Source organism: Haemaphysalis longicornis, unplaced genomic scaffold (assembly GCF_048455015.1).
Source record: "Haemaphysalis longicornis isolate Haplotype H1 unplaced genomic scaffold, Haemaphysalis longicornis Haplotype H1 scaffold_3, whole genome shotgun sequence".
NCBI classification, from domain to species: Eukaryota; Metazoa; Arthropoda; class Arachnida; order Ixodida; family Ixodidae; genus Haemaphysalis; species Haemaphysalis longicornis.
In genome coordinates, this window is record NW_027526335.1 from 170,672,214 (window position 1) to 170,960,571 (window position 288,358).

At 48.7% G+C, this 288,358-nt stretch overlaps 2 protein-coding genes and 1 long non-coding RNA gene across 4 annotated transcripts; 1 reads left to right on the forward strand and 2 right to left on the reverse strand.

The window, feature by feature from the left end:
* The first annotated feature begins 28,804 nt into the window (after window positions 1-28,804).
* LOC144175761 (transient receptor potential cation channel subfamily M member-like 2) lies at window positions 28,805-216,696 on the forward strand. Of its 2 annotated transcripts, none has more exons than XM_077704778.1 (29): window positions 28,805-29,250; window positions 99,332-99,490; window positions 110,114-110,509; window positions 111,445-111,619; window positions 116,138-116,342; window positions 150,081-150,325; window positions 153,571-153,698; window positions 156,789-156,980; window positions 159,498-159,829; window positions 160,843-161,095; window positions 162,497-162,581; window positions 163,486-163,567; window positions 165,220-165,394; window positions 169,087-169,230; window positions 170,417-170,650; window positions 175,373-175,547; window positions 177,763-177,831; window positions 178,463-178,571; window positions 180,505-180,694; window positions 186,570-186,712; window positions 187,881-188,020; window positions 192,025-192,137; window positions 192,871-192,965; window positions 196,858-197,016; window positions 200,348-200,434; window positions 206,800-206,893; window positions 208,502-208,597; window positions 209,742-209,909; window positions 214,086-216,696. In XM_077704778.1, exons 1-29 carry the CDS (start codon window positions 29,161-29,163, stop codon window positions 214,194-214,196), a joined length of 4,644 nt encoding a protein of 1,547 aa, XP_077560904.1. In that variant the 5' UTR covers window positions 28,805-29,160; the 3' UTR covers window positions 214,197-216,696. The 2 variants fall into 2 exon arrangements, with proteins under 2 accessions (XP_077560904.1, XP_077560903.1); XM_077704777.1 differs by lacking the exon at window positions 28,805-29,250 and adding an exon at window positions 79,816-80,298.
* A 4,331-nt stretch (window positions 216,697-221,027) lies between these two features.
* LOC144173529 (uncharacterized) lies at window positions 221,028-227,117 on the reverse strand. The gene is made up of 2 exons (XM_077701914.1): window positions 226,879-227,117; window positions 221,028-223,287 (listed from the first exon to the last, which is right to left on the reverse strand). The coding sequence occupies exons 1-2, from the start codon at window positions 227,104-227,106 to the stop codon at window positions 222,208-222,210; spliced, it is 1,308 nt and encodes a 435-aa protein (XP_077558040.1). The 5' UTR covers window positions 227,107-227,117; the 3' UTR covers window positions 221,028-222,207.
* Window positions 227,118-227,309: 192 nt separating this feature from the next.
* Window positions 227,310-228,558, reverse strand: LOC144173530 (uncharacterized). Its single transcript, XR_013323310.1, has 3 exons — window positions 227,805-228,558; window positions 227,625-227,703; window positions 227,310-227,537 (listed from the first exon to the last, which is right to left on the reverse strand). It is a non-coding gene; the product is annotated as an uncharacterized LOC144173530 (long non-coding RNA).
* Window positions 228,559-288,358: the final 59,800 nt, after the last annotated feature.

Consider the following 288,358-nt stretch of genomic DNA (forward strand, 5'->3'; position numbering starts at 1 on the left):
CAAAACCCCTTCGCGCTGTACCTGGAGAATCCTATCGGCCATCTGGAAGGCCATCACTGATGTGTGTGTTGCTGGGGCATTCCCGGCTCGTTTCTCTCTCACGAAGGTGAATTATTTCTGAGAGAGAAACGATAAACATGGCGGAATTATTTGTGCACTTGACAGCAGCTGAGGATTCACAAGGATTGCCAGCTGCTGATAATTGGCTGAGCTGTTGGGTTGGCCTTTTTTCTGTGCAGCTTAGCAAAGGGGTCAGCCTCGCGTAGGATGTTTACTAGCACTGATGAGAGGCTGAAAGTTGGGACGTAAAGAGTAGTCAGGCGGTGGATGTTCACACGTATTTAAAGAATTGGCCATCACATGGCTTATGGGAAGACTATAACATGCTTTTCATCACTATCAGAAGTGGGGTAGGTCCAGCCCCTTTAAGGGACAGTGGCACACCATCTTGCATTCGGGACAGACACAAACACCCACACATCAAAACGTTCAACAAGTACTCCTGTAATGATGCCAGCATTTAAAGGAGGTGAAGGATAAAAAAATCTAAAATGACGTTTGCCTTGGAGGTGTCCCTTTGGCACTGCACATTTTGATACGTTTTAACATGAAAATGCATAATCAACATCAAAAAAAGTTGTACAACTGAAACTGAAAAGCAACACAGGCTGCACAAAGTTTAACTTCTTAAGAGAAGCAAAAATAGGCCAGAAACATGCATACGATATGTCAAGTTTTTTCTGCAGCCTTGTGTGCCTAGTGGTGGCTGGACGGCTTTTTGTTGACTTCGCCGGACTGGGGGAGTGGCTGTTGAGAGCCAGTGGTTGATCTCATGCTTCAGACCTGCAAGAGTGAGTAGTAACATAAACATGCTGCAATGCACAGTCTTACAACAGTCAGTCCACCAGTGACCACAGAAAGTTGAAAAAGGCTTGTGCTTGCTTTGTAGAAGGTTTGTATGAACACTTTGATTGACTATGAGGTTTAACACACTGACACTACACAGGCGATGAGGCACACCGTAGTGAGGAACTAAGGTTAATTTTGACCACTTCGGGATCTTTTAACGTGTGCCAAAATCTCGAACATGGGCATTTCTGCTTTTCGTCTCCATTAGAAAAGCGGGCACTGCAGCCAGGAATCGAACCCACGTTTCAAATGATTTCAAATATGAAGTCTGGACTAGAAGGTATGCAAGGCAACGTTTAACAAATACACATGTGCAGACGCAAGGATGGTGAAAACAGAGCCTGCAAGAATATGAATGGTGTGCTTGCCGGTTGGGAAGGTTGGTTGCTTAAAAAAGAATAGTGCATAAAGCGAGATGCTAGATACCACCTGTGCCCAAGGCATTGCTTAAAAAACAACTCGCCATTCCATGTAATAAATGCAGCTATGTAGTAAAAGCACAGAGGGGGAAGGAGGAATAACCGGATGTTTTAAGGTGCACAGTAAAAATAGCGCAGTTAAAAGGAACGAGGCAAAGATGGAACTAGCGTTACTCTGCTTTGTTCACTAATTAAAACGCCCAATTATTTTTTTTTCATTCCTCAAATTAAGGCACTTCTGAAATCTAGGTCTTAGTAATTTTTCTGCTTCAAGACTCGCGCATTGAATCTACGCAGCACCAGCGGAATGGGTTGGTCACTGCACTACAGCAGATTTTCTCTGGAATTGGAGTCTGAAGAAAATATCAGAAAAGTAGGCAGACAACATAACTGAGCGGTGTCAGTGATTGCCGCGATTGAAATAAATAAAAAAACAAGAGCGCGCCTGTTTTTTATCCCTAGTACGAACAACCGACAAGGCATCCAGCGTGTGACCGCGACTGGTGACTGCGAAGCTGATGGTGGCGCATTGGTGCCTGCCTAAGTTTTCATTCCAATTTATTTGAACAAAACACGTTGGCACACGGGGGCGTGCACGAATAGTTAGAGCGGTAAAAACGTTAGAGCCCACGTATGCGTGCGACTGCGTCGCGATAGACCAAGTTACGCGTATGCTCGCGGAAAAGCGATCGCCCGAAGGCATATGCAGAAAATGTTTCCGTACGGAAGCCAAACGCGAGGGATTTGTTCAAAGGGCGCTTGCGATGCGTCAGCGCTCGGGAGACGTCTCCCTAGCGCTGACGTCTCCCGAGCGCTGACGCATTCGCTACCATCGCTAAATCGGCGTACGCGTGAAACATCTCTCCAAAGAAATTATTCGGTTTTTGTGCTCAACCACGTATTAGAGAGAGAGAGAGAGAAAGACTTTATTGCACGATCCTGCGTGGGGATGGGGAATCAGGAGACCCTGTGAAGTAGGCGGTGTCCTCTTCCCATTCCTGCCTTGGTTAAGGCCTCGAGGGCTATTGGGCCAGTGGCCCGGCTCGAGCTACTAAGCTTCCTCCAGCCACGCAGCCTCTCCCCCGTACCCTTGGATGAGCACGGTAGTGAGTCGCGCCGGCGTCAGAGTGCTCCGTTCGCTCTTGCCGAGCCAGGGCTTCCTCGAGCCGCTGGATGGCTTGCCTCTGCTGCGCGCAGTTCGGCGATGTGATCATTGTCACTACATCCGGTGGGATGTCGGTCGGGGTAGTGTTCGCACTCGTAGTGTTCTCACACGTATCACTCGCGCATTCCGCGTTTGCGCACGCGTCAGCGGTGTCCGCGTTTGGGGTGTCACAGTACTGGGGATCGCGCACTGCGCCGGTATTCACTCGTCCGCCACCCTGTTCGTCTCGGTGGTGGTGGTGGGCTTGCAGGATGTGGGACAGGGTAGCGGGTTCACTCGCGCACTCACTACACATGTAGTCTTTGAAGCGTCCTGGGCACACGTAGCGCGCCAGAGCCGGTGTAATCACAGTTCTTGTTTGTAGTTGTCGGAGTAACACCTGCTCGTGCCGGTTGAGTCCGGGATGAGGTGGGGGTTGTGTCCTTCTTTGCTCTTTGTAGTACCGGAGTATTTCCCCGTACTCCAGTAGTGGTTCGTAGTCTTCTTCCTCTTCGTTCTCCTCGTTGTCGTTTCCTTGCTCCTCATCGCCTTCACCGTCATACCCTGCGGCCCGCGCCGTGTTCGAGAGGCGGGGGGGGGGGGGGGCGCCGCGCGGTGTGTAAGCTCGCGCGCGACGGCGTCCGCCCTCTCGTTCCGGTTGGCCACTCCGCCGGGTATGAGGCCGACGTGGGCAGGAAACCACCTGAGGTGTGTAGTGTTGGTCTTCGGGTCGGGTACTGGTCGAAGGAGGCGGTGGGCCGGAGGACCCACGCTGCCTTTGCTGTAGTTGACTATAGCTGACTTGGAGTCGCTTAATATGGTGGTGATTGTTGGAGCACTCCTCAGGGCTAGCGCGATCGCCGCCTCTTCCGCTTGTGTAGCGTTGTCCGCTGCGAAGCTCGCCGCACTCATGGTGGTACCGTCCGTGGCTCGAATGACGGTCGCAAAGTAGGTTCGGGGTCGGCGCGGGTAGCGGGCCGCGTTGACGTACACCGCAGTGTTGTCGGTGCTGTATGTTTCTGCCAGCGTCCTAGCTCTCGCCGTTCGCCTTTCCCTGTTCCTCTCTGGATGCGTGTTACGAGGTAAGGGTGTGACGACTATCTGTTCGCACAGCGATCGTGGTAGTCGTTCGCGTGGTCTGGCGGCGTCAGCCCCGCCTTCCACATCCTGCCTTTCCCGCGGAGCTGTTGTGGCGGCGCGGTTCGTGCTGTGGTAGTGTCCGGTCCTGTGTAGTATCTCTCTTCCGGTCGGCGTTTCCCGGAGGCGTGCGATTTGTGCAGTTCTCTGCGCTTCGCATATTTCGTCCAGGGTATTGTGGACTCCCAGGGCTTCGAGCGCCCTGTTGCTGGTGCACTGTAGTAGTCCGAGGGCGACCTTGTAGGCTTTGCGTATAGCAGCATTGATCTTGTCTCGCTCCTGCGCCAACCACGTGTGGAAGGGGCCGGTATAGGAGATCTGACCAACGAAGAACGATTGTAGTAAGCGGAGAAGGTTGGCTTCGCGCATGCCTTCGTTCCTTGTGGATATTCGGCGCACCAGTCGAGCGGCGTTGTCTATGCTAGTCAATAGCCTGCTCAGGGCCGTACGGTTGGTGCTTCGTCCTTCGTCAATGTGGTCCCCGAGAACTCTTATGCTCTGGACGTGTGGTATTCGTGTGCCGTCGTGCGCGTGGAGGGCGATGTGGGAAGCGTCCTCGGCGGCTTTCTTTCTTCCTGGGCCGGGCGGTGTGAGTATTAGAAGCTCAGACTTTTGCGGCGAGCACCGGAGCCCGGTGTCTGCGAGTCCGGCCTCGACCTCGTCTATCGCCCGTTGTAGTGACTCTTCTATGTGTCCGTTGGTGCCCCCAGCCATCCAGATGGTGATGTCGTCCGCATAAATTGTATGTCGGACTTCTGGGATTCGTTGTAGGCGTTCTGCCACTGGTATGAGGACCAGATTGAAGAGGAGCGGGGAGATGACGGAACCCTGTGGGGTACCCGTGCTCCCTCTCTTGCGCTCCTCGAGTTGCGTGTTTCCAATTTGTATGCTTGCGGTCCTGTCCGTTAGGAAAGCCCGAATATAGTTGTAGGTTCGCTCTCCCAGTCCCAGCTTGCTGACCTGCTGGAGGATGGCTGAGTGGCGGACGTTGTCGAAGGCGCTTTTGAGGTCGAGGCCCAAGACGGCTCTGCAATCCACCTTGCTCGGTGCTACAATGATGTCGTGCCAGATCTGTAGTATTGCGTCTTGGGTGCTGAGCTTGGGCCTGAATCCCAGCATGGTCGTGGGGTACACTTCGTGGTCCTCCATGTAATGTTGCCATCTGGTGTTGAGGATGTGCTCAAGGACCTTGCCCACGCACGATGTGAGTGATAGGGGTCTGAGGTTGTCAATTCCCGGCGGCTTGTTCGGCTTTGGAATCAAGACCGTCGTTGCGGCTTTCCATTGCTTGGGTAGTGTTCCAGTGCGCCAGCACGCGTTGTAGTATTCGGTTAGCGCCTTGATGGCCGTGTCGTTTAGGTTTCTCAGCACCTTGTTGTGTATGCGATCCGGTCCCGCTGCCGATTTGCAGTTCAGGGCTTGCACTGCGCTTCGGACTTCCCACTGTTGTATTTCTGCGTCCAACTCAGGGTTCTGCGGTCCGCGGTAGTCCGGGTGGGTGACGGTCGGTGTGTCCGGTAGGTACTGTTCGTTGAGTCTTTTCGCCAGTTCTCGTTCGCCGAGCGTTTTGGTCGCCTTGTGCAGGATTTGGTTGAGTCTGTGTTGTTGGTACCACGTATTAGAGGGCACTTACCAGACAAAGTCGTGGACACGGTGCAGGTGTACTTGCGTCGGCATCCACGGCGGCAGCCAACTGCAGTGTCGGACTTTTGCTCGCCGTGCCGGCCGTTCGCTGCCGCGGTTTCATCCTCCGGTGATGCGAAGTTATCGATGGCAGGTAGGGCGCCACCACATAATGTGAATGCGACTAATAATATATCTGTTGACGCAACTACCGATAATTGGGTTGAAACGCGGCAGACGATACGCGGGACTTCACGCAAACGGCGTACCGGTGTTTTTTTTTTCTCGAGATGCGGGCGCACAGCGCATGCGCCAGCACAGTGGCCACGGACATGGCGGCTTTCAGTGTGGCCAAGCGAAAGAAATCGCCCGCTAAACATTTGAATGAATAGCGTCTAAATCATACGGCGGACGCATTTTTGGAAGTATGAAGGGTAGGCTGTTCAACAAGCGATAAAAGGTGTCGTTCGAAGAGTGTGGTATATGTGATAAGGTTCTCTGATTTCAGTTCCTGCTTTATTTTGCAGGCTCCCTGTGCCATATGACGATATTTCGACGAAGGATTAGTCGCGAACGCGGATTATATTCTAAGCCCGTTTCCGCGCTGCTCGCAGAGGATATATGTAGCAGACGAATGTTTGCGGGCGCTCACCTCACGACAAGACGACTCTGTCGTGGGCTGATCCCCGAGTATAATTATGCATTGTCCATCGTACTTTTGTTGAATATTCCCGAAATTAACACAGAAACTGGCTTTTAAATGGTGGTGATCAATATCTGAGGTACAATATTGGCAAACGTAACTGGCGTGCTGTCAGGTATGAGTGCTCCGCTGATTGCGCACAAAACCGATTTACGTCGTAGTGTATAGCCGTAGCATGAACATCTGAGGCCCGGTGGTTACGGAGACACCGCTAGTAAATTGAGGTCAGTGTAACTACAATCGGCTCCATCATATGTCGGATCCGCGACGCTGGCCTGTGACACACTCCTCACGCTTATACAGACCGAATATACCACACTAAGATCGCGTCAGAAACATTTATACTCTCGTAAACACACCCCATTTGCGAACAGAGTGAGCGCTCCACATAAACATGGATTTCAAACGCCCGGAAACGGTATATCTCAGTCGTGAACGTGCCGCAAAAGCAGCGGCGGCACTGGGGAGCGGGACGCGGACTCCCGCGCATGCTTTCGAAACGGGCCGCTAGGGGGATTTCAGTGGCGCCCCTACAGGCCGCGCTCGAGGCGTATAGGTATAGAGCCTAGTATATTCTAGGCACTATACCGGGTGAGGGCTTCAACTTATTCATCGTCCACAATTCAGAGCATTTCATTCGTGATGCCATCTGGACCTGGCGACGAGCGAGTTTGTAGGGTTAACACCGCCCCTCGGACTTCGCTTAGCGTGATGGGTAGATCAAGGAGATCATTTTCCTGTATTGTGTTGCTAGGGGCGCGAAAAATATTCCGTCCTTGAAGTTGTTGCCGCTTTACCCCTTATATTAAAGATAGTCTTTCTTGGGATACCTGAACGGGAAAAGTTTAGTCTGTCTGTCTGTCTGTCTGTCTGTCTGTCTGTCTGTCTATCTGTCTGTCTGTCTGTCTGTCTGTCTGTCTGTCTGTCTGTCTGTCTGTCTGTCTGTCTGTCTGTCTGTCTGTCTGTCTGTCTGTCTGTCCGTCACTCGATTCAACCAGCCGGCCGAGCTGACACATGCTGGGCAATAGTCTTATATACTCACAGCCAGATCTGAACGTGTAAGTCCGGATTTAATGTTCATACTTGTCCACATTGTTGAACAAGAACGAGTGATTACGCAAGTATACGGAAATACATGAGTAATATTTGCAGTGTTCCTTTATTAATAAAATTACGGGTTCTTGCTTTTTGCGGCAGCAAATAAAATACTACATCAACTGCAGAAAACTGTCGCCTGGTGTTGCCCGCGCTACCTGGCGGGATTCAAAAAAAAATCAAACGGAAACAGCAACGAAAGGTTCCGCTAGACGTTCCGCTGGACATTCCGCTTGGAACGCTCGTCGAGTACGGCATCGTGGTTCTATAAACGTTCTAGTATGGTGCCTCGATTCACGCGCGTCTGTGCCGTACGGCGGCGCTGGCATTGAGACACCTTACTTGGAGCAGTGGAACGCGGTAAATTTAAATTCACTTGAGCGTGTTATCTTGGAATGTAGCGTGTTATCTTGGGATGTACGAGACGGGGAGCAACAGCAGGAGAAGTGAACGGGAAAGAGAAGGGATGCATTTACTTGCCAGGGGCGCCAGTCGACTATCATCTTGCGTCGACATTTCCAACGAAATGAGCAGATACGCAAAGAAAAGTTGACTAGCAGCAAGTACACATTGAATGGTTGCAGTGTACGAAATATTTTCGCAATACATGCGATAGAAGCGGCGCAATGCGCAACCAAAAGTGGCCCGATGCCCCGCCCCCATCTCGCCGCGCGGTGCCGGAAGACCGAAGAGCGCGGGCGAAAACCGGCTGAAAAACGTCATACCTGGACTTCCGGCCGGATCGGCCGCCTCTGCCATGCTCTTTTCGCCGTGTTTCTTTGTGAATGATACTTGTTGTTGTGGTTGATAGCACTTATTTGCCCAATTTTCGTGTTCAAAAAGTATGCACGAACGCCAAACGAGGCATACGTTACCATGCCGTATTCCTAAGCAGGATAATGCCACGCCGGGATGTTTGTTACCATACGCAAGCGACAACCGGGATGGCTGTGCTTGATGAAAGAGAATATACTACACTACGTTAGATACTTTGTACAACGCTCCAGTGCGTTTTTCTTATTTTTTTCGTCTCTCTCTCTCTCTTTTTTTTTTTATGTGACGGACGTGGATGTTCAAATTAGATGCTAGATTTAGGAAGGATGGTGAATATATTCACTGCTGTACTTTGTCCCGGGATGTTTCTGTTTCGTTCAGTTCCAGAAGCAAAGTCACATTTGTTCAGGAAATACCTGTTTCGTTAAACGCGTTGGTTTTCTTTCCCTATGGGCTTAGAACTGTGTTCAAAAACCCAAGCCGATAATGCTGCGGAGGCACCAGTATGCTACAATGTTTTCAGAATAAATGCAAGTCAAGCAGTAAGACGCCACTCATCGAAGTGCAGCTAGCGATCGCGGAGGCGCCTTAGCACCGCTGCCCAAATGTCGCGCGCGCGCGCGCGTGTTTGGGTCTGTATATGGGGATGAGTAACGGGGCTGGGGTGGGGACAACCAACAAAGGAAATTCGGAAGCAGAGTCCGCTTGTTGGTTTATGCGTGTACCGGCAACATATACCTCACATATGCGTTTACAGCGCTTGAACGCTATTTTTTCGCGCAGTGCACGTACGTGCTTTTCGCTGGTAGATTTTTTTTTATAAAACACCGCTTAATCTTCGGCATAAATGGCTTCGTATATACTAACAAACATCTCAGGCAGTACCTAATACTAACATAAGAAATAGAAACCCCCTGTGCTGGTTGCCTAATTCATAAATATTTTTACGGAACTCTCTAGCCAACTCCACATTCACTGCTTTGGGATTCTCGGTCGTGTTAAGCAAATTTAAGCTCCAAGATAATTGAACCAATAGCACGGGAAGTTATAAAATAAACTTGCAGTCATGTGCGAACATTAAACTGCAAGCTCAATTGCCGAAAAGGCAAGCGCCGCTGCCGTGCGATCGTTCCCAATGCTTCAGACAACCCGCGCGGCCGAATTAAGGGTGTCCTCCTTTGACGTCACGACGGGCGCGTCAAAAGACGATAAGCGCGCGTCTTTCAAACGGGACCGCGCGTTTTGCAAGATGAACTCTGGTCGGACTCATGTGCGATCAAATTCAATGTGATATTTGTATTCAGCGCGCAAGAAACTATATAAACGTGCCTCTAGCTCAATTTTTTTGAAAGCGCTTCAGCTTCCCTTTAAGCGCTCTTCATTCAAGCTATGCAGCGCCAACTAGCCCCTGCAGATGCCCTGATATTTAACGGCGATAATTTAGTTTTTCTGCGGCAGGTCAGAAATATAAGCGTCGCTGCCAACACAAAAAGATGGGAAAAGTTTCGTCACTATGTGTTGCTTCGCAGGAAGCAACATAAAACCACTCGTTTCTGCTATGTTGGGAAGGTATTTGCATTAGCAATACTAATCATGGCGTGTTTAGCGGGTGTTCTGGCGTGAGGCGCAGTTTCCTTGTTTTGTGAGAAAGTACCTCTGAAGCTATTTTCTTTGCGCTATTGATTTCGGTGGGTTTGTGCGGCTTTACTTTTAGAAAAAAAAAATTGGCCGCGTATCTGCTCCTTTCGTTGCAAATGCCGTCAAAAGACGATAGTCTTTATCGGCTTTTGCGAAGTAAATGCCCCCCTTCGCTTTCCCGCTCACCTCTCATGTTGCTCCTCTTGCGTCGCGCTCCTCCCAAGGTAAAGACGCCAAAGGTTTGCTTAAATCATTTTAAATTTCCCGCGTTCCACTGCTCCAAACCGGGTGACTCGATGCGAACGCCGCCGTACGGCGAAGACGCGCGTTAATCGAGGCGCCCTACTTCAGCGTTTATAGAACCGCGTTTCCCTACGCCACGTGTGTTGCAAGCAGAACGTGGAAACTATCTAGTGGACCCTTGCGTAACTGTTGCCGGTTGATTTCTTAAAATGGCCCCAGAAGCTATAGTGGCGCGGGCGACAGCAGGCGGCGGCGGAGTGAATTCTTTTTCTGCAGTTGATGAAGTATTTAATTTCGCAAATTCAAGCATGTTTGATTTTTTTATAAAGGAACACTGCAAATACCACTTCTGTATTGATTCGTTGCCTCATATTTGCGTAATGCCTTGTTCTTCTTCAACAATGTTGACAAGTATGAACATTCCACCGGACATAGACGGGCAAATTTAGCTGTGACTATATAAGACTATTGCGCAGGCATTGTTTTGCTTTGGCCGGGTGGCTGAATCGAGTCTCTGAAACCGGTAATTAAAAAAAAAAGTGGCTGAATGGAGTCACAGACAGACAGACGGACAGACATACAGACAGACCAAAATTTCTGGGTTTAAGTAGCATCGTCTTTCAAAATGTTTGTATGACGTGTTGGGATCACGCGTTGCATAACATTGGGTACTACATTTTAAGTTTGGTTCCAACGTGCACGTAAGCACGAGGTTCTCGATACTCATTTAAAGTATGGCGGTAAGCGCTTGTGCAAGATTCGCGCTGCAGCATGAATTTTTAGGTGAATTGGCACCCTTGCTGTCAAGTTTACCAAACCGAATCTTGATTGATCAACTATCTTTTGAAGGCTTTCGCGATCATCTTTTCTTGATAAGACCGCGTTATACAAACGCCGAGTGTTTTCTTTGGTTCAAACGCCTGCAGAGCCGATAAACGTACTCTACGTGCACGTTTAATCAGCTGCCACAGATACCGTTTGCTCGAGCAGTCAAAGCAAGCACTGGACACTTCATACGCAGCGGGGCCGTATCGGTCGTGCATTTCTCGGCAAATACCGGCAGGAGAGAGCGAGCAGCCGTGCACCACAGACGCGGGTGCGCCAACCATGGAGAAAGACAAAAGTTAAAGGGGGGCGAAACTGGAAAAGCGTGAAGATTAGCTTTAAGGAGTAATAACTAAGTGGGCCTCGGGCATCACAAGTGTTACGCAACGCCGCCGCGTGAGAGCGCGCCGGATCTCATCGAACCAACACTGGCATGAAACTATACGCCTCGAGCTTCGCGATCGCTGCGCCGCCTGCCACCGCTTCTCCGCGGCGCTTACGGGATTACCGCAACGCAGCTGATAGCCGCTCATTCACTGTTTTGGTTCCCTTTCGCTTCTTTTTGCCTTTCCGCGCCCTAAGAATGTTGTTATTGTGATGTCTGTGAGCAAATAGTACGTTTAGGGCACTTAAAAAAACAGCTGCGTCCTGATAGAGTGCTCGAACGGGAACAAGCGCTAACTGGGGACGCTGTACTGCGCGCTTCTTCGCCGCTCTTACGGGCGTCGGCGACGGCAGCGGCATATCACCACTGTAACCTCCGATAATCTCAGGTGCAAGTGAATTCTATTCACGCCTCCTTTCCTCTGATATTCGCACAGTGAGAGGTAGGTTTCGTTTTGCAGCGCGGACAACAAATTCGCCCTTGTTTTGAATGTATGCGTCGTCCAAAAATATCATTCGGGGAGGTGATTACCTAATATACATGGCAATAACTTGTGCCTTTTGTAGAAACAGAGGCCACGCTAACATGTTAAGTATATTCCAAGTCTATGGGTCGTTAAATATGTGCCCATTCCCGCCTGATAGAACGGACGAAGGAGAGTTAATGAAACCACGGAAAATTAAATGGTCTGCCAAGTCCGAAAGCAATGTAATAGCTCGTGCGAGAACGAAAAAATAACAGTGCAGCTTCGCAAATCCTAGAGACGTTCGTCTTACCTTAAGAAATGTAGAACTCACTAGACCAACTAAATGCGAAATTCAATGATGTTTTCCAAGACAGGGAGGGGGAGGAGGGGACGCTTAACTATTGTTGTGTACAAATTCGGAGCGAAATCAAGGAAAGACCGTTTTAGAAAATCACACACAAGCTGCGCGTTCACCTTTATTTTGTTTTTCGACTTTAACGGACAGGGGCTCACACGGTGGACACATTTTTTTGAAGTACAGTAAGGAAGTTCGCAAGCGATAAAAGGTGTCGTTGGATTGAGTGTGGTATCTGATAAGGCCCCCTGATTTCACTTTTGTGCTAAATTCTGCAGGCTCCCTGTGTCATATGATGATGTTTCGAAAAAGCGTTTAGTCACGGCCGTGGATGTAAGTGGAGGATATATGTAACCAATGACTGTTTGGGGAAGCTCACCTCGCGACAAGACGACCCAGCCGTAAATTCTTTTGTGCTGACTACCGCATGTAATTTTGCATTATCAATATTACTTATTGCGTAGAATGTCCGTGATATTTATGCCACATTGGCTTGTTTAGGGTAGTGATCAATATCCGAGACATGAAGCGTAACTGGCCGGCTGTCAGGTATGAGTGCTTCGGTAGATTATGAAACCACACGAAACCGATTTACATCCGTAGAATGAGCATCTGAACGAACGCTGCTTACGGAGTTACTGTTAGTAAATTTCAGGAGAGTGGAATTACAATCAGATCCATGCATATATGCCGGTTTCGTGACGGCGGCTTTTGACACACACCTGGCGCTTATGCGGACCGAATGTACCACAGTAAGATCGCGTCGGAAGCATTTCCACTCTCGTAAATGCACCACGTTTGCGAACAGAGTGACTGCTCCACATGAATATGTATTTCGAACGCATACAAACGGAAAATATCAGTCGCGAACGTGCCTCAAAACCAACGGCGACAGCGGTGAGCGGGCCGGCAACTCCCGCGACTGCCTTCGAAACGGGCCGCTAGGGGGATTTCAGTGGCGCCCCTACAGGCAGCGCTCGAGGCGTATACTCGGTGACAACTTAAGAACGGCACCGGAAGTTGCCGCTGTGACTTATCACCGTAACCGGATGTTTCTCCGCGCGGCGCAAGTAGGGCGTTACTGGGAATATTTTGAACGTGGCATGAGCCGTTCCCGTGATTTTTTGGACTTAATATGCTTATAAACGACTCCAGTGACGACAAACAAACTGCGTGAGACAAGGCAGACGATATCACGCATTCATAGCAAACCCCTTTCAAAACGCGCGCGCACTGACATCACGGGTCCGGCGCTTCGGCGGAGTGATACACTACACGAGGTGGTGCCGTTCTTGAGTTGTAACCGAGTATACCAGAAAATTAAAATCAAGTCATGGGCTAGGGGTGACTCCAGCGGCTCTGTAAAGGGAAACAGCGAGGAGGCGGGGCTTGCTAAGACTGGCTGAATGACGTCATGCCGTCTCCTATCTTTTTTTTTTTCGTCCATGGCGCCAACGGAACATTAATGCATCGATGTTTGTGGAGGCGGAACGGGCGGAGCGCATTCTGCGTGGGCACCTCGGCGCCGGCTTGCGGGAAATACCGTGTGCTTCGGAGTTAGCCGGGCTGTTTTGTATATTTCTACCTAACTCCGGTTTGAAAACTACTGTGTCGTATGCAACGTTTGGCGATTTTAAGTGCAATGCACTTCTTAAGCGACCCTGAACCTGCGTCCACCGGCGATGTCCGCGCACGTGGAGATGGGCGCGCGCAGCCTGGCCGCTGACATGGCACATACCCACGTGGGGGATTGGCCAGGAATCTCCTCGTCTTCCTTGGCAACGGGGGGAGATGGGCGCACGCTGCCTGGCCGCTGACATGGCACATACCCACGTGGGGGATTGGCCAAGAATCGGGCGTGAGAAGGGCTAATGTACCTGCTTAAAGGAGTACTGACACGAAATTTCAAAGCTGAGATCTGCTCTAGCAATCACGTACAAGGACAACACAAATAGGTGTCTGTGAATAAATGCATCTTTCTTTCTTTGTAGTTGTGTGTGTGTGTGTGTGTGTGTGATCTCTCTTTCGCGAACATTACCGAACCGCGCAAATTCAACTCGTGCATTCGCACTTTCACATTCTTCCCCTCGGGGAAATGCGGGGAATTTTATTTTTGGAGCGCGGCGACGCGGTTCTATAAGCGTTGTAGTCGGCCGCCTCCATTCACGTGCGTCTCCGCCGTACTGCAGCGCTGGCATCGAGGAACCCGGCCTGTATCAGTGGAACGCGATAAATTCAAATCGCCTTGAGCAAACCCTTGGTGTGTTTACTGGGATGAGCGCGACGGCACAGGAACAGCATGAGAGGTGAGCGGGAAAGCAATGGGGGGCATTTCCTAGGCAAATGTCTACAAAGGCTATCGTCTTTTGACGACATTTGCAACGAAAGGAGCACACACGCGGCCAATTTTTTTTTATTTATTTTAACACGAAAGTGTTTTACTCCCGGCTACACAAAGACTTTGGTGACGTGATATCCGTCACGGAAGTGACGTCCCCAGAAAAAAATTGGGCCCATCTCCCCGCGAGGGGGACTCGAGTAAATGCGTCGCATAGGGGGTGGGTGTATTGCATTAACGTTTAGTGTTTGGGGAGTTGGTGGTAGTGAATGCGTTGTATCAGCAGCTTCTTGACGTAGTTTGAATGAGTCAAGGATATAAGGCGCGTTCGTAGCCTCCCATTCTGTATCGGCTTTGTGGCGCAGTGGGTAAAGCACTATGCACATTGCGTTCCGTCCGCAGGGTCGAGGGATCGAAACCAGGCGCCGGATAGTATTTTTTTTTATATAGTGTAGGGGGACGGGTGCGGACAACGACGGTGCGGAGTAAGACGGACGTTAACGCGGGTGACATCGTGAGTTACTGAAATGCTCTGCATTTAAAACTGCAATTGACGCGGCGGCGCCCGGTTTCGATCCCACGACTCTCTGGCCGCGACGGGAGATACCAAACCATAGAGTTAATACTTACCAAACGCGCTACTGACTGCGCTACGACCGGACGCATGAATGGGACGACAAACGCCTTAGAGCCTTGCAAATGGTGCTGCGTCGGCGGCGGACCCGGTCCGCTGCTCCTTTGCTCCTTTCGCTGCAGCGGACCGTGTGTTCACCAAACGGTTCGCTCACAACCCGTTTCTTTTATTTCGCGAGGACGGTTTGCGAGCGCCTGTGGTTTCAGTCGGATTTCCGCAATGCTCCGGCGCGTGCCATCCAGTGTCTAACGTTGATGCGTCTGACGGTGCAATACCGACGTGAAAGTTCATATCGATGCACAATAAACTTTCAGCTGGTCCTGTGAATGCACATTTCACTTTCGTGTTTTACCGGTTCCTATGGAAGAGGAAACAACCACATTTCTTGTGTATTGTTCTACCTGGAACAGCATTGGCGGCAGTTCCATTCTGTTAGTGCTTGTTTTCATCTAACACGTGCTGGAGCCTCTCTGTGCCATTCTGACCGCGTCTTGTTGTCCTCGGCAGCCTGTTTTTTCTCGTTCACTATCGCAAAAACAAGCCCAATGAGCATTGCTAATTAAATGGACGTGGGTACTGCCGGTTAATTACATATATTTTGCCTCAGATGTACCTGCAGTTTTCTTTTTTTTTTTTGCGCTAAACATGGGGATACCTCTGACAACTTCCAGCTGTTCCAGAAGTTTCGAGCGGTTCTGCTGATATAAACCCCTCGTTCAAGTATCCCCCTAACTTTTGGCCGGAAGGCTGAATCGAGGGACAAGCGGGAGTATTAGGAAACTGATTGTTTTTTTCTGTTTTGTTTTTTAGATGCGACTGCATCTCATTCACTCGCCTTGTCCCTCCATACAGCGTTGTTGTTGTCCGTCCGCACCGCTCCCCCATTCTCCTCGCCGCGCGAGCTGCGCTCTCCGCCGCTCACCCCCTCTCCTCTCCGATAGCGAACACTCTCTCGCGAGGGGCATTGGATTGGATTCGATTGGCTTGGCTTGGCTTGGCTTGGCTTGGATTGGCTTGGATTTGGATTGGATTAAAGTGGATTGTGTTGGATTGTGTTGCGTCATAGCCGCGGCAGGGGGTTCACGGCACGTTTCACGCGATGGGAGAATCAACCTAACTTAAACAACAACGGAACCCCCTGTGCGTCGCATCTACACAGGGGTTCCCGCGAGGGGAGGTGGGAGTAATTTTTAGTGCAGCGCTGTTTTACCCCTAGTCTTCGCGCCCGGATATGTAGTTTGTAATAAATTCTCTTTCACTCATATCTTTTTGAAGACTGTTTGGGTATGTGACGACGCGTAAGTATACGATGGCCAGCTATAGCGTGACATCGGAAGAGCTACGATGACAAGCTGGGCCCCTAAAGTACTCTGCACTTAAAACGCATTTCCAAACGCTTTCTCCCAGCACGCCCCACATAAACTACACTAGCAAAGGACTCGAAGCAAGACCACAACGAAAACAAAACTGGCTGTTCGATCCAGTACATATTACTTTTAGCAATCCACCTAGAGCAAAAAGGGGCATCACGTGCTATGGCGGCGGACGATCGCAGCACACTGGCAGCGCCACATTCCTCTCTAGGAATTATTGTATAAATTTCTATGGGCCGAACCATTCTTATGCTGGCGGATTATCCCTAAAAGCTTGTTCGTTTTCACTGGGTTGCGCACATTGAGCAAACTAAAAATACGAGAACACCCAAGCACTGCTTATCGGTTGTGAACGCGAGCGCATGAGTGCAGAAGGACGTCTGAGGCGCCTCGCTTCCGCCTGGCGTTGTAATCTTGCCGCTCGACGCGCTTTCCTTCGTGATCCGCCTTAACGCTTTCATATGGCTTTGATCTGTTTTCTGCGCATTGCGCTGCTGCTCTTTCCTGCCACCGTGTAAGCAAAGAGTTGGCGGCGATGGCAAATTCCACTGCTTGTCTGTTCGCTCGTTTGGGTGCGTTCATCGGCTCACTTCAACGGCGGAGCACTAGCGTGTATACGTCCGCCTCTTGATACAGCCGAGTTTGAGCTCGCGGTGGGGATTGCCTCGTGTAATGAAATCTCGGCGCTACCGCGATTTCTGTTCGCCGATATTTCCCGCACCCCCTACCCCGCGATCCTGACGCACGTGGAGCATGCATGAACGGTCTAGAGGTAAGCAGCGTCGGCGAAATACGTCATGAGGGCGCCGGAATTGCCTTTGGCCCGAGCCACGTTGTAAGATATACTATTAGGTGAGGACACAGCTTGCAGAACAAACGTGTACTAGTCGTTTTAATAAAGTCGCCAAACTGACGTCGCTGAGACCGTTGATTGCACCGCCCTCCAGTGGCACAGAAAAGAAGCTGTCCGAGCGCCGGCTACTCGGAGGTGCTCGGATCTTTTCGGCTCCTTGTCGGGCCTCCGTCTGCTCGATGTCTGCTCGCCGTGGCTTGGTCGGTTCCGCCGGCCGGCGTTGCAGACGATAATTTGAAGAACACCGTGCGAAGGCCTTTGCACTCGCACCAGTGTTTCAACGTGTCCTGGGCTTGTGTTTGGAGTCGGTAACAATCAAAAGAAGGTATAGAACACTAAACCGAAGGAAATGTGCGCCGCGGTAGCCGTTGAGTACTCACACAAGTGAGTTATTTCATGCTTGCGCAACGAAAAAATGGGGTGAAAATGCCTTATTGAGTACGTACTGCAACCGCCGGCAAGAAAACATGATATTACTTAACGTTCCCTGCGATCCTAAACGAATGAATGCGTGCTCTGCAGCCATCCCCGGCAGAAAATGATGACACTTGCAGTCAGCTTTTCTCTGAGTGCGGGTGTGCGAAAGGGTACGTTTTGGAGCTTGGAAGCGAAGTACTACTGAATGCTCGCTCGTAAACGAGGCAGTACCGTCGATTATACCGTCGGATATGGCCCCCCAGCTACTCAGTACAAGCAGCGGAAAAAAAGAGTCCGCTGCCGGAACAACGACCCGACATACAAGGAAAGTAGTCCAGCTTGGATTAAACTAGCGGCGAGTACGCTGATGTTTCTCCGTCGTAAATTACGTTGCACAACTGGGGTAAGTACACGCACGAAGCAACAGAGGCGAAGCGATGTTGTCAAAGTCACTGCCGGTGTCCAATGTTCAAAAAGCTGCGCGCGCGTCTAAATGAACTTAAAACGCCAGAACTCTCGCAGCTGTTTTAACAATGCAATAAATTACTCGTTAATACCGCGTTGTGTCAGAGCACCCGATGAGCTCACATAAACAACGTTGTTTTACACGCATGCCGCTGGTGCCGGCGAACCACCTTCCTTCGGACAGTCGTTGGTCAAGGCACTTGAAGCCTAGGAAGCTGCGAAGCTTAGTTAGGAGTTCTTCCACCAGATGTCATTTCAATCAAAGGTCTACGCGGGACGCCACCAACTTTATTTGATAGATTTTGGGGCCGCTGTGTCCGCACCTAAAATGTATCGTACACCGTGGCCCGAGCATTCACCGCGCCGAAGACTACACATTGAACATTTCTACACCCTTATCGCCTGAGAAAGGTGTAGTATGAGTGGAATAAGGGTGTTGAGAAGTCATTACGCCTTTTTTTTTAGGTTCCAACACCCTAATTTGTAGCTTTACATCCTTTTTGTTGGTAAGAAGGGTGTTGACTGACTGCAACACCCTCGGTTTTCTGTCGGGCGTTGAAAGGGCGTGGAATTTTCGTTCAGTTGCTAAAGAAACAGCGGAGCTGGGGTCGACCTACAGCTTTTTCCGGTTTTCCCAAGCTTTGCTAGGCTTTGCTAAGTTTCGTAAGTTGGCCTATGTTCTTGACAGTCTATAGGCTAAAAGCTGAAAAGTAAGGCAAGTTTAGCCGGATTTTACAAAGCCGTTCCGGTCGCTCACCCAACACTGACAGCTGATCCCAGGGCAAACAAGTCAGGTCGGCCCGCAGCTAAGCTCTTTCTCCCGCCTTGCACCATTTGTGCAAGCTGCGCCAATTTTTGTAGCGTAAGCTACACTGGCCTAGGTTGAGCAGTTTCGCGTGGACCTTGAAGGGGTGTGCTGCGCAAGCGCGAAGAGCATTGGATTGGATTGGAATGAATTGAGTTGGATTGGAAATCCAATCCAATTGGAGTACGGGTGTGTAGAGAATTGGGCTGCACATTCGCCGGTCTGCGCATTCCAGAGGAGTGAAGTCATAGCCGCGGCAGACCCACTGGCGCCGGCGCGTGCCCAGCTGTGCGCCTCCGCTGCGCAGTAGCCAAGTCTGACGCTGCGCCGGAGCCGCTTGATAGCTCTTTCACGTGGCTGCTGGAGAGCTGTGCTCCGCATGTGCGAGGAGCAGTGACTAGACTGGACTGGACTGGACTTTTTTGGATTGCTGAACCTTAGCTCGCGCTACGGATATCCTGGCATAGCCGAGCTAAGCCACTGCTAATTTTTTTTTTTGCGTTTTAGTATCCCAAAATAGGCTATCATCTTAAAATTGGTATAGAGAGGTGGACATACGCATATTTCCCGTTGTGCTCACACTCGAGCATACGTGAAAGGCGGCTTCGCTGTTATCATACGGCAGCGGGAGCGGCCGCAAGGCGTAATCACACGCGCGCGCGTGCAGACGGAATAAGTCAGTTCCATGTGGCAAAAAGGGTGCGGAAGTAATGAACACCCTTCTTGGAAGGTGTTCAAAGCGTTCGGAATAGGTGTTTGGTATCTAATAGAATTTCATGACTTATTGGACATAATAACTACAGCACTTTTCCCACGCCGCCTCACGATTAAAACGATTTTGTAAATGAGCGTGCTGACTTGATTGATTGTAGGGTTTAACGCGCCGACGCAACGCAGGTGATGAGGTGCGCCGTAGTGGAGGGCTCCAGATTAATTTTGACCAGCGAAATCTCGTACACACGAGCGTCTTTGCGTTTCGCCTCCATCAGAAAAGGGGCCGCCGCGGCAGGGAATCGAACCCGCGACCTCGTGCTCAGCAGTGCAACGCCTTAGCCACTGAGCCACCGCGGCGGGTAGCATGTGACTTGTATAAGCTGACATTGAAATGTGTAATGCCAAAATTAGCGCTAACATATTTGATTTTGTGACAAGCCGACCGAATCTATCTGAGGATTTTCCTCTGCTGGCTGTAAAAGCAAGAAGAGGAGATGTAGTTGTTAGGTAAGTCGCTATTATACTCACTCTCCCCGTGCATCACGTTGGTTTTCCAGCTACATTCATCTGTGGTCCAAGTGTGACTTGTGCGTGTTGAATGTGTTTGTATGTCGTGCTGCGGGCTCAGCCGATCCATGTTGTAACCGCTGCCCACACCCTTATTTTAGGGTGTTCAGAAGTACACCCTTTGTTCATCATTACAGCCTTTTACCCGCAAAGCTGTTGTTGCTGAAAAACTCCCCGCGTTGCAAAAAACTCCCCCAGCGCATACCGACTTCGTGAGATTGACCAAGATTGGCAAAAAAAAAAAAAAAAACTCCAACGTTCGCCGTAATCGCGGTAAGACTTTTTCGGAACAAGAAAGGCACATCACAGCGCACGCCCATCCTTCGTTCGTCCTCGTGTCGGCGTTCACATGTGCTCGGTACAAGGGCCATGTACAAGGTATACAAGGTACAAGGTACACTGTACAAGGGCCATCGGTACCGTTGAAGAGAAGAAGGGCGCGGCAGCGTCTGTAGAGGTAAAAGTCACCACGGCCGCCGCATTCTCTAGATAATTGGAGATAGTGTGCCACTCCTTCCCGAGACGACTTACAGATCACGCGAACGCTGTCTCGAGTCTATGACACAGGGTTGGTGAAAGTCAACAATGCTGAGGATGACATCCACCACTCACCGCGAAGAAGACGACGACCTCTTCGATACATATGACGACGACTACTAGCAGCACAACTATGCAAATAAACAATGATACTTAAAGTTAACTGTACGTGTCCGGCAATGCTAACCTACAACAGCTGCGCTATTCAAGTTCTGCGCGTGAGTGCGAGCTTATTTCCCTGAATTTTTTTTAGTCGGAACATCTTTTAAAGGTGTGTGCCATTGATACGTTTTTAATGCGCAGCATTAATACGCACCACCACCTCCAGCCGGGACCGTGTAACGCCCTGCATGTCCACGAAAACACCGATTTAGCAAAAGTAACACCTTTAATTGTTGTAATTGCATAAAAAAAGGTTATTGGCCGGACAGCATTTTGAAAAGTCCACAAAACAAAACAGAAAATTAGCGAGAATCGCGAACCGTGTAATGCCCCCAATTTCCACAAAAATCAGATTTGGGGAATAAACACCTTTATTCGTAATAATAGCGTAAATGTATATAATTAGTCAGGCAGCATTTTGAATAAAAAAATCAAGAAAAAGAGAAAAAAAATAGCGGAAAATGGCGAACCGGGCAATGCCATGTATTTCCACAAAAATGCAGATTTCGCGGAAGAAACACCTTTAATCGTAATAATAGCGTAAATGGAGATAATTAGTCGGAAAGCATTTAAAAAACCAACAAATAAGAAACAGAAAAAAAGTAGCGAAAATTGCGTGTAACACCTTGCATTTCCATAAAAATGGAGATTTGTAGGACGCAAAAACTTTGACCGTTAGAATAGCGTAAATGGAGGTAATTCGTTGGACAGAATGTTGGAAAATAAAAAAAATAAGAAAGAAGCGTGTAGCCCAAGCGTTTAGACCAAATATGAATTACGTTCTTGGACATTAAATGGGCATATGACAACGTAAACACAGAATTGCTGTGGAGAATGCTGAAACTCCAGGGATTAGATAACGAGTTAATACAGTTCCTTACAGCAATCTATAAAGATAATAGAGTGCGCCTGACATGGGAAGGACAGAAATGCGCACGGCAGGTCAACACCCATCGAGGGCTGGAACAGGGATGCCCTTTGAGCCCAATGCTGTTTATGTTTTACATGGCAGGGTTAGAAAAGAAACTAGAAGAGAGTCAATTAGGGTTCAATCTAAGGCATATGTTGCAAGGCGAAGTGGTACAACAGCGTATTCCGGGAATGTTATACGCAGACGACATTGTTCTGTTAGCTGATAACCAGACCGATAAGCAATGGTTCATAAATATTAGCGCTCAGGAAGCCACCGACCTCGGGTTAAATTTTAGCGTGGAGAAATAGGGAGTAATGGTTTTCAATTACACTTGTACTGACGCGGTGTCAATCCAGAATGGCGAATTACCTAGAGGCTAAAAATATAAATATTTGGGAGTGTGGATAAATAAAGGGGATAACTGTTTAAGAACCCACGACTCACGAGGAGCAACTGATAGAGGAAAGCGCAACGCAGATGTGTTGGGGTATGACAAATATGAAGTAGTGAGAGGAATGTGGAAAGGAGTAATGGGTCCGGGCCTCACATTTGCGAATGCAGTATTCTGCTTAAAGTCAGGTGTTCTTTCATGCTTTGAAGTAAACCAGAGAACGGTAGGACATTTGGCCTTAGGAGCGCATCGAAAAACAAGTAACGAAGCAGTGCACGGAGATATGGGATGGGCGTCGTTTGAAGTTCGAAAAGCGCAGAGTAAAATACGTTTTGAGAGGAGGTTGAGAGCTATGGATCAACGTAGGCGGGCAGCTACGGTTTTTAGGTACATATACTTGAAAAGCGTGGACACGCAGGGCTTAAGGAAGACTAGAAGGCTAACGATGAAATACGGAAGGAACAGTGGAGAATCCAAAACAGCCAAGGTAACCAAAAAAGAGGCAAGGCAGATAAAAACGAATAAATGCAGAGAAAAAAATGGAAGCTAAAACGTCGTTAGAGATGTACAGGGCAGAGAAACTGGACATCCGAAAGGAAAATTTCTACGATAATTCAAAGGGCCGTGCTTTGCTTTTTGAGGCTAGAGCAGGTTGCCTGAGAACTAAGACCTTTCTGCGGATGTATATGGGAAATGATGGGGTATGCGTGGCTTGCGGAAAAGAAACAGAAACTATGCGGCACATAGTGTTAGAATGTGAGTGTATCCATCCAAATTTTCGAAAGGGAAATTTCGGCTTCCAGAAGCCCTAGGATTTAAGGGTATCATGGAGGGAGTTAACTTCAAGGCTGTCGAGACAGCTAAGAAGATTAGACTGCTGGTGGACGAAAAGCAGAGAGGGGAATATTGCCTGGGACAGCTACCACCTGCAACAGAAAAAAAAGGTATTTTGTGCCTCACCTAAGAGCAGCGCGAGTATTAAACGAAGAGTATAAAAAATAGATAAATTAGTTTTTTTTTTCGGTACGATGGCACGTCATTACCCCGTTTGGAAAGGGATACAATTAGAAATCAATCGATTAATAAATAGTTGCCGCTCTTAAGTTGTCCCAGAGTATAGGGGAATCAATTTTTAGATGCGAAGTATCTCATGCTCGGGGCTGTGTCCCTCCCTCCCTCATTGTCGTTGTCCGCCGTCCGCACTCTACTGCGCATGCGCGTCTCTTCAGCCCCGTCAGCGTTTGGGCTGACGTCAGCGCAGTCCACCATAAAAAGAGCTAGTTAGGCGGCGCCCGATTTCGATCCCACGACTCTCTGGCCGCAACGGGAGGTACGTGGCGCTCTTCCAACTGCGCTACAAACCGAGACGGGAGCATGTGCTACGAACGCGCCTTATGTTCTTCACTCATTCAAACTACGTCAAGAAGCTACTGTTACAACGAAGGCACGCGAAGCTGAACGTCAACGGAAACGACGAACTGAAAACTAATGGGAACTTCAATCGACCCCATGGCTGCTTCGCATACTACTCAGGGTTCCCCTACGGGAATATGGTGTAATATTTTCCCTCATCTAGACCTGTTGTCTTTATATTTTGCTTTTGTGCACAGCCATTTTCATTATGGAATTCTTTCGTGGGGTAACACGTTCTCCTGTCACGTTTCATCTGTTCAACATATTCAAAACCAGGGAATTCGCGTGATAACAATTAGTCCATGCCGTTCCTTAACCTCACGATTTCTACAGCAGAATAATATACTATCCATTAATAGGCTATTTCACTATAACTTAAGTATTCTTTCTTACAAATTGGTGCACTGTAACCTCTCCTATGATCTCTCTTATGTTACGCAGTAAAAGCGTAACCAGGGCTGCCAGGAGTAGCAATTCCTTACTACCACGTGTTCACAGTAATTACGGTAAGAAAACCACTTTTTTACAGCTGTTAAATTTTGGAATTATTCATTTATCACTATGTCTTGCCTGCTTTAAGGAAAAAACTCAGAGAATTCATTTTGCTGTAATTAGGATCTTGTTCTCTGTTCTTTCCTCTTGTGTGTTATACCCAATGTTTTCATATGCAGCTTCCTTTGTCTTATTAACGGATTGATTGTAGTACTTTTTGTATTAGATATCAACTACTAGAGCTACCTTTGTGAGTGTGTGTGCATAAAATGCTAATTTCTTGTGTGTTTATATTGCGTATTCATTTGTTGGCCTCTTCCGCCCGTTTGCTGCTTCTACGCAAATCGTTTGATGTATTCATAGTCGAGGGTCCATTTAGAGTCTATTGACTTTGGCATGTTCATATTCCTTTCTTGAAATAAACTTTCTCTCTTTCAAAGAAGGCGGACGACGGTCCGCGGCACAGCATGGTGGCGTCATCTACGAGAACCGATGGTAAGCGAGGATCCACAATCTGCTGCTGAGCCTATTGGCGCACTTGAAGTTCGTTTGAATGCCCATTCTTGTGGCTCAATGGCAGACGTCACGAAAATACACGATTTGGCGGGAGAATCAAAACTTTAACATAAATTGAATAATTTCTCAGTTAATAAGCCATCGTTTGCTGCCGGACAAGCACTGGGGGCACTTTAAGACACAAAATACTTCCAATAAAACACACATATTTTGTCTGCAAGCTGCTGAATCAGCTAAAACTTCGGTGACGACGGAACAGGGGTCGGAATATGGACACTTTCATGCACCTAGTACTCGCCTCATCAACCACGTGGAAAGCGCAGATGTCTATCTGGACTGACGCACGCAAGGCAGCAATACGCACCTCTTCATGCGATTGATCCTAAGTGCACCTTCAGAATGCCACCAGGGCTTAGCAAGCGCGAGGAAGCCATTCTGCATAGGCTGCGCTTGAATGTTGCCTGCACGGGACATTTCCTGTTCAAAATCCAGCAGGCATCTTCACCTCCTTGTTCCAGATGTGACTCACGAGAAGACATTCGTCAGGGTATATGCGTGTGCCCAAAGTACATCGTGCACAGACAGTAACTAATATTATCTTTGTGCAGGCAGCTTGGTGCGGGACTTGAAGTGAGGGCTGTTTTGGGACCTTGGTCGTGTCTCAGTCAGGCTGCACGTGCAATCAAAGCTCTCTTGGGGTTTCTTCGGAGCGCAGAACTGGACAGAGTTTTTGTGATTGAAAATTCTGGGCGCATCAAATGACATTTTTTCATTTCTATATTTTTTTTATTGCGGAAGTTTGCTATTCAGCATAAGATATTTTTTGTTTTTGTTTTCTTTCTTTCTTTTGCTTTCTTTCTCTTTTTCTTGTATCATCAATTGTAGCAAGCCAGCGCACGGGCTCGGCTTACCTCGCTGGTCGTCACCCGCCTAATGATCGGGGGAAATCCCTGCGGTGAGCCACGCGTTCACGATGGCAAGAGACGGGATGTCTGGTATCGACGCGGGTGAGTGCCTCGTGTAACAAGACACGTGCCTGCCGTGCTTAGGAACGAGCCAGTAGACGATAGAGGTGAACATTTCACTCCTCATTTCACCCTACACAGCGTGGATGGCTGTTACGGCAAATCTCAAGGATCACCGTGAACTGGCGGTCAACATCATCAGGGCCCTCGGCGGTTGCCTGGACCGAAACCAACGTTACTAGAATAAACTCAGTTTGAAAGCTCCGCCGGAGAGGCGGGCCGCGTGGCGGGCGCGAGAACTAGTGGCGCTGTAGTCGAGTCTTGCGCTACTCTCGGCGCGTCGTCTGCTACTGCGGCGAGCCGCCGCAGCAGCCGTCCGCGGCGGACCGCCGCCCCGACGTACCGCGGCGGCTTTCTAGTACTGCTATTGCTAAACTTAAACATATATAATCTTCCCGGTCGACAAGCTTAAACATCTTCATCCTTCCAGTCGACGTTACCGCATCCCATTTGTGCACTGTTTGAGTAGATATACATACGATCGTCTGTATGCGCATTGACTTGCATGCGTTGCTCATTTGCTGGCTGAGAATCGACGGTGGGCCTATATTTGAGTTGTGTAGATTGCGTTTAACTTCCGTATACGGGAGTTTCTTAGCGACTGAGCATTTTCAGCGTAGTTTCGATAAGTACTGAGCTGTCTTATCTCGACGAAAAATGACCCGGCCAACACGTTTGTAAAAGCCGCGCCTTTATGCCTGTGCAGCAACACGGCAGTTTTTGTGAATCTCGTCAGTGCGAGGTGCCGTTAACCAGCTTCCGATGTAGAGTTCTTATTCTCAACTTGTATATGCGCCGGGCTCGCCTCACCTCCTCCGACCTCAGCGCTGTTTGTGGTGCATACGAGACATTAGATCACCGAAGATGAAAGTCCGCCTACAGTTCTGACGCTTAGTTCATTTCTCGCAGATGCACTCGACTTTTGCTAAATCACGTTAAAGCTTTAATCCACAATTTAAAGGTGCGGATTCTACGCCTAAGTTCATAAGGATCTTTGACCGCCTTTTTGATGTTTTGAACTCAAGAAATCCCTCCACCTGATCGTACAAGGCACCTCTGCGAAAGGCGAATGAGGATTCAATTAGGACTTTTTTAAAGGCTGAATTGTACATAACAGAACTCCAGGATGCACAAGGAAAATCAGCTATTGAGGGCCTCAAGAAAACCGTATTTTTAGGACTCCCCATACGTATGAACAGTGTCATGGCAACTTCTGACAGGCTTGTGGAAACAGGGAAGCTGCAGAATTTGCTCACGCACAAGATGTCTCATAACCACCTGAAAGCATTTTTTGGTTTCGTAAAAGGAAAGGGGTGTCAAAAAACAACAACCCTACTACCTTTGTTTGTTTAAGGCAGTTGTTTAAGCAATTCCTTATTAGCCGTACGCGATTGAATATGATCGAATACGCATTCAGCCGTTCGCGGGCGTAATGCGTATTTGCTTGAAACATTCCAAACGTCAGGTACTCGGTGGAAGCAACAAAGGGGTGTATGATTTTTATTTACCCGGAATTAACTGAAAGGCCGTAGAAGGTGAGACCAGCCCGGCGCACATAAAAATTCAGCACAGGAACTCTACACCGGAAGCTGGTTAACGGGACCAGCCACTGATGAGGTTCACAAAAACTGTCGTACTGCCATGCGGGCCGGAACGACCACCCTCACATGTTTTGCCTGAAGCCAGGCAAAACACGTGTTGTTTTGCCTGGCGAGCGTCGGCGTCAATAGCGGGCGCCTCCTTCACTCCAGAAGGTTTTCATTAAGATCGTCGGTGCAAGTGCAAGTGCGCGTGCTTTGCAGCGACCAACATTACTAGTAACGTTGGCAGCGAGTGTGTACGCTTTGCTCGTCGGTCATTTTTGGAACTGTTTTCGGCCATGCGAAGGAGCTTGCACGAAGACACGTACGTCATGTACAAAGCGTAGGAGGAGCAAGAGATTTATCCACGGTTCGGCATGCCGACTTGCTTTGCGCCGGGATGCAAGAGCAGCTACCGCAACGGCTACTCCACTTTACGCCGCTTCTTCGGGCCACCAAAGGACCCTACGGAATTCAAAAGGTGGGAGCAAGCTTTACATCGCAAAGATAAAAAGCTAACTGCGAAATGCAAAGTATGTGACATTCATTTTGAAGATGACGACATTGTAAAGCCCTATCGCCATGTTGTTGCCGGACAAGAAATTTTGTTAGCACGCGGAAAGTGGGAGCTCGCGCCCGGTGCCATTCCGCGTTTGTTCCCAGCACTTCCACCACATATATCGAAGCCGAAACTTTCGGGATCAAGGCGCAAATCACCCCAAAAACGCACGGTGTCCCGAAAAAGTCCAGTGCCTAGTTCTTCGGCGGAGGAGCCGCCGGAAGCAGAACAGCAAGACGAAAGGCAAGCGATTATTAGCAACGCTGCCATGACTCAGAGTTGCCCTGGCCTCACACTGACAATTGATAAATTGTCCACTGTCATGCTGCCTTCAAAGCAATGGATTTTTGAGAGTTTTTACGACGAGGCAACGAACAAAAGGTGTGGAATATTTTACTCGCCGGCTCGTGAATAAAATAAAATATAAAATATAATATAAAGTAAAATAAAAATATAAAGTCACTATCTTACAAACTTGTTGGGTCGTTTTTGGTCAAGATAAGACAGCTCAGTACTTATCGAAACTACGCTGAAAATGCTCACTCGCTAAGAAACTCTCGTATACGGAAGTTAAACGCAATCTACACAGCTCAAATATAGGCCCACCGTCGAATCAGCCAACCAATGAGAAACGCACGCAAGTCAATGCATACAGACGACTGTATGCATATCTACGTAAACAGTGCGCAAATGTGATGCGGGGTGTCAACTGGAAGGATGACTAATTTTGAAGTTTGCCGACTGCAAGGATGATAAATGTTTAAGTTTGGGCATAGCACAACTAGAAAGCCGCCGCGAGCAACTCCGCGGTGGCCCACCCCGGCACGCCGCCGCCGCCGCCGCAGTAGCAGACGACGCCCCGAGAGTAGCGCAAGACTTGACTGCAGCGCCGCTAGTTCTCGCGACCGCCGTTTGGCCCACCCTCCTCCGCTGGCGGAGATGCGGAGCTCCGAAACTGAGTTTATTCTAGTAACGTTGACCGAAACGGCTGATTCGTCCCCACCATCCCGTCAATAATAAATTTTCTGTGTATGGCCCTCAGTGGAAACCTTGCGGCTTTTTCCTCAGGGAAGGTACCTGGCAAATTTTCATTTAGTGCAAAAGTATCGGAGCTATTTATTTCCCCAGTTATTGTAAAACGAGCGGGAGGTTGGTTTACACAAAACTCACGCTTAAAGAAAGCCGTCGCGTGTTGAGTTGACATTCGCATCATCGATGCAGAAAAGCCAGCTTGCATCGCCTCGAGCGGAAACGTGGCGCCATCTGTCGACGTCACCGCACATAAACCCCCACGACGACCGGTTCTCATCACGCCAAGCGAAGCGCGCGGCGGCACGACTGCGCCACTTGCGATCAAAGGAAGCACCCAGGGGGAAATTGAAGCGCGGCAGACTCGGGGCGGCCTTCGGGCGGTCGCTGCCGGCGCAAAAGCAACACCAGCAGAAGCCGCCGTGCTTGCAGAATGGGCGTGCCGAAGTCACGTGGTCTGCGTACGGCAGCGCCGGCAGCACACACGGCTTTTCTTTCGCGGGCGACCGACGGCTGCGGCGGAAAGCGAGTGCCGTGTTCGCGGGCTGCTCCTCTAGCACGCTGTGTCGTGTGCTCCGTTCTTTCGCGTGGTCGGTGGTACTGTGGTGTGCTGTGATGTGTTGTGGTCGTGGTGATGTGCTGGTGAGATGACGAAGTGACGATGAAGAGGAACGAGAGCAGCGTGTCCCGTATCGGCTCTTTCTTCCGCAAGCGGACGCTGCGGAGGGTCCGAGACAGCACCGACAACGATGTGAGTCGCGCGCGCGCGCTGCGAGCCCTTTTTAGCGAGAATTTCTGCGAACGTAGCGGGATTTCGCCGCGCGCATGCCGGATATGAAGTCCTGTGATGTGGTTTTTTCAAATCGGGAAGCAGCTGGCGTTGTTTCAACGTACGTCCGTATCGCCGCGGCCGGCTTAATTTGGCACGCGCTGCGCCAAAGCTTACGTAACGCTGCCGAGCCGCTCGTACGCTCGACGGAGCTCTTGGCAGACTGCCCCTCGTTTCTGAAGGGGAGAGCGAACCGATCCGTTTGTTGTGACGGCTAGATCGGCCGTAGACCATTTGTCGTTCTCGGTTGTTCTTTGGTGTGTTTACAGTCTTGGTGCTATGCTGATGTTGCTGTTCGGCCTCACGTACTGGCCTCCGCGCTCCGCGGCGGTGAAAAATTGTTTAAAGCGTGACATTTTGAATTGGTGTGTTAGTTCACCGCACTCTACTGTGTGGGAGTAAGCTTGTAACGTCACCGTATTCCAGACATTTGCGTGAAGATCGTTTCGAAGGGGCCCGTTTTGGTGCCTCCTGTGGCCTGACTTCGAGCTGAGGTCTCTTCAAACACGACGAACCGTTCTCTATCGCGTTGTTCGTTTAACTATCCTCGTATCGTCAGATAGCTTGTGTAAAATACAGGAGGCGATGCTTGTGTTTACGGGAAAGGGTTGTTTTGAATGATTCGAATGATCGGCGTTTTAATTTCAACAGATCATCGCGGGGGGAGTGGTATTGTGTGTGCTTTCTTCTTTGTGAAATAAGTTCCGTGCCTTCAGGAACCGGGGTACGGCAAATGCGTTTTATTTTGTGGCGCTATTATTTTGGCACCTGTCCCACCCAGAAGAGCAGTACCCTAACGCTGTGACGATCCACATCGTCAATACGCGATCGTCCGTTCGTCCATACGCGATTCACATCGTACCGGAGGCACGGTTTGCCAAACAACTTTTGTGGGAAATGTAGCATCGGGCCTTTCACAATAACAATGCGTGGCATTACGAACTTTATATTTCTGTGCCACCTAATATCGCATGTTATGGGTCTTTAGCGGTAAAATGAAAGGCAATACTGTGGGGTTTTTTTTTTGGCAACGCCCGCGAGTATTTTAACAGTGGGGATCGTGTAACCCGGATATGAAGAACGTGGAAGATTGAATGGCAAATTTCCCGCAGAAGTCGTTCTATCATTATTACTGGGGGGAGAGAGCGTAGATCAGACAAGGTAGGAATAAAAAAAAATTGTTTCTTCGATACGATCGATTGTCCGTTGGAGGGAAGGTTATAACCCGTTCGTCCGCCCAGTGGGTCACTGATAATCAGGGTCAGAGCTGCTCACCGAGACTGCCCATTTGCTGGAGTACCAAGTCATTTAGTCAGAGGGGATGTCAGTGAGATCCTGTTATTCAGGCCTTTGTGCGAGTGTTTCGTGGCGGGGGAGGGGGTGCTCTTTCGCCCTACCAGACAGTTTCTTTCATAAATGCGCCGCAGTTTCATTTCGAAATACCGTTACCAGCTCTTTAATGGTTATCGTAAGCACGTCATGAAAATCGCGCACTGTAGTATGCCATCAGAAGCTGGCATACTTATTAAAAGTAAACACAGTCGCTTGGTGTTCAGAAGCAAATGGCGGTTCAAATGGTGGGCTGTGCCATCTCTTGTGCTTGCTACAGCACTGTTTGGGCCCGCCGGAACAGCGTTTATGTTTCGCATTTTTTCGTTATATTTTTTTTCCTTCTGAAACTTTTATAGTATACCGTGGTCCTTGTGTTTCTGTCGTCGACTTGGCCACAGAGCCATAGGACTGTTCGCCACTGGAGCGCTTCCGATAGCAACAACAGTGAACTCTTGACGCACAAAAAAAGAAAAAAAAAATGTGTTGGCAGGAGAGATCTTCCTGTAGACAAGATCCCATTCTGCTTCTGGCGTTCGGCCAGCAGTACGTTTACGCCTCGGTAAATTTAACTGTTTTAACCCAGCGGCGCTCTGCGATGAAGAAGCATTGAGTACACTTGTCGAAACGCGTATGACAAAACTTGAAAAAAATTTTTCGTGCAGTAACAAAAAGAAATCACTCTCCTGAACTGACAGAATCAATAGGCAACAACAGATCACGCGGCAAGCTAATAATCTCGCATTTTTTGCAGGGACCGCATTACTGCATAATTGACGACTTTTTTTTTTCGGCACTTCAACGTTTTTCTTTCCTACCTCAAAACAGCGTTTAGATAATGAAATGGTGTTCGGCGTTGACTAAAAGGTCCTTTAGCGAGAGGTCGAGAAATTGCTATTGTTCTGATTGCATTCGATGGAGGGAAAAAAATTCATGGGCCCAAAATTACACATCTTTAGGAAATAAAACAAATCCCACGTAATGTACTCAAACAAATACGTTATTCATGCTGTAACGAACTTGATTTTTTATTCATTGTTAGAAGGCGCCTTGTCTGTCGCTTTTATCAAAGCTAAGGGAAACCAAAAAAATGTTTTTGAGAAAAAAAATATTTCAGGAAGAGTGAACGCGTTGGAGTATATTTATATTTAAATTGTTTGGTCGAGTGCAAGGTATGCCATTGAATCACCTGTCAGAAGGGTGGCTATAATGACGACAACCGTCTGGCTGCGTTATCGCGTCACGGCTCGGTTTCACGCGGCTGTCATGCGAAGCTCGACCGCGTCTCGTCACCCGACACGGCGCACGCTGTAGTGACGGACAGCTGCTCTTACCCCATGAATGCGTCGATATAGAATAGCGCGAACGCATCATGTTCACAAAGCGTTTCAGCTTCGCACGTAGCGTTGTACCCGTAGCGAGTTGCATTTATTTGCCTTGGAATAAACAGGGCCCTCGAATGATCGGGCGAAGTGATTTGCGTTTCGGGATTACAGCAGCGTGGCGTGACCTTAGCTTAATCCGCCTTGGCTTAAACGCCTTGTGTAACCCACGACATTTCAGAGTACGCTAAAAATTCACGGCTGGTTTCGATTCATCCGCGGCCCTGCACAAAGTCGTGCCTCGAAGCTGAAATGCAGTATACGTGTAAAACACCAGCCTGGATACGATGCGTGACTTCATTCAAATGACATCAAATAAATCGCCTCCCTGAGCTGTAGCCGAATACAAGTAAAAAACAGCAGCGCATGTAGTCAATCGTTCCGCCGAAGCTACCAACGTGTGACGTCAACGCGGCCGCCCTCTGAAAGGAGATCACGCTTATTACATGAGGTCATCGGCTTTTACCACCGAGTTTCAATTACAAGATTTGTTCATGCGGTTGCTTTTGTTCTGTGCTTCAAAAAATACTCGCAGTAAAGGACTCTTCGTGCCGTGCCGGACTCACACCCGGTTGCGGTGATAAGACTTCCGTTCCTGTTCTTAACTTTTGACAAGCGGTAGCCTCGTTTCCCGTCGCTCTGTGCCTTCCAGGGCGCGTGGGCGCTTCGCTTGCGAGAAGGAGCTTCAACTGTTGACCGCTACTACTGCTGCTAACGATCGCAAGAAAAAAATTCTCCAGAAATTCAGATAATTTTCTACTAATGCATAGCATACTTATGCCGCTTGTCTTGAATGTGAGTTGTTCGCAGCCAAAGTTTTTTGGTTTTTCTAAATGCTGTCCGAGAAATTACCTCCATATACGCTATTATAACTATTACATTCGGAACTTTCGCGAAATCTGCATTGTTGTGGAAACTGAGGGCGTTACACCTCTCGCCCTTTCCCGTAATTTATATATATATATATATATTAGCGATTGCAGGTGGAACGTCCGCGACATCTGCACTTTTGTGGAAACGCAGGGCGTTACACGGTCCTGGAGGGGGGTAATCGGCAAAGAATGCTATGCATTGAAACACACGCGCGCACACACACGCACACACACACGAGGAAAAAAAACACCTTTAGTTGTGCACTCACTGCAACCCACCTATAGCTGTTTTCACGTAAGCTGTTCGCGTTGCGCTCTCAAGCTACCGACGTTATCTCGTTACCTGTCGTCGTGTAGATCCAGCTGTCTATACTCGACGCAAGCAACCGTTACTGCATGCTCCACTAAACTGTCCTGTTGATTGATGGATGGAGCCTTTTTTTACGTCTCACTGGAAACGGAGGTGGTGCGGAACGGCGCTAGTTCGTTATGGGTGAGAAAGCGAGAAGAAAACTGGCCTCGTATCTGCCCACTTCGCGGTGAATGTCGAATAAATACAGTCTTTTGCTGGCGCTGGCACTTAAAGGAGTACTGACACGAAATTTCTCGCTTTCAGTTTTTATGCTGTAAAGAATACCTATGGTCCCAGTAATTACGAAAATCGAACCGAAAGGCGTCAGCCACCAACATATAATTAATTATAGCACGTTTATTGCAACCACTTTCAAATTTGGTCGCCGCGCGGGAAAATGGCCGTTCGAAGGAGAGCCTGCAAGCGGACTGCCTGACGTCACGGTCTCCGTGACGTCGGACCGTGACGTCATGGTCTCCGTGACGTCAGGGACGTTCGCTGCATCGTCTGCTACGGATTGCACGCGGTTCACACTAAAGCGCTGGACACATGTACGATTTGTACACTCGATTCGCATGCGACTGATCGTTACGACTGTCACCACGACTAGTCGTACGCGTGAATTTGAGACACATGACCCGATGCGTGCATGCGATGCGTCGTCGGCGTCGCTCCGCCCACCGTTTTTGCTCCATGGTCAACTACGACTATCGCTGAGCTGAATTTGTAGATCCCGCGCGTTTAATCGCAAAAAATGGATAAAGCAGGCAATCGTGAAGCGTTTCCTGCCTTCGGAAACAGTTCGCGCACACGCCGGCCGCGCCTGCCAGCTCGGACACTCAGCGGCTCGATCCGGCGCAGACCACGGTAGCAAGACGGTAGCAACCGCTTGTCGCTGCTCTTCTGAATCAATCTGATCGTTAAAATGAAGTTCCACATGCGAGAAAGTAGGTGTTAGTGTGGTGAAAAATTGTGCTTGGGATTGTTATCAGGGCTTATTTTAAAAGCGGCGATCAGATATCTGCCGCGATGCAAGCGTATACGCTGACCGGCCCCCCGCGGCGCGCGGCGGGCGGTGCGCCGACCGGTCGAGAGATGGCAATACCTGCGCGGAAACGTGAAGTGCGCACTTCGCAAGCCTTGCTCACAGCGGTACCGCAGCCAAGCCAAACCTCCTATCGAAGCGAGACCGCCCACAACAACAGCGCAGGCTATCGCTTCCGGTTCCGGAAACAACTGTATGACGTCATGCTGAATCGGCCGCAAAATCGCGGATAGCCTGACGTCACACCCTAAGCGATTTCGCTAGTGCTGCCGATTTGTAATAGTTCGCGGCCAGGGCAACTAAAATCGATTTTTGATGCGTTTCCAGCCTCGGATCGCTCCAAAAATTTCTGTGGGTAATCTGTACAAACTACTGAAGCCAATTATATCGTTATTTAGGCCTCTAAATTTGGTGTCAGTACTCCTTTAAAGGAGCCATGAAGAGAAAATACAACTTCGTTTAATTTGAAAGAACTAGGATTCAGTATCTCACTCAGCTCCATTACAGCCACAAAAGAGGTTTTTTTAACGAAAAAAAGCAAGAAGTGTTTAAAAACTTTCAAATTTTGCGCCACAGTGACGTGTTATGAGCAAGAATGACGTCACACGGGCCAACAATAAAACATAATTTTCAGTGCGTTAACTGCACGTTAGCATTCAAGTGATGCAGTCAAGTGGAACTAGAGGCCCCATTACAGACGTCCAGTCATGTGTCGCCGCGCCAGGTCAGTTAGGCGGCCGCCAATCGCACAAACAAGGTTCTGTGACGTCACAGAAAAGTTGCGGGAAAGTGGCTAGGGGGTCGCGACTGCTGCTTCACACGTTTTCTTTAATATTTCCGTTATTTGTTCGAAGATTGCGATGATATTGGCATCATTGTTATCGGGACTAAGCAGTCTTTCTAATAAACCCAACTTGTATTTTGTCTTCATGGCTCCTTTGAATGCCTCCGTTTTTTAACCCGCGGCCACCTATCACGCTCTTCCCCTCACGTCTCGCTGCGCCCCACGATAAACACGGTGGGGGTGTGCCGAAAGTCGATTCAATTTTCCGCCGTTCCGCCGCTCGCGTGATCTGGTGGAACCTTTTGTTACTGTTGAACTCGGAGCTGCGAGGTCCAGGCTGGTGCGAGCTCTTTTTGTACGAGTCAAAATAGCTTTTTCAACGCGTCTTCTTTATTCCCTATCGCAAATATCAAGCACACGTTTGTTTTTTATTTAAAGAACACCGCGAATACCAGCTGCGTATTGATTTTTGCCTCAAATATGTCTAATTTTTCATTTTGCGCAACATTGTTGACAAGTATGAGATGTGTTTGCACATCTAGTGGTCCTGAAAAGTCTTGCTTGTATAAACCTCTCGTTCAAGTATTCCTTTAACTTTTGGCCGGAAGGCTGAATCGATGGACCGACAGACAGACAGACGGACAATGAGCGAAGTGACATAACTATTCAAACGCTCGTTGCTCGATGGTACAGTGTGAATAAAACATACGAACAACGGAGCGCACAGCCTCAGACTCGTGCTGCACAATCTGGCTGCAAAATTAGCAAACTGCGCGCATGCGCATTTCTTCGACAGCGTTTGAGAGTGTGGCCTACATTTATGGGAAATGCTTGATGAAGAAGCGCCGCCGGTCGTTTATTTTGAGGCGCCTTTTCACGCTGCGTCGCCACTGAGCAGGATGATCGTTTAAGGGCATCATATGCTATACTCGGTGACAACTTAAGAACGGCACCGGAAGTTGCCGCTGTGTCATCTCACCGTAGCCGGATGTTTCTCCGCGCGGCGCAAGTAGGGCGTTACTGGGAATATTTTGAACATGGCGTGAGCCGTTCCCGTGATTTTTTGGACTTTAAGGAGCCATGAAGAGAAAACACAAGTTTGGTTCATTCGAAAGATTGCCTCGTTAGAACCATAACGACACCACTTATAACGCAAACTTCGCTCAAATACGCTACATAATTAGGAAAAAAGGAAATGACCATGCGACCCACCAGCTCATTTTCCGCAACAAAACCTGTGATGTCACTTGAGAATGCTCTGCGATTGGCGGAGGCCGGCAAAAGCAAACGCATGTTAGGCAGGGCTTACAGTTTGCATAGCGAGCTAAATGCCCGTGAAACATACTGCACATTCTTTTATGACAAAGAACGGTGGAGTAAACGGTTGAAGTTCCGAACGAACACGCAAGCGTGTATGCCAATGCGTACGAAACTACCGCTGGCCGAGCTCGACATCTCGCCGTTGCCACCGTCGCGCAGACGAATTTTCGGGTTCAAGGCTCTTCGGGGCCAACGAACCGTCCCAGCACGCACAGCCAAGACCTTGCTTGGTATCGTAATCCCTTCACAGGAGGTTGGCCGTCATATCGCCAACCAGCAAAGGTAAAAATAGAAACAAGGGGAGTAAGGAACACAGCGCAGAATCGCGAGATAGTGCCACTCGTCGCACAGGTTTCGGTATGGAAGTCGTGTTGGCTTGCTGCTATCGTTACGAGCTCGTTTACAGTTTACAACCACTGAAAACTTCAGTTTGTTCGAGTACTTTACAATGAATTTTCGTTGCTGTGTTTTGAAATGCCCATGTAGTACGGGCCAATCGTCGAGGGAGTGCGACATCCCCGCCGGTGAGATCTCCTTTCATGTGCTGCCCAACGACGAACCTCGGCGAAGCAAGTGGCTACGTTTTGTGAACTTTGCAAACGGAGGAGAAAGAGAGCTAAAGGAAGTACGAGTGTGCTCGCTTCATTTCCGAGGAAGTGATTACGGGAGGGACCCGGACATGCTGGCGCTCGTCGCCGACTTCGTCAAAGCGCTCTGACCTTGGGGGAAAAAATTGCCGTACACACCGCGCATTGACGCTCGAATCTTTCTGGTCGGAGCAGAGAGCTCGAGCGAACGGTTTTCCATACACGACACCGGCCAACTGGCATAAGCGATACTGCTACTGAAATTGAAAATACGGCACATACGTACGAGTCTGTATTCGTCCGTCGCGACGGGGCTGACGAGGCAGCGGTGCCGACGGCAGGGCGTTCGTCTGTTCTGGCTATCGCGGAATGGTCGCTTTCCCGTCCACCGCGTATCCCACAACTCTTGCCGCTCGTGCACTTGGAAGCATTGAGCGTTCAAGTGGTGTGAGGTTGTTAAATGCAAGCCCGAGCTCCTCGGCGAGAGTTTTGTTCTCCGGATCAGGCGATTCCATGACTAGGGCTGCGGGTGCACTAGGTTTTACTAGTATTTTTAAAATGGCCGCCGTCTCGGTCGACTCCCGCGTGTGGGTGCTATATGGAGTCGACATACTAAGTATCTGTTTCATGGACCAGCTCATGTGACGCCATTGTTCACGTGACGAAATGTGCAATTTTAGCGGGAGATTTAAAATTTCGGCTTAAATTGCCTTATTTCTCAGGTAATAAAGCATCATTTGCTTCCGGGAAAGCGCTTGGGGTACTATGAAACACCTAATCTTTCGAATAAAACAAACTTTTGTTTTCTCTTCATGGCTCCTTTAATACGCTTATAAACGACTCCAGTGACGACAAACAAACTGCGTGAGACAAGGCAGACGATATGACGCGTTCATAGCAAACCCCTTTCAAAACGCGCGCGCACTGACATCACGGGTCGGCGCTTTGGCGGAGTGATACACTACATGAGGTGGTGCCGTTCTTGAGTTGTAACCGAGTATAGCTGCAATCAGCCAGCTGCGCGCTTGGCTCCCGAATGTAGTAGAGGACATGAAGCTCAGTGGCGACGGAGCGTAAAAAGACGCGCGTCAAAATGAATGACCGGCGTCGCTTCTTTATCAAGCATTTCCCCTAAAAGTAGGCCACACTTACTCCGTGGGCCATACTCGCAAACGCTGTGAAAGAACTACGCATGCGCGCAGTTTACTGACGGTGGAACCAGACGGTGCGGCATGCGTCGGAGGCTGTGTGCGCCCTTGTTCGTATTTCTTTTTATCCCCCCCTCTACATTTTTTGTGCCTCGCACAAAGTAAATGTCGGCAATAAAAATGCGGTCTGTCGCATTTACGTTGTCATACGTCAAACGCTGTTTACCGCTTTCGTCACACAATTGTACGCGGCCACTGCACTTCCCTCTTGACAACAGCTTTAGCTTTCAGCAAAAAAAAAAAAAAATTAATTGAATGTACCTATTTTGTTTTTCTAACCGTTTATGCTTGAAGGCGGTTTCAAGTTAAAAACAGGAACGATACAAAATTACTGTAGTCGATGGAAATATACGTTGGAATTACGAAAGAAAAAGCCAATATAAGCCTAATTGGGAATAGAGAGTCTACAAAGAAAGAACACTATATTCCCGCTTCCAGATGAAGGCTGGAACATTTGTGCGAAATTTTCTAAATGAAAAGCCGCTGAGGACGCCAAACCCCACGTACAGATGCTGTTTAATTAAGGAGAGAGAGAGAGAAAAGAACTTCTTTATTTGGCAGAGCCTTGTGGAAGTGGAGCCTTGTGACAGGTAGCCATGTGTCGTCCTTGATGCTACCGCTCTCTCAACCAGCAGGAGCTGATCGCAAAGGAGGGAGTTGGACAGCAGCGTCTCCCACTGCTCGGGGGAATGGGGAGGGGGTGGAGGTGGCAAATCAGGGTTCTGGGTGCATTCAAGGATAATGTGCTTGAGTGTTCCTGATTGCGTACAGAATTTGCATTGGGCTTCGGGTTGATTTGGGAACATAAGGTGCATCAGTGTTGGGTGGGGATACGTGCTTGCACACGTTCGAGTGTAGTTTCTTGTGTCTTTCTTAATTGTGTGTGAGGCAACGGAAGTGTTCTGCGACCGAGTCTGTAGTGCTCTGTAATTTCCTGGCAGGTCGTGAGGGGCGTAGGTTCAGGTGAATTCTCCTCGGCCTGGTCAACGAAACCTCGGGCCTTGAGGTGGGCTTGATCATTGCCCTCCATGGAGGAGTGGGCCGGCGCCCACACCACTTCGACTACCCTCTGGTGGCTTGCTTGACAGTATGCGGTATGTCATTGCAGCCACCCAGCCCGGCGTGAGACTCCTGCATACTTCTTGTGGGTCAGTAATTATGACACTTGCCTTCGTTTGCGAAAGAGCTAAGGCTACGGCTAGTTCTTCCGCTTCTTGCGTTGAAGCTTGTGGTAGGGTTGCCCCGACGACGAGGTAAGTCTTCGTTGTCACCACCGCTACTTTGGCTTGTCTTTGGGGATATGAGGCTGCATCTGTGTCGACCACTGAGGGCAGAGATCCATATTTTTTGTCTAGAGCTTTGGCTCTTGCTTCTCGCCTACGCTGATGGTGAACAGCGTGCATATTATTCGGCAGTGGGCGGATTATGATGTGCTTCCGCCATTTCTCCGGCATTTCCTTTGTTGAGACATCGTCCCCCACAGGTGTCAATTTTAATTGGGCAAGGACCTTCCGACCCGTTTGGATTTTTGCGAGGCGAGCTTTTTGGTTGGATAGGTTAAACGCTGAACTGGGGTGTCTTCTACATTTCCTCTGCACTGTCCGGGTTCTTTACTTCTTTAAAGGCAAACGCCTTATGTGTTACATGTGAAGGTTACCCTAAATCACCCCGGCGTTGACGCGCATGGTACGAAAGCAGAAGGAATGCCAGAAGCGAACCACAGCGTATAACAGACGATTGGTGATTGATTGATTGATTGTACGGTTTAACGCGCCGACTCAACGCAGGCGATGAGGCGCGCCGTGTAGTAGAGGGAGCTCCGGATTAATTTCGACCACCTGGGTATCTTTAACGTCCGCCGAAATCTCGTACACACAAACGTTTTCGCTTTTCGCCTCCATCAAAAAAATCGATATTAATGATCGATTACCAGCAGCTTAACGTGTGTTTATTGTGGATGAAGGTGCAGTTAGATAAACTAAGACGAATGAAGGTGGATTAAGTTGAATTGAGATGGATTAAGTATGGTTAAATAGCGTGGCTGTTCTGTGGATGGTTGACGTGCATTCATATAAGAAGACGGCCCTTCAAAAAAGATCGCCAGGCCTTCGCTGTCAAAGCAGGTAAACAGATTTTAGCGCCCCGAAAAATGTTTTTTTCACGCTCATTAAGCAAGGCGTGACACCACCAACTCTAATTATTATTAGTGATAATTTTTATTTGGCACTAAGCTTTCTGTAATCTGAAAGTTGGCGCCAGGTAGTGTCCAAACACGACACTTAGTTTCAGTGCATTCGAAAACCGCATGAAGGAGTAGGAAAGACTGCGTTTGATTATTGTTTCAGCTGGGGTCACGTGTTTAATACCTCTTTTTATCTCACGTACAGTTAAAACTACGTTGCCGCGCGGCTCCCTGCCATGGTTGCCAGCATTCCTTTTGTCAGGCTACGCATGGCTGGTATACATCTAAAGCTTCCGCTTGCGAACGTTCTAGGCGCCCTATCGGGCAAACCATTCCTGTTCCAGTGTTTTACGTGATGCCCGTTCACGTGTGATAGAGAGCAAATACTTCCACAAAAGTCGATTGGCTATCCTTTTAACTTGAAGTCTGTTCCCCTTACAAGCAGCCCTGTTTGAGTCCATGTACTGCGGCAGGCGCCGCCGATTACGAAACCGCGGGCCTTGCAGTCCCGCTGTCGCCGTTAGCACGGGTCTCGCTTTCGCAGCCTGCTGCGCCGCGTTCCGCCCGACTTGTCGCCAGAGCAACACTGCCGTCATTCTTTCTGGCCACCTACGTTGCGACATCAAGGGCACGATGACGACAGGGGAGGGCGTGTGACTAAACGCGCACGCACGTCCGTGGTGGTTACCGGCCGCCTGCGCTGCGAAGACGTGCTTGAGTTTTTTACGAGGACAACTAGAATATATAGACCCCAAAACGATGCAATTTGTTTTCAAATGTTGGGGGTTAAACTCTCCGGAGGGGGAGGAGAAAGGAAGGACGGAAAGGCCGGGAGGTTAACCAGGTGTAGAGCCCGGTCTGCTATCCTGCTCTGGGGAATGGGGTTCATGGAATAAAAGGGTGGCGGGAGAAGAGGAAGATATAGGAGTGGGAAAGCACGCACTCTAGTCCCGTTTCGGGCACTGCGGTCTTTCATGCAAATTCGTTTCTCAGGAAACGTAGTTACACGTTGAGGTGCGTCGTAGTGGAGGTATCCGGATTAATTTTGACCGCTTGGGAATCTTTAGCGTGCGAAGAATTCTCGACATACGGGTGTTTTCGCTTTTTCCTCCACCTAAAAAGCAGCCACCCCGGCCGGGGTCGAACCCGCAACCTTGGGCTCAGCAGCACAACGCCGCCTTAGCCACTGGGCCACCGCGGCGGGTCAGAACCGCACCCTAAACTAGTCGAAGCGAGCTTCAGCGTCCTAGTTTGTTTAACTACAGCTTTGGATCGTGACGATCTTGAAACACGGGCGTGCAAAACCGAACCGAACACGATAAGTGAAAGTTTACTTGCGAGGGAGCGCTGTGTTTCAAGATATTGAGGAACCACTGCCAACTAAGCTTGCCTAATTGTCGGTTATTCAAAATCGTAAAACGTGAGCCGGGGCTGAGTTATATTGTGGGCGTTGAAGGAACATGGTCGAGGAGAAAAAATGCATCCAAGGTTCAATATTGTGGGGTTGAGGGAGCATTTCTTGAAGGAGTCGTGCGGTGTTAGAGGTATACTCGACAATACTGTGGACATTCTTCTGATTTTGACTTGGCGCGGTGCACGCACGTATTTGTTTTCAGGGGCGGTATTTGTTTTTAAGGGTGACAGGAGACGCCGACAGCCCGAGCACCATAGGAGCTCGGGCTGTCGGCGTCTCCTGTCATCTCAAGTAATCACGGTACTAAAATACCAGGACTGTCGTTTTCCAACGCCCCGCGCTGGAACTCAAAGCGTACTAAAAGAACACACCGGGACTCGTTTTCCGACGCCTCGCGCTAGAACGTTACATCTCCGTGGGCAAAAAAGCCTGCTAAACGAACACACCGGAACACTCGTTTTCGAACGCCTCGCGCTAGAACGCATGCTGCAGTGTGTGACGCAAGGAGAAATTACGGCCAGTCTGTCATCTAATTGCTTAAATCCGGTTCAACGCAAAAGAGGGCGCCACCGCATCAGCAAGCGCGCGATTGTTCCTCCCACCGGCGCTTCTTCGGCGCCCAATCAGCGCGCGCCGTGTCGCAAGAGAGAGAGAGAGAAACTTACAAACTTTGAATGCGCTTATACACTGCATGCTTCGCCTGTCCACTGGTTTCTTGTTAGTGGAGATGGCCCGGTTTTTTTTTCCCATTTTTTGCCTCCAAAAAATGCGCGGCGAGGAGGTTTCAAAGTGCTCAAGCCGACCGAGGAGTGGGAATCCTTCAGGGGTTACGCGTGATTCAAGCTTAGGGAACATGTGTGCAGCAATGGTCGAGGGTAATTTTTTCTCACGAGTACGGAGTTTAATTAGGCCAAGGAAAGTTTCGCTAACGAATAAGCCAAAAAATACTGCGGTTGAACGCGGGGAAACCAAGTTCGTCGAGCGGCAGCAAGCTTTTCGCGACGAGAGCGCGGAGTGAACACGCGCGCAATAGCACCGCAAGATCACACAGTCGCAAGATAGAACAGCTCGGAGCAGTCGCCGGTCTAGGCGTGAATGTGCAGTAAACTTCAAGGATTTCAAGGATTTTATTAAACATTTTGGTGCATACATATCGCACGTAATTACTACAGATACAGCGTAGTAATTAGTACAGAACTTAGATAAAGCCAACACCTCCTTGTGTCATTTTCTGATGGAACACTCCTTTGCTCGTACCCCCGATCCCCCTCTCCGCACCCCTCCCCTTGGAACGAACGAGCGATTAGACGCTTTCACTGCGCGACCGCACGACGCTTGGCCGTGGCTGAGCTTGAAGGTCAAACTGACGCTACGAAGAATTGACGGCCCAAGGCGTTCTCCGGGTTTGCACTGGAGAACTTTCGCTGTAGTATCATGTGGGCTCGTTCTGTCGCTACAGCAGACTTGCGTTGCGAAGTAGGAATCGTATAGGTAATGGACAGAACTTGAGGGAGTTGGGTGTTACGAATCAGCCCGCTGCAGTGCCTTGTGCAGCACTCCTCGGCTGTGATGCGACGCCTCCACTACGTGCGCTTTCGAGCAGGCCTCCCTGTCGGTGACTCACGCTTGCAGCCGACGGATCCAAACACGACGCTACATGTCTGGAAAAGTCGGATCGCTGGCGCCTCGCTACCGGCGTGATTCAAACTTGGGTGGCGGCCGACGCAACACGCAGAGACTTGCCCGAAGGACGCGGAAGCCGTTGCGGAAACTTCCTCTCTCCCCTCTCTCAGACTCAGCGTGCGTAACACCGATTAGATTTTGTTGGCATTCGCCGCTACTACCGGCCGCTCACGAACTCTGGAAAGAGCGTTGTGTGTGTCTGTACCGTTCGTGTCGTGTGCACAATCTAGAGGGAACGCTTATTTGACCGTTGGCGCTTTGGGTATAAATAAGACCCCCCAAGCGCTGTACTTCATTCCTGTTTGAGCAGTGAATCAATGCTGTCACTCTGCTCGAGTCCTGTACTGTAACCTCGCCCGTCGGGGCATTGCTCTTCTCTGGCTTCGGCCGATCTCTCGCCATGAAGTAAACAATTTAACTTTTGCCTTCGGCTTCTGGTCTTCTTCGAGGCAGCGGCATTGGCTGGCCGCTCGCTTCACCACGCTATTACACGCATGTCGGAGGCGACGGAGCTCGGCTCGGGTACGCCTTCTCGTATGCAACAGTGCGTTCCGGCAACATCAAAGCAGATCCTGATGAGTTCCGATGACTGGAGAGGGGTCGGGTTGGTGGGGTGCTTACTGGTTAAAGTTTGGATTTGGAATAGTTACAAGCAGTAATTTGGCTGGGATTGTTGATAACCAGCGCTTGTAGTGTCCCTTCGTTCTTCAGTCCCCGGCCGTCCCTGCGTTGCTTCACCGACATGAGTTTACTTTTTTTTTCATTTTGGCTAAAGCTAACAGGACGGCAAATAACGAATCAGACCAAACACTTCGTACTCATACCGAGCAATGCTACTCAGTAGTCGTCAGGCGATCTCCTTCAAAGCTGGCCTGGCGTGCTGTCCTCGTAATTTCCGGTCCTGGAGTCTCTCAGGTCGGCTTCTTCCGGCTGTCGAAAGACTGCGAGGTAAAACTACTCGCGAGGTACTCCCTCGGGACTCCAGTGAGAAGGTTCTTGGAGGCAGTCAACGAAGACAGATTGAAACTGACCAAACCAATCACGGTCGAATGTTCAAACTGTAGGTGGTTAAGATTCGTAGCTGACCAGAATGCTAGACGACAAGGTAGCGAGTAGCTATGAGCTACCGTTACCTTCTTCTGTGCAACCGAGAAAGCATGCAACTAAGTTATAGCTCGTCCTTCCTAAGCTATAGCTTGTCCTAAGTTATAGCTCATGCCTTAAATAAACTAGCTCTCTATCTATCCGTCTACATTACCTTTTCCATGCAACCGAGGAAACAGAGCGGTTAACCACTTGCGGTGGACGGCCGCGCTAGAAGCCGCATGTTGTGACGGAAAGCAGCCACACAATCTGTGGGCGGAGATAGGACCTTTCGGTCTTCTGAAGTGTCCAAATCGCCTCTAAAACAACTTACGGTGCTATTACTGCACAAAAGACACAACATCTGTGAACACATATATACACGAATGGTTCAGTAATGTCAGCTTTCAGTGTGGACCACACGCGCCGAGTTCGTGAAGGCGGTCGCCGCGGGTTCTAGCAGTGCGTGCTAGCGCGGTCCACTTTGGGAGAGATGTGAAAGGTTGCGGACAGAACGATCCGGGCCTGCCAGCCATAGAGAACTTGCAGCGGGAAGTTCGTAAATCCACGTGAGGTGCAACAGCCGGCTGGCATCCAGGCACCCGGCCTGGAGGAGTGTAACGCGGTAAATTTAAATCGACTCGAGCAAACCTTTAGCGAGTTTACCTTGAGAGGAGCCCGACGGAAGAGGAACAGCATGAGCGGTGAGCGGGAAAGCGAAGGGAGGCATTTACTTGACAAATGTCGGCAAAGACTATCGTCTTTTGTCGACATTTGCAACGAAAGGAGCAGATACGCGGCCAATTTTTCTTCTAATTCTGACACGGTGGCGTCCATTTCGGCTCCATTTGGGTAGAACGCCGCCGACGATGACGGTCACTTGTCGCGTTTGATTGGTGTTTGATTGGCTTTCCCCCAACGCAGACGGGTCGTATAATGCGGTGGTTTAGTCGGTGTAGGTCACCGCACTGCAAATTGTGAGGGCACAGGCCTTTATTGCCCTGCGACAAAATGAAGCAATAATGAATTTAAGAATTTGTTTCGACATTGTCGTCGGTATTTGCTGGTTTTCTTTAAATAATTTTCTTTCCAATCTCGTGTACTCACGGGATCATGACTTGTGAGAGCGGAGTTAGGTCGGAATGTGCTTCCCTTGCCGGGTGTGTGTCGCGCCGTAATTTGTTATCTGTTGCTTGTAAGGCAACGTATCGGCGCAGCAACTGAAAAGAAAGTACCTTCAATGCGATTGACCAACAACAAAAAATAGACTCACGTTCTCACATTGTTTGTTTTGTTGGAGAGGGGCAGAGGGCAAGGGCCTAAAATAGTGCGCTCAAAATGGCATATACTTTTGCGCTTGTCTGTCCTAAGCGCGGAAGCAGAATTTGTTCACGCGAAATTATTATGAAGTTTCAGCTGCGGACGCTTTCATCAAGGGCAACTTAACCTTGATTACAGTTGTTATACTGGGAGAGCTACTTCTTGGGATCGCATGAAGACGTCTAGCTGGTTACATGCATTAGTGTCTGTCTCGCTCACGGGGCATGTCGGCGTCGTAGAGCGCTCACTTGAGCGTGCAGCCATTCGCATTCTTTTCGCTTGGCTTGCGTGACCTCGGCCGCCGAACGTGGAGCCTTCAGCTCTGTTTTTCCTGCCCTGAGTCGACCACTTTGCTAAATGCTACCAGTTTCGCTGCCCGGCGGCCACGTCCGAAGAATGGTCGGTCCTTCATGCGCGCTTTTGACGGGGGCACGGTGGGGTCACCGAGCGTGGGTTCCACTCTTCGGGGAGGAACATCATCTGTTGTTTGCGCAAGGCTGACACAATGGATTTTCGCGTGGGGGGGCAGTTGTCTGCCCGGCAGTTTTCGAGCTGCCTTTCGTGGCGCGGATGTAGACGTGGTTGTGATATATTTTATCGCCTAATGGGTTGAATGCCTGGTTCCGGTGGGAAAAAAAAATTGTACGTACTTTCGTGCCTACGTCACGACAATTTAATTTTCGCCCAAAAAATTGTCCTTCCCTTTAACTGCGAAAATGAAGACGCGACTTATAAATGAGGCACACCGGAGGACCAATTCCTTTGCTGCCGTAAGATGATCTTGAAGCGCTTAGTTAAAGTCTGGTGCTACTTTCCCTCTGAGTGCCGAAATGACGTGACCCGCGTAGAGCGGTCGTAGCGAACGCGTTGACACTTTCGACACGACATTAACAGGCGTGTCACCGAAAGACGTGGGACTTTATTCACTCTTAACTGCGACCGCATCATTTTCCTTTCAGTTGGCTCACAATGAATGCGCTTTGAAACGCCACGCGAAACGTGACCACTTCAAAATTCTAGGGCTGCACAGTAGTAGTGTAGTTAATGCCTTGTGCACTATACTTTCAAGTGCAGAGCGCTTTATGGGCTTGCCTTGTCGTCTTAGCTCTCTAAAGGTCGATGCGACTGCCGGAATCAGGCGGCGCAGTGAGATAACGGACCCAAGTTGAGCCTTCTGTATTGGTGTCGGGGAGTCACGATGAGGCTTCGAAAAACCACGCGGTTTAAATAGCCATAACGGTTCAAACCTCGTGAACCGTTGGCGCTTGTCGTACATCTCCCTGTTATTTAGCGCAAAGAAAACTGCAGGTACATTTCAGGCAAAACCTGTGCATATAACCGGCAGCCCCCGCGTTCATTTAATTAGGTTGGTTGTTGGGTGTGTTTTTGCGATAGTAAGCGAAAAAAGCGGCCGCGCAGTAAGGAATGGCGCGTTCGAAATGGCGCAGATAGGCTCCAGCCACGCAAGAAAAAAAAAAATTCACGTTCGAAATGATGCAAAACAGCTCCAGCATACGAAATTAAAGCAAGCGCAAAAAGAACAACTCCCGCTGGCGCAGTTGCAGGAAGGGGGCGCGCGAGCACTGCGAAGGCGGGAAGTTTGAAATGCAGCAGTGAGCGGATAATGGCGCTGCAGCCCATTATGGCGAATCACTGCTCTGCGCTTCCGAAAGCTTTCACATTAAATGGAACGGCTTTAATTTTTTTGTTCGAGGGTAGAGTTAAATTTCGCCTCTCCATCTTCTTGGCGAACTGATGGAGGCGAAATAGTGATGTTCTTTTGATGTGCGAGCCGAGAGGACGATCTCGACTCGCTCCGATGACCGACGACCGATGCTTGGAGCGGGTGAGGGATGAGGACTGCCTTCCTTGCTGGATATTAGGTTTATTTACATTATTTACATGACTCCACGTTTACATCACGTCAGAGTGACTGCTACATTGTCACTCTGACAGCAGCAGCCTGTTCGGCCGAGATCTATACTGAACTAGATCCCCTCTCGACCGACCCCCGACAAAACCCAACACTCCGGTTTTGATACGAAAAACCCCGCCTCCAAGAAGGGGGCGTACAAGAAAGAGAGAAAAAACCTTTCAAACAATTAATAGAAACCATTGATTGGCCACAGGAACCAGCCAATCACACACATGTCCCCACCTGCGGTCACGTGACCTAACACTCTCTCTTACACACTCATAGTGCGTTTCCTACGCACGCTGTTGCACTCGGCCAGGAAATACAGGCCATCTGCGGCCTAAAGTGAACCATCCATAACGTTTAGCGGGCGGCATCTGCACAAACAACAGCCAAGCCGAGGGCCCGGAGCGGTCCCCGCGCGGCTGACCTCCCTCCGCGCGACGCCTCCCACGACGTGGGGCGTCTGCACGCGCGGCGTGACAATGAGGATTGCTAATTCCCTCCCAGACTAAAGGGGCGCCGCCGGCCACCTGAACAGACCACGGGGAGAGACGCTGCCAGCCGAGGCGACCATCGTCGAGGCGAACGACCCGTCGACGAAGAGCGCCCGCCGCCGGAGTCGAAGATTTTCCAAACTTACACCGCGCGCGCTTTCAACACTAAGAGATACGATCATCTGGCCGCCCGTCAGCTTGTTATGCCGAATGACCCTGCCACCCTCGACGCGACAGAGGCACTCAGGCTAATCGCCCCCATCCTTTGACACACAAAAGGACGGGCACAACAGCTCTCCGCGGCTCCGAACTTGGCGTCCGCGCGGCTACATGAAAGGGGCACGGGAAAGTAGCCACCAGCGGAGGCGACGCCAATACATGGGCCACCGGCGGCCTTCATTAATTACATGCGGAGCCCGAAATTAACACCTCCGCACTAAGAATGTTGTCCGTACACTAGCTGTACGTACAACATCAACTCTCCTGCAGGTTTATGTCTTACGGCAGAGTCAGAACTAAAAAAAAACACACTCAAGCCATTACGCAAGTACAATACAACGCGGGTACAATACAGTACAACAAAAAAAATTAACCCGCTACACACCTACCCAAACAGCACAACGCGCCGGCCAACTGCACCAAAAACGGATACAACACGGCATACTCAGTGCCCCTGCCTAGCCATGGCTTGCGCAACATCAAACAATAAACGAAGACGCTCAACTACAGGGCCCGTGGCCCGTGAGAACAAACTCGTGGCACCCTCTACCATTAAAGGCAACCAACCCCACGAAGGGTATAAATGTTACAACTTGACAACTGGATGAATGACACCATCCATCCTTAACCGTTCAGCGCATGTAGGAACATTCTTTCACTCTAATGAAAGAAAAAAAACAACACCCGAACAAAACCCAAACGCTCAAAATGAGGCTACTCCTGTACCAATAACAAAACGTTTAAAGAAAGTTCAGCGTTTCTTCACGCACTCGCGGACGCCGGTTCTTTCGGAATGCGACACAGATTGTTCGTCCCGGTTGCGGTTCACTCGCTGTCCACATGCGATGTACTGAAAGTTCATTTCTCAGTACTTCAAACACCAGTTCGCACACAAGCGCCACAAAGGGGCCCTACCTGCACATTCCATGGCCCACCATGACCACATGCCAACGAGCGCAAATAAAGAAAGGCACTCGCCATTGTACCCAGAGGTAAACTCCCTACCGTGCTGTAACAGCGGCTCTACTCCTCAGGAAGACAGCGTTAAGATCGCCAGGCTGCGCTTCTCGCAAATCACACGACTTACGACAGCTGAACGCAACCAACACATGCACAATAAAAAAAACTAAAACCAAGGGGGAGAACTACAGTACAGGGACAACTAAGAATAACGCTCGTCGGAGCGAACCCTACCCATAAAAAAAACAGCAGAAAAAAACCGCAAAACGCTAACCACTAAGTGTGCGGCAAACAACACTGAACCGTCCCTGTCTCGCACTGCACACTATTCAGCGCTAACGCCCCTTTCCGCGGCGGCACACACCGACCGTCGCACGGAAGCTGATTCCGTGTTGTGCGCCACCAGCTGATCCTACACGAACCCTGGTTCGGCTCGCGGTGTCCTCTGCTCCCGGGAGAGAAGGAACACCCTACCCGGCGGTAACGCGTACGACGATGTCGCACCTGCGGCGCCACACCTGCCCCCGCGTTCCGCGTTCTTGGGCCCGTCTGAATTGCCCTACGCGCAAGACGCCGCGGACCCCCTGCGCATTCATGCTTCCCGCACGCAAGCTCCACAATTAGGCGCGCCTTGCATGGCCCCTGCACTTCCTCTGACTCCTCTGAGATTAGCATGCTTTCTGCAGCTTCTCCCGATCTGTGCACTGGCTCATCCACGCGGGGCTCCTCGCGGTCGGCCGCGGAATCTATGTCAGCGCATGGGGCGGTGCTACTCTCGACACCTCCCTGCGCGGCCACGGCAACATTGCCCGCCGCCACAGAAAGAATCGCTGCAGCTAAGACATTTGTCTCACGCGATTCCAAGATCTCATCTGCAACAGTGGGAACGCCAACGTGTTGCCCAACAACTGGGGTGGCTTCGGCCACCTCCACGACATTCCCACTCTCCTTCTCCCGTGGCGCTCGAAGCGCCCACGAGGGAACAAACACCGTGAAAAGATTGGCGTCCTCTTCGAGTTCGCCGATCCTGCGGAGCTTCGCTTTCTCGTAAGCGATCTCCGCCCTCCCTTGGGCTAGTTGAGCACTGAGCTCCTCAGCCGTCCATACGGACGGGCTATCCGCGCCCCGGCTACCCGCTAGCCTAGCTTTTTCCAAAGCGTGCTGGGCATTTTTGAGAGCTAATTCAGCTCTCAACTCCTCGATCTCGAGCACAATGGCACTAACCTTCCGGTCGGTGCCGCGACATCCCGTTAGCATAGTGGCCATGGTGAACCCGGAGAAAACAAATCAGGGCCCACCTGTGCCCGCTCCGGGTTCGGCCGGGTCGCAGTGTCGCTGGTGCAGCAGCTCGTGGACCCGATGCGCCGCTCTCGCCGCTGGGATGGGGCCGTGCTCCCTGGGCCGAAGCCCACGAGGCCTCCCGCTGAGGTGTCGCCCCGTTCAACCGCGGCTTACGCCGCCCTGGGCCAGAGCCCACGAGGCCTCCCGCTGAGGTGTCGCCCCGTTGAACCGCGGCTTTCGCCGCCCTGGGCCAGAGCCCACGAGGCCTCCCGCTGAGGTGTCGCCCCGTTCAACCGCGGCTTACGCCGCCCTGGGCCAGAGCCCACGAGGCCTCCCGCTGAGGTGTCGCCCCGTTCAACCGCGGCTTACGCCGCCCTGGGCCGGAGCCCACGAGGCCTCCCGCTGAGGTGTCGCCCCGTTCAACCGCGGCTTACGCCGCCCTGGGCCAGAGCCCACGAGGCCTCCCGCTGAGGTGTCGCCCCGTTCAACCGCGGCTTACGCCGCCCTGGGCCGGAGCCCACGAGGCCTCCCGCTGAGGTGTCGCCCCGTTCAACCGCGGCTTACGCCGCCCTGGGCCGGAGCCCGCGAGGCCTCCCACTGAGGTGTCGCCCCGTTGCCGTTGAATCGCGAGGCCTCCCGCTGAGGTGTCGCCCCGTCGATGCTTGGAGTTGGGCTCGTTGTTGGTCGGAGCCGAACCTTGCGTTGAAGCAGTCTCTTCGCAATGCCCCACCAGCTCCAGCCGATGGTCGTGGTCATCCTGTCGACTGCGCCAGTTAAATTTCGCCTCTCCATCTTCTTGGCGAACTGATGGAGGCGAAATAGTGATGTTCTTTTGATGTGCGAGCCGAGAGGACGATCTCGACTCGCTCCGATGACCGACGACCGATGCTTGGAGCGGGTGAGGGATGAGGACTGCCTTCCTTGCTGGATATTAGGTTTATTTACATTATTTACATGACTCCACGTTTACATCACGTCAGAGTGACTGCTACATTGTCACTCTGACAGCAGCAGCCTGTTCGGCCGAGATCTATACTGAACTAGATCCCCTCTCGACCGACCCCCGACAAAACCCAACACTCCGGTTTTGATACGAAAAACCCCGCCTCCAAGAAGGGGGCGTACAAGAAAGAGAGAAAAAACCTTTCAAACAATTAATAGAAACCATTGATTGGCCACAGGAACCAGCCAATCACACACATGTCCCCACCTGCGGTCACGTGACCTAACACTCTCTCTTACACACTCATAGTGCGTTTCCTACGCACGCTGTTGCACTCGGCCAGGAAATACAGGCCATCTGCGGCCTAAAGTGAACCATCCATAACGTTTAGCGGGCGGCATCTGCACAAACAACAGCCAAGCCGAGGGCCCGGAGCGGTCCCCGCGCGGCTGACCTCCCTCCGCGCGACGCCTCCCACGACGTGGGGCGTCTGCACGCGCGGCGTGACAATGAGGATTGCTAATTCCCTCCCAGACTAAAGGGGCGCCGCCGGCCACCTGAACAGACCACGGGGAGAGACGCTGCCAGCCGAGGCGACCATCGTCGAGGCGAACGACCCGTCGACGAAGAGCGCCCGCCGCCGGAGTCGAAGATTTTCCAAACTTACACCGCGCGCGCTTTCAACACTAAGAGATACGATCATCTGGCCGCCCGTCAGCTTGTTATGCCGAATGACCCTGCCACCCTCGACGCGACAGAGGCACTCAGGCTAATCGCCCCCATCCTTTGACACACAAAAGGACGGGCACAACAGCTCTCCGCGGCTCCGAACTTGGCGTCCGCGCGGCTACATGAAAGGGGCACGGGAAAGTAGCCACCAGCGGAGGCGACGCCAATACATGGGCCACCGGCGGCCTTCATTAATTACATGCGGAGCCCGAAATTAACAGGTAGCGTTGCCAGTGTGGCAACCTGGGATTCAGAGTTTCAGCTCAAGTGCGGCAAAGAAATGATATCCAAAAGGAGTTGCTAAGACCGGGTGCATTTTAATACTTGTGCTTTCAGTACTCCGTGTTCCTTCTAAGGCGTTGTAGTGTTCTAATTTATTTTCATGTATACCTTTCGATGTGGCAGCAGTGAAAGCGGCTATAAAGGCGAACCGAAGCACGCCATCGCACGACCAGGATGACGGCGCTTAAACCTCTGTAGTCTCGCATTGCGTCTAGGAGCAGAATAGTTTTACGAGATTTGCACTCTGCCATTCCTTGTTTGTACCTCAAACTCTGTTACGACTTCAAAGCTGTACAGATCAAAACCGTATCCATTCCTATGGCTCACGTGCTGTGAGCCGTCACATTACGGCGTAAAAACTTGCGCGAAGCATTTATGCGAGTTGTCGGAGTCGCTGTTCAAAGTACACACCTATAGGAAAACGGCTCAGATATATTGCGCAAAGGCAGGATGCGGCAGCGGCGCAGCCAATGGTGCTTGCATGCGAGGTGCTACACGGCGTGTGAATAATAGAACAATACCTGCGACAGGTGAACACGCCGGGTACTACATAAATGAGGCAACTAAGTAAATACGGCTGGTAAAGAAAAGCTGTATCTTGTATACAGTTTCCCGCTCCTCACCATGTAATAGTGCATCTAACAAAAAAGAAGAAACGTCAAACGAGTGATTGTAGCTAAATAAAGTGATAGAAATGAATAGAAGACAATTTATTTTGCTGCTTCGGGGCTTCGTTTGGAGGCGGTGTAGTGGGTTGTAACCGTACGCAGCCACTATCCAAGCTTCGCAAGCAGAACTCCACAGTTACTGCATGCATTCTTGTCTGTTCTTATTTGTTTCGTGTAGGGTGATGGGATTTCGTTTACAGCGTCCAAATTCCTGGCTGTATAATTTGGTGCTCGATCTATTCGCTTTCTTTATAGAGCGTCGAGTGACTGTGGGGTTGTTTTTGCGCGTGCATGATTACTTTGCGCTCACGTTCTCGTTGCTTCACACTTCGCATTAGTTTCGTGTGTGTAGTGGTTTGTGGGATTATAAAAGGAAAGGAAGTGCACCGGGGATATTTCTGAGCTCTGCAGGGAGCTCGCCTGCATATAACACAGTGCGGGGGAAAGGGAGTAGAGGGGGAGTAGGCCCCTTCGGGAATAGGAGGCCCTCCATGCCGGCGCTGCAGGGAAGGCCTTGGCGCATTGTCTTCTTCGTATGCGCTCCGAAGTCAACTCCCAGTCACGTTCTTTTGAGTGATTTTCTTTGTACTTGCCTCCGGGTCTCTTCTGGCAAGCGTTCCATTAATTTTCTGTCGTATGTCATCCACGAGCGGCAATCAAGATCTGGGTTTGTGTGACAGGACATCTGTTACTGCCTATCTACATCTGGCGCTATGTGCCAAGACATGGTCCCAAGCCAGGTTGTGAGGTGGCGTTGCCCAGAATAAATGAGGGACTTTGTATTTTTTTTTCTCGCTGAATGTGCATCAGTTTGATGCTGCTTTTGGGAGTTGAGAGGCTTTACAGAGCCAATTTAGAAAGCTTCCAGGCTGCTCTTTTTGCACGTTTATTTCGTGATTTCCGTGGCCGACCGACTGAAATTTTGTAAACGTTAGAAAATTTGCTTGAAGCTAAATTGTCAAAGTTGCCTAAATTACGGAGATGTAATTTTTTGGGAGGTGGGTGGGAAACGGCTAACGTAGCCACTCGAAGCTATAGACGGTATTTGCAGGAATGGTTCTCCAGAAGCGTAGCTATATTAGACAGCGAACTAAATTGGCAACACTAATTGCGACGTGCTCGCTCTTCCAACGTTATAGCGCAATTGTCAGGGCGTCGGCATTGACTCAGAAGCCTGCTCTGATTGGCTTTCTGCTTCGTCGTGAAGGCTGAAAGCCGATCAGGATGCACCTTCTGTGACGCCGCCTTTCTACGTCAGCGTCTATGATGTAGGCATAGTTGAGAATGGCTAGGAAAGTATAGCTAGGAAAGTATACCGTGTGAAAGGACAGCGTTTCGGGCGTTTACTCAAAGGCGTGCAGTGACGGGAAGACGGCGGTGCCTCCACGTCACTGTGTGCATCCTTGGTTTTTTGTTGTTGTTGTTGTTGTTCTGCTCCAGTAAACGTTGTAGGTGCTATCCTCTCAACAAAAATTGAGAATATGGGAGTTCCCACTCGTTATAGGAAAAAGCATGTCTCTCGAGTTGTCTTGTTATTGATAACATCTGAAAAGGGAGAGAGAATTGGGGAGGGATGTAGAAAGAGGTGACTAGAACTGGAGGGGGTCAGTCACTAGCGACAGCTAGGGCTTGCCTCAACGGGGCCCCTATTAGTTGCTTCGCGGCGTTTTGGGAGTCGGCTGCAACACTTGTGCGTCTTTGCGCGGGAACTTTTACTAAGTCGTGCCCTAAACGCAGTAATTTCCAACTAACTATGACGTATTTCTAGCGTCTCATTTGCACTTCTGTGTACTGTACCCACCTACCCAGTGAGGCGCGTTCGCCGAAATGTTGCTCAATTGTCGTGACTCGTGCCACGGTGTGTCGACGCAGCGCTGCCTTTTCCGCCACCGTCGCTCTGTCCTGGGTTAATTGAGCGAGCCAGCTGCGCAACTTCGTTGTCTCACGAGCGACGCTGAAGTGGCAAAAGAAGAAAAGAAAAACGAAATAGACGCGGAAGCTTAGCCGCTTTCGTCACGCCGAAGGCAGGTGCGTGCGGCGATAGCGAGCTGAGCGCTGAATCGACACATTACACCCTCACCCCGGCCTGTGTCCAAAGAAACAAATAAAGAAAGCCCAGAACTTTAACACCTCGATAATAAAATTTTATCTGAGCCTAAATGATGCCAGCTAACTGAGTTTTTTTTTCTGATATGCCGTTTTGTGTTCACAGAAATACCATACGCGCTGGATAGTTATTTGGTTTCTGCATTCTCTGACATCTGTGCTGGTGATCTGGATTGTGAATCTTGTTGTGTCCTGGCATTGAATGTTTGTATTTGTTTTGTATTTTTAAATACCGGCATTCGTATTGTATGGATACTTCAATGTTTGTTAGTTGTTTCTTTAATGATAGTATGTCCAATGTAGTGATTTGCCTGCTTTGGTGCACCTTTTCAGACTATCGCCATTATAAAGTTTATTGTTGCTAGGCGCCGAGAGTGCGTGTTATAAAATGCTTGTACTTGTGTTTTATAGCAGTCGGTATCTTGGAGTGTTAGTGGTTTTAAATTTTCTGCAGCAGAAATCCTGCATCACTGCATACTTTTTTGGGGGCCCAGGACTACCCGTTGGCTACGGGTCCAAACAGTCTGATGATACTTTGTATTATATGATTTGACAAATAAAAGAAACGATTAAATGAACGAACGAACGAAAAAGAAAGAAAGAAAGAAAGAAAGAAAGAAAGAAAGAAAGAAAGAAAGTAGCAGGCCTTCGCGAAGGCCAAGCTTTGAAGACTTCCCGACAGCCTGTGGTGACGAGAACGGTCACGACGCCGCTTATTCCTGCGTCCGGCATGCGACGCTTGGACCCGGCACGTCGCATCGGCTTGTGAGCGCGTTTCGTTTCGCTGTCTCGGGCGGATGGGATCGATTTCATTTCAGTGGATATATGGCGGCGTGCTGGCAGACACGGCCGAAGCTTATAGTACATAGAGCGAGCGAGGTCAAAGTTACTCAATTAAGCCCGTACTGCAATGGCGCGTTTTTCCTTTGCGAATTCGGTGGAGCGAAAACTGAAATTCTCAGCGCCTTCTACATCGCTTGCGTGCGCTGCGGTGTCCGCATTTCAGAAACACGTTCTTTGCAGAGGTAATTGCGTCTGTCACGGGCGAAGAATTCGGGCTCCTAAAAAATGAAGAAACGTGTTCACTTTTCGACAGCTTATTGAAACCTGAACGTTATGGTGAGGCAGTGACGTTCATGTAGCTGTGCAACCGGTCTTGTCGGTCTACGCCACAGCTATAGGAGCGTCATTCGCACGACAAGTTGGGCCGTCAAAAATATTTCGGAAGTTTGCCGCAGCTGCGGAAAGAGACCGCTCTGCCGCGGCGCCGCAGCACGGAAATCGCATGCAAATTCGCACCATGTATAGCTTTGATTGATTGATTTATTGATTGATTGATTGATTGATTGATTGATTGATTGATTGATTGATTGATTGATTGATTGATTGATTGATTCATTCATTCATTCATTCATTCATTCATTCATTCATTCATTCATTCATTCATTGTAGGGTTTAACGCGCGGACGCTTCACAGGCGATGAGGCGCGCCGTAGTGGAGGGCTCCGGATTAATATTCACGAGGGGATATTTAACGTGCGCCGAAATCTCGTACACACGGGCGTGTTTGCTTTTCCCCTCCACGAGAAAAGCGGTCGCCGCGGCCGGGAATCGAACCCGCGTCCTCGTTCGTCACCGCTGGCCCATGCTTCCACCCGGGGTTGGTATACGCGGAGGTCGCCGCATTCTATGGCTCATTGGATAAGGCTATTACGCGGCTTAGCCTGAGGTCGTTGTGTTCATCTCTTGCAGAGAAAATGTTTTGCGTCGTGGGCGTGAAACGCAAGAATGACCGCATGTGTGGGACGTTGCAGGTTGATCGAAGTGTGCCGCCGTTGTTTGAAGTTAATTAGCGCCCCCGCCCACCCTTCCCGAACCGCCTCAAAAGCTAAGTCCGCGTGTAGCTCTACACGAGTGAGATACATAATTAGTATTTGCAGGGAAAGTGTTAATTTGGAGTAAAAGAACAGCTCATGACTTCAGGATGGTGTTCGTGTGACTTGGCATCGTCTAAACGCGCCTTCGCCGCCGGTGGACCGTGGCGTCGTACTCGCTAAGCTGTAAATGGTGCCTAAAGGCGTAATATCGTCTTTCTTTTGTTGTGTTAACAATCACGACTGCTTCATTTGGCCCGGTTTACGTGCTCATGGTAACAAAAAGGCGCGGGGACCTGACGAGAGAAGAAAAGACGGACTCAGCGCTCAGCTAGCAAGGAATGTCTATTGACCACCAAGTGCTGTTTTACAGGCACGCAGCATTGTATACAACACGGAAATCATGTCTTGCGAGACTGTTTGGTATCTGCATCACTTTCGAACAGCGAAAACGATGGGGCGTGTACGCGCCCATCGCCGTCTTGTTGCGCATAAAAGGCTTAGGAAATTGCTCTAGCCTGTTTTTTTTGTGTCGGCCTAAGGTTAATTGGCCTAAACAACGATGCACGCAGCGAGTTTATGCAATTACCAGCAACATAGCTGCCCCGTGAGTCCTTTAGAGATTGTCCGTGTTCTGGGAGAGGTACGTTAAAAGGCACTTCCCGGTTCCGTTGATATAATCACGACGAGAAAAAAAAAAAAACACTGTGGTCAATCGATATGCAGGAAGAGTTGGTGAACATGTTTTTAACGCTGAAGCATTGCGTGTAATTCAGTGAAATGTGCTGTTGGGCTATATTTGGTGCATTATGCCTTACGAAAATTGCGCTAACTGGACACACAGAGGAAGGAAGACAAACAACTGATCCTCCCATCAGTGAACCGTCATTATCACGTTTTACCAATGAATTCTGTTTTTTATACAGCATGCGGTAGGCGGACTCTCAGTATTGTGGTGTTGTTATCGCTTTGACGACCTCCTCTTATCCTTTTATGTATATGTAGATGCCTATATGTAGATGTATATAAATAGTTGAGTTGCGCGTTGTTTGTCTTTCTTTCGTTTTTTTGTAAGGCATTGTGTACACATAACGCGGTAGATGTTTCCGCTCATGGGGGATATATAGATATATATATATGTATCTAATATATATATATATATATATATATATATATATATATATATATATATATATATATAATATATATATATATATATATATATATACATTTGAAGAAATACATTTGAAAAAATGGTTCACTCTCACGATTAAAAACAAGGACAGTGGTTTACTGACGTTTCGACTTGAGGACCAGTCTTCTTCGGAATCACTCAGAGGAAGACCAGTAAACGACTGTTTTTGTTTTTAACGGTGAGCCTAACATTTTCTCAAATATTTCTTCTGGCTCCTCAAGAAGTTTCTTCTACTGCTTATATATATATATATATATATATATATATATATATATATATATATATATATATATATATATATATATATATATATATATATATATATATATATATATATATATATATATATATATTTCGTAGACCAAATGCAAAAAAAAAAAAAAGGCGAACAGCCTTGCACGTGCTCTTCGGTTAAGACGAACAACTTTCAGGGTGACCCCCACTACTGGCGATTCTGGGTAGCGAACATGACAGTCTTGGCCGCGGGGCATTCACGTGGCCAGAGGGGAAAAAAACGTAACACAAAACCACAGCGCGAAGCGAATTTGCGCCACGGAAGAATGGAGGGAGCGAGAAAAGAAGACGCGTTGATAAAGCTACCACTTCTCCTACCCTTTAACCCGCGGAGCTAGCGGAACATCAAAGAAAAAAAAAAGCGAGGGCGAGCTTTGTGGCCGCCCTGCTTTGAAGGAAAAAGGCGCAAAAGTAGGAGGATAAAAACAAGTAAAAAAGAAAGCGACGACGGAGACTTCCTGTTCGCGAACGTAGCATCTCTCCTGACCAATGCCGTTTCTCAGCGGGAGCATGCGTTCGCGTCGTTTCGTGTCGCGTGTCCCACAGCGTCACCGCCGAGAAAGCGAGGAGTTCTGTCTCTGTCTCTGCTAGTACGTTGTCGCTTGAGGTATAGCGGCTGTGCGCTCTCCCTCGCCGCTTGGACTAGATAAAACCAGGCAAGAGCACTTGAAGACAGTCCTCTATCATGTTTCGCACTGCAATAATTTTTTTGTACTTCACAACCTCGACCCAATAGCCCTTGAAAACCTACTACAGTACATCAACAATCAATGGACATCTGGCTCCCTACCACCACAATGGAAACACGCAGAAAAAAACCCTCATACTTAAACCGGGAAAACCTCTGAATACAAAAAATTTACGACCCATCTCGTTAACCTCATGTGTTGGAAACTCCTAGAACACATGGTCCACAACCGACTTTCACCCCACATAGAGGACAACGGTGACAAACTACAAGATGACGAGAGAGAGAGAGAGAGAGAGAGAGAGAGAGAGAGAGAGAGAGAGAGAGAGAGAGAGAGAGAGAATAAACTTTATTGTTAGAAAAAGGGTTGCGATGGAGCTATTTCAGCTCAGTCGGAGTGGTTCGTTATTCACAGGTTCCCATACGCTTCCCGAGCCTCCTGGCCCCTGTTGATCAGCCGAAGTTGGTCTTCCAGGGCGGGGCTGGTCAGCAAGATCTCCCATCGCTCATCCTCTATGCTGACGGAGTCAACAAGAATTGGGGGGGGACTTGAGTTTTGTGCATTCTCCGACGGTGTGTTTCAGGGTGCCCTGGTTTTGAGCATAGGGGACATTCTTTTGCGTATCTAATTGGGAACATGCGGTTCAGGAGTAGAGGTTGTAGGAAAGAGGCTGCCTGTATCTGTCAATGTATTGATTGTTCTTCCCTGGATAGTCGAGGATGAGGGCGCGGAAGGCTTCTTCTGTTCTCCCTGTAATGTTTGAGGATTTCTGCATATTTCGTTATTGGGTGCATCCCTTCTTCCGTTTCCTTTGTGGTCCGGAGGTTTGGGTCCCTGCGCATTCCCCGATCGAGGGCAACGAATTCGCCCATTGACAAGATGACGACGTCCTGAAGCCTACGCCCCTGAGAAAATGCGCCGATATACTCGCCCACTACCGGCGCGGGCGCCAACAATACGCAGCACCCCACCCATACCTATCCAGAACCGAAGGTACAATACTCCGGCGACTACAAACTCTTACCCCCACAATACCCTACTCCATGCAATGCACCCCACCCTCTACCCCGCATCTTGCAAATACTGCCCCCATCCTGGCACCCTATACCATCTGGTATGGGGGTGTCAACAAACCCCGTCTCTTACTCCCAATCCCCAACCTACTTACGAGCAGTGGGTGGCACAACTGACCAGCTCCGACCTCTCCTCCCAGCTAGCCTGGTAGAGAGGGCCCGGGTGGCCAGCGCAGGTCAGGGTATCCCGGACTAGAGGAAACCCCCCACCAGGCGGGTGCCCAGACAGCAGCACCTAAGGCTCGCATAAAAAACGTTTATTCCTCCTCCTCCTCCTCCTCCTCTTTTACCGCCATTGTAAGCCGTCTTCATTCACCGTCTTGAAGCAAGACATTTGAATGTGCCTGGGCGTGTTGCCGATTCTTTTTTTGGGAGGGCTGCCGCAAAACCTGGCCCGCATTCCAGCCGAATGACATGGCCGTGCACGAGTTATTCGTGCGTCGTTGTTGGCAGAGAAATGGCACTCTTTGTTCTACATTTCGTAAGTAAGACAGTACGGAATATACGAACAGAAAAGAATGCGAGAGTCAAAGATGAAAGACACAATACTTCTATCATAATGGAATCGTGCTCAATATAATAATAAGCTTTGCAGGTGTACAATAAGTATTGAATTTGAGCACATTAGTTGCGTGCGGTTCACATGTCTAGAAAATTTAAAGATGTTAACCGGAAAAAAAGTAATCAGACCTGTAACTGTCCAAAATGTTTTCGCAGTTCTTTGCGAGTCATTCCGACTGTGTTTTTGTACTGATGCAGCAATGTTGGAATGTTATGTGATAATGACTGTAGCTTATAGTTAGCGCGAAATAGATGTACAGCCCATAAATTTGGATTTCGTGTATTAACAATAGTGCAATGACTTTTAAATCCAGCCAAGTGTTTGCAACAAGTTTGCGATAAAAGGTGAAGGGGAATGAATAGATTCTATTTAATAGCCGAAATTTGTACATGTTATCAAATCGAATAATATCGTACTTAATAAACGCATCTTTTGTTGCCTGCATTCGGTCAATGTTACCTGTGAGACGAATAAATTTATTTGGAAGCAGAGTAAGTCTCTATTCTCCATATATTGGATGTAGTTGTAGTCCCTCATATTAGGCGGCAGAGCGTCAAATGTAAATGGAATAACGCATAGCATATCTGTAGTTTTGCTTTTAGTGGGATTTGGGTACGACAACGAAATAAAACTCCGTTTACCAGAGCCAGTTTCCTACATATTTAGTCAATATGGGTGTCCCAGCTTAAATGTGATGAAAAGTGAACGCCTAGTATGTATTACGGTCATGGACTATATTCTACAAGTTGATTATCAAGGTGAACGCTGTAAAGTAGATCAGATTCCGTTCCGGTTAAGCTCATGCGACCACGCAGATACGCCACCGAGGTCGAATCAAGGAAGGCGAATAATATAGCGAGGAGAGCCAAACAAACGGAGAAGGCCTTAATTGCAAAGGGAAGCCACTGTAGAAGAAAGGAGCCCGAAGCCGCCGGAAAGAAAAAATAAGTCTATTTACATTAGACCGCTATGAATGTACATCGTTTCCGATCATCCTCGCCTTCCGTCTCTTCCTTTCTGTCGACCCCTACATCGTCTTCTTTATTCTAATTATTGCCCCAATGTCCCACGCAAAAAATGCAACAGCCCGTGGCAACAGCCATTATGCTTTTGCATATTGTAGTTGAGGCCCGTCCGGCTGAACTTTAACACATGCACAGTATAAGTATAGGCATCTTCTGTACATAGCCATTTATTCATTTCCCCGCCATCTTCATCTCTGTCGTCCTCTATCCACGCTCTTTCCTCCCCTTTCCCTTCCCACACACAGAATAGCCGGCCAGATATACTACCATCAGGCCGACCTTTCTGTGTTTTTTTTTTTTCATTTCAATAAAATCCCCCCCCCTCTCTCTCTCTATCTCGCATTGAAACCACGTAAGGAGACTTAAGTTCCCCGAAGAATTAAGTCGCACCTTGGTCTATCGCGGTCCTAATCGTATTTCACAATCCCGCTGACTTTAGGTTCGCAGGGAAGTCGTGGGCCTGTGTGTCTGCGATAGCCTGGTTGCAATGCCGTGAAACCAGGCTATTGCCGTCTGCACGTTAGAGGTCGCTGTGGTCGAGTTTGGCGGTTATGCGCTGGGCGAGTCGGTTGTGCGGCAGCACCGCATACAAATTGGTCAGAGCAATAATGATTAGAGCATATGACGTGAAACGTGCTCCGGGTATTTCATACTGGGGCAAACCGAAGATAGTGGTGGAAATAAATTGATGTTTACTATCCTGCTCCTAAGAACAGGCTTCCATTGGGGTTCGCTAAGGCCCACCGTAACATTTTATTTAGAAAATTCAGTGTCCTTGCACTCTGTGAAGAAGGATGACGAGTGAAGCTTTGGAGCGTAATCTTAGCGTCGTCTTAGCGGCTAATTACCATACATTTGTTTCAGGATAGTTCCAGTAAAACAACAGTTACAGTCGTTTTCTGTAACCATGCTGCCTGCGTAGATCGCCATATATCGACAGCAGACAGTAATTCTGTAACGATTACCAACGCCACGTGGGCTAACTAATTATGACAAGTTAATGAAACTCGGCGCAATGGTAGAGTCGTCCTTGCCGCTTAAAGGGACACTGAAGTGATATGTAAACATTGCGGGATTACTAGCGCAAATTGTAGCCCGGAGTCCCCAAGCCATGTTTCGACCACTCTGGGCGCGTTTACGCGATTTTATTTAGTAGAAAAATTAATTCGAAAATGCTGTCCTCCTCTCTTTACGCTCGCCCATTCCTCTCTTTACGCTCGCCCATTTTCTGTGGCGTTTTCGTGTGACGTCAGGAGGTGCCGAGCTCGCAATTGGCTGCGCTACTGCACGGCTCCCCGGCCTTCAGACAGAGTCAGTCGGCCCAGCGTTTCGTCCGGCGGCCGCCGACGGGTCGTCGCAATTCGTTCGCTCAGTTGAAACGAAGCCAGGACACGTTTGTGAATGGAAGAATGTGCCTTTCTTTACTTGGTTAGTTTGTACACTGTATCTAGCTCCAAGTCAAGGTCGCTTCACACAAGCGCTGCACAAGCGCACATGCGACGCTTCGCTGACTGGTACGCCAGTAGGAAAATATAAGGCCTCTTGAAGGCGGGAGAAGAGTCAGCGAAGTCAATATAGGTACTAAGGAAATAAAATCAACTGATATTTTTACCGTACAGCGTAAAACTAGGGTGCGGGAAGCACTTTTTTGCGCTGGGCGAACAACCACAGCGGTCAGCAGCACGACTACCCAACTGCGAACGCTTTTCCGTCTACGAAATGCAATTGCTACTATCGTGGAAACTCGGGGTACGCTTACTGCCCGAGCGCAATACAACAAATAGTCACGTAAGCTGCTTGAAATGCCAAAACTAAATAAAAGTGTAAATGTGTTGTACAATATATACCTTATATTACCCAGGTCGGCCGAGCCGGTCTCGTGGCCTAGTGGTCTGGTGCGCTGGGTGTGTTGTCGCAAGTGTTTTGCAAGTCACGAGTTCGAGTCCCCGCGGGTACGTGCTTTTTTTTTTTGTAGGTTAACTTTTTCGTTTTCTGCCGATGTTTTCTACATTGAGTTCACCTTTTTTTGGGCCGCAACGTTCATGGCTCCACGAACTAGTTCACATTACGCGCGCAGGCTGGCACTGGCGCGCTAGCGAGTTCTCGTTGGCGTGCTGTTGCCTAGTGGTCTGGTGCGCTGGGTGTGTTGTCGCAAGTGTTTTGCAAGTCACGAGTTCGAGTCCCCGCGGGTACGTGCTTTTTTTTTTGTAGGTTAACTTTTTCGTTTTCTGCCGATGTTTTCTACATTGAGTTCACCTTTTTTTGGGCCGCAACGTTCATGGCTCCACGAACTAGTTCACATTACGCGCGCAGGCTGGCACTGGCGCGCTAGCGAGTTCTCGTTGGCGTGCTGTTGCCATAAGCACCGACTGCTTGCGGGCAATGGGCACAGGCCAGAATGAACAGACCCTTGGCCTGGTGCGAACACGCTTTTTACGGTACAGGCATGAGTGAGGCAAGCTCCAAATATGGGGGAAAAGCGCATGACATTTGGGCGTCTGCGGGTACGCGGAGGGCGTCCATGCACTGCGTAGGCCTCGGCTAGTGAGTGCTACGATTCCAAGCAGCCGTCCTGGGAGGCTTATCTTTATGCATTTTCACAGCTGACAACATGGCAGAAGCGCGGTACGATGATTACTGAGTTATTGAGCATGCCCATCCAACAACGCCACCAGTTGTGTTTTACAGAACCGAAACTGAAACCGAAACTTGTTTGGTTGCTCACCTTGGGCATCGTCCAATCACGGTGCCCGCTCCTCCTAACGTCACAGCTTTAGTTGGTGCGGCCGCCGCAAACCGCGCATGGTAGTTTTTCTTCTTTCGCGCTTTGTAAAATAATTACCGATTTTTCAACCGGTTAAACGATGAAAAGTGTGCTAATTTGAGCCAGTACGCAGTCCAAGCAAAAACGGGAGCTTGAAAAATTCACTTCAGTGTCCCTTTAATGCTATGCAACTTGTTTCGGGATATAGTATCGACCACACAGGAGTTAAAGCCGTTTTCTGTAATCATGCTCCCTTCGTAGATGGCCGTGCGTGTTCACTCTGCAACACGCAATGTGGAGAAGCCAGCTTACAAAGACCAAGTTTACACCGATCCCCTCAAAGTCGACCTCACCTCTAAACACACATGCATCCCTGGAAAGGCATTTTTGAAGGGCAGTATTGGGTATCTAATTTCAAAATATGTAGGCCCTAGGACCTTCTCCGATTTTTCATGCATTTTTTTTTTCGTGCACTGGAAGTTTGGCGCACAGTTTTACGATCCCGAGGGTTCGAGTGGCCGCCGCAAGGTGGCGCCAAGCTCGCGTGCGATTCTTGTCTACATCGCTCTGTTGCCGGATGTCCTAGTCATGGACAGCGTCGCTGTAAAAAGCGCCTACGAATGGGCATGGAACAAAACGGACTATGGCAACGACCTTTCTGATTCGGTACCTGCTATTGAGATCTGTTTTTCCGCAGTAACGTTTCGAATACGACAGGTGGCAGTGATGGTATACGATAACGTTGCATTCAACGGATGCCCGGTGTCTTGAAATGCCTTTAACATAAATAGGCTTAAAGGAGCCATGAAGAGAAAACAAACGTTTGTTTTATTCGAAAGATTAGGTGTTTCATAGTACCCCAAGCGCTTTCCCGGAAGCAAATGATGCTTTATTCACTGAGGAATAAGGCAATTTAAGCCAAAATTTTAAATCTCCCGCTAAAATTGCACATTCCGTGACGTGAACAATGGCGTCATACGAGCCGGTCCATGAAACAGATACTTAGTATGTCACGCGGGAGTCGACCGAGACGGCGGCCATTTTAAAAATACTAGTAAAACCTAGTGCACCCGCAGCCCTAGTCATGGAATCGCCTGATCCGGAGAACAAAACTCTCGCCGAGGAGCTCGGGCTTGCATTTAACAACCTCACACCACTTGAACGCTCAATGCTTCTAAGTGCACGAGCGGCAAGAGTTGTGGGATACGAGGTGGACGGGAAAGCGACCATTCCGCGATAGCCACAACAGAAGAACGCCCTGCCGTCGGCACCGCTGCCTCGTCAGCCCCGTCGCGACGGACCAATACAGACTGGTATGTATGTGCCGTATTTTTATTACGGTTAATAATAATTTAATTTCAGTAGCAGTATCACTTATGCCAGTTGGCCGGTGTCGTGTATGGAAAGCCGTTCGCGCGAGCTCTCTGCTTCGACCAGAAAGATACGAGCGTCAATGCGCGGTGTTTCCGGCATTTTTTCCCCCAAGGTCAGATCGCTTGACGGCAATTTGACGAAGTCGGCGACGAGCACCAGCATGTCCCAGGAGTGAGCTAACGTAAGTGTTCCTGGCGTAATCACTCGTCGAAAATGAATTAAGCGAGCACACTCGTACTTCCTTTAGCTATCTTTCTCCTCCGTTTGCAAAGTTCACAAAACGTAGCCACTTGCTTCGCCGAGGTTCGTCGTTGGGCAGCACATGAAAGGAGATCTCTTCACCGGCGGGGATGTCGCACTCCCTTGACGATTTGCCCGTACTACATGGACATTTCAAAACGCTGCAACGAAATTTCATTGCAAAGTACTCGAACAAACTGAAGTTTTCAGTGGTTGTAAACTGGAAACGAGCTCGTAACGACAGCAGCAAGCCAACACCATTCGAAACTTCTGCGACGACTGGCACTATCTCGTCGCTTCTTGCTGTTCCTTACGCCCCTCGTTTCTATTTTTACCTTTGCTGGTTGGCGATATGACGGCCAACCTCCTGTCAAGAGATTAAGATACCAAGCAAGGTCGCGGCTGTACGTGCTGGTACGCTTCGTTGGCCCCTAAGAGCCTCGAACCCGAAAATTCGTCTGCGCGACGGCGAGATGTCGAGTTCGGCCGGCGGTAGTTTCGTACGCATTGGCGAACACGCTTGCGTGTTCGTTCGGAACTTCAACCGTTTACTCGACCGTTCTTTGTCATAAAAAGAATGTGCAGTATGTTTCACGGGCATTTAGCTCGCTATGCAAACTGTAAGCCCTGCCTAACATGCGTTTGCTTTTGCCGGCCTCCGCCAATCGCAGAGCATTCTCGAGTGACATCATAGGTTCTGTTGCGGAAAATGAGCTGGTGGGTCGCATGGTCATTTCTTTTTTTCCTAATTATGTGGCTTATTTGAGCGAAGTTTGCGTTATAAGTGGTGTCGCTATGGTTCTAACGAGGCAATCTTTCGAATGAACCAAACTTGTGTTTTCTCTTCATGGCTCCTTTAAGGTATTCGAATGAAGTGGAGAAGGAATTGGCCACGTGATCTTTCTCTAGTGCCAGTCCTTTGTCCAGCTTGCATCACTTGAAAAGGCAAACTAAATGTTGCATAGCGGAGCGGTCTACACACTTCGTTTTTTTTTCTTTTGTAAATCAGCTTCGATGAAATCTGTTGCGGTGCGAAACCTGCCCTGGCCTTATTCTGCAAACTGGGCTTCGGCCTTCCCTATCAATAAAGGGACCACTATTTCCCCCGACTGGATGCAGTGGCGTGATATACTCAAAATCGCTTCCTGTAACGGATCGAAGTCTGTCAGCGCGTGACTTGGTGCTGTTGCTTGCACTTAAAAAAAAACGCTGCGGGAAAAGCGGTTTTGTCACCACGAAAGGGCCACTACATGCCCTTCCATTTTCACGTTCGATTTAGCTAAGCCGTGTGTAGCGCGTTGTGCACTGATTGGCCGTCGGCAAATGCGCCACGTGGCACATAATTCAGTGGTCCATTTGTTGACGCCCCGCTGCACCGATACACACGAAGCACTGGTTTCCAGAACTGGGGCTCAACGCGCCGACTCTACTCTGAGTATTTCTATTTCGGGTGGAGGCTTGGTGGGCGCTGAGAACTTGGGTCCGTCCGTCCGTCCGTCCGTCCGTCCGTCTGTCTGTCTGTCTGCCTGTCTGTCTGTCCGTGCGTCCAACACCGTGTGCACGTATCCTCCCTCTCTCCATTCTGTTTGAGCGCTGTTTTTTTCGTCTCTGAAAATTCCCAGGTGGTCACAATAAAAAAAAAACGTTTTTAGCGTCGCTTCCTAACTCCATAGGGAATTTCCCGGTGACGGTGGGCCACGGGATCTCGGATCATGGGGAGGCGGGAGCTGCGAAGAGAAGGGCAGGTCGGTCGGGGGAAAGAGAACGGGGGGGGGGGGGGGGGGGGCGTGGCAGACTGTCGTCTTGCTACGCTCCTTGCAGAGGAGCGAGCAAAAAACATCGTCAATTTTTTTTTTTTTTGTTCCCCACCATTCGCATGCACGAAGTTTTTCCCTGTTATCTCCTTGCATCTGCTGTGATGTTCGCAAACACTTGCGTTTCGCTAAAATACGAAAGGAAAAAAAAAGTCACAGTTGAAATCCGCGAAATGTAGAACAAAGGCTGCAATTTCTCCGCTAACAACGGCGCACGAATAACTGCACGGTCACGTCATTCGGCTGGAATGCGCGCCAGGTTTTGCGAGACAGGCTAGCGAGAATATATGAGGCGACCTAACTATATCCGCTCGTAGCGACGCTCCGTGACAAAACGTAGTCGATCTCCTCTCGTGACAGCCGAGCGCTTTCCTTCTTTTCCCCGCGTGCGTAGTATACGTTGCGGCCTGTTCGTGCGTGCGCGGACGCATTGCCGTGTGTAGGCGCAGTTCTTCGATCAATCCACTCTGCATGACAGTCGTAACGGCGGCTGCGTCGCAAAACCTTCTCCAAAGGTCGTCATTTCACTGCGGAGAAGAAGATCCTAGGGTGTTAGCGTGCCAGTCTTGGCGCCTTTAGTCGCCTGAAAAGTACACCGAAAAAAAAAAAAAAAAGATATACCGGGTTATATCCACTGACGTGAAACCTGGGGAGGGGCGAAGCATGCAGTGTATTCTTGGCGCCTTGGCGTTTTTGCGAATCGAGATGAAACTTTTGGGAGGTAGAGGTATACGGCTTTGCCGTAAAGGTTTCTTGTCTGAAGCACGAAGCTCTCTAGCGCGACCCGTAAACAAGTGTTCCGCTATCTTTTTTAGTACGCGTTACGAAGCGCTCCAGCGCGAGATGTAAGTTACGAGTGTCCCGGTGTTTTAGTTCCGTGACTACATGAGACGACGATTACAACGATGACAGAAGACGCCAACAGCCCCAGCCCCTAAGGGGCTTCTCCCTTAAAAAAAAAAAAAAAAAACACCCAGCAAAACGAGGGATGGCTTAACCCCTTAGCAACCAATGCCAACATTATATTCTGGTAGCGATGGTTACAGTAATAACACGGATTTATCATTTAAGCCTGCTCTAAGGCGGCCGCAAAATATTTGTTCTGAAGCCCATGTACAGCAACACACTATTCTTGGAAAAATAGAAGAAAACGAGAAGGGCGGAGGTTCATAACCCTAAGTGAACACTTGTGAAATAGTGCATTTCCCTGGGATAACTTACGCGCCGAGATGTCACCGTTCACACTGGCGTCTTTGTTTTTTTTGTTTTTCATTTTTTTTTGCCATTGTGACAAGACGTTTTCTTCGGCGCGAATAAATTTTCAAAGCGTCCTCGGCAAGAACGTGACGCGTACATGGCAGGAGCTTCAAAGTGTAATGAAGCTAGGAATTATTCATTCATAATGATTCCCACTATCTAGCGTGATCGAATATACCTATGTGTCTAATGATTACGCCAGAGGACTTGTGTGAATTTTAAAACAGAAGCGGTCCGTATTAACATGGCAGTTCGTCAATAGCAGCAGCGTGTGACATCCATGCATGTTTTGTTTTGTTTTGTTTTGTTTTTGTTTTTTCGTTCGACGCGGCGTCAATGTATTCGTAGTTCCGGTTGGTTGACCCTTGTATACGCAGGCGTTCGGGGCTACTTCGTCAGTGTCCTGAGTGAGAGCGCGCTGCTCACGTGCCCCGTGGTGCATTCGGAGAAATATTCAGTTTGACATCGAAGACGAACGGAAATCGGCCCACGTATTGACCATTCTCAATCGCTGCAAGCTACATCCACTCGCGTTGTCTAGTATGTGTGGCACGTCTTGCCCGGTGTGGGACGCCGCTATGCTCGCCACATGCTGGAGAGATCGGCTCTGTTCGCGTGACTTCGCGGGATCGCCACGGTTCGCCATCTTCTGAATGCAAGATAAATGAATTTTCCCCGAAACGAGAAAGGTAAATTTACATTGGCAGCAACGTGCCATGTGGCTCCTTAGCGCGTGCCCCAGAAATAAGTCGCAATCTCGCCGTGGCCTCGCACAGAGGCGCAGCGGTCATCGATCAGCGATTCGGACGCCCTGCACGCCGCGTCACCGCACACTGTCTGCCAGTACCACGGCAGCTAGTCAATAATGCAGGACCTATAAATTAGTAAATTAGCTTATAGCTTTCGCGTTGCGCACATCATAGGAGGTGTGTAGGTGCACATGTCCCTTCTGTTTCACTGCGAACCTGTTTAGGGCTAAGGTTAGGTGGATTACTTTACGTGCGTAAACAAAACTGCCGAAGCCCCACGTGCGTTCGAAGTGTAAAAAGGCACTCTAGGAGCCATGCAAGAAGGAAACAAGACAGAGGTGGTGCTCTTATGCCTGTGCGTTTTCACTTACGAAGAGAATTAGCAGTAGCTTAGCCCGGCTATGCCAGGGTATACGTAGCGTGAGTTAAAGTTCAGCTGGTTATCCTTAGCTTTCCTGGTTGTCTAGGATTAGCTTTATTATCATGCTTACTGCTGCTTCAGTTACACACACACGGTATACGAATTATGTGACACGTGTATATTTATCGAGCGGCTCCGGCCCAGCGCCACCAATCGCCCCAGAGCTAAGTTGGTTCCGCAGGCGTACGCCGGTGTTGCTGCGACGCACGAGCCATCGGTTCCACACCCGGCCACCCCTCGCATGATCATCAAGTGGACCGGGACGCCACGTGCAGAACGGAGGTCGACGAAGACGCTGGGCGCCTGGGGTGTATGAGAGACGCCGGGCAGCGAGCAACGTTCTGTGCGCCGTGTGACGTAACTGCTCCTCGCGCATGCGCAGCGCGGTTCTACAGGAGCCGGGCGAAACTGCTCAACCTCGGCCAGAGTGTAGCTCACGCTACAAAAGGAAACAAGACAGGGGCGGTGCTCTTATGCCTGTGCGTTTTGATTGACGAAGAAAAAGAAAAGCGCGGAACCCTTGCCATATACAGCATCGCTGTAAAAATACACCAACACGACAGCTCCACCAGTAGCTAGTGTTATTACTAAACGACTTTGACTTTGCTGCGACGCGCACACTTGACACCCCGCACTCCCTTACGTTCGCTTTTCCCGCGTGATTCCGAAGCTGTGCGAGGAAGCCAAGCGTGCTGTGTACATAACAAGGGCAAAAGCGAAAAAATCGGCTTGTGAAAGATATTGAGTCGTATTGAAAGTATAAAATATTGAATGATATTGTGTGATTTTTGCATTTTTGATACTTTTCGGTGCCTTGACCCGTTTCAAGGACCAAACTTTTGCTGAAAGAGCGCCATTTGGCGAATTTGATGGTTTTTTCCGTGCTCAAAATTCTTGTGAGGGCGCTAGCTGGGCTACACCGTCCCGGGCGGGGACTTCTCGCCGGCCGAGACGCCATTTGAAATAGTGAGCTTGTCTTGCAAAGGCAAAACTTTTTCGTTTTCTGGCAGCAGAGCTGATCACCGACGAACCGACACCACGGATAGCACTGAGGACGCGTGACTACACGCGACAGGAAGGCCAAGCGCCTAACCGACACCGCAGTCACACGTGTAAATGCACGAGAGAGTGCGGTGCGGGTGAAATTCACTAGAGTAGTGCATTTATCCAGCCGATTTTTCAGAAAAAGTGCAAAAAACATCCAGCGTAGCGAATTCGTTACGTCAAGGTTAACCGTGGCAACTCCTTCGTTACATACAGGTCTCAAGCACATGGGCTCTAATAGAGGTGAAAATGGGGAAATGAAAAACTTTGTTCAATCCAGGAATTCGTTACATAGACGTTCATTACATCCAGGTTTAACGGTAACGCTATACTAGCGGCGTTGGTGCATATATGGGTATGACTTTGGGGTGGATGGACTTAAGGTATATCTAGCAAGGAAAATCTCGATGTCAGTTTCCATTGTGAACGTTAATCCGAAAACCCATTTGGCACAAAATCCACCGTTGGGTCCCTCAAGCAGAGAAACAGCTCCTAAAAGGGCCAATCACGCAAATGGAATAAAAGTAAAGTAATCGAGTTCAAAAGAAAATAGAAAAAAATTGGCACTGAATGTGAATTGAGTCTGGAGCCTCCGCTCCGGAATGTAGATCGAGCACGTATACCTTCGGTTCTGCTACGACTCCGGGGCTATAACTGACGAAAGGTGGACTTTCTGAATGCGTTGTGGTCGGATTTGACTTACAGAACGCGGACCACCGCTACAGGTAGCTCGACGTACAATGAGCTCGACGCTCCTTGGCGCGTCGTTCGGGCGCAGCGGTAACTTAACCAGGCGCTAAGGCTTGGTGGATGGGTAACAACATACCCGTTCTAGGAGATTGGCCAATGACGACTGCAGCTGTCGTCGTTGTTGTTGTTGCAAACTTTATTAGAAAGGAAGGCCAAAGGCCAGGTGTTCGTGTGACTGCGGCGATATTGGGCCCCGAGATAGGCTGTCAAAATTTCCTAGGCCAATCCTGAGTTTTCTGAAAAACAAAGAATTCAAAGAATAAGCTTAAGCTTTGCCTTTGAATGTGACAAAATTATTTTATGACGGTAAGAAAGAAAGAAAGAAAGAAAGACTGAAAGAAAGACTGAAAGAAAGAAAGGAAGAAAGAAAGAAAGAAAGAAAGAAAGAAAGAAAGAAAGAAAGAAAGGTGTTTTATAGTTTTCCGGCATAAAACGTTTCAGCCTCGCTCGAGACGTAAGCTTGTACATCGAATTTTTTGTGGCTTACGCACGTTCGGATTGGCCTAGAAAAATTTGACAAAGACTGTACATGCTCGGCACTTCCCATGCAATGCAGAACGCGAAGTAAGAGTCGTGATATTGCACGCCCCTCTTTTAAACCGACCTAAAAGGTTAACTAGCCTCCCTTACTTACGAAAAAAAGGCGTAGAATTGAGCTATTAGAAAATTTTACGGTAACAGATTACTGCTTCAAAGAAAAAAAAAATTAGCACTGCTAAAGCCCGTACTCAGGCCGGTCGCCCAAAGACCCGCGATTCTACCGCTATGGACTCATGTGCAGCTTTCCGGCTCATCGAAATTCTTTCAGAAGTAATTACTCTGCAGTTATTTAGCGTAATTTAAAGAATTTTGGCACTGCTAATACTGAGGCCGACAGCGTGCATTGTGCTGAGTTTGAAGTTCTGCGCTTAACTCTACTACGTTCCAGATTCAAGGAAACTATCCCATTGAAAATGTGAAAAAAAAAAAAAAGTATGGGTGCTTTTCTTTGACAGCGGGTAAGGCAAAAACTATTTAGAGCTCTGGAAAGTTCTTCACAGTGTTCATGTCCAAGTCGACTCTCTGCTCCATGCAAAATATTACTTTTCCGCAGTGGTTCCACTGGGTTCCTGAAAATTCGGAATTTTGAGCGAGAAAGCTGGGGATGGCTGAGGCCGAAGTTCTTTCAGCCCTTGCTGAATATTGCGCTGCTGAGCACGAGGACGCGGTTCGATCCCCGGCCGCGGCGGCCGCTTTTCTGATGGAGGTGAAAAGCAAAAACGCCCGTGTGTACGAGATTTCGACGTACGTGTAAGATCCCCAGGTGGTCGAAATTAACCCGGAGCCCTCCACTACGGCGCGCCTCATCGCCCGCGTTGCGTCGGCGCGTTAAACCCCACAATCAGTCGATGTGTACAGGAAATGTCAAAATGTTTGATGTCGACACATAGATAACCGGAGCAAGCATTTCAGGGGCGGTATTCTCGAGTTTTGTCCCTTTTACGTCCCTTTCAAAAGTGTTCCTTTTGGCGAGCCCTGATTGGCTAAAAGCAAACAACCGGAAGTGATGTAACGCAAGTGCAACAAACCTACTGCCTATGGCCACTGCTTAACTGGAAGTACGTCACGATGAAAGGGACTCAAAAGGGACGTTTTCAAAAGGGACGTTTTCAAAAGGGACAGTTACGAGAATACCGCCCCACGTTTGTGTTGCTGGCATGCGGAAGGAAAAGGAATGCGGCTGCCGGTAGCGGCTCGTGTTTTTGAAAATTTATTTGCACAATTCAATAGGGCACAGAAAGTGGCTCGGAAAGTGGTCTTCACCGAACGCTTCCGAACACGCACTGCTCAATGCGATATGTGTATACGCGCTCCGCTGAGACCAGCAAAAAAGCTGCGCATCAAAGCAATCTGCTCAGCTTTTCTTTGACGAAGGTACGTGCACATCTTGCGACAAGGTACGCTATGACTGGATCAAAAAGTAAACGTAGACGAACACGACTGCGCATAAGCGTATAATTTTCTCGCGCTGTTATGTCTTCTTCAGCGGAGTATTCCCTAAACGTATTGCCGCAAATCATGCCTTTTGACTTGTTTAGTTATGTCTTGGTTACCTGCAGCGCCTGCAGCCGTGCCCGGCTGTATATATGTTCTGCTCTAAGCGAAGCGCGTGTTTAGTTGTTTTGTACGCCGCACCGCGGATTTTGTTTTGTTAGGGAAAGGGTGTTGCGTTGCGGTCCTGTTTTTTGTTCAGTCTAAAATCTTCTCAATTTAAATCAGTGTTCACAATAAGGAGAGCGCTGTAGATAAACGCGTGCAGAGGAAACGCACCGGAATTTGTTTGAATGACGTTCGTCTGTGCGTTTGTGTGTTTCTTGTTTTCTTGACGTTTATTGCGGAGCACAAGTTCGCTCCAAAAAACACGTTCATTTCTGCAAGAACTTCACTCCTTTCTTCACTGCGGGTAATTGATTAATTGTGTCGTTTAACGCGTGGTTATCGTGTCGTCGGATAGAACACATTTTCTGTGCTTTTATATGCGAGCGCGTCTTTTTTTTTTTTTTTGTGGCCACCCGTACCCCCACTTCCCGTGGTTTTGACGCAAATTACACGAAAAAGTGTTCTAGTGGCCGAGCAAGCAAACAACGACGCGCTTGTTCCCGGCGACACCGCTGTGTCTAGGTACTAGTTGCTACCACGGTTACCCACAGCTCGTACACAGCCAGCGAACTCCATAGAGGATGATGCAACTGATGCCGGGAAAAGCACGCTGTTAATTCATGAAATGCTCGCCACGTGACATGTACTAGACTATGTGTGCAACGAACACAATAGACCTTGAAACAGCGACGGAAAAGTGCCGCTCAGTTGCGATATCGCCGCGCGCATGCGGTGCGCTTTGCCTGGTAATACGCGAGAACGATGAGCGGATTGCTTCGCCGCACATGCTTAAAAGTGCTAGTGCGATCTGAAGTTTCGCTCAAAGCAGTGCCTATTTCTCCGCCAATGCTTTTAAAGCGAAGCTTCAGCATCCTCACTGATGCCGTTGTACGCCAATACGACCTGCAGGAAAGCCAACTTTTTCTGACGATGATGATGGATGATGTTGCGGAAGTGAAAGGAAAAATTAGCAGTGGCTTAACTCGGCTATGCCAGGATATACGTAGCGTGAGCTAAGGTTCAGCACCCGTACTCCAATTCGATTGGATTTCAATCCAACACAATCCAATTTAATCCAATCCAATCCACATCAAATGCAATCCAAGCCAATCCCATCCAAGCCAATCCGATCCGATCCCAACCAATCCAATGCTTCTCGCGCTTGCGCAGAACGGCCGTTCACGGCACACGCGAAACCGCTCAACCTCGGCCAGTGTAGCTTACGCTACAAAAAAAAAAAAAAAAAAAAAAACGCTTCCCGTGGCCGTAATAGAACCTGGCTCCCTCGCGTTATGAAACCGGCGTCTATCCGATGGCTCCATTTAGACATGGTCGAAGCGAACGCCGAGCAGCAGGTACCGATTCGCGCTGTATACACCACAAACCAAAATCTTAAACCCTACGGAGTGCACACCTGAGAGTCGCTTTGGGTGTTCTAGAAAATACTCGCAGAATTCTATTCTAGAGATACTCGCAGTGTGTGATCGGTCAATCAAAGAATCCATCACTAGACATCTTCGCGTTCAACCAACGTCGTCGTTAGACGGAGATGTGTATGATTTATTTATTGATGTTGTGATTTAATAAACGATCACTGCCGTGCTCTGTTCGACTGATAAGAACGAGTTTTTAGCGCGCCTTCGGGCGGGTTGAGACATGCCTGTGTTTACTTTTCATTAATACCCCGCTGATTGATTGATTGATTGTAGGGTTTAACGCGCCGACGCAACGCAGGCGATGAGGCGCGCCGTAGTGGAGGGCTCCAGATTAATTTTGACCACCTGGGGATCTTTAACGTGCGCCGAAATCTCGTACACACGGGCGTTTTTGCTTTTCGCCTCCATCAGAAAAGCGGCCGCCGCGGCCGGGAATCGAACCCGCGACCTCGTGCTCAGCAGCGCAACGCCTTAGCCACTGAGATTAATACCCCGCTGTGGGAAATTATATTTGCAACGTGGGATTTACTCTGGTCTGTTTACAGTGAGCCTGCCTTTCTCTCGCATCATCGAGTTCGGGAACTCACGACTGCTCACAGAAGGCGAGGCTGGGTACGAGGCCAAACGCGTCGTGGTGTAATGATTTGTGGTAATAGGGAGGGTTAGAATAGAACAACCAAGCATTAGGGGTCCTCAAGAAGTTAGGATAACCCAAATGCAACACGCTTGCGCGCCACGGGTTTTTGGAGAGGGTCTTCTCCAACAGGCTCGGAACCGGCTTTGGTTGCTGGAGTCGGATGTTGGAAATTTAGGCTTAGCGTCGCGGCAGATATTTCATCGCTGCTATCGTTGCGAATGATAGTCCCTAACACAACTTTTCACCACCCTGTCACCACCTTTTTCGCATGCGGAACTTTGTTTCCGCGGCGATTGCCATTTCAGCGATCGATGATCAAGACACCTGCCACGTACGGCCTCTGCCGATTGATGATTATCATGATGATGCTTAGCAGCTTCCTTTTTGTAACGGGGTGGCGTGGCGGAGCGACCTTAGTCGTAACGCCACTGTACGATCACCTTGCCAAAAAGACAAAAAGGAAAGAGGGAAAAAGAAATTCTTCTGCGCAGGTAGCGCCATCCTTCGGCCACTCGCCGCCCCGCACGTGAACGGGCAGGTTCTGGTGCCGGCAGTGCCGAGTTGCTCACCGAGCCTCCGCGACCGGTCGGCGTGGATCTCGGCAGATATTTGAGCGCCGCATTGAAAATCACCGCTGATGAAAATACCTAGCGCAACTGTTTACCACGCACTTCCGCGCATGTTGAACTTCTTTTCCGCGATCAGTGTGGGTTTTAAAAAGCGGCGACAAGGTGTCTCTGCCGCGACCAGCGTCGGTTCGAGCCGTTTCGTGGGCCCTGCGGTCTGGCACGGCGGGCGTGTGCGGGGTGTTTATGCGTGCAGTAAGCGCTTCATGATTTCCTGCTTTATCCATTCTTGCGAAGGACGAGCGAAATCTGGAAAGTCAGCCCGGCGAGCGTCGTAGGCTGCAATGTTAATGAGGAAAAGGAGCCGCAGCTTGCGCTTACACCGGGTTCGGTCGCATGCGACGTCAGCGTACACTACTACCATGCTACACCACGCACACGTCCGCGTACACCACCATCCGCATACAGCAGCAGTTGTTTGCGGGCAGCCTACCACAATTGATACGGTTATAAAGTCTCCAGCAGGTCAAACTGGGCTTCACGCTCTGAGAACTAGCTTCAAACGCGGGGAATGAACACGAAAATACACCTATAAAGCGCGTCGTAAATGAAGTGTCACGCGCTGCAAACCAGCTATGCAGCAAGATAGGAACGAGGATCGTATAAGTGACGCCAAAACGATCGCTGCCAATAGCTGCAACCGCCTGCGGCCTAGGCCGTGTGTCTTGGTTGGCAGCACTGTGGAGGCACTGCGCTTGAACTCGAACATATTTGGCTGAACCGGGTCAACCGTACACAGTTTTGCTGACGAGACTACCGCATACCGAGCGATGTAACCGCACTTTTACAACGACAACTCCGGCGAGGCGCCTCATCCTTGGCTGGAGCGTTTTTCTTATTTCGTTTGTTATTGCGTAGGGGGATGTCGGCGAAAAAACTTCACCATTGATCCGCGGGCACAGAAAGACGGAAAAGCAGGGAATGAGAAAGGGATGACGTCAAGTCGGGCCGGCGGTCACTATTTATAACGTTCCTGCCGTGACGTTGGCTGCAGTGGCGCGCCTCTGGCGGCATACTCGGCGTAACGTGAGGGTTCAGGTGGCGGCAGCGGCGCTTAACATATACTTGCGACTGGCGGCGCTGTTCGTCAGCGTTAATGTGCAGTGTGCAATAGAGTGTTGAACTACTGCAGGGCCGAGTAGGCGGCAGAATAAAGGAGATTATGATCGACAACGAACAAATTTCGCTACTGCGGAAAAACGGAAGGAGCGGCAGGCATCCAATGCCGCTGGTATATATCGTAAAGGTGACCACCGAGACAGCGCACTTGGCAAAGCGAACGGTTTTGTCTCCCATGCGGCGTGCAACAACCAACGCGGTGTTGCGGGCTTCTGAAGCGAGAGCAGGGCGTGCGCTTAAGTTAGTGCCGACCCTCAAGTTTGCGAGGCCACCGTGGATAGGCTGCGATACTGAAGCATTACTAAGGATCCACCTCTTGACCTTCGATTAATGTTTGTTCTAGAGGCTATAGAGTGGTGAAGGTAAATGCATCGCAATCTATTCGCGGTTGGCGTCGTGTAGATTGTTCTACCGTAGCGGTTTGCAAGATATCACGTGAAAAGAAAAAGTGGCATCTTTTAATTTCCTCCTCAATTCGGTTTGCCAGCCCGCACTTAAAATTGGCGGTTGCCTTCGTCGGGCCTTCATCGGTGCATGAATATCGCTGAGGTGGGCACCAGCGATATCAATGGTGGCGCTGATAAGTAACTGCGTTGCCGCCTTACCGTTGTTTTCATAATTATCCGTGTAATTAATCGAATTATCGAGCTGAAACTGGCACATTTGTTGGTCCTACGTAACAATCGTTCGAAGGACGCAAATGATGCATCGTGCCTTCGTCACCACTTTGAAGCTGTTGTAACAGACTCTGATAATAATGCGTGACTAACACCTGGCTTAGCGCTATAAAAGGTTATTCCCATCGCATATCCCTGGCCGCCGTTTTTAGGTCACACGCCGTACCAACGGGGTATCAATCGGTTTTTATCGGCTGTGCTCTCGCAGTGTGTAGATTCGGACAACAATGTCATTTTATATTGGTGCCATGGTCACCTCCTGGGATAAAGCTCGTGACAAAACAAGGGCCCCGGTAGCGCTCGCCGTATCGCCATTACATTTCTGTTGTCAACATGTGCACCGCGCGTGCATCAGGTTCTTTGGAAGACGATTATCTAAATTACCTCCCCGTTATCAACACCGCTTTGTTGCCTTCTTCCTGTGTTGCTTTGTTTTTCACGTTATCTGGCAATCTGCCGCCCTCATCGGCCAATCACGCCTGGCTGCCTCATTCAAATGCACTACATTCCGTCCAGTGTATACGCAGTCGGCGTCGTTATTTCGCGCGACCGACCCAGTGTATACTCACTTCATTCACTAGCCGCTCTCGATTAAAAAAGTTTGCCATTATCTCACCTCGAGTGGCTACTCCTCTTCGTCGCCCGCCCTGTCAGGGGCATACCTTGACCTTTATTGTATTACAAAAGTGCGAACCTGGCACATACTCGTCGCCCCCACTCCACTCGATGATGGAAGAATGCGACGGTGTTGGCAAGCCGATAGGCAAGTTCCACTCAGCCTAAGAAAGCCGTGAGAGGGCCTCTCCTCAACCATTGCGTCGATGTCGTCCTTATCGCTTACGGTTCTGCCCGTAGCGTGGCTGTCCGGCTCCTTGCCGTGCGTATCGCTGTCGTAAACAGTCCCGGGCGTCCGGTTGTGCGTCGTCGTCGTTGTCGGCGCACTGTACGGGCGTGGGGATGGACGAGCACGGTGACGTTGGATCCCCCGTGCTTCGGGCTCTCCGGCGGATCTCGAGCCTCGCGTACCACTACAGGATATGGAACAAGCCCGTGAGTGCTCCTGTGTCCTCTCGTTGCTTACGGCGTGCGCAGATTGGCGGAATACGCAAGGCGTCCCCACTGCCTACAATGTTAGCCCACGTGCGGACCATGACGGAATGCATACGCGAGGACACGGTCGTAATCAAAGGCGCGCGTTAGTGAAGACTATGGTCGTTATTGGGCTTTCGGTTCCGGCCAGTTAGTGAAAAATATGCGAAGACTATTAGACTATGTTAGTGAAGACTGTTAGTTAAGACTTTGTGAAGACTGTTAGTGAAGACTATGGAAGGCTGTGTGTATGTGAAGACTATGTGAAAACTATGCTAGTGAAGACTATGTGAAGACTGTGTTAGTGAAGACAATGTGTATAGGAAGACTATGTTAGTGAAGACTGTTAGGGAAGCGTTAGTGCAGACTATGTTAGTGAAGACAATGTGTATGTGAAGACTGTACGTGAAGACGTTTAGTGAAGCGTTAGTGCAGGCTATGTTCGTTATTGGGCTTTCTCTATACCGGCCAGTGCCAACTTGGCTGGTTCCTCTCCGTAATTATCAAGTGCTTTGTCAAACGACCGGCCCGCAAAAGTTTGTTGCTTAACTTGTGATATTGGGTTTACTTATAACTTGTCCATTTTGGGGTATGATAGGAGGTGGGCATAGAAACAGCATTTTGGAGCCAGTTTTGAAGCCAGTGTGAACCAGCGTCCTCAGTGTCCAGTCAAAAAACAGAGACCACGACAAGATTACCCTGTAAGAAAATCGGACATTCGGTCGTTTCTACGACAGAAATGCCTGTCGTGCGACTGACATTCTGTAGTTCCACAGCACACATTCCTGTCGCCCAACAGACCATCCTGCAGTCGCAACAGAGATTTCTTTTCTACGACAGATATTCCTGTTGTGCGACAAATTCCTGTTGTGTTTTTCGACTTCAAGCAGGAGTCGCCCAAGCAGCAGAAATTGCCAAGCCCAAGCATGTCAAATCATCAGTGGCCAATGTGTCCGAGATTGGCAATACCTCGGCCGCCATTATTGGCTGGTGCTTGGGAAAGGTGACAGGCCAGCAATTGGCCAAGCTCTTGAAGGCCGACATAGGACAACGCTTGGCAAAGTATGTTGCCATGATAAGGCCCATGAGTGGAGCCCACGCTATTTTCATGCACATTTTTGGCTTTGTGGCCAGTCCTTATGGCCAATGCCTATTTTGTGAGTTGTCTCGCGGCCAGAATTCTGCTTTATTTTATTTCATTTCATTTATTTACTCTCAATGCCGTGAGGCGTTACAGAGAGGAGGGGTACAATACAATATTAAACAACAAGAGAAAAGAAAACAGCACGGTGGTTACAGAAAGTGATTGCTGACTGCGGACTTGAAGTGCGCAGCGTCGCTGATGGAGACGATGGAGGCTGGAAGGTGATTCCACTGCAAGCTGGTCATTGGAACATACCAGTTCAGGTAGAAGTTTGTTCGCGAGTTTGGCACACCAACTTTTAACTGATGATCAATGCGTGATGACACGTATGGTGGAACTGAAAAAAAAGGGATTGTTTTAAGGCCTGATTGGTGTAAAATATTTTATGGAAAACACATAGGTGGGATATCAAACGGCTGGTTGCAAGATCAGGCAGTTGTACTATTTGTTTCATGTTAGTGACACTGGATGAACGGAAATAATCAGAAAGAATGAAACGAGCGGCCTGATTTTGGATAGCTTCAAGTGTGGACACGAGAGTGACAGAATGTGGATCCCATACAGAATAGGTGTATTCAATCTTCGGCCGTGACATTATACAGGAATTTTTTAAAGGATTGCGCATCAATTATTTATTTAATGCGCACTCGTTAAATAATTTCCTTTACAATGGCATGCATAAAAGAGAAATCGGACCGCAAGGCACAATAAACTGCATCGGCTTTGCGAAGCAATTACGTGGCTTTCCAAAAACAATGGAGCACATCAGGTCTCTTTGCTTACTTCTTTTATTATGCACATAAAATTTACAACGAGATACTTGGCTTAACAGTGGCAAGAATACGAAAGAAGCTTATTCAAAACACAAGCACGAAAGCAAAATCAAACACTATAGTCGAGAAAAAATTAAAAAAAAAAACGCTGCTCATGAAGCGCGAACCGATTATGCTTCGTTTAACTGTTTGAGGTGCCTACAAAACAAGCATTGAGGCAAATGAAAACAAGGACCTCTTCTCCGGTAATTCGCCGACCTGCCAGGATCGCAGTATGTAGTTCAACAGCACTATTGTAGAAGTCCAGCTTGGAAGGCTTGTTTTCTCTATCGCATCCGTCATTTGTCCACGGCAAACACCTTTACGTTGTAGCGCCTGTAATAAGTAAAAAAAAAAAAAAAAGACCGTTCACTACAATGGTAAGTGCACGCTGCTTACTAAATACAGCACCTAGCACCATCCTTAACACATGCACGTGCGAAAATATTCAGCCTAAACTTTTAGCTTGCTAACGCTCGCTATGAAACATGAAACGTACTGCACTATTTATTTTTCAATACTACGTTTTACGGTAGCAGTTACTTGGCTCTTTCTTGAGAAAACAGTCCGGAATTTCACCGAAAATGGGCTCCACACTTATTACAGTCGCGCAAGGTAATATGAAAAAAAGTCCAATAGACAAAGCAACACGCCAGGGGATCCGTGAAATTTTGTTGTGGCTACTGTAGTCACACAAACAATTAATCGCGACTGAAATGTCGTGCCGTCAACGTGTTATTAGCGTAAGTTTTTTTTTCTAACAATGCGGGATCAGAGACTACAAGGCAACGCACTACACAGTTGGTTCGGAATGCGCGAACGTTCACGTTTTGTTTTTTTTTTTTTTTTTTTGCAAGACATCTATGCCAACTTAGAGGTTGATGACCAACTTGGATGTAGATGGCCTTGTGACCTTTTAATGCGTTATATTTTAAAGAAGTAACCATATAAAGCGACAATTAAAGCGACGGTACAAACTTAATTGATTGGGTATTAAACTGGTTACGGTGTTGCTGTCGCCGTCGCTCACTTCTGCCTCGTCGGACGAGCCAGATGCGAGCGGAACCGACGGAGAAGTCAAGCGGCTGTGTAATTACTTTGTCGCTCGACAATATCTTTACGATACTCAAGAAAATAATGGAACGAAAGCTACATTTATAGCTGGAATGAAGCTAGCTTAATACATCCTTAACTGCGCACGAGTCTTGCTTCAACGCATGCTGAACGTCGTGAACCTGCAGTGGGTGCACGACCGCCTTTTCGGGAAACACAAATCCGGAAAGAGGATGGCTAGAACTGGCGTTCCACAAATGGAAGAACTTGTATGTGACCGATTAATTCTTCGCAAGAACCAACACGAAGCAGCACCCGCGCGCGCCATTTCTTATAAATATACGACAGCTGAAGTTTTTGGTCCCCCAAAAACTTCAGCTGTCGCTTATAACAATTGGATGTATAACAATTCGATTTTTAACAATTGGTCACTTATTTTTTAATTTGCGAAGGACATACTATCGCAATAAAAAAAAAAAAGGTGACCTTGTCGAACATGAATAGATGATTCGCGTTTATTTTGTTCACTCATCTGCGCTAATGCCATCGATTTTAGGAGGGGGGCGGGGGCGACCTTTGGGGTCTTTTAGAAAATTGCATGTTTCACCCCAAATTAGGAGTGGGGGATGTTTTGGGGGAAGGCGTTCTCTCAGAACTTTACGGTAATTTGATAAAAATTTTAGCGGTCCATTTAGGGCGTCATTAACTAGGTTAATTATCCGGATATCGAATCTGCAAATGCAGCTCTGTAGATTTGGGGTGCCTAACCAAGATTAAATAATGTGGGTTGGACCTAGTAAACGGCAAATAATTTACTTTGAAGACGGACCTGTGTCACCTTACGGTGCAGATGGCCAACAGGGGTTCTTAACTGGGTAAGCTATGGGGGGGATAAAGACAGGACCACGTTAAACGACAACGTTCAGGGATGCCTACATTGAATCAAAGGGGTTTATAGTGCGGTTTTCAACGTATTTTGGAAATACGTAGGAAGGTCTTTGCTGCTCTAGAGACCAGAAATGCGGACTATAAGCCCACGTACTCGCGTATATATTTCAGAACTGTGGGATTAACATGCAGTACAAGCTTGCAATGGGGGCTCATGAACGCTCACCCTTAGTGCGTTGAGATTGCAAAACGCCATGGCAAGCTGTTTGATAACGACAGGTCCGTAGGTGCTCTGTCTATTCATAGATTGCCGGTGAAGACAGAAAGAGGTGAAAACACCGTACGACTTTCGCAGCCATTGTTAACTGTTTCAACTACTTCATTCTGCCACGCCTTGATTGCAGCGAATTACACGCGTGAGCTGCCCAGAAAGAACGGTATTTCTGGGCAGTTGCTCGATCGAGTGGCGCTGTTCCTTGTATCATCCTGCAGCCCCAGCTATGGCAGCCTAGCCATAAAACGTAATGTCGCCGTGTTTTACTATTTGCCGCGTGTCGTCGGATAATAGATCTGAGACGAACGGCGTCTGCCACTGCTCTGGTTTGCATAGTGCCTGGTGACGGACAAAATTCGGAGCTCGTATATAGCTAGAGCGGCGGCCTACATGTGTGGCGCATGAAAATTGACGCATCATCATCACCATCACTATTCTAGACATCATATGAAAGTGGATCCATATTGTTTGCGGTATGGATTGAAGAGTGTTGCGCTATGAATTGAAGTAGTACAGTGCGCATGCTATAGGTTTCTCCCTCACTATGGCGAAAAACAGTGAATCTCAGAGGGCAATAAGCCGGTGACAAGGGTTTTGACGGCGGTAACGACTATTTTATTAAGGATGGATATTATTGGCAGACATTGTAAAATTTCTTGTTTTCATTTCTGATCACGTTTACTGTGTTGATGTATAAAGTGTTTTGGCTACACTGACACTCACCGGCCGAAAACGTTATGGCTGGTAAACGTGCGTTGCAGGCATAGTCGGTCGTGATTTCACCGTGTATGCGAAACTTGAAATGACTTTTTAGTTCGAACTTTCGTTGTTTGCCGCTTCGCAGATTGTGACACTATTTTTGTTCCGGATAAACAATCTTAACATAGCAGCTCCGCCTTTGATGCTCTTCCGCCAGTGGCGGGACGAGCGGGGGTCGATTGTAAACGAAGCGCTCGCGTGTCACTCTACTCGACACCGTTTCCGTGCGCACACGAGTGCCCTGAACGAATCTTGCGCATAGTTGTTGCGCGGGCGCGACGTCAGTTACAGCTGAAACCGGCGTTACTCCGACACATCACAACGCACTCTGGCACAGAACGTCATTCGTCATGTCATTGCTTTCTTGCTTTGGTGTCGAGGCGTGTTTTTGTATACGAAAAAAAAAAAAAATCCTAGGCCATCTCCCCCAACGTGAAACCTGGGGAGAGTCGAAGCATGAAGTGCATAAGTGTATTATTGGTGGCTTCAGGTTTTTGCCAATAGAGATGAAACGGGGGGTGGAGGTATACAGCTTTGCTGCAAAAGTATCGTGTCTTTGAAGCACGAAGCTCTCTAACGCGAGGCGTAAACGAGTGTCCCGATGCTTTTTTAGTACTCTTTGCGTTCTAGCGCGAGGCGTAAACGAGTTTCCTGTAGTACCGTGACTACATCAGATGACCGACGATTACGACGACGACGACTGGAGACGCCAACAGCCTCAGCGTCGCCCCTAAAATGCACAGATCGAACGTGGCTCTGGTTTGCATTCAGCTGCCAGTCTCCTTTGAGGGTATGTGGCGTCGTGGCGTCGGACGTTTTCGTGCTACGCGATGTACCCAGCCGCAAGACCAACTGCAAACTTATCGGGGCGGTCAGTGGCGTTGAGGGTGTACGTCGGGTGGATACTTTCTCTCTCTCTCTCTCTCTCTCTCTCTCTCTCTCTCTCTCTCTCTCTCTCTCTCTCTCTCTCTCTCTCTCTCTCTCTCTCTCTCTCTCTCTCTCTCTCTCTCTCTCCACTGAGCACGGGGTTGCGGAGCCTGTTCCGATGTTGGCAAACAATGCAAATGCCCGCGTGTCGAGATTTCGGCACACGTTGAAAATTCCCGGGTGAAGTTTGTGGGCCTGCTCTCTACGGCATGCCAAGGAATGAGGCACACTGCGGTTGCGTGAAAGAACTCTTTACTTACATCCTCCACCTCGCGGTCGCCCGTACGGGCATACACATGCCCACACCAGCCAAAACCCCCACCGTCGCGAGTCCGAGTCTCGCGCGCGTGCCTCCGCACGGCATCACCCCCCACCGCTCTCTGTCCACTAGCGCCATCCCTCGGGCGCCGACGTCTCCAAGTCTTGCGGCCCGGTGGCCGCTCGGCAGGCGAGCTCATGGCGAGGGGCTCCGAGCAACACCCTCTTGCCCAGAAGGTATCGTGCAAAGGCGCTTCCCACAAGCCTTTGTAACCATCGCGCATCAGCGTGATTGCGTCACGGTCCAAGAAACTGTGGAACAGATTGTGGATTATATATACTTAGACATAGACTCCACTTGAAACGGTGCATGCAACTAGCGTCAGAGCGCCTTCAGCTAGAATTGGAACACTTTAGCGAGGTTGACAGCTGCTTGTCCAGATAGGGCGAGCGGCTCTCGTTCAAAATGAAAACGCAATGCCATGAATACAATAGCACATCCGTTTTTTTTTTCTCTGTGAATAGCAGCCAATCTTGAGACGGCCAAGTTTGCCTGTGAACCGTGGTCATCGCCCTTACTTTCGTTATTCCACTGATTTCTTTGCCTACCTGCCCAGAGAGGAAAGACTGCGATAAGGTCGAATAAGGCATCCTCAGTGGGAGACGCAATGCACGAATTCGGAGAGATGTTCTACGATGCTGAAAAACCTTGTATGAAGTTTTTACACATTACGCTTACATGCAAGTACTGAAAAAAAAGGTGAAGTAAAGAAAACGTCCGGTGACCACAATGCGCAAGTGTTACGGTCGTTGCGATTTTTATCACCGGCTACCTGGAAATCGCCAACATTAACTGAAACGCCAGCTGGATTTAAATATGATTAAGTCCATGTTTATGTAAATATGTTTAAACTACGTTTAAGGCGCTAGACAACGCGCACCAAAAGAAACAAGTAGAAACAGACACCGCGCCACTGTTTAGCGCCTTAATATTCAGAATGTTCATCCAACTAGCCATTGTCAGGCTTCTGTTGCTACAGTAGCTGCGCACGCCTCCGAGTCGAACAATCCAGGAATACGCGCATCCGAAATCAGCCGAGGTTTCTCTGAAAGGGCGTAACACTGACAAATGTCGATCCTGCAACAGCGGTGCTAAAAGCATAGAGTTTCTTTACTAAAACTCTATGGCTAAAAGGAAAAACACTGTATGGAAACACTCTGGGCGGGGAAGCCGCTGGAACTGCCACCGGCAGGCCGATTGCTGCGAGCTGCGATAACCCAAGGCTGGGTCTTCCTGTCAGTCGGCAATGCCCAACTAAAACAGGAAAGTGCTCGTGTCGCGCGCACACTGCCTCGTCGTAAACGGCAACTCTTGCCGCGTGCTTCATGATTGCGCAATCGCAATGGTTCCCCGCGCAGCCCTTGCGGAACCGCGGCAGCTTACGGGGTGGCGCGCTTAACACAGGCCGTAAATGACCACAGCCTTCACCTTCCAACCGCAAAGATAAGCACTCACGGCCCATTTATAACACTCAACCGGAGGACCGCTGTGTCCCAAAGTCTTCCCCCCTCAGATTCCCTGTATCTCCCTTCATATATGGCGCTAATTGTTGCGGAAGAAGGGCCTTGTATTCGGACAAGAGATTGTAGAATCGTTATCGCTCTGTAAACGCTCGAGACCTGGCAACAGAGGCTGCTCCGAAAGTGGGCACCGGGCTTGAAAAGAACCTCGATTGATTGATTGATTGATTGATTGATTGATTGATTGATTGATTGATTGATTGATTGATTGATTTAACGCGCCGACGCTACTCAGGCGATGAAGCGCGCCATAGTGGTGGGCTCCGGATTAATTCTGACTACCTGGGTGTCTTTATAGTGCGTCGAAATCTCGTACACACGGGCGTTTTTGCTTCTCACCTGCATTAGAATAAAAAGAACCTCGAGTGTGGTGCTCTGCATCAGGCCACTCCGAGGGAACTACATGTCAAAACGCGTCGAGTAGCGAAATTCCAAGGCCCGGATGCACCTATCGTTGTCGAGTACCTATCGTCGAGTACCTATCGTTGCGCGACGTCTGAAGAGATTGCAGAAATTACAAGGCTTAAAAGTGGTCCAGATGCGCACAAAGGCAGCAAAACAAGAGAGAGAGAGAGAGAGAAAAAACTTTCATTTGTCCAGTTTGTGGAGGAGAGCTAGACCTCCACCCTAGGCGTCGGCCAGGAGCTTTTGGGTCCTAGCAGCGTCTTCGGCTAACTGGACGGCCCAGACTTGATAAGAAAAAAAAGAAAAATAATTGCGTCGGCGGTATGTTGAAAACAAGTCACTTCGTTCGTCAACGCGCGCAATAGTAGCAACCGAAGCGGAAGCTCCACATGCATCATCACGCAGGTATTTGCTCCAGTACGCCGCCACGACACCGAAGTTGATTTTATCCGCCAAGCCGCATAGATAACGTTGACTGAGAGGCATCGATATGGCTGCGTGCTCTTGTGAACGTACAGGCCAGAACACAGCATTCCAATCTGGCGAGCAGTTCATCCAATCTGTAAAAGGGTGCCGATGATGACCCCCGTTTTCCGAAAATAGCGTCGTAGCAATAGCGTCGTCAATTTAAATTATTTTAGTTTCAATTTGCGAAGGTTTACGGCTTGCAGCGATGTCACTCGGAAGCTGTCAATTACCGGAGTCGTAGTCGACCGATACCTTCGTGTTCAACAGCAGAGAAACCCACAGTCACAGTCCGTGTCCTTTTACAGGGGCTGCCCTTAATTGCATAGAATTCAGGAATTCTATCCTGATATGTTGTACATGGAAAGTCGAAAATGATCCATTGTTGTCACCACCGTTATGGCCGGCACAGGAAAATTTTATTAATATTATTTGTTTTGGAGGTTCAACGTGTAGGGCTGTACGGATCAACTTAGACCAGCCGGGAATCTTCAACGTGCGCCGAAATCTTGACACACGGGTGTTTTATCAGAGATTTCGGACGCTGTATGCTCCGTGTCTTCCTTTCGTACCGTGTTGACCGGGACCCGTCTGGGCACTTCTGCGGGCCGGCCTTCGTCATGCCCGCGCATTCGTCACGGTTGGGTGTGCGTCCTCGCCCTTCCGGCGTGCGCAGGCGCAGTCGGGTCCCGGTCAACGCGGTAACTACGGACCAGACGGATAATACTCTCCTTTTCTATGCAACGTGGAGGGGTCCGTTTCCGGTCTGGTGCCACAAAAAGCAGGCATGGCTGCCTGCTCAAAAACGCGCGCTCTGGCTGGTAGGGCGTTTCTGAAGCAATAAATGTTTGTTGTCGAGTGGCCTGATTGAAAGGGAAGTATTGAGTCCGTCACTCAAAACTCCGCGCGCACTCAAAACAGAGAAGAAACGCCAAAACTGTGCGTACAGGTTCAGGCATAGAAGAGGTTGGTACACAGCGCCGACGACGGCGGATCGTCACAGGAAATGTGAGAAATGAGCCACGAAGTTGACGAATGACAGCCAATAGGACAACCATGGCCGCAATGACGTCGTTTAGGCCACGCCAGGGGTGCATAATGAGGAAAACTGAACAGAGCGCGGTTGGTTTTTCCGCGTCTTTCACATCGATTTGCAGGCTCACCACTTCACGTGCACGTGCAACATTTGGCTCATGTATTCCTGGCAGTGTAATCTATACCGTCGCGCAGGTTTACTTGCACTGCTCAAAGAGTGTTGCAGGGCCCCTTTAAGGAAGAGGACACACAATCTGGAGTCCAGTGCTAGTCTCCAGCGGTAGTATTGCTATAGTCCCCCGACGGAATATCTTTAGTTACCGCGCTTCGTTGGCTCGATATGGACCCTATGCTGTCGGAAAAACGGTGTTCTTGTGTGTGTGTGTGTGTGTGTGTGTGTGTGTTTTCCAGGTTCGTTTCATAGAAAAAGTTCCGTCCGATTCGGATTCGGAATAATAAAGATTGTTACGTGAGCGTTTGTAGCGGTTCATTTTGAAGTAAAGAAGCAAGATTTTAAAAATCCGTGTAACGGCGACGATGATTGATCGCGAAGCTTTCTGGTGAGGGATTCCTTGGTTGTCGTCCGAGTTTAAACTTTGACTCGTTGAGCTTTGACTTTTACTCGCACTCACTTTGACTTTTGATCAAAGCGCCTTTGACTTATACCTGTGCTACACGAGCCTTTAAAAAGACATTTCAGTCGAATGACCTTCGAAATTTCAAATTCCATTCGAACTGGAAGGAGTTCCGCCGATCTACACGACAATTCTCAAAGGCAACTGAAAGTTTCCGCGTTCGCACGCCGTGTTTTGGTGTCACCACTGCTGTCCTCTTTCGACAAAAAGATACTTTAGAATTAAAATGAGCAAAAAAAAAATTAGCATCAAATTGATAACAATCTACAAGTGCGCACGAAACATGCGCTCACAGCCAGTTATTTTTTTCTTTTTTTCGCGGTGACGATGTTGAGAGAACCAACTTGCCTTGTGATCGTTGAACGAGTGATAGAAAACAAAATGAATTGAGAAATTATGAAGATTACATGTGCACTTTAAACCCCAATTTTTACTCTTAAATAATTGTTTTTGTAATTACGGCATGCGGAAGCTGCTCCCGAGAGTGCGACTGTTTGCGTTTCAGAGGCCTTTGAGAACCTCAAAGGCCGTTAGTGGTGCTGCTTTAACTCAAATGCCATTGGAAAACTCCATATGTAGCAGCTCAAAGATGTCATTTGAGTCAAATGACATTCGACTGAAAGGCCTTCGAAACGCTTGTGTAGCACGGGTATTTGAGTTGATTCGGTATTTGATTTCGCGCCAAGAAAGCTTCGCGTTCAACCATCCTGTCCGTGAGACGGAGCGGTGCGTGATCGTTCTGTCTAATTTTGCACGTCAATGCACCCCTCTCCAAATCTTAACTGCTTCGACCGTGCCCGAATGGTGCAATACGAAAGACGTCGGCTTCATAACGCGAGGTTTCGATTCGGACCACGGGAAGCGTAATTTTTTTTTTTTTCACTTCCCCTGCGATCATCATCATTGTCAGAGAAAGTTGGCTTTGCTGAAGTGCGTTTTCCGTGCTCACGGACGAATAAGCGTGGCACAGAAAGCTTCGCTTTAAAAGCAAACGTATTCGTAATAATTTTACGAAGAAGTCAGTCCCTGCGTAAGCTCCGTAACAAATGTTCGCTTATTCGCAGCGGGCGTAAGTGGAGGAATGCGGATGAAAGATACCGCCACGGAGAGCCAGACACTTGTCGCGATCTCAGAAGCGTCACGTCAGCAAGTGCACTTAGGGAAATGCGAGATCTCTGTTCCGGTGATAAACATCAACACCGATAAGGCCCGCTCCTGGCCGACCTGCGTTCCTGGTGCAGCAAGGGTTAGCTGCGCTCAAGTGTGCTGGGGCGGTATTCCCGTGTTTTGTCCCTTTTGTGTCCCTTTTGAGCGAGCCCTGATTGGCTAAAAGCGAACACCCGGATGTGACGCCATGCAAGCACGGCGGAGCTATGAGCCGTGGCTACTCGGAGCAGACGATTTGGAGCAGACGATTTTTCGTCGCCTTGTTGTTGGTTCGCTCGCGGAACAATGAACACATAAAAGATACTCTGATACGGTTTCAGTTCTTTAAAATGCGTTTGCAACAACAGTTACGGTATTTGAATAAAAGGCCCACTGCTTAACCAGAAGTACGTCACGATGAAAGGGACGCAAAAGGGACGTTTTCAAAAGGGACAGTTACGAGAATACCGCCCCTGTTCCGGTTGGCGTTCCTTTCATTCTTTGTAGAAACGCAGAACGTTTTTGGTTCTCGGAGAGGCGTCGTCGCCCCCGCTGTCGGGCCATCGCAGACAGGAGGTGCATCAGGCGTTCCACAATTGTTTCCAGGCGTTGGTAAACAAACATCCCCGTGCGTGTGGTGCTAGAGCGCGATCACCACTAATGAGGCTGCGTTTCGATTCGGGGACCGCTTAGTAGACAGCTTACGAAGGAGTCTAAATAGACGCCGAAAGGAAGAGAAATTGGAACGGCGCAACGCTCACCAACGCAGACGACAACTTCGTAACATGCATGTTAGGCATATTGAGAATAGGCATATTGAGAACGCAAGCCGCAGGTTTCGTTAATGATATTACCGTTATTATTTGAAACATTGCGTGATTTAAAACTTAAACAAAAGCGTCTTCACCACTTGTAAACTATACGAAATATTTCAATAAAGGAACAAGTTAATTTGTAACAATATTAATACGCAAAACGGTGGCGGTGGCGTCAGTTTTTTAGTTTAGACGGGAAGGTAGCCTGCGTTGTTGGTGACTTCGATGCTGTCGCCTCGAAGAAGTCTTTGTTGACTGCTTTGTTCGAATTGGAACGGGCTTATCATGGCGGACTGTCCGCGAAGACGGTAACGAAACCGTCTAAAGGGTAAATTGTAACGCACCACTAAGTCGCGCGCCATTGAAAATATTGATTTGGACCTCATCACTTGGATATGCATTTTGTGTAGATTAGTTATCAATGCAACCCATTATCAAGATCAATAGGGGATCAGGTGTATAATAAAAGTTGGTTAAAGATTTGCCGCTGTCCACCGGCCATGTCTACGTTTCAACAGCCATCTCTGTGCCGACGTTCCAAGTGCTTGCGTGTCCAGTTCCCGCCAGTTCCTCGGGGCAGAGATCCCGTTGTCGAGACAAGTTGCTGTTCAACATTTGGAATTTCACGCTTATTGTGTTGTAATGGGTACGCCGCGTGTAATCCGGGTGCGATCTTCACTTGTCGTCCGCCTTCAAAGTGGAATGGCAAATGAATTTTAATGCGTAGCCTTCTTTGACGGGCACCCCCACCCCCCCTCTAGCCCCACTCCAGCCCCAGCCGTGTAACGCCTTGAAGTTGCACAGGAATGATTGGGGTAGTTAACATATTTAATCGTTATAATAGCGTATATGGTGACAATTGATAGAACACAATTTCAGAAAGCCAACAAATACACAAAATAGAAACATTTTGAATATGATTAAAGGGAACTTGCGAAATAAAAAAAAACATGAATCTTTTATGCCTCATCTAAAAAAATGAAGGCTTGTGTACGTTTTGGAGTACAACGGTCTTCTTGAGAGCTGCCAGGCAGGCTTCAGGGCAGGGAGATCCACAAACGATCAACTTGTGGCACTAGAGTCATACATTAAGGATGCCTTCATTCACAAACAATTCTGTCTTACGGTGTTTTTTGACATAGAGAAGGCCTATGACACCGCATGGCGTTATGGCATACTTACTGACCTTAAGTCGTTCGGTGTCTCTGGTAACATGTTAAATACCGTTATTAGTTATTTGTCAGAGAGAACCTTTCGCGTCAAAGTTGGTTCTGCACTGTCAAAGGTACACGTGCAGCAAAATGGCGTGCCGCAAGGTGGAGTTCTAAGCTGCACTCTCTTCATAGTAAAGATGAACTCCCTTGGGAAGGCACTGCCGCCTACAATTTCTTACTCTATGTATGTAGATGACGTGCAGATATCGTTTAAATCTTGTAATATGTCAATATGCGAACGTCAAGTCCAGCTCGGCGTCAAGAAACTTGCCAGCTGGGCAGACAAGAATGGTTTTAAATTGAATCCTGCAAAAAGCTCCTGCGTTGTGTTCTCTAGGAAGCGCGGGATCCTTCCAGACCCAGACATTACACTTAATGGCGTGTCGCTTCCTGTTAACAAGGAGCACAAGTTTTTAGGTGTTGTGTTTGACCAGAAACTCACATTCATTCCACACATCAAGAAACTTAAACATAAATGTCTTAAAACAATGAATATCCTGAAGGTTCTCTCCCACAATTCGTATGGTTCCGACAAAGAACTCCTACTACGGCTCTATACTGCTTTGGTTGGGTCCAAGGAGGTTGTATAAAACTTCTGGAGTGGAGGCCGCCCATAGCGGGCAACGCGGGGAGGTGAAGCCGGGCGAACCGGTCGGCGACCACATTGCCGTGGGTACAAAAGGCGCTGTGCCGGCAGGGACGCTGAAGTGCGGTCGCGTTTTTTTGGCTTTACAAGGGAAAAAACGATGGTAAGCTAGTATATCGATTACGATATTTGAGGGCAGACTGAATTTTGCCTTACGCGTAGGTTTTGACGTAAGATATGGTTCAAGCAGTGAGTTAGCCTGTGTATATCTTACGGTGGTCAACAGAGCTGTCGATATGGGAAAACGCGCAGCGCTATGCTAAACGCACCACCCCTGATTTTATTTAAATAAACGTTTATTCGGTATAGCTAAGGTTATAGACCACCCCCTTAACATTAAAATTACCTCTTGTTGCGCGCCATGGCAAGAGATTCCGCGTTATAAGGTTACTATTAGCCGTGATTTCACGCTGGAAGTGCGGGACACGCGAAAGCGCGATTATTTGACGCTTGTTTCTTTTAGTGGCGTGGCTAGGATTAACGAATGCTTATTCATTAATGATTAATAAATAATAATGCAGCAGCGGTTCGAATGGTTTTTTAGCAGTACTGCAAGAATCATATCCATCAGGATATTGCAATCTTTATGTGTAGTGCAAATGACGTTTTCTGGTTTAAACAACATGCCCAGGTTCGCCCTTGCCGAAGATCGAATAAAGCACGAGCTTTTGATTGATTGATTGATTGGTTGATTGATTGATTCATTGTGGAGTTTAACGCGCTGACGCAACGCAGGCGATGAGGCGCGCCGTAGTGGAGGGCTCCGGATTAATTCTGACCACCTGGGGAATCTTTACCGTCCACCGAAATCTCGTTCACACTGTAGTTTTCGCTTTTCGCCTTCACCAGAAAAGCGGCTGCCGCGGCGGGGAATAGAACCCGCTTTCTAGGGATGAGCAGCACAGTGCATTAGCCACTGAGCCAACGCGGCGGGTCTATTTCCAGCTTTTCAATCGTATTTTGCGAAATGGATTTGGCACACACTTAAGCACATTAAAGCAGGTTTTTTTTTTTATTCCGCGTGCACTTTACAGAAGGCATGGGACTCCCTTTGACTTTATTTTTCAATTCCAGATGGTTACTTAATTGGATGCACGACTACATTAACCGCGCACGTTGGCACGATAGTAGCGTGCTATTGATAAGAAAACTACTCGCAGGAGGTTACTCAATCACATTCACAACCTCGTTGACCGCGCAAGTTCGGACGCGAGCAGCGTGCTATTGATAACAAAATCACGCGGACGAAGAACGCGGGAGAGCATTGCGGTGCATCAAAGACTTCTACGAAACAGCGCTAACGAGAAACGTCAGTGTATTCACGTATGGCCGGATGTAAAGGAAATGTATTAAACAAGAGTGCCTTGATTTTTGACGGTAACTGCCTTAGCAATACTCTGCATTTAAATTAGTGCGGAAAAACTATTTGCGCCCCACATAGTTACAAACATGTGATTTCGCGCAGCCAAGCGACTACAGGACCACCACAACTACGAGCGAAAACATTCGCATATCTGCGTAAACAAGCGCGTACGGTATGCTCAGTAAGCGGGCGGCAGGTGCTACGGCAAATTTTCCCTTTACATCACGCACAAACGGCGGGCAAATGTGCACTCATAACGTTATAATACTAGTAATGCCCTCGGAACCCAAAACAAACAGATCAACAAACCCTCAGTACTTACAGATGAAAGGTGATCCCCGACGCCTTCTTCGCGCGATTAGCGCAGCCGAACGCGACGCACGAGCAGACAATTTCTGCTTTCTACACCTTTGGAGCATCCATCCGCGAACGAGGATCGAACGAACACGAGTTCTGCTCTTTGGCAAGAGAGAACTCGGAAGAACGACACATGGGGCAGAAAAAAATGTCATTGTGTCTACTGTTTATTTTAGTTGTTAGCGCCCAAGAATGTAAATAATTACCAGATGTGTGCGCCCCCGGCGCACGCACGGGCGACTTGCGAAGCGCTTAACTAGAAACACGGAGAGGGGAGCATAACCGAAACCACATGCGGCGAAATGAACGCGCGCAAGAAAAGCTCGGTGCGCTTGAAGGTAGCCGCATGAGAGAATCAACTTGCAAAACAAAACAAAAGAAAACAAAAAAGAACGGAAGCAAAAATATAACGTAACCCGCCGCAAAAACAAATACATTATGCGACGAATGCAATGCGTCTGCTACCGCGGAACGAGTTTTCTACCCACGGCAAGATGGCGGCCGTCGGCGTCAGTTTTCGAGCACCATCTCCACTCCAGAAGTTCTATACAACCTCCTTGGTTGGGTCTCGTTTGGACTATGGCAGTGTGGTATATGGGTCGGCGAGTAAAACAGCATTGCGAACGCTTGACCCAGTACTACACTTGGGGCTACGGCTTGCGTCGGGTGCTTTTCGCACTAGCCCTGTCGAGAGTCTATATGTTGAATGTAATAAGTGGAGCCTTGAGAACCAGCGAACGTACATGGGCTTACTTTATGCTTTTAAAATTTCATCTCAGAATAACCACCCTTTTTATCCTGTCCTTAACGATACATCCACATCTGTGCTGTTTGTAAATCGCCCGTCCGTTACTCCGCCTTTTTCACTTCGAGCGAGAGAGCGAGCCTCGGATCTGAGTGCTTCGTTTTTAGACGTGTACAGGTCATCCTCTTTAAACATTTTACCGCCTTGGCAAGTTCGCCCTGTTTCCTGTGACCTTTCTTTTATAAAGCTTGACAAAAATCGGGTACCGCGAGCTGCAATACTGCAGCACTTTCTTTCTTTGCAGTTCAAATACCCACGTGCTGAATTCTACAGTGACGCTTCTAAAACCTCCACTATGGTGTCGTGCGCTGCTCATGGTCCGAATTTCAATGCAGCCAGAACCATGAGCGTACACACAACAATTTTTTCAGCAGAAGCGTACGGAATTTTACTGATTGTACGACATATCCTTGAAAATCAAATTCCCAATTCTATCATCTACACAGATTCTTTGAGTGTTGTTCGCGCATTGTCATCGCATACACCCCCCAAAAACCACATAGTTAATCTTGTATTCAACACTATCATGTCGGTGTATGCGGAGAAGCATCGGCTGCTCCTCTGCTGGGTCCCAGGACACGCTGGGATCGCTGGGAACGAGTTGGCGGACGAGAGGGCCGGTGCTGCTGCACTCAGGAACACTGTCGACATAACAAGCGTACCATATACAGACCTCAAGCCACACATAAGACAACACCTGCGCAGAACATGGCAAACACACTGGAACGAACAGACAGACAACAAACTACATGTAATAAAGCCACACTTGGGACGGTACACAGCTGACTCACGCAACAGAAACACAGAAGTCGCTTTGGCTAGGCTACGGATGGGGCACACGCATGCAACTCACTCGTATCTGCTGACGGGATCTCCTAGACCCCAGTGCGGCAGGTGCGGGGAGGCCCTATCCGTAGTGCACATACTAATAACATGCAAGGCACTTCACACCACACGACGCAAACACTTTCCAGAAATCTACAGACAACAAATCCCACTCCACCCATCGCACTTCTTAGGCGATGAACCAATGTTTACTATCAAACGTGTTTTTAATTATCTATCAGAAGTTAAATTTCTGAATCTCATATCGTATCATGCATAATCACAACCTGGCCCTCTACACCAGCCATCCTCATTGTCTTTATTTGTTTTTACTTCTGGTGCTATTCACTTCTAGTATTGACTTTAATATGTGGTAGCTAACCATCTTTTTTTTGGCGCTCTTTGCCCCAGTTGGCCTTGCGCCATTAAAATGCAACCATCGTCATCAAAAAAATGAAGACGAAATTAAAAAAAAAAGCCAGCCGAAGAACGATGGAAACACGCGCGAAGAAGTTGTGAAAACGTACCAACCCTGTGACGCCCTAACCTTGCAAAAAAAACATCATTGGTGAAGTTGACGCATTCAGTCGTTGTAATACCGGAAATGAGGATAATTGCTGGAACGTAATTTTCAAACAAAAAATATATACCGGGAATACAAAAACGTGCGAATTCAAAAATATGCGCTTGTACAGTGGGGGCCACTGTTAAAGGGAAACGGCGAGCGCGTGCCCGCTGCGCTCCGCAAAGCGCCAGCGCGGAGAAGTGGCGAGAATCGGAGACAGCCGGCACATGCGCACTGACCGCTCCATGCGTGTGAAGCCACGCTGTCGTCTGCTACGGCGCTTCGCCCGGCCGCTCAGATCCTGCGAGTACGAAATTCCATGGCTATCGTAAGCTAAGCGGAGCGGCGGAGCGCCGTAGCAGACGACACAGCGGCTTTTCACGCCTGGAGCGGTCAGTGCGCATGTGCGGCTGTCTCCGAATCTCGCCACTTCTCGGTGTCGGCGCTTCGCGGAGCATAGCGGACACGCGCTCGCCGTTTCCCTTTAAGAGTGGACCCCACTGTACCTCTTCCTGAAAAAGAAAAATCGTAGACTACATTAGAAAATCACGGAGAAACGACGGAGACGCAAAAAAAAAAAAAAAAAAAAAAAAAACTTCTGGAAACCGGTCCATCCGCGTAAACTCGCGTTTGCACAGGAAATACATTCTTGACTTAGCTAAGGCAAATACACACCGTTAGCGAAAAGAAACAACGGAAAACTATACCCACCGTATTTGGCTGTTCCTAGCCAAAATTCACTATGAAAACAAGCGGCGGTAGAATGCTGTGCTTTAGGTCACGATTCCCTGCATATCTGCACATTTTTCGCCGTTCAGTTTGATTTGCACGTAATTAAACGCGGGACCTTTGTAGTATCAGGTCCCTCACAAAAGTTTGCCTCGGAAAAGTTTCATTTAATATTATTTCTTGTCGAAGACGTGTTTGGATCTCGTTGGCGCCTTTGCGGGGTGCCTCAGGGCCCCGACTTGTGCCGCATGCTTTTCGTACTCTTTGCTCACTGCCGTTGTTTCCCCCCGCAGTCGGACTGCGAGATTCCGTTGGTGCCGTCGCCTCCCGTGGTGCGCCAGTCTTCGCTGCAGCGGCAGACCAGCGCTCCCGACGACGATGCCTCGACGCAGCGCTACCTGCTTGCCCGGGGCGGAATACGCTTCTGGAAGAACTTTGCCTACGAGTCCGAGGTACGGTGTGCTTGCGGTATACGTACGCCTCCTAACCAGCGTGCTCCTAACCTCCCCGCGGCTCATATCGTGTCGCTCGCCGGCAAGTAATTGCGCTCGTAGTAGTCGCTAGAAGATTCCGTGTTTCTCTTAGAAGGATGTGAAGACAAAATTCAACGTTGTTAAGTTTGAACTAGCGTTTGGTAACTCACTCAGCTTCATTACAACCACGAAATACTCATTTTAAACAAAAAAGGCAAGAAGTATTGAAAAAAATAATGCCGCCAATCTACCCTGTGAGGGTGGTTGGAAAGCGAAGCTATAAACGATACAAACAATAATTACCCATGCGACGTCACTTGAATTCATACACGTGGCTCTAAAAAGGACGCCGCGAGAAGTCGCGTGACGCTATCACGTGGCATTCAGCGAGAACACAAGGGGTAAACGCGCAGCTGTGCTCGGTGAGTACACCGTCTGTTTCCCCCGTCTCCGCGTGCGCTCGTAGCTGAATCGGTAAGACAATGGGCTCTCGCTCCGTTTCTCTATTCGCTCCAGGTTCGATTCCTGGCGGTACCAGTAGTTTCATTTATTTGTTCGCGGGAGTTTTCTGTGTACGCCGATAGTCGCGACAAGAACCCTTGGTTGGTAGAGGTAGAAAGCTTTGCTTTAAAAATACAAATTTAGCGCTACAGTGATGTAAGATAGCCAGGAGTGGCTTAAAGTGGGCCAGCACTGAAAACATAGTTAATCAGTGTTAACTGTACGTTAACATAGAAGTGACCCGATCAATCTCAATTAAACGAACTAGGGGCCCCAGTACAATCGCCTAACCAGGTTTATTGACGGTGGCTTAGTTCGGCGGCCGCACAATCAGGATTCTGTGACGTCATAGGAGAGTTGCCGGAAACTTGCTGTGGAGTCAGCATTGCATCATCTGTTTTCTTAATTATTTTGATGTTACGACAAAATAGGTGTTACTGTTGTCGTGACAAAGCAGTCATTTTAGGGAACAAGTCTTGTATTTTGTCCTCATGGCCCCTTCAACGATCAACCGTGTCCATGCAACCGAAACCAGCAATGCACTTTTATTTCGTTAACAGTTATTATACGGGCATGTTGGTAAAAATTTTGCCCCGTTGATCCGCGCAGAGAGAGAGAGAGAGAGAGAGAGAGAGAGAGAGAGAGAGAGAGAGAGAGAGAGATTTAATCACAGTTGAAGTTAGCATATTTGTGGTCGGGGTCTTCAGTCCAAGACTCCATTGGTGCGGCCGGCTGTCTTCGCCCTTTCCGCTACCAAGAGCTGCGTTTCAGGGCAGGAGCTGGCCGGCATACTCTCCCACTGCTCGCGTGATGGGTTGGGGATGGGAGAAAACCTGGGTTTAGTTGGCATTCACAGACAATATGGTAGAGTGTGCCTGGGGCTTGGCAATAAGTACATAGAGAATCATAGAGAGTAGGATGGATGGCATGTAGTCTTGTTGGGTGTGGGTACGTATTAGTTTGCAGTTGTCTCAGGATGACTTCCTGTTCTTTCGTGGACTGATTGGTGACTAGTCGGTAATGTTGGGTGATGTCGGCGTACGTGAGGAGTGGTTGCCAGGTTCGCTCCGGCACTTCTTGCGGTGCCCGGTGGACGAGTTCTCGGGCCAGGACGTGTGCCGTGTGGTTGCCGCGAAGAGCAGAGTGGGTCAAGGTCCAAATGATTGTGACCTGCTTCTGTGGTGGTCGTTGAAGGAGATCCCGAAACGCTTGTCTTGAAACCCTACCTGATGGTATGCTCGGAAGGTGGCTTGGCTGTCCGTAATAATTACTTTGACCTTTGTCTGGGATAAAGCAAGGGCGATAGCCGTTTCTTCAGCCTGCTGAGTGTCAGACGACCTAAGCGTCAGACTGGAAAGGAGGTCGGTTGTAGAGGTAACGGCCGGCGATCTTACCCCGTACCTCGCGTATTCCGCCGCGTCTGTATAGACGACGTGGTCTTGTCCTCCATACCGTTTTTCTAGCGCAGTAGCTCTTGCTATGCGTCTTCCCTCATGGTCCTTGGGGGACATGTTCCGGGGTATTGGACGGACAAGAATTCTGGTCCTTAGTTCAGGCGGGATGTCCACTGCGTTTTCCGCGGTGTGCGGCGCCGTGTAACCAAGCTTAGCTAGCGTTTCCCTACCCGTTGGGCTTGCTCCGAGTCTTACATTCTGCGCCGTTAGGTGGGCCTCTATGAGCTCTTCGATGGTGTTGGGCAGTCCCAAAGCCGAGAGTCGTACCGTAGAGGTGCTCATAGGAAGTGACAGGGCTTGTTTGTATGCCTTTCTAAGAAGGACGTCTAGCTTTTCGCGCTCCGATGCCCCAAAAAAGAGGACCATGCGTCCACCGATGAATATCGGGCGGACGGCCTGGGCGATGTCCTGGGGCTACCATGTGCCGGGTTCGGGCTGGTTGGAGTCCTGGACATTGGACGCGGCCTTTCTGTATTCTTTTATTTCTCGCATGGCTGTGAGATGGCGCTGGGGCTGGCCTAACAGCACTGCAGCGCCAAGTGATATGTAGCACCCTAGATAGGTAGGACGCATCCGGGGGTTAACCTCGATAAGCCTCGGCTTCCTCAACCGCGTTACATGTATTAACGGCCCGCACAATGCGTTAGCCGTTCCGCTGCCAGGTTTTGGCGGATATCCGCCTAGATAGCCCGCGGGATAAGAGCTCGCTGTCACCGCGACTTATCCAGCGCGACCGAAACACCATTCTCTATAGGTCACATTCGGAACAGAGCCTATGGGGGAGGCCATCATACTGCAGATAGATAGATATCCCGCGCTCCCAATCGGCGGGTGCATGCAGTTGAACGTGTCGGGCTTGTTTCCATTACAATTGTGTTCGCGAGAAGGAGGGGGGGTTAGAGAACAGTACAATTGTCTTGGACAGTTACCGACGGAAATATTTTGGATTAAGGGCTGCCTTGGAGTAAGGGGCATTCGGCAAGCAAGCCAAGTGTTAGCCGTTCGCTACTTTTGTCACCAAAAATAAATGTAAAGAACCAGCTTACACTTCCAGTGTCGAAGTAGGTTTACGAAAGAATCGGTCGCGGGTTCGATTCCCGGCCGCGGCGGCCGCTTTTCTGATGGAGGCGAAAAGCAAAAACGCCCGTGTGTACGAGATTTCGGCGCACGTTATATATCCCCAGGGGGTCAAAATTAATCCGGAGCCCTCCACTACGGCGCGCCTCATCGCCTGCGTTGTGTCGGCGCGTTAAACCCTACAATCAATCAATCAATTTACGAAAGAATCAGCTCATCGAGCCGTTGAAATGGAGATTTTTCTTTTTACGCCTCAAAGATCGAAAATAGCCGCAATGGCTTCAGGAAGCCAGTCGCGCAGCGCGAATTTTCTGCGTGCGCAGGATGAGGTGTTATTCCGCTTGCGCATGGACCGATAGCTAAACGCCGTTTCTTTAAAAATGCATTGGGGCTAGTCACGGAGCAAGTTTATATAGGAGGCGAAACGGCCCATTGCGACAGGCGTGGGCGAGCGACCAGATAATGTCACAATGAAAACCAAGACGGACTGCAAAGCTTCGGAGCTGCGACGGCGAAGGAGAGGGTAGCGGCACCTGATGGACGGAATGATAGTGGCAGCAATTCATTCCGTGGCATGCCCAGTGCAATGCTGAAAGCGGCGACCGCGCAGTTCCTTCGACCGCGGCAGATGCCGCTAGCTTAACCTACGACGAGCGCTTGTGACATTATCTGGGTACGCTAGGAAGCCTCGTTTCACCTCTTATCTTATTCTTGCTCCGTGGTGCTAGTGTAGAGGGGGATACAAACAGTGCACTATACGTATACGATACATCCTGCGCTATTTGATTGCTGCATTTCGGAGCTCCGCGCTTGCGCGGGTTTCTCACGGTGTTTGAGCCATCTGCTAAATCAAATGCTATAGCTGAATGAAGTGCCGATCCGTGTTTATTTAGTTGCACCTTTTAACACCGCTCTACCCAACGTTGGTTCCACCGGCAAACGAATTTCAATATGCAGCACGCACTGCGTCAAACGTATTATTTTTATTTACGCAAGTTCAATTTGTATTTAAACCCGCCGCGGTGGCTCAGTGGCTGAGGTGTTGTGCTGCTGAGCACGAGGACGCGTGTTCGATTCCCGGCCGGGGTGGCCGCTTTTCTGGTGGAGGAGAAAAGCGAGAGCGCCCGTGTGTACGAGATTTTGGCGCACGTTACAGATCCCCAGGTGGTCAAAATTAATCCGGAGCCCTGCACTACGGCGCGCCTCATCGCCTGTGTAGCGTCGGTGCGTTAAACCCCACAATCAATCAATCAATCAAGCAATCAATCAATCAATCAATCAATCAGTCAGTCAGTCTGTACAGGCATTTGTACAGTCTGTCTGTCTGTCTGTCTGTCTGTCTGTCTGTCTGTCTGTGTCTGTCTGTCTGTCTGTCTGTCTGTCTGTCTGTCTGAGAAACAACCATGCCCTTGCGCTCAACTAGCTTCCGATTTCGTTTTAGAATAAACGTGTGTCAGCATGGCTACTTGCACGTGCGGCTCTTATCGAAAGCGACGAGCCAGTCCAATCTTGCGCAGCTCGAAAAAATGGGCGTTAGATGTGAAGAATGGCTGGTCCCGAAACTTGCTTCTTGTTCAGCTGCGCAGTGGCATTGAACTGCGCAACTGCGCAGATTTATAGCGTCGCTTCACTGTACAGGCATTTGACCTAAAGACAAGCCATACTCCCGAACCGTGTGCAATGCTAGCGCATGCGCGGATATTGCGAACCTGCCAGCCGGGTGACGCTTCGTGTATTCGTGTATCGGAGGCTGTGCGCTCCGTTGTTCGTATTTCTTTGTACCCCCCCCCCCCCTTGTACATTTCGCTGTTTAAACAATTATTGTAGCTATGCAAGAGCTCACTCCTCTCTCGCCTTACAACGGTTACGCCATCCGGACCAGCCTTTTTAGATTTACCTTGCACAAGCTGGCACTGCCTCGTCCCATACTTCAACGAATGTTTTTATTTGGCAGGAAAGCAGTTTGAAACTGTTAGAACGGCATGTTCGGCTGCCACCCGGGAGAATGTCTTTCTCCACGTTCTTTCTTTTAAGCATAAAAAAATAATTGTTTAAACAAGGTTGGATGGTGAAATCTCTCCCCTCTCCATCCTATCTCCTTTCTCTCTCCCTCCTCTCTTTCTCATCTCCCTCTCCATCCTATCTCCTTTCTCTCTCCCTCTCTCTCTTCCTTTCTCCCTCCTCTCTTTCTCATCTCCCTCTCCATCCTATCTCCTTTCTCTCTCCCTCCTCTCTTTCTCATCTCTCCCTCCTCTCTCTCGTTTCTCTATCTCCTCTCTCTCCTCTCTCTCTGCACTCTCTCTTCTCTCTCTCCTCTCTGTCTATCCTATCTCCTTTCTCTCTGCTCTCTCTCTTTCCTCTCTCTCTATCCTATCTCCTTTCTCTCTGCTCTCTCTCTTTCCTCTCTATCTATCCTATCTCCTTTCTCTCCTCTCTCTCTCTCTCCCTCCTCTCTCTCTATCCTATCTCCTTTCTCTCTGCTCTCTCTCTCTTTCCTCTCTCTCTATCCTATCTCCTTTCTCTCCTCTCTCTCTCCCTCCTCTCTCTCTATCCTATCTCCTTTCTCTCTTTTCTCTCTACTCTTCTCTCTCTCTCTATGCTTCTGCGTGTGCGAGTCTGTGCATATGTGTCCACGCGCGAATGTGGTGTACACGTGTGCGTGGGTGTGTGCGTGTGCACGCGCTTGCCGCAGATAAACGGGTGAGCAATCGCTCACATAGTTTTCTTCTCCCCCGTTACGCCCGCGAAAGTGACGAGAGGTTCAAGTCACCATGTTTCTGTCGTCGTCACCATGCCGCCGCGTCTCCGCTAGCATGCAAACAATGAGAGAAGGTGAACACGCTAGCGGTCAACGAACTGCACTTTGATTGCCCTCTGCGGCAGCCGAGGCGAAGTGGGTCGGGAGATCGATAGGACAGAGGCGCGCAAAAGTATGCTGCATAGACCTTCCTCTCGTGCTGGGTTGGGACTTCACCGCTGCAGTTAAAGAAGCCATGAAGAGAAATACAACAGTGTTCAATTTGCAAGAACTAGCATTTGGTAACTCCCTCAGCTGTATTGCAGCTACGAAAAACGTCTTTTTGGCCGAAAGAAAAACGCGAGTAATATTTTAAAACGTTTGAATTTCGCGCTATATGACGTCCGTAGTGGCACAATACATTGAAACGTTACAAAGGTCGTTAAATGTGTTATGACTGCGCGTTATCGTTCTAGTGATAAGATCAAACGAAACTAGAGGTCTCCAGTACAATCGCGCATCAAGTTTCGTGGCTGTGTCTTTGCAACCGCCAATAGCACAAACAGGGTTCTGTGACATCGTCGTGACTTCGCCAGAAAGTGGCCGGGGACTCGCCTCTGCGACATCTGCTTCATTCAGTGTCTAGATTATTTGTTTGAAGTTCGCAATAAAATTGTCGTCATTGAAATTGGGACTAAGGATTCCTTTTATTGAATGATCCAAATTTGTGTTTTGTCTTTACAGCCCCTTAGAGCAAGGAAATCAAAATGTGCTAGTGGTTTAGATTTTCCTTTTGTTTTCAGTTGTTGCCGCAGCTTCGAAGTTTTACATTATTGCTTTTTTCTCGTAAAATGCTGTCGTGAATGAACCACGAAACCGAGAGAGAGAGAGAGAGAGAGAGAGAGAGAGAGAGAGAGAGAGAGAGAGAGAGAGAGAGAGAGAGAGAGCGCCGGGCGAGCTGCAAACTGTGGTTTAAGCGATCATCCCACCTGAATTTTTTTTCTTAATTTCTGTGGGAGCTAGTCCGAACCCTTACGTCATTAATTTTACTTAAGTCCTTATGGCGTGTAATACGAAAAACCGGGTTCCATTCGTCTTTTCTACTCTATTTCCGCATTCATTTTTCCTGGTTGGAAGTGTTTTTACCTTGCCGTCGTTGCGCTATGCTTCTTTTTTCACAGATACGGCCTTAAATATGGCATCGTCGTTTTTGTGAGGGTGTAATATTCCGCCAGGATATCATCGAAACGTTGTGCAATTGGAATACTGTAAACAGAATGTTGTTGTATGACGTATTCCGTGTGAAATGTCGCTGTTGCGCGGGCATTTGATGACGATAATGGTGGTTGTAGTAGTAGTAGTAAACGTTTATTGGAGCAAAGGGGAAAGGGGAAAGGGTGGTGGTGAAGCGTCCCTAGTCCAGGATGCCTCTCTACCGGGCCGACTCAATGGCCCGAGAAACCAAGGCCCTCTGCCGGGCCGGGTCCGGGCTGGTCAGCTCAGTCTCCCACTGCTCCGGGGTGGGGAAGGGGGGTGGGTTAGGGGAGTGGGGACAGGAGTATACGAGGTGGAATGTGGTGAGTGGGGTGTCGCAGTGTTGGCATTGACGGGGGTAGATAGTGGGTGCGATCTGCTGGAGGATGACGTGATTGTAAAAGGTACCGGTCTGAAGGCGACGATAGATTATGGCTTGCTGGTTGGTTAAGGAGTGGTGGGGAGGGGGGAGACCCGGCGAGTAAGGGTGTAGTGGGACAGAAGGGCATTGTACGTGTTATCAAGAGGAATTTGGAGGAGGTCGTCGTTCGTGCGGGGTGATGGGATCACTTGACCATCGGTGGAGAATGCCCGGAAGTGCAGAGCTCGGGCGGCGGCGTGGGCCGCTTCATTCCCCGGAAGGCCGGAGTGTCCGGGAGTCCAGACGATCGTAATGGTGGTCTCGTCAGGTAGACGCTGGAGGAGTGGAACGGCCTGGGGTGGGGCTAGACCTGCCTGGTAGAGGCGGCATGCCTGCTGTGAGTCGGAGACTACAGTGATGTGCGGATGCTTGGCATGGGTGGTGGCTGCGAAGGCGATTGCCAGAGCTTCTGCCGTCTGTATTTTGTTGGTGTGCGTGGTGACAGCCGTGGAGATTCGGCCAGCGTGATTTAGGGTGACCAAAGTTGTGCGTCGAGCGCAGGAGTCATAGGCGACGTCAGTGTAACGGACCTGGGAGTCATCCGCTAGCTTCTTCATGAGATAGCGGACCCGCGCTTCCCGACGGCCTCTGTTGAAGGTGGGATGCATATGTCGTGGTATGGGGGAAACGTGGATACGGTGCTTGATGGTAGTTGGGAGGCGTTGTGGTCGGTCTTGATTTAGCGGTGCAGGGTAGCCGAGCGTGCGGTTGGATTTTAGTTGCGCAAGACCATGTGGGCCGAAGAGCGGAAGGAGAGTAGTCAGATAAGATATGGAAAGGTAGATACTAAAATCGATGAGCAAGAACAAACGGTAAAATCAAACACAATGAGGATGGCTGGTGTAAAGGGCCGGGTCGCCAGTATGCGTGATACGAAATTAGGCGTAAATATTTAACATCGGCAAGAAACATGAAAGGTGCGCTAATGGGAAATGATAGGGTTCACTCAGGAATTATGGTGGTTGAATTGCAATGTGGCGTGGCAGGGGGCGGCAGTACGTTAGATGGGCGGATGAGATCAAGAAGTTTGCGGGGATAAATTAGTCACAGTTAGCACAGGACCGGGATAATTGGAGATCTATTGGAGAGGCCTTTGCCCTGCAGTAGGCATAGACAGGCTGATGATGATGATGGTGATTGGAATGGGCAGTCTGTGTTGTGGTGGGGAGTGTCTGCGTCTTGGGTTTGGACTTGCTGGTTTACTTCTGATGCCGCTGGCTCGTTGTGACGACGCCCCTCGCCGTTGTACGAAAGCAATGCGGAGATTAGTGTTAGAGCCGGAGAAGGAGGAGAAAGGCGAGCTGGAAGGTCGAGGGACTAACCTGGTGTAGAACCCGGTTTGCTACGCGGCACTGAAAAACGGGTGTTCAGGGGATGAAAGAGAGGGCAGGGACACAAAGGGACACAGAATATACGGGAAGCTGTGCGGCTCGAAAGGAGGAGTTCGTTGAAATGTGGGGCCCACGACTTTGCCGTGCTTTGTCCTTGAGTGGTAAACGCGGTGCGTGTGTTTGTGACCGAGGTTCACAAAATACACTTTTCGACTCGTTGCGGTGTTTTAAAACGCTGAGTTGCTGTGTTTGGCAGCGAGACAGCGAGCCTCGGTAATGGAACGGTCGCCATGCAAGTTGCGGCCTGCGCTGCGGCGCCGCGTCCTTCTTCAGGCCGCGCCGGATAGCACGACTGGTTACAGCAGCTTGCGAATAACAGTTTGTGTGTGTGTGTGTGTGTGTGTGTGTGTGTGTGTGTGTGTGTGTGTGTGTGTGTGTGTGTGTGTGTGTCTGTGTCTGTGTCTGTGTCTGTGTCTGTGTCTGTGTCTGTGTGTGCGTGTGTGTGTGTGCGTGCGTGTGCGTGCGTGCGTGCGTGCGTGCGCGCGCGCGCGCGCGTGTGTGTGTGTGTGTGTGTGTGTGTGTGTGTGTGTGTGTGTGTGTGTGTGTGTGTGTGTGTGTGTGAGTGAGTGAGTGAGAGAGAGAGAGAAGTGAAATTTAATGCCGATAGTGAGGTGGTAAACATAGTAGCGCTACTCAAATTACCACGGGGGTGGGCGTGCACCTCGCGTATTGAAGCGGGGGGGGCTGGTGGGACGCAACGACCGTCAACCTCACGTTGTGCAACTTTTGCTGTGACTCTACACACGTTCGTACAACGCAGCCTAGGATTACAAAAAATAGTTTCAGCATGCGAATGGTAAGGAACCATCTCATAATTGCCGAGCCTTCAAATGTGATAATTTTAACAGCAGTTTTGTTGTCAGTGTTGCATACAGCCGCAACACAATATAAGAAGTTAGTAAAGGGTGCGGTTATAGCACTTTGCGATACTCTTAAAAACACTTTTACGAAAGGCTATTTCAGTGTTCTATGCATTCAAAACTGATTGAAAAGTGCACTGGCCCCCCAAAATTGCTGCAAACATGTCTGTTTAGCTCCTAAGACGACGTATTAAATGCCGTTAACTGCTCCAAATCAAGGGTCTTCTGCTCCAAAAGCAACATTTTGCTGCTCCAAAAACTGCTCCTACATCCGTTTCAGCTGTCTCACAACTGAATACTGAAAATACTTGAAATTTCGAGGGCCGTATTATAAGCCAGTACCAAAAACATTTGGCAGGCATTCTCCGATAATGAATGGCAGCCTACCATTGTCCTTGAACATGAAAGTGTATGACAGCTGCATCTTACCGGTACTCACCTACGGGGCAAAAACTTGGACGCTCACTAAGAGGGTTCAACTTAAATTGAAGACGACTCAGCGAGCAATGGAACGGAAGGTGTAACTTTAAGGGACAAAAAGAGAGCGGAGTGGGTCGGGAACAAACTCGTGTTAAGGACATATTAGAAAAAATTAAGAAGAAGAAATGGACGTGGGCAGGGGATGTAATGCGAAGGCAAGATAACCGCTGCTCATTAAGGGTAACAGAGCGGATCCGTAGAGAAGGCAAGCGTGGCAGGGGGCGGCAGAAAGTTAGGTGGGCAGATGAGATCAGGAAGCTTGCGGGGATATATTGGTCGCAGTTGCAGCAGGACCGAGATAATTGGAAATTCGTGGGAGAGGCCTTTGCCGTGCAGTGGGCGTAGACAGGCTGGTGATGTGATGATGGCGCACAGTACTCATTGTGTAGTAAAACTCTCTAATATGTCGCGTATTCCTGAACCGCAGGCTCGGCCCTTCATCCGCGTGCGGCACGACATCGACCCGGACCAGGTGTCGGGCGTGCTGGTGCACGAGTGGCTCTTCTCGGCGCCGCGCATCGCGCTGGTGCTCATCTCGCACGTGGGGCCCCTGGGCGGCTGGGCCGACGCCAGGCGGCTCGGAGAGTTCCGTCGCGGTCTTCTGCGCGCGGCGAACGCGACGCCCATGTGGCTGCTCACCAACGGCTTCAACACGGGCATCGCCAAGGAGGTGGGCGACGCCGTGAGCCACGAGCTGCGCCGCCGCCAGGCGCTGCGCTGCCACAAGCACCCCAACAGGACCCGAGCCACGCTGCCGCCGCTCCGCCTGCTGGGCATCGTCCGCGAGGACATGCTGGCCGGCGCCGAACTGCTCGACGGACGGGTACGCACGTCGGGCCCTTTTATAAGGCCGTGTAGATTAGTATGAAACTCTATGGTATACGGGGCAGAGTTCTTCAACGTATGCCTGTTGCGAAACTCCCCGTAGGTCCTGTGTATCAAGAAAGGCGGTTCATGGTTGACCCCTTGCCTTGGGGGTTAGCCGGAACAACGAAACTGCCCGGTCATCTGTCAACAGCAAGTTGATGTAGTACTCTCTTAAACTTGTAGATGTGGCCGTTACTTGTAAATTAAATGCCATAAAACCGTTGGTAAACATAACATAATTTAACGTTTACTTACATCAAAAGCCAATTCTAATAATGTGTGTTATGGAGCAAACGTTCAGGGAAGTTCACTCTTTAACCCCCCGTTGCTGCGTCCATGCCCTTTCTGTTCAGCTGCTACGAAGCAGAGATGCTCGCATGGCTTGGATTCTGAAGCGGAGTTTCGCTACTTGTATGTGTTGAAGAACTCTGCATGGTACTGGAGGGTTGGTTATGAAGCTGAAGGCCTGGGGTGGGGATTTGGTGAAAGGACCCGAAGATGAACTTGGTTGGAAACTGGACGTTGCCCCGACACATCATTTTAGTCGACCCGAACACATCCAGTTTTAGTTTTTCCCTCAGCCGCGGTGACAAGGGTTGTACATGAAGGGTTATGCGTCTTCTTGAACCGCCGAGATTGCGAACAGAAAACTCGCTGCCGTAGCAAACATCTTTGTGAGCAACTTTCCGCTAACATTGGGTATTCAGACGCTGGGCCCCGGGACACAACTAGGAGAAAATTTTGTTGCATTCACCGTGGTCACCTGGAAGCTGGCGAGGTAGCCGGTAAATAAACTAATCGCAATCATAACTTCGGTCCGTTGTTCACTTTCTCTTATCTCTCGTTTGCCCCTTTTCTTCACTGTCCGTCCGCTGTGTCGGGCGTTTACAGCAGAGCGAGGTGCAGATCGAGAACGAAGGCAACCGGCCCGACGAGGGCAAGTACGAGCTGAACCCGGACCACTCCAACTACGTGCTGGTGCGCGACGACACGGTCAACCGCACGGGGCTCAACCAGTTCGTGATGCGCCTCGAGCAGAGGTTCATCAAGCTCTCCGACCAGCAAGGTATACCTGCCTTCGCGCGTTACTGCTCGCCGAGCACTTTTCACCGAACTGTGCGCAGTTAAAGTCGTAACTGAGCTGTGTGGACTCGTGAACCATTCAACTGTTTATGGTGTTCCTTTAACACACGCTCGACTAAATCCCGTACTACATTGCGTCCCTTTCCTGTGCGAAATTCTGCGTATCCCCCGTCGGGCGAATATGCGCGCTTACGAAATTCGCAGCGCCTTCTACACTGCCTGCGAACTTTGCGGTTTTCGCATTTCAGACGCGCGTAGTTTGCAGACCTTCCGTCTATCGCGAGCGAAGCACTTTGTTCTTCTGAAAAGAAACCATGTTACCTTTTAGACAGCACTAAGGTTTGATGTTAAGGCTATTGCTCTAGGTACATTGTTGAACGGATAATTCTGAATTTCTTGGTTTGTGTCTGTGAACGTGCGTACAACGCTCTCCGTTCAAGAACGTACGCGTGGTCTACAGTTTTTCTGACTGACGTTCACCTAGCTGTGTTCGTTATTGTCTGGTCCACTCTGCGGGAGCGACTTCGGCCAGAAAAGTTTGGCCGCCCCGAAACATTCGGAAATTTGCCTTATCTGCGAAGTACGTGTATCTGCTGCTCGATCGGCGCCGCAGCATTGATTTCGCAGGTAAATTCGCACCGTGTAGCACGCGCGTTTCGGCACAGCCTGTCAGCGCATAGTTATGATTTCCGGAATTCGGGTCGCCTTCTGACGGACGCGCGACCTCGGGGCTCCGGGCGATCGCATTAAGCGACCCCACGTGCGGCTGCTCCCATCTCTGTCGCCTCCGAACAAACAACTCCGAAATGGGACCGTTTCCTCCTAATGGACGCGGCTTTCCGACATTACCCACGTGAATAAAAGACGCACAATGATGAACATTCTCCCCTCCTGAGGATATTACGGGCGGGGTTGTGCTTTCGCTCTCAGCACACTGAGATTAATGTCGGCTTCGAGTGGCCCCAGTATAGCAATCAAATAACGGCGTTTCGGCGACCCAGTGACCTGCGTGCAAATGATTGCCCGTGTTCCTGCTTGCCGTATTCCTGCTTGCCGTATGTACGCTTAGAGTTGAGGTGCATTGAAGGAACAATGGGGGGAGTCACGGAGGGGAGCCTTGACAACGGAAGGTGTTTAACCATGCTCCTGTGATGAGTTACATGAGTTTGACGCAAAGATAAAAGCACGTACACTGTGAGAAAAAAACAGGGGAGTGTTATTCTGCTTGGTCACTATACAGCCATTATTGGTTCGGTCGTAGACACGCGGTTACATTGGGAGAACATGACAAATGAATTATAACACGGTGCTGTGTTTGCATGAACAGAATAAATAATGATCGAATTATTTGCGCTCGTAGCGACAAAATATTGCTGCACGCTACGAATAACGGTGTTCCGGACCAAGAAGCTTTGGGTGGTTCTTATTTTGGTTTTCGGATCACGACCCGCGTTATACGCCTCGAGCGCGGCCTGTAGGGGCGCCACTGAAATCCCCCTAGCGGCCCGTTTCGAAAGCAGGCGCGGGAGTCCCCGGCCCGCTCCCCCCTGTCGCCGTTGCTTTTGGGGCTCGTTCAAGACAGCGATTTACCATTTGTCCGCGTTCGAAATACCGAATAACGCGGAGCAGGCACTTTGTTTGCAAGCGTGGTGTGTTCGCGAGAGTATAAACGTTTATGACGCGATCTTAGTAAGATGTATATGAGCGCCGGGCGAGTGTCACAGGCCGGCGTCCCGAAGCCAGCATTTGCATGCAGCTGATTGCAATTCCGCTGCCCTGAAATTTAGTGGCAGTGTCTCCGTAAGCAGTGTTTCCTCCGATGGTCATGTAGCGGCCATACACACTATGATGTAAATCGACTTTGTGCACTTAGAAATCCAGCGGAGCACTCATACCCGACAGCACGCAAGTTACGCCTGCAAATATCATATATCAGATATTGATCAGTACCATGAACAAGCCAATGCGGCATAAATTTCACAAACATTGTACCAAAGAAGTACGATGGATAATGCAAAATTGCACTCCGGAGTCAGCACACGAGGACAAATTTAATGCTGTGTCGTCTTGTCCCGAGGTGAGCGCTCGCAAAGATTCATCTGTTACATTTATCCTCCACAGAAGCTCAAAGATGGGCTTGTAGAGAAATTCGCGTCCGTGACCAAACTCTTCTTCAAAACATCGTCATATGACACAGGGATACTGCAGAATCTAGCATAAACCGAAATCAGAGACTTGTCAGATACGACACTCTTTCAACAATCCCGTGTGTACGAGATTTCGGCGCACGTAAAGGATCTCCAGGTGGTCAAAATTAATCCGGAGCCCTCCACTACGGCGTGCCTCATCGTCTCCGTTTCGTCGGAGCGTTAAACCCTGCAATCAATCAATCAACCAACTCTTCCAACGACACCTCGTATCGCTTGTAAGCTGCCTACCTTGTATTCTTCAAAAAATACGTCCGCCGAGTGATCAGCCGTTCTTTGAAGGCGAAAAACAAACAAAAAGTGAACACGCAGCTTGTGTGTGTGATTACTAAAACGTTCATTCGCTGATTTCGCTCTGCATTTGTAAACAACGATAGTTGAGCGTCCTCGTCCCCCCCCCCCCCCTTCCCCATGTATAGCGAAATAGTGCATTTCGCCTCTAGTTGGTCTGGTGAAACAAACAAACGTCTTTAGCATTTCAGAGGCTGCACTCGTTTTTTTTTTTAATTCCCGTACGACTATTCTATTTATTCCTGACTTGCAGACCATTCATTTTCCCGTGGTTTCATTAACATATACCTTGGTTCTTACTATAAGGCATGAGTGGGCATATATCTGACAATGCACAGTCTTCGAATGTACTTAACATTTTCGCGTGGCTTATACTCCCATAAAATTCACAAGTTTTTGTCAGCTATTGGGTTAACACATCCCCGAAACATATTTTTCTACGACGTACATATTCGAAGCAAAGCCGAATTTGTTGTCTGCGCTGCAAAACGAACCAACCTCTTACAGTGCCAATATCAGGTCTAAACGAGGCGACAATAAATAGAATTCACTTGTTCTGACGTGTTCGAAGGTGACAGCGGTGATATGCTGCTGCCGTCGCCGACGCCCGCAAGAGCGGCCAAGAAGCGCGCAGAACCGCCTCCCCGGGCAGCTCTTGTTGGCGTTACAGCGCTCTACCAAGACGCAGCTGTTTTTTTAAGTGCCCTAATCGTGCAGTTAGCTTACAGACGTCACCATAACAAGTTGTTTAGTGCGCCGAAAGGCAAAGAGAAGCGAAAGAGAACCAAAACACTGCATGACCACCTATCAGCAACGCAGCGCTAATCCCGCAAACGGCGCGGAGAAGCGGCGGCAGGCGGCGCAGCGATCGCGAATCTCGAGGCGTATAGGTTCAGAAGTTCGGCCTTCAGACGGCGCGGAAGTTTAAGAAGGATCGTCAGTCTTCGGGGATTTATTCGCCGTGAAACATACTGCTGCGCTGCGGGCGGTGATCGGTTCCAAGAGGGATTTATAGCATCATTCGTCACCCGCCGCGCTGGCTCAGTGGCTAAGGCGTTGTGCTGCTGAGCACGAGGAAGCGGGTTCGATTCGCGGCCGCGGCGGCCGCTTTTCTGATGGAGGCTGAAAGCGAAAACGCCCGTGTGTACGAGATTTCGGCGCACGTTAAAGATCCCCAGGCGGTCAAAATTAATCCGGAGCCCCCCACCACGGCGAGCCTCATCGGATGCGTTGCGTCGGCGCGTTAAACCCTACAATCAAATAAAAAATTAAAGCATTATTTGTCGCTCGGCTTCCTAATTATTTTTGTCCGACATCGGAGCGCAAGGGTATTTTCGTGTACTTTGTCAGCAACTTATATCTGTCCTATGCAAGTAGCAGTGTGTAACGCTTGTGCTTTATACTCCCTTAACAGACCCTTCTCGCACGTATACAGTACAACTTTATCGGGCTCAACAGCTGATTCGAAATGTACAGCTCCAATTTGGCTAATGTATTAGGCTTATGTATCTGGCTAATGTATGGAGGCTAATGTAGGCTCCAATGTATTTCACTTTAAGTTCCAAGTATATCTGTAAAGCTAGGCAAAACTGATTAAAAGGCCCGCGACTAACACTCAACGGCTCGTCACACGTACATCGCATGTGATCTACGGAGATGGCAAGTGACGCGCAACCTTCACAGCAGAGACCGCGCCCCGGATGCTGAACGAGTCTCGCTACCTGCGTCCGCGCAACATCGTCGACATGAGCACATAGCATCCCACTGCGTTCTTTTAACCGTGCGGCGCTCGCGCCACCTCGAACGTTCATTAATCGGCCACTTCATCCAAGGCCGTGAGGCTTTACTGCACAGTGAATGCTTCGGACAAGCCTATACTGCCCATTGTGGGTAGACATCGTTTAGATGTGCAATGTGTGCGCGGGTACCGTGGTGCTACAGAAGGTGTAGTCTCCTCTTCACCTGTCAACTGTTCCGCGTTCCCTTCTTCGTCGTGTCCGCAGGCCCGACGTCTGCCTCCGGCGGCGACAAGGAGAGCGGCGGCGGCGGGGCGGAGCTGCCGCTCATCGCGCTGCTCGTGTCCGGCGGCGAAGGCTGCGCGCGGCTCGTGCTCGAGCACCTCAAGCGGCAGCTTCCCGTCGTCGTGTTCGAGGGCAGCGGGGGCCTGGCCGACCTGCTGGCCTTCGCCTACCGGGAGGTCCAGAGGAGGCACGTACTATACTTACGATGCATGCGCTTGGAAGTTACTCCGCTCGCCGGATCAGCAGCCAAGACGATTGATGATTGGCTTCTCAGGACGCGTACGCGGCTGTTTTGCTGACAGGGGCAAAAACGAAATCACTCGTGTGTGTGCCACCTCGCTGCGCGTTTGCGAACCCGACGCGCTTGCGGTAATCGCCTAAAGAGAAGCCTTTATGAATAACAACTCATAAAGGCTTCTCTTTAGCGCGTCACATTCTAATCGGGTTTGTTGCACTCAGCCACTCATATTTTTCCCAGTGGTTATCCGGCTACGCCAAGTGCGCCATTTCGCTACAAATTAGCACAAACCTATCTGCGCGCCCTGCTATGCCGTGTTCTCGGAAGGTTAGGGTATGTTTGATTTAGTCGGGAAACCGTCGTTTGTGCATATTCTGTTGGCAACACTGTCCGCTGCCTGTTTCCCGCGCCATGAGTGCAGTTTTGTAGCGTAAGCTACACTGGCCGGGGTTGAGCAGTTTCGCGTGGACCTTGAAGGGCCGTGCTGCGCAAGCGCGAGCAGCATTGGATTAAATGAGATTGTATTGGACTGGATTGGAAATGCAATCCAATTGGAGTACTGGTGTGTAGAGATTTCGGTCTGCACATTCGCCGGTCTGCGCATTCCAGAGGAATGACGTCATAGCCGCGGCAGACGCACTGGCGCCGGCACGTGCCCAGCTGTGCGCCTCCGTTGCGCAGTAGCCAAGTCTGACGCTGCGCCGGAGCCTCTTGATAGCCGTTTCGCTTGGCTGCTGGAGAGCCGTGCTGCGCATGCGCCAGGAGCAGTGATTGGACTTGACTGGACTGGATTGGAAATCGTTTTAGCAGCAGTAAGCATGATAATCAGCTAATCCTAGACAACCAGGAAAGCTAAGAATAACCAGCTGAACCTTCGCTCACGCTAGTATATCCTGGCATAGCCGAGCTAAGCCACTGCTAGTTTTCTTATTCGGAGCCGTGACATTTTTCTCCTCGTCGCCGCACCGATAGTGGGAAAGGCGTGCATCGACCGATCGGCGGAGCTGCAGATCAGCGGACTTTATGCTATGTTTACTAGCGCATCTACAAACATCTGAAGGATGCCGTGCCGCTTCCTTTATCTACCGGTTGCGGCATCGGCATTGGTTTCGTTATCGGCATAGGGTGCGGGCCGCGGTGCTTGAACCATTTCTTTTGTGTTGGAATTTCTTGTTTGCTAAAATGGGCAGCCGAAGGGGGCTAACCTGTAATGAATATCAAAAAATACCCGCGGCGCGGCACAGACGCGGGTACGGAAACTTATACCATTGAGTGCCGGACGCCGCACTAGCGCGAAGAGCTGCTTCTGTTTCGATCGCGATTGGCAAGCTTTCGTTCACGCGGCCTGCAGGCGGGCACGCGGATTTAAGTGGTTTACAACGAAGCTGTTTACCTCTGTTCTTCGTATGCATCCTCAGCGTGCGTCCCCAGGGAGCGACATTCTGAGCACCTTACGTCCACATTTGGGCTACGAGGCGTGGTGTAATCACGCGTCTACGGATGGGTGGAGTGGCGTCGGCGCTGCAGCGCTCGGGGGCCAGGTTCCGTTCTTTTGTGGGTACAAGCCCGCAGCTTCCTGTACGCACCCTGTGCCGCCAATTTAACTTCGAACATTCGTTCTACTGTTTTGAGCAACTGCTACGAGAGCCCCGCTGTTCAGCTTCATTAGCCTAATGTGTAGAACCACGCATTTTGGCGCGAACGGCCTGGGTTCGAGCCCCTGCAGCTGCGCAGAAATTTTCCCTTAGCTCGATTCTAAGCGTGGCTTTCGTAAAAAAGTGTGGTTCCGTATCCTTTAGGACGGTTGGGGGTTTGGGGCGTGGCATACCAAAATTAACGCACCGCACGGGAACTGCTGGGCTTGTATCTATTTCGGAAGGGATTATCCGCTCGGGGATGCTTCGAGGCCACGCCGCGACCACGTGCACAGCCAGCCGCCGATCACGCAAAGAGAGAGAGAAAGAAAGAATAACTTTAATGAAGACCAGCGATGTTAACCGAGCCGTCGTGCTGGCTTGCTACGCAAGATGAGAGAAGAAAAACAAAAAAAAAGGAAAACAAAAAGAAAGAAAAAAAAACGTGAAAACGAAAAGATGTCATCTGATGCACCCAAAATTTTCAATCACAAAACTTTGTCCGGGGGCGGTATTCCCGTGTTTTGTCCCTTTTGTGTCCCTTTCAAAAGTGTCCCTTTTGAGCGAGTCCTGATTGGCTAAAAGCGAACACCCGGATGTGACGCCATGCAAGCAAGGCGGAGCTGTGAGCCGTGGCTACTCGGAGCAGACGATTTTTCGTCGCCTTATTGTTGGTTCGCTCGCGGAACAATAAACACATAAAATATACTCCATACGGTTTCAGTTCTTTAAAATGCGTTTGCGAGAACAGTTACGGTATTTGAATCAAAGGCCCATTGCTTAACCGGAAGTACGTCACGATGAAAGGGACGCAAAAAGGACAGTTACGAGAATACCGCCCCAGTTCTGTGCTCCGAAGAAATTCCCAAAGAACATTGGTTGCTCGTGCAGCCGGACTGGGACCAGACCAAGGCCCCCAAACACCCCTCAGCTTAAGCAAGACGCAGCAGGTATATCACGAGAAAGGAACGCCAGCAGCTCCGGTGACAGTCCCCCTGGCAGAGTGGATTGGCTCGTGGCTTAATGATGTGGCCATTTTGAAAAAAGTCAAACAGTTACATAGTTTGCCCTCACATTTTCGGGCTGCAGCGGAAGCATGTCATGTTGATTCGCATACCTTATCTTAAGTACCTGTGGTCTCTCGTCTGTGCCTGCACACATTTCTGGGACCTCGCTCCGTCAGTTCAGGTAAGTCTGTAGTTTACTGTATGCCATTTGTGCGCAGTATTAGAAAGTCGTGTTTTCGAACAACTGCATGCAAAACCCTTTTCGACCGCTGCGCCGACCGTGCCTACCTTTAGTGAGTTTAGTCTTCCCGCGCCGCCGGTACTATCGTACCGAACATTGCTTTTAGGGGCGAAGCCTCTTAGGTGCTTTGGCTGTCGGCGTGTCATGTCGTCGTCGCCTCATTTATTCACGGTACTTAAACACCGGAACTTTTCATCTCCGTGGGAAAAACGCGTACTAAAAGAACACATCGGGACACTCGTTCTCCAACGCTTCGCGCTGGAACGCTTCATGTTTGAAGCAAAGCTGTATACTTGCACCCACCAACGGTTTCATCTCCGTAGGCAAAATCCCCAAGGCGCCACTTCTATACGCTGCATGCTTCGCCCCTCCCCAGGTTGCATGTTAGCGGAGATGGCCCGGCATTTTTTTTTCTCTACAGTGAGGTTGTATGTGCCTCGGCAAAACGTCCGTCCGTGCTCAGGAGGGCCCTTCGCAGGAACTACTGCGCATGCAGGAAAACAAAAAAAAAACGACTTATTGAGGTCCTGAGAGCAAGAGGAGATGCAATAATCCGGGTCTTTCACCTCGGAGTACCGCTTGTTGGTGACGTGCATACACTCTCGCGGCGTCGGCGTAGCGTGCACACGCGCAGGGTGTGAGGGAGACTTGCTTGAACGGCAGTTTTCTGTACAGCCAATAAGATGGCAATAAAGGGAGCGCCCGACAACATATCACAAAGATGACCGGCGCCGTTCCGCGCGTAAGCGCACGCCACACGCTGTCAGCCGCTGCCGAAAATCGGGCCGCTCGCTCAGAGCATCGCGCACCGCGCCGCCGGGTGCCACATTCAAGAGAAACGAAGCGCTGTGGTTGAGATCGAGGAAACTGACATACATTAGCTGGACTGGAACACGCATGCGCCCTCAGCTATCTCGACAGCAGGCGCTGGGCCGGAAGGTGTCGCGCCGATATCGCGCACCGCTTCCTTGTTCCGATTTATTTGTGACCGACAGTACAGCTGGTAAAACGCTTGTCTATAACAGCGATTTCTACTTCAACCAGCTACATCCGAGAACTGCCGAAACATACTCGTTCCAAACATGTCGGAGGCAAAAGCGAAGAGCTAAGACTTTAGAATTCCGCAGTAGTTTTATTCAAATCCCGCTCCGGCGGGGCAGGATAGGGCTGAGAGTACGAACGCTGTGTTATAGACAAGCCTTTTACCGGCTGTACATGATACTTGGGAAGGGTAATTATACAAACAGTGAAAAAAAAAGATCGTCACACTTGCTCATATCAGCTCAGCACAGTACCGGCCTATATCACATGGCGTAAATTAAAGGGACCCTGCAACACTTTTTTTTTTCAACTTTCTTCAAAATCTGAAATGCTTGCAGAACGTAGTCAGCCAACACAGTATAGATAAGGGGTTCGCGAAGTATCTCAGGCAAACGTGACTTCTATGCGCCCATCACGTAACTTAAACTTGCTCAAAAGATTTTTCTCTCCTTCCTGGTCTTGTGGTTCTTCGACCGCTGCAATTGCATCATTACAACGGTGATTTCGGCGCACGTTAAAGATCCCCAGGTGGTCAAAATTAATCCGGAGCCCTCCACTCCGGCGCGCCTCATCGCCTGCGTTGCGTCGGCGCGTTAAACCCTACAATCAATCAAATCAATCATTACAACGGTGTAGCGCCCGGCTTTTCTTCTGTTGCGGCAATGAATGCACCTCTCCCGGGGTACGTCACGCGGCGGCCGTGACGTCACGGAAAGCGCGCGTGCTGGGTGTGGCCGGGAGGCGCTATTACGTTTCGTCTACTTTCCAACGGGGGCGTGGCCTTCGGGGCCGCTGACGCCTCTGACGTCGACGGCGCGCCGCCGTCACATCCGCTGCACGCTTTGCAGTGGCAGTAGCAGCAACGGAGCTGCCCCAAATAAATTTGACGATTTACCTGTAGAACTTCTAAACTGTAAACGGGAACATATGAGATGATTACGTTAGGCGCCGAAAAATTCTCGAATCCACGCCCGCATCCATTGCGAAGTCACGCTCTAGCCTAGCCGATCCGCTGAGCGAAGAAAAATGTCGCGCACTATGCAAGGTTACCTTGCACTATGATCCGATGAACAAGCTGTGCTACGCTGTAACTACTGTTCCGTAAAGTTTCGCTGAGCTGTGCTACCACATAACCCCTCGCTGGGTTGGGTGGGTGGGTGGTGGTGACTGTGATGAAAGTGCGCCGTGTGCTTCATAAGCCGTTGTATTGCGAGGTGCTGGAGAAACCGTGCGAGATTCCCAGCCCAACTTTCCGAACCTGCGATCGTCCATTTCATCGTCAAAGGATTTACTGCGTGACTTGATGTGTTCGCTTCTTTTTTGCTTTTTATTTACGCATCACGGTGTGCTCGACGCCTGAGCGAGCATGTTTCGTATGCCCAAACGCATCGCCGCTTACCATATGGTTTTCCTACCGACCAAGGCGGAGTGGCACTGTGTTCGTGTATCCGCTCTGCAAGCATGTGCTTTTGTTTCCATTTTAAATTGCGTGAAGTTTCTAATAACAATTTATTAGTAGCTTTTTGCGAAACTGCGGCTTGCGTTAACATGCGTGCTACGAGGCTTTCGGCTGCGGTGGCATGCCTGCGGTGGGAACCGCTGTGTCGTTCCAGTTTCTGGTGCTTCAGGCATGTAATTTGACTGCTGGTAAGCTGCCTGCTTTCTGTCCGGGAATTGGAATGTAGTGTGCCAGCTCTGTCAAGCAACTGTTGGTGGGTGAGCCTCTTACCGGCAGTTGTGGAAAGCCAAATATCGTGCTGTGTTTCGTAACTCCTGAAATAGTGGTGCGCGGCATTGTTATCTTTTGTGAACGCTTTTTTTTTTTTTTTGTGGGATAGAGGTATTCAGTGGGCAGGTGCTGTGCGTGACGTTGACTGTTCTAGATGACGAACAGCTGTATTGCTTTTATTGCCGATGTGCTTCAAGCTGTACCCAGAAGGTCGACATGTCAACAGTGAACCTGTATTGTCTAATATTAATCGGAGCTTCCTGTATCTAGGCCAACCCACTAAGTTTCTCTGTATTTGTCTCATGCGTTAGCAAACAAATCCCAATTGAGCTATTTAAATCCATCCCTGTAAAACCGGCTTCACAAAGGACAAACGCATTGCTAGAAAGACATCTAATAAGGGGAAATATAAACAGTGTGACAACAAAATGTGGGGTTCCAAAGCCTTTTTTAAATACCCAATTAGTGTATTACGTCACGCTTTTTATTCCTATCAGGTCTGAAGGTACGAGTCTATCATAATTACGCATGTTAATTTGTCTGATTATGTGTTTACTTAGCATGTAATTACGTACTGCCCTTTTTTTCATTAAGGGCCGACTTGCCAAAGAATGCTGACACATTAACACTGTTACACTTCTCGTCATTGAATTTTTTTAGTGAAAAGGAGTGCTGAAATGACCCCTTAAATGCTGCTCATCCGATTCTGTTTTCACAATTTTCACACCAGTTCTTACAGTGTCGACCATGTGCCCCTAGCAGACAGCCAAATACTTGTTGAGGCATGCACAAAAATTTTTGATGCATATCAAATAATGGGGTACCACTGCATAGTTGCATGTTTTCTGAGCATGCCTAGACTGGAGCTATCTATTACAAAGTACTGGTTTTGTGAATAAGGGTGTGAATTTTGTGAAGTAACCAGTTTCACAAAAACAACTTTATTTTATATTAGCTGAAAGGATTAGCTTTGTGCCTGATAGCCCTTGGACTGCAGTTCTCTGAATACTTAAAATCTCTCCAATTGTACACCCGCCCAATTTTTTACCAATAGCACCAGAGCGTCGACCGTTCGGTCGGTCAGTGCCTCGTGATGGAGTGATACGGCAAACTCGGCGAGCATAGCCGCATGCGCTCTAAGCAAAGGCCGCTGCTGCCGTCGTCTGCTAGGCTGTTCCAAGAGCAGACGGCCGCTCCCCGATTTTTGTTATTCACTTATCACACTGCCTGCCATACTTGAAATTTTTCTTCAAGACCGGGCACATGGCGCCAACTGAAAACAGTAATCAGCGTTGCCGAACGAACCTTGCGCTGAACGAACTTTGTATTTGGCATCGCCTCTGGTTTTTGTTAGCGCCACGTGCCCGGTCTTGAAGAAAAATTTCGAGTATGGCAGGCAGTGTGATAAGCAAATAACAAAAAATGGGACAGCTGTCTGCTCTTCGAACAGCCTAGCAGAACAACAGCAGCAGCGGCCTTTGCTTAGTGCGCATGCGGCCACTCTCGCCGAGTTTGCCGTATCACTCCATCACGAGGCGCTGATCGACCGAACGGTTGATGCTCCGGCGATATTGGTAAAAAATTGGACGGGTGTACATTGTTGGCAGCTGTTTGTCTTGTGTTACTCTCCAATGGTACATCTTAGGCACCTGTTTGTTTTGTGTCACTCATTGATTTTGTTTATTTAGCTGGACTTGTCCTGCCACCAATTATTTCTAATATTTTAGGACATTCAGTTTCCATTTCTAAGGTTTGTTTGCACTGCCTCTGATGTGTAAGGCGGCAAATGTGGCTATTAAACACAGATTTCCTGCTCACATTATTCTCACCATATTGTACATAACTTGTTCTTAGCTTATGAACCCATGATTCCAAGCTATTGCCTTCAAACCTACCGCAAAAACATTAGTTATACCGGGGTGTCAGCTCAGACCAAGTTATGAATGCATGTGGTACTGAGGATTCTTTCAGGCATGCCGCTTGTTGCATTTTAAGTTGTCGGATACATAGAGATAACCCAGGTGAAGAGAAGGACGGACCAAGGGGGCAGCCTGAGTCTGAACAAGGAAGTCGAGGATCATCAGAAGCCATGGACATTCTTAGCTAACTAATGTAAATACTGCTATTCTTTCTTATTAGTGGACTTGGCCGTTTTTCATCATCTTATGGTGCCTGGAAAGCCGAGAAGGAAGAAGTCGGGGATACTAAACCGGCCTATCATGTCCAGTCGGTAAGACCAACGTTGGTGACCACAAATGTGGAGAAGGCATTGTTATAATCCGGAAAGAAGAATGCACTAGCTGAAAATAAAGAACAGCTCGTCAGCAACAAAACACAAGGCTTTTAAATGAAGCAAAGACGGTGTTGGATACTCCTGATGTGGAAATTTCAGGCTCACTCATAGAGTGGCTGCAGTCCAACAACGATGAGTTGAGCTAGCTGATTGCCGAGGTAAAAAAATGTTTACCTGACGACGAGTTCGACATGCAGTAGAATCTCGATAAACGGAAATCGCTTAAACAGAATTGCCGCTTAAACAGAACAGTCGCCTGTAAGTTGGTTGGTTTTGTATTCTTCAGATAACATAAAAAAACTCTTGGTAATCGGAACTAAAATTTCCACATCACTGTGTAAACGAAACCAAAAATCGAACTTCTTGTGAAACCCATCGGGATGAGAAAGAATTGGCTTTTTACGCTTACGGTTATTTAGTTTTTGTTTTTCTTCCTCCATGGTTTTTTGACGTCGTTGGCCTCGTAAGCCTCGTCTCATTAGTGGTCAGCTGTGTTAGCACAACGAATGCAACCTCGCAGTTCTTGTTCCAGTCGTTTAGTCTTGATTCAAGACGCTCAGGTTACAGGACTCAGCTCCTTCTGCATTGTTTGTGCCATCGTGGTGCTATTTGCACTTCATTACCGCGTTGCCGTATTCTACATTCGGTGGCTCCTAATACTCGTGAAGTTGAGGCCTCTAACCTCCGTGAAGACGTAGTTTCAAGGACTCAAAACAAAGATAATTGATACATTTTGTAGTGAACAGCGACTAATTGTTGCCAAATCAACTTTGTGGATGCTGCGCCTAAACCTTTTTTTAGTTTTCTTGCTTTCCAAAAAACTATCAGCTACATTCACCTCCTAGTGCTTAGAGTTCCATGAAATGGTATGAAGAGTGCGTACGCACACAAATGTGCACTTTTACACATCTATCTCAGTAAACGGAACTCCTGTTAAACGGAACTAATTTTTTTCGGTCCGTTGAAGTTCCGTCTATGGAGAGTCTACTGTAATTATGAGGTGCGATGACGCTACCGAAGGCATGCTGGGCCAGCTAAAGGCTGAGAAGAGAATGGAGTGTAATTAGGATTAATGATTAATAAATACATATTACAACATCAAGAGATCGCTACGGTATGGTCAATGGCTGCCGGGATCGACCGCTCCAGCACCTTCTGTAGTATATTCTCAGAGTGACGAGTGTCATCTCCATGGAAGCTCCATGAAACTCCCAATGCTGCAGCTCCAAACATTTAGTGGGGAGTTGTGCCAGCGGCTCAGCTTTCGGACGCAATTTAAAGGGGCCATGAAGACAAATACGAAGACAAAGTTAGATGGGCAGATGAGATGAAGAAGTTTGCAGGGATAAATTGGTCACAGTTGGCACAGGACCGGGGTAATTGGAGAATAATAGGAGAGGCCTTTGCCCTGCAGTGGGCATAGATAGGCTGGTGATGGAGACAAATACAAGTTTATTTTATTCGAAAGATTTCGTGTTTTATCGTGCCCAGCACTTGTCCAGATGTGAACGATGCTTTATTCACTGAGAAATTAATTTAAGTTAAAATTTTGATTTTCCCGCTAAATTGCGCGTTTTTGTGGTCTGCAATGACATCACAGGAGCCGACCTCTCTGCAGCCGATTGGGAAGCCTTGTTTACCGGTTATTGAACCTAGATGGCACCATTATACAGTTGCAAGCCATTTTCTGCCTTTGGTTTGTTTTTGACCGCATTTAAAAGGGTGTGTTTTTGTTCAGGGAGAAAAGAATCGTTTCGTGAAACAGAGTGCTCCCTCGACAGATATGGTCGCGTAAGACGGTTATTGCTTGCGTCATTGCTTGCGTCAATCGGCCAGTGTCGTCAAGCCCCGCAGTCCTGTGCAGCTAAACCAAGCATAGTGCGCACAGTACCAACAGCAGTACGCATCGGTACTTCTATGTTTACGTGTGCTTTCATAACTTCCACTGTTTGTCCGCCCATTATTACTGCTTTAAAAAGAATGTGCCCTAAAATTAAGCGCAAATAGCTCGTTCACCAAGCTTATAAGCTCTGCCTAATTTGCGTTTGCTTTTGCCGGCCTCCACCAATCCCAGAGCTGGCTGGTATGACATCATAAATTCTGTTGCAGAAAATGAGCTAGTGGGTCGCATGGCCGTTCTCTTTTTTCCTAATTACATAGCTTTTTGAGCGAAGTTTATGTAAAGAGGTGTCAGTAAGATTTTAACGAGGCAATATTTTGAATGAACCAAACTTGTGTTTTCTCTTCATGGCTCCTTTAAGGCAGCCATCCACAAAAATCCCAGCATGAACAATAGACAAAAGTTTCATTACCATTGGTCGCTGCTGGATGGGTCAGCTGCTGCATCCATTGTCAGGCTGCAACCGACGTTACCCAGACACCGTGGAAATTCTATTGCGACACTTTGGTGACACGCCGGATTGTACAGGAACATCTGGTACAGCTTCGATCGTCCCTTCAGTGGTGTCATCGAATAATGTTGGCGGGCTCCAGCGAATGCTGGACCACGTGCAGTGTCACGTGCGTGGTCTGGCAGCCCTGAAGGTTTCTTCACACGTACTTTACGATGATGACAAGCGTGCTTCTGACATTTTAAGCAAACACTACATCACAGTGGGTGGTTAAGGCGTTGTGCAGCTGAGCCCAAGGACGTGGGTTCGATTCCCGGCCGTGGCAGCCGCTTTTCTGATAGAGGCAAAATGCAAAAATGCCTGTGTTCGAGATTTTAGCGTGTGTTAAAGATCCCCAGGTGGTCAAAATTAATCCAGAGCCTTTTACTGCGGTGCGCCTCATCGCCCGTGTAGCGTTGGCTCGTTAAACCCCATAATCAGGTCGCAGTGCGTCTGTCGTATGCGGCAACAATGTTGTTTTCGAGTAAAGTTGCATAGATTACATAAAGCGTAGTTTGGTTCCGCCAGACGTAAATTTTCTTGCTTGACCTTTAATTGAACGTAACTTCCATTTACATTTACTTATTTATACATTTGTTTACAACACTGCTGGCCCTTGCAGCAGGTTGCAGCAGGGGTAAAAGGTGAACAATACACAATGTCCACATAAACAACAAATCTAGCTGTCCTTCAAAGTTTTCAGAGGATTTGCATCTTGTGAACACTTTGGGAGAGAGAATTTCAATGCACCATTGTACAAGAAACAAAATTTTTATCAATTTGCGGTGCATACGACTGAAGAACAAATGGATTCAATTTCTGGTTCTGTCAGATGGGAGTAATTCTTTACTGTGGATTAGACCGGACATCACTTTAACGTAAATTTCAGGTTACATCAGACATAACTTGAAGCATGTGAATAAGGTTACATCGGACATTATTTTAACTTTTCATATTGGGTTATGTCAAATACATCCGGCTAAATTTTTTGCACGGGATGAGTTTTAAAGTCAGCTTCTTCTGAAACAAACCAGCCATACAAAAGGCCCGACAAACTAAAGGGCATGTATATTTATAAGTAACTTTAGCAATAACACACTGTTTCTCAATATGGCATGGGTCGACATATTTAATCGAGTTGGTAAATACATGGAATATATATAGCTGTCATTCAGCAATATTCTGGTTTGCCTTGACAGGATGCATTGCCAACGATCAAAAACCAAGGCTAGCATTCTAATTATGCGACACTGAGTTCTTAGCTAGGCTGAAGACAGCTTTTTTTACTTCTACTTTTCTATGGTTTAATAGTTAATTTCAGTGTCTGTCAACATCCTCAAGGCCTGCAGGTTAGCACCACTTCTTGTACATGAGTTTGGCTTAAAGCATTTGAAAGAAGTGGTTTATCCAATTTTTTTAATAAAGAAAGGAAGTCAAAGAGGTAACAAAAAAGAAAAGGACTCCGACTTCCATAGACATGTTATCACGCTACAATGCATAATGGGAAGAATGTACAAAAACTGAAAGATTTCATGCAGTAACATCAAAATGTATGCGCTCACTTGTGTCGGTGGGCCATGTGGAAGAATATTTACATAAGCAGTGTGCATAGTACCACTAATAAGAATACTGTACAACCAATGCGTCCTGCCGGTGACGAGATATGGGGCAGAAACAGCGGCTTACTTTAAGAACCAGAAAGAAAACTAATGTTGGCTCAATATGCCATGAAATGAAGAACGTTGGGAGTAACGCTTAGGGTCAGGAAAAGAGCGGCTTTGGATGGGGAAACAAACTCGCGTGTAGGATAGTATATAGTTAAAGTTACCTAAGAAAAATTCGACTTGGGCTGGCCATGTAATAAGATGAAATGACAACCAGTATTACCAAGGTAACTCGATGGAGAGATGAAGTAAAAAATTCTGGGGGCAAAGAACGGACTGGGGTGGCTCAGGACAGGAGCTGTTGGAGGTTAATGGGAGAGGCCTTCCCCCTGCAGTGGACCTAAATAGGCTATTGGTGATTGATGTTGAGTATATGTGCACTTGCGTGTTTTCCCAGATGGGATGTACTACAAAAGCAGCTTCAAGAACTGGCGACAGTCTCAAATTCAGAGCCAAACATGACGTAAAAATATCAAGTCATGTGCAACCTTCCCGTCGCAAAGCAAAGGGTAGATTTGATGCTGCAAAAAAAATGCAACCAATGCATTGGAACAGTGAAAATGAACCTACACTGCACTCTTTCAATGGCATTACTTTTAGACAGATGGTCAATTTGACACGACAGACTACATGTAAAATTGGCTTGGTTGTGCCTATTAAAGGCTGGCTTTCAGTTTTTAGTGCCTATTGTTGCACCTAAATTTTCGTTTTAGTTCTGGAAAGTTTGCTTGGAAAGTGTCAAATGTTTGATCTTGCTTAGAGTTTTCATTTTCATTTTTGCAAACAAAGCAACGTCACCAATAAAAAATTTACCACAAGGCTGAGTTTTGCCTGTCAACTTTCTTTAGAGGGACATTAAAGGCTAAATATTTTACTTCAACTGTTGGAACTGAAGTTTTAATTCTGCTTTGTGACCGACGACGCTTTGTTTGCAGGGAATAAAAAAAATCATGCAGCGCTTGCTTCATGTCCCTCCCACCTTGCATGATGCAGCAGAATGTGTATGAACTGCCACGTAGTTCTTGGTAAAACTTAAGCAGGTTTGGCCCCTTTTACAGAAACTGTGTGAACGACCACAGTTAAAGGCAAAGCTGATGCCTAACTTAGTTGCCTATTTGCTGGTTGTAGTACACTACAGTTGAGCAAAAGATGTTTCATGTACTATACTTGGTCGTTACAATTTAGGGCACCCATAAAGTCAAGGCACTTGTACACAGCCGTTGTGAGTGCATGTGTCGGCTTTCACTTCCACAAAAATGGTACGTTCCAATCAGTTATTCCACCGATGCATGGCTATAAGCATTACTAGTCTTTTATTGTGGTAATATTTGGCACGGAAAATACAGCAAGCATTTCACACCCTGCAAGTTCTTCAACAGAGAAAATAGAGCAAAGGCAAACCATCTGTATCCAGCAGGTAGGAAATGCTGCACACAATGGCTCTGGTGATTGTCCATCATTAGACAGATAATGGGACATGAAATTGAGAGCAATAAGTTACACTTTGTTGCAACTGCAGTTTCGAATATCGCTGCTTCATATTTATGGGACATGAAAAAATTCTTGTGAACTGTGTACTTCAAAGCACCTTGATTGTATTTGCAGAGAGAAGGATGTTCACAGAATTTATGTTTGTAAATGCATTTACGTTTACAAGCTCCATTGGCATTACATTTCACCGAGCATCAAAAAAGAAAAGCACTGCACTTTCACTGCATAAATATACAGATGCACTAAAAAAATGTTTGGTCATCCAAACAATAACCTGACTGCACCAGCTCCGTGATCACTAAGCGTTGCACAACTACAAGCTACGAGAAAGAACTGTATGGAACCCATCGAAGAGGAGGTTTTGAGGACACAAGTTTTTGTGCTAGCAGGAGCGAGTGCGGCCATGAATTTTGTGGAGAGCTCTACAGCTGAAGTATTGTATTGCTGCCTGAAATGCAGTGCCACACAATTATTGTTTACTAGTCACTCTTGTCCACGCTCTAATGGCTACAAAATCGAAAAGAAATGAAGGAAATTATGCGCAAAAAATTGCTTGTATTCGAGCGCATTCTTTGGATATAAACAGAACAATGTAACAGTGCTGGTTAGTGAAACCAGTGGAGTTTAAAAATTTTACATGCAACGTAAAAAACAATGACAGAACTACTCCTCTGAACAGAAAAACTTTTGCTACAAACTTACCAATTTGTCCAAAGGTGCACTCGCCTTTCTATTACTACTTGAAAGATTTCAGAGGGCAGCACTTGAGCATTTTTTTTATGACTCGTGCTAACGAACTTCAGTTACACATTCAACCCGTCGAGCCCGTGCAATTGTTTCGCCATAATCGCTGGCAGTGCGCAAGCTGAGTGAGTACAGCAGGCATAAACAAATTCACACTAACATAACGGCAAAACTGCAGACTGTTTGTTAATCTTGACATGAGATTGTTCAACCAGTGGAAATCTAGTACGCTTGCTTAGCCTGAGATGAAAATCCTGGTTTCATTCTTTCAGCGCGCATACAAGAACATATAGTGCCCCTCCGCCTTGATCACTACAAAACCCAAGATAAACGGAGATGCGTTTGGACATACGAAACATGTTCACTCATCTTAATGCATAAATAATAATTAAAAAAAACAGACACATCACGTCACGTAGAAAATTTCCTGGCGGCGATACGGACAATTGCGGGCTTCAAAAAGTTTGGCTGGGGATTTCGCACCGTCCTCCAGCATCGAACAATGGTAAGTATTCTGAAGCACAATGCGCAATTTTTTAAAGTCACCACCACCCACCCAACCCAGCGGGCGGTTCTGGGGTTGCACGCACAGAACCGGGAGGATTTGTTGCACAGCTGGCACACACCACGGCAGCTGTCACCAGCTGGTGCACAGCATTTTGAATCGACTATAGCGTGACTGCGCAATGGATGCTGGCGTGGATTAAAAAATTTTTCTGTGCTTAACAAAATCATCGCAAAAGCACATATATTCTCGATGAACAGTTTAGAATCTCTACAGGCGAATTTCAAAATGTATTTGGGACAGCTCCGCTGCTGCTACTGCCACTGCACAGCGTGCAGCGGATGTGACGGCTGTGCGGCCTCAATGTCAGAGACATCAGAGGCCCTGAAGGCCACGCACCCATTGGAAAGTAGACGAAACAGAATAGTGCGTTTCGGTTAGTCTACTTTTCCAAAAGCAGACTGTTCCAAGAGCAGACGGCCGCCCCATTTTTTGTTATTCGCTTATCACACTGCCTGCCATACCCGAAATTTTCAAGAACGGGCACGTGGCGCCAACAGAAACCAGAGTAATTAGCGTTGCCAAACGCAAAGTTTGTTCGGCAACGCTGACTACTCTGCTTTCAGTTGGCGCCACGTGCCCGGTCTTGAAGAAAAATTTCAAGTATGGCAGGCAGTGATAAGCGAACAACAAAAATTGGGGGCGGCCGTCTCCTCTTGGAACAAACAGCTTAGCAGACAACGGCAGCAGCGGCTTTTGCTTAGTGCGCATGCGGCTACTCTCGCCGAGTTTTCCGTATCACTCCATCACGAGGCGCTGACCGACCGAACGGTTGACGCTCCGATGCTATTGGTAAAAAATTGGGCGGGTGTACAATTGGAGAGATTTTACGTATTCAGAGAACTGCAGTCCAAGGGCTATCAGGCACAAAGCTAATCACTTTCAGCTAATATAAAATAAAGTTGTTTTTGTGAAACTGGTTACTTCACAAAATTCACACCCTTATTCACAAAACCAGTACTTTGTAATAGATAGCTCCAGTCTAGGCATGCTCAGAAAACATGCAACTATGCAGTGGTACCCCAATATTTGATATGCATCAAAAATTTTTGTGCATGCCTCAACAAGTATTTGGCTGTCTGATAGGGGCACACGGTGGACACTGTAAGAACTGGTGTGAAAATTGTGAAAACAGAATCGGATGAGCAGCATTTAAGGGGTCATTTCAGCAGTTCTTTTTCACTAAAAAAATTCAATGACGAGAAGTGTAACAGTGTTAATGTGTCAGCATTCTTTGGCAAGTCGGCCCTTAATGAAAAAAAGGGCAGTACGTAATTACATGCTAAGTAAACACATAATAAGACAAATTAACATGCGTAATTATGATAGACTCGTACCTTCAGACCCGATAGGAATAAAAAGCGTGATGTAATACACTAATTGGGTATTTAAAAACGGCTTTGGAACCCTACATTTTGTTGTCACACTGTTTATATTTCCCCTTATTAGATGTCTTTCTAGCAATGCGTTTGTCCTTTGTGAAGCCGGTTTTACAGGGATGGATTTAAATAGCTCAATTGGGATTTGTTTGCTAACGCATGAGACAAATACAGAGAAACTTAGTGGGTTGGCCTAGATACAGGAAGCGCCGATTAATATTAGACAATACAGGTTCACTGTTGACATGTCGACCTTCTGGGTACAGCTTGAAGCACATCGGCAATAAAAGCAATACAGCTGTTCGTCATCTAGAACAGTCAACATCACGCACGGCACCTGCCCACTGAATACCTCTATCCCACAAAAAAAAAAGCGTTCACAAAATATAACAATGCCGCGCACCACTATTTCAGGAGTTACGAAACACAGCACGATATTTGTCTTTTCACAACTGCCGGTAAGAGGCTCACCCACCAACAGTTGCTTGGCAGAGCTGGCACACTGCATTCCAATTCCCGGACAGAACACAGACAGCTTACTAGCAGTCAAATTACATGGAACGACACAGAAACTGGAACGACACAGCGGCCCCCACCGCAGCCGAAAGCCTCGTAGCACGCATGTTAACGCACGCCGCAGTTTCGCAAAAAGCTACTAATACATTGTTATTAGAAACTTCACGCAATTTAAAAAGGAAACAAAAGCATATTCAAAACTGGAAAATTGTGCAATACATTTGAATTAAACCAGTGTGCTTGCTACAATACGAAAAAGAGCGGCGCCGGCATTATCTTTTAATTTAGGCAGTACTACACGCTATTTTTCGTCTAAAGGCATTGTTAAAGGCAATATTGAACGTATTCAACCAGTGGGAACCTTGCACGCTTGATTAGCCTGAGATGATAAGCTTTGTTTGATGCTTGCAGAGCGGATAGACGAACACAGTGCCACTCCGCCGTGATCGGTAAGAAAACCATAAGGTAAGCGGCGATGCGTTTGGGCATACGAACCATGCTCGCTCAGGCGTTGAGCACACCGTGATGCGTAAATAAAAAGCAAAAAAGAAGCGAACACATCAAGTCACGCAGTAAATCCTTTGACGATGAAATGGACGATCGCAGGTTCGGAAAGTTGGGCTGGGAATCTCGCACGGTTTCTCAGCACCTCTCAATACAACGGCTTATGAAGCACACGGCGCACTTTCATCACAGTCACCACCACCCACCCACCCAACCCAGCGAGGGGTTATGTGGTAGCACAGCTCAGCGAAACTTTACGGCGCAGCAGTTACAGCGTAGCACAGCTTGTTAATCGCACATAGTGCGCGACATTTTTCTTCGCTCAGCGGATCGGCTAGGCTAGAGCGTGACTTCGCAATGGATGCGGGCGTGGATTCGAGAATTTTTCGGCGCCTAACGTAATCATCTCAAAAGCGCATATGTTCCCGTTTACAGTTTAGAAGTTCTACAGGTAAATCGTCAAAGTTATTTGGGGCAGCTCCGTTGCTGCCACTGCCACTGCAAAGCGTGCAGCGGATGTGACGGCGGCGCGCCGTCGACGTCAGAGATGTCAGCGGCCCCGAAGGCCACGCCCCCGTTGGAAAGTAGACGAAACGTAATAGCGCGGGAGGGTGGTTGGCAAAACATTCGGACCGGCGCGCGGGGCGTATGCAGTGAGGCTGCATTAGACGCGCGCAAAAGTGGAGTTTATGTTTATGTGTTCGCTTTTCTGATGCCGGTGGGCTGCTGTGCTCTCGGCTACGCAAATCTAGAGAGCAGAATCAGCGGCATCAGACTTTTCGGTGTCCCCAAAGAGGTAAATTCGGCGTGTATTGTGGATGCGCGCAATGTGCCGAAGAGGCTGGCAGCTAAAGCAGCGACATGGTCTTCTCTTACTCATAGCAAAATTTTCCATTCTCGAACTTCTGCTGTTCTCCAAAGCGCAGTCATACCGTCTACATTGGCAGTCCGCGCTAATTCGTGCCACGAAATGATGCTGTTTATCAACCACATTCTATCATGCGGCACCAGCAGAAATTTGGTCAAGTGAAATGGTGCCGGGGGTTGGGGGCATAGGGAAATTTTCTTGCTGCTAAATATTGTCATGTATTGAGGAGCTAGAGTAGTGTATTAAGAACACACTGAATGCCTAACCTGCTTAGGCGACGCGAAATAAATGTTTCGACGAGGGATCCGCGATAGCCGCCTGCCGCCAGATCGACAAAGACAAGTTTGGTTATATGGGGGGATCTGTTCAAGTCCAACGAAATTCATTGCTTGTAAGTGCAATAAATTTTTACCTTGATCAATTATATTCTTCCTTGAGGATGCGGCAAAACAGAGATGCTTGCCGTGCTCACATGTAGCATCGTGCCTTCGGCGCGAGATGGGCCGCTCACGCGACTCGAAAAAAAACTCGAAAATTGTGTGTGCCCTAAGCGAACAGACTCAGTGAATGTATTCTTTTGTTGCGGCCTCCCTACGCTGGCGTATGCAGCGGGCGTACAAGGATACTAACTTTAACTATCATGAAATGTTGACTACCGAAAATCATTTCAGTGTACACGCAAGCTATACGCACTAACCATATGTAGCTTCTATGTTCCTCTCACAATGACGATGAACCGTTTCGCGATTTCACCGGGGAAAAAGGTAACAAAACAATCGGTCAGTCACGTAGAGAACGACATCATCGCAATATTTTTATTGAAATAATTTTTGGCTTTTGCTCTTCATATTTTTGTTTCGTTGCTGCTTATTTTACTGTTTAATTATTTTATGCTCTACCTTTCCTTTTTCCCCTCAACATGAAATCGCGTGTACGCCACTGTCTCCGGGCGACGCAAAGGGACCAAGAACAGGGAGCGTATACGCTGCCTGAGGCACCGCGCTCAGCTTAAGCGGACCTCGAAAGCAACAATGAATTAGCTTTCCTTGGTATGTGTCCTAACACAAAGAATCTAGAAAACATTCTTGCATTGCGTCGCAAGAGCACCAACCTTCAGAATGACTCGTTTAGGCGGTCACGCACTGATTAACCGAGAGCACCGCCCTTCAGTTGACCTTACGGTAAACGAAATTGTTGCGGAGGTTGTAGATTCGGAAAGCTACATGGAGGTGCGACGGCCACAGCTAGGATAGCTAGACCTCCACCTGCAATGTAGGCGGCCAGTGACGGCCCGAACCAACGGCACATCGTTCCTTTCGGGCGCCGCGCGGCCAGGCCGGGCCGTCGGCGCAGGCGCGTTCTGCCAACCGCCACCGCATTTGACGGCCAGCAGCAGGCGCCACCTGTCACGCACGTGCGCTTCGTGACGTCACGGTGTTTACATACAGGGAGAGGTCCATTAACGCATCCCAGCCACTTTAAAAAGAAGGCTTCCACAAAAGCAAAGCAGGAACAGAAGGCGTATATGCTGCGACGAGCAAATTACGCAGTGTCGCTCCGTGCTGGTGATAGCTATAGGCGGTATTCAATGAAAAGTTTAGCGAGCGATTTCTCCGCTTGGCAACACTGAAAACCGCCATGTCGGTGGCCACCGTGGCAGCGCATGCGCTTTGCGCCCGCATCTCGAAGAAAAAAAACACCAGCGCACGTCGTCTGCTGCGTTTCAGCCCGATTATCGGTAGTGGCGTCAACATATATAATTTTATTCGCAGTCACATTAAGTGGTGGCGCTCTACCTACCCTCGAGCTTTTCGAATCCACGGAGGATGAAATCGCGGCTGCGAACGGCGCGTATAAGAAGCATAAGTCCGACGCTGCATTTGGCTGCCGCCGCGCGGATGTCGACGCAAGGGCACGCGCACCGCATTCACGAGTTTATGTGTGGTAGGTGGGAAGGCCGCTAGGGGGCCAGCGGGCGCGGCGTGTGTCACGTCGACTCCGTAAAATGATAAATTTCTCTAGCGGAACTAAGCAAATTTTGGCCTGAAACTGGTGTGAGTTCACTCCGGAAGTGACGAGGATCCTGTGGATACCAAATCAAGCCCGTAAGTGAACTTTTTAAGACTTTATTCCATCTTCCGCGGTCGACCACGCCGAACGCCTAGCTAAGCCTACGTTAGGCCTGGCAGCCCAGCAGCCCGGGCGGCAGCCGCCAGCCTCGGCGGCAGCTCGCGGTCGCCATCATGGTGATGGAAGTGATAGTCAACGGCACGGACATCGATCCGGCGGAGCTGAAAAAGTCGAATTGGGTAACGAAAGTGACCAAGAAAGTCAAGGAGCTCCAACAACAGGGGCAGCGAGAAAGTCAAGCTGGTGTTTCGGGCGCGGCCGTAACAGCTGCGGTCGGAATGGAGCGAAATGCGAAAGTGTTTTTCACAAACGTGACCGCAAAACAAGAACATAAGATGAAGCTAACCGGCAAGCAGCTGGCAGAAAAATCGATCGCGTCGAACCTTCCAAGGCTACCGCACGCGGATTACAAAGTGATTATACGACCCAAGGAAGGGCTCGCACTCACCAAGCTTTCGCTACCCGTTATCGGGGGGCTACTGAGACTCTCAGCCGCCGTAGAGTGGAAAAAAGGACAAGAAGAAGACCGGGTCGTGATGAACGACAAGCAGGGGACGATAACCTACAGCACACCTAAAGAAGAAGACGCCGTCAAAATGCTTGCGTTGAGACGGCTGCAAGTCGAAGGCAAGGAGTTTGAAGTTCTGACCTACATGGCTGCACCCGACAACTGCGGCAGAGGAGTGGTACATGGACTAGACCCAAGGCTGGCCGAAGAAGAGCTGGAGACTGCCTTTTCCCACCCCGCAAACCCCCCTATCATTGGGGTGCGAATAATGGGAAACTCCGCCTCGGTGATCATCACCTTCGCCGGCCCCCAAGTCCCCAGGTGGATGCTCTGCTTCGGGGCGCCCATGAAATGCTACCTCTACAGAAAAAGGTACGAGGTGTGCTTCAAGTGCGGCGACATCGGCCACCGGTCGGACGTCTGCAACAACCCTACGGAGACGTGCAAAGGATGCGGTGAACCATCGCCGACGAACGAACATCGATGCGAACCTAAATGCAAGTTGTGTGGCAAAGAGCACATGACGGGGGACAAGAGGTGCAAAGCCCTTTTCCGAACTCCCTATATCGTCAAGAAAAGACAGTGGGAGCGCAAGCTCGAAGCGGAAGCGCGGAAGCAAGAAGAAGAGGAGAAAAAGAAGAAACTCGGCACCCGCAGTTCGCCACGCGCAAGCAGAAAGGACCAAAACCAGGACCGCTCGAGGAGCAAGTCCAGGCAACGCAGCAGGTCGAGGAACCGATCGGAATCCTTCCCTCGCCTGCCACCGTTGAGGACTGAAACATCAAACACCAAGGACTCACGTGACAGTGGCAGTGTTCGTGCAACCTCGGGATATCCGGCAACAATCGCACCAAAGGTAGGTTGGGTGGGTAGGGCCGCCCAGGATGCTAATGCGGAAATCTTAAATGCCCTTAAGGAGCAGAATAGGATCCTGATGGAACAAAATGCTGAACTAAAGAAGCAGTTAGACGAACTTAAGTCAGATTTGATTAAAAAAACAGAGCAGGAGGCTACACCGGCTCTGGCAGTCAGTCCTCCTCCCTTCAAGAAAGTTAAATCCAGGCAGAATGAAGAGGGCGTCAAATACGAGAATAGGATAACGAACCTAGAAGCGGAATGCAACTCGATAAAGGGCATGCTAGAGTCGATACTTGAACAAGTAAAATCGCTGGGTAGTGCTATGGAACAGATGAAAGGTGAAATCCAATTCAGGGACAAACAAATTCAATGGCTATACGGGGAAGCTCAGTCAAAGCAAACGACACGACCTCAGGATGACACCAAAATGCAGCAATAACACGATCTGGCAATGGAATTGTAGGGGCTTCATCAACAAACGTGCGGTCTTACAGGCATTTCTAGATGGAAGCGATCGCCCGGAGGTCATTGCAGTTCAGGAATGCGGGAAAAATTCAAAATTGGCGGGATATAAATCCTACCCGGGCATAGGAAACGATACTCAGGTAGTCACTTTTGTCAAGAGAAATGTAACGGCAATGCAGCATGAGACGGGAAACACCGAAATCGACCACTCGCTGGTGGAGCTCATACCGCGCAAACGTGCGCAAAGGAATCTATACGTACTAAATATCTACAGTTCACCCAAGCAAAGAAAATGTGATTTCGGGGACCTGTTTCTCAAAGTAAAAAGCCTAGCCCAGGGCGACCCTCTGCTGGTAGTGGGGGACTTCAATGCTCCACACCCAGCCTGGGGTTACAAACACACTCTAGCTAAAGGTAGGGCCTTATGGGAGAAAGTTCAACATCACAACCTGGTGCTGATTACAGACCCCATGCATCCGACGAGGCAGGGAAACAGCGTGTCAGCAGACACGACGCCAGATCTGACCCTCACGCACGGCGGTATCGAGGCCACGTGGTGTAATACCGGGGAAGACCTAGGCAGTGATCACAAGATCATAGAGATCGTGGTTAGCAACGGACCCCCAGTTCCGAAGAAGCGCAAGCACAGAGTAACTAACTGGGACGCCTTCAGGAATATAGGTACAGATAACGAACCGATAGAAGATATTGGGGCATGGAGTAGGAAGATAATCGATGCCACCCAAACGGCCACAGACGAGCTGGAGGTGGACGAGGTGCTTGAGATAGTCGACAGCCACCTCATCGGCCTCTGGAGGAAAAAGAGAGACATAGAGGAGAAAATCCGAAACAAAAGTTGGGATAGGAACCTCCGTAAGAGGATAGCCATCCTAAACAAACAGATCGAGGAATACTCGCTAGAGCTGACCAAACAAAATTGGGGAAATATATGCGACCAAATGAACAGAGAACTCAGCAGCGCGAAAACGTGGAAATTACTCCGGCACCTGCTTGACCCGGATAAGACTAGATCAGAAGCGCAACAGCAACTTCAGAGACTCGTTTACAAATTCGACGGCTCCTCGAAAGAGCTACTAGACGAGGTCCGCAATCGCTACCTAAGTCCACCCACTCGCGAAACTCTGCCCGACTACACAGGTTCCGCGAATGAGGCCCTGGATGCCCCCCTAACGGTAGCGGAGGTTAGAGCCGAAATTAACCGTCTCAGGACCAAAACGGCTGCGGGCCCGGACCGAGTCAGTAACAAAATGCTAAGAAACCTAAACGACGAGTCCATCTGCAACTTAACTAATTATATGCAGAGATGTTGGGATAGAGGAGAGATACCTCCGCAATGGAAAGAGGCTAATTTAGCCCTCATTCCAAAACCAGGAAAGAAGCTCGGACTCGAAAACCTCAGGCCAATCTCCATCACGTCATGTGTAGGAAAACTGATGGAACACGTCATCCAAAATAGACTCAGCAGGTACCTTGAGGACAAAGAGCTCTATCCAGACACCATGATCGGCTTCAGGGCCAAACTTTCCGTCTGCGACGTGATGCTACAGATTAAAGAGGAAATCATAGAGAAAGTTACCCAAGACACCAGAGTTATCGTTGGCCTAGACGTCGCTAAGGCTTTTGATAATGTAAAGCATACCGCAATCCTGAACAACCTGAGCTCGCTAAACGTAGGTGTAAAAACATATAACTACGTGAGGGATTTTCTCTCTAACCGGACAGCGACCATAAAGCTAGGGGGAGCATCCCTCGAAAACATACAACTCGGAAATCGGGGAACGCCGCAGGGGTCGGTCTTATCCCCTACCCTTTTCAACATCGCCATGATAGGGCTCCCCGAGAGACTAAATAAGATAGAGGACCTACATTACACCATATACGGGACGACCTCACGTTATGGGTCAACCATGGCAGCGATGGGCACATTGAGGAAGTCCTCCAAAAGGCCATATGCGAGGTCGAAAAATATCTAGAGCTAATAGGGCTAAAATGCTCTGCGGAAAAATCGGAGGCACTGTTCATTGTTCCAAACAATTTTAGGAAGGCCTCTCGAAACGATTATGACATAATGCTGAGAGCCGGCGGAAGACCGATACCCGCGGTAGAACGCATCAGGGTACTCGGACTTTACGTCCAGGCAAATGGCAAAAACACAGAGACAATTAGGAAACTAGAAAACAGTATAGAGCAAATCTGTAGAATGTTAAAACGCATATCTAACAAACACGGTGGGATGAAGGAAGCAAACCTCCTCAGGCTGTTTCAGACCTTTGGCGTTAGCCGCATTCTGTTTGTTGCCCCATTCCTGAAACTCACCAAGGCAGAGAAAAGTAAGTTAGACATTATCATAAGAAAAGGTATCAAAAGTGCATTGGGTCTTCCCCCGAACACCTCGACGGCCAAGATACTCAGCCTAGGCGTCTCGAACACCATAGACGAGTTCATCGAGGCGACCAAGGCGTCACAGCAACAACGACTGCTAGGCAGCAGAACAGGTCGGAAAATACTAGAACGACTGGGTTACAAATCCAGAGAAATTGCTAAGGACATGAAGGACCTCCCTAAGAATGTTAGAGAAAAGCTAACAATATCGCCCCTGCCCAGGAACATGAATCCGGCATATCACGAGGGCAGACGTAGGAGCAGGGCCATCACCCTGCAAATCAGATACGGAGGCAGGCCGGACGTCCTATACACCGACGCCGCAGAACACATAGGAAAGAAAGCTTACACGGCAGTGGCAGTAACGGAAGACGGCGTCCCGCACTCGTGCTGCACAATACTTAGTTGCGACACGCAAGATGCTGAGGAGGCTGCCATCGCGCTGGCGCTTACTAAGCCAGGAACGAGGGTGATAGTTAGCGACTCTAAGTCAGCCATTAGAAATTACGACCGAGGCAGGATTTCCAACGCTGCCTGGAAAATTCTCGCAAATGCGGAAGTTACAGCGGAACAGGTAACGCTTATTTGGGCTCCAGCTCATGGGGGTCTCATCGGGAACGAAAAGGCGCATCCGGCCGCCCGAGGTCTTACTTTCCGGACGATCGCCGAGGATGCCCTAGACCCGTTTGTACAACCATCCCCGAGGGTAGAGGAACTGGGAAATTTTCACGAAATTACCCAACATTATAGACTAGCGCGTAAGGTACTTCCCCCGGCTAATCCACAGCTTAGCAGGAAAGAAGAGGTCTACTGGAGGAAATTACAAACCGGGGTCTTCGCAAACCCTTTATTATACAGTAAATGGCACCCCAAAGTATACGACTCTAGATGCAAGAACTGTAACGGCGTCGCGGACCTCGTCCACATGGCGTGGACGTGTCCCTCTTACAACAAACCTCATAGAAATACTGCATCCTGGGAGGTCCTGCTACTCAGCCTGACCTCAAGCACTCAGCGAAAAGTCATCGGTCTCGCCTTAGAAGCCGCCGTGTCCCAAGGGATCCCGGCCGACTGATGGGGGGGCACTGAGCTTACTCTGTGCCTTTGACTGGTGCAAATAAAGTTTATTATATATATATGTGTGTGGTAGGTGCCCTCTAATACGTGGTTGAGTAGAAAAACCGAATAAATTCTTTCGAGAAATGGTTCACGCGTACACAGATTTAGCGCTGGCTTTCTCGTGCTCTAAATGTTTCACACCCAGCAAAACAACTCATGTCTGACGTTATAGAGCGATGCGGCTGGCAATCAGCCGATCTGCGGCGGCTACTTCATACGCGTCTGGCGATAGGTAGATCGCACGTTGCTGCACTCAACAGCACTTGGCGTCGAGGTAATACTTTGCGTTCAGAGGGCAACAGTGTGGTAATGATGCAGTTCCTGCTATCAAACGGACCACTGCGCGCGCTCACGTTGCAGTGCCACGACCGACTCGCACTCGCTCGTAGGTGTGCGCGGAGGCTGGAGTTGAATTGCAGATTTGGTTGCCACACTCATGAGCGGAATCGTGACTTTTCGCGTAACCAACGCTATCGCTAGCCACCATACTATTGCGGCCCAATTAACTGACTATCGAATCACTCGCACACGCCTTGGACGGGAACTCAAGGTCACCCGCGGCCTGCCTGGCCCCCATGAAGGCATGGAGCAGAAGAGGGGTACCTGATCTGGGGGCCGGGCGCACAACGTCGCCTTTGCAACAGACGCTTACCCACAGATATGGCGGCGCATAAGCACGGTTGCCTGCATGCATTCCGCGCTATCGAATACCGGCTATAGCTTTCGCGGTGCTCCCAGACGCGAAGGAAAGAGTGGAAGCGTTTTCAGAGTTGCCGTGTGTACGGCAATCACCCGTCGCTCAAGCACAACAAACTCCCCCTCTCTTCCCCGTCTCTGTTCTTTAGCTCTGTCCCTGTGTTCGCTAGTACGATCAATACCACGTCGTTCGAATTTGAATTTTACTGGGGAGTAAAATGCTCTTGGAGTTGGAGATATTTTGTAAAGTACTTGAGCGGGTAGTGGAACACTCTTTCGCGTACATTATTGGTGCTGCGCGCAAACTACTAACGAGAGATATCCAATGAAAGACGCACTTACTAGACATGTGTTTAACTTCTTTCGTCTGTGCCTATATCGAATCGCCGTGCAATGAATGCAGTTAAGAACCGACTAGCGCTGTTTCGTCCAAGCACTGTTTCGGGGACGTCGTCGTTCGCGGGCTTTAAAACCTTGATCGGCCTCACGCGCTGACATTACGCCAAGGCATTGTGGCTGAGGCAGCACGGCAAGAAAGGTCTGAAGCAACTTCAAAGTGGACTAGATTTCACAACCGGTGGAATTACTATCAGCAGAGAATCGGTGGTGTGGTGATGGAGCGTCGGAAAGCATCCAGAAAGCCGGTGGGGTCGTGCCTCGCCCGGCTGTCGTTGCGGCACGTGGTTTCGACGTGGCCTTCACTTTGTCGCTAATGTGCGAGGCCACGTTAGGGTGGCTAGAATGGGCCCTAGCCACGTGCCTTCCTGCCGAGGGGACACAGGTTAACAACCAACAAGGCAATGAGCATACTTATCGCTGCTAAGTGGTCAGCGGCAGAACGGCCGCCGCTGTTTCGTTTCCCCACTTGGGTGTGAGTGCGGCGCCTGCCTGGTCGTGTTTCGCTTGCCGCAGTTTCTGATTGCGTTGTTCCCTTCCCGGGGCAAATGGCCCGGGCCGTTTTCATAGTCACTCGGGAAGTCGTTACCGCCGACCGTGGTGGTAGTTGACCCGCTTCCAGCGGTTTGGCCGTAGAAAAAAAAAAAAAAATCTTTCTCTGTGGTTTGGCGGCTGCCGCCGTTAAAGTTCGCCTCAATTGCGGCCGCGCTCTCTGGTTAAGCCCTGCGGCTTCTTTCCACTTTGGTGCGGGCTGGCGTTGGGCAATTTATCCTTAGCGCACGCGCCGGCCTATGCCGTATTTTCGCAATTGTCATTTTGTTTTTGTGGCTGCCTACGCGAAAAAAACGCCCGGGTTACAAGAACTGTCAATTTCCTTTGGAATTGGTTACTTTGCCCGCGTGTATAGAACCGGCCCTGCGTGTTTGCGTGGGTGGCTTCGAATCCGTTGTGGTCACCTCTTTGATACGTGTACGTACAGGGCGGATTAAACGAAATGCGAACAACGGAGCGCACAGCCCCCGAGGCATGCTGCACCGTCTGGCTGCAAAGTCAGTAAATGTGTCAACAAAGCCTGTAATTTTGACCACCTGCTGATCTTTAACGTGCGCCGAAATCTCGACAAGCATGGGCATTTTTGCTTTTCGCCTCCACCACAAAAGCGGCCACCGCTGCCGGGATCGAACGCGCGTCCTTGGGGGGCTTAGCAACACAATACCTCAGCCACTGAGCCACCGCGGGGGAGTTTTGTAGATTTGAGCTATAGTCCATGGAAGGTGGGATCACCATCTTTTTCGTATCTTAAACACCCTAACTAGAACAGCCGGTGCTTAAGCTTCTGCTGAACCCGTGGTACACTCTCCGAAATGAGTGTACCTTGGGCATACCCCTTCAGCGGACCTGGAGTTCGCAAAACAGGAAAGTACGTCATTGCAAGACGTCACGCAAATGGTGACCAAGTAGATCTTTGTGCTGGGCGAGTTGGTGATTACTTTCCATGGTATGAAACACGACGAATAAACACGGACGGCGAACACATTAGGACAGCGCTAACGAAAAAAAAAAAAAAAGTAGCCAGGATAGCGTTTTCCTGACTACTTTCTGTTCGCCGCCCGTGCGTCTTCGGTAAGCGCTCTCCTGCCTACCTTGTGTTCGCATCTCCATCCGTATTCATTTTTCGTGGCGCTTCATACCAAGGGAAGGGTGACCGAGTCGCTCTGTACCGCTAGCGTGAGAGGTCACTGACCGGCGGAATCCATATCCACGTTTCTAAACGAAGAGCGTCCCAAAGCCCATTGATCGACTCGCCTCCACCTCGTTACTCTTCGGAGGGAAGCAGTGTGCAGAGGATTAATTCAGTGACTGTCCCGCTTTTCTCGCGGTCGGCAACAGTGACGTGCCTGTGTGCCGGCATTGCAAACTCTACGAGGGCCGCTCGCCCTCCGAGCGAAACGGGCGTGCGCGTGCGCGTGACGTCGACGCCTTATCCAGTACGACGCGGTCTGGAGGTGTTTATGGCCGCGAAGCGTTACATCGGGGTCAAGACCACGCCGTGCGTGTCGGCGAGGTCCGACTCGGCCGTCATAATAATAGTAGGGCAGGCCCCGCAGAAGCGTACCGGAAGAAGAATGCATGGTCGGCTAATCCGAGAACCTGACAACTGGGGCCCGTTGTGCGCTAGTCTTTCTTCGTGTCTACTCTGCATAGGCGTGCGCACAGGGGAAGCAGAGGGGGGGGGGGGGGGGGCGGCCGCCCCCCCCCCCTAATAATCTGGAGGGGGGGCGCCGAATTTGCCCCATATGCCTTCTCAATCGAACCTGTCCCGTAGGGTTATGAGTCGACCACGCGTGTGTTTTCACGATCATCTTATGCTACCTTCCAAAAGCTGCTTACTTTCAGCCCCAGAAATGCGGGGGCTAAAAACAGGTCGCTTTGAGAAACACGTTATCACTTAATTTTCATATTTGCAGCTACTGCGGCGCTTGTCCTCCTTTTACTTTTCCTCGCAAATAACGTGCCTAGTACTGAGCAAAATAGCCGCGTAAAAGGGATTTCAGAACAGACAATATTACCTTCTTAAATTCTTACGAATTTCAAAAGCTAGCGTTTGAGCGGTACGCCCTGGCACCACGTTGGAGTTTACAAAAGGCAGATGTGTCATACAGGATGTTGCGACGATAATTGGAACACTTTAAAATTTTCTCCTGAGCGAACCGCCGCTCTGTTCGCTCTCAAACTTGCCACGAAGGTCGCATTTTGTGGTCTATTTTGTTTGATACCGGGAACAACGACGGTACTTACCTGTGCATTTTGAAAATAAATAAAAACGATTTTCGCCTATGGGAAAATGGCGGCTGATTTGGATGTGCGAGACAGCGCAAGTTGATGTTGGAACGACGGAACCACCTGCATGCAGAGTGAAACGCACGTTTGGGATTCACGTACGGAGCCAAATGGTGCAGCAGACGATCAGAAAACCCGGTTTTCGGGCTCGCACGTCCAAATTAGCCGCCATTTTCCCATAGGCGAAAATCGTTTTTATTTGTTTTAAGGATAAACAGGTAAGTACCGTCGTTGTTCCCAGTGTCAAACAAAATAGACCACAAAATGCGACCTTGATGTGAAATTTGAGCGCGAACAGAGCGGTGGTTTGATCAGGAAAAAAAATTTAAAGTGTTCCAATTACCGTCCCAACACACTGTTTCTGTGCTTTAGGGAGAATGGAAATGCTTTCGGCAGCGTGTTGTGAAATTGATGCCGTATCCACTCTGGGACCTGCCCCCTTTGCCGATGTTACACATGAAAGTAAAAACTTCTGCCCAGAAATATTTTGTATGTGTTGCAAACTTTCATTAAAATAAACATTTTATAACAATCCCTCGTCTTTCCACTGCGTTCTGACCGTTAAGCCTTCAGTGGGAAGAGGTCGGGAGTTCCCGAGGGGGGGGGGGGGGGGGGGGGGGGGGGGGGGGGGGGCGCACAGGTAAGACTTCGCCACCCCTAATCGAGAACCCTGCGCACGCCCTGCATAATACCCGGGCTCATAACAAAGTTGCGGTCACTGACCAAGTCAAAAGAATAAAATTGACGTTTCGGATCCCCTACGGAATCGGATCCCCTACGGAATCCGAAACGTCAATTTTATTCTTTTGACTTGGTCAGTGACCGCAACTTTGTTATGAACTTACCACCTGACCAAACGAACTTCCGTCGAACCCTGGACTACGTATAATACCCGGGCGCAGTTAACGATGTGCAAGTAAAGGCTGGCATCCCTGATGAGCGCGTTTTATTTATTTTTTGTCGCGCAAGAGGAAACATGTAGTTTCTTGCGCGCCATACTTGCGGCGGAATGCGAATTGGCGGAATGAGGGTGATAAAAATGAAGCCGGGAGCAAAAAATAAAGCCTGCAAAGCGTAGTTTCTTCACATACAATTCCAGTGCTGAAAAAGCGCAAGTTGAAGGGCACAGTTTGCTGCAGTGGACAACAACATAGTGTTGCGCGCGAAGCTAACGGACGACCAGATCGTACGAAAAGTGACCGCGCTGCCGCAAACCGAGCTCTGACTCCGACGGAGACACTTCCTACCGCCGGCAACCGTCGACGCAAGACATTGCCAACGGTTTATCGTTGTTCTCCAATGTTTACGAAGAAAACGCTACGGGACGCTTGAGATGCAGGCAGGCGTTCACACGCGAAGGCGGCGAATCATTCGCGACTTCTTCAGTCCTATTTAAATGAGATGAAGTTTGTTTTTGCGACTCGCGGATTTTTCGGGCTGCTCGTTTATTCGGACTCCTTTTTGTTCCCCTCCATGTGAAAAAAAAAAAAAAAATAATCCGTCAGAGTTGCGCGTTCGTCCGCCATCTTGAGTTCCAATGTCGTGCGGGAAAGCCGTCCGCACGCATGTAGGAGCCGCCGCACCTGTTCCAGCGGGAGGCGAAGTCGGCGCGTGGGTGGGCTGCTGCAGGCCAACGTTGCTGCAGGCTCGCCGGCCGCTTCGCGGGGCGGCGCAGCCGCTGAACTGCGCACAACTGTAAATGGAGTGCGGTGCGCCGCACTGAAAGCGGGCTTCCCTGACCTGGTGGAACCCGCGGCGCGGCGGCTCGTGAAAACCAGGCGCGAATCTCTGGCGAAGCGGCTACAGGAACTTTAAATAAATGAGACAAGAGGCGTCCCAAAAGCACCTTCCCTTTGCCCCACAGCCTCGTACAACCGGTGCATAGCGGTTAAGCATGGCACCGCTACCAAAGGCTGCTGGGCTCGCAATGCGGTACACATTGCGCTGAACCGTTAATTTTTAAGGGTATATTTCGGCTGTGTCTTAGCGAGGAATTTCTCGTTTCAACTGAGGCATTTTCTGATGTATATCCGAAGGAGGTAAAAAGTTTTCGAAGTTGGAATATACTTGTAAATACTGAGTCTTCGCATAACGTGCAATGCTGGATTCGAACCAGAACGAATATATTCGCGCTACGTTCCGTTCCGTTCCACTTCCAGTGCAATGCAGAACGTTAAGCGTGTTGATATGTGGCGCCCAAAATTATACGAAAAGAATGAGCAGAATGGAGTTAAGAAAATAATCACAGGTCTTGGGGCAAAGAAAAAATTATTAGCAGCGCTTAGCACGGCTATGCCAGGATATATGTAGTGTGAGCTAAGGTTCAGCTGGTTATTCTTAGCTTTCCTGGTTGTCTAGGATTAGCTTGATTATCATGCTTACTGCTGCTTCAGTGACACGCACACGGTATACGCATTATGTGACACATGTATATTTATCAAGCGGCTCCGGCGCACCGTCACCAATCGCCCCAGAGCTAAGCCGGTTCCACAGGCGCACGCCGGTGTTGCTGCGATGCACGAGCCATCGGTTCCACACCCGGCCACCCGTCGCATGATCATCAAGTGGACCGGGCCGCCACGTGCGGAACAGAGGTCGACGAAGACGCTGAGCGCGTGGCGTATGTGTGAGAGACGCCGGGCAGCGAGCAACGTTCTGTGCGCCGTGTGACGTCACTGCTCCTCGCGCACGCGCAGCATGGCTCTCCAGCAGCCACGCGAAACTGCTCAACCTCAGCCAGTGTAGCTCACGCTACAAAAAAACTGCTGGGACCCATGCAGGTCGTTCGCTCCGAAACCAACATTTCTACCTCTAAACTAATGAGGATGAACAGCAGTTATTTTAGCAGTTTCTTAAAATAATAGAAGTCGAGTACAATGCGGACCAACAGATGGCTCTGTGTGCACAGATCTAGATGGGAGTTATGAACAGCAAGGGGAGGAGGGCGAGGGGAGAGAGAGAGAGAGAGAGAAATGTGCAATGGCAGGAAAGGTGAGGGGAATGATGAAAGCTTATAATCGTGGGTGACAGAGTGAGGGGTAACAAGGAAGCAAATCGATAAAGTATGTTAAGGGAATAAAACAGGCAAGTTGGCTGTTGGCAACTGGCGTTCTGCGGGTTCGATTCCCGGCCGCGGCGGCCGCTTTTCTGATGGAGGCGAAAAGCAAAAACGCCCGTGTGTACGAGATTTCGGCGCACGTTAAAGATCCCCAGGTGGTCAAAATTAATCCGGAGCCCTCCACTACGACGCGCCTCATCGCCTGCGTTGCGTCGGCGCGTTAAACCCTACAATCAATCAATCAACTGGCGTTCTGATATAACCCAAGCAACCAGCGGATGTGCGTTGCCCGGCCACTGTGCATCCATTTCGGCTCTAGCGGACGACCCGTGGACGTCCGTTTCAGTGCCAATGGGCGTCAAGATTTAACAGTTTCGTAGTAGGACGTTCGAAATTGGATGGATATTTCGGGCGTTCAGTAAAAATTTCCAGAATCACATAACTAGAAGTTCCTACAATTAATATTACGCAGCACAAGACCAGCGCACTACCAGCATGTCACACCTGAATACAGTGGACTTGCTTCGTATGTTCAGTTAGTGGTTCTCAATTCTTATATATTCTTCCCCAAACAGATATTGGTTGGAGGCGGTAAGCTGCTACAAAAAAGTAAACAGTTAGTCTTAATTTTAGAAATATGCCAATGAAACTTGCAAAAATACAAGTAAAAAATACTTTTAATTGAAAAGCAAATTAGGTGTTTCGTGTGTACTTTTATATTCAATAAAGCAATTATTTGATGCTTCGTAGTAACCTTGTACGATCACTGGCAGATATCATTCGGACTTGTACATCCGTTTCTGCATGTGCACTGTATGTCCGAAAATGTACATCCATGGCCTCCGCGATCAGCCGCCGGGATTCCATGGTACATCCAAACTTGGACGTACAGTGGACGTACAGTGGCCGTCCAAATTGGGCATTGGATGTTCGGCTGTATTTCAGACGTTACCAAAGACGTCCGTGTTTGCTTGGGAAAGGGGGAGCCTATAATCATCATAATGAAGTACCCCCCACTGGGGAGTGGAATCTTGCAATATTTGCACACACTTACATAGAATTGCAGGGCTTTAGTGTAACAGTAATGTTTAATTTTGCCCTTTCCTTCCTCCCCTTCTCTTCCCCTTCTCTATTGATGACCGTGCAGGAGCCCCGCCGTATGGGACGCCGAATTCGTGGAGGGCTTTTTAAAGCCCGAGCTGGCCTCCATGCTGTGCCTGATGTACCCGGCGTACCGGGAGAACGCCCTTGGCCGGAACCTGCTACGAGACCGCGTCGTCGAAAGCGTCCGGCTTGCCTGTCAGTCCAACTGCCTCACACTGGTCGACATCCGAAGCCGGTCGTGTGACCTCACGCGCCTCGACGAGATACTGCTCAACGCCTTCTTCAGGGGTACGCTGTTCTCTCTCTCTCTCTCTCTCTCTCTCTCTCTCTCTCTCTCTCTCTCTCTCTCTCTCTCTCTCTCTCTCTCTCTCTCTCTCGTGCTAACTGCAAAAGCTGTTAATAGCTTTTAATAGCTGTTACTAGTGTCATTTTCTGATGGAGGCAAAAAGCAAGAACGCCCGTGTGTACGAGATTTCGGCGCACGTTAAAGATTCCCAGGTTGTCAAAATTAACCACGGGCCCTCCACTACGGTGTGCCTCATCGCATGCGTTGCGTCGGCGCATTAAAACCTACAATCAGTTAAATTTAATAACAGCCTCAATTAACTGCACCAATGCACACTAGATGTCCTTGATAAAGTTGGTAACACTGTCACGGAGTGGTTTTGAGCTGCCCTGGCATGCCCAGTGATAATCGACGGAGCACTGGAGTGCTATCGCAGTCCGCAATGCATCACAACCATTGCATCGCAACCAATGCATCGCAGAATGCATCGCACCTATTGCTGGGGAAAGTGGCTTTCTCTGCCGTCTGCTTGGGGCACACGTGTGAAGGTGAAAACGTTTGTATACTGTAAGGATGAGGTGCTTGCAAGGTGCTTGCATCAGACAGTGATGCGACGGGCTCAGAATGGGCGCTGATAACGGCTGTAGATTGCATATGAGCACACAACCATTATGTGCCATGTAGGGGTTTCGCTTACAGCAAAGAAGGCTGCACGGCCAGCCAGAAGGAGGAATTATTAGAGCTGTGCTTTTGTTTTGTTTGATTTAATTGTCATGCAGAGCCACTGGATTGCCTACGTCATGAAGGGCCTACATGTTTTGCCATAGTGGAGGGGGCCCTGGCACTGTTATGGCCTTCAGAAATCAAGAAGCAGCTTGTAGGTGGCCGTAATTAATGGGAGTACTTTGTCACCCATGTGTGAAGGATATAGCTTGTGTGTATATATCATCAGTGGCTTTGAATAAATATGAGTTTGTAATAGGGTTGTGTCATATGCTGCTTATTGACACTTGCCAATGTTTTACAGGCGAAGCCCCTTAGTAGCTCAGGCTGTTGGCGTCTCCTTCCGTCGCTGCCGCCGCTGTCTCATGTAGTCACATGTACTAAAACATGGGGACACTCGTTTACGCCTCGCGCTATAACGTAACGCATACAAAAGAAACATCAGGGCACTTGTTACGCCTCGCGCTCAGGGCCGTACCCAGAGGAGGGGTTTGGAGGTTCGAACCCCTCCCAAAACCTTTTCCAGGCAGCACGTAAGCAATACCTACTGTTGCTTTCAGCAAAACTACCCCCTTCCCAAAATCCATAACCCCCCCCTCAAAAAAAATTTCTGGCTACAGCCCTGCTCGTGCTACAATGTAACGCGTACTAAAAAAACACCGGGACACTCGTTTACGCCTTGCTCTAGAGAGCTTTGTGCTTCAAAGGCACGCGACTTTTACAGCAAAGCTGTATACCTCTACCCCCTATGGGTTTCGTCTCCGTCGGCAAAAACGCCAAGGTGCCAAGAATACATTTTATACATTGCATGGTTTGCCCCTCACCAGGTTTCACGTTAGTGGAGGTGGCCCGGGGTTTCTTTTATGAGTTTCTCTGACAGCCCGGGAAATGGCACTATAGTGTAGAACTGCTCAGTTTGGCCTCAATCAATGCTCTGTGCCAGTGTGCACCATCATACGGCACTGTGCATTATGCCGAATTTTGGGGCCAACCTGGTGCGTGTTTATAGAGGACACGGTAACAGTCTAAGGAGAAAAAAAAAAAAAAAGTCGCACAGGACACTTGCTGTGTGGTTGTGTTTCCTGTCGGGCTGCACAGTAAATGGTGCCACTCTGTGCTGTTCTTTCTAGACAGAAATTTGGCTCATTTCATCACTGTTTTTTGTTTTAAATTCCTTTCATGTTGTGATTGTTGAATTAGATGAGGGTCTTAGCTAAAAAATTTTATTATTACAGTAATGATGATGAAAACTAGGGAACATCTGTAGCTTGTCATTCTGTTTGTCGATAACAATTTTATTTCGGTGTAAAATGACTATTTTCTAATTTATTCAGGTTTTTAGATTTCATTTTGTGACAACTTTTGTGAAAAAAAGCTGCTCGAAAGGTACACCTCAATATGGTACCAGTGAACTGTGCACTAGTCATTCATGCAGTGCTATAAGACTAACATTATCATTCTATGTGCTGTGTAGCAGAAGTTATGACTGTTTAAAGCTTAAACTTGAAAGGCAGAACCAGTTTTCTTGGTTTCCACTTTTCAGGGCTGAAATTCAAGTGGACATAATTAAGCTGTGTAAAAACACACTTTATCGTCTCAGCTGAAATCTTTAAAAATGACAGGATAATACTATGAATATACATATACTGCAAGCAAATACAGCTGTTAGCATGCTACGGCTGTTCACTTAATTGATACATGTGTTGAACAACCCTCTACTGGTATGCTTATTGATACTAAGTGGCATTTAAGGGGGACATGGCTCTTAAAACAATTTCTTTTAATTTTTAAGTAAACTCTGAAACTTGTCAGCCTTGCTGCTTTTTTTCCATTGATTTCGAATATGACATTATTTTTTGAGTCAGTCATTTAGTTGCCAAGATAATTAGATAATTAGCCATTTTTGGAGGAACAATACACAAAACAGTGTTGGTCATAAAACTGTAATCTTTACATTTTCCAATACTATGAGCCCTGATGAGTGCAATAAGAGAATCAGTTTTTTGATGCACCGCTTGGAACTAATTTTACAGCTCATTAAACTTTGGTGTTTGAAATGGGCATTAAAAATGGTTCCTCGCCACTGGTGCCACCAAAGTTCAATGAGCTGTATAATTAGTTCCAAGCAGTGCATCAAAAAACCAATTCTCTTATTGCACTCACCAGGCTTCATAGTGTTGGAAAATGTAAAGCTTACAGTTTTATGACCAACACTGTTCTGTCTATTGTTCCTCCAAAAATGGCTAATTATCTCTAATAATCTTGGGAACTCATCGACGTACTCAGAAAATAGTGGCATATCTGAAATCAGTGGGGAAAAAGCAGCAATACTGGCAAGTTTCAGAGAGTTTACTTAAAAATTAAAAGAAATTGTTTTAAGAGCCATGTCTCCCCCCCTAACGCGTTTCCTTCAAGCTTGTCGGCAAAATATTGCCTTCAGGGCCGAAGCCGCCTGCTTGGCTACTGACAAGATCTTGTGCCACATTACCATTGACTTTGCTCATTTGGCTTCATTCTTGTGCAGCACAAAGGCCCGAGCGGGTTTTGCGGTACAACCAGATGAAGAAGGACCTCATGCTCACCATCGACTGGAACTGTCCCGACGTGGCCATGTCCCAGGTCTTCCTGAAGGACCCATCCTGCAAATTCCAGGTTAGAAGCTAAGACGCAATGCGTATTTGCCTTTCTTGTATTTTGGTATACCTCAACTTGCCACGTGCTGCTTGTGGCTTGTGCTGATGCTACTGGCTCGCAAATGGGACAGGTGCTCTTCAGAGCTGGCTCTGGCTTAAGGGGGCACACTGGTCTTAAACCAAAAAAGTTTATTTTTACAGTTATGATGATAAAAATTGGGGGGCTTATGTTGTTTTTCATTCTATTGTAGATATGAAATTTGTTTTTGTGTGAAACGACTACATTCAAATTTATTTGTATTTTATGTTTGATTTTTTGACAGCCTTTGTAAAAAAATACTGCTGGAGGGATGCAGCTGAACAAGGTGCCAGTGAACTGTGCACAAATCAAGGAGTGCAATAAGACTAACATCATCATTCTGTCTCGTCTGTACCAGAAGTTACAACCGTTTGAAGTTTGACTCTGGAAGGTGGGAACCAGAAAAACCAGTTTTTCCTACCAGGCCCAAACTTGAAACGGTCGTAAGTTCCACTACAGACCAGACAGAATGATGATGTTAGTCTTATTGCACTCCTTGATTTGTGCACAGTTCACTGGCACCTTGTTCAGCTGCATCCCTCCAGCAGCTTTTTTTACAAAGGCTGTCAAAATATCAAACATAGAAATCCAAATGAATTTGGATATACCGTTTTACACAAAAACAAATTTTACATCTACAATAGAATGAAAAACTACATACGCCCCCCAATTTTCCTCGTCATTACTGTAAAAACAAACTTTTTGTTTTAAGACCAGTGTGCATGCACCCTTCGTGCCGCTCTCTGAATGGCCGATCCCCAAGTCCATGACAGAGATGCCTTTTCGGCGCACTCGTTCCCTGGGCAGCGCAGCATCAGTGGCAAGTTGGCTTATTCTCCTCGCTGAGATTGATTCCGTGAGATTGGTGCTCGCCACTTCCTGCAATGCACAAGACTTCTGTAGACCGTCTGTTGTGTTGTGTCTTGCACTTGTCACACCCGAGTAAAGCAGGTTGCATTGCAAACTCTCGCATGCGCCCGTACCTAATGCGGCCACAGAGAAGCCAACTTTTTATGCTGCTCCATGCAGCTCACACTGCAGTTGAACCTCATTATAATGAACAATGACATTGAATTATCGCCTTCAGCAAACTAAATAAGAACTTTGTTTGGTTACGCTTCATTTTCGTGACACTTATTCTTTTATACCGAAAGTGATACTGTGAGAGCCGCGCGCACTATCGGATATAACAAAGAAATATTTTACCAGTAGGCTGAGAAGCTACCTGGAAAAACTCTCGCCGTGAGAAACTCCAGAAGTGCAAAAGGCCCCTTTGTTTGTGTACACTGTGAAAGGCTTCTTCCTTCTCAGTGCTGTGAATAGCCACCATACAAAGATCCCATCCTTTCTCGAAAAAAGTACGAACGCAGGCCTGTTTTGTCAAATGGAGTTTGTTCTGTTGTAATTTCCCGTTTCATGTTCCGGTTCACTGAGCTTGAAATCTCACAAAGAGGAAGATAAGGGTTACCTTGTTTATAGTATAGGTTAGAAAATTAAAATAATGCATTTTTCTAGCAATGATTTTTTTGTGGAGGCCAGATTACTGATTGGTTTGAACTGATTTTTAGCTCTACTGTTACAATGAATAGCAAATACAGTTTGCGCCCGTTACAACGGACCCTCTGAAACCGGAAAAAAACGTCCGCTGTAGCCGAAGTATGCAGTATCCGACGAGGGGGCGGGAGGGGGGAGGGTATTAGCCCTAAAGTGGGTACTTTGATCGACATTGCATATGCTTAGTACATACACTTTGGTCTTTCTAAATGCCTGCAACACCTCTGCACAGTGTTTGCGCGAGGGCAAAGAATCGCGTAAACACTGTTTCCAAAGCTTAGCCCCGGCCCTTGGAGAAGGCCTAGAGCATGCGGTCAAGAGTGTAAAGATGCATGATAAGCTGAGCAAATAAAGCAAGAATATAACTAGGCGCAATTATTAACCAGCTATAAAACATCAGTTGTGGCCATCGACATTAGCTAGGGTCTTTTAAATCCCCTCACGGCGTGGCAGGTTTTCCCGAAACCGTTCGTCAAACAAATCGGATTGCTGCCTGACGTTCCCTCAAGGCAGCTCCCACATTTTTAGCGATTTTAGTCTGGTCATTGAAACAGCTGTAATGAAATAATCTGATGACGGTCAGCTGTAAAATCGAAAGTTAGACCAGTTGGACTGCGCACGGTTACCGGCAGATTGCACACGATTGATGGGGAATAACCCCCCTACTTGAGGCATTTCTTACCTTTTTCACCGAACGGAATGGGAACCATGCATGCGAGGGAATAATAAAAGCCGAACTTCACTGAACCTGAGTTTTTATTACATAAAAAAACTGACGAGGGCAGACTCTCCTCCGAGTGCACCACTTCGTTTTCAATCGTACCGGAGTCGCGTTTATCGGCAGCGGCCTTGTTCTTGACGGTAGAGCGGACTGTCTGCTTAGAGAGGCCTGTACTTCTGGCGATGTCGGCCTGTTTTCCCCATGTTCAACAGCGTTAATTACGCTTAATTTATCCGACAGTGAAATTAGCTACCCTGCTGCTCATGCCGCTAATTGCAAAAAAAAAAAAAAGCCACTGGCAGTGGCTTGGCTTGGCTGCGCCACTGACCCGGCTGCCAGCAATGTTGCCAGACATAGCAGTTATCTTGCAAAAATAAACAAAGAAAAAGCACATTGGGCGCTGACATCGCTGAAGTCCACTATAAACTTTCAGTCGAAACAATTTTCGCTGAAATTTAGTCTGTTGTAGCCGATAGTCTGCTCTAGCCGGGTCTGTTGTGAGCAGAGCGGACTCCATTTAAAATGCATGTGGACCAGACAAACCAACAGAAATGGTCTGTTGTAACCGAAAGTCTGTTGTTGCCGGATCCGCTGTAATGAGCGTAGACTGTATAACAAACCAAATTACTGTCCCAATACTACTTCGTCATAAGGTTTGACTTTATTAGGTAAAGTAGGGCTTGGATGCATTGTTGACAGTTCATTTCCACTTGAGCTGCCTGAGACAGTGTGTTCGGTGGACGATGGCTGTGCAGGTTGACCGGGACATCTTCGAGGAAGCCCTGATCCGTCCAGGCCGAGAGGAGTTTGTGCAAATGTTCCTGGAGCGGGGCTTCCGGGTCCACAAGTACCTGACGCCCAGGCGGCTGAAGCAGCTCTTCAAGAAGGTCCAGGGAGAGCAGTTCTTCCGCTCCGTCTGCTGGGAAGGGGCCCTGGGACGAAGCCCCGTCAGTGCTGCCATCATTGTTTCACACGGTCCATTCTGGTTTTAGTTGTTTGTACTACAGTCTAGCCTCATTATAACGAACACTGATATAGCGAATTATCGGCTATAGTGAACTAAATACGAAATTTGGCTGGCCACGCTTTATTTCAGTGACACTTATTCTTTTTATAACGAAACCGAAACTGCGAGAGCCGCGCGCGATATCGGCTATAATGAAAAAAATACTTGGTTTGTGCGAGGCTTGAAAATCGACAGCTAGTTATGATATAAAAATGGCTTTACCAATTGATTGATTGTAGGGTTTAACGCGCCGACGCAACGCAGGCGATGAGGCGCGCCGTAGTGGAGGGCTCCGGATTAATTTTGACCACCTGGGGATCTTTATCGTGCGCCGAAATCTCGTACACACGGGCGTTTTTGCTTTTCGCCCCCATCAGAAAAGCGACCGCCGCGGCCGGGAATCGAACCCGCGACCTCATGCTCAGCAGCACAACGCCTCAGCCACTGAGCCACCGCGGCGGGTTGGTTTCACCAATTACATCTGTGGTTGTAACAAAGTTGTGCTTAGAATGTGTTGCTATATAAAAAAAATATATGCATTTGCTGCAAACTGCGGAAGGCTTATTTGCTAAGAAATAATTGCGTTGCTTGCCTGCTGTCTTCCTTCTGCATTTTTTTTTTCTTTGGAAGGTGGGGCTTAGTCAGGCTGCATCTGCGCAGCTTTCTCCCCATTTTTCACGCCACATTGCATTGTTGCCGTTATGTTTGTAATTACTTTGTACGCACGCACACTGCTTTGTGATCAAATAAAGAAACTTCAAACTTCAAAAAGAAGGAAATTAGAAGATAACAGTTTCTGAAACCACAGTCAAAAAGGACCTTTTCGTGCGTAGACACTGTGGAGAACTTCATCCTGCAGTGCTGTGAAAAGCTGCCAGACGAAGTTCGTGTCCTTGTTCAAATAAATAAGAACGCAGGCCTGTTTCAACAAACGAACTTTGTTCTGTTGTAATTTCACGTTGTCATGTTCCGGTCCATTTAGTTTGAAATGCCACCAAGAGACAGATAAGGATTACCTTTTTGATAGCGTGTTTGAAGCCTACAATTTGGTATCTAGGATTTTTGCACGAGCCAGATTGCTGATTTGTTATAGCCAATTGTTACCTCTGCTGTTACAAAAATATCAAACATCGAGAACAAATTTACTGCCCTGATACTAACTCGTTATACGGAGGTTCGACTGTATATGTATTTGCTTGTGTGCTGTTGTTGTTAATGACAAAGGGAGAAAGAAACTGGCAGAATTCATTGCAGTGATTGTCTTTGAGTGCAAGCATTGTTTGGCTTCAGAGGATTGCTTCCAAAATTACCATATTTAACCTCGTAAGGAATGCAGCCCGCACATAGCTGTAGAAGTTTCGAATATATAATGCTTGCACAATACACACACCTCCCATTTTTCATTAGAAAAGTGCACGTAAAAATATGCATGTACCTTGAAGCACATGCAAAAATGTGCGTCTACTATGCGTGATTTGCTGGAACGGAGGTGCTGCCTTGTAATCACTTTCCTCACTGCGGGCAGAATGGGTGCGGTACCTTATACTGTGTAGTGTAACGGTGCAATACATTCGACCTTAAACGCTAATAGTGGAGTACACTTGCTGGAGGTGAACTTAGGTAACTTTCTTATAGAAAGCCTTCAGATGTAACTCAGCTGTTTGAAACGTCCCTGGTTTTTCTATGGCAGCAACAGCCCCAATCTAACATGGCATCAATTGTACAGTTCTAAATTTTTTTTGGAGTGAAGGAAATTTTGTTCCTTCGTCCTTTCATTAGCCACACTAGTGGTAGCAGTAAATGGAATGCCCTTGCTGTCAGATTATAGATTAGCAGTTACAATGTTAGTTAATTGTGTGTATTGAGTGGTAACAGCAACAGTATGTCAACTTTTTTCACCAGCAGCTTTGAAGCCATTTGAAGGTGGTTATGGTGTCTGACCACTTCAGCATTTCTTGCATGCCAAGTTGTTGAAATGTGCGCAAGCAATGTGGTTGCCTTGTTTCCCAACCAATCGTCGTCCTTGGAGTGGCTATCGACGAACATCAGTGCCAGCACCTTTTCTCTGCCAAACCCTGTACTACATGGTACGGAGGTGTTCGGCAAACCCTAAGGCAACAAGAATCGCGCACCCCTCCCGTGAGCAGTGGGAGAAGGAGTAATCCAGCTCCGGTCTCGACTCCCAGCTGGTAGGAAGGGCCATTGCAGCTGGGGTTTCCAATGGAGTCCTGAACTGAGGTCCCCACCCCACATTACGATGTTCGTAATAAAGTTTCTCTCTCTCTTACACACACACACTCACTCTCCCCTCTTCTCTCTCTCTCTCACTCTATCTCCCCTCTTCTATCTCTCTCCCCTTCCTCCCTCTCTCTCGCTGTTTCCCCCTCTTGTATCTCTCCCTCCCTTCCCTCTTCTCTCTCTCCCTCACTCTCTCCCCTCTCTCCCTCTGCCGGTGCAGTTCTCCAAGCTGGGCAAGCACTTTGTGGACAGCGAGCTGAACTGGCTGATCGAGACGCTGACGGGCCTGCGGGGCTTTGTGGACAGCCAGGAGCTGGCCATGAACGCCGCCCTGGGCATCTACACCCTCGACCCCGGGGCGGCCGAGCGCAAGGCCCTGGTGCTGCTGGCCCTGTGGTGCGCCTTCACGCAGCGCACCGCCCTGGGCAAGCGGCTGTGGCAGTGCACCGACCAGCCCATCCACCTGGCCCTGCTGGTCTCCATGACCTATGCGCGCCTGGCCGACCTCGTGCACGAGGGAAACACCAAGAAGGACCTCCTCGACGCCTCCGAGTGAGTGGCAGCGGGGCACGGAGCGAGAACACATCGTCACGTGGTTCTCAAGGGAGTGAAGTTTATTGGGGGGAACTTAAGCTCTGCAAAGAACGTAAAGAAAATACGAGTGGCAAAAATGCGGTAAATGAAGTTAAGTGCACAGATGAGCATTGGCGAATTGAATGCCACAGAATTTGCCCTACGAGAATTTGTCAGTCCGTTATTTTTTCTTGAGCCATCTAATTATATCAAACACATTAATCGGATTATATTAATCGAATTAGATCAAACATTGATCGAATTAGATTGATTACATTCATTAGATTAGATTAGAATTAGGTTACATTGATCAAATTAGGTCAAACACATTCGATCAAACATCTACTGATGTAAGGGTGAAACACTCCGTCTATCAAATAAAATAGTGGCAAACAAAAAACAGAGAAAAAACGTGTTTAACCTCGAACACAGATAAAAGAAAGCCGGGTGTGATGAGACGCTAGCAACAAAACAAAACAGAAGGCATGGTTCGTAGTGTTATGTAGGAGGCAAAGCAGCCCATTGTGGCGAGTGACGAGAGAACTTCACAATGAAAATGAATGCGGACTACAAAGCTTTGTAGGTGTGGCGGGGAACGAGAGGGTAGCAGCACCTGATGGGTGGGAGAATAGTAGCTACAATTCATTGCGGGGCCGCACAGTGGAATGCTGATAGCAGCGGTGACCATGCAGTTTCCCCTCCTGCAATAGATGCCGCTAGCCTAGCCTAGGCCAAGCACTTGTGACATTATCTGGCTGCCCTAAAAAGCGCTGTTTCCCTCCGGTCTTGTTCTTACTCCAAGGTGCTAATTATGTGAGAGGGAAATCTGTGGCTAGTGGGCTGCTTGAGCACGATGTCGGAGGCTTGTTCTACGGCTGTGATGGCTGTTCTGGTGGAGTTTCGTTAAATGACAGCATGTACGGGACTTGAGTCCTACATGAAACATCTCCAGGTGCTCTAAACACGTCTGTTTCTTCCTCGCCTCTGGCCAGGGAGTTTGCGAGCATGGCGACGGGGGTGCTGGACTGCAGCTACCAGGAGGCGACGTGCCGCGCCTACGACGTGCTGAGCGAGGAGAACCCCGACTGGGGCCACCGCACGGCCGTGGACATTGCGGCACGCGCCAACAACCACAAGTTCCTGGCCCACCCATGCTGCCAGCGCTGGATCACCAACCTCTTCATGGGCCGCATCAGCGTGCGCGACCTCACCTGGGGTCCCCTCGCCGTGCCCCTCTGGCTCAAGGTGGGTGCCCCCCCCCCCACTCGGAGGGGACGGAAAGTTGGGCTGGTTGGTTATTGAATTCTGGGTACATTGTATTAGTGCTGTAGGACATTCCCGGTAGCGGCACCCTCTTTTCTGATGGAGGAGAACAGCAAAAACGCTCGTGTGTACGAGATTTCGGCGTACGTTAAAGATCCCAAGGTGGTCAAAATTAATCCGGAGCCCTCCACTACAGCGCGCCTCATCGCCTGCATTGCGTCGGCCCGTTGAACCTCATCAATTAATGTCCCCTGCTTTAGTTTCAATGGAAGCAGGAGCTGGGTGAGCAAGTTTATGGCGCACGAAGAATTTTCGCTGTCACAGTTACGTGCGTCAAATAAAATGTCTTCTGCCAGGCACGTGGTGTCGTGACTTTTACATCCGCACGGTAGAATCGGCGTCGGATTCTTTTTTTTTTTTTTTTTCGAATTTTTATCACTAAAATTACCTGCGTGTTGCAATCGAGGGAGCGTCAGAATCGTGCAAATACGGTATTTCTTTCTCTGTCCCGTCCTACGGCGCTAATACAATGTACTACCCAGCTTCCCCTTGCGTCTGTCTGTCGAGAATCTCGGCCGTCCACTGTTTTGTAGCGAAGCTGTGTATGGCTGATACCGACCAAATGTTGACAGAGCTGAATAAAGTACAAAGTTTCGTCACCAAAGCTAGTGTAAAATGCCCTGTAGCTATAAGCTAACGTAGATATCTTGGCAAAAATTATACTGAAACTGGCCACTACGATGACTCTATCGTTATAATGACATAAAGTGACTTGTCATAATGACGTAGTTCACAGCAAAGGTGTGAACGTTACAGAATGCCTGTCTGCTTTCAACACCTGGCCATCAGTGGGGGGAGTATGAGGACAGAAAACAGCTCTAGCTCTTGTTTAATCAAAACTATCCCGAAGCGAGTTATATGAGCACTAGACACTGAGACAACTTTAACATTACACTGAGTTTCACCTACTGTTCTTGAATATGTAGTCCACTGTGAAGTTGTAGGCGTTGTGAAATAGTCTTCTGTACGGGAGGGAAACGGGCAGCCCATGTTCGTCCGCTGGAATAAGACTCGAGGCCTTCCAAGTTTCGTTCAGCTGATTGGCTAGGCAGTATGGTCAGTCGCTAATTACAAACAAACGTTCCATTTCATACACTTCGCCCAGCTTTGCTGGTCATCATTATTCACAGAGTGGAAGGGCACTGAATGTTTTTGAAGAGTTGTTTCAGCCAGTATACTCTCCTGTGCGTCTTATTATTACTGCTGCCTGCTCTGCTACTCTGTTGTGATTGTTTAGTTGTCATCTGCATCAGCTAATCAGATGCTCAGCCTTGAGAATAGAAGAAGCACTGTGCTGTGTTTTGTTCTTTTTCTTCCTTCCAGATAATACTGTGTGCCTTCCTAGTCTTCCCCATGTACATCTGGGTTCGCTTCAAGTCGGATCCGCACGAGATGGAGTACAAGGAAGGTGCGCCAAAGTGGTCTTTCGATATGCCGTCAATTGGTTCTGTGACGAGCACGGAGCTGTTGTAGCGGCTTTCCTTTATAATCTGCTGAGTTTCTACCGGTCTTGTATCATTAACAGATGCAGAGAATGGTTGTCGTTCGGACCTGCATTTGTGGACCTGTACAGATTTTTATTTCTTTTTTTGGCTCTTCTTGGCTGAACACAGCCAGTCAGTTTTAATGAGAGCATCTTGTTTCAGAAAACGGCTGTAACTCTCGTTCTAATGAAAATAATTGAGAGCATATTATGTGAGGTTTGTTCGCACTGTAAACGAATGGTAGGGCAGAGTTTAAATATTCAGATTATTTGACTGGAGTGTAAAAACGATGGTACTTTCATTTGTATTCTTGCTCTCTGCAGTGCGTTCATCCAAGTATGATTACGATAAACAACCATAACCATGGTTCTAGTACCCCGTTTTTAAACCGGAAGACCAAATGCTTGGCTACTAAAAACAATGTATTATTAGGCATGCAGACATAAATTAGGCTGAGTAAATTAACAATGTCTTAGTCACAGTTTGAAAATGGTGCCCTCTAGCGCCTCTTTGGGGATGCTACGCTATTTGCGGTCTCAGTGGTAACTGTATGGTTGCACAACTCCTGTTTTAAGGCACCTACTAAATGAAAATTACGTTGTCGTTTATTGGTGAGAGTAATCTGTAGGCACGTGAAGTTGTAGTGAGCTGTGGGCTCTTAAATTCTTGTGCTATTCTTTATTCTTTCATAACACTTTCTTTACGTTGAATCAAAGCCTTTTATATAGAACGCCATATAAGGTATTACTATTTACACTAAACGCTTATTTTACCACCCTTGAGCCACACTCAGACGGTTAACTTCTTCCGCCCCCGCCCTCCCCCCAGAGCCTGAAATGGAAGAAGAAAAGGATGAAAGGGAAGGGGATGACGAGGCCCTCTTGCCTGACGGATTTCGAGCCATCGACATGTGAGCAAAACACTGTCTACAGTCTTCAACAATGTGTGCTCTGCTTCAAAGGATGTCTGCATGTGCGTTGTAAATATAGGCGTGCAGTTGGAAACCAACTCCTCCAAACATGCAATCACAACTAGGGCCGTTCTCAACCTTTGTGAGGCACAATTCACAATGTGTAGCGGCTACGTTGCAACTTTTTCATGTCCAGCTGTGGAAGTGAAATTTGCTTAATTGAAACAGGCGGCAGGGAACATTTATAGCTACTGACAAAGGTTTTGGGGATTAGCAAAATCCAAGCGCAAAGTTTGTTCAGGCATATAGGAATGGAAGGCTTTAAAACTGAAATTTCAATTTGAAACAAACCAGGATTTTGGGTGAGTGATTTGAAATTCGATAGTTCAAATATCAGTTTTATTTCATACACACAGTGCAGTTCATTTGTAACGATATTCGAAAAGCCAGAACGTATACAAAGCGAGGAAGAAATGCAAATGTGCCACTGATGTGTCAAAGCGGCCACTTATTTCTAGTTTTTTGACAGAATCGACTCAAAAGTGCTCTCATCCGGTATTTTGTACTTGATGTGTTTACAGTTTGGGTTTGCTTTCACTGTATTTCTATTAAGACAAAGGATCAGTACTCATGGCTGGAATCTTCAGGTAATGGTTTAACTATGTGCTTTGCGACCCTTAAACAACTACATCTCTTTTCTTTTCTTTTTTGCCTACTTAGCTCTTGTTCCTAGAAACATGAAAGGCTAACTGACCTTTTATTGCTTCGCAATTGCTTTTTGCAAAATCCAAGTTCATAAAACCTACCGTATTTGCACGATTCTGACGCGCCGCTGATACTAGTAATGCGCAGCTAAGTTTGCTTTAGAAGCTTCAAACTTCAAAAAAATAATTCGACGCCGATTCTACCACGCAGATGTAAAATACATGGCACCTGGCAGAAGATATTTTATTTGATGCACACCATGTGGCAGCGAAAATTCCTTGTGCTTCATAAACGCGCTTATCCAGCTCCTGCTGGCATTGAGACTAAAGTGCCCCCAGGAACACCGAAAGCCGAATTTGGTTTTGAGCCTGATTGTAACACGTGCACAAATGTTAAGTCTACCCTTAGCAAAAAAAAAGAAGTTGTGCGTTAGAATCGTGCAAATACGGTAATTACGTTTCATAAAATTGCATTTACGGTCTCAAATTGAGGCACAATAGTTGTATCGTATTTGCACAATTCTAACGCACACCTTTTTTTTTTTTGCTAAGGGTAGACTTAAAATTTGTGCAGGTGTTACAATCAGGCTCAAAACTGAATTCGGCTTTTGGTGTTGCCCGCTTTTGCTTTAATGCCAGCAGTAGCTGCAATAGCAAGTTTATGAAGCACTAGGGAGTTGGTGCTGCCACACTTGCTCGGGTAAAGTAAAATTCTTCCTACCAAGTACGTAGTGTCAAGTCTTTTACATCTGTGTGGTAGACTCGTCTTCAAATTATTATTATTATTTTTTTTTTTTTCAAATTTCCACAAGTAAACTTACCTGCGCGTTACAATCGGGGGGTGCGTTACAATCGTGCAAATACAGTACCTGAACCGTTATTGGTCTTCTCCTGGAGCGCAAGAACATGCCAGAGTACATCTTGGCCTGCCCGTTGATGGCACTGCAGGCAGGAGCAGCCGCCAGTGCCGGCGCTGACGTCGGAGACCAAGGTGTCCTTCCAGCCCGACGCCATGACGACGCTGCTGCGCGACCGAGAGCTGTTCGTGCCGTCGCCGCCACCCCTGTGGAACATGATCTACCAGATGTGGAATGCACCCATCACCAAGTTCTGGACCTTCCAGGTACCACTACTCTAAGGGGAGGAGGATGGCCCGCGAAGCCCTCCTTGGAAATGGGCTCTCGACCACCACTTTTTTCTCTTTGTGCAAAACCTTGCAAGCAACCAAAAAGGGGCTTCATGGTGGGATATGTACAGGCGGGGACTTAATTTTGCAGACCACGCGAGCGCATGGCAAAAGCCACCGATGCGCGCTCTGTAGGCCCGGCGCCTGTTGTCGAGACCGGCGCGGCGCGCATGCGCGTCCTGTTTTACTCGCAGGCACGCCGATTTCCACGCTCCCTGCAGCGGTGCTGAGATGGTCACTGAAGCACCGCAGAGCGACGCGTTTGTAGCATTCCCTTCTTTCCGATGACATATTCGAGGCCTAATGTGACGATTGCGCGGGCGTTGGCGCAAGTGCTCATCGCGTCCTGATAAACACTTGCGCGGAATGTTTTATTTGTTTCTTTTGGGCTTTATCGTTTATAGACGATGAGACTGGCTGCTTGAGAACGGCGTAGCCAAATCAAGCGCGTACGAAGCACAGTCACAAGGTACCGCACTACGGACAACGAAACGTTAGCTATACGAAAAGCGAACCTTTATTCATGTTGTTTATTTTGTAAACTATTTGTCCACTGAACATAAATTTCAGCTCGCTTTCCGCTGCCGATAAAGTAGGCGATTTGAAAGTTTTGTAAAAGAATTTTTTTTTTTTCGGTTTGTTTGCTGTCTACTTCCTTACTTAAAAATGATTGAAAGACATGTCGGTTCGTTCTGCGCGTCAGCATTCATCAAAATGGCACTTCGGGTTTCCATCGAAGAGGGCCATAACATTATTCGCTACTTGTAGCCGTAATATTAATCGCGACTTAGGACCTTCTGAATGTTTTTGTCACTAATAAACGGGTGTTCAGCCACAGCCAAACAATCAGCTTGTTGTCCTCCTGTTTCGTTGTTGACCTCGTCCTGCTGCTCAGCTGGGCGTCTGCAAGGCGGCCCTTTGCTAATGGCGGCGAAAAGGGAAAATACTCAAGTGTGTTCGGGATTTCGGTGCATGTTAAACATCCCCAGGTAATGAAAATTAATCCGCAGCTTTCCACTACGGTGCGCCTCATCGCCTGTGTAGCGTCGGCGCGTTAAAACCTCATAATCAATCAATGCAAGCCGACCTTACAGAATTGCTCCAGCCTTGGAGCAATTCATCTCCGTAGGCATGAATTGCTCGGCTAACAGCATCCCTTGGCCTATTAGTAAGCCGGCAAATGTCCCTTTTAAAAACAGCTTCTAAAAAGTAGCCAATAATATTATGGCGTTCATCGATGGAAACCCGAGGTGCCATATTGACGAATGCTGACGCACAGAACAAACCGATATTTATATGGGTATGTCTTTCAATCATTTTTAAGTAAGGAAGTAGGCAGCAAACAAACCGAAAAAAAAATTCTTTTACAAAACTTGCAAATCGCCTACTTTATCGGCAGTGGAAAGCGAGCTGAAATATATGTTCAGTGGACAAATAGTTTACAAAAAAAAACAACATGAATAAAGGCTCGCTTTTCGTATAGCTAACGTTTCGTTGTCCGTAGCGTGGTACCGTGTGACTGTGCTTCGTACGCGCTTGATTTGGCTACACCGTTCTCAAGCCGCCAGTCTCATCGTCTATAAACGATGAAGCCCAAAACAAACAAATAAAACATTCCACGCAAGTGTTTATCAGGACGCGATGAGCACTTGCGCCAACGCCCGCGCAATCGTCACATTAGGCCCCGAATATGTCATCGGAATGCTACAAACGCGTCCATCTGCGGTGCCTCAGTGACCTTCTCAGCACCGTTGCAGGGAGCGTGGAAATCGGCGTGCCTGCGAGTAAAACAGGTCGCGCATGCGCACCGAGCCGGTCTCGACAACAGGCGCCGGCCTACAGAGTGCGCATCGGTGGCTTTTGCCACGCGCTCGCGTGGTCTGCAAAATTAAGTCCCCGCCTGTACGTTGAACTTCTCCACGTATGCACGTTTTAATGTCAACTTTCTTGTGCAACGCACCAGACGCACAACAGCCAATTTGGCCAACTTTCAGCTCCAAGAGAAAATTGTTTGACAGTATGACATGCATTGAATAGGTGTATGGGCAGCGTTAACTGCAAGTGCAAAGTGTTTGAAATTATGACATTTAAATTAGTTCACACGGGGGGTTCCTATCACTTTTTCAAGCCCAAAAGGGGCCTTTTGGCGTACTCACAGTTGAGGAACACTGCTCTACGATACGAGGGTCACAGGAAATTTTGGTAGTGGTACCTATAGTGCTTCACCAGGTGGTAGTGTGTAGCTCTGCAGAAGTAATTGCATGCGCTTTTGCTCCTTCCCAACTTTGGCAGCGTTCCTTCTGCCTCGACACGAAAAACATTACCACAGTGGCGCTTCTTCTGTACCGGTGGTACATCGCTGGTACCAGTCGACGTGAGCTTGCTGTGCACCTTGGTGTGCCTGCCCCCTTGAGGTTATGGTAACTCAACCACAACATGTAAAACATTGTTGGACAAGTTGGTGCATAGGTACTTTTTCTTAAAATTAGAGCACGATAAACACAATAACACAGAAAATTAAAGCCCAACAGGAGTGCTTGTCCCATTGTGCTTATTCTGGGTTATGTTTATCACGCCCTAATTTTTAAATAGAGGGACAGTTTCACTCTGAGTGGTGTGCTGTTGTAGCAATGTAGCGGGGGTGGTACTGTGATACTGTGGTACTGTGGTACTGATTACTGTGAAAGATAATCTTTGAGCTGTTTCACATGGGTTGAGGCCTTACTTTAGTGCAGGGGTTCTCAAGCATGTTGGTCCCAGGGAACCCTGCTAAGTTCCGTTAAGTGCCAAGGAACCCCCCCCCCCCCTCCCGCCATTTTTCATTCCGTTCATGCTACATTAACGTGCAATAAATTCAAAAGCAAGCAAGGGTATCGTTTTTTTTCCCGTCGACTTTACGCGAATGCGTACGCTAGTGGCACCTATCTCCAAACAGGAGAAATGCGCATGGGAGTAATATAAGACCGAGATTCAAGTGCAATAGTTTAACCACGTGGCCCGTTTTCGGAGTCTGGCTGGCTACAAGGTGCTGGCGAGAGTTATTGCGCAGCTCTCGCGTTTTGAGAGAGAGAGAGAGAGAGAGAGAGAGAGAGAGAGAGAGAGAGAGAGAGAGAGAGAGAGAGAGAGAGAGAGAGAGAGAGAGAGAGAGAGAGAGAGAGAGAGAGAGAGAGAGAGAGAGAGAGAGAGAGAGAGAGAGAGAGAGAGATGGCGTCATCCGCGCCCAGCCTCTCCATCCGCGCCGGCCTCCCGGACATACTGGACGACTAATTTCTGGGTGTTGTAGTCTGACGAGGTGATGGCTCTTCGCACTGTTACTCACTGTTACTGGGAGCTGTCGGATGCTTGAGGGTGCGGGGTCTTGGGGTGCGCACTGTAGTATGTGGAAGGTTCCTTAGATCGATCGCACCTCAAGTTCACCATATAAGACTTAGTGACTGCGGAACCAGGGAAAATTTATCAGTGGCTCGCGGAACCCTGAGGAGGGGCCTGCGGAACCCCTAGGTTCCGCGGAACCCACTTTGAGAAACCATGCTTTAGTGTAAAAAAGTGAGACAAACGTGCAAGGTTTGGGTGCAAAGACCTGGAGGAAACCGGAATGAAACGCGTTGTTGTGGGTCTCTGTTTCACAGATCTTCTACATCGCATACCTGGCTCTGTTCAGCGTGGCCGTGTTGCTGCCTTCATGCGGCAACCGCTACGTGGACATGGCTGTCTGCGCGTGGACAGCGCTCATAGCGTTGGAGTCGGCGAGGAGAACCTACGTGCTTTATACGGTATGTGAGCGCCCCGTAGAGCTGTAGCCATGTGGCTTTCTGGGCGGTTAAACGAACCCTGCAGCACACTTTGGGCAGTGAAGATAACCCTGCTTGACATTTACTTTGCACTGCCAGGAATAATTGAGCCAAAACAAATGCGCGCCAATCCATCCTGTGAACGTGGTTGGAAAGGGAAGGTGCAAACGACACCCACAACAATTACCCATGCGACGTCACTTGAATTCACACTCTACAAAGAGGGAAACCAGAGACAAGTGAAATGCACTTAACCACATTCTTCATTACTTCAAAGAGTTATTCCTTGCTAAGGTCAAATCAATGCATGATTCATGAACGATGATTGGTTGAGCTGTATCGGTGAAGCACATGAGTGGGAACTTTTTTTTTTGTAAAATTAAAGGAAGCTCAAACCCGGTGTTAGATAATCTCACTTTTCCTCTATCTCTGCCGCCGCCGACGGAGGCGACGAGATTGGTGGCAGAGACAGAGAATTTTAACTCCTAGAGCATGCGCAAGGTGCACGCACGGCCGCAACACATGCCGTGGGCGGAGTGCACAGAGGCACGAGAGGTCACATGACATTATCACGTGGCATTCAGCCAGAACGTAGGAAGTAAGCCTGCATATGTTCTCTTTGAGTGCACCGTCTGTCTCCCCCATCTCCGTGTGGGCTCATAGCTCAATTGGTTAGGCAACAGTCTCTCACTCTGTTTCTTTTTTCATTCCAGGTTCGACTCCTGGCGGAGCCAGTCACTTCTTTTAGTATTTCTTCGCAGGAGTTTTTTGTTGACACCAACGGTTGCGACTGAACCTTTGGGGGGGGGGGTAGAGGTACAAAGCTTCACTTTAATATTACACGTGTATGTGAAGCGGTACGGTCGCAAATTTCTGTGAAAGATGCGGGCAAACCAACTGCGATCTCTTCAATTTCCCTCGCTATGCACTGTTTTAAAAGTACGTCATTACAGTGGTGGCTATCCTATTGACTATTGCTGGTAAACGTGAGACTGAATGGATTTTTATCATTCTTGTGGGAGTAGATTCCTGGGACGAGAGGCTTTACCCTGAAATGCATTCTGAATAGTTGGTGGTAACTGTTGCACTACAATGTTTTCGCTATAATGTGTGTAAGGGCATAATGTTTTTGCATTCAAGCCAAGCACTTTGTCGATGATCTTTGCAGAGGTACCGAGATGCGCCAGTGTTCATGAGGAGCGTGGAGGTGGTGCTTATCGCGGCCTTTGTGGCCGTGTACCTGGTTTCCCGCGTGCTGGGCCCCACGCCCACCATCATCAGCGCCTACGGCGTCAAGGTGGTGCTCTGTGCCGCTCTGTTGGGCTTCTACTACCGGCAGATCGTCATCTACCTGCCCATCTCCCCCACGCTCGGGCCGCTGCTCTACAAAGTGCGCCTCATGGTGCGTGACGCTCTCCTCCTTGTTTCCTTATCCACTTTGCTCTCCTCACCTCAAATTTTTTGGTCTTTTGTCGCACAATGTCCAATGCACTTGTCTGTACCGGCGAGTTGAGTACCGTATTTTCGCGCGTGTAACCCACCTCTGCATATGACCCGCACCCCCACTTTCCGTCGATGAACAAAAAAGGTACATCCCAGTGTATTGCCCACATATTTTATACGTACAAGGATGGACCAAAGCTACTACTCAAGCAATATTAAACATTTGTTTATGCGAAAGAACTCACCTAGCTGACTACGTAACTAGATGACTTGCCGCATACATTTTTTTCAGGCTGGTATGTTGTTGAGCTGTGTGTGCAAAATAAGCACTGTCAGTGGGGTGACAGTGGCTTAGTCGCTATTGCTGCTGTAGGGGCATCACGGCCCTATGGGCATTGCGGTGAAGCTGCACCAAGGGAAATAAATACCTTGCATATAATCCACACCTCCACTTCACCCCTGAAATTTTCTCATTCTTGGTGCGGGTTATATGTGTGAAAATACAGTAATCTATTTGTGTATTTGAACTTTGAAGTATTCTTCGAAAGTAATCCGAGTTCTGAAATCCCATCGTTTGATCAGAACCTGAATAACATAAACTGTTTCAAAATGTGAAAATTTTGAATAGTGGCACAACTTTGCAGAGTATTGATTTTGGATTTTCAAAAGAATCAAACATTATAGTACATGCGCAGAGATTGACTAAAGCACTTACTCTTTTTTATTGCTTTGGCTGTGTGCAGTGCCCTAGGCCTCATAAGTAAACGGAACTGCTTTGTTATGGAAGCTGCTCAGCGAATAGATAGTCAGCATTTGAAATTTTTTTAAAACAATCTGTCTCTGTTTTTAATAAGCCTTTTAACAACCCTTCAACCTACCCACCACTATGGCTTGGAGCTAAAGGGCTTTGCTGCTGAGCCCAAGGATGTGAGTTTAATCCCGGCCGCAGGGACCATTTCTTTTGATGGAGGTGAAGAACAAAAATGTCTGTGTGTCGAGATTTCAATGCACGTCAAAGGTACCCAGGTGGTCAGAATTACTGCGGAGTCCTCCACTTTGGTGCACCTCGTAGCCGAGACATATAACTTCAATGCATTAAATAAACACCCCACATCTTTGAAAACAAATATTGAACGTAGCACCAACGCACTGCCATATTTATGGGCGAGGACACAGGACATTGTCACAGGACAGGATGGGGCAATTCCTTCATGTGGTTTTCTCCAGTTTTGTGCGTTGCATTTCCATAATACAGTTAAACCTCGTTATAACGAGACAGGCTATAACGAAATAATGGATATAGCGAGCAAATCGTAATTCCCCTTGAAAGTCCCCATAGAAGCCAATGTATTTAAAACCTCGTTTTAACGAGGTACAATTTGCCCGTTACAGGCTACAACGAACAAATTTCGTCGAGAAATCAAATTTTGAGCTAATTTTACAACAGTGCGCAACGCGGATTTGAGACAGTGCGCGACGTGACAACTGTATTAGCAGTTCAAAACTCCCGCCACGCGTGCGAAGCTGGATGGCGCGCCGTGCAGACGCTGCGCCCGCGAAGCCATTCCCACCCTCCTCTCGCTGCGCACGGCATGCAGGCAATGGGGCCCTTCGATTTACAGTCTCGGACTCACCGCGGGCTCCCCGAGAAGCAGTCCGACATTCGATTTTCCCATGTATCCCTATGGCTTCGGGGAATCCTCGGACTACCCGCGGACTATCCGCGGTGAGTCCGAGAAGAGCCCCAATGCACACGGTGCGCGCGGTTGCGTCGCCTTCTTTTCCCCCCTCCTCCCCTGTTCGTATCGCCGACGTCGCTGCGTAGTTGTGTGTGCATGGGTTTTGGCAGTCTTTATCGTCGTACTGCCCGCGTGATTCCAACAACGCGAGTGCGACAGGCGGGAAGCGAAAGCGAAAGACTATCACACTTGAACAGAAGACGGCTATGATAAAAGCCGTCGCATCGGGCGCGAAGGAAGGTAAGGTGCACTCCGTGGTAAGGTGGCAAGAGACTTTGACGTGTGGACGAGTACGCTGTCCACCATCGGGAGCAACCGAGAGTCCATTGTCAGCGCTGTTGCTTGTGGCGTGAAAGGAAGCGCTAAGGACGGCGTCGGAGGCACTATATAGATGCGGTGGACGTGCTGCGCCGCTACTTCGGCGCGCACGAGGGCGGCAAAGATGGCGTGAACATAGCGGCCGCTGCTGAGCAAGCCATCGCTCGCATCAGGAAGGTGCATCAACGTCCAATTACGGACTTCTTCGTAGCCAAGTATGTTTGAAAAACGAGTTTTGAACTGCAATAAAGTAGGTTCGTGACTTTTCCTTTTTACCTCCGGAATGTGTTTATTTTACAGACTACCGCCGTACGGCAAGATGCTATTTTGCCCGCTTTTTGTTTTAGGATGGTTTTAGGTAACTACAATGCATAATATTTGCAGTAAATTTTGGCTACGGCTATTATGAAATATTGGCTATAACGAGCAAATCGCAGCGCCCCTTCAATTTCGTTATAACGAGGTTTAACTGTAGGTACTTCATGATAAGCCACCATTAAGTGTGAAAAAATTTTCCAGACAAAAGACGTGACAAATGTCTATGGTCTAGCAGCGTCGCAACAAAGGCCGTGACAAGTGCAATCCTTCCTGTTCTTGTTTTTCATGTCCTACGTCTAAGATTTTTTTGCACTAAACGGTGGTTGCATTTCCACTTCACCTTTTTAAAAGACTATAGTCTTTCTTGGGCTACTCAAACGTGAAAATGTTGGTCTGTCTGTCTTTCTGTCTGTCTGTGCTGTATGCATGTATATGCATGTATGTACCATATTTATTTGGGTAATGAACCCACTTTTTTTTTTTTCAGAAAATTCGGCATGAATTTGGGGAGAGGGTTCATTATGCGGGAAAAAATTGCAACTGTTTTACAAGTTGAAATTTCATATAGCAAAGCTTAAGAGAAGCACTGTCAGAGCCTTGCAATTTTCTTAAAAACGCATAGGTAAATATGTAATCAAATTTCTTCTTTATTCCCAACATGCTAGTGGCCCCCTACTCACCATGGAGCTGTCCTCCTCACTGAAGTAGCTTGCCACCTCACATTTGTTGTCGGTCCACAGTGCACTGTCTTTCGTGCCGTCAAGGCACTCCAAAACTTCTTTTCCCACACTCGGAAACTTCTCTTCTTTGGGCCCACGAAGCACAGGGTGATCCCTGTTCACCGCCCAAAAGCCTCGTTTTTGCCCGTAGCGTACGTGCACTGGGTCAACTCGGAAGTGCCGCCCAGCCGCGCGGTTTAAATTTGCATCAACGCATGCTCCACCACCGTCACTTTATATCCGGCTGTGCAGCTCATGTACTAGCCCATCGTACGGCGCGCACCAGGAGCACAAAAAAAGGTCTGAACACTGCTGAACAACAAAACCACGGAGCGTAATGGCAGTCACAGAACAGCAAGATCAGAGGAGTGCGGAGTACGTTTAGTGCTTTGTTCGCACGCCGCCAGAACTAGTCAGAACAGCAAGGAGCAGGGAAGGAGTGCGAAGTACATTGGTGCTGTTTTTGCACGCAGCAACGTTTTTACGGTGCAAGAAGGTTTGTTGTGCATTCAGCAGCTGGCACTCAGCAAACGCGCAATTTTTGCACATTTGCTGAGTGCCTGCGGCATTTGCACGCACGTCACCTGCTACTGTTGGGATTTTTTTTTTCTGTTGGAATGTGTTTTTTGCATTTCTGCATGTACTGTAGCGTGATGTTAAGTTACTGCGATGGTGTATGGCATCAGCAACCATGCCGAGTTAAAAACATATTCCTGCTGCATTTTTTATTCAAAGTGACAAAAAAGTATATTCTCAAGGAGACAAGTGGGGGGAGGGTTCATTACGTGAGTGGGTTCATTAAGCAAGTAAATACAGTATGTATGTATGTAGGTATGTAATGTATGTATGTATGTATGTATGTATTTATTCATGTATTTATGTATTTCTGTATGTATGTATGTACGTACGTATGTGTGTGTGTGTGTGTGTGTGTGTGTGTGTGTGTGTGTGTCTCTGTCCGTCGATTCAGCCATCTGGCCAAAGTTGACATAGCCCTTGAGTGAGACGTTTATATCGGCACAGCATTTTCGATCTAATAAATCTAGAAATAGGCTCTATATTTGTGAACATTGTTCTGCAAAAAGATTATATTAGGCTTATTTGAGACAAAACTTCAATACATAAATGGCATTTGCAGTGTCCTTTAAATTCAACGTAAATGTGCGTGTGGTTTTTGCAAGAGCAAATTTAAAAAAAAAACGTTTTGAGAACATTGGTTTAACTGCGAAATACTGCTGCTACTACTGAATACTGCTACTACTGAATACTGAATACTGAATACTACTGAATACTGAATACTGCTAATACTGCTACTACTGAAATCAAGGCTGCTGCCTTGACCTCACACTTGTGGCTCGAGCACCAAGTCTCAGCAGTCCCAACAGATGGCACAGCAGTGCGAACATGGCAAAATTAAACTCCACAAACCTCCAAAAGGTGGACAGAACAGCATGAGAGGTGGAAGATGAGACAGGAGAGGCAGTTACACGGCTTCATCTTTTGACGACATTTGCAGCAACGCGAGAAGATGCGCGGCCAATTTTTTTATGTTATAAAATATAATTCATACTGTCTGCACTCACCTAGGTGGCGGAGGACTTTGTGAACTTCATGCGCATGGCACTGCTGGTGATCATCAGTGGCGGAATCGTGGCTCACGCACTGCTCTACCCGGACTACCCCTTCAACCTGGAGCTGCTGAGGCGCACCTTCCACCGGGCATGGTTCTCACTCTTCCTCACCCCAATATCCGACCTCGAAGGTGGGCACGCCGCCGATTGAAGCACATCAAACGGAGCATATCGTGTGGCATGATGTCAGATTCTAAGGTTGTCACGTCATTGTGGCAAGAGTGTTTACAAAGCAGGGGAGCATCAACCTGAACTGGCCAAGTGCTTGTGCCCAAGAGTTTAATTGAGGAAGAGATGTCGGAAATGTGAAAACTCTTACTGGAACAGTTTGAACTCGGCCTGGTTGAGAGATCTCTTTTTCTTTTCTTAGTGGTAGTATCCTTCACCTCGTAAATGTTTACTGATGCGCACTGTTGTCTCAGTATATAGACTGGTACGGCACCCAATAAATTTAGCTAAAAGTTTGCTCTTTGTGTGATTATTTTTTATGCTCATATTTTTTTTTTTATTTTTATCATACTTCAGCCATGAGTCAGCAATTTGCCCAGAATCCTGGGTTCTCCTAAAGTGCGAGAAATTTTTCATGTTTGTTTTGGCAAAAGTGCTGGGTGATGCTGTTTTGTACAGTTATATCGAACTCGCAAAAAAAACAGCTTTCAGTTTGATATAGGGCATACAGTCAAACCCTGCTACAACAAACTCCACTTCAATGGAATTTCTACTTGAACAGAATATTTCTAACTTCTTGTCAGCTACCCGTAGAAGTCAATGCAGCAAAGCCCCTGCTACAACGAACCATTTGTCAGGCTTGTTTTAGGTTCAACGAAATTTTTGCTTACTTGAGCTGGGCATTTATTTTAATATGAAATAAGCATAATGCCAGCCATGTACAGTCGACGACTCATTATTTGTACTTTTAAGGAACCGCGAAAATGTCCGAAAAATCACGCAGTCAGAGAAAGCAAACGGGCCCCCAAAAAACTCAATTTACTGCTTACCATTCAGTGAGTGGGTGGAAAAAATGATGAATGGGCTTCTGAGCCATGCTTTGCTTCCATGCGAGCAGGTCTGCCTGAATTTCGGTGAGATTCATCGTGTAGTCGTAAGCCGACGAAAGAGTTGCGACCGTTTGCATCAGCTCAGCTTGTGTCGGTTGCGCTGCTGCAGGCAACTTTGCTGTCATCGTCATTGTCGCTCCCAGAACCCACAAGCACTTTGCGAATGATTTCTTTATCTGTGAGCCCAGCGCACAGTTCCAACTTGCTGTCCACATCTGTGAACTCGGTCAACGAGACGATCAAGGGAATTTCAACGCTTGCAGTGCGAAGGTCATTGATGAGCAGGTCACTGCCAGACACATGCGCGACGACGCTATCCTCGTTAAAGTTGGTTGACTCTCCATTCAACACAAATCGCGTGTGGCGCAAAGTTTAGAGGCTATAGAAAGAAAAAGGTGATAATGATGATGATGCGTGGATTTTATTTGCGCGAGGCTGACTGAGGGCAAAGAGCGCTTTACAGGAAGAAAAGGAAACAAACAAGATGGCGGTGACACACGTCACTATACGTGGTAGCCGGCCCGGCTGACGCTTGGATAGTAAAAAAAATCGAATAGCCTGTCCTAGCGTGTCCGAAATTTTCAGCTGAGTAATACATTGAATGTATGAGCAAGTGGGTTGGGTGGGCCAGGATCATATTTTGCATGGGGGGCGTGTCGAAGGCTCACCCTACACAGCGCGGTCGCAATAAGGAGAGAGAGATGAGAAAGGACTGCCCGCTGCCCATGAGTTGCTAAGGCTAAACCACTCATAGACGGGGCCAGTGGAATATCTCCTTCGCCGAGAGGGGAAGCAAACTTGGGAGGGGGGGCCACTTCCGCAGGATCTGTTGTTCAATATATTGGTAGTCGCTAGTATTTTACTTCGATATCAATGTAATTTTTTCTGTATAATTTCATCGTAAACATACCGTGTCCAAAATTAGTTTGATATACAGGATAATTTGATGTAAACAGGTTCAATATAGTCAGGTTCAACTTTATAAGTTTTCTCGAAGCCATTACCATGGTACACTGCCTAACTGCTGCTTTATTTTCTTTCATTGGTGGAAAATGGTGGATAAGAACTCCTAGTTATTCGACATTTAAATGGACCGCATGTGTTAACATTCACCTGGTTGCTGCTTCTTCTTTCGAATACCAACCTTCTCATTAAAAAAAAAGGCTGAAATTTTGTCACGGCTTCCGAGAGTTAGGTTAGCTCACTTCATGAAAGTGTTTTAGCAACCACAAAAAAAAAGTATGGATTGCTTTTTGGGCACATTCAGCTGAACAAATGATGATTTCAGGGGACCCACGGTGTTTGCGGCTGAAAGTCACCAACCGCAGTGAAGAGGAAACGTGCCGGGTTAGCGATTGTAAGTACTGGTGTCAAAGCATGCACACTTCTTGCTTGCTCATACTTCCAGATATTCTTCTTGTGCTGATATGAGTCAACATATGTGAACCGTAAAGTTTGTGCTCCAGTCGCACAGGTATAACGAAGCTGTAAAGAAGGGCTGTAAAAGCTGTAAAAGCTGTAAATGTGGTTCTTCAGTCGAGAAAATGTTTGTGGGCTTTAAAGTAAGTGGGCTTTGTTGGTGGGTGTAGCAATAAAATGAACACTATCGATGACATTGCTTTTCGCGTGGCACTCACTGTTCCCTTCTTCTTTTTTTTTTTTTTTTGTGCAAATGATGCTCCGCATCGTAGTGTAAGTAACACTGACGTCTTTATAATGTACAGTCTCTAACCTTATACCTGTTGGTCTTATCAGTTCAAAGGCCTTAATAATACCTTAACTTTTCTATTAAAAATTAATTGCCCCGGTGGCCATATTTTTGATAGAGCAAAAATGAAAACACCCATGTGTGGAGGTTTCAGCGGATATCAAACATCCCCAGCCAGTCGGAATTAATCCATACAGCGCACCAATAGCCCTGGATTTCTTAATGCTGCGTTAAGGGTACAGAATAACAGGTTGAAAACGCTTCTTTGCCCCACTTACAGACACGGACTACACGTGCACCAATCCCGGAGTGTGGCCCTACCTGTTTGTCATCCAGTTCCTCGTACTGCTGAAGCTGGTTCTCCTGACACTCCTCTACGCTTTGTTCAGGTGAGACAGTCTTTCACTTGACTTGATCTTGGCAGACCAAGGATTGTGCAAATCAAGTAAAACTTTGAGAGTTGACACTTATACATACTATTGACAACATCTATTGAGAATATAAAAATGTAGCTGATGGCTGAATTGAAAAGGCTGCGATGAAGTGTTTGTGTCAGAGAATACCGTATTTACTCGTGTAATGAACCCACTTTTTTTCCAGAAAATCCGGCATGAATATGGGGGGAGGGTTCATTATGCGGGAAAATATTGCAACAGATTTTTAAAAGTTGAGATTTCATACATTAAAGTTGCTAAGAAAAGTGCTGTCAGAGCCTTACTATTTTAGTAAAAACTTGTAGGTAATTCTGTAATCAAATTTCTTTTTTATTCCCCACATGCTAGTGGCCCCTTACTCACCATAGAGCTGTTCTCCTAACTGAAGTCGCTTGCGGCTTCACAGTTGTTGTCGGCCCACAGTGCACCATCTTCCATGCCATCAAGGCACTCCAGAATTTCTTTTCCGACACTGGGAAACTTCCCTGCTTTGGGCCCATGGAACACACGGCGATCCCTGTTCACCGCCCAAAAACCTCGTTTTCACCCATAGCGTATACGCACTGGGTCAACACTGAAGTGCCGCCCAGCCACGCGGTTTCATGTGCATCAACGCATGCTCCACTGCCTTCAGTGTAAAACCAGCTGCGTAGCTTATGTACTGGCCCATCGTACGGCGCACCCAGGAGCACGAAAAAAGGTCGGAACACAGCTGAACAACAAAACCACGGAGCGTAATGGCGAAGTTGCAGAACAGGAAGGAAAGAGGAGTGCGGAGTACGTTTGGTGCTTTGATTGCTTGCCGGCGGAAGCAGCCGGAGCAGCAAAGAGCAGGGAAGGAGTGTGGAGTACGTTTTGTGCTCTGTTTGCACGCCACGTTTTTATGGTGCAAGAAAGTTTGTTTTGCGTTCAGCAGGTGGCGCTCCGCATGCGCGCAATTTTGAAATTATGAGCCACGGCACTCGGGCTCACGTCTTCAGCTACTTTTGAGATTTCTTTTTGTTGGAATGCATTTTTAGAATTTCTGCGCGTATTGAAGGGTGATGTCAAGTTACTGCGATCGTCTACTGCATCAGCAACCATGGTGAGATAAAAACATATCCCCGCTGCATTTTTTGTGCACTCTGACAAAAAAGTAAATTCTCAAGAAGAAAAGTGGGGGAAGGGTTCATTATGCGAGTGGGTTCATTGCGCAAGTAAATACGGTAGTTTGGAGTACGGCCTTCTGAGATGCAAACAAGGGGATTACAATAGTACTTGTTAGGAAACAGATACCTAATCATGTGAGCAGTAGCTGCTGCTGCCTATGATTGTGATTATAATGAAGGAGATGGGAATCTTGTGATTAGGAAACGAACCACTCAATATTAGCAGGCATCTGCTGTAGAAGCAGCTTGACCACTGAATTAACCACACATAACCAGCTTGCCTATGGTGCTGCAGTGAATTTAGGTGAAATAAGCATAATGTAACAAACTTGACGGGAGGGCGAGAAATGACGGAGTATCCCTTGGTGTGTCCCATTGCCCTTTAAAACTTAGTTGCATCCTAAAACAAGTGAAAAACGAAATTTGGTAATACGGACGCATGTTTCATACTGAAACTCGCATGCTTTTTACACGCTCACCCTGAAACTCGCTAAAGGCATTGAGCTGTCTATCTTAAGTAATCTGTTTGCACACTGCAACTTATTCTCTTGAAGAGGTCCAAAATATTTTGTCTAGAGGGGTCAGGCAGGAAAATTCAGAATAGGTCCGAGTAGCGCAGGATAGAGCTGAAAATCTATGAGAAGAGACCTTTGTCCCTACGAGTGAAATGGTGAATGCTGGATGGCTGTCGAAACCTTCATCAGCACCCTCCACGTCGCTTTTTGTACACGTGTACCCAGCCACACGGCGCACAAGATTGAGGCGGCGTCGGACGACATCTGGAAGTTCCAGCGCTACAAGCTGGTGGTGGACTTCATGAACCGGCTGTGCCTGCCCCCACCCCTGAACATCTTCAGCTACCTCATCGCGCTCCTCCAGTTCCTCTGGCGCATCATCAGCTGCCGCTTCTGCCGCACCAGCCACCAGCTGGTGAGTGTGTACGGTGGCATTGCTGCTGGTGAAATTCTTAACTCTTTGAGGGCCACGGCCGTACATGTACGGCATCAGCAAACACTTTCAAAATGGTCAAAGACGTACATGTATGGCATCGCTTGTATCTTTAAAAAGTGCGCCTTTTTTGCCAACTTTTCTTCCTTGGCATGTGCTGTCACATTTTGGAAATACGTCAAATTTTTTTCTTGCACCGATGGCTCTTTTAATTTTTTTATGATTTATTTCAGCAGCGCGCCGGCTATCGCTTGTGCATCTAACGAGGGGGCGCGCTGGGTATCGCCCACCGAGTACCCGGGCGCCTCTCACTTCTTGCACCTGGCACAGACCAAGGTCGCCTGCAAAACTGATGAGGATCTTTTCTCGTTTTCTTTTTTTTTTTGTATTTTATGAGTGGTGCGCTGTATATCACTCCCACATCCGGCCGCGCACGCCCGCGCGGAGCGGCTGGTTTCGGTATCGTCCTCCGGGCGCTTCCCGCTTTTTGCGCCCGCGAAACTGATGTCTATCTGATTTTGATTCACTCAAAAGGAGCCAGCTTGTTACTCTATCATTTTTATTGAGAATTTTTCTTGTGTAACGCCATAACAAACCGCATGTATGTAACAATACAAATGATTTTTTTGACACTTTACGGTCACCCAAAAAAATTTTTGATTTTTTTTTCTTGATATAGATTTGTTCGTAGAATTTAAATCAGCAATAAAAAAAATCGACCCTGGGGGGACGCATTTGGCGAAAAAATTCGACCCTCAAAGGGTTAATGAGCACAGAGGAGAAGTGAGAGGGAACGATCCTTAATGAAGTCAACCACAAGTATTTCAGTACAGTCAAACCCCGCGATAACAAAATCTCACGAGTGCGAAACTCCCGCAGCAAGGCAATATTTTCGGATCCCTGGCAAACGTCCATAGACGTCCATGCATTTCATATCTCACAGCAACGGAATGTTTTCGGAAAGCATTCCTGCATTAACAAAATTCGCTGCAAGTCCGGTCAGCATTTTGTTTATCCATTTTGGGCTAACTGCCCAAAAAGTGCTCAAACGCATTTTTTTCAGACCTGAAGTGCATAAACATTTGCCACAGCATGCTTGCATAGCCGCCATGTTTGTTTACAAAAAGAGACCGTGCTGCAGACAGCCATGGGGGCAACCTCCAGTGATAGCACCAGGGGGCGACACATGGGGACTCACGGTGCAGCCGCACAGCTTTGGCTTGGGCTACACTACCTCGCTACCGCTGAACAGCATGCATGTGTGCGTTTTTTGTGCACGCGGCAATTGGCACGTTTCACACTCAGTAAGATGCCTCAGCCAGCCGAAAAGCGAAAGTTTTTATCGCTACAAAATAAGGCCCAAGTCACTGGCCCAAGTGGAGGAAGGGAGGGTAGCGCTAACGAGTTTAGAATCGCTGCAGCTCACTCTACCATTCTGAAAAGCAAGGGTGCCGCTCTTTAATGGTGCACATGCGCAAAACAAAACATATTGACGGCTGTGGCCTTTCTGGACGTCAAGAAAGCGGCGCTCACTTAGTTCTGTGAACAGCCTTGTAACAACAAGATGCCACTCTCTGGAAAAGTTCAACAGAGGAAGCACGACTTTGCTTGCATGCTCGGACGTACTTGGTGCTAAGGGCCAAGGAGAAAAACGTGCAGAGTAGGTGAACCTGTGGGATGTTTCGGATGCATTTGACACAATCTCGTTGTTCTTAGTCGCGCACGACAACTAGCAATGAAGCACTTCTTGTAGTGTGAGAGCTGAGTTGTGAAGTTGCTGCAAGGTAAGGCCCGCAAAGTAATATAACTGACTTTCGGGAATAAAGTTTTAGCTTGTGACCAATTTTCCTGTCGTTTTATGTTTCATTCCCGCGGCAACAAAGTTCCCGCAAAAGCACATTTTTTGGCTTTCCCCGGCAGTTTTGTTATTGCGGGGCTCAACTGTACATATATTCAGTATATGTGATATTCAGTATATATATGTACAGTAAAGCCTGCTTATATCGAACAGCGCGAGGATTGTAAAATAGTTCGATATAGCAAAAATTTGATATAGAAAGTGAAGAAAAAAAAAACTTATATGAGAGCAATCTTGCCGACGGAGTCACGAGCTAATGCTGAGCTCTTACTACCCTGCAGTTCACTATTGATACGACACTTTCTCGGAAAGAAAACATTAGTTTATTGGGGCGGAAGAACTGTGTGAGTGTAGCCTGCTTCTTGGAGCACAACGCGTTGCTGGTGACTGCTTGCTCGATGGTATCTAAACAGTCGATAAGCACAAGACCTCTGCCCTCAATGACACTGCAGTATCGCCGTAGCAGGGCCATAGCAGCGACGGCTTCGCTCATGCTCAGAAGCGGTACGGAGTCCTCGGCGTCTTCGACAGAGCGGAGACAAGCATGGATACAAGCAAATAACGGTAAACCCAGCGCACCGAGCAAGTGCGGACAGCGAGTGGCGCGGACTTGAAGTTCGGTGACACCGCAGCCCTCAACGCCCAATGTGACGCTTTCGGCTCCAGCGGCATACATGCATGGAGCTGGTCCACTGTGCCACAGCCGGTTTGGACGCGCCCATGCTCGTGCGGCAGTCGCAAGCGACACTCGCGCCACCGCTGTGCGCCGATGTATTGCGGGAAAGCCTGCCGCATGTTTAAGGAGAGCGAAAAATCGCGTGTGGGAGAGTTTGATACAGTTAAACCTGGATATAACAAAGCTGACAAATTCTCGGAAAATTTCGCTATAAGGAGGTTTTCGTTATATGCAGTTTCGGTATAAAAATTCGGGGAAAAAATGCACAAATGAAACAAAAGTATAACTGGAGGTCGGCATCACCTAGAACATTTATTTGGCGGAAAAAAACCGAGTTATTTTGCTCTGCTGCTTGTTCATGAGGGACGGCAGCACGGAACGCTCGCATGAGATTAATGCACACAACGCTGCCCCGCCGTCCAGCGATCCCGTGACGCGGCGCAAAACGTCAATCGCATCTAACACTTCCTCCGTGGACGGCAAGTCACGTGATCCCTCGACTTCCGAAGGTCCGTCCTCGTCATCTTGATCTCGAACACTTTCGACGAGCGCCTCATCGGACATTTCTTCCGTCGTGACGGCGCAGTCGTCGGCATGCAGAAAGTCGCACAGCTGCACGTCGCCCGGCACTGCTCCGTTTACGCGCAGTGACACCCAAGCTTCAGCGAGATCGGGCGGGCTTGAAGACTCCTCCTCTCCAGTTTCCGGACATTCCTCAGCTGTTTCAACCTCTTTTGTTATCCGGGCCTTTCTGAAGCAGTTCAAGACCACGTCCGCACTCGTCTTACGCCAGGATGCCTCAAGCATTTCAACCGCACGGAAGATGTCCACTTTGGTCTCCCGCTGGAAACGAAGGTCCAGAAGCAGCCTTTGAATTAGCCTCTGCCGGTAGGAGCACTTGACGCTGTTGATTATTCCTCTGTCGAGGGGCTGTATCAGCGACGTGCAGTTCGCGAGCAGATACTGCAGTTCTATGTTGGTCAGCTGGAGGGCTTCGACATGGTGCGCTGTACAGTTGTCTACGAAGAGACAAATTCTGCGTCCTTGCTTCTTCATGTCCGCGTCGAACTCCTTCAGCCAGTCGCTGAATATGTGCCGCGTCATCCATGCCTTGGCGTTTGCCAGGTATGTGACAGTCATTCTGTGTGCCCCTTTGAAGCACCGCGGTCGGGCACTCTTGCCAATGACCAGTGGAACCCGCTTGTCACTCTCGTCTGAATTTACGCACAGGAGGACAGTGAGGCGATGTTTACTTTGCTTGCCGCCGTGGCAGAGGTCTCCTTTCAGCGTAAGGGTGCGGTTTGGGAGCATCTCATAAAATAGAGCCGTCTCGTCAGCGTTGTACGTGTCGCGAGGCTCGTACTGCTCCAAAATTCCTGGCAGCTTCTGCTCAACCCAAGCAGCAGCACCCTCGCTGTCCGCAGAGGACGACTCGCCGCTTATCATCCTGCCGACGATCCCGTACCTGTTCTTGAAGCCTTGCAGCCACCCGTTGCTCGCCTTCAGATCGTCGCATCCCAAGATGCAAGCATAGTCTTCTGCCTTCTGCTGCAAAACGGCGCCGCTGATGGGGACATTCCGAGCCCTCATATCCATAAACCACGTATACACGGCCTTATCAACGTCGGCGTACGTGGACTGCTTCAGCTTCTTCTTCTTGCCGCTGGTGCCAGCCTCCACTGCACTGCGAATCGAATCTTTGGCGTTCAGAATGGTCGACAGGCTACTGGCCGGGATGCCAAATCTTGCAGCGACGTCCTTCTTCTTTTCACCTGCGGCAACGGCGTCCAAAACGGCTACCTTGTCTTCAAGAGTCAATGTCTTTCGTTTCTTTATCGAGGCACTCATCTTTACAACCGCACACTTCCTAGATGCGAGGACGCAAGAGCCGACTCGCACGTGCGAATAAAAAAATGCTGGAGGACTACTGATGCGCAGAAGGGAGCAAAGAACGGAAAGCGCGGAAAGCGAGTGCGGCGTGTGTTTTCTCCAGTACGCAGCCACAGAACAGAGAGAGTGCGGGACGATCGTGAAGAGAGGAGAAAGCGGTGCCAGAGGAGGTTCGCTTGCGAAAGCTGGCCGCCTGACGCCATGCTCCCCCCCCCACCTCCTTTTTTTTTTCTCCATGGAGCTTTTCTTTTAGTGTCACGTGGTGCGGGGATAGCGGATTGAAGAGGACTCCGGTAGCCGGCGCGAAAGCCTTTGAAAACCCGCGAGCACGGGTAGCACCGGTCAGGGAGCAACGGAATGCAGTTTGAAAAAAGAGGGGAGAGCGCGGCAGACGCGTTCTGCAGCCCTCTCCTCTTTCTCCGCAACCCACACCCTCTCTACTGAAAGGGTGTTGGTTGCGCCGGCGCCGGTGGCACTGCGGTACCCCGCGGGAGCTCAGCAGCGAGACCGTTGCCGCGGCTTGTGCGCGCCGTGCGCGATCACATCGTTTCGCGCTGTCGGCGCCGGGGCAGCCGCGCAGCAGATGAATGCGGCTGTCCATCACGCTAAAAAAAAAAAAAAAAAAAGGTGCAAAATGGCGAGGTATTTGGCGGAAAAATTCGTTGTTTCCAGGGTGCCCGCCGCTGCTAGTTTGTTACATAGAGGTCAGAAATACACATGCTTCTATGCAGTAGCGCCAGGGAATATCAAAACTTCGTAATAAAGAGGAATTCGTTGTATGGAGGTTCGTTATACGCAGGTTTAACTGTATATCCATTGTGAGCAAAATCGCGTTCGATATAAAAAGTTTTGAATGCATGTAATTGTTACCAGAATTATACAAGGGTTCAATACAGGCAATAATTCGATATATCCGTGTTCGATATAAGCGGGCTTTACTGTAACGAGGATATATAGTTTGAAAAGGTATGACTAACCCATTTCTTTCAAAAAAACATTAAGGCAGTTTCATGAATGGTCATGCCAGTTCTACAAAATAAATTCAGCTTAAAGGGCAATGAGAGGCGTCAAAACTTAGCCCGATTTTTAAACCGTAGCCAGCATGCTCTTGTGGTGTGATGGTATCACCCTGCTTTGTGCCGGGTGATCTTAAATCTTAAATATGAGTTCTGTGAAGGAGGAACCACTGAAGATGATGGGTGCAACTGCGAGGCCCTTCATGATCTCGTAAAACTTGCTTCGATTCCCGGCCGTGGCGGCCACTTTTCCATTGGAGGTGAAAAGCGAAAACGCCCGTGTGTTTGAGATTTTGGCGCACATTAAAAATCCCCACGTGGTCAAAATTAACACGGAGTCCTCCATTACGGCACGCCTCAGCGTCGCCGCATTAAACCTCATAATCAATCACATCAGAACTTTCTTCCCGTATGCAGGATGGACACGCCGATCTGGGCAAGTCCCAGCTGCGTCTGTCCGAGAAGGACTACAACTACTGGAAGCACCTGGCCTCGCAGTACAGCCAGAGGCTGCGCGAGGAACACGACTTGGAGGACGGCAAGAAGAAGCAGCTCGAGAGGTGCGCTCGTCTGCCGTACATTTACACCTTAGTCTTCTGGCAGTGTGTACTTACCACCACATCTCCTTGTCTGCAAGACAGTAGGGGATATATTGCTTTCTAAAATAGAGCTTGGGGAAATTGTACACCCAAGAGCAAAAGATTATGGGCCACGAAAGCAGCAATTTTGGGTTATTTCTCTGCCGCGTGGCAGACTCAAGTACTATGTGCTATGTGTGGTATTTTTTACTACTTCAGTAACTATACAACATCTCACATGCACATGTCAGGCTACTACTGGAAGAGAAATAACATAACATAAAATTGCCATTTTCCTGGTCCGTAAACTTTTGCTTGTGGCTGTACATTTGGGAAGAATGAGCAACGTAAAACGATGGAACAAGATGAAGAGAATACAAGCAGTTTCACCGCTGTTTCTGTTTTTATTCTCTTTGTCGTGTTTTATTGTTTTGTGCTGTTTATTCTTTTTATTTCTTCCGAAGTTCTAACTATTCTTGAACGCTTAAATCAACATCTTGGTTTGCACACTGAAATGTAACGAGCTTGGAAACTCAGCATATTGTTCTCATTCATGCAGCTTATACAAAAAAGCACTAGCCAACTTACCGATAGGGGTGGGCATTCTGAAGGTGAAAAGCATTGTGTCATTTAGTTGTATTTCTTGCTCGCATGAAGCAAAGAGTACAGGATCGGAAGATTTATTTAGATTGTTGTCTTTGAAATATATATACACCCCGATGGCTACAGAAAACTACGTTAACATTCAAGTGCCGAAGAAATTCTGTCGTTATAACGTATAATTGTTATGAGCGGGTTGTGAAACAAAAAAGACAAAACAAGGATTGAAGCATATTGTTTGCATGCCAGCAAGGCCATACTACTACCAAGTTGCAGAAAAGAAGCATAGCTGGTCAGCTTTGTTTACTGCAGCTTTGTTTACTGCTCATAAGTATCGTAAGTAAATTCAGCATTCTGTCTGTGTTTCTTTGCTACCGTCCTTGGTTTTTTGTTTAGGCTGAAATTTGCAGTCATAATGATGAATATGTATATATATTAACGGATCCACTGCTAAACTCGCCCAGCAGCAGCAGCAGCAGCACTGTTTCCCTACTACAGCCTCTCTCTGTCTCATGCCTCCTCATCATGTCGTTCTGTTGTTCTGTCACAGCCTGTCGTTCTTCCTGGAGGACATGGACCACCAGCGGCAGATGCTGAGCCTGCTCCGGGGTCAGATCCAGGAGCTGCAGAGGACCGTGGGCAAGTCCTTCTCCTACCTGCAGACCCTCAAGCACGCCGCCGACAGGCCCGGTGAGTTGTGAGAGTGCGAAGAACGGGTTGACAAGACGATGCGTCGTTACCTTACAGCACGGAGCAAGAACAAGACAGGATGAGAGAAAACAGCACTTCCAAGGGTGGCCGGATAACGTCACAGTTGTGGCGTTATCCGGCCACTTAATTTAGGCCTAGCGCTTGAGCGCCAGATAACGTCACACTTGTGACGCTACCTGGCCAATTAATTTAGGCCAAGTGCTTGAGCGCCAGATAACATCACACTTGTGACGCTACCTGGCCAATTAATTTATGCCTAGCGCCGGAGCGCTAGGCCTAAATTAATCGATTGATTGATTGATTGATTGATTGATTGATTGATTGATTGATTGATTGATTGATTGATTGATTGGTTGATTGATTGATTGATTATGAGGTTTAACACGCCAGCGCTATACAGGCGATGAGGCGCGCCGTAGTGGAGGGCTGTGGATTAAGTTTGACCACCTGGGGATCTTTAATGTTCGCCGAAATCTCGAGCACACGGGCATTTTTGCTTTGCGCCTCCATCAGAAAAGCGGCCGCTGTGGCCGGGAATTGAACCTGCATTCTTGGACTCAGCAGCCCAAGCCACTGAGTCAGTGGGCCTAAATTAAGCCTGTGGCATCTGTGAAAAAACTGCGCAGCCGCTGCAATCGACATTTTACTGCACAGCCCCAGAGTGAATTGTGGCTATCACTTGCTGCTACTCCCTGCTCTGCCATTGCAGCTACTAAGCTTTGCAGTCCGTGTTTTCATGGTCATAATAACAGCGCTACCGACACAGACAGAAAGAAGAGGGCACAAACACGGCGCTTCTTTCTGTCTGTGTCGGTAGCGCTGTTATTATGAACATGTACCAACTCGCCCAGTCTTCCGTTTTAGTTTTCATGGTGTTGGCCCACATATTTCATGGTGAGCTACTGATAATGTTCAGCAGAATCATGGTTTGGGCAAGTATATCTAAACGATTTCAAGGGTTTAAAGGCGTGCACAACAATGAGGGGCTGAAGTACAAAGAAGACACACAGACTGACACAGTGAAGTACTAACCTAAGGGTTAGACTGTATTTCATTAGGCTGTGACTAGCGTTCTGTCCAGACGGAACAGTAGACAAGTGCTAAAGTTCCGTCCAGACGGAACGGAGCTCTGCGGGTTATCCTTCCATCCAGACGGAATACAAATGAGAGCGTAACGTTCCGTCCAGACGGAGCCAGTGTGAAATTTGTACAGTTCTGTCCAGACGAAAGCAAAACCGGCTGATTAGACGCCATGCGAACTCTTCAGATTTGGTGTGGAGGGTGCGCCTCCGACGATGGCACACCTGTACCGGGTTCGGTTCCCCCTGGACATGTTTTATTTATTTTTTGCGTGGTTGTGCCAGCGTTTAGTAACAGCTAGTGAGTGAGTGAGTAAAGACTTCATTGAATCGCCTGCTGTGGTGTCCCTAATGGAGCACCATGACGCGGCCTATGTCATCACGTCAAAGACCCTCTACTCGGCAGCCACCTCTCTACTCCCCTCGAGGTCCTTCAGCTGCCCCTGAATGGGGGCCGAGCCCTCTCGGCTTTCGACTGGCTTCTGCCTTTCAAGGGCCGCCAGGATCAGCTGGACAGCCTGGAGTCGGTCATTGTTGCCGTTGCTCCGCGCCGCAGCCTCGAACCACGGCGGGATCATTGTTGCTGTTGCCGCTTCGCTGGGCCTTGCCGTACAGTCCCACAGCAGGTGGGCTGCAGTGCCACGCGCACTGCGACACACCTTGCATGTGTCGTCCTCGTACTGTTTGGGGCACACGTGTTTCATAATGACCGGGGTCAGTAGTGAACCCGTCTGCAACTTTTCGCCCACTTTACAATTGACGCGGTAAGAGCAGTCGGTCTTGATTCTGCACTCAACCAGCCGCTCCACTACTACTCACTAGAGCCAAGGCCGACATATCCCTTGCCAGAGTTCTGATCATCTGTAGTTCGAACTACAGATGATCGTAGTTCGAACTACAGATGATCGGTTATTTTGGCTAGTCAGTGAGCGGAAGCAGTTTATTCGGCTGGGTAAATATCAAGAAAGACTGCTCTCGCTGCTTGTTGTGAAGCGGGCGTGGTCGAGGTGGCGGCTTGGAGTTCCGTTTGACGGAGTTAAGAGTTTGTATGGAGACTCGGCAGAAGTAACCGCAGTTAAGTCTAACCGTGGGTACTAAACTCTAACCGTGGTTATGGCAAACTGCGGTTTTGGCTGTTACACGCGAAATTCAACACACTTTTAGCTTGACAATAAAAAACAAAATGGAAGCAGTGTAGACAAAAGGAAATATTGTTAAAACAGTGGATTCAGACCCAAACGCAACGCACTCGCACGCGGCGAGAGGGGCTTCTACAACAGCTCGCAATCGGCTTGGTTTTCTCGCGTTTGCTCGGTGTTGGGAACTTTAGGCTTAGCATCTCACTGGATATTTGACCGCCGCTATCTCTACAACTGCGAATTACAATCCATAGCACAATTTTTCACTGCACTAACATTCATTTTCTCGCAAGTGGAAGTTCTTTTCCGCGATCAGATTGATTTCGAAGAGCGGCGATAAGCTGTTGCTGCTGTGGTCTGTGCTGGTTCGAGCTGGTTTCAGTGCCGTGCAGGCAGGCACGTTGGCATGTTTGCAGGCACGGCCGACGTGCGTGCCGATCGTTTTCGAGTGCTGAAAACGCACCATGACTGCCTGCTTTGGCAAACGACGTGCGGAATTGACAAATTTAGCACGACTTTTGTCGTAGTTGATCGGGTGGATCGGGAAATGAGCCTCGTGCTGACTGCGAGAGCAACGCAAAGAACGCAAGCGCCTCTTGCGGGCAGCTTTGGGGCGCCCGCTATTTGAGAACCTTCGTCTCCTCCGAACGCCAGGTGATTTTTTTTTTTCACCTCCGCTGATGCGCCGCAACTTGCGTCCCAACTGACTTGTGCGATTTTGAGCACTGCGGCTGCGGGAACTGCGGTTAGCGTGACCGAACTGAGGTGGCCAAGCTCAGTGTGCATTAAGCACGGTTAGTGGGGTAACCGCAGTTTTGTCTGTCGTGTAACGCAGCAAACTGCGGTTTTGTCTAACCGCGGTTCGCTTAACCGTGGTTAACTGTGCCCGTGTAACTAGGGTATTAGTCTGATCGCCTTTGTTAATTTTTACCCAACCGGTCAAACCGCTTCCGCTCATTGACTAGCCAGAGTCACATTTGATTTATAATCACTCTCAATAAGATGATCGGCCGTCAAACGAACCGCCAAGCTCGACCACGCCCGCTTCACAACAAGCAGCGAGAGTAGTCTTTCTTGATATTTACCCAGCCGAATGAACTGCTTCCGTTCATTGACTAGCCAGAATAACCGTTAATTAGTAATCACCATTACGAACTACAGATGATCGGAACTCTAGCGATGGATACGTCGGCCTTGGCTCTAGTGAGCGGTAGTGGAGCAGAATCAAGACCGACTGCTCTCACCGCGTCAATTGTAAAGTGGGCACGAAGTTAGCTGTTACTAAACGGTGGCACAACCACGCAAAAAAATAAAAATAAAAACATGACCGGGGGGAATCGAACGTGGTACATTAGCGCCATTATCCGAGGCGCACCCTCCACACCGAATCTGAAGAGTTTGCATGGCATCTAATCAGCCAGTTTTGCTTTCATCTGGACGGAACTGTACAAATTTCACGCCGGCTCCGTCTGGACGGAATGCTAAGCTCTCAGTTGTATTCCGTCTGGACGGAAGGATAACCCGCAGAGCTCCGTTCCGTCTGGACGGAACTTTAGCACTTGTATATCGTTCCGTCTGGACGGAACGCTAGGCACAGCCATTTCATTAACCCACATTGGTCAACATAAGTTCCGACAAAGTGTTTCACACGGCCCTTCAAACCCTGCTGCTTTCTTTGTCGTGGCCATGATCGAACAGTGCTCGCAATTTTTTTTAGCAGTGGTGTCTGTTGTTTTGAATGTTTCGTTAACATTGTTCCCACCAGGAGAGCCGGGCACTGTGCTGCCGGGAGCGGTGCACGTGCTCTCACGGCAGAGCCCCTACCCCCGCACGCGTGTGCTTCGCTACCCAGTGCCGGACAAGTACGTCGCCTGGCAGGTACGTCTGCTGTTTTCGTTTTGGCCGTGGAAAGCCTGCATTGTGCCTGCTTAATTAAGTGTGTTAATGTTCAAAGGAGCCATGAAGACAAAATTGAACTTTGTTCAGTTCAAAAGAACTAGCCTTTGGTAACACAGAACCATCCGTTTTTTTTAGCTGAAAAAACACAACAAATAGTGAACAACTTTCAAATTTGGCGCAGTAATGACGCAGTATGGGCAGAACTGACACGTTATAGGCCGGCACAAAAAACATCTTTATATCAATGCATTAACTGCGTATTAGCATTCAAGTGATATGATAAAATTAGAGGCCCATCTACAGTTGCCCAGTCATGTTTTTTGGCGGGGGCTTGAGTTGACGGACGGCAATCGCACAAACAAAGATCCGTGACGTAGTAGAGAAGTTGCCTGAATGGGGCTAGGGAGTTGCCAGGGAGTTAAAGAAAATAAGTTTTCTTTAACATCTCGTTTATTTTTTTCAAGTTTGTGATGAAATTGGTATTGTTGTTTTCGACACAAAACAGCCTTTCTAATGAACGGAACATGTATTTTGTTTTCGTGGCCTTTTTAAAAAACGGTTAGAACTGCAACACTGTTTTACTGCAGCTGTGATGTTTAAATTAACCCTATAGTCGGGTGCCTCCTCAAAAGTTGATTCATGGCCCTTTTAATGCTTGTATGTGCGGGTCTGCTCTATGTGCATGTTGTTAAAAATAAGCACACTATTTCAGGTGCTGTGGCTCGAGTACGACCCGGTTGCCTACAGCCGCCCAAGAGCCGACTTCCCGGGTCACCTGCAGACACACGTTGACGAGGACATCCTCGGGTGAGCTGTCGGCTTGCGAGGCATAAGCATGCAGCCAAGCTGACACCAAAGGGTTCAAGAAAAAGTAGTGTTGCAAAGTGAACTATTGACTGCAGTTGCAGTCTGGGAAGCACTTAAACTTTAGGCAAGGGCATGAGGACAGTAACAACAACATCCCCTGTTGTTCTTACGGTCTTCGTTCTCTTGTCGAAAGTTTAGTGCTTTCTTACATCAGCCTATAGCTGTGCAGCACCAACTAAGCACCACCAATGCCTTGTTAGTGTAATTACAAGCACATCATTTGGTCACAAGGTGGATTTCAATCTTTACTTTCTCTGAAAGAAATTAACAACAACCAAAAAAAAAACTGAGGGAAATATGCGCTAAGTAAATTGCAAAGAAACACCCGGAATCTTACCTGGAAGCCTATATGCAATGGCAGTGCACCACAAGCCTGAGTGTTGAATATCTTTCTGTGCTGTTTCCAACGTAATTAACATGGTCATTGCATGTTTGAACGTGTCACTTTGCTGTCTCTGCTTGAAAATGGCTAATTTTGAATCATACGGGTTTCTATAAAAATCACCATGTTGTGCTAAGTGGGCTATGCAGCACAGATATTATTGACCTGATAATGCCAATTGTGCTTATAACTTGTAAAACACTGCGCTAAACTAAGACGAAGGACAGCGGAACACAAGTGCACACATATGAAGGTGCAATTATCAACTGGCCTTTGTTTTCCGACCCTATCGGAAAACACTAAGCGTAAACATAGAAAGAAAAACACTCAAAACCACCACACGAAACCCTGTCTGTGTCCAATTCTTGATAGTTGTAATCATTAGGAAAAATAAGGTGGCGATTACAATTATCAAGAATTGAATACAGATGGGTTTTGTGTGGTAGTTTTGAGTGTTTTTCTTTCTGTTTTTCTGTTTTTACGCTCCCAGCATTTTCCGATAGCGTCGGAAAATGAAGGCCAGTTTTGGTATGTGTGCATCTTGTGTTCTGCTGTCCTTCGTCTTCGTCAATGTCAATTTAGCGCACTGTTTTACAAGTAGTAATGTACCAACTAACCCGGAAGCAAGCTCTCATTGTGCTTATAACTTCTTGCACATAACTCCCTCTTGCGCTGCTGAGCACGAGGTCGCGGGTTCGATTCCCGGCCACGGCGGCCGCTTTTCTGATGGAGGCGAAAAGCAAAAACGCCCGTGTGTACGAGATTTCAGCGCACGTTAAAGATCCCCAGGCGGTCAAAATTGTTCCGGAGCCCTCCACTACGGCGCGCCTCATCGCTTGCGTTGCGTCGGCGCGTTAAACCCTACAATCAATCAATCAATCAATCACATAACTCCCTCCCTCCCAATACAAATGGATGTTTAAACGAGCTTTGCAGTGAATTTTATGGATTTTAGTGTAGTGGAAGCATATGTACGCAAAATTCAGTCCTAACAATTACCTTAATTAAGTGTCTGTAACCATCCGGATAACTTTGTTTCGGTTAGACTGTGGTACCCGGCAAAGAGCTGGTTCTTGCAACTCTGAAGCATGCAGGGGCAAATGCCAGTGGTTTCCTTCTTGAGCACATTGACAGTTGGTACTATGGCCAGAAACTGACAGTCAATACTGTGGTCAAAGAGACGGTCGGCCCAGGGGGATTGGCTTTGTAACGCGGGGGACCCAGGTTCGCGTAACGTGAGTGATCTGGATCCCTCAGATTGACATATGTCAATCCCACTGCGCCACACAAACACACGTTCCTCATATGGAAAGTGTTGGGGGTAATCTTTGCCCTGTGCCGTTGCCGCAGAGGCTGCTGTTGCTAGGCCGCAAGTAAGCACACAATAATATAAAATAAGGGGAAAATTATGAATTAACGCGTTAATTACTGCAGATTAATGAAAACTCAATCCAGTGTCTCTTTATACGCCTTTTCATGTGCTGTAGCGCCCTCTCGTGACTACTTGCAGTATCAACGCCAGGCTGATACTGAAACCAGTCAAGAGATGGCGCCACCACCCCTCTTAACAAATCACTGCTCCAAACTTGACAGTCAAGTTTTCACGTTGAGTGGAACTGCTTTAACTCTTTCGCGACCACGCCAGAGGCCATCGTTCATGGGTGAACGCTGATTTTGAAAGCTCCTGCCAAAACTAGAAACAGCACTTATAGACAACCGACCCCATCTTGCGTGTTCATTGGAAACCCTTTTTTCAGTTTCGTTGTGGTTTGTTTACATTTCGTGTGGGTAGACAGAGTCGCGAGTTGTAATTTGAACCCAAGGTGGCCGCGAGTTGGCCAAAAATGGCGTCCTGTTTCACTGCGCACTCTGCCAAGGCGGTCAGTGGTTTCAGAGACATCGGCCACTGCTGCTGCTGATTTTTTTATTTTAGCAGCAGTGGTGACGGCAGCAATTATGTGGATTCTTCAGATTTTAGTTTTGATGACTGTCCCAATCAACAGCCTCAGACTTCGGCAGGTGCTGCCAAGGGAGTGTTCGTTTATTACTTCGTGCTGTGTATATAAACAAAACGTGCCTTATATCTGACGACTGCGGTATTACGTTCATGTGTAGAGTCTGGACAACGTGCGGCGGGGATATTTTGGCAAATGCACCACGCCATATCGCGTTATCACCTACAAGATAGCCTGATGCTCGTGTAAAATTAGTGCTGCAGAGCAATGCGCGCAGTTTCGCAAGAGCACTGAATTTCTTTTTTTTTTTTTTTTTTTTACCACTGCAGTAATAAAGATTTTGTCACAAACAAGCGTGCTTGAGAACACAAACAAGCATGCTTGGAAGCATATTTTAGAGAGACTGACTGACTCTTGAGTGGCTTCGCAGAGTGGCACAGCCATCAGGGCTGTTAGGTTGGTGGGCCTGCAAAAATCTAGAACTTGGTGTACAGCGTTGATGTATATATTGAATCATAGCTTAGGAGTTACAAACATTTCGTATATCTTCGAATTCCCCAAATAATTTTTAGGCTCAGTAAAATCGCCTATTTGTGTTTTGTGTATACTTTTTTGTGCATTTTTTGTTTGTATCATTGACCACTAAACTGTCAACACTTACAACTTTCACAAAGCGGCTGTTATGCATTTGAAAGAGAAATCTATGAGCTACAGTTTCATGCATAGCAATGCTAAATGTGTTCAGTAGTTCAAGAGAAAAAAAAAATTTCTGTAAGCACTCAAAATCTGACATCTTTCCATGGTCATGAAAGAGTCAAATTTTTTTTTTTATGAAAGCATTGCGATAAAAGTGACATGCAAGAGAGATTTGGAATGCAGGTAATAAATGATTCGTAGAGAGAAAGAAGAAGAGGTGAGCTAGTAGAGTAAGCTGCTATGCCTAGGCAAGCATTCCGGTACCTTCTACAACGGTTATAATGGGCTGTCAGGGGACCCCGATGCCCATGCTATGTATAAGAAGTCTTCTACAGTGCTGCATCAGAAGGCCTAAGTTGCTCACAGTTCCAAAAGTTTTGCCCTAACCACTACATTTCGAATGTGTTCTCCTTCGGCACAAATTTTCTTCAATTTTTTTTTGGCACATTGAAAGAACAGACAATTTTTTAATATACACGTGGCATTCAGTAGAAAGGAGCTTATGTAAATTCTGTTACTTTGTTATGGCAAGGTTATCCTTATACTGAAGTCTGCTGTGTGAAGTTTAACTGCATCAGCTCTCTTACCAGTTGATAGTGCTGTCACAGATCAGTCTGTATGTGACGTCTACACTGTGGTTATCTGGATAACTATTCCCCATTCATTCAGTATTTTTTTTTGTCGGTCATGTTCAAGTAACTGCAAACAAAATGCATTTTGGGCTGGTTAAATACTGCGTCTTTTATTTGTGAGCCGCCTTGAGAAGTGTTTCAGCAGTCGTTCCCCACTGTCCTCGCAGCCTTCGGCTGGCCTCTGACGGCAGTGGCCCCCTGCCCAGCTTTGCCTGGAACTCGGTGTCCACCAGTCCGGCTGGTGTGAGCATCAACCGCCAGTCATGGATCCGCGACGCTGACGGCGAGCAAATCATCTACCGCCTCGACCCCCAGGGAATGCCCATGTGAGTTGCAGTGCTTGGCTGTTTGTACCTTTGTCGCCACAATTGGGGGCCCAGATTTTTCTCAAGGCAGGTAATGTGATTAATCCTCAGGAAGTTATCTAAATATTGTGCTGTTCAATAATTCTAAGATCCGTGATTATCTAGCGGAACAACCTTTGAATTTGGTAATACAGTAGAACCTTGTTATAAGAGACACTGTTACAAGAGACACTTGGTTGTAAGAGACATTTGAAAACGGTTTGGTTGGTTAGCCTATGTTTACCATGTTGGCAACACTGCATACAAGAGACATGGTTACAAGAAACACTCTGTTCCTAAGGGCACCTTTTTTTGAGTTCCTAGAAAAAGTTCTTCACTAATTAGAAGAGACACGATGAAAGGGGGCCTTATATGAAGGACCTTGTGGAAAACTTCCCTGAAGATGAAGGCTGGGCCTGCATCCAAGAGACCACAGAGGTTCCAGAAACTTCTGAGGAACGCGTCTGCAGATGTGAACCTTGTGTGTTTGAGGAGCCTACAGATCATGTAATCCTCACACAAGTAAATGGTGCCCTAGAGGATGAACCAGAGGAGTAGGACGACGAGGGTATTGTAGGATGGAAAGTGTCGATCGGCAGTTGAGGCTGACGATTGCAAGCGTTCTCGTAAAGCGTTAAATTGCTCTTAGACAAAGTGAATTGCTTTACCTACAAAAGTTGGGAAGGAAGGTAATACAATCTGCAGACCATAAAACTACTATGAATGACTTCCTTAAGCCACAGTAAGAATTTTCTTGTCAACCTGTCTGAATATGCTTTGATACTGATTTATAAAAAAGTGGTTATGTTTGACTTTGCATAGTATTTAAAATTTTTGGTTACAAGAGACCTTGGTTATGAGAGGCATGTTTCCTGGGTCCCCTGAGTGTGTCTTGTAACGAGGTATTACTGTAGCAAGCAGTTACTGCTACTATAGTAGTAGTGGTAAGACTAGTAGGACTAGGAAGCAATGAACCTGGTCTCGCCTGGTCTCTCTTACTTGATCTCTTGTTGGACTTAATATATTTGCACCAGTATGGTGTACAATATTCTCAGCAATGGCATCTGCAAAGTGAATAAGGCAGTTTGGGGCTCTATCCTTTTTAGGGATGACTAGTGACTCGTGTGACCTTTTTATTATTGTGAGAGTTAAGGACAGACTTGAGATTTGAAAAGTGTGCCTCGAATCGAGTTTTAACCTCACTGGAATCGAAAGGGCAAATAAACAGTGAGGCTGCACCTAAAAATGTTATCGAGAAAGAGAAATTGCAGCTCAAAAATAAAGTGCTCAGAAACCGAGTTCCCCAGTTGAGCCACTTTGTCTGCAAGAAGCATACAGGGCAGTAGAGTTTTCACGAGATTGGACAGGCATGTCCATTCGAAATTTTCAATTTTGACAAAAAGTTTATATATAGCTCCTTGTGCACAGGAGAAAAAATTGAACTTGTTTTGTGAAAAAAATTTTCCCTTTCTCAAAAAAATTCCCAAAGCCGGCAGCTCAGGTTGCTGGCGCGTTGAGCAGCTCGCGGAAAATTGGAAACTTTTACCGCTGTAAAACAAAGCTTACTGCAGTTATGGCCCTAGTTCTTTTTATGTAAAGACTTTGCATACTGTCAAACGATTTAACATATCCATGTTTGGCTTGCAGAGCGAATTCCTTTTAATAAAAATCCCCAAATAAGAAAAAGCTTGGGAAAATTGCCGAAATGTGGGGCTTTTTTTCTCGGAATCTAAGCAAGCTGGGTAGGAGAAATTTTCAGTGTTATTCTTCTATCCTTGTTCAGTCTTCGTGCCAATTTTAGTGTATGTGGGCAAGACGCTTCAACATGAAAGCAGCCCTGTGCTGCAGCAACATAACCCATTTTGGTATATTTTGAAAGCCAATTAAAAAAAAGGGCCATCATTGATTTTTTTTTTTTTTTTGAACTTTCACAAATTAAAGCCAAGGTTTCTCTCTATCACCAACATCAAAATCATGTTGCACTATTTTTGTTGTTTTGCAGCTACAAAGCGTCAAATTTGGCCTTGTTAGCAGTATTGCGGTGACATACCCAAGTTGTTTCTAAGACTCTTATGGCCGCAATGTAGCGACAAATGGCCGGTACAAATCTGCGGAACGTTTTGCGAAGCGAGTTGCCTATTAGCCCATCTGCCAGAAGTGTGCCTAGAGCTTTTAGAAGTACCCAAACCGCTACTAACAAATGCCTTGGCACTAGTATGGAATGAAAAACGTGCATAACATGATGCAAATATCATTTTACCTAAGTGCGCACTGTAGTCGAAGCATAGCAGCACACAGCGCCCTGAATCAAAAGACCCGCTTTGACGCGCACATTTTATTCAAGTTCAAGACAATCAATAAATGGTTTCGAACACCCACATCGTCACAACATGCGGTTTGAGGCCGAAGCGCAAAATTGCCAGGCGATCGATCGCCTCTTGTTCGTCGCAAAGGTAGCACTCGCCTCTTATGATTTCGCCTCTTGCGGTTTCAAGGGGGCGAACAAGTCACTTCACTCTGGCGCAAGCCGAGAAGGTGTTTAAAAAACTAGCGCACACTCTACATGCCTGACGCGTGCTTGAATTGTTGCTGGTGATAATTTCAGCATAGTAAGCACAGTTTCACCCATGGTAGCACGCAGGTAAATTTCACCGCGAAGCGAACGCGACCACAACACACACACAGTTTAGGCCGCCGTCCTGGGTGCAAAACTTCGTTTGGGCAGACAGCACTACGGGAGGGAGCAAAACACTTGTTCTATCAGACGCAAGTTACTGTCCACAGAAGAGCGGACCAGTGATAGGCCAACATGCTACTCACCGCCATGATGTAAACAAGGAGGTAACAGACATGTGACCTCGCCGAACCTGCAATAACCATCGTAACGGCCGCCGGCACAGCAGCTTGTTAGCTTGTGAATGTCGGCAACGGTTTGAATTATACCTGTACATTGTTTGAACTGTTTATGACTTATGAAAGTGAACGTGCAAAGAAAGATTTCGTGTGTTTCTTTGGGAGCTTAAATTGTGTGCGGAGTTCTCGTTCTGTTGTTCCTCCCGTCACACTTGGCACGTCCGCTCAGTCGCCATCGACATCATCTCTGCTGGGTGGTTGGTATCTTCATTTTTTAAATTATTTACACGATTATTTTCAAGGTAGTGACCCAGAGACTGGTATATTCATTTTTTGCAGATGCCAATCGATCTATTTAGACCAACTTTGGTTTTGTCCTCTGTCCCTTTAAGCTATACCTGTCAAGCTATATTCAGGAAGGCAGTTTGTGAGGGAATTCTCTTCCCCTCAATGCCCACAGGAACCCAGTGGGGAGGACTGGACTGCGAGGTCGAGGGGCCCTGCCTCGCTGGGGACCAAACCATTACGTGCTCTTCATCATCACCAGGTGAGGCCCAGGTCTTGTGGTGTGGCTGCATAGCACACGTTCAAGGAAGAACGTAAAGAATGAATGGTGGCCCAAAGAGAGTTAACATGGATTGCAGTACTAGGGTGTCTTTTTACCTTTCTAAATGCCTTGCCTTGTCACTTTTGGTAATTCAAAAAAGCTCGCTAGTTAATTCATTTTTCTAAGGGTGTGCGAATATTGATTAACTTTCAAATGGAATATCGAATCGAATTGGGCAAAAAAAGCTGAATAACGAATCGAACATCGAATATCATTTTTTTTTACAGGCCTCTAAAAACAGGAGCTGCTTCGCACATTTGAAAGTCGTGACGTTTTTTTTTTCTCTTTTTTTGTTTTTTTTTTTTTTTTTCAAACCGAGGAACGCACTGTTCAACTCCCATTCGCAGCAGTCCAGTCACCAAACCAGTATGACGTGGTACTTTAGGAATTTGGAGCGGACACGATACACATTTGAAATATGACTTAAACTGGAGTTGCCGTACTGTGATCATACACAAACGAATAGGCAGCACCTCGTAACTCCAAAGCGAGCACTTAGCAGTCATGATTAATACGACATGAAAACACGGCATGACCACAACCACAGAGCACAGTAAGCCACTTCTTCGAAAGCATGTTGGGAGCGTGAAGGAATAAATTGTGGAAGGAAGGCTTGCACTACAGTCGCCAGGCATGAACTGTGCTGCTGTTCCTTGAGGTCTAAAAACAAAACAAAAAATGCTATAAGCATTCACCAACTGCACTAAGAAAAAGGCCGGAACATATTTTTATTTTAAATTAATGGAGGCGCTGTCATAAACACAATCAAAGCGGTGGTGATTGCCTTACGGTAGCTGCCCTGACATATAAACATCCGGGTGCAAAATTCAATATGGCGGTCAGAGTCGACGGCGACCCCTCATGACGGCAACGGTATGGTCCAGCAATAACGACGGCACAAAGAAAAGATCTTATCAACACAATTGCAAATTACCCCGCGCTGCAGGATAAAATTTACAGCCTCTGCAAGGCGCGCTTGCCGAAACCAGGATTTAGATGGAACTTGTCGAGCAGACGGTGCAGCAGCAGTGTGTTGGTGTGCGCCGACATGCCCCGCTTTCGCAGAACCAGGCGCATTCAGAAAATCCACTCTACTACAGTTAAATCTCGACGTAACGAAGTCGGTAAAATTCATAATTTACTTCGTTACATTGAAATTTCGCTACACTGAAATTCGCAGTTATAATGAAGTGTTCATCCCGTGAAGCGTTTCCTGAAAAAGAAAATGTAGCGCGCATACACGGCCGGCGCACTGTTTCTGTTTCTATCAGTGCTTTCTACGCGGGCATCAGCGTGAACCGCATGGATCGTTTTCTTCCCGCAAAAACGCGCCCCGCAAGCCACAGGCTCGCTGACGCAGCCGCGGAGACCACCCGCGCGATGCGGGTAGCTGGGTAGCTCCAGCGACCGCTTCTAACCGCTCGCTGAAACGCAACTCGAGGGGAAAACGAGAGGGGCATGCGAGAAAAAAAGTGGGTAACGTGGGCGAGATTTTCACTGTAAAACGTCATACGCGCCGCTTACGAAAGCACCCATCAAATATCCTCTGCGGCGGTAAGCATTATCGTCTAGCCAGCCGGCATCCCCGAGCGCTTCGAAGCTCCCGCCATAGGGTGCGCACCTCCCCATTGGCGAAACCACGGCGAAACTGGTCAGGCTCCTCCCACTGCCGCGCGCAGCGAGAGTCACTTACCGCCGCCGGCACGCAATCGCGGACAGTGGTGTGAAAAAAAACGCGCGTGCAAGGTTCATAAAGATTCACAAATGCTTGCTGGGACGATGAAACCCAACAAGCATGAGCGAACTCGAACGAAGTGCAAAGCGGCGGCATGCGGCGGCAGCGGCAACACCAGAGGTGATTAGGCGTACCACCGTGGAGGATATTTGATGGGCGCTTTCGTAAGCGAGGCGTGTCACGTTTTACGATGAAAATTTCGCAAACGTTATCCGCTTTTTTTCTCGCATGCCCCTCTCATTTGCCCCTCGAGTTGCGTTTCAGCGAGCGGTTAGAAGCGGTCGCTCGAGCTACCCGCATCGCGCGGGTTGTCTCCGCAGCTGCGTCAGCGCGCCTGTGGCTTGCAGGGCATGTTTTGCGTTTTTGCGGGGAGAAAACACTCCGTGCGGTTCACACTGATGCCGATTAAGCCGTAGACGATTAAGCTCCAACAGAAACAGACACAGTCCGCCAGCCGTGTATGCACGCCACGCAGTTTGTAGGCAAGGGCTTACTCAAAGACTCCGTGGCTGGCTGCATCCGCGGCATTGGGCAACCCGTGTCGGCGTTCGTATTTTATTGGGACCCCATTTCGGCACTCACGTCTCTCAAAATCTACTTCTACAGCTTAAATTTCGTGCCTAGTTCTTCATGAAACTTTGTTACATTGAAATTCCGGCAAACAGGACTTCGTTACACAGAGGGTGAAAATACATGGTGTGCATACACTTGAAGTTACAAAAAATTCCGCGGTTCGTTACATCGAGGGTTTCGTTACATTGAAGTTGGTACATCGAGGTTTAACTGTATTCGAAAAATCGAGTAGTGGATATTCAATTCACGAATCGAATTATTCATGGCGAAATACTGTTCGATTCGTATTCGCACACCCCTACATTTTACCCATTGCAGTAACCGGTTATAGGGCGCGATCACTGATCAACATTTGGAAGCGTACTAGTGCCTATCCATTTCCCGGCCTTTCTTGTGTTTTGTTTATTGCCACTACTATCACAAAGTTTTGAGACCACAACCACCAACACGCCAACAACAAGTTATTTCAAAGTCACTAAGAAGAAGACGTGAAGTACTAGAAGAATTCAGGATCGCGCTGCAGAACCGATATTCAGCTCTTACTGAGGAAGCAGAGCTTACGACCCGGGAAGCCAGCGACAACCTTACACGCATTATCACGGAGTATGCAGTAGAAGTCGGGGGCGCAATGGCTAGACAGGATACTAGTAAACTTTCCCAGGAGACGAAAGATCTAATTAGGAAACGGCAAATCATGACAATCTCCACCCCAGCTGACAGAATAGAACTAGCGGAGCTTTCGAAGGTAATCAATAAGCGTAAGACAGCTGACATACGGAAGTATAATATGGAGAGGGTCGAATACGCTGTAAAGAACGAAGGCAGCCTGAAAGCAGTAGCAGTGAAGAGACGTCTTGGCGTGGGGAAAATCAGATGTATGCACTTAAAGATAAGCAAAGCAATGACATCACAAATAGAGATAACATCGTCACAGTGGCCAAGGAGTTCTATAGGGATCTGTACAGTAGCCAGGACATCCAGGAAAATGCGGAACGAGACAGTAGTTCAGAGGAGATAGACATCCCACCAGTAACGACCGAAGAAGTAAGGAACGCTTTGAAAGAATTGAAAGGGGGTAAAGCACCTGGTAAGGATCAGGTAACAGGAGACCTCTTGAAGGATGGCGGAGAAATTGTACCTGAAAAACTGGCAAACCTGTATACGCAATGCCTAATGACTGCAAGTGTACCGGAATCTTGGAAGAACGCAAACATCATCCTAATCCATAAGAAAGGTGACATGAAGGACTTGAAAATTTACATTCTGATCAGCTTACTGTCAGTTGTCTACAAGGTACTTACCAAGGTAATCGCTAACAGAATTTCTGCAACCTTAGATTTCAGTCAACCTAAAGAACAAGGAGGGTTTTGTAAAGGCTATTCAACAATGGACCATATTCACACGATCAATCAGGTGATAGAGAAGTGCGCTGAGTATACTGAACCCCTTCATATAGCCTTCATAGATTATGAGGAAACATCTGACTCGGTCGAAACATCAGCAGTCATTCAGGCATTACGGAACCAGGGTGTAGATGAGCATTATGTAAGAATACTAGAGGATATCTACAATGGGTCCACAGCTACCATCACCCTCCATAAGCAGAGCAGTAAAATACCTATAAGGAAGGGCGTCAGACAAGGAGGCACGATCTCTCCAATGTTATTCACAGCATGTTTACAAGAAGTATTCAGAACATTGGATTGGGAACAGGTGGGAGTAAGGGTTAATGGAGAATATCTCAGTAACCTCAGATTTGCTGATGACGTTGCCTTGTTAAGTAACTCGGGGGAGGCATTGCAAAGCATGCTTACCACCCTGGACAAACAGAGTGGAACCGTGGGCCTGAAAATTAATATGCAGAAAACCAAAGTAATGATCAATAACCTCGGGACAGCACAGCGATTTGAGATAGGTGGCGAGGCAGTGGAAGTGGTAAGGGAATATATCTACTTAGGTCAAGCTGTGACCCCGGATCCCAACCATGAGGCCGAGATACTAATTAGAAGGATAAGAACGGGGTGGAGTGCATACGGTAGACATTCTCAGACAATGAATGGCAGCCTACCATTGTCACTGAAGGAGAAAGTGTATGACAGCGGCATCTTACTGGCACTCACCTACGGGGCAGAAACTTGGAGGCTCACTAAGAGGGTTCAACTTAAATTGAGGACGATTCGGCGGGCAATGGATCGGAAGATGATAGGTGTGACATTAAGGGACAAGAAGAGAGCGGAGTGGGTCAGGGAACAAACGCGTGTTGAGGACATATTACTAGAAATTAAGAATAAATGGACGTGGGCAGGGAATATAATGCGAAGGCAAGATAATTGTTGGTCATTAGGGGAACAGAGTGGATCCCTAGAGAAGGCAAGCGTGGCAGGAGGCGGCAGAAAGTTAGATGGGCAGATGAGACCAAGAAGTTTGCGGTCATAAATTGGTCGCAGTTAGCACAGGACCGGGGTAATTGGAGATTAATGGGAGAGGCCTTTGCCCTGCGGTGGGCGTAAATAGGCTGGTGATGATGATGATGATGATGAAGTGTGCATGTTTACTGTGCAGAAAAGGGTAGGTGCGAAAACATTTGACAGAACACAGTGCTATTTGATGGAGGGTAGTTATTTGTAAGCAGGAAGCAGTATGCCGTCAGAGTGGCTTGTTCTCGTGCATGGTTGATTTTGCTCGAGTTTTAGGAGATGTTCAGTTGTGATCTTTGCCAGTTCGCTTTTCATAGGCTCCTGGGTTAATGCCATGTTGAGTTTCGATATCCAACTTCTGGGAATCGCAGTTTTGACCTACATAGTATCTTATATGCTGTAGCTCAGCGCTATTGCTGACGCCTTTGACTGGGGCGACAGATGAGGTTTTTATTGCTATTGTGACATTAATAAAGGCAAATAGCTGTAAAAATGTTTGTACAAAGGCCGTCGTCTGATCTCTTCTACGGTACAAGAGAAATGAAGTTGATGAGCATATTGAACTCCACTATGATGGATGTCGTATGCAATAAAACTTCTTTCCAGGAGACACTCAAGGGACATGCAAAACAAGGTCCCTCATATGCGATGTTGCTGACATGGCAAACCTAGGAAAACCAACCAAACTGTATTTATTTAAATGTCTCTTATAACCAAGTGTCCCCTGTAATGAGGTTCTACTGTACATACATAGTCCAAGCCGTGCTTGATCATTCATTCGTAATTTTTTTTTTCAGGCAATGTATGTTGTTTTGTTTTCTTTTTTGCAGCCCTTATGCGATAGCATGATAAGCAATGTCCCCAAAACCATCACCACTGTGTTGTGTGCAAAAATATTTGCTAGTGGCCAGGAATGTCAGAAGTATTTGTGAGTAGAAAGGGGGGACAAAGGAAAGCAGGGGTGGAAAGTCGAAGCAGCTACTACAGCCAAATTTCAAGTGTTTGCATTCTTTGGCAGCCTACAAAAAAAAAAGAATAAAAAAGAATAGTAACTCCTATATGGTACAGGTGCTTGTCCTCTTTCCTTCAAGTTAGCACAAAATCATGGTTCAGAGGAGTTTGTCCATGCTGGGGCTCACCGAGCCCCGGTGTTTGTTCAGGAAATGACGACGAAGGCTAGATAGCACACCATCACCATCATTAGCTAGCGGAACAAATGGAGTGAAAGGTGTTCCACTTGCCGCGGTGGCTCAGTGGCTAAGACGTTGTGCTGCTGAGCATGAGGGCGCGGGTTTGATTCCCGACCGCGACGGCCGCTTTTCTCATGGAGGCTAAAAGCAAAAACGCCCGTGTGTGTGAGATTTCGGCGCACGTTAAAGATCCCCAGGTGGTCAAAATTAATCCGGAGCCCTCCACTACAGCGCGCCTCATCGCCTGCGTTGCGTCGGCGTGTTAAACCCTGCAATCAATCAATAAAAGGTGTCCTGAGCAATGCCATGGCCCCGGGTCCAGTTCCTTGACAGTGTTTTCTATCACTTGCCCACCCCTGTTGTTCAAAAGGTCTTTCCTTGACATCCCAGGTGGCAGAGGGCAAAGGTTCACCTGGTGGGGGGCAAAGGTCTGGAGGTCGTCCTGATGCGCGTCTTCCGGACGGACCACTTCAGCCTGCCAGGGGTGAGTCCAGCTGGAGATGGATGCACCAAATGCTGGACGCCGTTTTCTTATTAAGTCTGCGGCAAATGTGGGACTGATAATTGATAAGATTGACAGAGGATACGTTTATGTTGGCACATCATATTGTACGTGCAATGAGGAGCAAATTACCGTATTTTCGCGCGCAACCCGCACCAAAAATGCCAAAATTTCAGTGGCAAAGTAGGGGTGCAGATAATACTACCCGGGATTTTCCTTTAGTGCAGCTTCACGCCGATGTGTGTTGTGCCGTGAAGCTCCTATGCAGTGACACTGACTAAGCCTTCCGTGGCAACGATTGTGCAAAACGTGCAAGGACAAGGAAGAAATAACAAGGACGAAAACAAGAAAGAAAGAAAAAAACACAAACAACATGGATGGAACCAAAGATGACCTTTTTCACAACAGTCTGGGCTGCTGCTCAAGTGATAGCTCTAGCGAGAGCAGTGGCACTGAGTGAATTGTGACTTTCGCCCTGCAGTCAGTGTACTGTACTTGCTAAATATACGCTTTTTCTGTCTACATAGTTTGTGGTGTGTTGCTTGAGCAGTGGCTTTGAGGCAGCCTTTCCTGTATCAAATGTGCAAGCAACACGCGAGGATTTTTATTCTTTTCCGGTGGGCTGAAAGTGAAGGGTGCAGATTATATGCAGGGGCGGGCTATACGCGCGAAAAGACGGTGCGTAAATAAGTGTAAATTTCCCATTAAAGCCATTTGCAGGATACAAGCTTCGTGTTCCTGATAAAAATATTTAAATGTGTAAGCCATTTTATGCGCACTCATTGAGGCAAGCCATCTTGGGCGCTTGGAGTGTAAGTTTATTTACGAAGGGAAATTGGAGGAAATTATCTGATGCCGATTCTACCGAGCAGCTGTAAAAGTTACGCCACCACCTACCTGGCAGAAGGCATTTTATTTGATGCATGTAAATGTCATATCAAAAATCACTTGTGATTCATAAACTTACTTTATCTAACTCCTGTTGGAAATAAATCTGGACCGAGGGCGTTTAAAGCGTTTGCAAATTCAAATGCCTTGAACATGGTAATTTTAGACGTGACGTGCTGATTGCATCAGCAGAGAAATGTGCGACAGCTGACATGGCGCGCCCATTGACGTATATATAGATTCGCCGAAATTTCCTCACGTTCCGTTGACGCAGAGTTTTTGATAGGATTGAGTTGGATTTTGAGAGGATTTCAGGTCCATGGTGGTGTTGCTGGCCACTTTGAAGCTTATATTTAGGTTTTGAAAAAGCTTGTAACGCGCACACAGATTTGAAGGCAACTTTTAGCAAAGTAGGGTTTGTGTTACAATCATGCGAATATGGTAAGTTATTCCTAAGGAAATGTCTTCCCAGCAAAGCATCTGCGTGTATTAGTGAAGCCCAATTCTAAAGGGGCCCAGTATATAGCACTTGGTATTTATATAACACAATGTTTTATAAAGTAAATTGCATAAGGCCTTATCTATGCAAACAGAAGGCCAGTCTGTCTGCTGGTTGGAACTTGGCCATGTGCTGGCAACCTAAATTGCGCCACACTTTAACATTCTGTCTCCGATTTATAAAACACCTTGTTCGGATTTCAGGACTTTGTCCCTGGAGAGGACAAGTACGCCACACTCAAATTGCTCTTCAAGCCAGAAACACTGTCAAAGTGCGACACTGAGGAGGACGTAAAGCAGGTAAGCTGCCCCCCCCCCTTTTTTTTTAAAGGGACCCTGCGACACTCTTCGTGCAGTGCGAGTAAACCTGCGCGACGTTTAGACTAGACTTCCAGGAACACCCGAGCCAAATATTACACATGCACGTGAAGTGGTAAGCGCGTAAATCGCCGTGAAAGACGCGGAAAAACCAACCGCGCTCTCTTCAATTCTCCTCATTATGCACCCCTGGCATGGCCTCTGCGACGTCAATCGGGCCATGGCTGTCCTGGCTGTCCTATTGGCTGTCGCTGGTCAACTTCACGGCTAAATTCTGGCATTTCCTGTGACGATCAGCCGTCGTCGGCGCTGTGTATGAACCTCTTCTATGTCTGAACCTGTCCGCATATGTTTGGTGTTTCTTTTGTTTTGAGTGAGCGGGGAGTTTGAGTGACGAACTAAATATTCCACTTTCAACGAGCCCACTCGACGACAAACGTTTATTGCTCCAAAAACGCCCTACCAGCCTGGGAGCTTGCTTGCGGGCAGGCCACCATGCTTGCTTTTTTGTGGCACCAGACCAGAAATAGACCCGTCCACGTTGCGGGGAAAAGGACGAAACTCCCCGGCCTGTGACATATCGAAGGCCACCGAACAGAACGCCGCACGCCGCCCCCCCTTTCCGGGAGAGAGTGCGCAGCTTTCGTCGCGTTGTCCGCGGTTGAGTTGAGAGGGAACATTTATGCGCGATTTTTCATTGCGCGTAGTTTCGGTGATAGTGAACGAATTTTCATAATTCTTGCGGGAGGAGATTGCTGGGACAATGGACTTTACCCCAAAATACATTCCAAGTAGTCGATGGTAAGTGTTACAGGGTCCCTTTAAACTTGCAACATCACCTGCCACAGTCATAGACACTGCATCAAATACATTTAGCAGAATTTTTCTTCACAGTTTCTAGGCATGGCGGAGGTAAGGCTCCTGCTTTTTAAACTCAAGATACCCACGGTTGAGAGCGAGCCATTACTCTTTCTTTGATGTTTTGTTATCACTTGGTTGTGGAGCAGTTTTTAGAGTTAAGCATTAGCAATCACTACGTGGCTTGAAATATGATGGCACTGAACCAGAACCAGCTCACACTGCATTCTTTGCAAACTGTCTCACGGCTGCCATTTCCCCACCGCAGTTCTTTCGCGGCTGCCACGTAGAGGAGGAAGGCGTGGACGACCCGAGCGTGGAGATCCGGCAGCGCGGTTACATGGACGACCCCATGAACACGGACCACTGCTGGCGCGAGATCGAGCTGTGGAACGTGCACTACCACGGACAGGACACCCTGCTGGACAGGATGCAGGCGAGTGGCCCCCTTGCTCGGCTTTCTGTTGTTGTTCTTTTTATAACCACAGTTAGCCACAGGGTTCGCACAGGTCCTTGAAAACCTTGAAAACCCTCGGATTTAGAAGTGTCAATTTCAAGGCCTGGAAAGTCCTGGAATTTTTAAATGGTCCTTGAATACCCTTGATTTTTGTGGAGAGAACCAATGGCCCCGTCTTTTCGCAAGAATTTAAAGTGTTTGTCGTGGATTTTGGGTGTTGGAAATGTAAAGAAACATTGTAACAATCAAGTTTCAGTGTATTGCGTGAAATTACGAGTTTGGTGGATTGCCATTATTACGAGACAACATTGGGAGCAGTACTCCTCAATAGAATCCATGTCACGATACAATCCAGTGAAAGCCGGCTTCTCTTCTCTACCTTGCATGTTCCATTTAGTCTGTGGATGGCCACTCATTGCATGTTTGCTGTGCCTCATACACTCTATCTGCATTTGCTTTTACGTGCAAATGGTGGACGTGTACATAGTTCATCCTGCCTTGCAGCAACACTTGCTGATTTAATTTCAGCCCATACTCTTGCTGACAAAACAGAAGATGCAGGAAACATTAGATGGGGGCCTTGAAAATGTGTTTTCTGGTCCTTGAAAGTCCTTGAAAACCCTTGAATTTGTGCTTTTGAAGCCCGTACGAACCGAAACCCCCCCATAGGCCCCATGTATCAAAAGCTGGTTTGCAATGGCCCCCCCGGCAGCATAGGGCAATATTGACTAGCCTGCTGCCATGTGTCTACAGCAAGATGAGTAGTGCTGACATGCTTGCGGCTGCTGCCGTAAGTCATAAAAGGAAAAACCGTGGGAACATTAGCAAGAAAATCGAGTTAGAAAGAAAATTAGAAAATCAAGCTTTATTTAAATAAAGTTAGGTTGTGCTATTGAGTGAATGTTCAGCACACTTCAGTTTTTGTCCGCGACGTGCCGTGCCAACACACTTGCCCAGACAGCAGGGGGGCCCGCGCTCCTAGATTCTGAAGTGGAGCTTCGCAGCTGGTGTACATTGAAGAACTCTGATTATAACATGATATTGTCACATGCCCAAGGACAACGCAGTGTCCTTGAAGGGGTAACATTTATTGGTGCGAACTTGCGCTCCGCAAAGAACTTAAGCGATAAGCAAAAGTTGGCAAAGAGGCAGCAAAGTGACATGCGCAGACGAGCATTGGCAAAACAAAAATGTCGCAATGATTGCTTGGACATGCATTTATCGAGAAAGCTAATTTTTCTGTTACCACGAAATTAGATTGAGAACATTCAAGAACAGTTTAGCGAAGCGACCACTAAGCAACACCGTATCCCTATCAAATATGATCGCCTGTGCAGCATACAAAGGGAAGAAAAAGAAATGCACACTTTGCTTCAAACGTAGACAAGACAGACGGGCACAGCAGGCACTGGTAACAAAACACACAAGTACACGAACAGAAGGCATGGTTTGCGGCAACAGCCCGGAGTTGGGTGCATTTGTACTACAGTGAAACCCGGTATAGTGAACTGCAATATGCGCCACGATTAGTTCGATATATCCAATAGTTCGAAATAGCCGAACCCGCCTATAACGAATTTTTTGTTACTAGTTCACAATACGCGGGACCCCCCCTTCACGCCTCCTCGTTCTGCCATCCCCGCATGCAGAAACGAACATAATAAAGTATGCCATTGCCTTACATGAAACTATCTATTCATTGCAAGCAATAAAGCTACTTTCCGCTGTAACTACCTACTTTCCCAAAAAGCGGTGATTCCTGTTTTCAATGTCATTTTGGCGGCGTCAACTAGCACAGCATTCTCTCCATAAGACATCATTTGCATCAGTTGCAGTCCGCGTCCTTCAATATCGAAGCAATATTGGTGGAGTACATTGACTGCCAAAAGCGCTTCATTAAGCATCGAACGGCTTTAACTCGCGACATCCTCCACCTCTTTGGTGCCTCGAGCCGTGCCAGTAGCCATGACATCAGCAACGGTGTCGGCGTCCAAGGGGCTCACAGTGAAGGAAACGTCGTCGTCGACACTCAGGCAATCCTCGAAGGGCACTCCTGTCAGCACAACATCGGCAACGAGCTCTTCTCACAGTTCATCGATGCTTCCATCTTGGTCCGGACTAGCTGACTGGGAGGGTTTAATCATGAGAGAGGCGCGTTGGAAACACCTACGGAAATGCCAGAAGTCGCATCGCTCCATGGGAGGCTCAACATCTCCATCGCAGCCAGTCAACATCTCAATCGCCGCTCCGAGACCATGCATTTTGGCAGCAATTCTAGGAGCGCCGAGTTCGATATATCAGATGTAAACTTCGTTATAAGGAATATGTTTCGCATGTATTTTTGTAACTGAGTTTTTTTTTTGTTCGATATATAGCATAATTCGCTCTATCCGAGTTTGTTATAATCGGGTTTGACTGTACTTCTGTTCGTGCCTGCTTCTTTCATGGCTCCCTCCCCTGTATGATACCTACCTTCAATGTTTTGTATAAAGGGCCCTATACACGGTATGCTAACACTTCTGAGCACATCACACCCATACACTGATTAATTTAATCAGGTGACATGAATGTACAAAGACCACAAAAGAATATTCATTTTGAATTTCTTTGGCCTGAGGTACCCCCGAGCCATGATAGCACACCTGCTGCCCATCGTCAAGCTTTGTTGTCATTCATCGTCAAAGTGAGAGCTGGGACATCCTGTTCCATGGAATTTAGCTTCAAGTGTGATGATAATTCCCTGGGCTCTTTGCCGTGCTTCCGCCCTGCTTTGTACTTTGAAGTGCGAAGCTAGATCAGGTATGCGTCCCAGTCGTGCACTAGGACTGGGAGCATGGTGATTAGAAGGGTGCAGGTTAGAAGGAATGCAAAGGCCCATGGGAAGGGAAGGGGAGGGGATGCGATGAAGGGAAGAGCAACTGCTGATTTCTTATCACAGTGAAAGCTCCCGCATAAGCGTAATTCTAATTCTCAATTATTGATTCCAAGGTCTTGACAAATGAGAAACAACTCTTTAGCAGTGCATGGTTAAGAAAAAAAAAAAAAAAAGGTCCAAAATTCTAAGGGGGGCAGTTTCCCCCCCTCCCTTGCGCCGCCCTCTAGACGCCCATACCCATAATGTAAATTTTTTGAACATGGTTTCAATAGAGTGTATAGAGACAGACATACAGGATGTTTTAGGAAACTTGGACTAAGGATTAGAATGAGAAATATTGAGTTTCCTGGCGAGAAAATAAACTGCCGCAGTTCAGAATGTGTTACTAAAATCACCCTACTTTAAGTTTTGGTTAGTAAAGGTGTTATAACCTTTCTAAAAATAAAAAAAAAAAACGAAGGAAGCTTGCACTAATGCGTGAGAATTGAAGGTAGCGACGCTGTGCGCAACCTTCACGACCATCGTGAAGGTTAAAGTTTACGATTGCAGCCGCAAGGACTTTTACCCCATCTTTGTTGCTATAAGTGTGAGCTTCCTTCATTTTTTGGAACTGATAATCATTGGCCATCACCCTTGGAGGGCCAAACGCAGTGACGTCTTTCTCGTTGCCAGCAAATGCGGTTACAATTATGGCGAACGCTGGATTTGTTTTTTTTTTTTTTTACCATTTGTGACCAGTCTGTTAAAGTGGGTATCCTCGCTTTGGCCCATCTTGGCCGATCTCCCTTAGCGTGTATGATCCGCATTTTTGGCCAATCTTCCAAAGTCGGCATGCTTGACATTTTCTTGGTATTTTTAACTGCGGACACGAAAAATAATGATTTTCAAAACAGCTTTGCTGTAAAAGCAAGTAACATTCCTGTAGCGATAAGGAAATATTTGAGTTTAGAGTTCATATTTATGAACGACTGTACTAATAATCCAATTTTGGTGTTGAAATGTCACTGGTGCTTCCGGTTTCCTACTATATTCTATTCCGCAGTATGTACAATGAAACTACTAAAGGGGAACAGCACAAACGTGTTTGTCACCTTCTTCTTCTTGTGTTTTGTCTGAGTTTGCGCTGTTCCCCTTTTGTAATCGTGCGCCAACTCGCCCAAGCCTTAAACCCGTACAATGAAACAGAGCAACTTTTCCTTCACCTGCAGTTATTTTTTTTATGGGAGTTTCGATGAATGTTTTGTCGATTTAAAACGCGTCTCTCGTGTTCCTTCCTGCAGAACCACCTGCTTTGGCGTCTGGTCACAGAGGACCTCTTCACCAAGTTGCCCCTGGGGCAGTCAGTGCTGCTGCACGAAGTGACCAAGATGCTCCAAGCAAGCATCATCTAGGAGATTGCGACATCGTCTCGGCTAAAGGCCCCGCGTTTCTCCAAGTGTGAGACTTAAATTAAGCAGGGCACACGCACCCGGCGAGTCAGTGGAAACGCCACTGAGCCGACGTGAATGAACCACGTGGCATCATCCTCACCGCACCACCTCCCCTCACCGTCTGCGACAACCAAAGGATTCGCATACCGGCTACCACAACAGGCTGTGATCACCCACGCTGTGACAACTTGCATTGTGTGATTTTTTTTCTTTCGTTTTATGTTGTGCAGTTTCACGACACTTTGTTTTTGTTTGTTTGCATTTGCAAAAGTAGCCGTTCACATATAACCTACATCTCGACATTGTTCTAGTACGTGTTTAACCGTGACATACAAGTAATTTAACCCGGGTATACGTTTTTGCGCACCTCTTAAAAGAAGGTTTGTTGTGACGAGCGGTTGTTGCTCTATGTGATACATCTTTGTTGTTTGCAAAAGGAGCAAGTTACGTACACCCAAGAGCAGAAGCTTATGGACCACGAAAGCGGCAATTTTGAGTTATTTCTCTGCCGCACGGCAGCCCGGAGTACTATACGCAGTAGTTTTCATTAGTTCAGTACATATACGACACCTCGAATGCATTCGACAGTTTGTCAGGCTGCTATAGGAAGGGAAATGACTTAAAATTGCCATTCCCCTGGTCCGTGAACTTTTGATCGTGGCTGCACATCCTACTCCTCAGAATTTTTTCGTGGCGTGTTTTCTTGAGAAAGAAGTAATTTAACCTGGATACACGGTTTAGCACAACTCCTGAGAGGGGTTGTTGTTACAAGCTGTTCTTTGATGTGATACATTTTTGTTGTTAATTCGTTCATCACGTTTTGGCATTAGTGAGTACTTAGCGAATACTTATAGGAAGTACTTAACGAGTACACAACTTGCAACAATGCAACACTGGCAAACTTTTAAAGTGTGTCATTTGCCTGAAGTTGTATTCGTGGCTGCCGCATCAATCAGTTAGTCTTGGCATTTTGCGAGGCTGTTTGTTTAGCATTGAATCTGAGTGCTTTCATCCTCATACGCATTTCACTGCTTTGCCTACGTGCTTATGGTGCTCTCTTATTGACTAGACACGTTGAAATTATGCGAAGCGTTAAGACAAAGTTAACTTTATGTCTTGTTGTTACTGCTGTTTGTAAAGACCTGTGTAGCACAAGCAAATGCTAGAAGTACTAGCTTGCTTTGACAGCACAACCATTGTGTGCTGTTTTGCAGTCTTTGTGGGTCACAAAAGCCCGTGTGTTTTTATAAATGCATGCGACGCTCACGTCGATCATGCCATCTGTTTGCATTGAAGAGATAGACGTAGCCTGGTGCCTCAGGGATTACTGTGACAATAGTGTTAGGACCACGGTAACAATGCAAGAATGCAAATCTTGTACTTGGAGAATAGATAGTAAGTAATGTGCAGGACATTTAATTCATCTACGAAACCTCTGTACAGTGTCTCGGTGTTTTTTTTTTAGTGTATGTTTTGCTTGAACTTGGTTTTAGGTCTCACTTTTCTCATTCCACCGATAATACGTTTCAAATGAAGGTTGATATGGTCTGATCCGCTAGATACAAGCAACTTTTGAAGACATGTGGAGTGAGTCTGCTGAAGCCCGGTCATTCCATGCATTGTAAAGCAATATTTCATTCTTGTGCTTGATAAGGTGAACTGGTGCCGTATCAATTGTTTTTCCTCTGGTTATGTCAACAAACCATCTTTTTTTAATGGTTAGATTTTTTTATGACTATTTTCACTGAAGAGAAGACAAACATTACAAAGAGAAATCTGATCCAGTGACTTTTGGAAGATGCGCACGGTATGAGCGTCTGGTAGTGACAAATTAATGCCAATGACTGGTGGTGGCAGCCTTCTTTAAAGAACTTCGGAAGTATATATAGATATTCGTGATTATTTTATCTAGTACTTTAGTGGCCAGAGTAGAACTTGTTGTTGCGAAGGGACGTTTAGTTTCTGAAAAACCGGTGCACTGTTTAGCTAGGCCAGTGTCATTCTGAACAACGCTGCAAATGTGGTATACTGTGTACAGGTATCATCTCTCCACATTTTAGAGATTATAAAATTGGAAGATGCGCATTTAGATCTGAAAGATGTCTTAAACGGGACGGTCCGCAGTTCGTTTGTCATTCTACGCGAGCACGCATCACAGTGATACGGCTTTCGTACTTACAATGTCCAGGTGAAATCAACTTGTGGCGCATACCGGTGCTTTGATGCGTCCCAACTGATATGTTTTTATTTTGAACACTATTTGTCACATTTTGTTAGCATCAAGGTCCTCATCTTTGTTTGTGGCACGGACCTAATTGGTACGTTGCACCCGGCCTTTACAGCGTGTGCTTTGTAGTCGACAGTTCCGTTTGCTTTGCAAGTGTACGGTCACTCTGCTGCAAGCCTGCAGAAAGGTGTTTTTAATATAATAAACATGCAAGTAAGCTTTCCTTGCACACGAGTGAAAGCTGATTGTCATTCACTCCGCTTCAATGCAGGAAATGGAGCTACATGTACACTTTTCCATTTTGACCACCTGGGATCTTTAACATGTTCCAAAATCTTGGCACAAAGACGTTTTCGCTTTTTGCTTCCATCTGAAAATCAGCCGCTAGAACCTGTGTTCTTGGGTTCAGCAGCAGCACAATGCCTTAGCTACTGAACCACCACAGCAGGTTTTTCCACATAAACTTGCTGAAAGTTATCAAGGTATGCATGTGTTCTCGCTCTTCTACCAACCTGGGTTTTTGGTGTTACATGGAAAGTACAAGAAGACTTCACAACACCGTGAAATGGAATCGCATGTTGGTATCGATCAAAAGTAAGGGGACGTAGATACTTTTGAAGTGGTTACAATGCAAAAACGATTGTTTAACAAGCTCTCTTGCGAAGACGGGACGTGATTTTTAATTGGGACAAAAAAAAAACGGGACGGCAGAAGCAGAACTCAAAAATGGAGCTATCCTGGCCAATATGGGACGTATGGCCACCCTACCAATCGGGTTACACCAGTTTTACCTGAACAAGTTCGTGAACCCCAAGTGCAAGTTCCGTGGTGCCGACGGAACAATAGAGCACATGGTCTAGCTGGCTTTGCAGCCTCCCGAATCCTCAGCCTGGCTCTCATCCTCCCTTGCTTTCAGGACAGCCCAAACAGCTGGAAGCCACCACAACCAGCAGCGTCCTCTTTACTTCTCATTTCACTTCTTGGCTTTGGAGGCTTATCCTGGACAGCCCCTCCCTCGAGGACCAGCTCTTATTGGTGGGCAGAGAATAGGCTGCTTCCATAGCCCTTCGTATTCCTCTAAGCTGGAGCCCACGCCTCCTCGCCCCATCCACCTCTTCCTCTTCTAAAAGCCAATAGATCGCTTTTCACCACCACCACCTTGCTTTCTCCCTTCGTGTCATCTCCCTCACGCTCTCCTAGCTCTTTTGTGGCCACTTTGTGCTGTAATTGGGTCCCGTGTTGGGTATGCAAGCCTCATTCAAATGGGCAGTTCTTCATTTTACAGCCCTGTATGCCTGGCTCCACCCCACCTGAGTACGAATAAAAGTGTTGTTATTATTGCTATTACTCCCTCTTAAGAGAGAGACACAATGTCGCGAGGAAGGATGGCATGCGGCAGCTGGCTTGCACCAATTCTGACTGATGTTTGGGATATTGACCGCGTTTCGCAAGGGACGACTTCGTTATTAATGTCTCCGATGTGGTTAAGCACTCTGTGTGGACCCAAGTTCCACTTCAAAAGTTTCTCAAAAGTTGGCAAATCGAGGTTGACACCCAAATCCAAACCAGCAGGTTCAAAGTGTGCGCATCCCGTTGACAAAGGTTGCAGCGATCAACTTCGACACATTGTCGGTCTTGAGTCCAGTTTCTGGAAAGTTGCCAAGCCTCTTTCACTCACTGGGAGATCAGTTGCATGTCCTCGTGTAAGTGTCGTCACTTGGAAAAGGAGGCAACGTCACATCCAGCATCGTCGGTTGCGCACCAGATGAAAGGCAGAAAAACACATCGTCCCTTGGACGTGTTGTAGCCATGCTGTACATGAGCGTCACGAAGGAGAGCACTTCACCCCACGTTTGGCCCGACTGACATGCTGGACGCCCGTGCTTTGAGCAGATTGTTCAAGGGGCCATGGAGACAAATAGAACCAGCCTTTTCCTATCTCACTCAGCTCCTTCCTAGCCCCGAAAGACAGTTTTTAACAGCGAAGCTGTTTAGCAAATTGTAATTTTTCGTGTCTGCAGTTAGAAATATTAGGAAATTGCGGAGTGCGCCCACGTGAGTGCGGGCCTAGTGCTAGTGTGCGCATGCATCGCGACAACTGCCCAGCGTCACCGGCGCACGCTTGCCAAGCCAAGCATATTCACTTGGGGAGATTGGCCAAGATTGGCCAAAAGAAGAACTCCAGCGTTCACCGTAATCGTGGCAACACTTGCTTGGACCGAGAAAGACATGTCGTAGCGTGCGTCCCTCCAAGGGGGTGTGCGATGATTACTATTACTTCAAAAAAACTTGAGGAAGCTCACACTTATAGCAACAACGATGAAGTAAAGGTCGCTGTGGCAGCGAAGAATCAAATCGGCTGAAATCGTGGACTTAACCCTTTGTGATGACCCGAAAAGGTTGGGTACAGTTTCGCTCCCTTCAAGTTTTACCTGTTAGTGTGAGCTTCCTACATTTTTTTAACCGAGAAATGCAAGAAGTATTGAAGACCTTTTAAATTTTGTGCTAGAGTGATTAATAAGTGAAGGAATGATATAATATAGGCTAGCGCTAAGAACATGGTTATCAATGTATCAACTGCACATTAGCATTCAAGTGATAAGGTCACACGAAACTGGAGGTGTCGACTACAGTCGATGAGTCGTGGTTTCTAGGCAGTGGCTTTGGTAGACAGCTGACAATCGCACAAACAAGATTCTGTGATGTCATGGAAACGTCGCCAGGAAGTGGCTGGTTAAACGCCACCGCCTCATTTGTCCTCTTTGATATCTCAATGATTTGTTTGAAGTTTGTGATAAATTGGTGTAACTGTTATTGGAACAAAGCAATCCAAACTTGTATTTTCCCTTCATAGACCCTTTAAGTCAAGGTTCGCTAAGCCACGTGAGTTCATAATGTCGGACACCGATGCTGATCGCTTGGTCACCAGGCTATCTATCGGTTGCATTTGCGCACGTCTTGGAGTTGAAGGAACGTCTTACTACTACACCTATCTCGTACATGCTTGGCTTACGATGGTGGTTGAAGGGACTGACAAACAATTTTCGTAAAGTGCATGCCCTCTAGCTCATATGAAGGCCGGCATTTTATATAGTGGGGTAACCGCAAGGAATTCGTATATAAATGGGTGGAGATAATTCTAATTTGGCACTGAGCTTTTTGGAATCTCAAAGGTGGCGTCAAGTAGTACTCATGAGACTACCGTACGTGTCAAACAGCTCCGTTAGTTACAATGCATGATTAAAAAAACTGCATAAAGGAACAGGAACGACTAGTTTATTATTGTTTTAGCCGGAGACAAGTTTTTAAACACCTCTTTTCATATCGCGTACAGTTAAAAGTATGTCGCTGATTTAAAAATTCCACTTTCAAACGTTCTAGGGAAACTGTTTAAGTTCAATGTGTTTAAGTGATGCCCTTCCACTCGGTATAGAGAGCATGTACTCCAAAAAAATGGGTTGTCTGTCCCTTCGAATTGAGAAGCTGATAGTTGACTTCAGATGCGAATCTTTCGCCATGCTCTTGGCAATGAGCAACAAAGATGAGCTGCTCCATATCCTCTTTGGAGACCGAATGCAAGCAGGCTTGTATGCCCAAGGCCCTAATTTCTGGCTCTTTAAGACAAGGTCCTCACCCTCTTCGAAATTGTAGAAATACATCTGCCATGCACAAATGTTTTCGAAGTGCTACAACTGTTCGTAAACTTTATGAAGAAACGCCTGTGTTGAGCTACGCTGAAATCGTTAACACTCGTGAAAGGCGGTCGGAAAGTTTGATTACCGAAGTTTCTTATAATCCTTGTAATCCACTACTTCACTCGAGTGAAGAATGAGAACGAAACAAGCCATTGACAAAGAATTCTTAAGAGAAGGGAACCTAAGCACTCAAAATAAGCTTGTGTGCAAAAGTAAAGCGATGCGATTGTTTCAGTAAAGGGTATTTTCTTTTGTGGTTGAACTGAGGAACCTTTTTTCTTTAAAATTGAAAAGTCAAGCGAAATACTGTTTCGCACCTGGTTACATCTGTATTTAAATATTTTGTTGCGATAATTGCATTCTTTATGCCATTCGCTAAAATGCATTGTGAAATTCTCCTGCTTACGTGCTTGAGAGCTTATAACCAGTTGGTTCCCTTGCTATAGGTTCTGGCAACCTCTTGTGCAGTTTGTGCAAAATTCTGCGCAATCTTATTGCTTCTCGCCAAATGAATGTTCCCAGTCTACCTGGTATAGCTTCTTAGCAGTCCTGTCGCAGAAAGATAAGGTTGCATAAAATTTTACACATTCCCCTTCTACATAACCAAATTTGCAGCCCTGGATAAACACATAATTGGTGCAGAAAAGGCCAGTGCCATACGGTTTCAACTTTTCCAAACAATAGCCATCTAGCCAATGGGAAGCGGCAGAAATGGAGGAGACGAAAATACCCCCACTGGCCCAACTACACGAGTATATCGTTTAAACTTCAATTTTATTCATTTCAGATCGCCTGGAAGGTCAAGTCTAAAGAAAAATGGCAATGCCTTGCGAAGACCGCACCTTTTCACAGGAGCAGTAAACTGTGACACAACACTGAAACACGCTTGCAGAAAAATTTAATGGAACATAGAAAAACGTTCAAACAATCAGCACAACATGAACCGCACTACTGGCATAATGCTGAGAAAAAGAATGCAGCATGTATAGAATGAGGGCATGTGCTCAACAGTGGACGGAACATACATGAAACAAGATATATTCAGGACTTCGACATGGTAAAAAGCGCACTAGACGGGGATAGAGGAAGACAGAGTGACACGTGCGGGACGAGCGCTAGACATCAACTGACGGCTTACTGACAGGAAAGGCAACATAAATATAAATGTGCAGAAACGCTGAAATAAAAAAATACGGGAGGCGCAGCTTTCACAGAGAATGTGATTGAAGCTCTAGATAGGCTTCTTCTTTAGTGTGCAAAGCCAGAGATGGTGTGCTCACGCATGTGTCATTTTCCTTGGTAATGCAGAACGCCTCAACGCCTTCTGCGTTGAATATCCTCAGGAGTCACGCTATCAACTTTGCTTGCTCAATATTTTCACAATTAAAGCACACGCAACACTGACAGCATTAGAGTTTATGAAATAGGCATAGTGAGTATTGTAAATTTCATCGTATTCTTTTCTCTAAATCCCCCTCTAACCATGCACACATCAGGTACGGACATACTGCTCCAAATGGAGCCAGGTACGTTCAATGCATTCGATGCTCATGAAGAACTGCCTGCCTTGCATTGATTTGCCATGTGGCAAGCACGACAACTTCAGCTAGATTTTTGTGATTCAGCGTTAGCATTCAAAGTTAACATCAGTGGACGTTAATGTTGATTGAAATGGTGATTGTTTGCTGAAATTTCTGAATCAGGTAATTCATGAAGTTGTGGCCATCCTCCTTTGTAGGTGTGCTCTCTGCGTACATTAACATTGCCACACATCACAAACATGCCAATTCCAACAGTTGACAACTTCAAAAATATAGTCACTTCATCCGTATTTTACCAATATGCTCATTCTGAGACAGCCGTATGACGAACGAATGATGAGCTAACGAATATCGCCACAGAAATCGTGTTATATAGCTGCTTTTCATGCGCCCAGGGGCCTTTGTGGATGCCTATTCTTGTTCATTCTCAAGCAGTAAGCTAAAATCTTTGGCCCTGCATACATTAACCACACAGCTAGGAGGCCCTGTTGTACGCACACAAATGCACGTCAGGTGAGGAGTGTAAAACACAGTTCAAGCTGGTCATTCTCGACGTAGCCCTCACGCTCCAGGTCATTCAAGTACAGGCAAGTGTGGATAAAGAACGTTGCATTGGAAGGGGTTGTTGGCCTCGAGTAAAAATTGCTCCGGCAGTCCGGATTGGTTTGAATGGACCGCTTCTCGCCCGAGTCTGGATGCACAACCGACAGCGTCATCTTCCTGTTGAACGGCCACTGGAGGTACTCGTCCACCTCGCCTCTTTTCAGACACAGCTGGAGGTGGAGGGAAACCTCGTAACCGACCCTCTTGAGGTACACTCCCGGTAAAATGAGGTAGTGGCAAAGGTAAACTGCGTTGGCGAAACGCTCGGCCGAGCCCGCCCTCAAAGCCCTCTCTTTCAGCGAGCCGTACCCCTTCAGTATCCACTGGTGAGAAAACCGGGCCCTCAGAATGTGGCGCAAGATCGAGTCCATCCTCCGGAAGGTCTCCTTGCCAGTTTCCACGACAACGTCCTTCATGACATCAATGTCTGCCGCACGGCGGGCAGTAAGGTTGCGGTTTTGGCTGATGACGGCCTCCAAGTTGCGTTGCAGCGTTTCCTTCAGGTTATTCACGGAGAGGGATATTAAGTTCCCCTGGTTAGTCTGCACTTCCTTCAGGCTGCACACGGTGCGGGAAACGTCGCTTATCTGGTCAGTCTGCGCTTCCTTTAGGTCGTTCATGGAGTGGGAGAGTTCGTTCATGTGGCCAGACTGCAAGTTGCCCTCCGACGAGAGCCGTTCAAGAAGGCCTTTTAGGTCTCCAAGCTGCCGCTCCATCCGCAAGGTCGCGGTAGAGAGTGTAGTCTTCAGTGCTGTGAGCTCTGTGGTTTGCTCATTGTCAACTGGCACCTGGGCACCCTCCGTCAGGCCGGGTTCCTGAGTACCAGTGCACGTTCTGAGGTGTGAACATAGGCTGTTGTAAAGAATCTTCGTTGAGCACTTTCGACAGGCGACCGTGTGGTGTCTGCATTCTTGGTAAAAGTGATCGGTCAGCTGACCAAGCGCAACTATGGTGCTGCAGCCGTTGTCTTGGTTCCAGCAGTAGACCTACGGAGAGAAAAAAACAAATACAACGGGCTGAGAACAGCAGTTTCATATCAAGCGTCTGTGCATGTGGTGTATTGAAAGTACCGAGGACAATGAAAACCCATTTCTTGCCATTACATGGAAGTTAAATACTAGAGGGACCATGAAGATGAAATACAAGTTTGCCGTGTTAAAGGAGCACTGACACGAAAATTTTATGTTACACTTTTATTGCTTTTATCGATGCTTAATGGTCTGGCGAACCTGAAACAGCACTTCAACTACTTCAGCGCACGATAGTTAATTACATTGAACGGCCTGAAAATCGTTTGTTTCCAATTCCCGCACTTTCATCCCGAACGGCGCATATGACAGAATCCCGGCCTGACCTCACCACTTTGTGCGGACGTCACCGGTGCCCGCTCGCCACTCGTGGGGCCACGCATGTGAAGTGACGTCACGAGTTTTTGGCGAGCGCTGTCGCATCACTTCTTTTGGCTTCACGGGGTGATGTCACGCTGATGTCCATTTGCTGAGTGCCGCTCCACGCGCTGCTCCGTTGGCGCGATAAATGAGATCCAATTGAACTATGTTCTTTGCGTCGCGGGCGCTCATATTTCAGCCAGGGTATTCTGTTGAGTGAAGGAAGCGAACTGTGCAATATTATTAACGCCGAAAATTGGTGTCAGTGCTCCTTTAAACAGACCACTTTGTCACAATACCGCTTATATCAATTTTGATGCAAACTTCAAATGATTACTCTATATATCCAGGATAACAAATGAAGCAGTGGCGACTCACCAAGCGCTTTCTTGCCCTGCTCTGATGATGTCTCAGGGATTTACTTGTTTTTATGATTGGTGGCCGGCATTCAACTCTACTGCCAAGAAACACTACTGTGCAACTGTAGTGGTGCCTTCAGTTCTTTATGATCGTACCACTCGAAAGCTAACCAATGGCTAACACACTGATATCTTTATTGTTTCTCCCATTATGCCTCTATTGACATGTAGTGGGAAATTTCAAGGTTTTCCTATATTTGTAATGGTTTTTTTTTTGTGAAAATATGTCTCTAAAGCCAGATTGGAGTTGAGTGAATTAGATATTTCAAATTAGGCAAGGTTGTATTTCGGTTAAGAGGTGAAGTGCTTACAAGCATTGGAGGATCCAGAGGGGGGGCAGGGGGGTGGTCAGGGCTTAACTTTGCAAGTTATACCCCGCCCAAGAAGATGACCCCTCAGGTTATAGAAGAAGTCTAGCTGATGAAATTTTTTTCTTGTATTTTTGGTTATCCAAAATTTTGGTGAGTACAAAAGCTATGCTCTTCCTCCTCATCATCATCATCATTATCATCGCTTATAGAAGCTGACCCTCCCTTCAGAAAAAACCTGGATCCGCCCCTGCTTATACGAAGGGTACTTTTTCCCCCTGCGAAGTGCCTCCATGTATTTAAAGGAGCCATGAAGAGAAAACACAAGTTTGGTTCATTCAAAAGATTGCCTCGTTAGAATCATACTGACACCACTTTTAACGTAAACTTCGCTCAAATAAGCTACATAATTAGGAAAAACGGGAATGGTCATGCGACCCACCAGCTCATTTCCCGCAACAGAACCTATGTCGTCACATGAGCTAAGCTCTGCGATTGGCGGAGGCTGGCAGAAGCAGACGCAAATTAGGTAGAACTTACAAACGAGACGAACGAGCGATTTGCGCTTAAATTTAGGGCACATTCTTTACAAAGCAATAAGAATGATGGGACAAACAGTGGAAGTTACGAAAGCACATGTAATATAGAAGTACTGATGCGTTCTGCTGTTCGTACTGCGCACAGCATGCTTGGTGTTTTGCTGCACAGCACTACGGGGCTTGGGGTTGTCTCAGACGACACTGGACGATTGACGCAAGCAACGGTGTCTTACGTGACCCCATTTGTCGAGCAAGCACTGTTTCAGGGAACGAATATTTTCTCCCAGAACAAAAACAAGCCAGGTTTAAATGCGGGCAAAAACAAACCAAACGCTTGCCACGGTATGGTGGCGCCATCTAGGTTACGGAACGTAAAGAAACGCGGGAACAAACCAACACCGCTGTACAGGGTGGAGACAACCTTTGAACGGTCCCGTGCCGCCGCAATTGGGCCAACGGGCTCAACGCGTTATTCTTTTCGTTTCCCACGAGACCTAGCAACGCGAAACAGACAATATGATTCAAACTTCTTCAGTAAACCGCGTTGCAGCGATAATTTTAGCGCGGTTTTGACACAATGACTTGCTTCGGCGGCGAGCGAGCAACCGAAAATGGCGGCGCCAGCGTATACGTGTCTCTACCCTGTACGGCGGATGCGTGAATGAAGGTATTCTAGGCTGCAGAGCGGTCGGTTCTAGTGATGTCACTTGGGACCACGAAAACGCACGATTGAGCGGGAAAATCAAAATTTTAACCTAAATTGTTTAACTTCTCAGTGAATAAAGCACCGTTTGTATCCGGACAAGCGCTGGGGGCACTATAAAACACGAAATCTTTCGAATAAAACCAACTTGCATTTTCTCTTCATGGCTCCTTTAAAGCTATGAGAAATGGATTGGGGGATCCTATTTGTGGTTACTAGAGCATGCTGCGATGTGTTGACTCCTTCAGTGCTCGAACTTGTTTACTTTTTAATTGATGCTCTGAACCTGATCTTCCATTTTAACAGTGTGCTATTTTTGAAACCTATCTCGTCCTCGGACCCAACACCAGCCATGTACAGGTGCTGTCAGAAGTAATTGGAGCACGGGAGCTGTGGCCGAACCGCATAGGAGCGCAGTGTAGCTGCATCGGCGGCAAACGAAAGGACGAGAACACGCATGCGCGCCTGGCAACGGCGACAGCCCACATATACTTCTCAAAACACTTCCACACTTCCTTAAGCTGGCTTCGAGAATTCTTCGCAGCATACTGGGCTCGGCGATGGCGCTGAGAGCATACACACCTACAAATATTTGAAGAAAAAAAAAACTGTCACTGCAGATCCCTGTGAGGGCGCCGCTTCTCCGGCAGCTCGCGTGCTTTGGAAGTGTGCCAAAGACGTTGTCAGATATTGGTCTGCTATCAGCGCCATCGCCGAGAGTGCTGCGATGAACGCAAGAAGCCAGGTTAAAAGAAGTGGTTTGACTATCGCCGTCGGCAGCCGCGCATGCGTGTTCTCGTCCTTCGGTTTGCCGCCGATGCAGACACGGCGCTCCTATGCGGTTTGGCTACAGCTCCCGTGCTCCAATTACTTCTGACGGCACCTGTATGCACCTAGGGGTCCAAGCAACATTTTGGGCACTATACAAAGTGCTGCTACATGGGTGCTACCATGCCATTACTTCCATTAACTTGACTGAAAACTGAAATTGCCACGGTGTTTCGCTTGGTAAACTAGTATACCGTCACGCATGCTGGGTGGACGAAGGCAGGTAAGAGCCGTTAAAAAACGTCATTAACCAGTCGCGCATAAACCGGTCCGGCCGGTTGGGTTAAAATCAGAACAATGAGCTCTCTCGCAAAAGGGCGGCCATTTTGCAAAACTTTTAAGATGAAAAAAAAAGGTGGCTCGTCTCACGATTTCAACATAGCCCGTCTTACCGCTCTGTCCATGTCCGCGGCAGGGAACGTCGTCCACTGGACGCGCTTTTGAGGGCACGCTTCGCCGTCCAACGGGCAGCACAGGGACCCGCCCAGCTGCCTCTGTTGCAGGTGGCAGGTTCCGCACAGGCAGTGGCCGCACAGCAGCAAACCCGTCCGCCTGACGACGATGCCGCAGGCGCTGCATACACGGTTGGGGGGTACCTGATCCCAGCCGAAAAAAACCATTGGCCGACCTATTGGCGTTCCAATAGGTCGGCCAATTGGTCGACCAATTGGTCGGCCAATAATGTTTTAGGCATCCATTGGCGTACCCATTGGCCGGCCAATTGGGCGACCCATTGGCCGTCCAAATGGGCGACCCATTGGCCGTCCAATTAGGCGACCTATTGGCCGACCCATTGGAACGCCAATAGGTCTTCCCATTTGCCGCCAACTTGTTGCACTTTTAGTTGGTTCATCCCATTGCCGCAGCCACTCCATCTGAGCTGCCGCTGCAGTGCGCTGGTTACCTGTATCACAAATACAAGAACTCTTGGAATGAATGAATATCTTTATTGCTCTGTTTGTATACACAGCATGCAGACAGTTCGTCGTTTAAGCAATTTTTCACAGGCCATTGTCCATGCCGCGCTCCGCTCGCCGCAGGCTGGCTGGACCTTCACAAAGTGAGTGGCAAAAGCGAACAATGGGTTAACTTTATAATAAACCACAAGGCACTGAAATTTTGCGTGGCGTGAGCTCACCTCTTCAACAACGTCCCGTGCATGGCGAACTGCGTTGCACGGCGATGTCGTGAACCCGTCAATCGTAACATGAACAGCCCTGAAATATATTTAGGCAGACAAATTAATTCTTGATAACACCGCTCACGCTATGAGGAGTGAAAATGGCAAGGAAAACTCACATATAAACAGTATACTCACATAAACACAGACACGCTTCCTTCGGTGCGAGGCTTAGCGGCGTTCAGCGTAAAGATGCATCTTGAAACACACTGCTATGGGTGTGCGACATCATCGTCGCCACTTCTCCCTTCTCACACTCTTGCAGACCACCTGAAATTTCCAATGCAGTCAGAGAAGACTACGTGTGCAACCGACCAACACGCCTACAATCTACACCGCCAACACCACGTTGAATACAACTTGTCCACTGTCCGTCTATGGATTGGATTCGATTGGATTGGATCTGGGTTTTATTTCAAAACAATTTTGCTACTCGTGTCGGAAAGTTTTCATTAGTGTTTGTTATGTTTTTTTAAGGACTTTATCTTGAATTGCTGATTGTAATATGAAAATTAATTGCCTCATAAATATACATTTGTAAAGGTTGAAGTTCTGAACATTTCTGAAGGTTTCAAATTAAGAGTGAGAGAGAGAATTAAATTTCAGCCAATTGATGTCGTAATTGAATACTATCCAAATACTATCCAAAATGGCTCCCCGATTGGGTCATCATGTTGGAGCAGTCAGTAGTATTAACTTTATAGTTGGAGCCAATGGGTCCAATTGGGCCAACTGGCCATCCTAATCGAGCCAATGGGCCCAATGGGCCCAATTCGGATCGCTCCAATAGGGCCAATTGGGCCAATTGGGTTTCCATTTGGACCCATTGGGATTCCATTTGGACCCATTGGGTGGCAAATTGGACCAATTGGTCGGCCAATGGTTTTTTTCAGCTGGGATCGACGAAGTGCACCAGCAGTGATTTCCCTACACCCCCCCTAGGGGGTGTGTAGACCCCCCCTAGATTTTCTGGACACCCCCCCCCTTGAATCCCCAAATTTCACTCTTGTCAGTCCTTGTATGGACCTTTTTCAGTATCGATCTGCGCATGCGCGGGCTGCCCGTCTGCTATTCTTGGCAGTAGCCTCGGGCAAAATAAACAAAAGTGCGCCCCCGAGCTTGCTGTTAGCGTTGCATGTATTTATTTCCTTTTTTTCTACAGCTCGTGGCAAGTTCGTATGTGCACACAAAAAAGGCTTTCAAAGGAAAGGGGCAAAGTGGTTTGAGGCTGACCACGCTGTGAGCACATTGCTACCAGCCAGGGAGTAGCGAAAAGCGCTACGGAAGCTAATCCTGGCGTTTTAATAAATCGGGAGCGTACAATCGGTGTCTGATTTATAAGTGCTGCATAATTCGTGTACTACCTAAACATTGTTTCAGGAACTCAAATTTCGTCACTGGCCCTGGTAACAAGTTCGAAAATGTCCTTATACATTGAAAAATGGCGAGAAATTTAAAAAAAAAACTGAATACGGACCTTTCATGGGAAAAAATGAATTTCTCTAAATTTGTTTTTTTCTTAGATTGAATAGAAAGCACCGCCTCTCAGGTGTATATTGTATATATATGTATATATATAGAAAATGAAAAACGTACGTCACGGGGATGAGCGTTTAGTTAACAGACGTCTATTATTTAACTAGTGGGACAAAAAAACAGCTTTTTCTAGTTTTTGAACCCCCCCCCCCGCAGAGCCATTGAGACACCCCCTCTTGATTTGATGCCTGGGGAAACCCCTGTGCACCAGTTTCCAGTCGAGCTCGTCGGTAAAATTGCGAAGGATATAACGCTGGCTGCCTGCAGCCATCTCTCTCCACGTGATCAGAGCACGCACGGCGGACGGAACGCGCTGCCGACTTGCCGTAGCTACGAAGCTGTGCAGCGCTTCCGCCCCTATCTCAAAATCCCACTGCTTGTAATCCCTGTCTTTCTTCCCACGTGTTGCGCCTCCGGGCCCGTGCCGCGAAAGCCCTCTCCTCGAGCTGGAGAGGGGCGAGCAGGGGAACCCCGCCTCGCATTGTGCGAGCTCGGGGGCAAAGACGGTCGTGCCTCCCTGCCTGCAAGTAAAGAAGAAAGAAGTGCCTGCATCCGAGGAATAAAGTGTGTAAAACGTGCTGTTGGGCTAGTTAATGCATTATGAATAACGAAAATTGCGCTAAAAGGACAAACAGAGGAAGGACGACAGACAGAGCATTGTCTGTCGTCGTTCTTTTGTTTTTCCTTTTAGCGCAATTTTCGTAATTTATAACAAAGTGTGTGTTCTTTGTGGAGAAATTTGAATGCTTCCGTCTGGCCGGGTCGTCAGTGTTAGAGAAGGGATAGTTAGGTTTTCTATAATAGCATGGAACCTAGACGTTGACGACGCGGCCTAAATACGTGGGCGCATGGCAGGCCAGTTAACTACTCTCCGACACCCGGCAAAGTGGCTCAGTGGCTGTCTATCCTTTGTGGAGAAATTTAAATGCTTCGGTCCGGCCGAATCGTCAGTGTTAGGCCCGGAAAGAGAAGGGATACTTAGGATAAAAGCATGCATGGAACCTACACGTTGGCGACGCGGCCTAAATACGGGCTCATTGCTAGGTCCTGAAACACATGTGGGCGCATGGCCGGCCAGTTATCTACTCTCCGACACCCACCGCGGTGGCTCAGTGGCTGGCGTTGCGCTGCTGAGCACGAGGTCGCGGATTCGATACCCGGCCGCGGCGGCCGATTTTCTGATGGAGGCGAAAATCAAAACCCCCCGTGTGTACAAGATTTCGGCGCACGTTAAAGATCCCCAGGTGGTCAAAATTAATCCGGAGTCCTCTACTACGGCGCGCCTCATCGCCTGCGTTGCGTCGGCTCGTTAAACCCTACAATCAATCAATTAAGCATGCCTAGAAAACATGCCTCCGACATGCCTAAAAAAAAAACTATCCTGGGAGTCATAACTAAGCAACTCCATTTCTTTGAATTAACTGAGGAGAACACGGAAGCAAGCAACACAGCAGTTCCGGAAGTGGGAGGAACGCCCACCCACCGTGACAAAAAAATTTCCCATGACGGGCGTGCCGGAAGTTACGGACGATCTCCTTTAAAGGGGTCCTGAAATGCCTTCCGCCGATGCATGGATGTACATGTAACCAAATAAAGCAATGTATTAGCAATCTCCTCCTGCAAGAATTTTGTTAAAGCGATGAGTATTAGCTGAGAAATCGTAAATCAAAAACTGCGAATTATCGTCGCGCCGTATTTCCTCCTCCTTTCAACTGTTTCTTCGCTGTTGGCCTCCCCTCCCATGATGCTCCGCTCCTCAGCGGTGACGTACTTCCGCTATTGCGCTCCCACAGACTGCCGTCTGCTACGGGCCAGCTCTTCCGGCTTTTTCATCTCTGTAGACACCATGGACACAGGCTGGAAAAGCGAACGAATGACCTGGCCGCATGTGTGCGGCCTGGCCTTGCCCTTTCGCGGTGTACGTAGCTGCAGGGCTGCAGTTGGTATCGGCGGCGAACTCGCAGCCGCGTGGGGAGAATCGTGCGCTCGTTCCCTTTGGTGCACCGCGCACTGTTAATCCAAAAAGCGCGGTCTCAGATGTGGCCCCGTTGGTGCCGGGTGTTATTTTGCGGTGGTTGTAATTCCTACTACCGGCGGCATGTGAAAAAAGACATTTTCAACCGACACAGAACCCGTGCACAAAACGCGCCGGATCGGATCGCTTTATCAGCGGCGATGAACGTGAAGGCGAAGAGCAAACCAACGCTGCACTCGATCAGCGAGAACCCGTGTTCTGACAAGCTGCACCCATGTGTTGCATTCAACACTGACGGGAAAGCGTGTGTTTGCACTTGTTTGGATAGTCGTAAAATGTCCAAACACTCCGGCACTCCGCTAGCAGATCAGCCGGCGAGACATTTCGGAAAACATTTGACAGATGGCGCCGTATGCATTAGTGTGTCGCTACGCAAAACTGATGAGACGCTCTACTAAAACTCCCATCGCGGTGTCACGTAGCGGGACGCAAAAATTTAGCGTTTAGCGTATGCAAAGGCCACAAACGCTGTACTAAAACTCTATTAGCAGCAAAATAGCGTGCGTATGTGAAACCGCTTGCGTTTACAAAGCTGCACGCCGAGCGCGTACGTTTCAAACCTAGTGACATCGTTTAAATACACTGGCAAGCACAGTGTAACGTAGTCAGATATCAACCGTATGCTCAGGCGACAAGCAAGAGCTTGTTTTATCTGGGGCGGAGATTGCGCATAAAGGCTCGTTCGCACTTGCGACGAAAGCGAGTGAGAGCGGCAGGAATTCCGTCGCTTTGTCGCGCGATGATCGTTTTTGTCGAATGGTCGGGACAAATTTTGGTTGCGCGACAGAATTCCCGTCGCTTTCGCTCGCTTTCGTCGCAAGCGGGAATGGAAAGTTCTGCCGCTGCCGTCTGCTACGCAGCTCGGAGGTAACCGCGCGATCTGCTCGGGCCGGATGAACGCGCACACTCCCGCACGGCAGCGCCCCAAGCGGCAGACGGCCGCGTACATCGCTCCCGGCGCCCTCCTGGAGCCCGCCCTCGGCACACTAGCCAGTATATTTCAGGCACTATAATGGAGGAAAGATTTTTTGCTTCCGATGAACCTAGTTCTTTGCCCCTGTGTTTTTAAATACGTGAAGGGGTTAGCACGTCGTCCTCACGCAGCTCTGTATCGTCGTAGCATCGCTGATTGTCCGAACGAAGCTTGCAGCTAAGCCAATGCAGCGACCGAAGCTGTGTGTGTGTGTGTGTGCATCGCCTCCTGTGTGTTGTGGACGCGTTCGTTTCGCGATGAAATGCGACATTGTACTTCTGCGGGTGGATAGTGCTTCCCATGGTCTGGATTATCTTTCTAGAACGACGTACCACTCAACCTCGCATTTGGTATGTGCAGTGTGCCTGGCTAAAGCCTTCTCGCTTGCGCGCCAGAGTTGTGACTTGCTGCTCGTCCCCGCAAAGCGGGTGTGAGGTGAGTGCCGTATTTACGACGGGCAGGAGGAGGCAACTCATCGTCTGTCAATCGCGGTTCAGACTTGCAACGCATGTTGTGACGTTGCGTTCGTTCGAAACGCATCTCTGGATTGTTTTGAAGTTGAATAAAATGTACGCGTCAAACCCGGGCATTCGGCTCAGAGCGTTCTCTGCGATTGCACGAAAGAAGTGCCACGGGACTTTCTTTATGGTACGTACTCACGTAAGATAAAATCCACGTCGTGTTATGGCCGTGTTGCATTCAATACAAACGGTTAAGCGTTTGTTTACACTTGTTTCGTTTGTCGTAAAATGTCAAAGCACTCCGGCACTCCGCTGGCAGATCAGCCGGCGAGCCGACGCTGAGCAGACGACTCATCTCTTTGCCGGAAGTGCGTGAAAAAGCCGCCCAATAGCAGGATGTCTAGCTCATGACGAACATCTGGGAATCAATGATGTAGACATGTGAAGATGGCGGCGTCCAAAAACACGAAGGAAAGGGTGAGAAAAAAGCGACAAACTTTGCAACAAAGGTGTGAGCTTTCCACTGCGCGTAAAAGAGCAATACTTGGCACAGGTGACGTTGGCGACCCAATCTAGCGATTGCGCTAGTTCATTTACCCCCGTATTCACAAACCTAACTTAAGTAGAACTTTTCCCTTCGGACACTTTTCGGCTCCTCAACGCGTTTCAAGAACCAAACTTATGCGCAAAGGGCGCCTTTTCGCGAACTTATCGGGCAGAAAGTAAGTGCTACTTAAGTTAGCTCCCGACCTAACTTAAGTGAGCTTTTTCCCGACCAACATTGCAGGCTACTGCGAGAGCTTGGCTGGGGCGTTCGATTTCACGCGCCGTACGCGAGAAATTGATAAAGCTGTAAACAATAAAGCGCTTTCCGCGAGCAACAACGATCCGCGCACACGCCTGCCGCCCTGACGCGGCCGTGCGCACACCGCGCACCTCACAGCGGCCCACCGGCCCGGCCGGCGCGCGATGCGGCCAGCGCCGGCAGCATGGCGCTGCCTCCGCTCGTAGAACGGCGCCGGCAGGTGCAGCTACAGTTTGCTGCCGCTTGCCCGAATGGAACTAATCGCGCAAACCAAGTTACGCATGCGAGAAAGGGGATGATGCTGTGGTGAAAATTCACGCAATATATAATCATGCGCGGTAGTAGCGCAAGCCGCGATCAGTATTCTGCCGCGATGCTACGCCTCACGTTCCCTGCGGGTACCGGCTGCGGACGGAGCAGGCTGATCCGAGCGCTTCGAAGCTGGCGCCACGGAAGCGTTCTCCGCTATTGGCGCACATGTCAAGTCCCGCCCACACGCCGTGTACGGATTGGCGCATCGCGCGCTAGCCTCGTTCGCAGGAGCCTAGCGTGCCTCGAAAAGAGCGCCTTTGATAAGTGCGCCTTAAGGAAGGTTTGTGAAACGCAAAGCGGGCTTTTCTCATCCTTGTCCTTTGCCGACACTTACGAAAGGCTTCCTTATGGCATAAGTTAAGTATGCTTTCTGAATACGGGGGTCAGTGTGCTCAAAATGCCTTTCAGGGCCCCTTTAACAACAATAATTTGCAAACACTTTCTGTACGTAGTCCGTCTGCGTGCTCACTTCAGTAAAATTCCCCGCATTTCCCCGAGGGGAAGAATGTGAAAGTGCGAATGCAGGAGTTGAATTTGCGCGGTTCGGTAATGTTCGCGAAAGAGAGATCACACACACACATACAACTACAAAGAAAGAAAGATGCATTTATTCACAGACACCTATTTGTGTTGTCGTTGTACTTGATTGCTAGAGCGGATCTCAGCTTTGAAATTTCGTGTCAGTACTCCTTTAAGCGGGTGCATTAGCCCTTCTCACGCCCGATTCCTGGCCCATCCCCCACGTGGGTATGTGCCATGCACAGACACCTATTCGTGTTGTCGTTGTACTTGATTGCTAGAGCCATATGCGTCAACTACGTGGGGGCAAGGGGGCGCGTGCCCCCACCGAGCTTCCCCGGTGGGGGCGTGGGCGTCGCCCCCACCGGGGAAGTTCGTGTAGAACTCTCTCCGTCCGGCCAGCCGGGGCCATAATATTGATAGTTGGTGAAACCTGTAATGACCTCGCTTAACTCTGCAGCGGCTTTTCAAGATCAAAGGGATTTTGTGTTCATCCGCAACCAATGGCATCTCGCCATTTGTGTGACGCCTGCGACGTACGTTTGAAAGGAGAACTACTTCCAATATGGCCGCGCTCGCTTCCCCACCGCTGCTGCGCTGTCGAGCGACAACGAGGTTGCCGAGAACCAACAGCTCTGTAGGCGATTTGTGTTACGAATGTGATTAGTGCATCAGGAAGCCGCTTATCGTCACCTGTCCCGTGTGTGTCTTGCCGCGTCGTGGTTTGTACGTACGTGAGGAAATCGTGGCGGCACTGGTGGGCTGCTTTACGTACTCGGAACGTCGTCAACGAACTCGATCTGAGAACGGGAAAGCATCGAAGCTGCATCTGTTGCTGGTGTGATTGTGGAAATTGTGTCGGTGTAACGCAACCTTTGTGAAGAAATAATGCGATTTGCTTTCGTCTACGGCAGTAGCGGTGACAAGTTGCAAGCGTTTTCGTTTGTTGCTGTGAGCGTAGGCTGCGCCCGATGTTGAGCGCAGGCCTACGTGGTGTCGGTCCGGCCCGACGCGGATCGTGCAAACGTGTGCGGCGTGTTTTTTGGCCGGATACGGCCGCTCGTACAGCCGAACACGTTATTAAGACGATTGCCAAATCTTACAATGTGAGGTATCTTTCCTTGCCGATTCGCGCATTGCTTTAGCCTGCCGGGGTACGAACGGAGCAGCGGTGTGGCGTTTTTTCCCCCCTGGCGTAAACAGGTATGATTAAACCATTATTGCAGGGACTCGCGAAGAAGTAAACGTTCGTGCACAATTATCCGAGACTGGGTTGGGTAGCTTTCAGAAAATCGGTATGAACCTGCCTTCCTGCGAGAGACGGGTGCCTATGGCGTTCTGTTTGTGCCAATGGGCACGTTATAGAACATACAAAAGTATGAACTAGTGCGAGTATTGTTGAGGTAATCAAATGTGGTTGCGTTTCGTTTCTTGACTCATTGGTTGGTCGTAATCATCAGTAGCATTTTTGAAACGTATAAGAGGGCTAAATAAACATCGAAACTGCATGATTGCTGGATTTTGAAATTTGAACCACGTCGTTGAAGGAAGCCGGAAATGTGTGGCCCCGCAACATGACCACGTAGTTTTTTATACATTGCCAAAAATACACACGCGCGCTGCTTTTTATTATGCCAGCTAAGCTTATGGTGCGTATGCTTCCGTCGCTACACTAAGTGGCATCAGAGAAACTGACTATGCATGTACTGAGGCTGCGTATTTCGTGTGCAGTGTGGAATTTCTCATGAAGTGTCGTGAGCTGTTAAAGTTGTTTTGAAATAGCTGAATGCGTTTAGTAGGAATTACCAATAGTTTGTCTTCCCTTTATTTTCATGCAGTTTGTGTGATGGGCTTTATGAGTTATAAAAATTTGTCTGTTGCAGCTGTGTTTCATAGTGATGGCTGTAGTTTAATGATCGCATTTTGGTGCTTGTGCAGTTTAAGTTTCAACAAAGGGGTTACAGTGTATTGGCAGACATCAAGATTTCCAGTGTCTCTGTCATGATAGACTGTTATTATACAGAGTGGAGGACATGTTTGAGCGTCTTATCATGGAGCATACTTTAATTTAGATTCAACACCGCTTCCCACTTTTAGATGTTTTTATTGTTCCAGCAACTGTGGAGAGCCTTCAAACAGTGACTGAAGGTGGTTCAGGTTGAAGAGCTGCAGCAATAATTGCTAATACTTGTGTGTCAGGTAGAAATGAGGTATGTCACCCCTTCAGAATGCTATGTTCATACTTTTCAAGCATGCACTGTTGATTCTGGTTATACAGCTGCAATAATAATAGAAAGCAGTGATGCGGCATATCAAAATGGTTAAACTTCAGGCCTCCAGAGTGTCATGTCGCTGCTTTCTGTGCGCACTGTTGCTTCCAGCTGGTTCAGGTGCAGTAAAAATTGGAAAACTTACTCAGCAGGTCGCAACGATTTTACGTCACTTCTTCATGATGCTATGTAACTCCTTTGCAAGGTTGAACTGTTCCTTCTGACTAGAAAGCTATGGTAAGAAGTGAAAGCTCTAATAAAATACGTTGGAACGTGTTTATGCCAGGCCTTCAAGCTGTGATGTCGCTGCTTTTTACACACACATTGTAGCTTCTAGCCATGAAGTTGTGGTGAGGGTTGGAGACACTTGCATAGTACGTTAGAATAAATTCGTGCCACACTTTCAGGCTATGAAATCGCTGCTTCTCTCGCACACACATTGTAGTTTCTGGCCATGAAGTTGTGGTGAGAGTTGAAGATGCTTATGTAGTACGTTAGAATGAATTCATGCCACACCTTCACGCTGTGAAGTCTCTGCTTTTCACGTACACACTGTTGCTTTTGGCTTTAAAGCTGCATTAGGCATTGAAAACACTGGTGCAGCAAATCAAAATGGATCCAATGTCATGCTTTCAGGGTGCCACTTTGCTGCTGCTGGCTGGAAAGTGTGGTAAGAATAGAAAATACTTGTGCAGTAGCCCATGACACGTTGACAAGGGGCAGTGAGAATTAAATATTTCTTCTCCCTGTTCCAGTTTGGTGCTCTGATTGGTTGCAGAAGTGGATAAAATGGAAATGCTTACATGGAGATGTCGGCACATTTTTAAATAATTCACTTAGATCTCACGTTCATACTCATATATCATTGGGCCTGTTGAGTGCGGTTGTCTAAATAGGTGCAGTAAGAATTGAGTGCACTTGTATAGCTGTTCGTTCAGGTTTCGTATGGGGCAGTCAGTGTTCGACGTCGCTGTTTGGTGTACATAGGGGAAGATTATTGGCTTCGGGAAGATTATCAGAAATTAAAATGCTTCCACAAAAGCTTGACATGAAATGGCTGCAAAGCAACTACATGTTGAACCGAATATTTTCTTTATGTATGCTATTTCAAAAGCCTCATCAACAATAAAAATATCTTCACGGTAGGCTGCTGCACATCAGTGTAAAGCCAATGAAAGTTGAATGTAGCACAACTTGGAAACGAACTTCGGACGGATGCATTTGTAGGTCACTATTCGTTTTTTTCCATAAAAGCTCGCAACAGTAATTTTTTTAGGTGGCTGCTAGTGCTTAAGGGTGTTTTTCTATCAATTTTCACCGTCAGTTGGGGTTCTCTGCGTTATCATTCCACTGTAAACTGCGGGGTGGTGATATGACACTAAAGAAACGCCGGCAGATCTTTTATTACATCGCCGGGAAACACCTCGGAAATGGTCGCCTGGATTGAAAGCATGACACTGTATACTGTCAGTCTAACCAACTGACGTAGAGCGTCTTGCCACTCGCGTGTCTCGTGAAGTAGAAATGCTTAGTCTTGTAACGTTTCACATCCCGCAGTTCTCTGCTCGCGCCATACGGTGTTGTCTCGTTTAAGCGGAATAAAATAACGCTTGTTTCTTCGCACCTACAGCTGATTTCGCAAGGCAGAACACCTTATGCGGCATCGCGACCTCCACGGTTGCGTGCGTCGCCGCGACAGGTGTTTGCAGTGCGTCACTACGTTCGAAACAGTCGCATAGAACAATGCGTAGCCCGTTGATATCGCGGCCGATTTCTGAAAGACACCGACGAATTTTCGCCGCTGGTTTCCTTTTCACCCTGGGCTTACACAGTCCGTGCACTGCATCCAGCCATTGCGGCGACGAACCGCCCCTTTCTTCCGCCCTGCGTTTACGACGCTTGATTTAGCGGTGATGATGGCTGTGGAAGATATTGTACCGACTACATTTCTTGACAATGATTGCACACGCGAAGTGAAGAAATAGTCGAACTGCGACGAGCCCGACAAAATATAACGACGACCATTGATTATGTTTCTCCAAGCAGACGACGGCTAAGCGACGTGCAGCGGTCAAAATTCGAACTATTCAGACCCAAAAAATCATGTGCGCGATGTTGATATGTTTATTGCTGTTGTCTAACAGTAAAACAATCGCAGATAGCTTTGATTTAAGCATAAAATACACCGGAAATAGTTTCTATCAAGAATAACCTTTGTTTTAGTGAGTAATTTTTTTTCTCCTGAGCCAGTCTTCAATGAGGACGACTTTTTCTTTTTCCTGTGAAAATCATTCATTCTTCGGAATGAAACATATATAAACGACATTAAAATCAGATGGTTATACTGTCAGCCGCTCATATTGGTAATCATGGGTATAAACAGCTGCAATATAAAGAACTATTTTTTCTAACCGCGGAGAGTCAGCTAGCGGCCAAACAACGCTTGTGGGCGGAGCTGCATTCTTACCCTGTCACCAACATAGTGTAACTATACCAACCAGTACGCACCCGCTCTTTGCACGCTCTAAAGCGGTAACAACCCGTGACAACTGACATTTCGCCGGCGTTACAAGAGAAACATCGACGTCTCTCAGGCCCCTTCTACGCAGTCGCACAGAAAAACGCGTCTTTCAACACTCCCATACAAATTATCGGCCATTCTGCTGGCAAGACCGCATAGGTGCGGCTCTCAGCCCGTTGTGCGCTTAATTGAATTCGCGACATCTTGGTTTTCCCAGAAAAACAATGAAAGCTTGAACGTCTTCCACAGAACCCTGGCTGGGTGCAGTAGCGGTCCCAGAGACTGTTTTTTTTTTTTTTTACTTTTTTTTTTGGGGGGGGGGGTGCGAATTTCGATACCGAAAAACAGTAAAAAAACACAGTAAAAACAGTAAAGAAGAAATAAGAGGGCACTCGTCGTTATTATTCGATGCTCCGCAGCATGCAGGTGTAGCGGTCCCCTTTTCCGTAATCAGTTAGGGGCGAAGAGGCTTTATTGCACCTCTGAGGATCTTTCACTTGTTCCCTAGCCTGCGCTCCGCGCATAAACGTCACGTCAAAGGTCGCACCGCCACTACAAATCAGTCGATGGCCTAAAACCGTTCGTCGTGACGCACGCGGAACGTCCTGAAATGCCGCATGCGTCCCGAAAGGCCGCATGCTGACAGGACCCTCCGATACCCAAATGGCAAAAGAACACGCACCCGTGATGCCTCGGAAGCTGCCGGCGCACTGTTCTAGGAATGCGTCCTGAGCCGTGCGCGCACGCACACACACGGTTCGTAGAACGCAGTGCCTATTCTGTGGACCAGTCCACAGGATAGTGTTCAGCTTTATTCTGTGGACCAGACCACAAATAATGTTCAGCATTATCCTGTGGACCATTAGAGGCGGCGCTTGGCGGTGCTGTTCGGCGCGGGTTTTTTTTTTTTTTGGCTTTTCGCTCGCGTCTCTGGCTACGGTAGCACGTCGCTATGCGACAGTTCTTTTAAGAACTCGATAGCCAGAGCGCGCGACATGGCTACGAGCGGCAGCCTGCCGCCACCCTCGACCAGCGCGCCTGCAGCACGCGCGCACCTTCTGCACCGCCGCACGAACAGCTACAGCTGTCCCCGCAGCCTGGACAGACTCATGGCCTCCTGCGGGACCATCCTCCAGCAGCAGGAGCGCGCACAGCAGATCGTGGGGATGCTGCAGGAAAAGCCAGTTTTTCTACGCCTCCCGGAGCGCGCGCCTGCTGCGCGAAACGCCGAGCCGACCCAGGATGCGGCCGGCGTAACGCCACGTGCTCCTGACGGGCCCCGCGAGTGCGCCGGCGTGTTGGACTCCGCGCGGGCGGCGCTGACGGCCAACAGCGAGGGCGATGCCGCCGCTGCGTCCTGTACCACCACCCGGCCCACACAGGAGGAACCGATGGATGAGACAGCGCTCCTGAAGCGCCCCCGAGAAGCGTCCGACGGCTCGGACGACGAGCGTCCCGCCAACGGCGGAGCAGACGACACGGAGGAGGCAGCCATTCCCCGCACCCTCAAGCGACGAGCCGGGAGGCCGGGGCGACGTCACGAGCCCACGTGACCCCTGTCGCGCCGCCCGCCCTCGCCCCCCCCCCCCCCCCCCCTCCTAGGCCCTGCCTCCGTTGCGGCCGGGGCTGCTGCGAGCCCCAGCGAGCCTCCGCCGCACGGCGCACCGTTTCCGTGCGGCGCGCCTGGCGTCGCCGCCCCAACAAGCTCCGCGCAAGATGGCGGCGCCCATGATACAAACGGGAAGCACTTGATCCAGCGGCGCAATCAATGGGCGGAGCCACGAAGATCCGTGACGTCATAAATAAAAAATAAAATCCGCTTTTACTGGGCGGAGTCACAAAAGCCCGTGACGTCATAACAAAAATAAGAAAGAAAACAGACCGGGTGAACGCCACAAAATTTTGCTTTTTGTTTTTTTATTATTTTTATTTTTACGAAAAGCAGCGTGAGCCGATGTTGTGGCTGGGAGTTCGGTGGCGTGCTCGGCGTTTGTCTGGTTTGTTTTACGAGAAGCGGCGGCGCGGAATCGTGGAGGAATCTCGAGATGATGGCTCGATGCACTGCGGGCTCCACCAAGTTCCAAAATGTGTTTGTGTGTCCGCCTTGTTTCAGCTGATCAGTTGGGGATTTACGTCGATGTCAACATACGTGCGTGAAGTGGGTGGTGCGTTAGGGCCCGGTGGACAGCACTTGTGTTCGATGATGCGTTTGTGTGCGTGTCCGTTTTGTTATTTGATCAGTTGGTGCGTGCTTGTAGTGCACATGGGGGATGCGCCAGGGCATTGCAACCGCTTTGAACGTTTTAAAGCAAAGCTTTTTACCTCTACCCCCCAACGGTTCTTTCGCGACCGTTGGTGTCAACAGAAAACTCCCGCGAACCAATAAAAGAATTCACTGGCACCGCCAGGAATCGAAAGCCATAGCCGGCTGTCCCACGCGCAGACGGGGAGAACAAGTGGTGCACTCACCAAGCACATCTACGGGTTTAACACCTGCGTTCTCGCTGAACGCCACGCGATAGCGGTTAAAGGAAGCTCACACCAACCCGTGGCACCTCTCTTCTAGTACACCAATGTGCTAAATCCTGTGGCTTCCAGTGTTCACGTTAAAAATCTCAGCTCCTCGTCGTCTGCCCTCACGTGAAACGACACCTCAAGGAACACATTCAAATACTCCTCGATGGCCAGGCCATCACTCCAAGCCCCAGCATCAAGATCCTGGACCTACATCTTCAGGGCAACACCAAGAGTGACGTATCCTTGCAGCACCTCAAACTGAGCATGAATAAAATCATGCACATGGTCAGGCGAGTTGCCACCAAGAAGCGAGGCCTCAAGGAATCCGATAACTTTCGATTAGTTCAAGCTTTTGTCCTCACGAGAATCACTTACGTGAACCCCCCTGTCTTCTTCTCGGCAAGGAGGACATAAAGATGCTTTATATAATGATTAGAAAAGCGGTTGAGCAAGCCATTGGTATTTCAATGAGTGTGTCCATAGAGAGGCTGCTTAGCACAGGGCTCTACAACATGCTGGAAAAGCTGATTGGGGACCATCGTTCTATCCATAAGCTCCAATTGAGCACAACTGCGGCGGGTCGCCGCATCCTTCACCAGATTGGCTGGGCAGCATGTCATTCCGCTTGATGTACTCCTGGACTTTTGGCGACAAGAACTAAAGATGCTCCCTTTGCTTAGAAATATGAACCCCTCACACGACGAGGGTCACCGACAAGCACTGGCTTAAGCGCTCAACACCACCCTCGGTGGGGATCATGCAGTTACCTACACAGACGCCTCCCAACATCGAGGGCAGCAGTGCGCCATCATCGTGGCTACCTCCTTGCTTGCGCCTCACTCAAGACCGAAGACATGACGGATGCTGAAGAGGCAGCCATCGCCTTGGCTTTCACTGAACCATGGGTTCTTAGGTAGTCACTGATTCCCAACAAGCCTACCAGAATTACCAGTTGGGTGTCCCGATGTGCACTGCGTGTGCTAAAAACCCGCTCCCCAAATGGTTCCATTCAGCTCATCTGGACACCCGCTCACGCTTCCATGGAGGGCCACGAATACGCCCACCAAGCCTGCACTTTCACCCCCGGTTTAATGGAGCTGCACGGGGACAGTCACCCGCTTGTCTCAAACAGGGACATCACCCAGAATTATCGCCTTACCCTGACCTTTCCATAGAACAACAAACTACCCTACGGCTCATAAAATCCGGCTCCTTCCCACACCCGACGCGTCTTCACTTAATGCACCCGAATTGCTGCTACGCTGAATGTGAATTTTGCTCAGAAGTAGGAACACTCTGCCACATAATCGGGGTGTGCGACTTTAGCTCTGAGCTCCTCTTTTTCCGTCAACTACCGAACAAGAGCAATTGGAGATGCTGCTATCCAGCCCCTCTCTGCCTGCCCAGCTTCAGCTGGTGGACAGAGCACAGGCAGCGCGGACTGAATACGGGCTACAGTGAAGAAGGAACCACTCCCCTGTGCCGCACTCTGGCCGTTCAGAAATCTGAATAGAAGTATTTCCTCCTGCTCCTTCCTCCAGAGTCTGTCCAAGGAGTCTGTCCAGAAAAAGACAGACTGCTATGTGCAGTTAAAGGATGCTGTACTTATTTGTCTGAGAACTGAAATCGCAAATTTATCTTTCAGAGACCTTCAATGATTGCAACATTGCTGGAACAGCAAGCTGAGGTCGTAGATATAATGCGAATGGCTGGTTGTCAGACATGTAGGTAAGAGCATATATACAGGCTTGACTTCAATGTAGTCATTACCACAAATAATGGTACAGAGGGCCAAAACAAAGTTTTGAAGAATAAATATCAGAACACCAACCGGGGGAAACAGAAATCGTTGACTACTTTTATCTCTGCTCGTGCAAATAAATTACCAGACAGGCCATGAGATTACAGCAGGTATGTGATGCGGTCACCATACCCTTAGGGGGCGTATACCCAAGTCTGCTTGCATGACAGGCCAGCTGACGATGCAGAGAATGAACACTGCACTGCAGTACGAGGAGGGTGATGTGTATGCTGCAGGTACAGCTAGACAGTACCAAGTGTGCTTACAAGCATCTAGCTTGCACACAGTGGACATGTTGCCGCAAGAATGCACCAACACGGACTCCAATGTAATGAAAATTTTCTGTAAACATTTTTGCACTGTCTTTTAGGCACGGTGACACTTCATTTCTACAGCGTCCTGTAAGTTAGCTCAATGGACCTTTTGTATCTATGACGTGCGTGCCCAACACTTATGCAGGAGAAATCAGACTAGGGCCCACTGAAGCACAGCCAGAACCTCACGATGCCACAACTACAATAAGCATATCTCAAAGCTCATCAGCTTTAACCACAGCCCCACAGAAAAAGTTTAGAGTTTTGTCTACTACTGCACAGGCCCTTTGGCTCTGGATTACGCTATCAAGCGGCTTGAGGCCTGTGTCATTTTAAGTGAGCTGATTACTTTGTGCAGTAGATTGCTGCTAAGAAATTCCCTTACAACAGCTGCTCAAGCCAAAGGCCCTGGCCATTGATTGGTAAGAAAAGCCATCAGGTCATCAGGAAACACCTTGCTTCTGACTGAACAAACAGCACTGCATTTTGAACAGTGCTAAGAAGACGAGGCACAATACAGGCACGTCTTTCTGCTGCTCAAGATGCAACCTGACCGATTAGTGCAGCTTCCTTTACAAAGGAGCACTGATGTACTAGAAGGCGTGCTGGGAAACTTTTGGGGGACATGCACAAATGTTAAACCCTCTTTGTCAAGCCACGTGGCGAATGAGAGTGCAGAAACTGTGACAATGCACTTGAAAGATATAAGCGCTGCCATCACAGTTAGCACGAATGGTAATCCAAGACTAATGAGAGATTCTTTTCGTTTTACTTCACAACAAATGCTGTGTTCATTAGCCAACTTGCTTGTTTTGTTCAAAGCCTGCATATAAACATCCACACTGTCTGTGTATACGTACCCCTCCCCCATTTTCTGCTGAAATGTTTCAGAACTGCCTGTAGTTCCTTTCAATGTCAAGAGCCCTATGGCACTTTAAATGACACACACTAATTTGCCAACTCACTTTTGTTAAAGTATGCCTAGGCTCACGGTATTCCTCATAACATGGCGATTCTGTCATTATATAAATGCCTCATCCCGTTCACTTTTTCATCCCTTCATAGTAACACACAATGACACAAATACGGAGTTAAATGAACCCTTGTTTCAAATGCGTCACGCGTTTTAAAGCTAACCTCCCGACATCGTCATGATTTCAGGCATGGTACACACGTTAGACATTGCTGAAAGTGACACTTCTAAAATGCACATAATTTGTTTCCGTTAACGTGCGGAACGGGTCAGTATTTAAGTGCTATGCATATCCACATTAATGCAGCGTTCACATTGCTACTTTCCTTTAACGGTTTTCTGTGTGCATTGCAGTCACCCTGTTAATGACCGCTAGGCTAATTTCTAACAAAAGAGAAACGCTGATTGTTTTAATTCTGGAGATTAGCTGAATATGCGCATTGTACTTGTGTTACGTTAACATTTAGGTTATTGATTGCTTCAGAAATCGAGAAAATTATGAGCAGCATCCCAACAATACTATCTAAGGGCTATGCAATTGTACTTATTACCCTTCGACGTTCCACGTATAGGTGAAGTGGATCTGACGGATTTGAATTGTGATCTGTACCCAAGAGTAAATATCAGCTGGTACGATCTCGTTGATGGTTAAATTCGCTGCTGTTCCCAGCGAACCGTACCAGCGGAGAACAGCTGAGCTCAGCTGTGAATTTAACCATAAAGCAGCTGGTGCTAGCACACATTTTCTCTCGGGTATGCATTTCTGAACGATGTCATTACTGCACCCAATGAACCTAACGTTGTAGATCGAACTAGTGCTAGGTCATAAGGGAGTGTTTCCTTTTAGCATATTGTTTCAACATAGTCGCATCCTCGCCGGTTGCTAACAGCGGGTATGACGACATTTACCGCACAAAGGAAACTCTAGTGTAACGATTTTGTCATTGACTTTAGTCTACTGACGATATTGTACGTAAACAAACCACCGCGTACAGTTTTTATCAAACCAACAGCGCACGTACGTAGTCCTTCACGGGACAAAGGGTAGTAATCATAATTGCACACTGCTGGAGCAAGCTTCGCATCACTTCGCAAAGGAGTTTAAAAAATTGAAGCGGTGCCTTAGCGCATCACCCAGTTTGAAAGCACCAATTTGATGAGCTGAAACGGGGCAGACGTAGAAACACACGTCATAGCTGCGGCACAACACCGCAGAACTTCCACAGAAAAAAAAAAAAGCAAAACGTTCAAAGCAGTTGCCCTGGCGCATCACCTGTGCACTCCAAGCACGCACCAACTGATCAAATAACAAAACGGACACGCACACAGCTGAAACAAGGCGGACACACAAACACATTTTGGAACTTGGTGGAGCCCGCAGTGCATCGAGCCATCATCTCGAGATTCCTCCACGATTCCGCGCCGCCGCTTCTCGTAAAACAAACGCCGAGCATGCCACCGAACTCCCAGCCACAACATCGGCTCACGCTGCTTTTCGTAAAAATAAAAATAATAAAAAAAACAAAAAGCAAAATTTTGTGGCGTTTACCCGGTCTGTTTTTTTTTTCTTATTTTTGTTATGACGTCACGGGCTTTTGTGGCTCCGCCTAGTAAAAGCGGATTTTATTTTTTATTTGTGACGTCACGGGTCTTCGTGGCTCCGCCCATTGATTGCGCCGCTGGATCTAGTGCTTCCCGATACAAACGGACGGGCGGGCGGCGCGCTCGCCGTGAACGTCGCGGCCGGCGGCGGCTCCTCGGGTGCCCCCACGCCTCCCGCACCTGCCGCCGAGTGGACTCTGCAGCAGAGCAAGGCAGGGCGGCGGAAAGCCAGGAAACTGGCTGCGCGGCGCCCGTTCACGCAGCCGGCCGCCGGCACCTGCCTGTTCCGCCCCGCGGACCGCACCGCCTCCTTCCTCACCATATCGAGGGAGGCCATCGCCCGGCATCTCGCCGCCACCCCAGGAGTGTCCCAAGTGAGGGTCAACACCCGTCTGAACGTGGTCGCGGCCGACGCCGAAACGGACGAGTGCCTGGCTGCACTCCTGGCCACTCGGAGTGTGGCCGGCATTGCCGTCCGCGCTGGCCGCCCCGCGAGTCGAGGCACGAGCCGCGGCCTCGTGTTCGGGGTGGACCCTCACCTAACCACCGAGGAGATCCTGGCAAACCTGGACTGCGAGGCGCCGGTAAGCAGCGCGGTGCGGAAACCGGACGGAGCAGTGCTGCTGGAATTTGCTGCCCCCTCCCCCCCTTCCTTCCTGGCAGTCTTCAAGCTGCTGCTGCCCGTGCGAGGCTGCAGACCGCGGCCAGTGCAGTGTGCTCGCTGCGGCCGCCTCGACGACGTGACAGTCTGCTGCCGGGCCGGTGAAAGGTGTGCACGCTGCGGCGGAGGCCACACCGCCCAGCAGTGCACTGCCTCAGCCCTTCACTGCACCAACTGCGGCGGCCCGCACGCTGTCACCAACCCTCGCTGCCCCCGGTGGCAGCACGAACGCAAGGTGGCCACGGCCATGGCACGAGCACCCCAGCCTGTGCCCCGAGCTGAGGCCGTGGCAACAGTGCGCACTGGGCAGCCACTGAGCTATGCGGACATGGCCAGGCGGCGCGCAGGCCAGCAGCAGCGGCCCACCACCAGCCAGGGACACCAGCAGCAGCAGCAGCAGCAGAGGAAGCCCACCAGGCGCCCACCTGCCCAGCAGCCCCCAGCCGCACAGCCCGGGGTGCAGCAGTTGCCATCAAGCCCCGTTGCCCCCGGCCCGGATCAGACAGTGCCCATTCTCCTGGCCCTGGTCCACAGCCTGGTGGGCCGCCTGCCTGCTGAGGACCCTGCCCGCCTGGCCGCCACTGCCGCCCTGGCCCAGCTGAACCCCTCGACCGCCCCCCAGCATGGCTAGCAGACACTGCAGGACAGGCCAGCGGCCACGCATCCTGCAGTGGAACTGCAACCACCTGGGGCCACGTCAGGCGGAGCTGGCGGAGCACCTGCTGCGGGAGCCCTTTGATGTCCTGGCACTGCAGGAGGCTGACCTCTACGCACACTCAGTGCGCCTGCCGGGGTTCCTGTGCCACCCTAGCGCCACCAGCTGCCGCTTGGACTCCTGCAGCAGCAGGCCGTGCCGGAACACCAGCCACCCACAACGCAAGTCCCAGGCTGTGGTCTATGTACGGGCAGCACTCAACAGCGTCCTAGTTGATCTGGCTGCGGTGGCAGAGGGCCCTATGGAATGTGCCGCCGTGACGGTGCGTATGGGGAACACAGACACCACCGTGGCCAGCGTCTACGTGCGACCACAGCAGCCCTGGGCAGGCTGCAGCGGTGGGCAGGCTGCGGGCTATGCTGGGCCGTGACGCCGTGGTGTGTGGGGACTTCAACGCCCACCACCCGGCCTGGGGCAGCCGTGGCACCACCCGCAGGGGCAGGGAGCTCCTGGATGCCGCCACCTCCTGTGGGCTGCTTGTGGCCAACCAGGGCAGCCCCACCTTCGTCCGCCGTGGCCCACGGAACACCGTCCAGCAGACGCACATCGACGTGACCCTGGTGTCGCAGCGGTGCGCCTACTCCTGGGAGACTGCCACCAGCACCTGGGGCTCGGACCACTACCCCATCCTGGTCACTCCCAGGGGTGACCGCAGGCGAGCCGACACCAGGGCATACAGCGTCACCAGCTGGACTAACTTCCGTAAGGAGGTGGCGAAGTGCCTGGAGGACCCGCAGGTTGACATCCTGGCAGCCATCGTGCGGAGCGCAGACAAGGCCACGGTACGAGGAGAGGTACCCCTCTGCACGGCACTGCCAGACTTGGAGCTCCTGCGCCTTCGGGCTCGCCGCAACCAGCTGCAGCGGCGGGCCATCAGGAGCAAGTGCCCAGCTGACTGGACGGAGCAGCGGCGGGCAGACGCCCAATGCAGACGGCGGGCCCGGCAGCGCCGCACGCAGGGCTGGGAGTCCCTGTGCTCCTCCATGGACTCCCGCAGAGACCCAGCCAAGGCCTGGCGGGTCTTCAAGGCCCTGCTGCACCCTGCCACCACCAGCAAGCACCCTCTGCAGTCAGCCGCCATTACCATGGGCATCACCGAAGAGGCCCTAGCAGAGCTCCTGGCAGACCAGTTTGCCCTGTCGGCCCAGGCCCCAGCTGCTCCTGTCCTCCTGAACCCAGCCCCAGCCGTCCCACTTGACCCCTGGGCGGTGGCCCTCTGCTCGGCAGAGCTCACCCTGCGAGAGCTGCGGGCCGCCCTTGGTCGCTGTCCCAAGCGCAGGAGTGCTCCAGGAATCGACGGGGTGACCTACCAGATGCTCCGCAACCTGGACGTCACCCACCTGGGGCCACTCCTGCTGCTCTTCAACCGGGTCTGGGCGACGGGAGTCCTGCCGCCACCCTGGTTGGTGGGACTCATCTCACCGATCCTGAAGGCTGGCAAGCCCCCCACGGAGCCTGGGTCCTACCGACCGGTGTCCCTGACGTCCGCTGCAGGCAAGCTCATGGAGAGCACAGTCCTGGCCCGCCTGCAGTGGATTGCCGACCGACGAGCGGTGTTCCCAGAGCAGCAGAGCGGCTACAGGAGGCACCGCTGCACAGCTGACTCGCTGGGGGACGTCGTCTCCATGCTTGAGCAGGCCTGCCACACCAGGGAGGTGGCCTACCTGGTGCTGCTCGACATGAAGGCGGCCTTCGACACCGTCCCCCACAGCGCCATCCTGGAGGCCCTGGACGGCATGGGCGTCGTGGGGCACCTCAGGAGCTACGTGCAGGCGTTCCTGTCTGGCCGGACCCTACGGGTGAAGGTCGGCCGGGCGACAAGCAGCCCACGGAACGTCTGCTCTGGGGTGCCCCAGGGGAGTGTGCTGAGCCCTTTCAACTTGGTGCTGGCTCCCCTCCCTGACTGCATTCCCGCTGGGCTCCGGTATCCAGTGGGTATAGCAGTCTACGCGGACGACGTCGCCATCTGGACACACGGGCCTACCAGATTGGGCAAGCACGTGAGGGCGTGCCTGCAGAAGGCGCTGGGAGCAGTGGCTGCCTTCCTGTCAAGCCGTGGCCTGCAGCTCTCGGAGGCCAAAACGCAGGCCATGATGGTGCACCCGAGTGGCGCCAGGGCCCGCAGGGCAACGCCACCAATCACCCTCAATGGCCAGCCCCTCCCATGGCAGCGCCAGGTGAAATACCTGGGGCTGCTCATTGACTCCCGGCTGTCATGGCTGCCAGCTGTGCGGGCACTGCGGCAGCGCACTGCGGCGGTGCAGCAGGGCGTGCGGAGGCTGCTGGCACGAGGCAACGGCTGCTCCCACCAGGTTGCGCAGCGTGTCTTCCACAGCATGGCCTCCTCGGCTGTGCTGTACGCGCTGCCCCTCGCCAACCTGAAGCAACTGCGGTGGAAGGCGCTCGAGCTCGACCAACGCCGGGCCATCCGGCTCTGCCTGGGCCTCCCACGCCGATCTCCTGTGGCGGCCACGTACACCGAGGCAGCCACTTGGCCAATCGAGCTACGGGCCTTCCAGGCAGGCCTGCGCCACATAGACCGCCTGCAAAAAAGCCCGGACGGGGCCGCCCTGCTGCACCGGTTCCGTGCCCGTCCAAACTCACAGATGGGCAAGCTGCTGCACATCTATGAGGAGGACATCGTGGTGCCGCAGCAACCCCCTCCGGAGCCTCCACCGCCCGGCACAGGAGAGGCCCTAGACGTCAACACCAAGCTGCCTGGGGTGCGCAGCAAGAGGGCCACTCCGCACCAGGCCATCTACCAGGAGGTGGCGCTGCCCTGCTGGAGAACAACGCCAGCCTCCACGTCTTCACGGATGGGTCCGTGCTCCCCCGCACGGGCAATGCGGCAGCCGCCTGCACTGCCCCGGCACTTGGCGCTAGCCGGGTGTGCCGCCTGCCCTTCCCTGCCTCGTCCACCACCGCGGAGCTGGCCGGCCTGCACCTGGCTGCGGACCTGCTGCTCGAGCGGGCAGGCCCAGACTGCAAGGCCCTCGTCCTCACGGACTCCCGGCCAGCCCTCCTGCGGCTGCAGTCGGCTGACCAACCGGGCAGCTCCAGTGGGCACGTGGAGCGGTCGCTGGTGACCAAACTGCATGCGGTGGCCTCTCGCGGCTGCACTGTGCAGCTACACTGGCTGCCGGCCCACATGGGCATCCCGGGCAATGAGGCGGCCGACGCTCTGGCCAAGGGTGCCCACCAGCCAGGTACCCCTGCCTCCCCAGGACGTGACGGCGTTTGATGCCCCACGCCAAATCCTGGCCCGAATGGCCCTGACCAGACACCCGGACCCCCGAGTAGTGTCTGGCCAGGCCCCGCCCGTTCTGCCAGGGCGCCTCACCAGGGACGTCCGGAGCCTGCTGCTCCGGATGCGCCTCAACTGTTGCGAGGTGGCGGCCCTGCTGCACCACCAAGGACGACGCGCCTCCCCCGCCTGTGCCGACTGCCCCGAACCCGAGACGCTGGAGCATCTGCTCCTGTCCTGCCCCGAGCACGCAGCACACAGAGCAGTGCTGCAGGCTGCACTCCAGCGCCTCGGACGGCCCAGACAAAACCTGCAGGACCTGCTGTTCCCGACGGGTCCTGCCAGCTCCCGTCGTGAAGTGTTCCGACACCTCCTGGCATTCCTCGAGGCCACTGGACTAACCCAGCGCCTGTAGCTGAGGCTACTCAACGAACACTTGTGCCGCTGTCGCTTATGTAGTGCCCCCCCCCTCTTTTCTTGTTTTTTTTCTTCTCTCTTTCTCTCTCTCTCTCTCTTTTCTGCCTGTCTTTCTCTCTCACACCTTTTCTATTCCACCCCTAGCCTCCTCCCAAGTCTTTTATCCCCTCTTCCCCTCCCCACCGCACTGGGTTGTATGCAGGTGAGCTCCCTACTGAGCTCAATAATATCCCCAGTGCACTTTCCTTTCCTTTCTTCCATCCAATCACCTCTCTCTCTCTCTCTCTCTCTGTTCGGCGCGGTCGTGTCGTGCAACATTTTTTTTTAGATACTTATTTCAGTTTCGTAACTGCGCCTTCCAGGGCGGGCGCTCCGGTCGCGTGTTGCGAGGTGTCGGCGGCAGCGTTGACGGTGTGCGCCGGTCCGCTGAGCTCTAAGTTGCGGTGTGTAGTGCATGCGTGTCTGCTCTACAAGTTTCTTCTTTTCGCGTGCGAGAACCTTGCTTCTTCAGCGCGCGGTTGTGCGGCCAACTTAACTTAGCGTTTTCTGCGTGGTTTGTCCACAGGTTTGTGATCTGGTTTACAAAAAACCTAGGCTATGAACCTAGTAACACATATTTTTGATGCCGATTTTGAACGTACTGCAACATTTTTTTAGCAAGCCTGCCCCGAAGTCAACTGAAGCCACGCCAAGCTTGTTGTTCTATAAACATTGCGACTACATATTACAAAGTTCGCGTGAGACAAATACGGCACAAACTGAGCGTCCTGTAGCGTTAAAAAGGTCGGCATCATGTCATCGGGAGTTGAAGACGTTTCTTTGCCCGCCTAATTTTTGTGAACGTGAACTCGGCCGAATTTCGCCGCATCGTGGTCGTCGTGGTGTGGAACGTAGGGCTCGCCGCTTCGGAAGTCTTTGTTGATTTCGTGTGTTCTGTTATGCTGTGTACTAAATGCCTGACGACGACATTACGCTACCTGCTTCGCTTGCTGTGCGTAAAGGGGAATGCTGTTCTGATTAACGGAGTTGAAACCGTCGGGGAGGGGGGGGGGGGGAGGGGATAGAGGTATACAGCTTTGCTGTAAAAGTCTCTTGTCTTCGAAGCACGAAGCGTTCTAGCTCGAGGCGTAAGGGAGAGTCTCTGTGTTTTTCTTTTTTTTTTACTATGCTTTTTTTTTCTTTATTGCATATAGAACAAACAGGCACGTGAATGACTACGACGCTGGTTTAAAACACATCAGTGTCGGTTTAAAACCCGCTCACCGAACTTTGGTTCTCAAAAACTACCATACACATCGAAAGAAGACAATTCTTCTAAAATTGGTAACCACGTAAGCTCCGGGCACTGCATATTAATTACGCGTTACGAAGCGCTCTAGCGCGAGGCGTAAACGTGTTGTAGCACCGTGACATGAGAGGACGATTACGACGACGGGAGATGCCAGCAGCGGCTCGGCCCCTAAAAAGAAGTAGGTGCCGACAGAAGTAACTGGAGCATGGGAGCTGTGGCCGAACCGCATAGGAGCATCGTGTAGTTGCACCGGCGGTAAACGAAAGGGGCAGAACACGCATGCGCGCCTGCCGACGGTGATAGCATTAAGAATTTTTCGGTTTTTCTTCATTAGGCTTCTTGGTTTTATTAAAAGCTTTTTAGCAAGAGATTTCCTCCTCGTTCATTTTGTAAAAGACATAAGCATGTGCCCCATGCACAATGCATGTGCTCAGCCATCTCACAAGCGTCAGCTGCTTAAGTGGGCTGGGAAATTATATGTACTGTTCCTGTAAATAAAGATTCCTATTATTATTATCCGCTCGTACAGCCGGCTGTGAGGTAGGTCGGGGCGCCAAGACAGCACATGAAAGAAAACAGCGAGTTTACGGAGTCTCGAAACGTTTTCGTCCGCGGTCGTACAACCGAATGCACTGAAGAGGCAAAGTTCTCGCACAAGGGTAAAGACAAACGCAAGCGAAAAGAAGAAACTTGTAGAGCAGACACGCAACTACACACCGCAACTTAGAGCTCAGCGGACCGGCGCAACTCGCGACCAGAGCGCCCACCCGGGAAGGCACAGTCGGCGCAGTTACGAAACTGAAATAAGTATCTTAAAAAAAAAAAATGTTGGACGACACGACCGCGCCGAACAGCACCGCCAAGCGCCGCCTCAAATGGTCCACAGGATAAAGCTGAACATTATTCTGTGGTCTGGTCCACAGAATAAAGCTGAACACTATCCTGTGGACTGGTCCACAGAATAAAGCTGAACACTATCCTGTGGACTGGTCCACAGAATAGGCACTGCGTTCGTAGAAACGGGGAGAAAGCTGGAAAGGAGGCGGCCGGTGGGGAAGCGTGCGGCCTTCAATCCAGTGGGACACAGGGAAGCCGCAGTAACCCAACGCTCCAGCCTCCAAGGCATCGGCAAAGGCGGAAAATGGGGCCGGCCGGCTGTTCTGCGGACGCCCCAGTCGTCGGCAACTAGTAAAGGAAGCGACTTCTTCGAAACAAGTGCACGTGGTTCGGCGGCCACGGTTGCAGCCTGGATAAAGAACCGCTCCCCTCCTTGCGCTACTTCCGCGGAGGAGGCGATAACCATGCCGGCGTGTGCGCGTATGCGGTGTAACCCGCTTGCCCACAAATCACTTGGCGACACAGTGGTTTTTAGCGCCCCTCAGGTGGTGCAATGGCTGACTCGTGCCCGTATTTCTGACGGTCGCAACACGTTTTCGACCTCGCATAAGTGGGAAGCTTAAAAAAACAAGAAATAAGAAGCTCAGGAGCTCTTTGGAGAGGGGGGCAACGGTTCTGAGAATTTATGTCCAGTTGTCGCTCCGTTTCCGGTCATCCCCGAATTACTCACTTCAAAACAAACCAGAGCGTGTTACAGTCTCAAAGAAAGCCGTCGACGCCGCGGCCGCCGCCTTGACATTTCGCGTGTTCGGGACGTGTCCACCCAGCGATTTATGACCCGGCCGCTGCGCTGCCGCTATTGTTCCCGCACCGAAGCCTGAACACTCAACGCGCCCGGTTCGAAACCACATGGCCCCCGCCCCCCTCGCATGCTTCCCCGATTCCCAGTTGCCGCCGAAGCGCTAAGCGGTGTCCGCCGCCCCTGGAGAAACACAACAAATGCACTCGAAGAAAGTACTTCCATCTGTGGCGCGTCGCGCCCCTTGGCGCCTCTAGGCCGGCTAGTTGACACTCAGTCCGAGCCTTTACGAAAATGAAAAAAAAAAAAAAAAAACAGTGCAAGCAATCCGGCCAGTCAGCGGCCCGGTGTGTGTTAGTTGGCCTTCGTATACTGTTGTGACACGCATTTGGAGGCGTGGTTTCTGTGCCATAAAACTGAAGTGTTTGGTGTTTTGGGAGCAAGGAAAGTAAAAATTTGAAGTTGGAGACGAGGGCCGGTCGACCGAACAACGTAGCGGGCCGGACAGAAGCAGTCGCTACACGTGATTGGCAAGAGTATAGAACCATCCGTCTAACCGTTTTGTTTGGCGGGAAGCGTGCCGTGTGAAAGTGGTTGTGCTGGGCTGCGCGATCGAGTGGACTGGACACCCATGCAAAGAAACAAGGCAAAGGTATGTGTGGCATCAGTTCTATATATTCAGCTGTTCGTTCAGACCGTAGTCTAGAATTACTCGCTACCGGCAGTCGGTGGAGAATTGTTTGTCAAGTCGGGACACTTAACAAATTTATTTAGTGTAGTCGTTTGTGTTCTAAGCAGAGGCGTGTTTAAATTCATTCATTTTACCTTTACATTATCTATAGGTTTAACATACCCATTGAAAAGTGTCTCGGACAGTGCTATGACGGCGCGGCAAACATGAGAGGGCAGCACAGTGGGCTGCAAGCTCTCATACGAGAGGAGGAGCCTAGAGCTATATACGTGCACTGTCTCGCCCATGTTTTTAAACCTTGTTTTGAACGACGTGATGCAAACAGTTGACAGATGCCGTGACATTCTGAGTGTGATAACGGAGCTGATAAGTTTTGTCACAGGCTCCCCAAAGCGCCTTCATTGGTTCAAAACATTTCAGGAAGAGGAAGAAAGCGTCAGTTTGGTTAAGTTTTGCCCCACCAGGTGGACTCTTAAAGCATCTTCCCTACGTTCTGTTTTGAAGAACTACAGGCCGCTTATCTTATTTTTGCAAGAAGTAGCCTCGGAATGCAGTGAGAGCAGCGCAAAGGCTTCTGGGCTCGCGAAGGCGCTTTCAAAGTTTCAGACTTACTTCATGCTCAAGTTAAAGGGAAGCTGAAGCGCTTTCCAAAAAATTGAGTTAGATTAACAGTTATATAGTTTCTTGCGCGCTGATTCCGAATATCACATTGAAATTTATCGTACATGAGTCCAAGCGGCATTTATCTTGCAAAAAGCGCGGCCCCGTTTGAAAGACGCGCGCTTTTCGTCTTTTGACGCCCCTGATTGGTTGCGCCCGTCATGACGTCAAAGGAGGACACCCTTCAGCCGCGCGGGTTGTCGGAAGCATTGCGAACGATCGCACGGTTGCCTTTGCGGCAATTTAGCTTGCAGTTTAATTTTTGCACATGACTGGAAGTTTGTTTTATAATTTCCCGTGCTGTTGGTTCAATTATCTTGGAGCTTAAATTTGCTTTACACGACAGAGAACCCCAAAGCAGTGACTGTGACGTCGACTAGTGGGCTCCATCAAAATATTTTTGAATTAGGCAACCAGCATAGGGGGATTTTATACCTTATGTTAATATTAGGTACTGCCTTAACTGTTTCTTATTATACACAAAACCATTTATGCCGAAGATTAATGGCCATTTTATAAACAATCTACCAGCGAAAAGCACGTACGTGCACTGCGCGAAAAAATAGCGTTCATGCGCTGTAAACGTATATGCGAGACACATCTTGCCGGTACACGCATAAACCAACAAGCAGACTCTGCTTCCACATTTCCTTTGTTCGTTGTCGTCCACCCCAGCCCCGTTACTCATCCCCGTATACAGACTCACATGCGCGCGCCATTTCGGCAGCAGCGCTACGGCGCCTCCGCGATTGCTAGCTGCACTTCGATGAGTGGCGTCTTACTTCTTCACATGCATTTATTCTGAAAACACTGCAGCATACTAGTGCCTGCTCTGCATTATTGGCTGTAGTAGGGCTTGATTTTCGCTTGTGCGTTGCGCATTCTGCTACAATATTACGGCCACCACGTTTTAATTAACAGACCAGTCGGACAAGGAAGTTACGTTGTAGTTACGTTACTTTAGGTAACAATCACCAAACGTTTGTGATAATGAATCGTTGGCCTGTTTCAGCATTTCTAGATTTAAGCATTTACCGCGCTAGTCAGACAGAGGCCGTACATTTACTCTTCGCTCCTAATTTTTTTAGTATCATCATTATATATATCACCGACTCTCACTGGAGCACACTTGAGGTTCAGTGACAACAAGTGCTTGCCAGGTTATAATATGCAGCCACACGGAATCTTGGGCAAAAAATAAGGCCCCCGCAGTCAACACAAATTATGGCACGGTGGTGGTTCGGAGTGGTGTTTTTTTAATTCCAGACAAACATCACCTTATCGTGACATGTATACTTGCAAAATAAGTAATCTGGTTGTCTTGGTTCTTTTACTTTGTAAGGAATACTGTTTAGCTCTTAGCCGGGAGAGAACTTCTATCAGGATTGGCCCCTTGTTTTAGTTTCGCCAAAAATTGTTTTTTTGAAAACTGTCCTGATCCCATAGGGAAAGAAAACCGACGCGTTTAACGAAACAAGTATTTCCTGAACAAATGTGACTTGGTTTCTGGAATGGAACGAAACATTCCTGGCCAAAGTACAGCAGTATTCCCCATCCTTCCTAAATCTAGAATATACAGTGAGCATTCACGTCCGTCACATAAAAAAAAAAAAACCGAATTGGAGCGGTTTACAAAGTATTTAACGCAGTGTAGTATATTCTCTGTCATCAAGCACAGCCACCTCGGCTGTCGCTTCCGTACGTTATCAAGCATCCCGGCGTGGCATTATTCTGCTTAGGAATACGGCATGATAACGTATGCCTCTTTTGGCGTTCGTGCATACTTTTTGAAGACGAAAATTGTACAAATGAGTGCTATCAACTACTACAACAACAGCAAGTATCATTCACAAGGAAACACGGCGAAAGAGCATGGCCGAGGCGGCCGATCCGGCCGGAAGTCCAGGTATGACGTTTTTCAGCCGGTTTTCGCCCGCGCTCTTCGGTCTTCCGGCATCGCGCGGCGAGATGGGGGCGGGGCATCGGGCCACTTTTGTTTGCTCATTGCGCCGCTTCTATTGCATCTATTGCGAAAATATTTCGTACACATGAACTATTCAATGTGTACTTGCTGCTAGTCAACTTTTCTTTTAATTCTAAAACCGCTTCACCTTCCCTTTAATGAAACTAGTATTCTCACGCTTAGAAACGGTGAGCTCCGCTCTACAGAAACGGTCTTTAATGCTTGATGAAGCTAAAAGGATGATTAAGGCTGCTAGGGAGAGCATTAGTGAACTCCGTCACAGCTTTCCCCGCTTTTGGGCTGAGAGCCTGGCCGAAGCTAGTGAACTCGAGATTGAAGAGCCATCGATCCCAGCTTCAAAAAAAACTCCACGCCGCTACGACGGTGGATCTGGGGGTCATGTGTTCCACTCTACTGAAGACCTGTACCGCCAGTTGTACTACAACGTAGTGGACACGGTGCTTTCTTCCTTAGACGACCGTTATCCCGCCGATACGTGGCAGCACATCATCAATATTGAGCAGTTCCTCGCTGGAAAGGCCGACGCCACATACGTTTCCCAGTGTTACGGCTCAGATTTTCAAACTGAGCGCCTAAAGCTGCACCGAGACATGCTGCTTGACATTGCAACGCAGCGCAATGAACCGCCGGTCAGAACACTTGAAGACGTTGTTCAGATGTTCAGGGGGGGAGAAAGGAGAGCACCTGAGAGGGTTGCTTCCTGAAATAGCCATGCTAGTCAAAATTGCACTGACTGTGTCAGTCACGTCGTGCACATCAGAGCGATCATTCTCATGCCTCCGCCGAGTCAAAACATATTTGGGGTCGACGATGGGACAGACAAGGCTGAATCATGTTGCTCTTCTCCATGGGCACAAAGAGCTTAGCCGAAAGATAAACTTATATCTCATTGCTGACGGATTTATCGGCAGATCGGCTGTACGCAAAAATACATTTCTGTCTTTGAATGAGTAACCTGCGTACAGGACACCATTCCATGGAAGCATTTGTAAAATATCATGTATGTGTATGTCCTTTAGTTTTTTTGTGTGTTGATGTATACGTGTATAAAAACTCTGATTGGTGATTTTATTTGTTGTGCTTGCACTTATACATGTCTCCATATACTTTGTGCGTGTGTGTGAGTGGGGGGGGGGGTATGTCTGCTTTAGGTGTGGTTTTTGTAGATATTTCATTTTTAATGCTTTTGTAGATATTCCATTTTTGTTTATTGCACTATAGCCCCTAATGTCTTGTTTACAAAAAAATAAATGATGACACCATGTACCAGTTTTCTCAATTTTTTGTCCTACCGTTTCAGCGAACATGTAAAACTTTCTGAGCTCACGCGGGGCACCGATGCCTTCCACCCTCGTCACACTCTCACGACAGAATGGAAAATTGTACGCCTATGCAGTGTGTGCTACGCCAATTCAGCAGTAGCCGCGATCAGCAAAGCCCGCGGGAAATGGGGATGTAGACAGCTAGAAGGTTAAAAATAAAACAACTAAAATAACTAAAATAAAAAAAATTATATTTATATATATATATATATATATATATATATATATATATATATATATATATATATATATATATATATATATATATATATACACATCTGTATTTGCCCCCCCCCCCCCGGGAAATTGAAAACTCTACGCCTATGGCTAGAGCGGATCTCAGCTTTGAAATTTCGTGTCAGTACTCCTTAAGCGGGTGCATTAGCCCTTCTCACGCCCGATTCCTGGCCAATCCCCCACGTGGGTATGTCCCATGTCAGCGGCCAGGCAGCGCGCGCCCATCTCCCCCCGTTGCCAAGGAAGACGAGGAGATTCCTGGCCAATCCCCCACGTGGGTATGTGCCATGTCAGCGGCCAGGCAGCGCGCGCCCATCTCCCCCCGTTGCCAAGGAAGACGAGGAGATTCCTGGCCAATCCCCCACGTGGGTATGTGCCATGTCAGCGGCCAGGCAGCGCGCGCCCATCTCCCCCCGTTGCCAAGGAAGACGAGGAGCGCGCGCATCCGCTGCTGTTGCTATGCGGACGGCGGCGGAATGCGGACGGCGGCGGACGCTTCAGGCTCGCTTAAGAAGTGCATTCGCACTTAAAAAATTTCGAAATGCTTATTGCATAGGCGTAGAGTTGACATTTTCGCGGAGGGGGCAGGGGCAAGGTGAGCAATACATTCGGTGGTTGTGTGCGTGTGTGCGCGCGCTCGTGGGTGAGGGGGGGGGGGAGGTGGAGCATGCCTGTGTCAAATAAAAGGACGTGGGAACTTCCCATTTACAGTTCTTTTTAGGGGCGAAGCTCCTAAGGCCATGGGTCTGTCCATCCCTTGTGTCCCGTGGTACGTGACCGCCGCATGCTTTCGGAGATGTTGCAAAGTGGGCCGCGTTGCACGCGCAAGAACCGGCTGCAACCGGCAGCGCAAACTCGGCACCGTGAGCGCGAACTTGTCTGTGTTCGCCAACGGAGGCGCGAGCGCACGTGCACTGCGAGGGGGAGATCACGCAAGAGATCACGCCACGAACGCAGGCAGTCGTTCTCGGAGATCGAACGAGACGCAAGGACCTTTGCTCGTTTCCTCTCGTCTTGTTCGGGCACAAGTTCGCCCTAAATAAAAGTTCTTTCTTTACCGTTGTGTCCCATCCTACGTGACAAATTGTGGTGGAGGTGCGGGGTAGTCCTCGATGGCGCGGGTTCTTTCACCAGGTCTGGACCTGGGAGCATTGACTCCGAAAATAAAAGTTGATTTGTACAATGTACGAACACAGTCTTACGTCTTTCTTAATGATGTAATGGGCGAACTTTCACGGGAGAGTTACGGTTACCGATGATCTCCCCCTCTCGAACTTCGCCCCACTTATCATCATTCATTCCGTGGATATGGCGTGATTTTTTTTGTCTTTATGGACCCATATGACATCTGCGCGCATAAATTTTTAGGTGGCTAGAGCAACCGAGAATAACGCTGAACTTTTTTTTTACAATAACGTTTTCTTGCATAATTTCACTGACCTGAAGAAAAGCTCAAAAAATTTCGTAAAGTCAGCACGTCTGCTTCGCAACAGCTTGTGGAAGAATGGATGAGATTATGACCGGTGAGGAGCTTTTGGCTGATGAGCTTTCCCCGCCTGAGCTGCTGTACAACAATTCAGCGCGCCAAAGTGTGATCCCCCCTCACATTCCAGAAAAGGACTGCTTATCTACATTTATGTTTGTAATCTGGGAAAACGAGGCCGCATTAGTGACAACGTACGTCTACACGTGACGATTCTTTCCTATTCTTGCTACTCTGTACGAAAAAATGAGCAGACCACCATCCCTATTCCCTCGCCATTACAACTACACCTTATTTATTAAACATTTTCAACATTAGCTAACCATGCACCGACCCATTTCATAGTGCCATTGTAGGTGAGGATGCCAAGCAGTTTCGTGGCCGCATGTTCGCCAGTGCCGATCCGCATGACTTCTTTTACAAGACGTGATAGAGAACGCCAACGTGTACGTGCTTTTTTTTTTTCATAAGGCGAAGTGCTTCTTATAATTTCCTAGAGGGGAAAAGGGAGGCAGAAAGGGTATTTTCCCATGGTAGCCGGAGGGAGAGGTGCAGGCGCGTCTGTTGTATCCGCCGCGCACCATACGTGGCAGAGAGACGCAGACGCTACCACGTACCCACGGAAAAAAGAGCCTTTATTCTTTTTTACACGATATTTATAACCGGGCTTGCGGTTGCTGATGATGATGGTGGAATTTGGCCACCTTAGCATTGTGCGCCACCTGGTCGCATGAACTGAACTACATTACACAACATCCCCTCCTCCCAAAAAGGGGCAGCACACCGTCGCACAACACAATGTCCCCTCCTTCCAAAAAGGGGCAGCACACCGTCGCACAACACAACATCCCTTGGGCGCGCACAGTCACTGCATTGTCTCATAAGTCATATTCAGCCAGCCACGCCGGCTTGCGTCGATCTCTGGTGGATCGCCGTGGAGCCGCACCTTCAGCACTTGTCTCAGTCCCTCCCGACACGTTCCTTGGTACACTCATGTCCGTGACAACACTTGGCACACCAGTACTTGCAGTTGAAGTTGGGACTGACGTTCTGTCGGTGCTGGCCGGGGTAGTAAGTGGCTGGAACATCTGGGCACTCGGGGGCTGTGCTGCGGTGGAGCCGGGAGTCCCAGGGGAAACGCAGGTTGCCTCTGTCGCAGGATTCCAGGCTGCAGTGTATGGAATCAGCCGCTCACGATTCCAAAAGCGACCATCGCTCAGCTCGTACGTGTCCTCATTTTGGCGCCGAACCACGGTGAAAGGACGTGAATACGATGGGGAACCCTTTGGCACATGTCCCGGTAGCTTAATCCGAACTGCTTGTCCTGCGCTCAATGACGAATGTTTGGCTGCACGACGACGATCCGTATAGTGCTTGCTTGCAAGCTGTTTCCGAGTTACCCTTTCCTTGACGGCTTGAAGCTCCACACCTCCGACCTCAGGAACACTTCCAGTCGGTCCTGCAGCAAGATCGAGTCTGGTCCTTGGGTGACGGCCGTGTAGGAGAACAGCAGGTTTCTGACCCGTAGTTGCATGCGGGGTGCAGCGGTAGATCCCAAGGTACTCTGTGACAGCCTCCTTCAGTGGGCGGTGTTCCTCCAGACACACCTGAACGTAGTCCTTTAACACACGATTAAACCGTTCCACTTGTCCATTTGACTGTGGATGATAGACTGCCGAGAATGTGTGGTGGATACCTCTATTGCGCAAGAATTCTTCAAACTCGACGGATGTAAATTGTGGCCCATGGTCACTCACTATCTCCTTCGGGTAGCCTTCACGGCTAAATATACTCCGCAAAAAGGACATGGTCGTCGCTGAAGTGACGTTGGAGGTGAACCCCACTTCTGGCCACTTGCTGAAATAGTCTACTAAAGTAATGGCAAAACGACAGTCCTGAGGAGCCCTTGCGAAAGGACCAACGATGTCGATGCCTATCTTCTCCCACGGTGCTGAAGGAAATGGTACCGGCTGCATTAGCGGCACAACTGGCTTTGCTGATTTGTCAACAGACTGACAAACGGCACAACACTTGATCAGCTGTTCGACGTGCTTGTTCATGCCAGGCCACCAGTATTTTTCTCGGAGTCGTTGCTTTGTACGCGTGATGCCTGGGTGAGATTCATGGGCGATATCCAGAAGTCTGCTCACCAACGAAGAAGGTACCACGAACTGTTCCCCTCGGAGCAGCAGGTCATTCATCACTGACAGTTCGTCCCGAACCCTGTAGAAAGGCATTGCTTCTGGAGGCAGCGTCTTGGCTGATGGCCACCTGGACGTTGTCCACTGCATCACTTGGCAAAGTAGAGAATCCTGCGCAGTTGCAGTTACGAATTCCTCGTGAGTTAAGCATGAAGAAACAAAGCAAACAGCATCTTCCGGCTCCGGACGGGCTCCATACGTCTCCTGCGGTAACCGGGAAAGGGCATCTGCGACAGTATTTTCAGTGCCCTTCTTGTATTCTATTGTGTAGTTGTATGCCAGCAGTCTGGCATGCCATCTGGCAATCCTGAAAGGTTGACGGCCCGCTCCATTTGCACCGAGCAGCGTCACCAGTGCCTGATGGTCTGTACGTAACGTGAAGTGCCTGCCCCAAAGGTACCTTTTCCAGTGTTCACATGCCCACATGCAGGCTAGTGCTTCCAGTTCGCCTACAGAATACTTAGGCGGTGTTAGGCGCCTTGATGCAAAAGCGATGGTATGCAAGTCATCACCCTTCTGTTGCTGGAGTACAGCTCCTATGCCAATGCCAGAAGCATCTGTTGTAACCACTATTTCCAGAGCAGGGTCAAAAAGCTGTAAGCAGTTACTTGCCCAGAGGAGCTTCAGCTGGTCAAAACAGGCTTGCCTTTCCGGCGTCCAAGTGAAACCTACTCCCTTCCGTAGGAGCTGGCGTAGAGGCTCAACGAGTTCAGCATAGTGCGGTATGAATTTTGCATAATACCCAACCATGCCAAGGAAAGAGCGCAATGTTGCTACATTTGTGGGGACTGGAACTGTCTGGATGGCCTCTACATTGCTCACAAGTGGGCGAACCCCTTCTTCGGTCACTCTGTGACCCAAAATGTCAAGCTCCTTCACTCCAAAAATGCACTTTTCATTCAGTCTTAGCCCAGCATGGGCAATGCACTTCAAAACCTGCCGAAGGCAGGCGTCGTGCTCTTCCTTTGTGCACCCAAAAACAACAATGTCGTCAATGTAGCAGAGAGTATTTCTGCAGCCTTGTAAGATTGTAGTCATCATTCTCTGGAAAGCAGCTGGTGCCGAAGCGAGTCCAAAACAGACACGCTTGTACCTGTACAGCCCATGCTCTGTGATGAAAGCAGTCAGGTCCCTGCTGTCTGGGCTAAGAGTCAATTGGTGATAGGCCGAGGCCAAATCCAGTCTCGAAAAGAACTTTGCACCATGCAGCTTGTGTAGCAACTCTTCAGTGTGGGGCAGGGGAAAGGAGTCCACAATGATTGCTTTGTTAGGTTCCCGCAGGTCTACACATATCCTAATTTTCCCGTTCTTTTTCTTCGTTACAACTATTGGGGAGACCCAAGGGGAACTGTCAATTTTCTCAATCACATCTGCCTGTTCTAGCCGATTCAGTTCAGCTTCCACAGATTCCTTCACTGCAAACGGCAAGCGTCGTAGTTTAGCGCTTACAGGAGCAATATCCTTGCGTATCTTGACTTTATGCACGAAGCCCTTTGCAAGACCCAAATTCCCGTCAAACAGGTCAGAGAACTGGGATAGCAGATCAGGAGAGAGCCCTTCCGGTTTACAAGAAGTGTGGAAGCAGCTCAGTGACGTACCATTTATCTGTAGTTGCAGTGTGTTGATGGCGTCAATGCCCAGGAGATTTGTGCCTTGTGGTACCACGTAGAAAATTAGTTGAGCATGCCGGTTCCGATACTGGACTGGAGTGGCGAAGCATCCTTGAATGTTGATTTTTCTGCGTGAAAAATCGAGCAACGTCGCCGATGTTGGCTGGAGTGGTGGTGGAGGCCTCAGTTTGCTGTACGTGTCAGCAGCAAGAATTGAAACTGCAGAACCCGTGTCCACGAGGAAATCGACGAGAGTTTCTTGAACCTGTACTTGTATGCGCACTCCGGTGCTCTGTTCCTTGTTAAGTTGCAGTACGCTGAGAGCTGTTGGATCGCGGTGCTGGACTTCTTGAACAGCGAGGGACTCCTTGCTACGCTTCTCGCTACGACAAACTCTCTCGAAATGGCCTACCTTGCCACAGTTGTTGCATGTCTTGTTCCTTGCTTTGCAATTACTAGAATTGGCTAAGTGTTTCGCAGAGCCGCAGCGAAAACAAGTACTACTATTTTGTCCCGACGAGGCACGTTCGGCTGGCCCTGGCGACGAACGCTTATCTACTTTTTGCACGTACCCTGCAGGGCTAGCTGATGACAACTCCTTGGAATATTTTGCAGCTTCTTCGATACTTCGAGCAATTGTGAGGGCCCTGTCCAACGTCAATGAGGAGCCTTCCAAAAGTAGCCGCTCCCGAAGTACGGTGTTGCTCGTCTTGGCGACGAGTTGGTCGCGTATGAACTCGTCGGCCCTGTCATTAAAGGCGCAGGAAAGTGAAAGTTCTCTCAGCGAAGAAACGAACATGTCCGCGGTCTCACCCGGCAACTGAACGCGTTGACCAAACCGCTGGCGTTCAATGACAACGTTAGTACTTGCTGCGTAGTAGGCCTCGAGCGTCTGTAGAGCAGTCTTGAATTCGTCCTCGTCCTCCGTAGGTTGCTTCTCTGGTAGCGTGTAGTAGATTCGTTGACCCTCGACCCCCAGGCAATGTAGAAGAAGCGCCTTGCGGCGTGCTGGCAGGTACGCGTCGCTTGCCGACGCTACGAGGTAGTTCTCGAACATTCGACGCCATTGCGTCCACGGTATGGCGGGCTTTCCCGGCGTCGGTAGAAACGGCGGCGGCGGCGTCAGTGCCATTGAAGAAGATTGCAGTATGCCGTACTTGAGTAGTGACGTGGCGTTCCGCCCGCAGCCGAAAAGGGTTACCTCGTCGCCATTATGTTGTATCCGCCGCGCACCATACGTGGCAGAGAGACGCAGACGCTACCACGTACCCACGGAAAAAAGAGCCTTTATTCTTTTTTACACGATATTTATAACCGGGCTTGCGGTTGCTGATGATGATGGTGGAATTTGGCCACCTTAGCATTGTGCGCCACCTGGTCGCATGAACTGAACTACATTACACAACAGCGTCCCCAGAGTTTTTTCTTTGGGAGGGGTGCTAAGGTAGCACGTACCCGTTCGGTAGCTTACAAGCGCCTTTGCATACGCGTCTCTCTTATGAGATTGGTGTTGAATCTTGTGGTCGTTTAATGCCAGGTGAAGTTGCTAGCTGGAATAAAAATTACAATTCCGCGTGGTGCAAATCCGCGCGTGATACACGGCGTATAATGCACGCACGGGCACCTTGTGCAGACATTACAGTACATGACGACAGCTCCACAACGTGTGTGCACAATGAGCGTGGCATCCACAACAATATAATTCATTTGGCTAACATTTCGCTACAGTCCCAATGTCCAGTGCACTGTAATGAGCTCACCTTCGGTGTTCTGAAATAGTTACATTATTGTCTGTCAAGTTTCCCGTGCATGCTTGATGCATAGAGGCCATCGGTCTGACTGAAGGAGTGGGCTATTTTGCAACTTGCCTGAGCCGGGCAACCTCTCCAGGCCTAGTTCGCATTCCTTGATAGGGTAGAGTAAGTCATCGGAATGTTCACTATTAAATGCATGTAGAACTTTATTTTAGCAAAAGAGATACAGTCATGGCTGGTTAATTAGAACTAGAAGGGAATCTTAAATTAGTTCGAATAAAGCGAAGTTCGAATCAGCCAGGGCCCCAGAGACACCACATATGGAATTGTTATCGCGAATAACGCCTGATCCGGCCGTTAATTTCAAGAATTAAGAAAATGGCGCTTTGAGAGAGAGAAAGAGAGAGAGCTTTATTTAACCAAGGGTTAGCGCAGCTTGGTGGCCGTACACCGTAGAGCTTCGGCGACCTTGGCTGCCCGACCCGTGAGTGACTTCTGGAGATCCAGGCTTGAGCGTCCCAGCGCTGCTTCCCACTGGTCGAGGGAGGTGATGAGAGGGACGGGATCGTACTTGCAGGCCCACATATGGTGATGTAATGTGGCCCGTTTGGCGCTTTGAAACGACTTGCGCCGGAGCATTGCCGGTGCCGGCGGCGCCTGCTGTGCAAGCGAAACCTGCTATCGCGCTGGCGTTTGCTTGAGCTTCTCTGTCGTTGGTTTGAGTCTCGGGTTTGGTTTTGTAGCGCATTCCATTCACCATGGGCCGGCTTCCATTTCCGAGGAGCGGTGTAAGCCGGTGCTGCTAGTTTGAATTACCCGCTGTGAACACCGACGCGGCCGAATTAGCCGTAGTTTTCCCGCGTTTAATATACACAGTTTTTTGCCAGGACCCGGGCGTCAGTTCGAATTAACTGTAAGTTCGAATTGAACGAGTCCGAATGAACGAGCTTTTACTGTAATTATTCAAAGACGGCTGCGTCTGATTATGCTTTGTGGCTAGTCATGTTTCGTGAAAGTTAAGGAACAAGCCCAACTGAACACGTTGAATTAACTTGTTCAGCAACGTCGCGAAGCTCGGAAGTTGAAGGCTGCATTGTGTGATTCTGGGCGAGCAATAATAGCTTACGCAGTCTCTCGTACGCTACCAGCCCTATACCGCAGCGAGTACTTCCCCCGTGGCGGTTCGTGCAATTGAGTGGCAACAAACCAACTGACCTTGGTCGTCCAGATTCCAACGTTTCGACGTCTGCCCTCAAACAACGTATCGCCGACACGGATAGCCACCTTCCACCCGGCTCTACCATATTATATACCGACGCCAGTATACAAGATACTGTGATTGCCACTGTCATTCACTGCACTAGCAATCCAGCCCTCAGCAAGACGCCCAGATTTAAGGTCCCGGAACCTCCATCATCGTTCTGTGCAAAACTTGTCGCCATTATAGAAGCTCTGATTGCTGTAACCGGAATCACTGCGGCACCTTGCGGCGACGGGCCTCCGCGTAGACGACGCCTCCGCATACGCCGCATGGATACATGGGCACCAAGGGCTACCAAACGATAGGCTCGAAAGCGATGCATAAAAAAAACCGCTTCCTATAGTGCATTCACCAGTGTTCATAGTATTGGAAAATATGAAGATTACAGTATTATGACCAACACTGTTGTCGTGTAACCGGCACGGCGACACGTAAAAGTATACACACTACACCACTGTACGATCCATGACAATAACCCCGTTTAATCAGCGAGTATCGTTTATATCATAGAGTTAATACTACTGACTGTTTATATACACACGAGCGCAGTGGCGCCATCCATTGTGTGTCCAATGACTCAGAAGGCCATCTGGTGTAAACGAACAACACTACATCTACCCCTCCCTTAACAATAGAACACACATTATGTGCATAGAACAGAAACAGTCACTACCCGTGACAGTAAAATTATAGTAAATTCTCCACTGTAAACAAGTCACCGCACATAGTCCCCGAGTCTCTCTGGTGGTCTTCGCTCCCGTGTAGAGCGACGGAGGGGCACCGGCTGCTTCTCTGGCTGATGGAAGGCCTCTGGTTCGTATTTTGGGACGTGTTGCTCTTTGCCTTCGATGACGGTGTCCGTGCTGTGGTGTTTCCTGCCGACCCGTCTATCTCCATGTCCTCCCGCAGCGGTTCTTGTCTTGCCCCTGTTTCTTCGTGAACAGCTTCATGGGTACAGCAGACAGTTGGGAGGAATTCCAGGTACGGCCGTCCTCCAGGTGGAATGACCATCGTCCTTCCCGCTTCAGTATTTTGAATGGAGCACCAAACCTAGGGGTTCCTTTCATTCCAGGTACCGGGCATTTCACCCGCACGTAGGCTCCCACATTAAATTTGGGCTCCCTGGCTGCTCTTCGCTTGTCTGCATACGCCTTATTTCTTTGTTGGTATTCGCAGACACGACGCCGAAGTCTACGCAGTTCACGTGCGGGATGGGTGCCGAAATCCGCTGATGGCTGGCCGCCAACAACATCTAGTGATGTCCTCATGTGGCGGCCATGAAGCAACACTGCTGGGGAGATGCCAGTGGCGCTGTGGGGTGTGGCTCCGTAAATACCCAGGTACTCTATAACAGTGGTCTTGATTGGTCGCTGCTCTAGGAGAGCTAGTTGTATATACGATTTCAAGACCCTGTTGAATCTTTCCACTAAGCCATTGGCTTGAGAGTGGTAAACTGCCGAGAAGAAATGCTTGATGCCCCTGTCCGCAAGGAAGCACTCGAATTCACTCGACGTAAACTGTCGGCCGTGATCTGAGACTAGTTCAGTAGGGTAACCCTCTCGCGCAAAGACAGCAAGCAGGAAGTTGATCACCATGCGAGAAGTGATGTCACTGCAGAACGCACGTAGTAGTAGTCCACTACGACGATGACAAATCGACAGTCGGCCGGTGCACGTTCAAAGGGGCCCATTATGTCTATTGATATTTTGTCCCAGGACCTGTCAGGAAGCGGGACATGCTGGAGTGGTGCTTGCCAGTTCTTGACAATCTTGTCCGAGGCTTGGCAGACGCTGCAGCTCCGGACGGCGGCCTCCACATGCTTGTCAAGGCAAGGCCACCAGTACTTTTCCCTGATGCGCTGCTTAGTCTTCACAATTCCCGGGTGCGACTCATGAGATAACTGGATGAATGTATCCCTTAGCTTGGCAGGCACTACAACGCGTTCTGTGTGCAGAACCAACCCATCTACTACCGAGAGCTCGTCCCGTATTTCGTAGTACGGCGTCAGTTCTGCGGCAAGTCTTTTCCTTGTTGGCCATGATGACTGGACAAAGTGCACGACGTGCCGTAGTATGTCATCCTCAGCGGTAGCAACCTGAATATTGCCCCAGTGTACAGACGATGTAACCAAGGACACAACCTCTTCATCAACCTGGAAGCCACCTTCTGTGTCTGACACGGACAGTCTGGACAAGGAATCTGCTACCTGGTTGTGGGCTTCGCTGCGGTACTGTATTTTGAAGTTGTAGCGCAGCACTCGTGCGGTCCACCTTGCGATACGAAGTGGCCGCTGTCCTGTGCTACGGGATGAGAGCAATGCCACCAAAGCCTGGTGATCCGTCAGTAGAGTAAATGATCGGCCCCAGAGGTAAACGTGCCACTTCTCGCAGGCCCACAGACAGGCAAGGGCCTCACGCTCTCCGGCCGAGTATTTTCGTTCTGTCTCTGTTAATGTCCGCGATGCAAATGCCACAGTCCGCACATGGAACCCTGCAGTTGCTGCAGTACGGCACCGAGACCGTACGCAGAGGCATCTGTTGCGACAATGACAGGTAGCGTTGGGTCAAACATTCGGAGGACCTTGTGGGATGCTAGAAGTCTTTTTACTCCCGCGAAGATCTCTTTCACGGCGTCATCCCAGTCGAAGTGCACGTCTTTGCGAAGTAGACGGCGCATTGGTTCTACTTCCTCTGCCAGTCGCTGCACGAATTTAGAATAGTATTCAACTAGCCCCAAATAGGAGCGTAGCGTGGCTGCATCTTTAGGCGCAGGAGCATTAATGACTGCATCAACCTTGGCCTGGAGTGGTGCTATACCCTCTGCGCTGACGCGGTGTCCTAAGAACGACAGCTCCGACGTGTTGAAGACGCATTTTTCGTGGAGCTTGAGCCCAGCTCCTGCTATTCGTTCCAGCACTTGCTCCAGGTTTTGCCTGTGTTCGCTCTCAGTCTTGCCAAAAATGATTATGTCATCCAAGTAGCACGAGACCCCTTTGCAACCTCCAAAAATTTCCGTCATGATCTGCTGAAACGCAGCTGGTGCCGATGCCAACCCGAAGCAGACCCTCTTGAATCTAAAGAGGCCATCGTGCGTTATAAATGAAGTTAGGTCTCTGCTAGGTCTCCCGTCGCCGAGGAGGGCTCGGCGTCGGGGTGCGGGTAGCTCGGTCGCTCCGGACGCAAGCAGAAACCTCTCGAATAGGCGTAACCATCGGGCCCATGGAACATCGGGCGTGCCGGGGGTGGCAAGAAAAGGAGGCGGTGGCAAAATGCCCGTGGAAGACATCCTCGTCGTCAGAATGTCGTGTAGCCGGCACGGCGACACGTAAAAGTAAACACACTACACCACTGTACGACCCATGACAATAACCCCGTTTAATCAGCGAGTATCGTTTATATACACACGAGCGCAGTGGCGCCATCCATTGTGTGTCCAATGACTCAGAAGGCCATCTGGTGTAAACGAACAACACTACAACTGTTTTGTCTGTTGTTCCTCCAAAAAAGGCTAATTATATCCGATTATCTTGGGAGGTAATGGACTTGCTCCCAAGATAATCAGACCCTGACTACAACAAGGGCAGGAGGGCGGCAAGGGCTGGATCCCTCGTCGACTTACACGCCCAGGAAAAGCACGCTCGCTATGTAGATGCGGCGGAATATCCACAGGAAGCCCTCGCTTCCGTTTTCATGAAGGCCACCACCGGAGACACTGTGACGGCGGCAAGCGTCAAGTGCACCGATGCAGGAAGCGCAGAGGAGGCGGCCATCACCCTGGCCATTACCGACGCAGGCGGCCAGTCGGTGATCAGCGACTCACGAACGGCAGTTCGAAACTACGCCAAGGAACGCATCTGCAAAGAAGCTTTGCAGGTGCTACGCAATGCACGTCTAGAAGGCCCAAGAACTGTTCGAGTCAAGTGGATTCCGGTGCATGCGGGCAAGAACGCGTCGAGTAAGAACGCAAACTACAACGAAACGGCCCACGCGGAGGCGCGAGCATGCACTCACCAACCGCGCCCCCGCAACTGACCGTCCAACGTGGTTCGGTGCTAAGGACCGAATGACAGACTATGGCGAAATCACCAAAGCCTACCGCCTGGCTCGCAGGACCTTCCCACCTCCGGACCCGGTGTTGAGCCGGGCGGAGGCAGTGCTACTGAGGCCGCTTCAAACCGGGTCCCTACACACCCCGGCTCTGATGCAGCGAATGTATCCGGAGACATACCCGACTGACAAGTGCCAGCTCTGCTGCTGCAGGGAGACTGCTGACCAGAAGCACATCTTAAGGAACTGCGTCACGAACCCAATGGAAGCGACGTCAGGAACCATCCCGAGAAGACTTGCAGAAGCCGCAAGGTGCTAGACATAAGAACATCAACACTGGGCCGTCCAGCATTAGACTCGCGCATGAGACTCGCGAGTCGGCAACGGCGAGCTCACGTCTCGGATGAGTAGCCACCAGGACGACGTCGAGGCCCGCGTCGCGGCGCGTAAAAACGTCGTTCTGTCGGCTTAAATAAAGTTTATTCCAATTTATGCATCGCTTGAAACTCATTTTATAGCTCCTTAAACTTCGGTGGCACCAGTGGCAAGGAACCATTTTAAGCGCCCACTTCAAGCACCGAAGTTTAATGAGTTGATTAGGTGTGATCGGATTCGGTGTGTAGATAGGGAGCGGGCTTTTCTGGCGGAGAACAACCCGACCGGCCAATTATTCTCCGCGTGGCGACATAGGCGACATGTCGACACGCATTTGAGTGTCGGGCAAGACAAAAGGACAATGCACGCGTTCGGCGTCCCCCGCTTAGTTTACCCGAGGTTGCCATCGCTTTGGGTGCTTCGTTCTATGAAAGCGCCCAGGCTTCGGACAGGCATTGACACGTGAATGTTTCTCATAGCGACACTTTCGAAGGATACGCGCGCCTTTGTTTACACGAGACGTACCGCGCATAATAGGGAGCACGGCGGCGGCCGGAAAAATGTCGGGAATGTCGGAGGCCTAAGCCCAGTCAGCCACCGGATAGGGGGACCTGCACTTCAGCGGGCGGAACCTGCAAAAAGCAGTAATGTCTTGAGCACATAGCTGACAATTTATTGAGGGCGGAAAATACTACTTCCACGTTAGCGCGTTTGCCTATTTTTTTCAAGTTATGTGCAATTCGATGCAAGTAGGGAATCACAGTTATCTTTTTGCTTCTGTTTTGATCTGATACTTGTAGGCTGTCCTGCGTGTTTCTTTTTAATTTTTGTAGAAACGCTTCCGCTACGGATGATAGCAACTGTTTTGGGTGCCCCGCTATCTGAAGTCTGTCCATCTGCCTGATAAAACTGTCAGGCATACAGTGAATACATGATTTGTTTAAGGCGTTGTTTAAGCACGTGGTAACTATCGACCTTTTTACCAGTGTGGAATGAGATGACTGAAACGGAAGAAGTGGCTTGCTGGCGCGTGGATCATACGCCCAGCAGATGTGATTTGGCGGAAACCGAAGCTTGAGGTCTAAAAACCTGATTGTTTTTTTCCGCTGGTAATTCAAATGTTAAAACAAGAGGCTTAAAACATTCACGAAACTGGTGTAAAACCTGAAACATTAACGGTTCGAGACCCACCTCGTCAGTATTAAGAATTACTAAAAAATCATCTACATATCGGAAGATTCTGGTTACACTTGAACTCTGTAGTTGATCATGCAGCAGATTATCTAGGTGGGCTAAGAAAAGATCGCTCACAATTGGTGCTATGCAAGACCCAATGCAAATCTCATTAGTTTGGATGTAAAGCTTATCATCCCATGTCGTAAAAGTCGAGGTTAGGTACATCTTTAAAAGTTCTAAAAAACCTTGAACTGACAAGCCTGTGTTATTTTGAAAGGCTACGGAACCGTAATTGTCTATACAATCTTCAACACAGATCAGAAGTTCCCGATGTGGCAGAGAGTAATACTGTATTCACTGTAAGCCTGACAGTTTTATTAAGCAGATGGACAGACTTCAGATAGCGGGGTACCCAAAACAGTTGCTATCATCCGTAGCGGAAGCGTTTCTACAAAAATTAAAAAGAAACACGCAGGACAGCCTACAAGTATCAGATCAAAACACAAGCAAAAAGATAACTGTGATTCCCTACTTGCATCGAATTGCACATAACTTGAAAAAAAAATAGGCAAACGCGCTAACGTGGAAGTAGTATTTTCCGCCCCCAATAAATTGTCAGCCATGTGCTCAAGAGTCAACAAAACAGCAAGAACAATGCAGTCTTGCTCAACAAAGCATGAAAATCGGTTTGTAGACTGCATAGAAGGTGTAGTCTATTCAGTTCCGCTGTCCTGTGGTAAACAATATATAGGGCAGGCAGGAAGGTGCTTAAATGAAAGACTGAAAGAGCACAACTACAAAGTAACCAAGGCAATCAGTGGCCACCTGGGCCTCCACTGTAGGGACTGTAGTGTTAGCGGATGCAACCCTATTTTTTCTGAAACAAAGGTCATAGCAAAAAATAAGCATAAAACCACTAGAGAAATAATTGAAGCTGCCGAAATCGCCCGCCTAAAAAATAAATGCGTAAGCATGCCCTCTCTGACCCTCTCCCAAAAAGAATGAGATTTCTTGAACCAGGTTAGTGCAGCACGTGTTTTTGTGGCGCACAGCGAGTGGTGATGTGTGACGAGCAATGGTGATAAGAGACACTATCGTGTTAGTCGTGCTTTTCCTTGTATTTTTAACCGTGGTGGTATATATGTGCCCGAGTGGTAAAGAATAAACTGTTGTAAGTCAGCGCTGTGCGTGTCGTCTCCTTCTTCTCGTGTCTGTCAAATTTGCGCTGTTCCCCTCCTTCGAGGTTAATTGAGTTACCACCGAGGTATTTGGTAGACAGAATAGTTACAAAAATACTTAAGAAACAATAGGGGAAGCTTTATTTGCGTTGGCTTAAGTTTATTAGAAGTGAGCTTCATATTCCGCAAGTAACACCATTGAAGAATGTTACGCCTGCATGGCCTCGGCACAGCAGCTTTTGCGGTATAACACACAGTTTACTTCGAACAGAGGTAAATCACAGAATATTGCATAAGCACTTCATTTATACGTAAATTAGAACCAGCAGGGTTTTTAAAACGAAGCTTGTAAGCGTGCTGAAAGAAAGGGATGAATGACGAGTTGATGTTACTAATAGCAAATTTCAACCACCTTGTCGGAAACAAACCCCTTTCATAGGGGGCGAGTGTGTAATCGTAAAATTTCTTGAAGAAAACTTGGTAAATGGCCTTTACATGTATGTCAAAAGGTATGTTAACACCCCAGCCGAGGACTGTGAGTCATCAGCGCTCTGTTGTGCTGTTTTGATGATCAAGATCTATTGTACAGGATCCACTTTCTCTTCTCACTTTTGTCACCATTTTTCTTAGTCATTGCATTCTTGTACTTGCGGAGGGAGCTAGGAAGCATGAAGACAGTCGGCACCAACTATGAGACGAGTTTCCTCAGGCTCGGACAATTGCTGGAGAGGCTAAGCAATGTTTTTGAGATCCCCAACTGTGAGCTTTCACGTTTTTGCCAAAGAACATCTAGGTAAGCCTTTGAGAACTGTCCAAAATCATAGAAGTCACTATTGTGCACCCTAACTAGATGATCCACGCACGTTGTATGCCTCGCATAAAATCTATCAATGCAAACCTACACTTTGAACCTGCCTAATATCCTTAGCAGAGACTCACTGCATTGTTGTTTCATTGCATTGCGTGGGTAGGCTACTGGTTTCCACCTATGGAGCCTGTGGGTTGAGTTTCCAGTCCTGCTGTCAAATTATTTTTTTGGAAGATTAGCACTACCCTGCAGTGTAGTGCCATTGATTCCTTGGGTTGGCCATGGGAAATTCTAGTGAATCGTTACAAGTTACCGAAGCTGGCTGGCAAGTGGACATTTGTTTATCGACCACTGTTTTGTGGCCATGAAGAAAAAAAAATTATGTTTCGTTCATTGAAAAGACTGTAACAAATGACATCCATTTTATTGCAAACTTCAAGCAAATATTTGACATTACAGAAAATGTGTAAAGCAGTGGGAGCTCAATAGCCACTTTCCGGCTATTTCTCCCTTCACTTGTCCACACAAGACATCCTTCTGCAGTTGAAGGAAGAGATCATTGACCGGCTTTCTAATACACACAAGAGGTGCATCCTGACCATGTACATCAAGGGCGCTTTTGATAATATCAGCCACCAAGCCATCCTTCAAGGACTAATTTCTATCAACTGTGGGTAACGAATGTACGACTACGTCGCAGACTTCCTGACCGGACGCACAGCAACTATAGGAATCGGTCACCTTCGCTCGACGACATTCAGGACAATACCCAGGGGCACCCCTCAAGGATCTGTGATATCGCCGCTTCTTTTCAACATAGCGATGAAGGATCTTCCCCCTCTTCTGGAAGACATCCTGCATCTCCGGCACGCACTGTACGCAGATGACCTCACCCTCTGGACCCCCACAGGATCCATAGGTGAGCAGCAAGATGCTATGCAAACAGCCATAGAAGATGCGCATCTTTATCTGCGGGCTAGAGGTCTCGAATGCGCACCAGAAAGTCAGCACTCTTTACTCTCAGTAGTGGGACGGCTCAACGAAGAAAGCGCGGTGCATCACGGATCCGGAAATACACATAGCAGGCAAACCAGTCCCACAGGTATCCCATCTGCGCTTTTTGGGACTTAAAATCCCCCAAAATGGATCAGGCCTCCCCACCATAGCCCCACTACAAAGGACGCTCAGGCAATTGGCTCAGTTAATACACCGCGTATCAAATCGCCGATTTGGATTGCAAGAGTCGGACAGCTTGCGCATGGTGCAGGCAACACTAGTCAGCCGGATGGCCTATGGTGCGCCTTGCTGATTCTCCAATTTTCACTTGCATTGCTTCTTTCTTTGAAGAAGTCTGCCTTTGTGTTGTCTCGTTCTCGGTGCTTATCCAGGTCTCGGGCGCGACAGGGTACCTCCGACACACTTTACGAGTAAGGGCTTAGAGTCCCGGTTGTGTCATTTGAAAGCTCTTACTGGCTCTGCCTGCGAGGGCACACGAAGAGGTGGCGATTCTTCAGCACTGTGTGATGATGGCGTGCCTAGGTGCCTAGTCGAACACGTTGTAGAATTGACCGTATTATTTGAATCACTTGGCCTTTCCTCTAACGGCGGCGCGATTGCAGTGCCGTTGGGCAAATGCTTGCACTGTTTCTTCGGACAGGGTGAGGTTTTCTCGAAATGCGACTGCTACGGCACTGTTTGCTCGCAAAACGCAAACCGTCGTACCAGTCGCACACTCGAGGGATGACTTCTGTCGAGTGGGTCCTTGAAGGCTCCACCCGAAGACACTGTTTACTGCTGCGAGTTCTTCCACTTCGGCGCTCCAGATAACTCCTACCGTAAGCAAGCGCCAGATGTACTCCGATCCGATGAGGATACCTAGGCCGGGTTCCGAATGTATACACCTATCAGGCTCTGGTCATCAGCGAAGACCTTGCCCTGCCTCCGCAGTTCACGTACAAAGGACATGTCAGCTGATGGGGCCGATACATCTTGGAAGATGACGGGTACCGCTATCGCTTCGATGGTGTAGACATCTGTAGCCTGCTGGCTGCGAAGGGGGACTTTCACGACTTTGCTGTTCTGCGCGCACGCCGTAGAGGCACTGCCGAACGTGTTGAAGGCGATCATCGTCTCGTTCATGACCTTCAAACGCAGCTTGGTTGCGAGATCTTCGGTAATAAACGATCGCTGGCTGCCGCCGTCGAGTATACCTCGAACCTGTCTGCTCCTCCCGTCAGGCACGTAGGCAGGGGGGGGGGGGGGGGGGCAGGGGGCCCCGGGCCTTCCCCCCTTCCCCGAAATTCGTCCAGTCGGCTTTTAACGCCAGAGAATCTTACAAGTTCTTCGAAAAACGTTAGAAAGCGACAGGCTCCTTTCCCCAAGCAATTGCGCGCAATCACGCAGCTGTTTCGCATGCGCAGGAAAGCGGAAAAAAAAATGTTACTTTCGCTGATTTTTCAAATAAAGATACTAATGATGATAAGTCGTCAGAGATAAAAAGAAATAATCAACCATGGTATTATTGAAAAGCTACGCTTATTCCGGCTATTATCCCGCAGCTAAATAGGACTTTATTTGGTGAGGCCGCATAACTTTCCACAGACTTAAAATAACGCGGAATTAAGAGCAAGAGCAGGGGTATCGTGGTCGAAGTGACTGCGGGGTATCGTGGTCGAAGTGGACGAGGTTAGTGTCGTGCCGGGGCAGTCATGAGGACCAAGCCGATCGAGAAAGAAAGCTTTATACTAGTATTTACATGTTCAGGGTCTGAGTGAACAGGCATTGCGTTCCTGGTGGGGCGAGATTAAATAGACTTTGTTTGGTCCATCCCTGTTCTCCCTGTCTCCACGCTATGGTCAGGAGGCACCAATCAGGAAAAATTTCCCCGCATTTCCCCGAGGGGTAGAATGTGAAAGTGAGAATGCACGAGTTGAATTTGCGCGGTTCGGTAATGTTCGCGAAAGAGAGATCACACACACACACACACACAACTACAAAGAAAGAAAGATGCATTTATTCACAGACACCTATTTGTGTTGTCGTTGTACTTGATTGCTAGAGCGGATCTCAGCTTTGAAATTTCGTATCAGTACTCCTTTAAGCAGGTGCATTAGCCCTTCTCACGCCCGATTCCTGGCCAATCCCCCACGTGGGTATGTGTCATGCACAGACAGCTATTTGTGTTGTCGTTGTACTTGATTGCTAGAGCGGATCTCAGCTTTGAAATTTCGTGTCAGTACTCCTTTAAGCGGGTGCATTAGCCCTTCTAACGCCCGATTCCTGGCCAATCCCCCACGTGGGTATGTGCCATGTAAGCGGCCAGGCAGCGCGCGCCCATCTCCCCCCGTTGCCAAGGAAGACGAGGAGCGCGCGCACCCGCAGCTGTTGCTATGTGGACGGACGGCGGTCAACGGAATTCAGGGTCGCTTATAAAGTGCATTCGCACTTAAAATTCCGAAGAGGTCAAAATACACGCACGCGCGCGCTCACACACTGAGAGGGCATCTTTCCCCCTCTCGTAGCTGAAAGTGTGTCGCCTCCGGTGGCGCTTTCTGCCGAAGGTCGACGTCCCCGGGTCCACCAATATCGAAGTCCCGGAAAACCATCTCCTCCTTTCTCACGCTCTGGGACTCGTTGAACAACAGCTTCTCGGGCGTCGGCCACATGCCGCCAATGAGGGAAACCGTCAGCACGCAGCACGCCGACGAAGGAAGATGCCGCCCAGGGCTTTGTCATCACCTACGGTCGTTAGAACCGCATTCGGCCCGCCGAGGGTATGGGTGCTCGAAGTCGCCGACAAGCAGATGAGCCACCGCAGCACGGATCGCCGCCGTGAGGTGGTGGCAACTTGGGGAGTATTCAAGTGCTTTGTTTGACTGATAGCTGCGCGGCGTGGGAACACGCACGCGTACGGCTTTGCTTTGCCGCAGACGCAGAGTTTTTCTGCGACCTAACGGTGGAAGCTAACCGAAAGCTAGGAAAGGGGACTTCTGTATGGAAAGCGACGTCTTGATGACCCATTAACCCGTTCGACCCCGCTGGCGCCTCTGCGCGCCCCACCAACTTTCGTACGCTGCCTGTGCCGCCGGGCAAGCGCCCGCGTGGCGGAAGGAGTAAACAGGAATGAGCGGATAGGCGGCTCTCCAGTAAGTGTACACGGGCGGCGTCGTCTCCTCTTACTTTGCGCGTGCGGCCGCCTAAGTACGGCGGTGACTTCGCGACTGATTGCATCTTTAGTGGATGCACAACATGCCAAAGAAAGCAAAGTGCGGGATTAGTTCTCAGCTGGGTGACTCCGTTGAATGCCGCGCCCCCTGGGTCGTGCCGTCGGCGCCCGGAGGTTCGTTTCAGCCGCGAGTCGGCGCGAGCAGTTCATAGGTCTCCAAGTAGGACTCTCCACTGTCCGCAGTTTGAATTCGACGAACGGACTTGCTGGGGTCCGCCGAAGAGGGAGAAGGGAGGGCGACTCCTCGGCGCTCCTTCCCAGGTATGTATGTAGGGGCATGTTCGCCGCGGGCTGGCACAGCGAGGTATGGTTCAGCCGATTCAGCACCTCTGTTCGGCGCTCGTTCAGACCAAGCAAACTTGTGTCGGGGCGCTCTGGCGCAACAGCACGCAGCCATGGGGAAAGAAGGTGCCAGCCAGGGTTCAACTTCAACGGCCAGGAAGCGACCAGGACAAACGATGATATTGACAAGCTTCTTCGATAAAGTTCCAAAGGTGGGTCCTGTGTTTCTTATTGTCTTTGCTTGTTACACCCGCTTTAGCGAAGCGGCAACTTAGTAATTCCCAGCTTGTGAGCTTCTGAGCAATACTATGACACTGGTTTTGCCATAAATGTCTATTTCTGGGATGTAAATTTAAACACGATGCATCTGTCGAGGAGTGCAATTTTCCTCATATAGCGCGAGTGCAGTCATCGCTTTAAATATCTTGTATACTTGCTACGGGTATGACTGCAGGACGCTTTTTCGTTTTCTTATCACTACAACCATGCCACTTGCTAATCGGGCCATCAGGAAAGATGTCTCCATGACCGCAAACGATGGCCCGGTTACGCCATCCGTAAAACACGCATTCTATTCCAGCCCAGACGGCCAAATTTACTCCAGTCTAACGCAAAACAAATTTTTGCAGTTTCAGTATAGAAATGCACTTGAAGGTATTGGTAGCAGATTTTAAAAATAATACTGTACTATGCTCCTATGTTGACGATTTGAAAAGAAGACAAAGATGAAGATAGACATGTACAATTCGCCCCTCTTTGATTGAGCAGTTTTTCTCCTGGCAGTTAAATCTATTGTATAATACAGTTCGCGTGTTAATTCAAGGTCTTTTACCTTGACAGTTCCATCTCCACAGATGGCAAAAGTTCGCTAGTGCGTTTGTGTTCGAGGCACGGATATCTGCTTTTGCGCTACTCACAGTCACCACGACGTCGGGCACGCGAGCAGCTGTATTCAACATGCTAAAGGTCTTTTCTTACACGACAGTTTTCACAATAAAAGCGGCGCACCACCGTTTACAGTTCATTAGAACGCTGAACGAATGTTCGCGTACTCGCAAAAATAACCTCCGTCGCTTTTTTGTAATGACGATGAGTCGATAACACTCCATTTGTACTCTTCGATGAGATCATGGGAGGCTGTTACAAAACCCGCGAACATGGTTGCGGTTCAATATTCGGTTTTAAAGTGCAGGCAATTTTTGGACTCGTATAAATTGGAGAAAAGGTGCGCATTAGATTGGAGTAAGGTTAGTTCCAATAGCGAACCGCTAGGAAATGAAAAGGGTTCAATGCCATGATAATGATAAGACTGCGTTTCAGATGACTTCCACAGGACTACAACGTCAATTCTATATAATCGTGTTTGAATTAACGAGACTCGACTGCATCTAGTATAAATAAAAGAGCACTATACACAGGCACATATGGCTCGAAAAATGAAATGTATTGAATGTACGGATACTCGGAGTCATTTTTATTTAGGGTGCTTGTAAAAGCGGAACTTTGCATAAGTCCTACGACAATAATTAATTCAAACATGTAGTAAAAACTATTGTCAGAAAACTTATGTATGTTTATTTTTTATTTCTATCGTGCATCTAGGAAGGAAGCCTTCTTTTATCAGAAGGCGGCTCTACCTCCGAAAACGTCACAGTACCTGCAGACTTGGATGCCGAGAGAACGGATGACTGCGAGGACGGCGTGGGAACTGTCAGCCCTCTTTGTCACAATGATATCGGAATGTTTGTCAATAACACTGACATACCCGCTGACATCCGAGAACGGGTATACTCTAACGTATGGGTGCCAACCCCGAGCTACAAGTTTGGAATCTCGGTCGCCAAAAACGGGAAAAGGCGCACGTTTCAGTCTCACTGGCTGCGGCGATATGAGTTGCTTGCATTTTCTCATGTGCGGAAGGGATCTTTCTGCAAAACCTGCGTACTTTTTTGTCGTAAGAGCGGTGCGGGTAAAGGCTCTCACCAGACATGTAAGAACCTCGTGACAGTTCTGTTTACGAAGTGGAAGGATGCCCTTGAGACATTCGAGAATCATGCACGGACTGAATACCACAAGACGGCAACGGTTGACGCCGAATGCTTTCTTAGAGTCGCCAGAGGAAAACCAAGCAGTGTCCACGTACAGCTTAATCAGCAAGCAAAGGGCGAGCTCGAAGACAACAAGGCAAAGTTGCGCGCGATTGTCGAGACAGTTTTACTGTGCGGCCGTCGAGACCTCGCGCTGAGAGGTGACAAGGATTCGAGGCGTCTTTCTCTTGAGGAACCCTTACAGAACGACGGCAACTTCAGGGCGCTCCTATGTTATAGAGCGAATGGCGGAGACATCATTTTGATCATTCACATTCGCACAGCAGGCAGCAATGCTCTTTAGTCCAGCCCGCACATTCAAGATGAAATTATTTTGATAATTGGCAAGCTTACACAAGATAAAACTGTAAGACAGGTAAACGAGGCCGGATTTTTCTCGGTGCTGGCAGATGAAACAACGGATGTATCACAAACCCAGCAATTCTCTTTGTGCGTACGCTACGTCGATCCTACTACTACGAGCATTCGGGAAGATTTCCTCTGCTTCGTACCTGTTGACGACGTCAGTGCGTCTAGCCTGGCTGACAAACTGTAAAGGGAGCTGCTGAATCTTGGCCTGCACTTGAACATGATGAGAGGGCAAGGATACGATGGAGCAGCAGCGATGAGTGGGGCATTCAACGGCGTGCAGGCGCTCATCCGGAACGACTTCCCAATGGCGTTGTACACGCACTGCTCGTCGCACTCCCTGAACCTTTGTTTGAGCGACGCCTCAGCTGTCCAAGACATTCGACGGGTCTTTGGAACGATTAGTGAGGTATGCACTTTCTTTCGGCTATCACCCAAAAGGACAGCGGTCCTGAAAAAAACATCTGGAAGCGTCTGTAAAGTCTTTCCGCCGGCTGCGCCGATATTGTGAAACAAGGTGGGTGGAACGTCATGATTCAGTTGCATTGTTTGGAGAAGCACTTTCTGAGATAGTTCACTCACTTGAAGAGTTCATGGACACCTCCCCTGATAAAGCAACAGCGTCCACCGCTCATTGCCTCCATCAGCGAATCTGTTCACTCAACTTTCTTTTATGCCTCGCTGTTAGTGAGACATTCCTAGGCCTCACACACCACTTGTCTGTGTATCTGCAGAGCCCAGCTATTGACATGAGCGTCGCCTTGGAGCAGGTTGACCTGATGCTGACTAAACTCGAAGAGATAGGCACTAACGCGGAGGCAGAATTCCACAAAATATTTTCTCTATGTCAAGATAGAGCGGCGGAGTTCGGAGTGAAGTGCGAGATTCCACGGTTGGTAGGAACACAGAGATACCGGGCAAACTACCCTTGTAGTTCTGCGGAAGAGTACTACAGGCGAGCCACGTTCATTCCATACATAGATGACCTGAAAGCTTCCCTCAAACGGCGGTTTGCAAACCATCAGAAAGCACTGCAAAGTTTGCAAAACCATCAGAAAGCACTGCAAAGTTTGCAATTTGTATTGCCAAAGCACGCCTCCAAGGGCAAATTTGAATCTGTGCAGCCGGCCTTCGATTTTTACCCCAGAGATATGACAACAACGCATATCCTTACACTAAAAGGTGAATGGGAAATCTGGAAAACTAAATGGCAAGCCATGCAAGAGGAAGAACTTTCCAGCTTTGCGACGGACGCTTTAGCTGAATGCGACAAAGACCTCTTCCCAAACGTTCACACACTCCTCAAGATATTGGCAACGCTCCCAGTGACTACAGCTGCTGCAGAACGCAGCTTGTCGACACTGAAAAGAGCGAAAACATATTTGAGGAACCGGACGGCTGAAGAGCGGCTTAATGGCCTGGCCCTTATGTCCATTCACCGGATGCAAGTCAGTGTCGAAGAAGTTATCGCTGTGTTTATGGAGAAACCTCGCGACATTTAAAAATTGCAGCTTGAATCGCTCTTTTCGGCCAAGCTACGTGCTCGTTTTTTTTCTTTTGCAGTGACTTTTACTATATAGTAAAACAATCGCAATGCCATTCTTAAAAATTGCTTGCTGTAGAAACGAATGTTAGCATTTTGCATGTTTTGTGATTATGAAAGCATCCGTGTTTTCGTTCTTTGTGTTCAATAAAACTGATTTCCCAAATATGTCTCTTTTTGTTTAAGAATTTATTGTCATAAAATGGCTCGCGTTCTTCTCGCCGGCCTGTTGTTGAGACACCAAGTGAGTTGTTGGGTAGAGAAAGCGTCTGACAATTTTTTTGGTAATTGCCGCACATCTCCCTGAGTAGGCGCCTGATTCCTTTGCACCTCCCCCCCCCCCCCCGCGCCCTTTTTTTTGTCACTCCTCTTTTCGTGACTGTCTCTGTACGGCCCTTCTTGGTGGAGATTATTTGGATGGAAAGTGCACACGCACTAGCTTTATTGCAGTGTCAAAAACTGGCTTTCCATCTCGGATTAACTCGCCTCTTGCGCTGCATTCCCCTTTGTTGTCGTTCTCTTCTAATAATTAGGAGCCTTCTATATTTCTGGACAATTGTTTTTTTTTGCCATGGAAAGAGTTTGTTTCGAACCATTAGGCCTTGGATTCCCCCCCCCCCCCCAAAAAAAAAAAAAAAAAAAAATTCTGGCTATGTGCCTGCCGCCCGTCGAGGCTCAGAAATGCTCGGAACGTCTGGAGGTACACTCCGTTGTCCTTAGCATAAACGTTTGGCTATTCGTGCCCCCCAGCGGCTAGAGCTGTGGCTGAGACGCAAACTGTAGTTCCCGGCGCACCTTCAGACGCACTGTTGTTCTTCAACGAAGGGTCGCACATGCTGAATGCATGCCTCTCGGGGCGCGACGCACAACTCAATCTGGTCTTGCAGTCTCTAGCCTGGTGACCCTTAGACGTGCACCTAAAACAACTTCTGTCCTTTGCGAGGTGCTCCTACTTAATGGCCAGAGAGATGTCGGCGCTGCATGAGCACGTGCCATGCTTCTTAGAACGGAAAAAGAAGCACTCTTCTTTGCGGTCAGCGATGTGTAATGCCGACGCCGTGAGTAGATTGTTTCGCTGCTTCTCGGGACGGTTGTCAGCGAACTGTCGTTGGGGCAACCAGGAGCACTGCTCGCGACTCTCCAGCTCATTCTTCAGGAAGGTTAGCAGTTCCTTCAACTCATTGTCCGACTCAGTGGACGCTGCCTATGAATTGACTGGAAGCGAGTCGTCCGCTGGGGAGGAGCTCACCGGTGGATTAGCTGGAGGCGCGTCGTCTGCTGAAGAGGCGTTCAGCGTTCGATGCCGCTTTTTTTTGGTGAAGCTCAGCACAACGTCGTGTGTGAGCGCGTGCTGCAGAATGTCAACGAGCATGGCCAAGAAGCAACAAGTTGGCACATTCAGGGCGTTCAAACAGCGGATGTTCGATTGAACCACATTGTAAAGCCTTCTGAGCCCTCTTTTGTCAGCAGACGATTTTACTGGACTCAGATTCCTGAGCGCGGAAAGATGATGCTGCTGGATCCTTTTCTTATCTCCGTACCGCTGCTTGAGGGTTTCAACAGCATCAGCATAGCAGGACTCTGTGGTTGCTAAGCCTGAGATTGCTGCGGCCGCCTCCCCCGCCTCGTAACGGCGTAGATAATAGAACTTAGATGTGGAACTAAGGTTACTGTTGTTGTGGAGGGTCCACTCAAACTGCTCCCAAAATCACGTCCAACGCTGGGGTTCATCTGGGAAGACCGGTATGTCCAGCTGTGGAATCCGAGGTCCCGTTGTCCGGTCTGAACGGGACCCCTTCTTTGACGCTTGGCGATTGTGGGACATTTTGAGCGGCGTTTTCCAGGAGGTCGATTCTGCAGCGAGTTTGCACCAAGCATTTGCGGGTACGATAGTTGTATTCCTCGGCTGCCTCAAATTCGATGTCTAGTTCCTCCGCCGTAAGAAAGTTCTCGAGCTCCCCGCTGATCTTCAAAAGCTCGGCGTGGTTGGCCACGAGGCGATCTTGCAAGCCAGTGAGCTTGGCGATATCTTCGCATCCGTCTTCGAGTAGCGAGGGAGCTTCAAGAACACGAGGGAGCCTCGTGTTCTTGGCTCTCCGCGGAGACAGCTTGCTCTTGAGGCGCTCCATTGCGTGGCAGGCTGTAGCTGGTTGTCTCCCCGCCCGTGACATTCCAGGGCCACTCCGTTGAACGATTCCTCCCCCACTCGCAGTGCGAAGTGGCGGAGCAGATGAGAGATAGGGCCCCTCGATGCGTACGTAGAATTAAATCGTTACCGCACGGGATTACGGCACCAAATGTAAAGAAAGGGACGGGCGAAGAAGAGAAGCCAGAGACCGGAGGGCACCGTTTCATGCAAGCTGCTTCTTCTTGGTTGGTTAAAAAAAAAATGGCTCGTACCCACTCAGGGGGATTGGCCAGGAAATGGGCGCTAACTGAGAGAAGAGGAAAAACTGAAATTTGGATTAAAAGAAGAAATGTGAATAAATACAGGAAAAAGGTGAGTATAAACGGGAATAAAAAGATAACAAGTAAACTGCCAGAAAATGAGGTGCGGTAGCAGCTAGAGCTCACCAACTTCTTTATCTTTTCTACTTCGTCCTCTTTTTCTACACCGCCCGCATAGGCACAAGCGTCACTCGGGACACCATCCCAGACCTAACGTTCAAACATCATCGTTTAGACGTTTAGCCCTATCGTTTAGACGCAGTTATGTGCGTAAACAGAGGGGTGCAAAAGGGGCAATTCCACTTCCAATTGCCCCACAAGAAGAGTTGCCTACTTCCACTTTTTCTTTGCCCTCCCCTCGCAACGCAAATCCTGCCGACGACCATAGCTCAGCGACCTCAGCGCAACGCGCTAAACGCAAAGAAATTAAAGGTTTTTTCTTTCCACAAAACGTCTGTCACGAAGTGACTATGGCACGTCTTGCGTAGATAGCCAGAAGACATTATTAGTTGGTGTCTTCAATTCTAAGCTAGAAAAGACGTGTGCACGACAATGATTGCAGTACAGCTACACGATAGCGCGTCATTGAAAACGTCTTCAACATCTTTTTAAAATGCCATCTCTTAGCTGTCTTGCAATCAACGTCATGTAGACGTGTTCAATAGCTGAACATCTGACACATCTATTAGTGATATCTTTCAGCTGTCTACACAAAACCTACTGTAGACATCTCATGGTAGACGCTTTGTAGGTGTCTTAAGAAGCTTACAACATCAGCCAGCTAGGACAAACGTCTTGTACACGTTTAGGTTCATATGTCTTCTAGCCATCTTAGCACAGATGACTTATCAACATCCCACGGAACTCAAGACGTCGGAGATCTTGCACAGGTGTCCTGTAGCTATCTCTCTTAAGACATCTTTGAGACATACAAAAATAGACGTCTTGTAGGTAACTTTTATAGCGCAAGATGTCTAAGACCTCGCAAGACCATGGTAGACATCTCTAAGATGTTTTGTGTTCAGTGGGATATATACCAATAATCTCACCTGGAGTTTCCTACCGGAAACCTTAGGAAGTGACCACCACATTATCAAGATAACACTTCCCGCTACTCATCATAGACACCTAATCGGGGTAGCTAAACTGACAGACTGGAAAGCTTTCCACGAGGATCCCCTCCCAACCATCACACCTGTGGATGACTTGCACCGCTGTGCACGGAGCCTCCTTGAAACTCAGTGTCGGCACGCCAAAACCATCGACCTCACTCCAGAACTCCCGGCAGTAGACGCCCACCTAGACCACCTCTGGGAAGTTAGACGTAGCCTCCTAAATCTCTGGCGACGCAACAAACATAACCGCAACCTGAAAGGACACATAGCACAACTTACTCAAACTGCATATAATATAAGCGAAACGACAAAATGAAAATTGGCGCACCTTCTGCGATCAACTCGCCGGCGTGCTCACCACCAAACGAGCATGGCGCATTATCCGAAGCCTCAAGGGCATCACCACCTCCAAAACAGCCACCAACCAATTTCTCGACTCATCCGTAACAATCCACAACCCCCTGACAGCCTACTGGCCTCGCTACGAAACTGACTCTTCGCAACGGCTTCGACACCTTCGCCCCACCCGGATTACAAGGGAACCCCCAACGAGGCCCTACACGCCCCTTTCACCCGCACCGAACTTCTACACGCCCTGTCCACTCTCACTCGCAACACCGCTCCGGGCCACGACCACATCACCCATAATCTCGTTCGCAATCTGGACGAACAACACATCGACGCCCTCCATGAATATTATAATCACCACTGGGCCAATGGCACGCTACCTCCCCAATGGCGCCATACCGACATCTGCTTACTCCCCAAGCCAAACAAGCCCGTTAAACTGGACAACCTACGCCCAACCTCGCTAACATCTACCGGTAAACTACTAGAGCTCCTTGTTACACGCCACCTAACTGCCCACCTCAACCATACAAAACAACTCCCACGCACCATGTTTGGCTTACAGTCGCATCTATCAGCGCAATATATTCACCTAAAACTGAAAGAAGACATCAATATTGGAACTGGACATGAAAGGACCGATCGACAATGTGTTCCACACTTCAATTTCCAATCAACCACACCTGTCCACCCACAACTACGTCCGTGCTTTCCTGACCGATCGTACGGCCACGATAAGCATTAGCCCCCATCGATCTGATCGCTTAGCACACCTGCCAAAAGCACATCATTTCGGCTTATTACCCGGAAATTTTCCCACCATTTTAACGCGAGGCTTACATGGTTGCCAGACCAGGAATGCCCTCCCAGCAAAAAGTGGCGGCAA

Coding starts and splice junctions, on each gene's coding strand:
- LOC144173529 (XM_077701914.1), bottom strand. CDS start 227,106: ATGGTTTTTTTCGGCTGGGATCAGGTACCCCCCAACCGTGTATGCAGC. Junction 223,288..226,878: donor CCGCGGACATGGACAGAGCG/GTAAGACGGGCT, acceptor TTCTCTCCGTAG/GTCTACTGCTGGAACCAAGA.
- LOC144175761 (XM_077704777.1), top strand. CDS start 80,206: ATGGACGAGCACGGTGACGTTGGATCCCCCGTGCTTCGGGCTCTCCGG. Junction 156,981..159,497: donor GGGCCCTGGGACGAAGCCCC/GTCAGTGCTGCC, acceptor CTGCCGGTGCAG/TTCTCCAAGCTGGGCAAGCA. Junction 161,096..162,496: donor CCGTGCCCCTCTGGCTCAAG/GTGGGTGCCCCC, acceptor TCTTCCTTCCAG/ATAATACTGTGTGCCTTCCT.